General features: G+C 35.7%; 1 protein-coding gene across 2 annotated transcripts; it reads right to left on the bottom strand.

Moving 5' to 3' along the window:
• Positions 1-77446: 77446 nt before the first annotated feature.
• Positions 77447-271962, bottom strand: SEMA3D (semaphorin 3D). 2 transcript variants are annotated; one of them, XM_045828294.1, is made up of 18 exons: positions 271564-271962; positions 201948-202136; positions 180745-180905; positions 158735-158797; positions 150034-150153; positions 145397-145490; positions 142641-142769; positions 133413-133555; positions 118594-118708; positions 117367-117436; positions 114547-114691; positions 103185-103407; positions 100793-100881; positions 98958-98999; positions 95746-95903; positions 93303-93367; positions 88506-88645; positions 77447-81715 (listed from the first exon to the last, which is right to left on the bottom strand). In XM_045828294.1, the coding sequence occupies exons 2-18, from the start codon at positions 202096-202098 to the stop codon at positions 81296-81298; spliced, it is 2328 nt and encodes a 775-aa protein (XP_045684250.1). In that variant the 5' UTR covers positions 202099-202136; positions 271564-271962; the 3' UTR covers positions 77447-81295. The 2 variants fall into 2 exon arrangements, with proteins under 2 accessions (XP_045684250.1, XP_045684251.1); XM_045828295.1 differs by having other exon boundaries at positions 271584-271962.
• Between the last annotated feature and the right edge of the window lie 16396 nt (positions 271963-288358).

Genomic DNA, 288358 nt, shown 5'->3' with positions numbered 1-288358 from the left:
CTCTAACATTAATAAAACCTTGTGTTGATAACAATATTGTTCATGATTATTTATAGCCATAGGTAGTTGCCAGAATTATGGCAAGGATTGTATTTCCAATTATTTAAACTAATTCCTGATTTTAAATCAGTTCAGAGATCTCAGAAATCATATAAAATCAGATAACCTAAATTAAAAATATACAGGTCTCATTCACCAAAGATTATTAAGAAATACCTGCAGTTGATATAATTTAATTTTTTCTGATATAAATAATCCTATTTTCATAATCTGATGATACCATGATTTTCCCTTTTTTCAAGTATTGATGTATTTTAAATTTGTTTTCAGATCTGAAACTTTGACTTTAGTTTTCAATGTATAAAATAGTTATAATTAAAATAAGATTAACAGGAGTGCTTTAGTGTTTTTCCTTTTAAAAAATTAAATATTTTACCTGGCTGGCGTAGCTCAGTGGATTGAGGGCGGGCTGCGAACCAAAGTGTCGCAGGTTCGATTCCCAGTCAGGGTACATGCCTGGGTTGCAGGCCATGACCCCCAGCAACCACACATTGATGTTTCTCTCCCTCTCTCTCCCTCCCTTCCCTTTCTAAAAATAAATAAATAAAATCTTTAAAAAATTAAATAGTTTTATAAAATTTAGTAACTAAAAAATGTTTTTTAAAAGTCAATATAAGGAACTTTTAGAAAAAAAATATTCTGTAGCTATAAAATACTTCCTGTGCCAACAAAATTTGGCCAAAAATATTAAATATCATGCCTTCATAAACCTAGTGATTGAATGTATGTGTTTCTTTCTCCACCCAAGAAAAATATAAATGAATGCTCCTATACATGTATTCCATTTTCTTCTTTGAATATTGTATTCATTGAACTCTAGCCACTCACTGTTGTCAGTTTTCCTGCCTCATTCATTATAATGTGATGAACTTATAAAACAGCCCTTTCTCAAATCACAATTTTAAGGAAAGACTTAAAACAACAGTGTGTTAATGACTGGCTTAAGTAAATAAAGTAGACTTCTTTAAAGAGTACTAAATACAGTTTTCTACCATCAAAAACTATTATATAATTAGTTATTTATGCATAAACTTTGTCATAATATTTAGCACTATTAATATGTAACACACTTAAATCAGAAAAAGTTTTAGTAAAAAATAATATAGACTAATTTTCAGATAACTTAAATTACAATCCTTATTTTGAAATGAGATTGATTTTTTATATGAGCAACATTTACCTTTCTAAGAATTGGTTCCTTAATTGGGAAAATGAGATTTCTTATATATTCATAAAATTATTTGCTATAATATTTGTCCATTGAACACTAATTACTTTAATTTTTCATATTAGTTTTAATGTGTTAAGTGCTATAATTGGTGGACTAGCTTTTGTAGTTTTTCTCAGTTAAGCCATATATTTTTATTCTTTCTGTATTTGACAACTGACATTTCACTATTTCACACCTATTTTTATTTTTTAATTTATTTTAGCCTATGTTTTACTATTCTATTTTTAATTTGGTGTTGGTTTATTTTTTTACCAATTCTTTTAGAATAGCTTAGTTTCTCCAGAACTCAGTAAGGCTATATCATCTTCATTGTTCAAAAGAACTAGGAAATGTAGACGATTCATGAATTACTTTAATTCAAAAAAATACAAGCATTTCCTCTGCCTATAATTTGTCTCCAGAATAGTATTTCTTTTTTCAGATTCACTAAAAGTGATCAATATTAAAAATATGAAGGTTAATTTTAATATTTGTACAATTAATTTTTAAAAGCCACATAGTAGAATTTAATTTTTACTAATATATGCACATTTATACTTTATAATACATTTGTCAATTTTTAGCAATAGTACCACATTTTCCAAAAAACAACAGATAAAATAAAAGAGCAAGTATTTTTTCCACTACACACTTATTGACTTTTTATAGAATTATATGTAGGTTTAAAAATGGTGGATATTTTTGTTTCAGAATAAAATCAATTTATATCCTTTTTAAGATATTAAATTCTCAAGTTAAACTGTCAAGTATTAAAAACATCAAAATGAAGTTGTTTTCATTTCTTCAACATGGCTGAGCCACATTTGAAAATAAAGATGTCTTTCAGAAAAGAAGAAACAGGGAGTCAGCATAGGTAACAATGGAAGGTCTCCTTTCAAACATGCAATAAATTTAAAACAAATGGCAATGATATGTTAGAATAAAATACACATAAAAAAGGAAACAGCAGGAAATGAAGAAATTAAGACATTTTATAAAAGTATGCTAGCCCTTTGAAAGAGGAAGAAGTATTAATTTTCAGTTATAGAAATGTGTGCTCTTTCCAAATGATAGGTTTGGGAGTAATAAAACTTAAAACAGACATTAGTCCTTTTGAAAAGAATGACTCATATATAAAGAAAATTTTAACACACTCCTGAAGGGCACAACAGTAGACTTGGATATAAGCTTTGTCATCCTGTTGTATAGGAAGAACCAAAATCATAGAGATACCCATTCTTTTTAATAATTTATGAACTCAAAATAGACTTCTACAAAAATAGCAACAGGTATTTTTTTATGGAAATAAACAAGTAGATTCTGCTGTTCATATGGAAAACAATATATGTACATAAGAACAGCAGTAAGATATCTGAAAAAGAAATAAGATAGGACCAGCCTTTTTAAATATTATACTGTATTATAAACCCTCAAAAATAATAGTATTGGCGCAAGAATATACAGACAGGAAAAAAAAAAGCCAGAAATATAACCACACACATTTGGCATTTTGGTGTATGTTAAAGACAGCCTTTCAAATCGGTAAACTAAAGATGGACATTTTAATAACTGACATTGGGTCAGATGATTACAGTTTGTAGAAAAAGTTCAGGTTGGCCTCATGCCTCACATCATACACAAGCATAAACTACAAATGGACAGAAGATCTAAATATTTAAAAAGAGAAAATAAATTATAGAGTAAAATCATTTCTAATTTTGTAGTAGGGGAAGCCTCTGTAAATAAAACTTAAAACACAGATACCATTAAAAAGCTGGATAAATTTGATTGTATTAAAACTAAACCCATCCAGGATAGAAAACAATAGCAGCAAGGTCAAAATACAAATGATAATGTTAAGACCATTAAGCAGACAGTTAATGAGGAACTGGACATTTATGTACTATCAAATATTGCACATGTAATTTCAAGTTAAAGACCAAAGCACCAAACAGAGCAATGAAGTCATCGGAGCTTTTAAAAGTCATCACTATAATTTAGTGGTCAAGCTCAGCACTTATAATGGTGGTTCAAGCATATATTATGTATAAGCCTCCTGAACTGATAGGAAATGAAGCCCAGAACATTATCTAGAATAATTCTGTACAGTAAAAGTATAACTTGAATCCATCAGTCTTTCAGATCCACATTCACATTTGCAGAAAATACAGGGGATAGAAAAATATGTTATAAGGTACTTCAAGGAAACACACCAATTAAGTAGATAGATCATTCTGCAGGAAAGCCAGTCTAATCTCTTTAACAAGTATTTGAAATAAAAGCTAAGCCAAACAAGCAACAAGAACAACAATAAAAATAAACTGTAGTAGATTAAAAGAGACATAAAGAACATAAAATTGCAATGTTTGAACCTTGATTGAATCCTGGCTTAGCTAAACCAACTCTTAAGGATAGTTTAGGTAAAATAGGAGAAGTCTGAATCTATTAATAAGATAGATATTAACATGCAAAAATAGTAATTGTTAATGAAAATTAGCATGCTGCAAAACAACATGGTAGTCTGATTTCATTTTATACTTACATAATATGTATACATGTATGTAGAAGACCTAAACATAGATACAATTCTTCAGCATATCATAAAGGTTTTTAAGAGTAAAAATATGTGGTCATCATACACAGCTTACTTTTTTACTTATGCTTATGTTTCCTATCTTTCTACAATGAATATATACAACATAACAATAATAAAACACTGCTTTTAATCTTTAAAAAATGATAGACTCCAATACATTAGAAGCAGTCCTTTTAAACATAGTGTTATCTTTCCTGAAGATCACTCTGAAGAAATATATGGGTATCTTTAACATATATATTTCTCCAAACTTTTCTGTTTAACAAGATGTACTTGCATAGGTTTTTATAAGTTCTCAAAACCTGAAGAGGAGAAACTATAAAAGTGGGTTCAAAACACTGTTGAATTATTTATGGGAGAAATGACTTTTCATCTGCACAATGATAATAATTTCAGCAGAGCTGCTCAAGCATTTTTTATTCTACTCTCCTTAATTGATTATCTCCCCTTCTGGAATTTCTCTTTGAATGTATTATATTTTGAGGTGAGGAAATTATTATTTTATACACCATTGAGGTACTCTGTTCTGCTTTCCTGGGCTTCCTGATTCTGTGAGCAGTTTTGTCTTCTTCCAGGATTTGGGTCATATAGTTTGCCCTCATAAATATTTAAAGAGGCATAATCAATATTAGTCACATTTTTAATGACAACTCTTCATAAAAGTGGAGCTGCTGCCACCTATAAAACCTAATTGACACCTTGATGGATATTGTTTTGAGAGGAGCTGTAAAGAACAAAGTAGCGGCTTGACAGCTGCACTAAAGAGAACATAACTCCATCCCAGGGAAGGCCGGTGATTGCCACTGCAGCGACAGGCTCCAGGTGGTTTCATTTATCTCTCTGATACCTTTCAAATACCTATCCAGCAAAATGCCTTGAGCAAAACACATAGATTTCCAGGTGTGGACATGTTAGAAGAATACTGTAGAAGTGTGTAGAACATTCTCAGGAAATAGTTTCAAAAAATTCATATTTGTAGGAAAGCAGTTTAATCATTTTCCTTCTAAAAGTTTACTTCCGACAACTTTGGCTAATCTTGTGTGGTCCTGACCATTCACTATCTGTCAAACATTAAGGATCAAAAGGAAATTCTCTTTAATCATGCCTCCTTTTGCTCTAAAGGAAGAATAAACAGATTACAGGACTCAATTTTAAACTCCGATCCTAATGGAAATAAAACTTAAAAAACAGAATTACCAGGATTATATTTATTTGTTAAATATAACCTCTGTTCAAACAGAAATCTCCCTATGAAAACATTTATGGTACATAATGGGTGCTTCCTCATGCCCTGCAGAAACTAACTCCAGTGGTAGCCAAGAATAGAAAAAAGCACTCAACAAAAAGAAAGAAAGAAAAGAAGGGAGGAAAGGAGAAAGGGAGGAAGGGAGGAAGGGAGGAAAGAAGAGACAATGCACTTTCTCTCACTTATCGGATTCACAATCAGATCACATGACAATTGTCCACAGATATTACAAAAAGCAGACATTCAACACCACTTGCTCAAAGCCCAACTTTTCCCCTTCTCCCTATGGATGTGCTCTATTCAGTGTGTGTTTTGCAGCTGTCGCTGCAACAATCTGGGGAAAGCTGGAAGACGATATTAAAAAACCCTAAGAAGAAAAGGAGAAGGTGGATGGAGAAAGATTGTTTCTGTTTTGAATTAATAGAAAAACTAGCAGAGGACCATTTCCCCCACCTGTATCTATATCAGCGCCATTTATTCCAATATGGAAATAATTTGAACTGATGTACACAGAGGGAAAAAAAGGAAAAGAAAATAAACTATGACCAGGCTATTAAAATAATCTATCCTAGTTTACTTGCTTAAACATGTGAAAAACAAAACCATGTAACTAGAGAATTATTGCCACCCTTCTCCCCCTTATCTTATACTTCATTTGCCATCTGTGCTATGTATTTTGCCTCCTTTTCCCCCTCTTAATTCATTATCTTATCTTCTTTTTTCCGGTTCCCTGACCCTATGAACGAGTGGTCTGTTTCATGTTCCTAGACACAATATTCCTGCTCAGATTTGATGGGCGACATAAGGTTTGTGTATTCAAATACCATTTTATGCACTGTTCCACACTTCTCATCCTTAGGATCATTAGTCACAGTATGTGTTCCACACTGTGCCCAGAATATCTCAGCTGAAACTGACATACTCAAAGAGCATTTTGAGTTTCTACTAACAAAATATCAGTGTCCCACACAATTTGTCCCCTGTGATTCTTCTCTTTCTAAAGCTTAAGTCTTAATATACAGACAATATTTATCTCTTTAGAATTCCCAGAATGTGTTTTGGTCAACTGACAAATTTTAAGGGTTAACAAATATTAAAAAGCTATTTTTTAATCTTTTTATTGCTGTTCAATTATAGTTGCCCAAAAAGTCATTTTTTAAAGCCTGAGGTTAGGAAAACTTTCAGAAGGCTAAGATTTTTCAAATATATTATTTCAAATTGACTCAGTTATATTTATTCATGGCCTCTATGGAATGTCACAATTTAACATTTTAAAGAAAAGAAGAAACAATTATAAATAAGTCTTGGGATTGAATGAAAATTCTTCAATAGTATACATCATTAATTTTTGAAACAATCAGAAGAAATTGTAAGACAGACTCAGAAAGAAAAAAAAACTTAACATTATCTCAGTTTGGCATGGAAAAACATATCTATAAGATTGTCATAGATCTTTATGAAGTTGTCACAAAAATCCCAGTAGAGCATTGGCTGGTGTAGTTCAGTGGATTGATCACAGACCTGCAAACCAAAGGGATGCTGGTTTAATTCCCAGTCAGGACACATGCATGGGTTGTGGGCCAGGTCCCCAGTAGGGGGCATGTGAAAGGCAATCACATATTGATGTTTCTCTCCCTCTCTTTCTCCTTCTCTTCTCTTCTCTCTAAAAATAATAAACAAAATCTTTTTTTAAAAATCCTCAATAGAATGAATATTGGCATGTTGAAATCTGAAGGGGAGAATATGAAAATTACAAAATGGTGGAAGTAAAATGAGATTCATAAATTCTATTATAATTTTAAACTCTAGCTTGCAAGAATTGCTCTTATAATTTTCTGTGTTCTGCACTGCCTCTGGCCACTTCTTTTGCTTGAGTAATAGGCATTGTGGTAACAGACTCTAAAACAGCCTCTTAATGAACTATGCCTTCTGATATCCATACCCTTGTGCAATCACCTCAACACTGCTCTGAACCTACACAACCAAAAGATTGTGGGATGGGTCCTGACTTGTGTGGCTCAGTGGATTGAGCACCGGCCTGGATACCAAAAGGCTTCCAGTTCGATTCCAGGTCAGAGCACACGCGTAGGTTGAGAGCCAACTACCCATTTGGGGGTGTGTGAGAGCCAATCCATGTTTCTCTCACACATCAAAGTTTCTTTCCTGTTCTTCCTCTATCCTTTTCCCTCTCTCTAAAAATAAATAAATAAAATAATTTTTAAAAAAGATTGTGACATAAATAGTGATACATGAATTCAACGCTAGTTTTACTGGACTCGGAATGTTCACTTTCTATGAGAGCCTAGTAAAAAGTTAAAAAAAAAAAAACTAGGACCACCATGCTATGAGAACGCTTAGGCTAGCTAGGCAAAGAGGTCATATGGGGAAATAGTCACCTAAGCCCAGCTGCCAGGCATGTCAGTAAATGAATCATCTTGGATATTTCAGGTCCAGCAGATCTCAAAGGGGGAAAAAAAAATCTAGAGCTTCAAAATCATTGCCCCACTTAATCTGTTCCAGCCATCTCCAGCCATTTGTCCCACTCTAGAAAATGCCCCACAAATGCATCATCTCTGCTGTGGCCTGCCTGAATCCCAACCCATAGAACTTCTATCAAATTTTAATGGTTGTCATTGTGTGCCATTAAATGTTGGGGCAATTCATTATGCAACAATAAATAATGAACAAAATTTGGTTTCTAGAAGTGGAGCAGTTGCATGAAGAGAAAGCTTTCACACCAGGCAGTGGGCAGAGGTGGAGGGACATTGAAGAAATGGTTATAACAAGCTGGATGGGACTCATGGAGACTGTTGATGGGGGCTTAAAGAACAGTGAAGAAAAGGCACAAATTATATGCTGATTGAAGAGTTGCAGAATTTGTTATCTGTAGTGATGAGAAAAACAGAAAAGGAATATAATGATCTTGTGGCTAATTGAGGACATTTCAACACTGAATGCTGAAAGTTGTACTTTGCTTCTTCTAGATACTTTGTAATATAATGTGGAAGAGAAAAAAATGCCTTAAAAATTAGTTCTGTTTTTTGGACATAATTTAGAGGACATAGTATATAGGAATGAGGAATTAATGTGTTCAAAAATTTAAATTTTTCTCTGTGGAATCTAATGAACAAACTGATCTAACAAGCAAGAGAGAGACAGACTCATAGATGGAGAACAGATGACAGCTAGTGATGGGGGAGGTTAGGAGGTAGAGGGATTGAGCAGAAAGGAAAAAGGACTCATGGACATGAACAGGAGTATGATGATTGCTGGGGGGAGGGGGCTATAAGGGGACTAATTTATAATGGAAAAATATATAATAAAGATTACATTTTTAAAAAATTTAAATCTTATCCCTAGACACTTATTCTCAAATTAAGAAATAGGCAAGAACCCTGGGTGGTGTGGCTCAGTGGATCGAGTGCTGGCCTGCAAATTGAAAGGTCACTGGTTTGATTCCCAGTCAGGGCACATGCCTGGGTTGCAGGCCAGGTCCCCAGTTGAGTATGTACGAGAGGCCACCAATTGATGTATCCTCCCACGCTGATATTTCTCTTCCTCTCTTTCTCTCTCCCTTCTTCTCTCTCTAAAACTAAATAAATACAATCATTTTTTTAAAGAAATAGGCAAAGATAAAATAAAAATGAGGTGGTAAGATCAGGTGCTGCCTCAGAAAATTTCCGCTATTCAAAAGAACTCAAGGGTCTTACCTTAATAACGCACCTTGTTGAAGAATGGGTTTAAGTGTCTAACCTAAGAATAAAAGGATGAAAATCCATTCAGAGGGCCAGTGAGTTTGGTGATGAAGTGGCCCCAAATCTCCTCTATACCAGTAGCTATGTTGGAGTAAGATTTTGAGATATTAAAATGTAGTAATTACTGGGGGTTTTATCTGTCCTGAATAATCACATCCATTTAAAACATGAGATTTGGCACTGCCTTTTTTCCTATAAGATTTAGAGCTAAGGTTTTGAAAAATGCCATTTTGTGCCCAAAGTGGAAAAAAAAGAAAAATTATTGACTTTCTGCTTCAACGGCATTATCCACAGATATATCCTGGTCTTCTAAAAAGTATGGGTTGTTACTTCTTTAGGCAGAAATAATATTCTTGCATAACAAAATTATACCTTTTGAATTCACATACAGTGATGCTTGAGTTGAATCTTTAAAAAAATAACAAGTGATCATTTAAATGTTTTGGTGAAGGCTTTATATTTCACCAGTTAGTCTTTCTATTTATTAGACAGAATGTCCAAAAAAAAAGGTCTTTTCTGAGCTGCCATGTTTTTCACAAAGTGATTATCAAATTAAATAGAGTTACAGCAATTTCTAATACTTAATTTTCATACTTTCCAAGGAATAAACAGGGTGCTGACAGCAGATTTAGAGAGATTATCTCTCAAAATTGTACTTAGTCTACTTCATGATGTCATTATATGGGAATACAGTATTTAAAGGGATACTCCCCACTTTACCTTAATTATCTCTTTTCTTTGCTAAAAACTGAACATACATATCCTCCTTAGTTTCTATGGAAGGGGTATTTAAATTATTTTATACTTTTTAGCAAATATTAACTTCAAAACATTTAAAAAGATGTATAAACATGTAAACCACACTTTGACTTATGTTATCTTACTATAAGGTTATCACAAAGTTGTCAGCAGGAGAGATGGTAACATAAATATATTTGGGCTTGTTGAATTGTGGTCAGATAAAATCCTGGCCCTGAAATTATTTTCTATTTTATTATAATTGTTTTATTTTAAAATGATAATCAAAACTAGTAAAGCAAATGCAAATACTGTATTTTCTTAACTACAACCCCTATTTATTTGGATATAAAACAGTTGTTTGAAGTGTTCACAATATGTATAAATATTATTTTTTCAATGATAGTAATATGACATACTTTTATATGAATTCAATATATAATGGTCTTGTGAAGCAGGACTCATATATAAACCTCGGAAGACAGTAATGATAATTACATATACTGCTTTGTGTATAAAATGTGTTTATCTCATTTTAAATAAAGAAAGAGTAGTTCAATTTTGTAAGAGTTATTTCTGAATTGATGTGATGCTCAGTCATGTTAAGGTGAAGTTTTACTGTATCTGAATTTCAAACCTACCATAATATTGTACGTTGGCTTTTAAATGTGCGGTAACCCAAGAATGTGATTTTTTTCGTCCATGAGATTTACCACAATATCAAAGGACTTGTTTCAAAGATATTTTCCCACTTACTTTTTCTTTCATCTTTTTCCCTAAATATCAACAATATGGTCATACTGGATTCAAGAATTGGCATTACATTGCTCAACGTGCATGCAAATGCTAGAGAGGGAACAATAAGTGTGTTTAGAAATGTTTGGAAAGGGCAGACAGGGATGGATTGGGAGTGATTTAATGATTTATAAGATTAAAGTAATCTAAAGAGTTTAATAATATGAATTAGGGGGAGAATTCAATAAAAATATGCCTGATCTTGCTCAGATGTTCTTTCTTGCATTTCTTGACATTAAACAATCTTTATCTTTTCCACTATAAAATCATAAATGTTTGGTTACTGAAATTATTTTTCCAAATTCTCAAGGCTCTCCATTCTCCAAGTGTTTTATAGTGCAGCATCTCGAACATCTTAATGGCATAACTGGCACAGAATCGTTTCTACATTAGCACAGGATCTTTGAACACCTTCATGGCTACAACAGACCAAGGGAGACAATTAAAGTAAATATTTTTTTGAATGTTTAGAGTGAAATAACTATGTGTTTTTCTCTATATAAACTGGCCTATTTATAGCTTCCTAATGAACAGAAGGAATGTGCACTGAATACAGCAAGGCAAGCTACTGTCAGAAACAAAAATGTGCCTCCTTGCACAAGTGTCATATTTTCAGCAAAACTTTAGATAAAATGATATGTTTCTCTAATTTAAACATATAAGCATCTTCACTCCCTCTGCACGAGCACACACACACACACACACACACATACACACACACACCCTTACACATGCACACACACTCACGACCCTAAACAAAAGCAAACCTTATCTGGCACTCCAGAGCACTCCAGTGGTGACTGTTCATTTTGGCTACCTACCCCTGATGTCTTAGGTTGTCACTCACGTAGACAGTATACTTATTGTCTTGGCTGAAAACCACATTTTTGACTCCTACAAAAGGTCTGGTTAACTTCACCTTGTCAACTGCTTTATATTGTGAGGAATGCTTAACACCTGGGTGCCTGGTGAAGCTGGATGCGGCATCAGGAAAATCTTTGATTGGTGTAACAGATTTAGATTTCAAAATTGCTTTGCTGTGGCAAATCACATCCAAGAAAAGGTTTTCTATATATTCCATGAAAGTGACTATGCATCCTGCTCTTTTTGTTCATAAATACCTAGTTCGTTTTACAACTGAAAGTTTAATATTAGTCTGCTCACTTCTAAAATTTGCCTATTATTAGAAATGAAATGAGAAACATACTTCTGGCCTAGATTTCTGTAGAATATTAATGTTTCATGTATGAAATAACTAATTATTTTATAATTCCACATTTCCTTTTTTCTTGTTTGCTTCTATAAGTCACAAATTCAAAAGGCTATATTTCTGCTTTTGTTTATTTTGTTTTTTTTTGCTTTTATGCCACAGTCATCTTCCTTCGAGACTCTAAAATAATACATTTAAGATTTCACATTGACTTTTTTAGATGTACAATTTATTCAAATTCTCAAAGATACAGTTCTCCTGTGACTAAAATTCAGAGTTAATAATTGATAAACTATGATCGATGAATTCAATCACATAAAAATCAAATACATCATCTAAGCAAATGCATATGATAAAGGATAAAGTTAGTTGCAATAACTCAAACAAAAAGATAATTACTTCTCTATATAAAAACTTCTATAAATAAATAAAGCAGACCAAAAGAAAAATGGAACATAGTTATGAACTTCTATCACACTTACTATTCTCATGTGTACCATGTAGCAAGATCATTAAATGTTTTAAAAAAGAATGAGTGAACAAATGACTTTTCAGGCAGTTATCCAAAGATTTCAGTTAAAACTTTGCTTTTTCTGGAGTTTACCACTAAAAGTAATTTCATGAAAATTATGTATGCATGCATAATATATAATGTATATGTAATATACAATATAATTATACATGTGTGTATACTACCATGTAAATAGAAGGATAAAATGTTATTAAACATGACCAATAGATGAGTGGGTTGTTTTAGATTGAAAAATGGCATTTACTATTTTATTGATATTTCCTATTAAGAAATTTAAAAAAGTACTCATAGCTAAGAAATATTTCTATATTAATTCACACTCATTAGATTGGAAGTATGAATTTCAATTAAAATCCTAGAAAAATCCTTGGTTCAATTTGTCACAGAAATACCTTTTAAAATATAAATTTATACTTTAAAAGATAATTTAGAACAAGTATATCATTATTTTTTATTTTAAAAATTAGCTGTGTTATTCTATAAAGAAGTGTAATAATTTCACTTATGTTATCTGTTAAAAGAGTTGTTAAAATCATAGCTTAATTTCCTAACAGACCATTCCTTTTTATTTATATGAGCTCTAAAATAATAGACTTTTCATATATCACATTTGAGTAATTTTTTTTTAAACAGGAGCATTTATCTTGCTTAGCTTTTACTTTTTTTAAAAGATTTTATTTATTTATTTTTAGAGAAGGAAGGGAGGGAGGGAGATAGAGAGAGAGAGAGAAACATCAATGTGTGGTTGCTGGGGGTCATGGCCTGCAGCCCAGGCATGTACCCTAACTGGGAATCAAACCTGTGACATTTTGGTTCGCAGCCTGCCTTCAATCCACTCAGCTATGCCAGCCAGGCTACATTTGAGTAATTTTTAAAAAATAATTTCATTGAGGATGATTTGTAACCATGCACTTCAAATGTAACTGATTTTTATTCAATTTAAATATTTTTCATGTTTTAATTACAGTTGAGATACACTGTTAAATTAGTTTCAGGTGTACAACCCAGTGAGTAGACATTACATAACTTACTAAATGATCACTCCAATAAATCTAATACCCATGTGACATCACACATTTTACTGAAATATTTTTTCCTATATTCCCTATGCTGCACTTTACATCCCCATGACTATTCTGCAACAATCAATTTGTTAATCCTTTCAGCCACCCCTCAACCCCACTCGCATCTGGCAACCATCAAAATGTTCTCTGTATCTATGAGTCTGTTTCTATTCTGCTTCTTTGTTTACGATGAGTGTTTAATTTTAAATCATATTATCCTGTTTTGAATTAAGGGATAGATCTACTGCTTTTTATATGTGAAAGAAATAAGGACAAGATAGGTGATAGATGATAGATGTGATAGATGTATGGATAGATAGATAGCTAGAAAGATAAATAGATGTAGATTAGACTGTTTTTCTTAAGCCTTTAGTACTTCATTCAATCAGATGACTTTGCAGTGAATTAGAATGCGTACAGTACATTTTTCATTTTATTGATGTTGTGCTGTGCCCATTGAACTTATCTTGGACAACTGGATATTAGGGAACATGACTTAAAAAAATAACCTTAAATAAGTTCAAAGGGTTTGGCTTCTATGGTTTGGCCTCTTGTGTTACTGAAAATAGTATGTCCTGAGTAGTTGTCCAATGATATACAGAAACACATGACACGCCTGACCCAACCTGCAGTCTTGAGCTGAAACCTAGCGGATAGTCAATCTGCAGAACTATGAGCAATAAATAAATGCTTTTTAAAAGCCAGTGAATTTTAGGGTGGTTTCCTGTGCAAAATTATTTCAGTGTTTGCTGACCAATAAAAAAGTACCAAAAGTAGAATGGTATCATAAACAAAACCCCAAATATGAGCCAACAGCTGGCTTCACAATTGGGTAGTAGTTTTGAAGCAACTACAATAAAAGGCTAAGAAAATGGTAACCCACATTATATAGTAACAAAATATTTGGCAAGACAATTATCTGTGGTAACTTGGAAGTCAAAAAATGTTCCTAAAGAACTTCTGACACTGGGCAAGTTTTGAGAAAGAACATTGATAGCATAAAGGGGTTGTTTCTAGCTGTATGTGATGTTACTTCATAAGAGTCAAAATACTGGCAAGTGTGCAATCAGAATTTCAGGTAATGTGGAGATTCCCCTTCCATGTAAGCCTGTTGTTTCAGACAGCTACAGAGTAGTTGAGTATCTGCAGAGTAGTTAAGTATTTACAGAGTGTTAAGTTGAGAGAGTCATGGGAGAGATGAAGCAAACAAATACCTTATGCTTGAGAGTTAGTTCTAATGAAGAACTTTTGGCATAGTTACTCAAGAGGAACAAACAGACCAAAAGCCTGGAGAATTTTTTAGTAAAATTTATTCTAGTGAAAAAACACAGACTTGGATTTCAAAGTCATCTGATTATTTGAAACTTAAAACAAACATTGGTGGCAAATTTATAGGACTTGGATACTTGCTGCGATGTTCTTACAGAACCCAGAAGAGACACTCTCAAAAGCCCACTTCAGGTGTTCCCATGGAGTATAATAAGCAAGAAAGAATCTTCTAGAAAATGAATAGTAGCCATGGTGAATTATGCACAACGAAATTCATCCTTGAGAGCAAAACCTGGATCTAATCCAGGTGCTTTCTCTCACCCTCCAATGGAGTGGAATCCCAAAGTTAAAGATTATTATCTACAGTCTTCAACATCTGAGTAATCATAACTCATATACAGGTTGAAGCAAAAGTACGCTTACAGTTTGAGTATGCAAACTAGAGTTATTCTTACATTATTATTTGTTCATCATTGTATTTATTTATTTGTATTACAATTGTACACCCACTTTTGTCCCATGCTGTGTGTCCTGTCTTCCAAACTAATCTTCCACCCTGTGGGAAAGGTAAGGAGAGGGTAACTGTCAAATGCTACAAATAAAACTTTATTTATGTTGAACTCTATGTTTAATTCCAGCTCCCACATAGCTGTAACTTGCAGTCCAATCTAAAGTAAGCTTATAAAGAAAAAACATGTTATTTATTAAGTGAAAATTCTGTAAGCCTCATAATCTGTAAGCCTCCTACCTATAAATATTACAGAGAGGTTTTGATGTCAGAATATATATACCAGAATAACAAATGTTCTTGTTTCAAAATTAACTTGGGTTTGTTGGTAAGATGCACTGACAAATATTCATAGATGCATTTGGAATAAAAAGTTTATAGGCTTTTTTATAATTCCTTTTAAAAATAAAGTTAATTTAATAATTTTATACAGAGATTTAAAGATAAAATATTCAACAAGATGAAGTGTCCTTTTCATGTTTTCTTACAAACTAATTTGTGTCTCAATAGTTTTTTTCTTCTGAAATTTCTATAGCTTTTTTTTTGCACACTAAATAGATTCAAATGATATTGTTTTAGTATCTACTTATGTCAAAAATAGTCTCACAATAGACATAAAAGTCAAAGAATTTAGCATAATAGTCTGTAAGAGAAAGGGGGTTTTATTTTAGCCTGGGGAAATTTGATTTGAATGAAGTCCAGTTTTTCTCAAACTGTATCCAACTAAATTGATTCTCTCTACCTTAAATAAAATCTCATTCTTCCTTTCTCAGTGTCCAAGAAATTTACATAGACTTTTATAATGCTGATTAAATTAAATGCTTGCTAAATATGTGGGAATTAAAGTCCATGAAAACTTGTTTTAACTCTTACTGGTTATTTGGGCATTTTTTGTTCTAAATGTCCTATTCTGTGCCCCCCACATACACAACTCATAAAGTGGGTGATTGACATTTTTAAAAAAGTCATTCTTTGATTAAGATTCCTTCCTTGAATGTTTTCACATCAAGCAAAGTTCATGTGAATTTCTAAATTGGTAATAAAATGCTGAGTGTTGTTAACGGAGTAAAGGCGTCCATTTCCCAGCACACATAAGGGGCTGTTAGCAGGCTAAAGGGGTCCATTTGCCGGTGCCAAGAAGACACGAATGGGAGCTTGCAGCAAAAAAAGTAAGGGTTTATTTTCTCAGAAGTGGCCCATGCCAGAGACAGGTGAGCTAATGCTCAAAGACCTGGCTCCCAGATGGCTTCCAGAAAATGTATTATATAGGGGAAAAATCATTAATCATTTTGACTAAAGGAGTGGAGTCTTGGTCAGGGCCCTGGTCTCTGCTGATTGGCTGGTGCTAGGATAAGGGGTAACTAATCAGCGCACCTGGTCCTGACTTCAGCCATAAAGTCTCTTCTTCAGTCTACTTTTCTGCACATGGAGTTTGAACACAGCTGAAGCCTAGTTTCTAGTTATCTCTAGTTTGATCCAAACTGTTTCTGGAGTCACCAGACCTGAGGCTTTGTTTCTAATATTATTTGATGCTGCACAGAACCTCCCTGTACTGAGGCCTTAATGAGGAAGAGAGGGGTCATGCGAGGGAAAGGTAGTTGAGTCAGGGTGCTGGATGAGGCCAGTTTGAATCAAAAGGGAAGAAAGGAGAAAAAGTCATATCAAATAAATGAAGTTTCTGTGTAGTTACAGCATTCACACCTTTTGCTCCATTGGAGGACACTCACTACTTTTGGGTCTTCACAAAGTGCAGCACCCATATCAGTAATGAACAAAATGAGAATATTTTCTAAAAATATTTTTACTACTGAGCAGCTAGTTAATTCTTTTTTATTATTCTCTCCTTAGAATATATTTAAACCTCAGGCAAGTAAACTACAATAATGGCCATTGAAATTTTGTTTTAAAAGCTAAGTTATATTAAAAAAAGAAATGGAAATATTCTAAATGTAGACGGGAAATGTGTCAACAGAAGGAAAAATATTTATAGTCATATAGTTTCTAAATTTTAATTTTTTCTTCTCTGATAAGTCATATGTTTTAAAATATTCCAAAATAATGGTTTAAAGTATATTGTGAAATGAAAAAAATCTGCCATCTATAAAATTTCATCAAATCTGTACACATTTTTCTCACTGGAATATAAAAATGTATATTCCCTGCTAAACTGTTCCATTGATTCGGGGATTAAAAACACACCATCTGAATGGGAAGGGTTTACAGGAACAAATTTAAAGGCCACATGGACAAAAACTAAGGGGAGGGTGGTAATGGGAGGGAATTGGGGAGGGTTGGGTGGGTGGGCTGGATTGGGAGTAAAAGGGAGAAAACTGTACTTGAACAATAATTTAGAAAAAAGAAATAAAAGAAAAAAAACACCATCTTAAAGATTTTCCTTTAACACAAGGAAAAATGTTTCATCCTCAATTTCAGAATGTGTATGTTTACACAACTATTAATGTGTTTTGTTCCCAATGGTATCAATAGAGCCTTGACCTAACTGACACTGTGAACATGCCAATAAAAAAGTTAGTGACAATGGTGGTAATCCTCCAAACAACCTACCTTCTTCAGCTGTGTGGTATTCAGTTTGTCACTTGCATTTACTAACAATGTTTATATTCTATAATTATGAGTCCTCCACTGGTTTGAGTTTTCAAATAGAAAATAGATGGGAAAGAATCCTCTCCCTTTTAAAGGAAGTTACTCTTTATTTCTTCCTGATTTGCATATAGTTCCTATTCTTTCCCTCTACTTATGAGTATGTAGAAAGAGAAATAACTTACTGTTAAGAATTTAATATTATCATGTAAGTTTATATACTGAATTTAGTTGTCTATAAATTTACAATTAAATCCTTTGAGTTATGAAATTTACTTTTTAAGTTGTTTAGAAAAATTTTACTTCTGTATGGTGATAATACATGATACTGACAATATTCTTAAATTTAAAAATGTTCACTTAAGTAAGAACTTTTATTTTAGGCTAATTGTTTCATCATGCTAGTAAATGGTGAAAATAATGTTATAAGGCAAAAATATGGCTGCCCTTCTACCTTAATTTGGAAAGAAGGGAGAATACTGCCTCAGTGCTATGCTTAGGGTTGGAGAGGAATACTGGCAACAATTCAAGAGAGGTACTAGAAAGTTACAAACCTGCCAGTTTAACTCCTGGTGACCTCTTCCTGGTTTGCGGGCAGCTGCTTTCTCATTGTGTCCTCATATGGAGGAGAGAGGGAGCTCTAGTCTCTCTTCAGCTTTATTGAGATATAATAACATATAACATTGTGTAAGTTTAACACAATGTTACATATTATTGTGCAAGTTCAGTGTATGTACAATGTGTTGATTTGACACATTGCAAAATGATCACCACAAAAGTGTTGCGCTATCCCCTGCATCATGTCCCATAATCACCATTACTCTTTCATGGTGAGAACATTTAGGATCTACTCTCTCAGCAACTTTTGATTCTAAAGTAAATTATCGATGACTGAAATCACTATGTGGTACTTTAGATTCCCAAAATTCACTTGTGTTATAGCTGGATGTTTGTACTCTTTGAGCAATATCTCCCCTTTTTCTCGATTCCCAGACCCTGGTAACCACCATTCTAGTGTTTCTTTCAATGAGTTCACCTTTTTCATCCCATATATAAGTGATACTATCAGTATTTATCACAGTCCATCCATGTAGTCACAAACAGCATGATTTCTTTCTCATTAGTGAATAATATTCCATTACATATATATAACAGCTTCTTTATTCATTCACTGATGGGCACTTAGATTGTTTCTGTGTTTTGGCTATTGTGAACAATGCTGCATTCAGCAGAGAGTGCAAATATCTCTCCTTTATCTTGTTTTCCTTTTATTTTGACATATCATACCCAGAAGGGAGATGACTGGATTATATGGTAGTTCTATTTTTAATTTTTGAGAAGATTCCACCCTGTTTTACACAGTGCCTTTACCAATTTACATTCCCATATCTTCCTCTTCTAATGACACTAATTCCATCATGGGGGCCTCACCTTCAAGGGTCTATCTAAACCTAATTACCAGAAAGGCCCCACACCCAAATACATTGGGAAATTAGGGTTTAAACTTAAGAATTCTGGGAAAAATTTACACAGTCAGCCTATAACAAAGTTGATATATATTACTTGATATTGGATGTGTTCTTTTTCTAAATAAATTATTATTGAAGTATCAGAGAGCTCCAATGTAACAAGCTGATAGAGGTTACATAATTAAGGATAGTTTGGGTTTATAGAAAATGGCATAAATCCCAAGTTTGAAGAATGACATAGAGAGAGTAAGATTAATGGATCTCAGTCTCATGTTAAACATCCACAACACTGGGGGAAACCATTAGGGTGACCAAAGGGTTTTTGGAGGAACTTCAGCTAACAACAAAGAGGAGAAGAGTTCAGAACCAGGTGCTTTTCTATTTAATTTTATCTGTTTTCAAGTTTGCCCTGGGAATAGTAGATAAAATACATAAAATGCAATAGGAAAGAAAAAAAAGAAGTGATGTAAGTTCACAAATAATCACATAGGTTTAAGTTAATGAAGATATTACTCTAAATTCAAAGTCATTCTATAGAAAAATTTACCAGAATTCAGGGTATCCAAGCATATTCACCCTCAGATTCACAACATAAAGAAACTTTCATGCACATATATATAGAAACATAGACAAAAACTTTCATCCTAATGTTGTTTGTGGAAGAGAATCATCTGGGAGCCATAACTAGGGGAATAGGAGAATCAAGATTGTTACATTATATGTGTTGGAATACTACTGCAATATTCAGAGTCATGGAAAGTGATTTATATGTGTCAACTTTATAGATCTCAAAATATAATATTTTCATGAAAAATTATAAGAAATGCAAGTCAATTATAATTTATGAGAAGTAAACTATGCGGTACTTTAGATCCCCCAAATTCACTCATCTTATAGCTGGAAGTTTGTACTCTTTGAGCAATATAAGGCAGTTTGTTTTACATGAATTCTAAATAAATGTATGGAAACTAGATTGCAAGAATTACATTTAATATATTAAAATAAAACAAGTGTTCAGACTGGGTGGGAAAATGGAAAATCGGCTTTCAAGAAAAATATAATCAGAGGGAATATGGCAGCATGGTAGAAGGGAGCAGATTCCAATTTCCCCTATACACTGGAGAAAAACCTAGCCAATTGAGCAGCACCGGGGAAGGCCTGGTTGCTTGAAGGCACAGAGAGAGGAGTGAGAACTGAATGGCAAACACACAGGGGCTGTGACCACACACGCATATAGCCCTGGGAAGAGTGCACACCCGAGCCTGTGTGACCAAGAGTGGCCTGGCCACGTGTCCCCTAACCCGGGGAGAGTGTGCTTTGTGGAAAGCCTGGAGCCCACACCCATGGACCCGGAGGGAGCCCTCTCTCCATGAAAGGCCTGGAGCCCACACCCGTAAACCCGGGGAGTGTACATGCACCACAGGAGCCCCAGAGCCCACAACCCTGAACCCAAGGGAAGCTTAGGAAAGCCCATATCCCACACCCAGGGCCCTGCGGAGTGGCACCAGACTGGCTCTGAGGAGAGTGCATGGCTAGCCCTGGGGAGAGTCCGCGCCAGGCTGACTGAGTGCTGAACAGGAAGAGAGAAAAGCGAAACCAATCACCCCTCAGCCTGCGGCAGCCAGCAAGACCAGAAAAACGGATTTGGCCAGTTTGAAGCCAACAAGAGGCTTTTTTTGTTTGTTTGTTTGATTTTTTAAGTAATTTTTTATTTTTTTAATTTTTATTATTTTTATATCTCTCAGTTCCTTTTGCTTCTCTTTCCTTCTATCTAGTTTATTCCTTCTTCCTTCCTTCTTCTGCTTTTTTCTTTTTTCTTTTTTTCTTTTCTTTCCTTTTTCTTTTTAAATGACCACAAGTGAGACAAAAACAAACAAACAAAAAAAACAACAGGAACTGTGAAAAGACCAGAGTTGGATCCAAAGATGGGGCATCCCAACAGCTGAGACAGCGAGACAAATTTCACTTTGCTATTACAGAGAACCTGTGAGTTATTGCATATTTGTATTATTATTTTTTCATTATTCATACATCTTTTATTTTAATAGTATTTTTGTATTTCTCTTCTTTCTGTATAGTTTTCTCTGCTTGGCTGGTTATATTGTATGATTAGACAGGTTTTGCCTGTTCTCTCTTTCATAGTCTATTGCTAATTTACTGTCCTTCACTTCATTTGTGTTACATTAGTACACAACTCAAGGCTCTATATTCTTGTTATCTAGATGTCATAGATTCTGTCATATGATTGAATATTACTGTAAATAATAGCTATTACATACGATTGTAAATACTACACAACACTGCCCCCCCCGCCCCCCGCAGATCTTAGCCCACTTCATGGTTTACTGAAATCTATTACTGTAGTGGTTAACTGTATTCTCTCACACACTACACCTATTACTATCCTTTACGCTCACCTTACTTCAGAAACTGACCACCCACAACCTCACTGCTTTCTAGATTCAACTCACAATCCTTCCCTCCCCAACAAGAATCTTATCTTCTTTCCATCCTTTCTAAAAAGTGGCTAGTTGGGTAGAATATTACATTTAACATTATACATAGCCAAAGGACCTCTTATTTCTTCTCTACTGCCTGCTACTGTAAATATCATAGAATACTCTTTTGCTGTCTTAAACCATTTTATCTTACCCCTCCCACTGATCACAAATAAGAGTAGGTGGAAGCTGTGAGCACCAGGATACCTGAAGGAGACTGCACTACTGAATCTCACAGGTATTCTACCACAGAAATTCACACCATAAACCCAGGGAGTCAGAACAGATCAATTTAAGAAGCAGAGGCTAACAAGAAGAGTCTCACGAACAATGGGAAGACAAAGAAACAATCCCCAAATGAAGGGAAAGGAGGAAGCCTCAGAAAGAATGCTAAATGAAATTTAGGGTTGTTGCAACCCTAAATGCATTTAGGGTTGTTGAGCTTGAACGCTTTCTTTATTGGTGGCTGCTTTTAGGCCAACTATGGTTTGATTTTTGTGCTTACTCTCTAGGAAAGGTTGTAACCTGCATCTAAAAGGCTGTCCCCTTTTAGATTATCTTTTAAGTCTACAGTAGAATTAGTACATTTTTTGGTAGGCTTAAAGTTGAACTGAAATTCTTTTCTGGACAACCAGCTATCACCAGGCTCGGTAGGCTTGTCACCTCTATTCATGAGTCTTTTCACTATTTTGCCACATAGATGAGTTTGCTCTGGGAAGCTGCTCATGAATAGCTCGTCTGGTTTCGGGGTGGTTAACTTAAGATCTCTTTGCTAAGCTGTTCTAGTTAAATCATTATGCAAAAGGTACAAGGGGTAAGCTTTGCTGTTTGTTGCTTTAAATGTTTTCTTTCATCTTTCCCTTGCGGTACTTTTTCTATAGCGCCTTATTGTAATTTCTATCTCCTATACTTTTGGGGGTCTAGTAAATGTTTTGTTTTAGTTGATAAGTTATAATTATATTTGTTTGGTTTTTGGGCTAGGCTTGGCTCAAAGTAGCCATTTTTGCATGGTATCTTCTAGGTGTAAGCTAGATGCTTTGTGTTTAAGCTATACTTTGTGTTATCCAAGCACACTTTCCAGTACGCTTACCTTGTTACGACTTGTCTCCTCTAGTAGTTATAGTATATGTCAATAGGGTTAGGGTTACTGTAGTTATTTGAGGAGGGTGACGGGCGGTGTGTGCGTGCTTCATGGCCTTATTCAGTTAAGCACTCTATTCTTAACTTACTGCTAAATCCACCTTCGGTCCTTGGTTTCATGGGGACTTTCGTTGATAGGGAAGTGGCCTGGAATAGTAGGAAATGTAGCCCATTTCTTTCCAACCCATAGGCTACACCTTGACCTAACGTTTTTACGTATTGTGTTTGAGCTTACTATGGTTCCTTTTTAGGGTTTGCTGAAGATGGCGGTATATAGGCTGAGTTGGCAAGGGTTGGTGAGGTTTATCGGGGTTTATCGATTATAGAACAGGCTCCTCTAGAAGGATATGAAGCACCGCCAAGTCCTTTGAGTTTTAAGCTTTAGCTAGTAGTACTCTGGCGAAGAATTTTGTTGGGGTAATTCTTTAAGTTTAGGGCTGAGCATAGTGGGGTATCTAATCCCAGTTTGGGCCTCAGCTGTCGTGTGTTCAGATAGTTTAAAGTCACTTTCGTGGGAGGGTTTACAGTAGCTGGGGCTTTTTTACAGCGTAGCTAGGATTTAACTTTATTGTTTGGGGCTCTTAAACACGTTTTACGCCGTTAATCTATTGATTAGGGTTAATCGTATGACCGCGGTGGCTGGCACGAAATTTACCAACCCTAGCAAGCATAACTCAGTCAAACTTTCGTTTATTGCTTAATTTCTATCACTGCTGTTTCCCGTGGGGGTGTGGTTGAGCAAGGCGTCGTGAGCTACCTGGGGTGTGCTTGATACCCGCTCCTTTTTGTCGTATAGGGGTGACTTGTAGGGCATCCTCACTGGGGCGCGGATACTTGCATGTGTAGTTTTGCTAGCAACCAATAGAAGGGCTGGGACCAAACCTATATGTTTATGGAGCTTTGAAAGCTCATCTAGGCATTTTCAGTGCCTTGCTTTGTAAAATTAAGCTACATTAACTTTATGTCCCTAGTTGTGGGGAGAAAGAAAAAAAATTTTTTTACGGATCTAGGGAGGTGTCTGTCTAAGGAAAATAAATTCCTTAAAGTGATAGCGCTCAATTAATAAGAGTCGAGTGGGGGGGTGTTTGTCTAAGCGGGTAGTGTTACCTGTTGCTAGGTTAGGCTCATGATGTGCTTCGTATCATCCTTGTTTTTGGGGTTTGGCAAGGGCATATGATATGTTGTGCGGGGGCTTAACGGGGGGTAGGGGGGTTTGTCGACTCAAAAGAGCATGTCCTTGCTACCTGCGTACACGTGGGTGTGTGCGTACACGTGGGTGTGTGCGTACACGTGGGTGTGTGCGTACACGCATCACCCGGGGGGGTATATGGATAGGACTATGTCCCGAACCATGAAATTTATGTCCCCGTATGGTGCACGCTCTATGAGAAACAAGAATTATGTCAACTTTACAGTCTTCCATGTCCTCGCTTCATTAATTTCATGTCCTGCTTCCCTCATCATGCGGGTAGGGAAGGTACATTAAGAAGTCCAGCTTGACGGAAATGCTCCTGAACCCCGGCCTTCCCACGGCCTTAGCTGAGTCCAAGCATACCCAAATAAAAAATCTTACTAAAGGCATGACAGAACAGTTATGCCGCGGCATGGGCTGATTAGTCACTAATCCATCGTGATGTCTTATTTAAGGGGAACGAATGGGCGATTCTAAACCGACATGGCCCTGAAGCAAGAACCAGATGCCATTTACGACCCAAGTTAGAAACCAAAATATTGAGTTCAAAGGAATGGTCATCAGGAAGCTCAATGAGCTCACAATGAGCTACCAGAAACTACAGGGAAGCTACAACGAACTCAATGAAAACTATATCAACATGAAAAAGGAAATAGAAACTACCAAAAAGGGCCAAGAGGAAATGAAGAATACAATTTCTGAACTGAAGAACACAGTAGAAGGAATCAAAAGCAGGATCGATGAAGCAGAAGATTGGATTAGCAATCTGGAGAACAAAGTAGAAAAAAAAATCCAGAAAGAGCAAGAAAAGGAAAAGAGGCTCAGAAAGAATCAAGAGGGATTAAGAGAAATGCAAGATAATATGAAACATAATAATATCCATATAATAGGGATACCAGAAGGAGAAGAAGAAGAGTAAGAGATAAAAAACCTATTTGAAAAAGTAATGATGGAAAACTTCCCTAATTTGATGAGAGAAAAAGTCACACAAATCTGGGAAATGCAGAGTCCCAATCAAGAGGAACCCAGCCCACGTCAAGACACAGCCTAATTAAAATGGCAAAGTTTCAAGACAAAGAGAGAATCTTAAAGGCAGCAAGGGGGAAACAGGAAATAACATACAAAAGAGCCCCAATAAGGCTACCAGCTGACTTCTCAATGGAAACAGTCCAAGCCAGAAGAGAATGGCAAGAAATATTTCAAGTAATGAGAACCAGAGGTCTGCAACCAAGGCTACTTTACCCAGCAAGGCTCTCAATCAAGATAGAAAGCCAAATAAGAAGTTTCTCAGACAAAAGAAATCTAAAGGAATACACCTCCACCAAACCAGCTCTGCAAGAGATGCTAAAGGGACTGATTTAAGGAAAGAAAGGAAAAAGAGAGAGAGAGAGAGAGGAACACATGTACATAAAAGGCAATGAATAAGTACCTATCAATAATAACCTTAAACGTAAATGGATTAAATGCTCCAATCAAAAGACATAGAATATCTGATTGGATAAGAAAACATGACCCACACATATGCTGCCTACAAGAGACCCACCTCAGGATAAAAGACCTGCACAGGCTGAAAGTGAAGGGCTGGAAACAAATTTTCCAAGAAAATGGACAGGGAAAAAAAGCCAGGGTAGCAATACTCATATCTGACAAAATAGACTTCCAAAAAAGGACAATAAAGAGAGACCCAGAAGGTCATTTCATAATACTCAAGGGAAGAATCCACCAAGAAGACATAAATATTGTAAATATATATGCACCCAACATAGGAGCACCCAAATACAGAAAGAAAATCTTAGAGGACTTCAAGAAAGATATGGGCAGCAACACAATTATAGTAGGGGATTTTAATACCCCACTGTCAAAAATGAACAGATCTTCCAAACAAAATATCAACAAAGATATTGTGGCATTGAATAATGCCCTAGATGGAATGGACTTAACTGATACATATATAGCCCTCCATCCCAAAAAAGCTAAATACGCATTCTTTTCAAATGGGCATGGAACATTTTCAAAGACAGACCACATGATAACACACAAAATAAGCCTCAACAAATTCAAGAAAGTTGAAATCATACGAAGCATCTTCTCAAATCACAAGGGACTAAAACTAGAAACCAACCTCAAAGAAAAAACCCAAAACACTCAAAATCATGGAGGTTGAATAGCATGCTATTAAACAATGAATGGATCAAGAATGAAATTAGGAAAGAAATCAAAAAGTTTCTGGAAACAAACAAAAATGCACTCACAACAACCCAAAACTTATAGGACACAATGAAGGCAGTCCTTAAAGGAAAGTTCATAGTGATACAGGCCTACCTAAAAAAGATAGAAACATTTCAAACAAACAACCTAACCCTACGTCTACAAGAACTCAAGGAACAACATCAAAGACAGCCTAGAGCAAGTAAAAGGAAAGAAATAACCAAGATCAGAGCATAATTAAATAACATATAGACTAATTCTAAGGATCATACACCATGACCAAGTGGGATTCATTCCAGGGATGCAAGGATGGTATAATATTCGCAAATCAGTAAATGTAATACATCACATAAATAAAAGCAAAGACAAAAACCATATGATCATATCAATAGATGCAGAAAAAGCATTTGATAAGCTACAGCACGCATTTAGGATAAAAACACTCAGCAAAGTAGAAATAGAGGGAATATCCCTCAACATAATGAAGGCCATATATGAGAGACCTAAAGCCAACATCATACTCAATGGGCAAAAACTAAAATCTTTTCCACTAAGATCAGGAACAAGACAAGGCTGTCCACTTTCACCACTTCTATTCAATATAGTATTGGAAGTTTTAGCCACAGCAATCAGACAAGAAAAGGAAATAAAAAGCATCAAAATCAGAAAGGAGGAAACAAAACTGTCACTGTTTGCAGATGACATGATAGTGTACATAGAAAATCCTATAGACTTGACCAAAAAAATGCTTCACTTAATAAACGAATTTGGCTACAAACAGTGGGATACAAAGTCAATATCCAGAAATCAAAGGCATTTTTGTACACCAACAATGAAACAGCAGAAGAAGAAATCAAGAAAAAAAATCCCATTTTCTATAGTAAAAAGAAAAATAAAATACCTAGGAATAAACCTAACCAAGCAGGTAAAAGACCTGTGCTCAGAAAAACTACACAACACTGAAGAAAGAAATCAAGGAAGACACAAACAAATGGAAACATATACCATGGTCATGAATTGGAAGAATTAACATGATCAAAATGTCCATCCTACCCAAAGCAATTTGGAGATTCAATGCAATACCTATTAAAGTGCCAATGGCATATTTCCCAGACATAGAACAAATACTTCAAAATTTTATATGGAACCATAAATGACCCCGAATAGCTGCTGCAACTTTGAGAAAGAAGAGTAAAGTATGAGGGATCACAATAGCTGAAACTACACTGTATTACAAGGCCGCTGTAATCAAAACAGCCTGGTACTGGCATAAAAACAAGCACATGGACCAATGAAACATAACAGAGAGCCCAGAAATAAACCCAAGTCTCTATAGTCAATTAATATTTGACAAAGGAGGCAGCAACATAAAATGGAGTAAAAATAGCCTTTTCAACAAATAGTAATGGGAGGACTGGATAGCTACATGGAAAAAAAAGAAACTCAAGCACCACTTACACCATACACAAAAATAAAGTCAAGGTGGATTAAAGATTTAAATATAAACCGTGATACCATTAAAGTCCTAAAGGAGAACATAGGCAGGAAAATCTCAGATATTTCACACAGCAACATTTTCACTGATATGTCTCCTAGAGCAAGGGACATAAAGGAAAGAATAAACAAATGGGATCTCATCAAAATAAAATCTTCTGCATGGCTAAAGAAAACAGTATTAAAATAAAAAGAGAACCAACTGTATGGAAAAACATATTTGCTAATGATACCTCAGACAAGAATTTAATCTCCAAAATATATAAAGAACTTACACAACTCCACTCTAAGAAGACAAGCAACCCAATTAAAAAATGGGCAAAGGACTTGAACAGACACTTCTCCAAGGAGGACACACAGGGGATCCAGAGACACATGAAAAGATGCTCAATATCGCTAGCTAGCAGAGAGATGCAAATTAAAACTACAATGAGATACCACTTCACACCAGTCAGAATGGCCATCATAAACAAAGCAACAAACAACAAGTGTTGGAGAGGTTGTTGGTGGGATTGCATACTGGTACAACCTCTATGGAAAACAGTATGGAATCTCCTCAGAACACTAAAAATTGATCTGCCTTTTGACCCAGCAATTATTTCCACTGCTGGGATTATATCCTAAGAACCTTGAAACACCAATCCAAAAGAACCTATGCACCCCAATGTTCATAGCAGCACATTTTACAATAGCCAAGTGCTGGAAGCAACCTAGGTGCCCATCAGTAAATTAATGGATCAAAAAACTATGATATATTTACACAATAGAATTCTATGCAGCAGAAAGAAAGAAGGAGCTCCTACCTTTTGCAACAGCATAGATGGAACTGGAAAGCATTATGCTAAGTGAAATAAGCCAGGTGGTGAAAGACAAATACCATATGATCTCACCTTTAACAGGAACCAAAACAGCAAAACAAACAAGCAAGCAAAATACAACCTAAGACACTGAAATAGAGAACAGGCTGCCATAGACCAGAGGGGAGAGGGGAGAGGGCAGGGAATTTCAGGGGACTTTCAGGGGAAAGGGGGAAAAGTTTACAGGAACAAGTATAAAGGATATATGGACAAAAACTAGGGGTGTGGAAATAGGAGGGAGGGTTAGGGTGGATAGGGTGGGGAGGGATGGGTGGGTGGGCTGGGATGGGAGTAAAGGACAGAAAACTACTTGAACAATGATTAAAATAAGATTTAAAAAGAAGAAGAAGAAGAATATAATCAAGATACCAAAAGTAATTAGGTTGCCTTCAGTGATTTTCTTTTTATTATTAGCAATTTTGAGGTGAAATTGGAAAGGAGAAAACTCTTCCATATTAAACACTTATGTTAATTATCTCTTTATTAGTCAAGTAGTACCACAATAATAACATGAAACAAAGCACTGCAAAATCTTAGTGGCTAACAACAAGGAATATTTATTTTTCTTACTCACAGATTTGTAATTTCAATAGGGTGGCCTTGTGTCAGGTTACATATCAGCTCAGCTTGGGTTTAGGCTTCAGGTTGGGATTCATTCAACCCACATGCCTCTAAATGCCTTTGGACCGGCAGTTCCCAGAGCATGCTCATACTGTGATGTGACAATGAAGTACAAGAGGCAAAGGCAAGTCCTTCATATACTTTAAAGACCACTGCGTGCATCATATATCACCCAAATTTCTTTAGCCAAAGATGGCTATGTGGCCATGCCCAATATTAGTGGCATCTCTTTGTTCTAGACACTTGAAAGATCCTATAGCAGAACAGTGGAGAACTGGGGGAAAAATATCCAATCTACCACACAAAATTCACTTATCCTGTCACAACTTCCAAATTCCTATCCAATGGAAATATGACTTGAAGCCTAGGATCTTATCATCTACCTTAGGGTAGTATCCAGATAAGTATCCTTTTGATCTGAAGATATGACCTAAAATATAAGTAAACTGTCCTCCATACATCATTGGTACAGGATAATAATTGCAATAAACACTCCCATTTAAAAAGTGAGAAAATGAGAGTCACATAACAGCTACTGTTGCACAGTCCTCTGTTCCACAGAATTTTATTCTAAAATTCTGGAGGCAAATTGTTACAAGGTTGCCCTACTTGTGGATAGGGTGTCTCCCTTCATCAGGCCCACTGGGAGTGGTTCCCTGGTCAGTTTTTCTCCAGGGTTTGGCTTTTCTGAAGAAAATGTCCTTCTTTTACGTCATGTGCCTGGGTTATATAGAAAAACATAATCTTGGTGGTTGAGCAGCTTTCTAAGCCCACTTTGTGCCTGTATAGAGTCCTAAAGATATTTTTATATCTTAAATTCTGAAGTAATTGTTTTGCAAATAGAGCTCTGTCAAAAATTCTGCAGGTATTGTATGTTTTTTATTGAAGTTAATCCCATAAACCACAAGTTTTCTTAATCCATGTCTTTTCCTTTAGGTTTACTTACTCAGGTTTTAGACATATCAGGTTCCTTTAAACCATTCACCTAATCTTCACAGGACTGCTTTGGTCCAACTCAAAGGATCTATGATGTACTACCTTAATTCTTTCAGAGGTCTAACAAAGGTTGTGCCAGCCACATTCTCAAACTGATCATGCCTTGAGACTCTGTCATAATAGTAGCACCCTGGACTTGATCTTTGTTCTGTGGTGGCCATGCTTTAATGGCATGAGTTTCATTTTTCAAATAAAAAGGTCACATGAAGTTATTCTTAGTAAGCTCAAAATCTGCTAATTCCATTCCTGCTATCACAGAAAATAATTTTATAAAACCTTTGCCTTTGCATATGATAAATCTCCAGTTTTCCAGTCTAGGACTCTACTTCTTTGCCTTTTGTTACTTGACTACTAAGCCTATGGCTCATATATGAGTCTTTGTTTATGGCTGCTCTTTCTCCAAGGTAACAATTTCAATATATGTTAGGGTAGCACTTGCTACCTGAAAAGATACCCAGAATTTGTTAGAAGTGAATTTCAATTTAAGAACCAGGAACTTGTTATCTCCGTCTTCAGTTCAATAACTAAATCTATGGCTTTCTGCACATGCTAAATTTATATTGTGATAGCATGACCTTAAAACAGCAATCAGGCAGCCAAATAAACACATGAAGAAATGCTTATCACTAATCATTAGGGAAATGCAAATCAAAGCCACAATGAAATACCACTTCATATCTGTTACTATGGCTACTATCAAAAACCAGAAAAGCAGTATCAGTCAGGATGTGGAGGTATTGGAACACTTTTGTTTTGCTGGTGGGAATGTAACGTGATACAGCCACTGAAGAAAAAAATATACCAGTTCCTTAAAAAATAAACAGCCCTGGCCAGGGTGGCTCCATTGGTTGGAGCATTTTCCTGTAAACCAAAAGGTCATGAATTCCATTTCTGGTCAGGGCACATGGTAGGTTGTGGGTTCAGTTCCAGGTTGGGGAGCATACAAGAGCATGAGAGGCAACCAATCAATGTTTCTCTCCCACGTCAATGTTTCTCTCCCTTTCTCTCTCCCTCCCTTCTCCTCTCCTGATGTTCATAACAGCATTGTTCATGAGAGCTAAATTGTAAAAACAACCCAAATGTTCAATGACAAATGAATGGATAAACAAAGTGTGGCATATATATTCTATATATATATTAGATTTATTATATATATTATATATATTAGATTTTTACTTAGTATTACAAGAGAATAAAATTCTAATATATATAACAAGGATAAACCTTGAAGACATTATGCTAAGTGAAACAGGCAAGACACAATAGGACAAATTTTGTAGTATTCCACTTTATATGAGTTACATGGAGTAATCAAATTCATACAAACAGGAAGTAGAAAGGTGCTGGGGCTGGGCTGTGGGAATGGGGAGTTATTATTTATTGGGTACAAAGTTTCAGATTGAGATGTTGAAAAATTCTAGAAATGGATAGTGGTAATGGTTGCACAACAATGCAAATGTATTTAACGCCCCTGGACTATACACTTGAAATGGTTTAAGATGCAGGTTTTATGTATATTTTACCACAATAAAATTTCTTAACATCTGGAGCCCTGCAACAGCAAACCTAAAGGGCCAGCAACACGGACCAGCATGTGTGGAACTGAGACACTTGATGAAAGAACACCTTCCGGGGGAGGGGAGAATACCAAACATCTGGTAAATTATGGAAGAGAAAGAAAAAACTCCCGAACAGTGTGTCATTAAATGAACCTTAAATTCATCTCCCATGAATTTGTATCTGAGTCTTGGAAGAGGAGGAATACGCTTAAATTATAACTATATATTTTATGGAATCCTAAAGAGTTACCTTTGGGAGTATTTTGTGACCCCTTCCTAACAGGAAATGCTTAGAAAAGAGCTAGAAGGCATCTGAAGGAACCTATAATTCTCTCAGTCCTTCAGTTGGGGTTAAACTCTTTTCATTATTATTGTGACACTGTTGAATCCTTAGCCTCGTGTGGTCTGAGGAAATACTGGTTACACAAGCTGTTCACATTGCAATTTATATCATAGTTGTCATCAGCAGTACGATGCCTTCACATTTCAAATGTAGGGGTAAACAAGAATGGAAATACGCCTTCCTGAAACTGTTGATAACTGCAAAATTACCTGTTCCATTCTCTCATGACACCAGTAATTTCCACCAGGAATCCCTAAGTTGGCTCCTCTCTCCACCCATAAATTTTGCAGAAACTTATAATTGTAATGTTTTAACAGAGACAACATAAAATGTCCCTCTCTAAATTACAAGTGCTTTTAAGCCAATTGCTTGAGGCAAATGCACTCCTTGCATCAACAAGTCAGTGAAAGTTGATTGATAGAGGAGAAAAGCTGAAAGATTCTCTCAGTGATTGAAAACCGCAAACACTTGTATTGAAGGGCTAGCCACTAAGAATTATGAGAAGTAATGAAGCAACAACAAATCTTATGTTCACTGCTGATTCCTTGACAACATAATTGTATCCTACTCGCTGATATTTTAATCGCAGTACTGGAGAACACCCGTTAAGCCAAAAGGAAAGAATCATGAAGACATCTGCATCCATATGTGTCCTTGTTTTTCACCTATAATGGTGTATCTATAAAGGTACAGGAGCCAAAAGCTTGTTTTTTAGAGAAATCTAAAAACAAGACTCATATCAATCCCTATGCTCGGTCACATCTTGTTTTTTAGAGAAAAGTGTAGTAGTTGATGAAAATTTACAGTATCTAATATATCTTTTGCTTCTATCTTATTTTAAAATTATTTACTCTGATACAATTTTAATTAGTATAATTAAAAAAATAAGGAAATTAAAGCTGCCAAAGACATGGTTAGACCTACAGTGTAATAGATATCATCTATTCTTTGGAGCCTTTGGGCATTAAATGGATTGCCTCTGGCCACAAATCTTATGTGTTATTTTTACTGTAAATATACACAATGTGATGAGTGTTAAATTGCTCGTGGCTAATAGATTTCACATGCATTCAACAATAAACTTTTAAACAACTTCTTGGCTTCTCCTGAATTCTTAGAAAAATAGACCACAAAAAGGCACTATAAATTTAAAATATTAAAAAGTATCTGTAATATGCTCATTGAACAGATATTTTGCTGGTAGTTGAAACCATACTCAAAATCCACTAAGATACCACAGGCAACTGAAAATTAAGCATATACAAAGTTGGACAAAAGTAGTTTACAGTTGTTTACATGGAAAATAACAATAATTAACAAATGATAATATAAGAATAAACTCTGTTTTGCTTACTCACAACCTACTTTTATCCTCCCTTGTATATATCATGGAGTAAACTCCTAGTAACAAATCTATATTAGAAGATTTTCTACTGGAAGTCTTCTTCCAGAAAAAAAACAGTAATAACAAAGAGGAAATGAAGATAGTCCATATTTGCATACTAATAATAACACTGCATTTTCAAATCCAATTTATATCATTTATTAATCAAGATAGCATAAAACTTCTGTAACTAGAATCAAAGACATTTTATGAAACCATATTTTTTCTAAACTTCATAGCTTACAAAGAATACTCCCCTAAGAACAACAGTCAAACCTCAGTTCTGAAACACCTCCCATCGTGAACAATTCGTTTCTCCACCAAGTTGTTCTCGGAAAAAAGTGTCTTGGTTGTAGAACCAAATTTCAGTTCTCAACCCAACAACCTTTTCATGCCAATACCTGGGGACAAAATGATTCAGTTTTTGAACAAATTGCTTCTCAAACAGCCATCTGGAATGAATTAAGTTCAAGAACCGAGGTTCCACTGTATTAAGATTTCAACAACAAAAAAGCCATATTTGTCATTGCAATGGACAGTGCCACTCCTTTTTGCCTTTTCCTTGCATCTCTTCAAATTGAAACCCTGCTGTCTTTTTCTTTACCTCTTACAAGGTGGCCAAAAAGTTAACAAAGGCTATCTGGGTTACACTTAAAAAAACACACACACACACACACACAATCCCAAGCTTAGCTTATAGCTATTGGTCCATTTTTTTCTTTAAGTAAAACCCAGTTCAGCTTCATGTGTGATTTGAATACTGTTTCTCTCCATTATATAATAATATAAACTCATCAATTATAGTATAAATATTACATTCTGGCTTTTTACTGTTTCTAAATCCAGTAGCTTGCCATAGGAAAAAAGTTAATCTTAGCTATAGCTTAATTTCTTATTTCCATATCATTTGGCAGACATCAAGACTTTTTCTAGTTAAAGATGAACTTCTATTACCTCTGCCCTATCATTAAATCCAGATTTATTAATAATTGAGGGCACCCTTTATTTTTTAACATAAATTCAAATTGTTCAGGTGGGATATTAAGGGAAAAACTAGAAAATGTTAATGAAAAAATATTCAAGTGATAGCATTTCCAGTTGTACTGATTAATAAGTTTTTTTATATAAGATATTAAAATAAATGTTACAAAATCAAGATATTGTTAAATACTTAAGTACATTGCTTTGGAAAATCTTGAGATTCTTATGATATCACCTGGACCCATAAAGTTTATTCCAAATTAAATTTACACTTGGGCACAAATGGTTTCTAAAGAATTTTTATTATATGGTCCCATGGTTGATTTTCACCCTCCTCCTATTACATGATGCAACATACTTTGAACCTGAGATGTTATGCTTCACCCAAGTCCAAAACCAACTAGCCACAGGTGTCAACCATGTGAGTTGCTGAAAACAGGGCCATGAGGATTGTGGTGAATAGAAAATGTGTTCATCTTACAGTGCAGCTAGGCACTGTTTAATATGCTCGAGGTATTTTTACTAGTAACCTTTGAAATACTTAGGCAGGTGGCTAGGTATGATTTAGGTCTGTTGAACAGATGTGTATCTATGCCTAACAGATCATAAAATCCCAAAGGTTAACAAAGGGATAAGAGGTGCGACCAGGAGTAGGGCTTGGTATGAGACCATAGTATAATTTAACTATGAGGTTGACACATATATAGAGAGGCACATTAAAGATAGCGTTTCCTTCCCTCCAAAGAGATACTTAAATGTTTCCATCTCTTTTGGAATTGGTGAAGTAGAATCCTGTGCTAGATTATTTTCAGGTGGTATGGAGTTTTAGTGAAATGAAAGGTGTCAGAGTGAAATTTAGAAGCCAACTGTTTCCTTGCTCAAAAAATAAAATAATAAAGTTAAAAATCTAGAAACAGAGAATTTGTTAAATACATAATATCATAATTCCAAAGAATATAGTGTTTCAAATAAAATTCAGTATCTGGAACATTTGAATTTACTTTTGAAAACTATCATTTTTTAAAGTAAAAGTACTTATAGGAGATAATATCTAATATTAAAAAGCTATAGTTTTTGTACCAACATTAATAACATGTGAAATGCACAATTCTAAATGTGAATTGCTTTAGAATCATATTATATCACTAAAATAGTTTAGGAATGCAATGTATTAGCTCATACTGTAAAAGAAAGCTTTTATAGTAGTAGATGGGAATTATTTCAGAGTTCTATCTCTGAAATTCTTTTCAAGTAGAATAAATAGCTGTTGTTGAGTCAGATACAATCTGAATACAAAATAGAATGTCAATGCATGAAGTCTGTTTAAAAATAAATATTATTAGTATTTAGCACAGAGTAAAGGGATCAATTCTGAAACTGTAGGTTGAGGACCAGGAAATTAACATTATAAACATAATATTTATATAAGAGAGCTTCTTTTGAAACCTATGTGAAATAATTGAGATAAACATACTGTCTAGCACCAAAGATGAAGCACTGAGAGATTCATAAATATATTACATGTGAAGATTTATAAATTTTGACATTTTAGGAATTACTTACAACCTTTGTAGAGCAGTTCTTCATTACTCTTCTTTCAGATATTCAACAAAATACAAAGCAGGATTCTAGAAATGTAACACTAGTTGGAGTCTACTTCTGTCTCACATAGTTGTTGGTTTGCTTCTCAGCCAGACATCAGATGTTTGAATTATGTGTAGAATTTATATGGGCTACTCTCTATTGCAAAGAGTGATACTGAATAACCTACTAAATGATATAAAGATTTTTCAAAAGGTGAACCTCAGCTTACATTCAATCCGAAGAGTCAGTGAGGAAAATGATTTCCACATGGCTTTCAGCATACCATAGTCCGGACATCGGCTTTGATGCTCATCCGTGGCAGCAGAGAGGGAAGACACCAGAGGCAGAAAGAGTCCAGGTCTACGTTGCGGGTAGCTTTGTGGGTTCAGGAAAAGATATTCATACTCTGCAGTTATCGTCAACAAGATTCCAGACCCACTGTTCAGACTTTCTGGTGCCTTAGGCACTGCATAATGTTTCTATTTTCAAGTCAGTTTCAATTAAATAGTAGAATATAGATAGTCTAACATGCAATGTTTACTAAGAAACACTTGGGAAAATTGTAATACTAATTGATATACAGTGATGTTTGTCAGGATATTTAATTAATTTTTTTTAGTTTCATATTGAAGGTAAATGCTAGCCATCTTTTGCACAATGTCAGAGAATTTAAAAAGACAACCACACCTAACATCAATCCCCAAATCTGAGAAATAAGATTTATAAAAGGATTCAATGAAGCAATACATGTAAAATACCTGGCACATCATGGGCTAGCAGATATAAGGTATTGTTAAATATTATATAGTTTTGTCATTTTTTAATTTGGAACTTTACTTTAAAATATTAAAATTTAGAGTCGACAACACATTTAAATGGTTCAAAATTGGAAACCAACAAAGAATAGATACCGGAAATTCTTCATTGCTTCCCTCTTTCCAGCTAATCATTTCTCTGTCAGGAGATGACTCATGATCAGTTCCTTCTGTATCCTTCCAGAGATATTTTGCATATATGCAGGCAAATATAAAAGTATTATTCACTTTTATACATGTTGCCCCAGAGTATGCTTAGTATGTTTCTGAACCTGGCTTATTTGTAGTCATTGTCATTTGTAAGTTCTATTGCTCTTACTGTATATTGCTCTTAAAGTCTATCGTCTATTGTAAGCTCTATTGACCTCCTTGGGGCTGACCACTGATTGATCCGATAGTGCTTACTTGCTATCTGCTGGTTGAACTAAGCTTCTATCCTGCCCTCTCTTCTCACATCCAACAATGGAAATTTTAAGTTACTGCCCTAAAATTTCCTGTAATCTTCTTTATCTTTCCCTGTGATAAAAATGTACTTTTAGAAAAACTTTGGTAATTAAATCATTACATAGTTTTTTATATTCAACAAATAGTGAATATTCATTTGCAGCACCTACTCGGGCTTTATTTCCCTCTTCCCTGATATATAAGACTTTAACAGATAATCAGAAAAGTCCAATAAGCAAATCTTCTTAATCCAAGAATCAAGGCTTCATTAACTATGTGGATAGTTTGCTCATAGGGCACTGAAAGACAGTAATTGTGGGGCCCGGTCTGAATGTTTGTCACCTCAGTCAACTCCTCTTCCTTCTCTGTGTCCCTACATCTCTGAAATAAGGAAGCTAAGTGGTCTCTGATTTCCTCAGCACTGACAATAGGGGTCTATTTTATGTTTGCAAAGGCCTTTTTGCTATCATCGCACAATACAAATGTCAACAGAAACATGAAAAAATAATAAGAATTTGAATAAGTCTAGAAAACTTTAAAGCCAATAGTTTTCAGTTACACCTACATTTGTTAAAAAGTGAGGCTTCTGTTTTGGGTTGAAAGATCAGAATCCACAATTTTTACTATAGGAATTTGTTGAACAAAGTGCTTTTAAACCATTACTATATTAACTTTTTATGGATAAATTCAAAAGAGAATTTCGTTTCTCTTCTTCAAAATGTTTAAAAGTAATTGTATAAAGTAATATGGCATATGGAAATGAAATTCAAACATAAGGATAATGCACAAATTTAAAGGGGATGAAATGAAAAACGAGTAAAAATTCAAAATGTCAGGGTCCATTCCCTTACGCAGCCTCCCAGAGTTACCTACAGTCGTGAATGCTGTCAGTGTCCCTTCCAGATGGCCTTCCTGCCCAGTACACCCTTAATCTGCCCCCTACTGCTGCCATGGGTATTGGCTACTCAAGTTTCACAACGCCCACCTATGAGGTTTCTATCAGTTTGCTAAACGTATCTATTCCAACTAAGAATTCAGAAAAAATAAATTTAAAAAGATAGGGTGAGTTTATTAACTCCCGGGACCCACTCTGAGAGGGATCCAAGCCAAACATCCATGGATCACTTACCTTCTGTGATCCTGTGCTCAAACTACTGGGCTTGGTGTCTCCAGGAATTGGATCAGTTCAGAGTCAGTGCCCAGTAATCCATGAGGAGTTTATTTATTCCTTTTTCCCAAATTCACAGTCACTCTGAAAAATGGCCACAAGTTCTTTGAAGAACGAGGAAGATTTATAGTGTGTTTTTGGCAATGAGTAGGGTCCTTCCTGAAGAGACCCTGGTTTCCCATGCACTCCGGGGGTTCTGAGTCTGTGAAGTGGGTCAAGTGTGGGAAAGGTTGAAGGATTATTACTCGCTATGTTGGTAATTCAAGTCAGACTTCTATTAACATAACCACATTTAGAACTTTTTTAAATACATAAATCAAATAAGGTTTTTGTAGACTGCCATCTATTTCAGTTCTAGAGAGACCATGATCAATTAGCCAATGGCAAAAATCTCTGCAGGTGAAATCATTTAAATTACTGCCTTGACTGTGGTGTCCATTATAGTAACCAAACTCACCTTTTCTCTGGAGATGAATTTTTCACAACTTGGTTTCTGCTATCCCAGGTGTGTGTCATCCACAATGAATTCAGAGAGTCCAGTTCAACGGTATTCTGATTGCATTCCAAGCTTGTAGAAAATGTCCTCCACAGAGCTCTTCCAGGATTTCAGGACTGTGCTCAACATTGCATTACTAAAAATGCATTCATAATGACAGTGTCGTCTAGATTCTGCCAAGGAACATGTGAAGAGGATAATTGAACAGGTCTTAAAATGAAAAAAAATTATAGAAATCCAACTCCATGAGCTAGCATACCTTCCTCTACAGAATACCAAGGAAGTTCAATGATTTCAATTTCATTTACTGTAGATTAGCCAGGTAAACTGTTAGAGCTGTTCCCCTTGCTTAAGTTAAAACACTGTTTCTAGGATTTCTGCTTAATGTACTGATATCAATACATTTAGACTGATCCAATTATATTGCTTCCACTCTGATATGTGTATATTCCTTTCACTTCTGACAACATGTGTTATCAAAACCTTACATTCTTTTCATTTTTGTGTCATGTCTTCATGAGTGGGGCCTAGAGGAGCTGGGCCTCTTCAAACCTCTTGCTTAGTCAGTAATGTTGGTGTCCAAGTCTCTGTCCTCAGAAGCAGCATTCTGCCAAGGCTGAGCCTGGTTCTCTTCCTCCACAGCGACTAGCCAGTGTCTGGAATCAGAAAATGCCTCAAAGAGAAAAGCAATTATTGACACACAGTGGCAATTCACCATTTCCTGGAGAGCTTTTATCTCTTACTTCTCTTGCATTCAGACCCTCCCCAGGAGGGTCTTTGTTCCCTAAATACTGTAAAACTGCAACAAGATCATGCTCTGCCTCTCAGACTATGCTTATTGGCTTTTCTGCTACCTTAGACCTCAGCAAATCCAGCCTTCATTTGGGACCCCTTAAGTATCCAAGTTTTCCTAGGTTCTTCTTTCCCTTTGCCGTGGACCATTGCTTGTGTCAAGCCTGTATCCTAAATTCATCCTCAGAATCAGCAAACACCACTGAAGGAAACATGCTGCCTGTCCGCTCCTGTCCAAATGGTGATCCCATCTCTGGAACCAGTCAGGACTCATTTCCCCCCACAGCTATCTGATAGCTTACAAAGAAATATGAATTTTGTAGTTTAACCAGCCTTTTCTAGTTGTTGTAAGTAGAACTATGGTCTACTCAGAAGAAGAATTCCTCAATTGGCTATGCCAATTAGCAACTCTGTATTTTTAATTGGAGCTCCTTGATTGGTGATATTTTAGAGTAAAAGGGCAGAGAGTTGGTTATTTTTGTAGGAAACTTCAAAACCCAGACATTGCTATTTTGAAACACTAGATCCACTAGTTTCATTGACAAAATTCATTTTATAGAAAAAATACATTTCTGACTCTAACACCCCTTGGTAAGCCTTTTTGTGTTTCTTCAAAGATGACGTGGTTCTTCCCTGCTGTGCTGCAGGCTGTAATCTCTTCCACAATTTCTATGAGGTAACTTGTCTTGCCTTTCAGAAATGTTCTGAGATATCTCGTTCATGAGATCTCAATTGCCATTCTCTTCATTGATGGAGTTTCAATTTAGTTGGTATAATTGAAAGTACAGTCAAACCTTGGTTCTCAAATACTTTGGTTCTTGAACAATTCAGTTAATGACTAGTTCTCATTGAAAAAAATGTCTCAGTTGTCTAACAAAACTTCGGGTCTCAATTCCCTGCCCAAGAACCCTTTCTTGCTGATACCTGTATGATCAGTCATACATCTCTGAGGCAACAAACAAAGGAGAGTCTGTTTTCAAACAAACTGCTTCTCAAACAGTTTTTTAGAACAAATTAAGTTCACAAATTGAGGTTTCACTATATGCAATGCATATGGTCAGTCTACCACTGTCCCTAGATATTTTTCAAAGATATCATGAAATGTTTTATATATTTTAAAAATTGGAGTAAACTGTTTCACTATTAACTTTTTCAGTAAATATTTAATGTACACTGAAATAGAAAATATGTTGAAATAAATGAAGACCATTGAATGAGAACAAGCAGAAACTGTTTATTCTGAGCTTGCTATAAGAAGGAAGTCAGTCACCATCACTTGGGTTTTACAGAGACTTGAATGCAGTCCAAGAGTGGGAAGCTTTACAATGAAGAGAAAAAGGAAGGAAGGCTTCATATATACTCTGTTTCAAGGTTTGGGGCATGGGAAAGCCAGAGGTAGGTTAACTTAGAAGCGGATTATCTGATGTGGATGGGCTGGGGAGCACAGCTGACTTTCACTAGTTGGTCCTGAGTTGGAAGCAGGGGCAAAAATTAGGGAAACTGGCAATTACTAGTAGCCTTTCTGTCCTGGCCTGATTGCTGTAGAGGCTGTGATTTGCCTTGGCTGCAGGTTACTCAGATGATAAGATAGTCCTATTGTCATGTATGATCTGGAGAGTGTTAATTTGAATAGTCAGTTTCTCAATAGAGAAACAGTTATAGTTTGTTCAGTACCAATTTTGCCAAAGTATTACTTTTCTATATATCTTATCCAGTCATGCACCACAAAATGAATTGCAGTCAATGATGGACTGCATATATGTCGACGGTTCCACAGATTATAATGGAACTGAAAAATTCCTATCACTTAGTCATGTTGTAGCTGTTCTAACATCACAATGAAACACATTATGTGTTTGTAGTGATGCTGATATAAACAAACCTAGTGTACTGCCAGCTATATCAAAGTATAGTACATTATAAACAGTAAAATGATGACAAACTTACAATTATTAACAACCACACCTAAAGCAAAAACAAAAACAAACTAAGCAAACAACTAGAACGGGAACAGAACCACAGAATGGCAATCACATGGAGGAGTATCAACAGGGGAGTGGGAGGGGGAGAGATGGGGAAAAGGTATAGAGAATAAGTAGCATAGATGGTAGGTAGAAAATAGACAGGGAGAGGGTAAGAATAGTATGGGAAATGTAAAAGCTAAAGAACTTATGACACATGGACAGGAACTAAAGTGGGGGAATGTGCGTAAGAGGGGGTGTGCAGGGTGGAGGGGAATGAAGGGGGAAATGGGACAACTATAATAGCATAATAAAATATATTTTAAAAAGAAAAAAGTATAGTACATAAAATTATGTATAATACATAATACTTGATCATGATAATAAATGACCATTATTGGTTTATGTATTTACTGAACTATACTTTTATCTTTATTTTATAATACTCTTTCTATTTATAAACAAGTTTGCTGTAAAATAGTATGTAATGTTACAATGGCAGCAGCTTTACCAAATCTTTTTTATTTCTTTGCTTTTATATATAATCTTTATTATATAGTTTTTTTCCATTACCATTTAATCCCCATACACCCCCTTTCCCCAGCAATCACCACACTCTTGTCCATGTCCATGAGTCCTTTCCAAATTTCTTGATTGCATCATTTTCTCTTGATTTAATCTTGTGTTGATTTGATCATCATTGCCCCTAAGCATAAAAAATCCACTGCTAATGTTACCAAGGAAAGACGACATTGAGTGATTGGAAACGAAATCAAAAGTGGTTAAGAACTACAAAGGTGGAAAATCGGTGGTTACTGCTCGCCAGTCAGGCATGTCCCATTCCACCACAGCTATGATTGTGAAGACAAGAACAAAGTGGCGGAAATTGTAACAGGATCTGCTTCACTGAAGGCAATGAGATTAACACAGATTTGAGAGGGTCCTATTTCAAACACGGAGAAGCTTCTGAATTGAAGTTTCTGGATTAAAGACCAGGCACAGAAGTGTATGCCTCTCAGCACCATGAAAACAATGGCCAAGGCAAAAGGTTTGTGATGTTGTTGAAAGAAAATGTCTGGACCCAACTACAGTGTTGAATTTACTGCTAGCTCTGGGTAGCTTAAATGATCCAAGGATTGTTCTACATTATATACGTGAAAGTGAGTGGTGTGACTGCAAATGCTAATGTGAATGCAGCTAAGGAACTTTTGGAAACTGTAGATAAACTAATTGTGGAGAAAAATTAATAGCCGGACAACATATTCAATATGGATGAAACCTCCTTATTCTGAAAATTGATTTCCAAAAAGGACTTTCAGTCATAAAGGAGTCCAAGTCAATCTCAAGTTTCAAGGCTTTTAAGAACAGTATTACATCTTGCTTGGGGGCTATGTTCCAGGGTACAAGTTGAGACCTTTTGTCATCTCACATAGTGAGAACCCCAGAGCCTTCAGGCACACCCTTCCAGTGTCCTGTAGGAGCAATAAACAAACATGAACGACCCAACTCCTTTTCAGGGTGCCCTCTTGAATTGCTGTGCCAGGCCAATAAAGGAATATGTTCTGGAAAATAACATATCTTTCAAGCTGTTGCCTATTGTTCATAATGCCCCCAGGCATCCTCCTTTCATTGGTGATCTTTATCCCAACATCAAGTGATACTTCTCCCTCCAAATACCAACCAATGGATAAAAGAATTGTAACAGTTTTTAAGGCCTGTTACCTGAAAAGCGCCTTGTCAAAGCTAGTGCTGCAACTGAAGAAGACACTGATGCAATTACAGAAGGATTTTTGCTTGGGTTTTGCGTGATGTCACCAGGAAGTGTATGAATAGCAGCATCTGGAAGAAGACATTCAAGAGATTCATCCATAACATCAAAGCATTTGCCAAGGCTAAAGAGGTTGAAAAAATACCCACAAGGCTGTGATTGAGGCAGTGAACAATTTAATTCAGGTGTGCATGAGAATGACATTGAGGAGCTTCTACAGGTGGTTCCTGAGGAACTAACAAACAGAGTTGTTAGGACTGGAGATGGAATGCATCACTGAAAAGGAAGCAAGAGAAAAGGAAACTGTAGAATAAAAAGAAAAAGAACCCCCAAGAAAATTAATAGTAAAGGGTTTAGCAGAAGTTTTGAAGACCTCAATGAGTTCCTAAAAGTTTTGTAACCTGGAGCCCTGGCTGGTGTGGCTCAGTGGACTGAGTGCTAGTTTGAAAACTAAAGTGTTGCAGGTTCTATTCCCAGTCCGGGCACATGCCCGGGTTGCTGGACCAGGTCCCCAGTAGGGGGCAGGAGAGAGGCAACCACACTTGATGTTTCTCTCCCTCTCTTTCTCCCTCCCTTCCCCTCTCTGAAAAAATGAATGAATAAAATCTTAAAAAAAAAAAAAGGTTTGTAAACATGGACCCCCAACACCAAGTGGTTTTTATTAATAGAGAAGAAGGTTCATGGTGTATTATTTACTTATACAAGAAATCTATGATGAACAAAAGAAATATACTGAGCAAAAGCCACTACAGATATATTTCTGAAAAGAGTGACACTTCCTCAAGGAGAACCTCAGGCAGGTCCTCGGGGAGGTAATCCAAAAAAGAAGGCATTGTTATCCTTGGACGTGACCGCTCCATGCATGCCACTGCCCCTGGAAACCTTCCAGTGGGATGAGGTGTGGTGACAGAAAACAGTGACATTGATAGTCCTGATCCTGTGCAAGCCCTGGCTGTTGAGTTTGTGTCTTAGTTTTTAGCAAAAAAAAAAAAGTTTAAGAGGTAAAGAAATATAATTTAAAAAGGAAAAAATCTTATGAAATAAAAATATAAAGAGAATTTTTATACAGCTGTACAATGTGTTTGCATTTTAAACCAAAAAGTTATACTTAAAAAGTTTATAAAGTTAAAGTTTGCAGTAAAGTAAGCTGAGATTAATTTATTTTTGAAGAAAGAAACTTTTTACAAATTTCATGTAGCCTAAGTGCACAGTGTTTGTAAAGCTACAGTAGTGGATAGTGATGACCTAGGCCTTCACACTCACTCACCACTCCCTCACCCTCTCACCCAGAGCAGCTTCCAGTCCTGCAAGTCCCATGCATGGTAAGTGCCCTATACAGGTGTACTGTTGTCATCTTTTATATACTATTTTTACTTGGCTTTCTCTATTTTTAGATATGTTTATACCTAAATACTATTTAGATATAACACAAATACCATTGTGTTATAACTACTTACAGTATTCAGTGCAGCAACATGATGCAAGGAGCCCTAGGCTACACCATATGATCTAAATCTATAGGAGGCTATGACACAAGGTTTATGTAAGTGCACCCCATGATGTATGCATACCACCTAACAATGTATTTCTCAGACTGTATTCTTACTGCTAAACGATGCACAACTCTGCCACTAAGCAGGGGGTTGTACTTACAAAGCATTGCCCATTGCAAGGATTCCCAGCCCCCATCTTTCCATAATACACTATTATTAGAAAGTTGCTTTCCAAACTAAAGTGAATGAGAGGTGAATTATTCAAATATTGATAGTTACAGCAAAGTTCCCAGTAAGTTACTTCATTAAGTTAAACATACTTTAAACACACTTAGCATTTTAATTGATAATTGATAAATGGTTTTATGTAGAAAATATTTGATTATTAGAATATCTCATTAACCCTTCAAATGATTGGCTTTCAAATTTTGTTGTTCTTCTTTTCACTATTCCTTGTTGCTCCACACTGCCAAAACCTGAATAATGCCTCTATGTTTTCTGCATAGTACATCACTAATGTGTTTATCATCCAGGTACAGATGTATTTAGTCATATTACTTTGTCACAGAGAACTTTTTAAAATGGTAATTTATTTATTTCAGAATAATTTATAAATTAATGGTAAACTTGTCATTGTACGAAGATATGTAATGAGAAATAAAATATTGCCAGTTTATGATAATTTCCTAAGTATGCTGAGTATATTAAATTACTTATAAATTAGTTTAACAGTTTGGCCTTAATCTAGCAAGAAGACTCTTACATGTTCTTTCAATAGGAACAAAATATACACAAAAAAGCACTTTACTTAAAATAATGACTTTCTTGTTGTTTACTGATTCTATTTTTGGAGTTCCTTGTGTGTGTGTATGTGTGTGACTTATAATAAACTATTTTTTTGTGACTTATTACAAACATTTAGTAAATGCTGATGGCATTGTGCATTTATTTATCATTTAGTGACTCAACAACTGCCTTTAGTGGGAGAAGTGACTACCAAACAAATATAGTAAAACTAAGGTACCAAGAAAAAATGCATGCAAGAGGCAGCAATCATTAGCCCCTTGCCCCCCACTCCACAGGTGCTATTGGATGTGCCACCTCCTGGGACACAGGGTCTTTAACCACAGCCTGGGCAGTGATCTCTGGGCATCCACCTTCTCTCCCCCCCGGGTTCCAGATGGCTGGATTCGTGTTTACACCTCATACTGGGCCAACCAGATTCTCTCACAAGAATTTTGGGTCATGAAAATTAGAAGTTATAGTGTTGACTGCAGAATAAAGAAAAATATTATATGATTATTGAGTAGATGTAGAAAAAGATCCATTTGACAAAATTCCATTCCTGACAAAAACTTTTAGTAAAGCAGGAATTCAAGGAAATTTTCCCATTCTGATGAAAAAGCATCAACAGGAAACTTAGAGTAAACTCTATGCTTACTGGTAAAACACTGGAAACAATAAGATGAGAACAAGGCAAGAATACACACCCTCCTTACTTCTATTCTCCCTTGTCTGGCATCCTATGCAGGGAACTAAGAAGGTGAGGTGGAGGGAAGGGAGCCAAAAGAAGTAAATGAATTGAAAACAAAAGAGTAAAAGTTATGCCAGAGGTACAGAAGGACTTATATTACATTTGAGTGTTCTACTTCCTAAGCTGGTTGGTGTGTACAAAAAGTTAGGGGGTTTTTTTGTTATAGTTTATCATGTTGATGTAACATTATAACTCTCCAATTCATGCATATTTTTGAAGTATTGTCTAGACTCCAAGAGAAACAACACAACAGAGCACGTGATTTAGATAAAGATAAGGGAATAACACTAGCTTGTATAAACCAATTACTTTTTTAAGGCAGGTGTTTATTGAGTCTCATTAAAATGACTACATGTAAAACTACAGCATCATACAGAATGTGAGGTTTCCTTCCTCCTGAAGCATTCTCAAACCTTAGAATAGCTGAAAGAGCTCACATTCCCTTCTGGTCAGTGAATTCCTAAATGAAAGGTTTAATTCTAAAGCTCTACATTTTATGTCTCTCTGCTACTCAATGATTTTAGAAGAGGCCATTGTGAAAAGGCTTGGAGAGTTGGAAATACCCAGGGAATACTGTTGAAAGGAACTGGAGTCCCCATCAGTATATCATTTAACAGCATGCAAATGATTTAGCGGTGACACCGCCAGGCTTCTCGGGTTCATGATTTCCATTCTCACATCTGAAAATAGATCGTAGCTCTGCTAACAGCTCACACTATTTTTCAAAATAGGCCAGCAAGCCTTTAATATCCAGTGTTTTAGAAGGTATTACCACAAATGCTGCTCCTATATACACTTAGGTAAAGTGTGTGTAATTTGAGGGGCACATAGGAAATTCCCCCAAACAACATGTTCAGTTGTACATAAATTTAGAATTCTCAACTGTCCTTACCAAGGTGTTTAAAAATTTCATTGTCCTGTTTAATTGAAGGGAAAATAAACTAGAGAAATGTAAGTTTAAAGAGAGATGGAGAGTAGGAAACAGAGACAGAGAATGTAAGGGAGAGAAAGAGGGAGAGGGAATGTCCAAAGAAATAGTGAAAGCAAGGAGAGCAGAGAGCTAGTGAAGACAGAGGGAAGAAAAGAGCAAGGCGAAGAGTGAGAGATTCAGAGACTGAGAGAGTGAAGGAAATGAAGGGAGAGAGGGAAGGAGAATGAGAAAGTGCCTGAGTGCACTAGAAAAAATGGATAAAAGGCAGATAGAAGAAGGAAATGTTAAACATATTTGTAAAGTTCACACGAAAGATGAAAACCAGTCCTCAGACAAATTACAAAGTAATTAAGACACTTATTCTATCTCCTAGATTTATGAAAGAGACTTTCATCTTTATCTTCTTCAACATACTTGCTTTATTTTCTGTCTCACTTTACAGATTGACCTCCCTTTATTCATCTACTCACAAATGGACATAAAGAAATGCTGCCTTTAATTCATGATTTTACTGGGCTTTTTTTTTTTCAGTTGTGAGCCCCACAGCTAATTAATTCTCTCTCTCTGATTCTCAAATAGGAATTCCCCAAAGAGTTCATTTGATTGGTCACACCTTAGGTGTTCATCGCTGACCTAATTAAGCAAGTAAGGAGGAAGGATCTTATGATATGTTAAGTAATAGATAGGTCTGGTTTTCTTAGAAATAGGGTGCGAGGCAAGCAGGTACCTCATAAGTCATCTACCACTACCTTTGGTTCAAATTATTAAGGAGATGTTATCATTGAGTAAAATGTGAATATTACCTAGAAAACTGGACACATACACACACAATGATTCAAATGACTGTAAATTTTTTGGTCAACCTGCAGTCCATTCAAATAATCACTAACATGTGAGTTATGATCCAGACCTGAGTATTGTGCTGGAATCCACGCAGGTTTTTTGGTGGTTGGGCAAGAGCCCGGATTTGCATGGTGAGAGGAAGAAGCCACAGGAAGGAGAACTGAGTAGGAGTTTCTGGAGAAGGTAGCAGGAAGGGAGGAAGTTGAATTGGGAAACTTATGTTGGAGCATGGAGGTCAAGCTTCCTAACTTTTCCAGGAGTGATTGCCAATTCAAATAAATGTTTATCTACTATAAGCCCCTGCATTAGTAAAGGGGGGGTGGGTGGAACAAGAAATGTAAAATAGGTTAGGCAACTGGCTCAACTTCAGCCCTCTCTAAAGCCTCCTCTGGGCCCCTGTTGACCCTTCCTGGACACCTCTGTCACTTCCACCCTTCTGTACATTGGAAGGCACCTGGGACTCCAGCCCTGTTTATGATTCTGACATGAAATTGAGCTCCTGTAATAATATGATTAACATGCAGCACAGTAGAAATTACTGGAACCATGCTCTGAAGTCATGCCAAACACATGCTCTGTAGACATGATAATCTTCAATATAGATCACAAATGAGTGTTTTGATTTTCAAGTGAGAACAATAACTTCAGGATTACCACCCGGAGAGCTACATTCACATTGCCAGGGCATAATTAATTTTGAATTATGAAAATAGAGCTCCTTTCAGTCACGTCTGAAATTCCAACTTGGTATGAAAGCAACTATAATACACAAAAATACAATGAAGGGTGCAAATTAAATCCACACAAAGAGGGATTTGGGCCAGATTTCTGGAAGGATATTCGAGCTCAGCTCACGTCACTGCTGTGCAAACATATAGAAGGGGGAGCGCTGATATCCTGACGGAGTAACAGCATGAATCCAACATTAGGCCGAAAGTCGAAATTACCTTTCAGTATTATTTTTAATCTCATTCAAACCTGGCATGATCCTTGGAGCAATTCAGAAGAGTTTGATGTGTGGTGAGCATTACTGGCCCACATATGGGAGGTAACATCAATCTCCTGTGGTAGGAAGGAACAGAGGTAATTTACCAAATGGTACCCTACTGACTCGAAAGAACAAATGTAGCTTCTAGGGAGGTTTCATTTTTTAAGGAATTTTATTTATCAGACCTTATTGTAAGACTGACAGCGTGTGCTGGTTGAGTGTATTAGAATATTTGTATATCCTCTGGTCCTTTTATGAAATAGGAAAATTCATATTTAGTTGCAGATTACAAGGCGCTGAGTTAATATTCTAGAACTGGAAATCAGAGATATGCTAACATATAAAGCTGTGTTTTCAGGTTCACTGAGTCAGAAGGATACCTATTATGGAATTATGAAAATGCAGACTGCTTGTAAACCCCGATTCACAAAGGAAATTCTTTTCTCCTTTAGGTACTCAGCATATGTTATTTCAAATTCTGAATTTCTCTGTATTGTATATCCTATAGAAAGAAAAAGCAATTAAATGTGATATATTGAGGGCTTCCTAGCCTGCAGTTTAAGATCAAGTTACTAAAAATTTCTTTTAGATTGTTTCTTTCACTAAAAGAAAAAAGAGAGATCTTGGGTAAAGACTTAAAGCGAAGCATTCACATTCCAGGATATGTGGAAAGAGAGGGTATCACCTTGTAGTACATTGTGTTACTATTATTTCTGTTTAAAAGAATCATTTTTAGGACAATTTTGAGACCACTCAAAATTTCCACCTTCATAAAAAACAAATTGCTTGTCAAGCCCACAAAGTACAGAACTCAATTGGCTTGCGGGAGTAAGAGGGAGAAATAATTATTGAAACACAATTCCAAGTGCTTTGAGAACTGCGTATCAGGTTCTGTCCTGTGGGCCTCTGAAGGACTCAGCCGACAATATGCTGTTGCTGGCCCCTGTGATACTCCCACTGCGTCATTTAGAGCTCTCTCATCATTAAATAACAGACATTTTGTGCAATTGATAAATATAGTCTTCAACATTAACTAAATAATCCTCCCAATAGTCTGGTAAAACAGATGGGGGGAATAAAACAGAGAAGTTGTTAAGGGGCTTAACTCAGTCCACAGAGACAACCCTGTGACTTAGTTAGTATTGGACCTCCCCAGTTTAAGTTTATGACACCTTCTCTTCCATTTTTTACTTATAAATAGTGACCGAGTCTCCAAACCACAGCCACCACAACTCCCACTCCCTCATGCTTGTCTTTAATTCTCTCTACCTAATCAAGAACAGGACACAGTGCTGCTGCAAAGAGAATTATAGCTTTTTTGTGTACATACTTTCTTGTAAATCTACTCATGAACATTAAAATGGCTAAACAAATCATAATGCTCATAGTAATGTTAATAATTCCTGGAAGTTTATTTTGTTCCAGACCCTGTGTTGAGCATGCCTCCCTTCATTTGTTCCTTTGATATAATAGCTATTTCTATTTTCATTTTTCACAAACCATGGGACTGAAGCTTGCCAGGTTAATGCCTTTTCACATTGAACTCATGTAAATAACTAATACCCTGTTCTCCTATTCAAGGCTCATCAAACAATCTTTTAATACTTCAATTTTTCATATAATTTTTTCCATATAGAGCTTGTCTGGCACTTTCAGTTCTCAATATAATTAATACTTTTCATTTTGGTTTATATTTGTATGATTTTTCTTGGCTTGAATTCCATCCTCAGGTCTAATCAATTCTGGGTTAGTGACAAATAGCATTTCAGAAACTTCAAAGTTGAGAACTATTTTGACAATTATTTTTAGGTCATGATACCATGTCAGTTTTTGTGGTTAGTGGTTTCTCTCTCAAATACCATATAATCTTTGGAAACTTTCTTAAGTTTCATATGGATGTGAATGCTACTTTTCTATCACCCTTTAAAATATCCCTACATTGCTATATTTATTTTTATACCTTATTCATACAATATACTTCATTTTCAAGTGGTAAATATCTTAAGACAGAAACTAAATCTTGCTAACTTTGGATTCTTTAGAGTCCAAGTTCAGTGTTTGGTATATAGTAAGCCTTAACATTTGTTGAATTGAATTTTATTTTCTTTAGAAGAGCTCTTTATCAATGAGGTCTTTGACCTTTCCTTGCATTACTTACTCAATATTTCCTTTTACCTTTCCTTTGTTTATTTCTTCTTGTTTCAGAGATGTAGAGGTTTCTCCTCCTTTACAATGTGGACCTACCATTTTTGCCCTTTGGTTTTCATTTATATATTTTTCTCCTTGACAGTAGCCACTTAGAATCTATTTTTCCCTCTCAGCAGCTTCCATGGACTTCTTTTCCTATGCATTTGATTATAAATTTCATTTTGATTTGTCAAAATTCTTCCCAAAGGGAACAATATGGAAAGGAAGAGGAAAAAAGTAACTTAGAGTGCAGAAATACCACCTTAACCAGATGATCAAGGTCAATATCACCTGTGATAAATCATATTGATAGGAAGCGCATTTGACACACAAGTGATGTGCAAGTGATGAAAATGGCATTTCATCTCTGTGGTCTTCCTCCCAAGAATGCATATCCCCAATCAAACCATGAGAAAAACACCAGACAAATTCCAACTGGGCACATTTGAGAAAATTACCTGGCCAGTACTGTCAACACTGTCAGGGTCATTCCTTTAATTTCCAAATGTGCTGGCAGAACTATGCTCCCTCCAGAGATTCTAGGAGACATTCAGTCCCTTGGTTCTTCCTGTTCTGGGTGGTTGTTGGCATTCCTGTGCTTACAGATGCCTCACTCCAGTCTCTGCCTCTATGATCACACCGTTTCTTCCCGTTCTGTCTATAATCTCTCCTTGTCTCTTATAAGGACACACCATTGGATTGCGGGTCCACCCAGATAAACCTATCTCATCCGAATATCCTTAACCTAATCACATATAAAAGTCACGTTCCAAAAAAAGTCTATTCACAGGATTCAGAAATTAGGACATGAAAAAAAGTTTTTGAGGTCTACCATTCAACCTACTGCAAGTTATCAAAAACAAAGAATGTGTAAGAAACTATGACAGCAAAGAAGTTCCTGAGAGGATGTGATGACTCAGTGTAATACCCTGGATGGGATCCTGGAATAGACAGAGGACAAAAGGTAATAATTAAGAAAATCTGAATAAAGAATATACTTTAATTCATAATAATATGTCAATAATCATTTGTTCATTGCAATACATCAACCACGTTATACAATTAATATCATTTATTTAGTTAGTAATAGTGGAAATTGGTTGTGAGGTCTGTGGGATCTAAAACTGTTCAAAAGAATAGTCTCCTTTAAAACAATTCTACATTTAATCCTTTATAACAGTTCTGTCAAATAAAAATACAATGCAAGACAATCAACAATTTTAAGTTTTCTAGAAATCACAACTTAAAACTAAAAAGAAATGCCCCAGCCAGAGTTGCTTGGTTGGAGCATCATCCTGTAACCAAAAGGTTGCAGGTTCAGTTCCTGGTCAGGGTACATACTTAGGTTGATGTTTGTCTCTCACATCAGAGTCTCCCTCTCTTTCTCTCTCTTTCTTTCTCTCTCTCTCTCCTCCTTTCTCTCCAAAAGCAGTGAAAAAATGTCCTTAGGTGAGGATTTTAAAAAATAACACAAAATAAATAAATAGGTTAAATTAACGGTACGTTTTATTTTATATAGTCCAAAATATCTAAAATATTATTTTAATAAGTCATTTATGTAAAAATGATTAATAACACATATTAAAATATTTTTGGTAGTGTGTTTATGAATTATACTAGAAATACCTGGCAGAACTACAGGAACAACACTGTGGCCAGCACAAGTGAAATTTTGACCTACCTGAACAAAGCTCTACTTTTTTGTTTTCCCTGTTGCTTGTTTCCATTATCTACTGCATAACAAACTACCCCCAAAGTTAGTGCCTTTAAATGGTAACAATTTTTACATCTCTTAAGTCTTTGAGTTGCTCTTGTAGTCATTTTCTGGTTTTACTTTATGTCACTCACCCTGATGATGGTAGAGGACCACTGAGGCTGAAACGTCCAAACTGGACTTATCCCAAACCTGGCTCCTTGGGTGGGAGGGCTGTCAGGCTGGGCCGAGCAGGAGTCTGGGATGGCCAGGCCTCTCCCTTCTTCCCTGTCATCACAGGGAATCTCTCTCCCACACCTGCTCTCTCCATGTGGTGTCTTCATGTGGCCTCTTCACACAGTTTCTCCAGCAGGGTAGCCAGATTTGATGCATCGTGTTCAGGACTCCCAAAAGCTCAGAAGTTGAAATTTCCAGGCTGTCTTAAGGATTGGATCTGAGACTTGCATCTTGTCACTTCTGTACTGTTTGAATATTGCTGTTGTTTAAAGTGAGTCTCCCAGCCAGCACAGATCCAAGGTGGGAGGGGAAATACACAGGGGCATAGATACCAGGAGACACAGAGCTTAGTGTTCTTGAGTATTAGTTAAGTTTTCAACAAGTATTTATTCCACGAAGATTGTCAGTGTTAATTCTCACAATTGTGTACCATCATTTCAAAAAGTAACAGAGACATAGAGAGGTAGAACACATGTTCAAGCAAGGGTGTCTCAGGAAGTGAGGAGCCTGACGTTGAAACCCGGACAGCTGTTCCGATTCCTGAGCTCTGTTAATTGTTTAAAATATTAAATTTGTTGATGTAAACTACTTTCAAGGAAGATAGAGGAAGAGAAACAGGCCTACTGACCAATATCTTAAATCCCTGATGTTAGGTTTGTTATGTTTAAAGCTGCCATTAATTGAAACTCCTTACAGTCAGCATTAATTACATTTACTGTGAAAAGATCTTTCTCCCTCTCTCTCTAAATCTTGTTCCATTCTCTCTTGCTCTTAGTATTTTTTCTATGGACAAATTGTGGTGGTTGTGTGGAAATTTCTGTCAGTTTTAGACAACCTTTTCACTTGGAAGAAGCAGTAAGACACATTTTGTCTGATCGCCCACTATTCAGGGCTCTTTGTGCTGACCTTAAACTCTTCTCTTTCATAACCACTGAAGACTCGTCAGTGACATTAGTAGTTCCGTGTAATATGATATGTTTGTGTTCCATTTTTTGTAGGCAAAGAAATCAACTCTGACAAAGTAATGACCTCAACATAATTGTCGTTAACAAAAAGGTTGCAGTGTTCTCACCAGAATCATAGAACTGGAAGTCATTCTTCTTTGTGACTCCACATCTTCCTTTGCTTCTAACTCTTTAAAAAAAAAAACAAATAATCATGCCTTATTAAGCACCTGCTCAATGAAGCTGGGAAATCAGACTGTGGCAACATTAGATCCTGACCTTTGACTTCTCCTGTCAGATGTCAGAATGATTATTTCTACCGGATCTTGGTTTGACATTAGGGAGCAATTGGCTAATCCTCAGATTCTCCAAACTTGCTCTCTGGTCTCTTGTTCTGTGTCTTAGATTTATTATGATTTATTCACCATGTGAGGTAACAGGATCTCCTTTTATCTTAAAAGGACAACGTCTGTATGACTTTCAGTCCAAGTTCTCAAGAGAACTTGGGGAAAAATTGGAAAACTTAGAAATAGACTGTTACCTCTTTTCCCTTGTCTTCTCTCCCTAATGTAAACTTTGGACAAGTAAATAAGTGAAGAGATAGATGAGAAGAAAAGACACTGGCCTAATTAGTTGGGACTTCTCATGTGAGGAGAACTGTGAGTAGCTTTTCCCAACACAGAACCTAACATGTCTGTTTTGAAATGTAATCACTGGGCCTGCAGTACTTTGAAAACATAGTTGGGATTGGCGTTGCCTTTAAGGTGCAAATATGAGTCCGGAACTGGGAACAACGTCAGCCACATTTTACACAAGGTAAAGTGTGAGGAAAAGCATTTTAGAAGACCAGATGGGAGAGAGAAATCTTGGGTAAAAGATGTACTGAAACAGAAAATGTAAGAAAAGTGAAGCATATGAATCGAACATCTATTATGTGTCAAGTACTCCACCTGGCATACCATAAACAGAAGGGAAAACTGAACAGTAGGAGCAACAGCCCATGAAAAGGAGCTAGAATGCAGAGGGTAAAATGGAAAAGACAGAGCAGCATTAAAATAATCAATTAATGTACGCTTTACTTAAAAATTAGAATATAACACTTATTTCACAAAATCCCAAAATGGGGCACCACAGACCTCTGTATCTAGCTATGAAAATTTAAGTAGGGACAGGCAGCTTTTTTCCTCCTCCCAGGCTATTTAGTAAGTTCCCTGATTCTCTGTTACAATTCACTCCTTATAATTCATTCATTCCCTTTTTTTTGCTGAAGTTATCTACAGTGTTTCTCTTGTTTGTTTCTTGAGTTGATACTGGTTTACCATCATAATTTGAGAAATTTTGTGCTGTTATTTATCTGTGTGTCTTAATTTTGTTTCAGGAAATATGATCCCTTTAAGGGTTTCAGACAAAAACTGCTGAGTCCAGGTTCAGTAACTGATGAAACTGCTTGCAGGGGTGTCCAACCCGTGGCCTGTGGGCTGCATGAAGCCCAGGATGGCTATGAATTCGGCCCAATACAAAATCATAAATTTATTTAAAACCTTTTCTTTGCTTATCAGCTTTCACTAAATTTTGTGTATTTAATGTGTGACCCCAGACAACTCTTGTTCTTCCAGGGTGACCAGAGACACCAAAAGTTTGGACACCCCAGGAAGGGGAAAGAGGAAAAGATAGAGGATAGAAATAGAAGACTTTAATGTAGAGAGCAGAGCTTTATAATGGCATAGAATGAGAAATTAGCTGGAAAATAAGGTTTCTGAAGGAGAACAAGAGAAACGGTCACACTGGTGATGGTCAGAGAGGTAGCTATGAAATCACTACTGGCTTTTTGTGTTGTGTTGTTTGATACTGATTTTGTTTTACTCCTTTTTGGTTACCACCTACAAAGATTTAACCTGAAAAATCAAATAAAAATGCTTTAATTGTATTCAGAGATCATAGAAGTTGAAAAACATTCAGAGTAAAAACTGATCGTGGAATGGTTAGATTTCCAGAAAAAAAAGTTGAAAATGTTGGGCCTCACACAAGGAACTAAGAAGTAAGAGAGAAGTTCAAGAAAAACTATTAAAAATGTTTAAACCTGGTGGATTTTTGCAATGGTCCCAGCAGAAGAACTGATGGCTTTCAAGTGATCAAAGTGACTGAGCAGTAAGAAATTTACCAGAGCCCTGGCTGGTGTGGTTCAGCAGAATGAGTGCTGGACTATGAACCAAAGGGTCACCAGTTCAATTCCCAGTCAGGGCACATGTCTGAGTTGCAGGCCTTGTCCCCAGTTTGGGTGCTCAAGAGGCAACCACACATTAATGTTTCTCTCCCTCTCCTTCTCCCTCTCTTCCTCTCTCTAAAAACAAATGAATAAAAACTTTAAAAAAACATTTACCAGGGATACTTACTATACAAATAGAATTGACCTGAGCTACACACATCACCTACACACTTATCTTTTCTTGGTACTAAATTTTTGTCCTACCCAATACACACACACAACATACCTTTACTCACATATATGCACTCACAGTGACTATATTATTATTATTATTATTATTATTATTATTATTATATCTCAATTTAATAATAAAGACATCTGGAACAAGGTGTTCTATTGATTTAAAGATGCCAGGAGTTCTTAGGAAGAGTTGTATGACAATAAGAGAGAAAAGAAAGTTAAGAGGGCATTGCAAAAGATATTGTAATACAGAGAAATGTGAGATGCATGTGGGGTTTTTTGCTATTATTCATGCCACAGGGACTTGATAAATTGTGATTGACTAAATAAGTGAGTTGTTCAAGGCCAGTGCTTCCACACCTTTTTCATGTCACAGCAAACTTAGAAAATATATGTAAATAAAGGTAAACAAATGTGGTTTTTTGAAGCTGGAGAAGATTGACTCCAAAGGTTCCAGCCTACCCCAGATCTTACAGAATGCCCAAAGGACAAGCACTTGGGTTTCTGAACACCTGCATGTATCTTGGTTCACTGCACGGGAAGCACTAGTGCAACCTATGAGAACTTCACTTGAATTATACTTTTCTTTAGGTCTGTTATTAGCCTCTTCTGATTTTTATGACTTCTGGACAGATGGTTTTTGATTTTTTGTGTTTTTTTTTGCAGGAAGTAGGGTGGGAGTTGGCAGTAAAAATGCTTCCTGTACATGGATTCCCACTTGGCAAGATCCATGGCGTGACACTAGATATGGTGGGCTGGATTCAAACCTTGTTCACCCATCCATTGGGTGTTCTTGTATAATATATTTACTCTACATTCTACTGTTTTTTTCTTTCACTCAGCTAATTTTATGCAACCTCCAATCTAGTAGTAACTGATTACTTTATATTTTAAAATTTATCAATTTTGCTTATCTTCATGAAATCTTCACTTGGGGCAAATTTCTCTTTACTTAATTGTTTGCTCAAGTTTTAGAGTTTGCCACAGCCGATACTTCAGTTGATTAGAGCATCATCCCAATATGCCAAGGCTGTGGGTTCAATCTCCCTCCAGGGCACATACAAGAATCAGCCAATGAATGCATAAATAAGTGGAATAACAAATCAATGTTTCTCTCTCCCTTCCTTCTTCTCTCTCTAAAGTCAATGAATAAAAAACTTAAAACAGTTTTAGAGCTCTATGTTCTCTTGAATCTATTTGGAAAGAAAAAATAGAAATCTAAAATTTTATCTTCCTCATTATCTTTTGTATTGTTGGTTTTGTTGATTGAATTTATGCTGAATCACATCTTCTAATGATTTAAGTTGATGTCAAAACCCACCAGCCACGATTTCCAAAAACACACCTGTTAGGTTTATTTGCCTTGCTGTTGACATGTGTTATCTGGAGGAGTTTTGGAGAGGAGCTTATTATAGTATTTGGGGCTCAGACTATGTGATTCCAAGAAGGGGTGGAGAAAGGGGAGGCCCATTTCGGATACAGTGCTGTCAGGAGCAGGGGCAGTTCAGTGACTGATTGTCTTAGTAATTTTTATCTAGAATGAGAGAGGATTAAAGCCAAGCTAATGTCATTGATAAAGAAGCAGTTGTCCCTTCTGTTGATCAGCAGAGGGGCTGTTATTTTTGTAGTTGCAGAGTATCCTCTTTTCTGTCGTGTTTTAGACATAATCTTGAAGTAACTTTGTCTGGTCCACCAGGGTCACTGTGTGGCCAGGCCTGGATATTACTTACATTCTGCAAGCATTGTTTATGTTCAATTGGAAACATTAGGCCTAGCTATCAGGCCTCCAACTTTTTCAATGCAGAATCCTTTTATGCATGTGGTTATTGTTCTCTGTTTGCTCACTCTTCTCCCTAGAGGTCTTTTTACTACAGGCTATTGATTTATAATGAAGCAGAAGATGAGGTAGATCCTGTCGGATAGGGGCATGTCCCTTCCTGTGATCTTTGAATCTACAAAAACAGAGAAATAAAATAGAGCTTCTGTAAATGTACTTTGCAGTATCAAATATTTCAGTCTGAGAATAAAAAGAGCCACAGTCAGAAAAGTGACAGCATGAAGTTTTGCTCTTGTGATTCTGTCTTGTGACATACATGAAAGTTGTGGGTGTCTGCATTCTGCCTGGCTTGGCCACACCATCCAAGGGATAGTTCCCAAATATCTCATTTTGGGATTGATGATCCCACCTACTTTAACTTGTCCCTTGTGGTTTCCATTTTGTGTAAAGGATATTACTGGCTTTTGTCAGAATTACCTCCAAAATGCAATAATATATAAAGAAATCCCAAGTGTTTTTTTTTTTCCATGCTATTCCTTAAACTCATCCAACCATCTGTCTAGATATAACAAAGACTGAAATTTCTTGGAGGTCTTCTATTACTTCTATTACTATATTCTTCTGTAGTTTTCTGTACTGATGTAGCTTTTTCTTATTTTTATATCCTGTTGTTAATTTTGATGGGAACTGGCAGAAAAAGAAGGCCAGTTGGTTTGGGAGGTAATCAATTCACTCACTTATCAGGCAAAATGCATGTGATTTTTAAAGACTGAAAAAGAAAAGATCTTTTCCACAAAGGATATTTCTTTTTTACATGCAAATGGTTATAATCTCTGCAAAATTTCATCAACCCAAAATTGTCAGATAAAAATTTTCCTTCCAAATGAGAAGGAAACAGACAATATAGTAAATAAACTCCGAGATGTTCTCAGTACACTTAGGTAAGGAAAGTCTCTGGTGTCCTGCCTCATAGCCCAGCATTTCCAACACAGGCATATCTGAGAGATGTCCACTTAGCCAACGTACAAACTTGCTGACTTGTTTTTAGGAAGGATTTAGTCAATACAAATTAATGTTATACTTCCAACTGCCTTCCTCCTCTCACCCAGAAAATCCTAATCAGTGATCTTTGACCTCAATGCTTGTGGAGTAAAAGGAAGGAAAAATTTTTGATGTGGTGCTCAGAAAAATACAGTTTAGAAGTAAAATAAGAAGTCTACATTTTCTGCATTTATCAGTGTCTGACAAAAGCAAAATACCCTAAAATCTTTATTTCTGCCATTGCTCACTAATTTAGATGAGATTAATAAAGATTGATTTCTTTTTAACAGGTATGTTATTTCATTGCTTTCAGAGATATAATCATGTACTTTCAAAAATGAGAATTTGGAAGTCATCGAGTTTTATGTCTAAAACTAATGTAAAAAAATGTGACCCAAGATCCATTAACCTTGTTAAACATACTGCCCTCCATAAAGGTAAATTACATAATTAATTTATACAGTACTTCATTTATAAATATGTACTGTGAATTTTCAAGTTGGGATATGGAAAACAGTATTACCCAAACTTATGTGATCAACCAACCCTCTTTCAATGCCAATCTGTTAAAATTTTCTAGAGAAATATTTCAAAAAACACTGTTTGAGAACATATCTATCCCAACTTTATTTTTGTGAAAACAACCTGGTGGAAGTAATCTAAGTGATATTTCCATAATCTGTTAGCATCAATTCTCTGTACCCAAGACTCTGATTTCTAGGCTTGTCCACTACATCACACACTTCGAATATGTGTGCATACTACCACCAGATGGTTACTGTTCAACACACTTACCTGTACACAATTGTATTATCTCTTCATTATTTTAGGACGTACTTAAAAGCTGTCTTGTTGTCTAGTGAATTCATAATCAAGTAAATAATCCTGAACTGCTCAAACTGCTTTGTTTTATTATTTTTAAATTTGACTATCTTGCCAAATACATATACATCCTTTTAGTACAAATCAGATGATATGAGACTGATAAGAATCAATATAAAGTGGATGATTTTGTTTAAATATTTGATTATAGCCAGCAAAATATAGTCAAGTAGCTAAAGTTGGTCTATAATGTTCCCCTTCATTGCCACAACTGCAAATTTCATCTGAAACTGTTTATGTGTCTATTGCATACTCAGAAGAGTATGAAGTCCCTTTTATAATCCCTCAGAAGTGATTGAAGTCCCTTTTATAAATAAGCACTTTTGCTATTAATTATGTTACACATTTTTATAATATACAAAACATATTAGTTTCTTAGAGAAAAGTATCAGTGGTAAAGCTATTTTGGAAGCACTTAGCTCAGTAAACAAAACTAGGGTGGGATTGTAACTGTTAAGGATTGAATGAAGAGTGAATATACTAGCGCTTTCATGTAAAGGTCTTTTGGAATGTTCCTTTGGAGGGCCTTTAAACTATGCAGTAAACAAATAGTAAGTACAATTTTACCAAACTGGAGATAACTTAGTAAAATATACCTAAAATCTAATAATATTACCATTAGTAAGAACTGTTATTTTTAAATCAAGATAAAATTTGAATTATTTTAACCATCTCATACAACAAGTACATTGTTATATTTTCACAAAGAATGCACTCATAACTATTCATTATTTTAAAAAGAATTTTTGATTCCAATGCCACAACCATTTCAGAAACAAATTATCAAATTATAAGGGAAGGTTAGTTATACATGAAAGGAACTTATTTATTTTTCTTACTTGTGATTCGGACTCGTAAGTTTCTAGGTCCTCAATAAACTGGACAACATGTGGTATAAGAAATAGAACCTTTCTTCTTCTGTGTTTCCCCAAGTGAGTTACTCTTCAGCATGCTTCTCATCTATATAATGTGAAGATCTTTCTTTCTTTAATTCTTTCACTATCTCACCTAAGTTCAACTTAAAAATCACTATAGCCATTACATTTCCCCTTCCTCTGGAATCAGACTTTGATTATTCAGCCATATGAAGAATCCAACAATGAGATACTACTAGACACCTGAAGACTGAGAATAAGAAATGTTCATGAGGATGAGGAGCAACAGGAATTCTCATCCATGGCTGGTGAGAATGCAAAATGGTACAGCCACTTTGGAAGAGAGTTTGTCAGTTTTTTACAAAACTAAAAACATTTTTATGGTATGATCCAGCAGTAATCGTGCCCCTTGCTATTTACCCAAAAGAGTTGAAGACTTATGTCCACACAAAAACGTGCTCACTGATGTTCATAATCGCCAATTATGAACATCATAATTGAATATGATGAATATTTTGGCATAATTGAATTTTTGCCAATTCATAATTGCCAAAAATTGGGAACAACCAAGATGTCTTTCAGTAGGTGAATGGATAAATAAGCTGTGATGCCTGCAGATAGTGGAATAATATTTACCAATAAAAAGAAATGAGCTATCATCAAGACATGAGAAAATCTTAATTGCATATTACTAAGTGAAATAAGCCAATTTGAGAAAGCTGCTTACTGTGTGATTCCAACTATATGACTTTATGGAAAAGGCAAAAACTATGGACACAAAAAATCAGTGATTGCCAGTATTAGGGGATAATGGGGAAAAAAAGAGAATAAGTGGAGCACAGAGGATTTTTTAGGGCAGTGAAAATATTCTTTATAACACAAGGATGGATATGTGTCATTATACATTTGTTCAAACCCATAGAGTGCACAACACCACTGTGAACCCTAAGGAAACCGTGGACTTGGGGTGATTATGAAGCCTCTATGTAGGTTCACCGTGAAAAATAGACCATTCTAGTGGGTGATACTGATAATGAGGAAGGTTATGCATGCATAGGAACAGGAGGTATGGGAAATCTATGCACTATCCTCTAAATTTTATTATAAACCTAAAACTGCTCTTAAGAAGTCTTAATTTTAAAAAGAGTCTACATCAGAAGTGCCTATTGCTGTGAATTTCCAGCCTGACTTAATACATATTTATAAAAACAACTTGAAGTATGAACTACTCTGAGGAAAAGGGCAATATCAAGTTCATCCTTGTGTCCTCAAGCACCAAACAGTACTGTCCAAGTAATTAAAGTTTGACAATTACAGTTTTAATTTAAAAAGGTGAGCAGTAAATAATGTTAACTGCCTTAAATTACTAAATATGTTATGCTTTAAGTTATAGGGGTTTGTAAACAGGATGACCAACTGTCTTGGTTTGTCCAAGATTAAGGGGTTTTCCAGGAGGCAGGTGGTTTCAGTGCTAAAACCACCATAGGCAGACAGGGATTTGTCAACAAATTTGTACATAGGAAATGCAAGACAGGGACATGAAGCTAGAAAAACCCTAACCCTAGATCCAAAGGAAGGTAAGGTGTGCTTTTGTAGCCTCCCTTGTAAACTTTCTGTCCTTGGTCATGTCTTTGAAAGCTCTCCTTGCCCAGGGATTCTTGACTCAAGCTACTTCCTATCTCTCTACTTCTCCTCCTCCACTTTCCCTAGGCCACCTTCCTAAGGACACAGAAATCAGGACAGCAGTGCCTTAACCAGCTCAATCCTCAAATAATCCTTTACTTCTTTCTTTAATTTTCTTTACCTTGTTTTATTAGGGACTTAATGTTTTGTTTTGTTTTTTTACTTTTTGCAATATTTTTATTGTTCATTTACAGTTGTCCCACCTTTTCCCCCATTGCTCTCCACTGTCCCATCCCCCCAACTCCCAGTGTCAATCCCCCCATTGTCCACACCCATCAGCCTCTCTTCATGTTTCCTGACTTGCCCCTTCCTCTTCTTTCCCCCATTATCTTCCTCCCCTCCTTTCCTGGGTCACTGTCAGTTTGTCCTTTATTTCCAAGTCTCTGGTTCTATTTTGCTCATTTGTTTGTTTTGTTGATTAGGTTCCACTTATAGGTGAGGTCATATGGTATTTGTCTTTCACCACCTGGTTTATTTCACTCAGCATAATACTCTCCTTTCTGTTTGTTGAAAATCACCTAATTTATTCTATTTTTTTTAGAAATTATATTCATACTACAATAAATAATGTGACCATATACTCTAATTCATGCATATGTATATTTTTGCATATTATTCATTGGGCAAATATTTATTTGATACCCTGTGTCAAGGATTATTCAAACCCCACCCCCCAAACACAGGTAATATGAAAAGACACAATATTAACTTTCAAGGAAATTACATAGAAACACTCTTACAAATAAATATATTGTTGATTCTGGTTTGGGGCTATAGTAATGTTTTATAAGGTCATTGCAAATACTGAACCAATGCTCTTAAGGGCAACATATGTTTAAGCTCCTGTGAGTCTCTAGTCACATTTTTACCAACCAATTAACATATAACTTTCTTTATGTGTGTTTCTGTTTAAAGACACCCTATTCAAATACACTGATTCATTAACATTGCATTCCAGGCCAATAGCACTATAACTCATCCCTGTACAAAGCTCATCCACATGTTTGCAAATGACTGCAAGAGCACTGTGAGTATTGATTTTATGGTTACAAATCAGTTTCATTGAGAAGGCAAATTATCATACATAATCCTCAAATAATAAGGATCAACTAAAATTCAATAAATAGAGATATATGGGGAGAAGAGGGACCCTAAAACTGATGACCAGATACAGAACAAAATTTATCCAGGTAGTGCTGTTTAACCTGAGGTGCTAAAGATGTATGTTTGCCAAGTAGACCCAGGAAATGGAAAGTCTAGATGGAAGGTACATCACGTGTGGATGGACACACAGAAGGGAAATCACATGTATTATTTGAGCATAAATGATGGGGCAAGGGACTAGCCGACTATGAAGTGCAATGGTGGGCAGACACCAACTCAGAAGGGTTTTCTTTGACATGGAAGTTTGGGGCTCATGAATAATAAAGAAATATTGGGGAATTCTTTGGAAAAACAGTGAAGTTATCAGATTTCCCCTTTAGAGAAATTTCACTGGCATCACTATAAAGGATGGATTGGAGAGGCATGAGGCAAAAGTCAATGAACCCAGAAAGCAAGGGGTAACAATTTGGTAATCATTCAGGAGACAAATGGAGGTGCCTGTATTAAGGCAAAAATAATTGATAGAATGAGAAGATAGACATGAAAAGTGTTTGGGTTCTCTTTTGAGTTAATAAACAAGAGTTAACTAAAACAAGTTAATGATAGTTGATATCAGATTTGGGACCAGAATGGGGAGAGATAAATTTTTGGATGTTGCTGTTACAGAACAAACAAGGGGGGGGCCTGGGACGATATACTATTATTGAAAGAAGCCCCCAGGTCCGTCATGTCTGCCGCCAGAGGAAAGACGTCTCTCAATGCCAGAGATTCGTAAAAAGGAAAGGAAATGTTTATTTAATGCTATACAGACTTAAAGTAGTGACCTAATGTCTTCACCAAAATCCCAAAGTCCCTTAAAACACCCACAAACAGACACAGTCCTTCCTTCCTTCCCCCTTTGCCCAGTCAAGAGTACTGTATCTCAGGAAAGGAAACAGAAGTCCATGGCTCAGGCAGTCCTCTGGTTATTCCCAGTTAGTACTCCATCTCCACTGGGAGACCTCCCTGGGTTCCCAGCACCCTCAGCTGAGTCACCGGGATCTCTGCTAAAAGCAGGTGGTGATTCCCCCTTCTAAAGCTGTAGGGGTCCCCACTCTGGCAAAGGCACATGGTCCTCTCTCCCAGGGCCTCGGGAGTCCTCACTCAGCCAAAACCACATGGTTCTCCCTCTCAGGGCTGCAGGAGTCTCCACTCTGTCACGGCCACATGGTTCTCTCTCAGTGGCTGCCATGTCTGTGTTTAAATCCCCGCGCCAATCTTCCTCTGCAGCCCCATTTCTGACTCCTCCTACACTCGGGCACACTTGCCCTCAATCTGCTGTCTCCTCCAGCTTTTCTGGTCGCCATCGTGGGTCTGGGCAGGTGTGACCCCACGTCATGGAGCCAATCTTCTCCAAGCTCCCACGCAGGCGCTGTAACTTGGGGGACCTGCCCCCCAGTTGCTTCTCGGTGGGGTAGTTACTTCCATTCCTCTGACTCAGAGTCTGGCCACAGATATTTAACATATCTAAGCGACCAGCCAAAGGCTATAGATATGTTAAATGACCATGCCAGAGGTTAGCTACAAGGCTGTTGCTATGCGAAACAGCTTTCAAAGGCCCTGCTCCATTTGTCCTTCCCCCAACCCACACCAGGGGGTGGGGGTGAAGACATCTTAAAATCTCCTGGACACCTTGAGTTCTGGACTCCATTTCAAATGCCTATTTGGAGTCCCCCCTCTTGGCTGCACCCTGTAACATTGCCATCCACCAAAATAAACAATTTGATGGGGAAGGTTAGGTGGGTGGGTTGGGATGGGAGTAAAAGATAGAAAATTGTACTGCAACAACAGTTTAAATAAAATTTAAAAAACAATTTGAGGTCATCTGTTCAGATCTGGTTATTTTACTTTCAGATGACTGGTAAATCCAGAAAGTGATAGCTTGTAGGAGACCATTCTGCATGGCATGGGCCCAGCTCCCACTCGGAGATGCACAGGACCCACACCCATGGATAGGTTCTTCTGTGGGGAATCAGGCCTGAATTGTACCTAGACTGCTATGAGACTTACTTTTGTTAAAACCCCCTCGCCCCTGAACTGAGACAGCAAGTGCTTACAGTAACTTTCTAAGATCCATGCTAAACTTTACAAGGATGAATGTAATGGGTTCAACCACTTTTCCCTTTGCATTTGCAAATATCTTTCTTCTATGATGTGATTAGGGGCATTGTATCCTTTGTTTTTCTGTAAAAGGTAACCACCTAAAGCAAACCTGTGCATAGTAAATAATGATTATCATGTAATGTGCCCAAAAAGAAATAAAAGCTGGTCACAGCTAGAGCCTCAGGTTTTTCTCCCCTTGAGAGAAAAGCCATGCTGTCCCTTTTCATCCACAGGACTCAGTAGTCCATGTGAATTTGTCTTATGTCTCATCCACAATGTGGCACATCCCACGAGTTGGGGTCCGCATCAATAGCTAATAGAAATTTTAGCATAAGAGTCTGAAGTTTAGGAGAACAGTATTATTGCAAGATGCTTATTTATAAATCTTTAAAATAGAAATGGCAGGCCGAGCTAAAGGCATGAAATAAGTTATCTACGTCAAATAACAGTCACAGCTAAAGCTTACATTGCACATATTGTTGCACGGTGCAGCCAAGAGGGGGGACCCCAAATGGGCATTTGAAATGGGGTTCAGAACTCAAGGTGTCCAGGAGATTTTAAGATGTCTTCACCCCTTTCCCCACAGGTGTGAGTTGGGGGAAGGGGCACACAGAGCAAGAACATGCAGGGCAGCTTTGCAGCTAATCCATGGCATAGTCATTTAACATACTTATAGCCTTTGGCTGGTCGCTTAGATATGCTAAATAGCTATGGCCATGCTCTGGGCCAGAGGGATGGAAAGGGACTCTCCCACCCAAGATGTGACTGGGGGTAAGGTCCCCCGAGTTACAGCGCCTGCGTGGGAGCTCAGAGAAGATTGGCTCCATGACATGGTGCCGCACCTGCCCAGACCCACAATTGCAGCACAGTAAAGCTGGAAAGGACAGCAGATTGAGGGCAAGTGGGCCGACTGCAGAGGAAGATTGGTGCAGGGATTTAAACCCAGACACAGCAGCCATTGAGGAGAGAAGCACGTGGTTTTGGGTGAGTGGGGACTCCTGTGACCCTGGGAGAGAGGACCACGCAGCTGGAACAGTGGAGAGAGGACCACGTTCCTTTGCCAGAGTGGGGACCCCCGCAGCTTTAGAAGGGGGAACCACCACCCCGCTTTAGCAGAGATGCCGGCGACACAGCTGAGGGTGCCAGGAACTGAGGGAGGCCTATCAGCCTAGCACAGAGTACTGGGAATAACCAGGGATTGCCTGAGCCATGGACTTCTATTTTCTTTCCTGAGATACGGTACTCTGGACTGGGCAAAAAGGGGAAGGAAGGACTGTGCCTGTTTGTGTGTGTTTTAAGGGACTTTAGGATTTTTGATAAAGACATTAGGTCACTACTTTAAGTTTGTATAGCATTAAATAAACATTTCCTTTCCTTTTCATGAATCTCTGGCATTGAGAGACGTCTTTCCTATAGATGGTGGACATCACAGACCTGAGGGTTTTCTTTCAGTAATAGTACATCGTCCCAGGCCCCCCTTGTTTGTTCTGTAACAATATGAGTATTATGACATTGTTATTATCCTCAATTTACAGGTGAGCCACAGAAAGGATGAATTACTTTCTCAAAGTCAAATAACCTCAAATAGTAGAGCCTGAATTTCAACCAACGGAATATGGTTACAGATAATTTAGAATCTTCTCTGGATTATGTCAAAATTTAAGAACTAGACAAGATGATGAGAATCTGCAAAGAGTTTCTTTATTTGCCATAACACCACCTTAGTTCCTATCATTGTCTCGATCTCACTGTCTAAATCCCAAACTCTGATGTTTGTATTGCTTCCAAATTAGTCTAAGAATTTCAGTGCCATCTTTTTTAACCTTTTACTTTGCCTTCTTTCAGGCCTTTCACTTGTCTTCTCATCCAGGTTTTATTCTCTGCTAGTTTTCTAGCTGCAATCTCTACTACTATTTGGTTTACCAGTTCAACCTTCTCTCTTCTCTTGTCCCACCCTCGTGCTCTGTTCACTAGACTTCACTTCTTCACTTCACTTCTCTTAATTCTTGGTGTATCAAAATCTCCTAATAGCTGTTAGATGTGGGCATATAGTGAGTGTGTGAGATAGATGATAAATAGATATAGATATAATTATAATAAACAAATAAATATGAACTTAACATCTACTAATCAGTGCATATGTTCATATCTACCAAGAATGGATATATATTAAGCCAAATGAGTAGGTGGTTGATCATTTGGGACTGGTCAAACTGTGGAGACATAGCTAGGAAGGGTGTGGGAGATGATTTCAGGAAAGGAGAGAGAAAAACTTCTATAGACCTCCAAGCATACTAAGGCATTCACAGAAAAACATTGACTTTTCCATGTACTTTTTGCTTCTCTTTTCCTGGCTTGACTTATTTCCTACCTCACGTATCTTTAAAGCCGAGAAAGACAGAAAGATGAGTAAAAAATGCACACACACACAAAAACACTTGCCCTCATAAACCTGAGGTATTTAGATTCTGTATCTAAAGAGACAATTGTTCTAATGAAATATATCTGATGCTGTTGTTTTAGGGATGTCTCCACTTCAACAATCACACAGAATCTTCCACAAAGAAGTCTGAGAGGGAAGGAGAGATACAGTTTAATAAACCATCTATTTTGCTTCCCTCTCTCTTATAATACTTGACAATTACATAGTACATATTAATTCAGTGTGTTCACATAATGCATCTTTTTTTAAAAAATTGACAAGATATAGTCTGAAATAAAGAATAAAATATTGGTGGAAACTTGCCAGATTTCCACCCACTAGTAACCTACGATTCATTCCCTTATTCTTTTTTATTCTAGTTTTCTCCTAGTAAGTTAAAGTCTTAGGATGAGGTATTCTTTTCTAGTTTATTGTTCTTGTAAATAACCATTATAGCAATTGCCTACAAATTACTTGGGAATCCACTCTTTCGTGTGCAATCGTTTAGGTGGAATCAGCCTTGCACTTTGGTCAGACGAGAATGTGTGAAGGCTATTCTGGGGGAAGCGCAGCCTGCTCCTGCTGCTGGTGTTACCTGACATGTGTCTTGATTATGGACCTGGCTCCCTGGAGAGAAGGGGATCTTTGCAAAAAGAAAAACAGGATTAGGTCTTCTAAGCCTCCAGTAGAGGTTTTCTGTCTAATATATCCCCTAAAATGGGACCATAATTCACTTAAATTCTTCAGACACTATTGCTTTTTACCTCTAAGTAGAAAAGCAATCACTTTGACCAACAGCCCATCTCAGACTTAGCAGAGAGCCTCAATTTGATATTTATTTGATCCTCACTCCAGAAACCACAATTGATCTTAGCTGAAAAGCTAATGTCAAAACACAAAAATAACTAAAAGTTATTAAGGAGAAGGCTTTGCTTTCACAAATGTGAATGAGTAACTAGAATGCTATTAACTGCATTTATGAACATGAGCATTTTAACTCGTGCTACAACTGCCACCCAGTGAACTCAGTGCCAGATCATTTTATTAGACAGTATTCAAATGTTCACTTTATTAGATTGTTAAAATAATTTAATGCACATTGCATTAAATATTATCTTATATAATGATTAGCTATTAATAAATAGAATCAAAATTAAATCTCCATGTAGCAGGAATGAGATTACTTATTATAGGTATTTCCAACATGCAAATGGTCTAAGAAACAATATTATTATTGTTAAGAACCTGGAATTTAGAATCAAACAAGCAGAATTTACCTGGGTTCTGCAACTTATCGGCTTTATAATATCTGTGATGACATTAAGGCACCCATTTTTTCTCTACCAATCTCAGCTACTTTTTCTGAAAAATGTGGATGATAATTCCCACACCTAACTGTTATCATGAGCATTAACTGAGGTTATGTCTGATCATGTCTGCAAAGTAGCTAGCACATAATGTGCATTCAGTGATGGGTAGGTATTATTAACTTTTATTTTTACTGTGTTCTATGGCCTGAAACTTTAATCACGTTTTTCTCAAGAAGCCTTTTTTCCCCCAAATTGCAGCCAGTACCTTGGCAAAGTCCATATAAGAATGTTTCACTCAAAAATTAGCTAAAATAAAAAATAACATTTAAGGAAAACACAGCAATCTAGTACTCATTTAGGAAATCTGGACTGTAACTGCCTTTACAGGTGGGAGGCCTCTTGCAGCAGCATCCGAGGTGGGATGCTTGTGAAGGGGCAGATGCTCCCATGGACCAGTGATTCAGTAGCTGTCCTGTCCTGTCCTGTTGGTCTGCACATGGCAACACTCTCTCTCCCTTCCTAACCTCAGCTCAGAGGCCCAAGTTGATTATAGTCCACTGTTCATCACACATTGTTATCATTGCTTCATGCAAACCCCCTCTGTTTTCTTGTTTACTTTATCTCCCTAACAGGGCTAACCCATTACATTTGCAGGGCAAGAAAAAGAGTAAAAATGAAGGTGTCGGGCCTCAAATAATGACTCACTCTCTCTGATTACATATCCTCAAGGGGCCTCATGCACATGCGTATGAACACTGCAGGCCACACATCTGTATTCCATCCTCCACCACTGCACACCTTCCTGGGCTTCGGGATATCACACTGATGCAGATTCTCCCTCTGCCAAACTTCAGTCGGGCCCCTCTAAAGCCTATTCTCACCTAGGCTTTGACCTTAGGCTTCATTTCTACCCTTGTTGGGCATGCACCACCCAGTGTTTGGCAAGAATCCTATCAAGTGGGTTTAGGCAGGATCCACCACTACCTTTAACCTTTACTCTCCAGAATTTTCCATCTACTTAATCCCACCATGCTTCTTAGCTATAAATCCCCTCTGGTCCATGTTGAATTCAGAATTGAGCCAAGTTTTTATCTTTTAAATTTCTGTAGAGTTTGTCTATAAGATATGTACTCCTGTAGATTCACTGTTTGCTGTTACTGATCCCTTCAACTTACCAATATCTGTATTTCCCCATGAATAAGACAAGATTGGAGCACACGTTCCTTTTCCTTTGGTCCCCTCCACTGCTCCCACTATGATATTGAACCTGACCCAGTTTGCCATCTTGTCAAGACATGCCACAAACCTCTTCCCATTCGTCACTCCTTTGGTGAGATAAAGTGGAAAACAAAGGGGAGGTGTCTAAATGTATGTGGTGTACAAGTCCCTCTTAGACTCCCCAGATATACCTCTCATCACATAGATCTTAGACAAGTCTCTACATACTCGAAAGGAATTATTTTTTATATTTCATTAGATTATTTGTATGCTTGACATATAAAATGTTCTTATATAAAGACATTATGAATGGCTTTAATGAATATTAAGTGTTCAAAAGAGGATTGTAGCTTCTTGTTTTGGGTTTCATATAGCGGCAAAGAAAGAACATGGTTCCAAGCTTGGCTAATGCTTAGGAATGTTTGTTTGTCAGGAGCAGAACCTCAAGAGCTGATTTCTGCTTATCAAATTACACATATCATCCCAGGTTTAAATGAAATTCATAATTCTCACATGTAAGTGTTTCACTTTTTAAAATACATAATACATCTTCAGTAATGTATCTTAAATTTTCTAATGCAGTGACAGAAGTTAACTTTATTCTATTTATTTGTTAAAATGTATAGATGTAGCCAATGCTTAATTCAACTACATTTTTGAAACAGTATTATAAACAGGGTGAAAAATGTACAAAGGAAGTGTAACTTCGGTCTGTTCTCATTCAGCACTGGACTTCAAGGTCTAGTACAGCAATTTGCAACCTTTTTCATCTCATGGCACATATAAACTAAAAACTAAAATTCTGTGGCACACAAAAAATATACACTTTTGCCAATTAAAAAAAATTAGGTATAATTTTGTTTCATTCATGCTGGATGGCTACTGTAGTGTTGGCTGTTGTCATTTTTTTTTGACAGTCTAAGGAAAAAGAGTTCAGTGCCCCTGACTAAATAGGTATTGCATGTTTTAAAAATTCTTGTGGCACAGCAGTTGAAAATTGCTAGTCTAGTAGAAGAGTTTTCTGAGAAGACTCCATTTAATACTTATGTACGAAGTTTGTCCCAAAGTAGTCTGGCCATTGTTAATATAACGAGAATGGTTTGCACGATATCTGTGTAACTTGGCAGCCAAGGAGAATGGACTGGAATGCACATATGTAAACAATGATGACTTCACTGTTCTAGTCAGTGGGGGCAGTAGATGCCATTGAGTGATCATGTGTACTGTGTGGCCATTGCATTTAAAATAACTGAGCAAGTAGAGCAATGAATGTGCATCAAATTTTGCATTTAGCTTGAACATTCCTCCACAGAAACTATTCAGATGATTTAGAAGGCTACAGCTATGGGCAATTGGTGATTGGCAGCTTCATCATGACAATGCACCTGCTCATGCATCATGTCTTATGCAGAATTTTTTTGCAAAACTTCAAATCACTCAGGAGACTCAGCCTCAATACAGCCCAGATTTGGTGCCCTGTGACTTCTGACTTTAATCAAAACTAAAATCACCTTTGAAAGAGAAGAGATTTCAGACCATTGATGAGATTCAGGAAAATACAACAGGGCAGCTGACGGTGATTGGGAATGCTGTGTGATGTCTCAAGGTGCCTACTTTGAAGGGGACTGAAATGCCATTGCGCTGTGTATAATGTTTCTTGTATCTTGTATCTTCTTTAATAAATGTCTGTATTTTTCATAGCACATGTCTGGACACTTTCTGGACAGTCCTTTTATGGACTCTTTAATGTAGTTGAACAGAGGGATACTCTAGGGAAAATAATATAATTTAAATATTAATTAACCAATGCATATCTGTCCCAGAAAACTATAATCTTTACTGTGCTATGTATTTAAATTTAAATCTTTAAAGTTTTCTTAAAAGACTTTCCAAAGTCCTTGTATTTAAACAAAACACCTATTACAAGCTATATGAACTTTCCTACCAATTTAAACCTTCTAATTCATGGTGCTTTGTCCACCTGAATCAAACAAAAAACCTCCAACAGCACCGGTTTGTAATTGTTTTGCTTAAACCAGTTCAACATTCAAAATGAAAATAGACCTTCATCAACTTACTAATTTGATTTAAAAAGAAGCACATGGGGTAGGAATTTTATAAAATGCTTCCATTTGGTGGAATTTTTTCTTAAATAAGAAATCAAAATTTTTGAGAAAAACTCTCTTGGTTCACTTACAGGTTTAACTGTCATTTTTATTTTCTAGATACTGTACTACACACTTAAAGTGAAGATTTAGTCTTCAAGAAATTTAGGTTCAGATGGAAGAAATAAGGAAAAATAATGAATTTTTAAGCCGTTTGGTGTTTTGGAGATACCTCGTTGAAGTACGAGTGAATCAGTGATAACGTGCATCAGGATACACACCAGTCCGGGTTCCCAGCGGACCGCGCAGCTCCTCCCATCTTCCTGCATTCCCCACTGCACTGGTCCCGTCATCTCTGCAGCGGCCGCAGAATGAGTCCAGCTCCCAGTGAGTCCATTTCCCCTGAGCACCCAATCCGTGTATCGAACTGCCCACCGTACCCTCCTGAAATCATCTCAAACTCTCTGTACTTCAGGCTGAAACTATGATCTTCCCACTCGGACCCCTTTACTCCTCTATATTTCTTATTTTTTAAGCTCTCATCCTCCCAGTTGTAAAAAGTTTTTCACTTCATAAAAGTTTTTCACTTCATGTTTCTTTTTCATATATAGATTTGATGAAAATCTCATTATCATTGCTCTGCTTAAAAAATACCAAAGTGTCCCCCACATCGACATGCTTAAATCTTTATTTAGTGTGAATCACGATGTTCCCGATGTTCGTCCTCTGCCGTCTTGTTCAGCTGTGTGTGGTCTCACGTGTGAGCCGGGCATGACAGTGTCACTCTTCGCTTGGCCCGAAGTCACTGAAACTTAACACCACTTCGGAATGCCCATATAGACTAACTACAAAATCACAAACTACCACAGGACATTCTGAGTTTTTATTTATTTTTCAGTGGTAAAAATGGCCTTTTGGAAAGGCCGCTACCATTATAACACAATTCAATAATTAGATATATTTACTCAAGAGTAATTTGTTTCAATATATTAAAAGCTTAGTGGGACACGGTCCATTAAACAATCCTTTTCCTGATTCTAAATGATAACTTCCCATCTGGTAAATTGGTTTCATTTCCTTCTTATCCAAGTTTATGTACTTTAATACTGTCTGAACATGCCCCCTTATACTTCTACAATGTGTATTTAAATAGACTAATCCCTCACTGACAGAAGTCAATGAAAATGAGAGTTTGCAAAAGGCAAAATTGGGGGCTAAATTTTGGTCCACATAAACAGAACATCCATAGTTAATTAAAATTATGAATTAATTTGATATAGAGCCTTTCTTATAGAAAATAATGTATGGGGTCATAAAAAGACATTTTGCTAGATATAAATATTTCTCTTCTCTCTTCAGGTCACCTAAAGAGCATATGTTGGTTTGTATATTTAATATGTAAGCCAGAAAGAAGAAACTCTGTTTTAAACAACAACCTTGAACAGTGTTCAATCCAAAAAAAGGCTAGCTCAGCTGTCCAGAGCCTTTTGGCATATTCAGCACATAGTTCTACCTCCTAGATGCCTTAGGCATTTTCATAACAATAAGGTGTTGCTCTGAAAACTAGACATTATTCCAGGGTCCCGTAGGCTTAACCTGGATCTAGTTGTCACATTTTAGGAGTAATCAGGGTGTCCAAGAAGCCCATAATGTAAAAGTAACTGGAATTAGAAGGCTGCATCTATTATGGTGATTGAATACCTAATATTTTGACTGTTAGTCTTTTTTCTCTTTCCCATACTCTTCAGAATTTACTACTGAATATTTTTAAAATTGAGATTTAGATCCTTAATCTCTTTTTATATTTTGAAATAATTCAAGCACACAGAATTTTGTTGAGAGTAATATGTGTAAATTGTAATCCAATGCCCAACTTCATCAAATGTTTACATTGAAATATACTAACTGCTACAAATATATGTAATATAATGTAAATATAATATTGGGTTTAGATGTTTTTAAATAAACAAAACATTATTCAAACAATTGCTGCTCCTGTGTCCCTACTCTTATATCTTAGAAGAAAATCTACTTTGAATTTGATGCTTAACTTTTCCAGAAGTGTTTTTTTATGTTTACTACTTACATTTGAATGTGTATGTGCAGAAGCAGTATCACTTGCTTCTTTAAACTTGAGATGTCCAGTGTAATTCTGTTTGCATGCCCACACCACGTGATTCTATTCATGCAGCGTTATGTTCCTGACATTTTCCCATGCTGATGCACGCAGCTCTTTTTTTTCCATTTAAACTTCTGTATCCATTAAATCACTATACATTAATTCATCCATTGTCTTTTTGCAGCACATATATATTCTCTCTTTTCTATTATAATTACTCCCACAACAAATACTTTTTTAAATGTCTATTATTGCACACATAGAGGAGGTTCTCAAGGGTACATACTTAATTGTGAGAAGCTGATTCTTGGAGTGGGTGCATTTTAAACTTCATTGGATATTGCCAAATCAGCCTCCAATGTGTGCTTATACCAATATATACACAAGGTAAAAGTATATGAGCTTCTGAAACAAATAATAAATTATTTGCAGTTTCATCTTTCTGGGCAAGTTTTTTGGACTAGTGAGTAATGTTAATGCAGATAAGTTGTATTGTTATAAATACATTGATTCTCAACATAAGTATTACACTTATTTTCTTTAGTCCTGGAAATCATTCATGTATCTTTCTACATTCAAACAAACACAACTGGAATTTTCTTAATTATTAATCTTGTGTTGTATCTTATTTAAAGTGACAGCTTGGACATGATCTAGGGCTGATGAATGTCCTACATACAGTTCCTTTTTCTCTCAAAGATTATGCTTTACTGCCCTGGCTGGTGTAGCTCAGTGGATTGAGCGCAGGCTGGGAACCAAAGTGTCCCAGGTTCGATTCCCAGCCAGGGTACATTCCTGGGTTGCAGGCCATAACCCCCAGCAACCGCACATTGATGTTTCTCTCTCCCTCTCTCTCTCTCTCTCTCTCTCTCTCTCTTTCTCTCTATCTCCCTCCCTTCCCTCTCTAAAAATAAATAAATAAAATCTTTAAAAAAAGTTTTAAAAAAAGATTATGCTTTACTATAACTCTCATGTTTGAAGTTTGTCAGAACTCTCAGAAAATTTGACATTTCTCTATGGAATATCTCTGTAAATTATTTCATTGCCAGGTTTGGGGAGATGTTATAGTAACATCTGTTTGTGCATATAAACTGTCCTTCACATTATGATAGACAAAACACCAGGGAGTCTCTCGCCCCCATTGACCAAGATGGTGGCAGGGGAGGCTCTTACCCTGAGGACCGGTGAAGAAAGCTAGAAATACGAACGGATAGGGCCCCCAGCAACCAAAGCTAGCAAGATAATTTGGATGGGGAAAAAGCTTTCCCCTCCTTATCCTTATAAGAACTGTGGGGTAGCCCTGACTGGTGTGGCTCAGTTGGCTGGGCATCATTTTGCAAAGTGAAAGGTCAGCAGTCTATCCCCAATCAGGGCATGTTTGTGTTGTGAGTTTTTTACCTCAGTCAGCACACTAGGCAACCTATTGTCTCTCTCTCTTTCTCCCTCCATTCTCCTCTCTCTACAAATAAGTAAATAAAATATTTTTTAAAAAAGGAACTGTAGGCTTGAGAGGAAGATAAGTTAGTCAGAGACAGGAATCCACCATTATCCCAGGTTGTACGGCATCTGAAGAGAACCTCAATCCTTTTGCACCAGCACCTGCCTCATGAATCTGACTTTTGGGGTGGCAGGCAGCCGAATTTCCATTCTGTTCAGTTACGTTGTGTGTACAAAATTGGCAAGAAATATAATTTTCCCTAGAAGAAATTTAAATTTCTTTATACAGCAAGCAAAACAAAACCCTCAACTTACTCCTTGAATAAATTATACTCCTAAGATAAACATACAGATGAGTATTTTAAAGTTTCACATACAGATGGTAATTGGAAATCTTAAAAGTACTAGTTACTTGTGCTAATAATGTTCATCTCAGCCCGCTGAAGTCTAAATTTAAATCACAGTAAAGCTTAACTATATAATTGTATTAACTGGGGACAACTACTTATTTATTTTTTTCATAAAGGAAATTATTGTAAACTTACAGTGCAGAATGTATCTACTGATAATTGTCAAGAAATATTTTCTTTGGTATTTGAATTTGAGTAATTTTATGCATAAAATTTGGTTTCCATGTTCAGGGGTATGAAACAAAACTTGCACACAAACCAACATTCTGTTTATCACCATAGAATACAAATGTTTGTATTTTATTATAATACAACCAAAATATACATTTAACAAATTTCAATTATTTTAGATTAGAAGACTACATTTCTCTCAAAATAGCAAAACTATAAATTTAAAATTGATTGCTAAGCACTTAACAATATCAGAATTAAATTATACAATTAACTGACAGATTATTGCCCTTTCCCAAAAAATCATCCATAGTAAACTTACCATAAATACTTTATAATACAAAACATTTAACTGAGAGGTATAAGTCATGTACATGCTCCTGCCTTTGCACTGTCGGTGTGCAGCTCTTGGGATTTTAGATCTTATTTTTTAATCTCACATGAAGCTAAATTATTTAAATATTGTGGTCTTCTGTAAGAAAAATATCTTTCTATAAAAACATTTTAAATATATCCTTTTTTTCTAAACTATTCATTTCCAATAAGGTGAATCAATCCTAGCACATTGTCAAAGAGAAATGTAACATTTTAAACAGAAGCCATTTCAGTTTTTAATTTCATTTCCATTAATGATTTCAATGAAGTATATTTAAGTTCAGAATAGCAGTGTTAAATGAATGCTTTTGTTCAATGTTGCATTTTGTAAATATTTTGTAATATTTTTCAAATTTAATTTTGATAATGTTGAAAAGGAGGCACTGGCCACTGCAAACTCTTATTTTGTTTAGACTGTACACCCAGCAGGAACACAACTTAATAACATATGAAGAACCAAAATATAGATAGAAGGCAACCGAAATTTTTGTGTTAATAACAGTTCTCTACTACAGCTTTTGCAAATTTCTAAATTTCTCTATGACTATTTTTCCTTCTCTTAAGTAATTTGGTTGGTTTTCAAAAATGTTTATTCAAAAATGTGAATGTATTTTGAGCTCTTTAGGGTGGAGGAAGGGTTCTACGTAAATTAATTATCCAACAATCCACTGTTAAACAAACTCTTTGAATTCCTAATTAACTGGATGTAAATGAATGCAGACAGGCAGGCTTCTGTGTAGCAGCACAAATAGCTGCAATGAAATGCAGGTGAGAATATGCAAGTCAAAGACACAAGGATTCCCAACACGGAAGGAAAATGTGAATCCAGGAATAAACAGACATTTCAAGACCTCTCCATAAAGAGCTGTTTTCTAAGAAAATGGATTGAAAGCATTGATTATAATTTCATTTTTTTATTATTTCAAAGAGTTTGGTAAAATCTTCAGTTTTATGGTGGAAGAGCTCTCAGAGTTCTATATTGTATGTTGTACCTTGTCTTACATGTAATATATTCACACTGTTCCTCAAGTGTTCTAGGCCATTAAAAAGTCAAAAAATTAAATGTAGCTTAATGTCCTCTATCATTATAAATACACATAAATCTTTTGTCCATTTGGTTTTTCAATGATATGGAATCCTATTTCACTAAAATATTTCAAATATATTTTATGTAATTATTATAAATTAATAGTTTTAGATTCAAAGCAGCCAAAATATTAGCTGTAAATTAAAGCAGGTTTACAAAATTTTGTCTGAATAACTATGATAAGAAAGAATTTAAAAATGGCTTGGACATTTATATTTGGAAGAAAACCAAACTTATTTTCACAAGTTGATCCTAACATTTGAGCTTCATGTAATTCATTCAAAGCCACCCATAATTTGATTGTTACTCTCTGACATATAAATATGTGGGAATCTTTAAAAAATAAAACATACTCCCACTTATTTACTTTGACCTTGCTATGGGTTCGTGGAACATTTTAACTCAGGAAATCAATAGTTACAAACACTCTTGTAATGGTATTTAATTAGCAGTCTCATCCTAAAACAACTATTATGCATTATTTTTTAAAAAACTGATTTGTCTGGTTTGCTTTTTTATAAACCTAAGTTTTAAATCCTTACATTTTCTTACACAGCATCATCAACAAATACTTATGGGTGTCATATTGAAGGGGGACTTAACCTCATATATCAGTGTGACTACTTTGAGATAGGTAAGTAATGTGAGTAAAATGAATGTGTTATATAGAATGTTGTGAACACAAAGCCAGTCATAGACATGACATTGAACACTGTAATAAGGTGCCCTCTAATCACATGGATTCTCACAGGCTTTTCTTTCAAGACACACAGAATGCATGAGAAACAAGCAACGTCTGCTATTTAGTTTTCTGAAAAGCTGCCTTCCATGTGAGGAAGTGACTAATTTTTCATTTCACACTAAAAAGGGCGTGAAAAGGCAAAACAGAAGAGGGCTAAGCATTTTGTGTTTAAGAAGCAAAGGTGAGTCCGGCCTAACTGTGTGGAAAACATACCATGCATATTCAGAGGTAAAGTCAAACTAGAAATATTTGAAAGTGCTAACAAAAATATGAAAGATGTTTATGTTGTGAGTTTGTTTTCTTTACATGCAGTAAGGCTTATTTATTATTAAATTACTAAAAGAATGTTACTTGAATTACAGCATATAATCTCAGAAATGCAAAAAGATGGTGTGGAAAAAAGATGTCAAAGAGTTAACTTAACCCTTTCCGTTGTCATTTTTTTGCATTTGTTCTGTTATTTAATAATATATCTCCCTGCTCCCTACCACTAATATCTACCTAACTCTATCTATATGTATGCATATATTGTTTTTTCTATTCACTCAAACAAAATCCCATAATCCAATATTCAAGACAATAAAGGCAGTAAATGGAAATAATTTATAGAGTAGGGTGAGTTTTTATAAAAAAGAAAGTACTAAAATCCCCTTGGTTGTAAATAAACTCGTGTTCATTCTTCCCATGATCCTTTAGAAAATTTACTTTTTCTCAGACTTCTCCTAGCAGTTTTTTATAATCTAGAATTTTTTAAACAGATGGATTATAAATTGGCAGCTACTTATTCTCTGGTGAATTCAGCAACATTACATTTCACCCAGTTTATTTGTGACTATTCTTCCTTTTTATGGGGATATGAATTTTCCCCAAAGCCAGAATTTATAGCTGTCTTTCCTTCTGTCTCTTAACAAATCCCATCTGCATGCTTTCCCATTAGGATGCAGTGTACATCATGACATTTCCCTTATTTTATTAAAATGTTTTTCCCTATCTTCCTTAAATATTTATTAGGCATTCTGTCCCTGTAAGGCTCAGCATATAATCTAAAAACACATAATGAACACCAGCTTCTCACTGTGAACTGGTTTCCCCTGGTAAGACACAGGGAATCCTGGGAGGAACATTCCTACCCTTCAGTAAATCAATGCTATAGTAAACGAAATATCCCTGCGCTCTGAAAACAACTAATGTACCTCTCCAAATTCCTAAATTGTGCGATGAGAGTGAATGACTCACTGGGAAAGTTCCTGTTGATATATGAGTGGTCTGAACCTATGTCTTCCCTCCAATCCCTACCACAAGGTGGCCAGTTCTAGAGCAGAATGGCATGTCTGTTCACAAGGACATACAGCACAATGACATGGCGAACTCTGTGCTTAAGGGCCATGCAAGGGAACCAAAGCTCCTTAGTACATTATCAAATGTGATGTCTGCTTAGCTCCTTTATGTACATGACAACATAAATTCAAAAACTCAGATCATGAAACATTTACAAATGTAAAGTCTCTATGTTGAGGATGATTCTGATACATTGCAGGTACAAGTTTAGTTCTTGGAGATCTGGTTCAGATGACTTGTTTGCCCTTCCTATGCCTTAGTCACCATACATAGTCTTACTCAGATTATTTTTCTTGTGCCTAAGCCAACCTCCATGGAAAACTTGAATGAGTAAGTATAAGGGATATACAAAACAGAAGACAGTACTTTTCAGGTAAAGAATTCTTTTCTTTAAATTAAATAGAAAACTACGTGGCCACTGCTCTAGGAAGCTCATCTCTGTGATGTCTTCGATTCCGTTTCTTTTTCATTTCCTGCATGTGCTTCCACTTTGGGCCGCCCTTGTTCCGCTGTCTCCGCTTCTCCCGGTGCCACATCTGTTCGCAGTACTGGTCAAGGCTGAAGTTTGGGCTGCTAAGGATCTGGATGTAGTCTTTGTATCTCAACCGTGACTCAGCCAACAGATCCTTGACCTGCCCCTCCTCATGCTCTGCCCTCTGGGTATTTTCCATCTGTTCATTTTCAATGACATTCAGAGTCAGCTTCACTATAGTGTGGATAAAAGTGTGCTCCTGTGCTTTGCAGTAATACATCCCAGAGTCCTTCTTCTGCAAACTTCGAATCAGTAGCCCATATTCTGTTTTGATGATCCTTTCATCGGGTTTCAACTGCAGAATTGGAAAAATGTAGGTAATAAATTAAAAACAGAGAGGGCTATGAGCAAATGAAAACAGGCTACATAGTTTTACTTAGATGAACCTAAAAGATATACTCCCTGTCTCTCCATCATAAAGCATAATATTGTCAGCCATAGTGAAAGAGAATAAAAAAATTCAACAAGTAATAGCCCCAAAGGTACATGTTAGCATCTCAGGATGCCTCGTTGAACAGTTGGAATACAGCAAGTTTTTCTTCCAGTCCATGGATAGGAATGAAAAGCTGTTAAAAATATTAATAAAGGAAAACTAGAAACTCTCAACTGACCACTTGGACGGAGATTTCAGATACCAACTGGTGTTGAAAGAATTTCAGAGCTAGAATGTGATGTTGACAGTCATGCATGGAAAAACAGCTGTAGTGCACCCTACTATTTAGTGTAGAACAGAACAACGGTTTCAAGAAATTTACTGTTTTCTAGATATCACCAAATAAATGACCTGAATTGCATATGGAAGCTGTAAGTAAACAGCTTGTATGGAAGCTTGCTAGAAGTCAAGGGCAAAGGCATGGATGCAGCCTTTGAATGTCAGAGATGTAAGTGAGCAGGACCGTAGTCAGAAGGTTCGCAACATTTAAAGCTGAATTTCCCTTTTTACTCTGGATTGAATTTTGATACTGTATGCACATATGATACTTTAGACTATGTCATTTGTGGAAATATTTGCCATACCTCGATATATTATACCATGGTTATGTGATTTCAAGTGTGAGAATGCTCAATGAACAAAAAGCACCTCCCCTGAAATGCGATGCCCTTTACCCTTTGAAGCAACACCACTGAAAGGCAATTCAGACATCTAAGCTTGTCTGGCCCACGATCTGCTGTGAATAGCGAACCTATCTTCAATAAAACTGAAGGCATGTTTACTGACACGAGAGCCCTGTTTAATGTGGAGTGTTGGGAAGGGTCTCGGCATTAAGCAGAATCATGACAACAACAAAGAAGTCTGGAAGATTTCCAGTTTACACATCTGCCCCTGTATTGTAGACTTTTAGTTGGTGGAAATCAAGGAGGCATGAAGACGACTAAATTCAATTTATTCACAGTGGGTGGACTAAACTCTGCATCTTTATGTGAAAAATATGTAGAAAAATCCCTCAATTCTGGAAATATAAGAAAAGGAAAAGAAACATCTCTGGCTATCAGCCCAGTTAACTAACAAGTATATAGCCAACCACCCTCTGTGCCAGAGAAGTGCAGCTGGTGGGGGACCACACGAGGCCAAAGGCAGGTCACAGCTCAGATCCCTGGTTAATGAGGCTGAATGGTCTCCAGCCCTGCCTTGACTCTACACCACTGAATCCACACCATTAGCGTTTTGTTCATTTCCCTTATTTTGCCCATTTGGTGAGCTGGGCGTGTAGTATTTTTTCTAAAGAATCTATTTGAAAAAGACTGGACATTTTTAAAAGCTATTGTAACACAAACTAATCTTGAACTCACTTCCATTCTCAGTAACCATAGGAGTCTTGTGCATAAACTAAATAGATTTAAATAAAAAAGGCCAATAGAAAACAGAAACACAATCTCAAATTTAACACACTAGATAGATTTTTTATTTTAAATAATTTCACTGTAGAAATACTTCTTAAAAATTTAAATGTATCTTAGAACACAGAACGGACTCCATAAGCCTAGGTTCTGGTCCCTATCTGCAAGGCTTACCATGATAACTCATTTATCTTCCTTGCTCAGACTCCCATTTATCAAGTTGGTGACATAGCATGTGGTGTGTGTGTGGGGATGGGGGTGGTAAAAATAAAGCTCTTTGAAGGTTAAAGTGTGAAGTATTATTAGCAATATTACATGTTGTTGGCAAGATGATGTTCTGAAGCCTTTATTTCTATAATTCTCTAATAGAAAATGGCCCGTGGTTATTAACATGACAACCAGAGCAGGTAACATCCTTTCCAGTTCATCCCAGATTTCCTCTCATAAATGGCATTCTTGCTAATGTTTAATCTGTTTAATGTGTCTTTAAAGATTGTCACAGCTCTGACTCCTGCTTTTATTGTTGCCTTTAATCTTCTGCAGGAAGAAATTATGCCTTGGATTTCACACAAAATATGCAACATTTGGTCATTATTTTTACTATTCTCCTTTTGCATCCTATTTCTGTTGCTTCGCTCTGAAGTCTGCTTCCCTTCCCTGCCTTCCAGACCACCTCTGTCCCCACAGCGCTGAGAGTTTCACAGACAGCTGGCTTTTCATTACTCTGCTGTGATCCTTCACCTTTCCTTTCTTCCACGGAATGCTCAATTTTTCTTTGGTTTTTGACCTAGAGATATAACACCTGCTTTAATAAGTTTTAGGCTTTCTAGATTTATTTAATATCTATTGGGTTGTTCAAGTGATTTTTTTCCTAAAATTTAAAAATATGACATGGTGCCTCTGACCGAACACATTTTGAATTGCCATATTTTCATAAGACTCTTGCAATCTAGAGATAAAAATCTGTGACCCAGAAAGTAAGTGGCTGATTAACATTTGCCTGCCTTACATTCTCACTGCAGTGCTTTCACCCTGTACTGGGAGAGGATGCATTATGCAGACTGTATCTCGACAGCGAAATGTCAGCAGAGTCAATTTAGAAGATTCAGCTCCTCTGCAGAGAGATAATGCAATCTCTGCCCACTAATTTAAACTCATGGAATTTTCTCCACTCCAAAAGTGATAAGTAAAAACTGCTCAGATTTACAAATCAAAACCATGCTTGAACTGGGGTCAATGATCCATTTGCCTAATGTGAACAAGGATAATATTTTTAACATTATTAAATCTAGACCTCTAAGGAAGGGCGATTCATATAAAACTAGAGCAGTAACATGGAAAGGGACAAAGGACACTTAGGTACAAAGCAGCAGGTAAAGGCAGGGACTTCATTCTCCGATAATAGCGGTCAAATGGTAAGTCTTTTGCGGAGAATTCACCTGTCATTTCTTTCATAGCTAAAGCACTGTGCATGTCTTAGATGTGACTAGGGCTTCAAGAACATCTCCTTTCGTCAACAAGTGTAGAGGGGAGACGTAAAAATAGTGCTGAGGCAACTGGCTCATTATTTAAAAGGAAAAAAGTTGAAATTATGCATAACTAACTCCTAGATTTATTTAATATCTTTCAGTAAATGTACATATAAAATGTAAAGTGTGGTTTTCAAGATCAAATTATAAAATAACTAGAATATATTTATTTTCTGTTTCATTGGACAAGGGATTTCTAAGCATAAGAGAGAAATCATACAGACATAAATCAATGTATCTATATGTTATAAATAAAATTTACAAAACTTGTGTATGTTTGAAACAAAATATGTTAGCAATAACATAATAAAAAGTCACTTCTAATATGTATAACATTCTAATGTTAATATCTATAATATATAAAAGACTTGACAAAATAATTTTTAAATAAATACATTGATGTAAACCAAGCAAAGGATAGGGCAATTCAAATACAACTGAAATCAATAGCCAAGAAACACAGGGGGGTAGTTCACATTCAGTAATAGTCAAAGAAATAAACATTAACACAATATATTTTTTATATCAAACTGGTAATGATTGTCTTAAATTATAATATAAAATATTGCCTCAGGGGTTCAGAAAAGGCACTGATATAGTGATTTTGATGGGAAATTGGCAACATACAGTTGCTTATCCCAAGCCATAAAGAAAATTAAAGTCTACAACTCATTTATTTTTCTTCTGTTTGTCCTAAAAATAGAGAAAGATTTAGATATATGGAAGTGGATTACTTTTTTAAAAAGAGAAAACATGAGCTATTTAAATAAAACAAGGAACATTAATGGATGACTGTCAATGGCATCAGGGTGGTGGGGGTGGGGACAGAAAAAAATACGGTATTAAAATTGAATGACAAGGGAAAATGCTCACAATATAACAGTTAGGGAGGAAAATGCTGGAATAGACATCAAAATAGATAGGCGCATAGCACTATTGTGCTTATCTATGTTTAGAGGCTCCATAGTTCTTTATGTCTTATCATATTTTCAAAACCATTAATATTACTTTTATAATAAAAAGAAAATAAAACAAAGATTTATGAAGAAAAAATGCAAATATTTGAGGATGCTTTATAAAATATTTTTAAGATCCCCAGAAAACATACTACTGCAAATGGGATGAGGTATTGTCTCTTTTATTCGTTCAGATCCCAAAAGTTCAACAGAAGCTTGGGACTGCCGATGAACTCACTAGTTATAGCAAAAACATCATCCATTTCCAGCATGGCTTTATAAGAAAGTCAGCAGACAACAGAGTCATGACCTCCCCAACCGCACCCAACTGTGAAACAGCTCAGTGAGGAAATGCTCTCCCCTTGGCAGAGAATAACCTGGTGACAGCTCCGTGCCACGGGAGATCCTAGTCCCTCCCTCAGGCTTTTTTTCAGTGGAGGAAAGATTACAAACCGTGACCTTCTTGGTAAGGAGCAGAAGGTATCCTGCTGGGAAAAATATTTCAAATGTAGTCTGGATTTTGCCCCTTCCCTCAGTTCAGGAAGCAGTATGGCAGATTCTGGACTTGGTATGACCAGCCATTTACAAAGATAAATGGAAATATCATTTGAAATGTTATAGCTAAGATACTTTCAAGTAAAATTCAATAAATATACTATTTCTGCTCCATTGAAGTTCACAGAGCATGGTACTACCATGACAGTGTGATATACTGTTAAAAAGTAAATTAAAGTAATGCATAGCATTTTCAGATGTGTGAAAGATGTGAATGTAAACATGCATGGTCGAATGTATGTCTCTATAACTTGGAGTTAACCATACAAAGCACCATTTTTTTAAAAGGACATTAAATTTGCTATTGAGGAAAATCATTATTAAAAATTTTATTTCACTTAAAAATTAAAATACTGCTTTGGGACATTTAAAAATAAAATATTGCAATGTATCTAAAGAAAATCTGCATGATAAAACACTCACATAACATTCTTCTAATATTTTCTGGATAAAAGCAAAGGCTTACATGTTGAAATTAAATAAACATATGTCAGATAATATTTCAATATACACTTGTAAATAGGACCCTTTAAGTATTTAGTATAAATGTGAATATGTCATATTTTAGAATTTAAGGATGTTAACAATAATGAAGAAGCAGGTTTTACTGGAGCAATTTGACAGAACAGAGAATGAAGTTATTCCTTTGGAATTAAGTATGTTGTATCACCATTTTGATATAAAAATCCATTCTTCAAGATCTCCAATGAAAAATCATGTTAACATTTTAATGAAATGGTGGAACATAACTTTAAGCCAATTTTTTATAAAATTTGATTCTTCTATTCCAAGGTGTCCTGACCTCAGCACTCCTGAACCCAGGGCCAGACAATTCTCAATTGTGAAACACTGAGCATGGTGGGACGTCTAGCCCTGCCCTGACCTTGGCCCATGGGCACCCTTCACCTTCCCACCCAGCTTGTGACAACCCACAATGTTGCCAAAGGTTTATATTCTAGGAGCAAAATCCCCTGAGGTTGAGAACCACTGTTCTATATTCATGTTTAACTGATTAAATATACAATTTTAAATGTTTATAGATGGATCAAGGAGGCTGGTATTTTAGAGAACATGTGGTCCACCTCCTTATATGACAGAAACAGAGTGTCAGAGCAGTTTCAACCTGCTCATAAACCCTCGGCAGTCAAGCCGAATACAGGACCAGTGCCATCTCCTGTTCTACAGCCCTCCCTGAGGGAGCCACTGCAATTCTACATGTGTGTTTTACACTGGTGAGGAATTCTCTGCTTTGAGATTCACATTCTTGTATGTATTTTCTCATTTTATGTTCACAATAACTTTTGAATTCCTTTTGTTCACATTATAAAATTTTGGTCCAAAGGGGCTCTGTGATATGACCCAAGGAATTCTGAATCCTGGGCCCATCCCATCACTTATTACTTATCACTTATCACTTATTAGTGTCCTTAGTTTAATACTGGGGATTTTGGAACTCTAGATTATCAGTGGTTTATCTTAGGCACTGAAATAGAAAAAAATATCTGCCAATTAACCTTTTTTTCATGACAAGCAAATAATATTAATACAGGGTTTCTCAGAGTATTCAAACTCATCCCATTAAATTCCTATCTTTAGACCTCACAGAATCTGTGACATATTTCAATCACACATGTGTTAAAACAACTGAACCAGAAAAAAGTCAAAAGATGAATAGAATATTCATATTACTTTTCCCTCTATTTATTTAATTTTAATATATGAGTTAAAATGTGCATATGTCCAGACACCCAACTCTTTATAAGATATATGTTTCATTTCTTTTTTATACATACTTGACAAGTTTTATTTTATGATCTATACAGAAGACAAATTGAGCTAAAATTTAGTCACTGTGCTATGGTATGGGGGAAATACTATCTTCTTGTTCCTAATCAAGGAATTGTTCTAAAATATAAACAATATACAAGAAATAAAAATTTTGAAAAACATGATATAAATTTATTTTAAACATTTGATCTGCTTTTAAATATATGTTATTAACACAGTTGTATTAAGCTGGCCTATTCTTATCTCAAAGGCAGTTACTTTTGGGATTAGTGAGCATAAGCTGTTATTTTCCTTTTTATCAAATAGTGATGAGAGTGCCATATGGCTCTAAGAGTTAAACACATCTCTCACAGCCAATGCTTGATTTAAGTTTCTACCGTTTCCCTCGAGGTGAGCTTTTCCGATGGCTGTGCCTTACCTCCTCTCGGTGTTCGTCTCCTGACCGCTGGATATACCACTTAATAGATGCTTGTTGGGATTTAGGTATACATTCCAGAAAGGTTGAATTAAATTCAATGCCAAAAATCACCTTTTCATCAGCAGCTTCATGAGTAATGCCTGGAAAGCAAACATGGAATAGGAGATTAACCTTGACCTGATTTTAAAAGCAATGGGAAAATAGACTGATTTAGAACAGATGCTATGTGGGAAAGATTCATACAGATTATTAAAGAGAAAGGAAATTCATGTTAAAATGTTGTTACCTAAGAGTCAAATATTATCTAATAGATTGATTTTTAAAACTCTATCTCTGCCTTGAAATTTTCACTCTTTTGTCAATATATCAAATTTGCAATTGTCTTTTTAAAAGAAGAATTCACAAGATCTAACTCTAAACATTAAGTCTCTTTCTCTGAGCTAAGCTGAGTAAACCACTGGCATCTTTTAATGTTTTAACACCTTTTAATTTGCATAAAATATAACCAATTTTGTAGATAGTTCTGGAAGAACAATTTATTTCATCTTTAAAGAGAAATTCTACCATCAATTGGTTCACAGAGCTGACCATAAACATCAAGATATTTGATGTCAGAAAAGCAGCATAGTGGTCCATATTTGATGAAATTCTATGATGATGGTAACTTAGATGCTCTGATACTCAGATTTAGAATCTTATATTATCTACCAAAATACAGGGTGGGACAAAAGTAGGTTTACAGTTGTCAATACATGAAACAGAGTTTATTCTTGTTTTATTATGTATTAATTTTTGTGCTATTTTCCATAAAACAACTGTAAACCCAGTTTTGCCCAACTTGTGTGTTCCTTTTTATTCAAAGAGAAATACTTCAGCCCAACATTCATGTGCTATAAGATAGTTAAATGGGATGCTATGGGAGCAGTGTCTTAGACACCTTTTTCTTGTAAATCATCTGCACCATCTGAAATATATTCCATCCAGAGTAGCCAAAGGCTGTGTCCCATGTGTGATCTAAGATCTGCAGCTCAAATTTGATCAGATAAAAAATGACGGCTGTTCAGCCTGGCCCAAACATGTACTTTTTCATCATCTACTCAGATGTCTCAATCTGCAGATGGGCAAAAACTAGAGTAAAGCTTAAGGGACCTGAGTGAATCCTAAATCTAAGCACAAAAATTATCAGCGAATGGCATGAATGCACATACATCCGTTGGTAAGGCTTCTTTTCAAGAAAGTTCTTTTGAACTTATTTGTGTTTTACCAGAAATAGTTAAGTGAAGCATGCTGACACCATTATGATCTATCTGTCTGTCTATAATCTAACCTCTGAATGTGCAGATTCCATTTGAAATCTGTAACCTATCCACTACCTCTGCCAATTCAACAGATTTTAACTACAATTTTCACAGTTAATAAATTCCTAATGTACAGAAAGATCACAAGTGCAGATCTGGAGACAAAGAAATGCATCACTTCATAGTAACAGACCCCATCCTCCTGAGCAAAGGGAATTCAGGAACAAAGCAGGGAGGATGCACGTTGATTACTAGGTGATGGGCGAGGGCTCAGAAGAAACTCAGTTAGACTGATTCAACCAAAGAATTAATCAATTTAGTAAAAGATAAGTTAGTGAAATAGATAACTGCATGAAATCCTTTTTCAAATCAGTAAAAACAGTGACCCTTTGACACAAAGTCATCACTTTGGAAATAATTTTATTGTTGCTTCAAACAATGTTTGCTTTATTTATGGGCTTTAAATTTCTTATTTTCAAATTTAGAAATATATGTATGTATGTATATATGCAGGTATAATGTATGCAGACATATATATTATATCATATTATACTACTATCAATTTTTAAAAGTGCAAAGGTTGTTTATAATAATGTTTTAAAATAGAATATCTCATTAAGTATATAATAATTTTGAAGATAGTATTTTAATCTTCCAGATTGCAGTCGAAAATATTTTTCATCATTAAATACCTGGAATATTTTTATAACAAATAAATGGCATGGCACTGGAGCCATGTATCAGTCACTTCAACAAGATTAGATGTGTATAGCCCTGGCTAGTGTGGCTCAATGGACTGAGTGCCAGCCTGCGAACCAAAGGGTCACCGGTTTGATTCCCAGTCTAGAGCACATGCCTGGGTTACAGGCCATGTCCCCAGTAGGGAGCACATGAGAGGATACCACACATTGATGTTTCTCTCGCTTTCTTTCTCCCACCCTTCCCCTCTATCTAAAATTAATAAATAAAATATTTTTTAAAAGGATAGAATTAAGTTATGTGACAATGAAGCTGTGTGGATACCAGAAGAGTTCCTCAGGTACAGAGGAAACAAATGCACACACAGCTGAGGTAGGAACCAGACTGGTGCTTTTGAAACAGAAAAAGCCAGTGAATGGGATGTAGACTGAGGGAGGTGGCAAGCACACAACTGGGAAACCAAGTAAATAGACACAGGGAGGGCTGGTAGATTCAGTTAGGCTGGTATCTACAGAGGTAGTGAGAACTAGTGGCCACAGAGCCAAATGGCCTTACTGAGAGGTTGGTGATAGGATGAGAAAAAAAGAGAAGAATAAAGAAATGACTCCTAGCTGCTTTTTTTGACCTAAGCAGTTGGTAGAATAGTGGTTCTACGTACTAAAATGAGAAATTTATCAGAATGGTAAAATTTTGGAGAAGGTAACAGGGTTTCTCTGGCAGATATAATTTCACATGATTTTTAGGCATCTAAGATGGGTTTTTGAGTAGGCATACAAGTCTTGGACAAAGAGAAAGTTCAGAACTAGACTATAAATTTGGGAGTATGGCAGAATCGACATTGATGGTATTAGGCAGTGAACAGGCAGAGACTGGATGTTTAGACGGTAGATGGTGGATGAAAAAGAAACTTAAGAATACTCAGAAGGGGCAACCTATAAGATAAGGAGAGAATTAGACAGATGTGGTGTAACAAACTTAGGTGTACTGGGATACCCTCTCTGAAAAAATAAAAAGCCCTGATCCCTAGTGTTTGCTGATTTTCCTGGTGTAAAAATGCCCACCATGGATGATTCAAACTCGCAGTGGTTTAAAGCCAGCTCACAAATTTCCTAAATCATCTGCGATCAGTTCTCGTGTGGCCATAAGAACCAGCTTCAGCACATTACTGCCCAGAAATCAAGTAATGAGAGTGTTTCAAGGAAGAGAGAGTTAGAGATTAAATAAAAATGGAACATGAAAATTGGCCGTTGGATTTAGCAAGGAAGAAATTGTTGACCTTGATAACAAACAGATCTGGTCAAGTGATGGTGATGACAAAAAAAGCCTGTGTGCACTGGGTTAGAGTGAAAATGGGTGATTTGTGGTATGGCAAAGTGGAGTCAAAACTGTAAGTAAGTGCCTTAGGCAGCAGTTGTGTTTTCTATCTCTTCATAACTTTATCATTATCTGATGTAACACGCATTTTACTTATTTTTACGTTTGTTGCCTGCTCCCTCCCCTAATACATACTTGAGTAGAAGTTCTATGAATGCAGATTGTTTCCTCTTTTAATTAAATTGATTAATTAGGATTCCACTGGTTAATGAAGTTACACAGGTTTCAGGTGTGCAGTTCTACAATACATCATCTGTACATTGCATTGTGTGCAGATTACTTTGTTTTTTGCTCATTGGTGTATTTTCTTCAATACCTATAATATTTCCTGGTGAATCTCACATACACATGGGGAGACTATACACTTAGTGATGATTTGTAAATAAAACATTGGATGTGACGGTGAGTCACGTACATACCAGAAAAAGTCAAAGTAGGATTCTAGACCAGAGCTTATGTTTCAAAAGAATGAAATTATGAATCATAAATAATTATATTATTTTTAAATTATGAAAATGCTGCTGTATCATAAATTACAGACTATAAAATTTGGGTTGTTTATTCAATTACGGGGTCATGACTGACGATGCGCTGAAGGGGGGGCAGCTCCTTCCTTCTTGCAGCGGCGTCTGTGTGTGCGTGCACACACTTACAGTTTCTGGCAGAGAGCTTGACAGTAGCAAGTAACTAAAGCTCTAAAATATATAATTATAGATTTTTTTCTGTTTACACATTTACTCAACAAACCTCCTCTCTATTCTCCACTCTGCACTTCTCATATTCAGGTTTTCAAATTTTTATGAAATTTCCTCTGAACTATGACACCTCTGGTGATCTCTTTTTGCTAAATTTCCTTACCACTAATTGTGCTTTATGACATCTCCCCAAACAGCTGTAAGCTCTCTAGGGAGTTTCTTTGTCTCAAAGTATACACAAGACAATTATATGTACACACAATCACTAATAAATATTCACTGATTGAATGAAGACCTGCATTAATAAGTGAACAGAAACAACACATGATCTACCTAAACCTTCTTTCTATGAAGTGCCTGGCCTACACTTCTGTCAACTTTTCTGGGAATTTTGAGTTTCCTCTAAATGTTTATATGTTTTGGACTATATATCCTGTTTTATCTCTAAGAGCAATTTTCAAATTTTACAATGATATATAAGGCAGTAAAAAAGGAAAAAGTATAGGAATTTTAAAAGACTTGAAACAGTGATATAACAAAGGATTATTCACTTAGGCACATGGACAGGGTGTTAATTTATAAAATCTCCTGTTGCTTTTCCAGAATATAAGCATTGCACAAAATGAGATCTTCCTATATAATAAATGTTTTTAAGTCATATAATGGAAAGACACACAAAGACTAGGCTTAACATTTTAAATTAGAGAAAAGCATATTAAACCTATACTTACTGTCTTCTATATCCCAGCACTGGGTGATTGGGTCTCCATACTTAACATCTTGGCGTCTAGCTCGCCTAAGGAAAAGGGATTAAACTGTTTAGAACTTCAAGTATGGTAAATGGAATACACAAAATTTACAGCTAACACTAACAACTGTGGCAGAAGCAGAAATATGCTTATCTACTGCTCAACTTAAATGCAGGTCAATATTCCAATCACTCTACATTTAATCAAATAGTAGTAGTAGTGCATCCTAATTGGAGGAATCCTATTTGGGCAATAAGATGATCTGAATTTTGTTTAACTAATACAGCATTCTTTTTCTCTGAATTTGACAGCAGAATAAGTTGACTATATATATAATCTAGGTTATGTGTACATTAAGTGGTTACAATAACCATCCCTACCTTCTTTTTTAAGTCAGTCATAAGGAAGGTAATAAGATGTAGAAGAACCTTCATGGGTAAGAAAATATACACAAGTACAGAACACCTTATCATATGAAGATTTAGTATTGCATAGATTTAATTAAAGCAACAAGTTAAATATTGTTACTTAAAACAGAAGTACAAATTTGATATGGTGTGAATGTCTAGATGCTATTTGGATCTGCTGATACATACTTCCCATTGTTTTCTGATTGTAGTGATAATAGTAATAAATAATGATTTTGTGTATTGTAGTTTGTGTATTCCTTAAGAGAAAATAGTAACTACTGTATAAAAAATTGCTATGCCTATGTTAAACAAATATTTCATAATTACAATATATCTTCATTTGCTTTGGCCATTTTATATTGCCACTTCAGAGACCATACAAGTCATAGCAAACCTCCTTCAATATCTAGCAGGGTGTCCAACCTTCAGCATCTCTGGGCCACACGGGAAGAAGAAGAGTTGTCTTGGACCACATATTAAATATACAAACACTAATGGAAACTGAGGAGCAAAAAAAAAAGTTTTAAGTAAATTTGTGACTTTGTGTTGGTCCACATCCATAGCCATCCTGGGCTGCAGGTTGGACACCTTTGATAGAGTGTCCCTAAGGGCAGTGTTGACCAGACGACAACCCTGCACAAGATTCCCCTATCGCACACATTTTTGGCTCACATGGACATAGTGCTGGTGAGGGGAAACGTCACAGTGGCATGTCTGCAGGATCGCAGGTACATCCTTGGGAAGGACAAGAAAAACTTATGATGGTATAAGGTGCATAGGTCAAGAATGTTTTTAAATCTTGACTTCTTAAGGAACAGGGTCAATTCATCAAACTGAAGGTTCATTACCAACTAATGATCATTCTTGGTTTTTAGCTTGTAGAAAACAAAAGCATTCCCCAAATACTCACTCTGATGAGTACATTCTTGAACAAAGTCTATAGCAAAATGTTGATGACTTTTTATTTTGCACCTTTTAATAATCCATACTCACACTTAATTCAGAGATTTCAAGGATTATAAAGTCTCTTAATTTTAAGCAGTATCTCTACTGCAACTACACATTCAAGCTGCAATCCCTAAAATTTGCAATTTGACAAATCAGTAAAATTTCAAAAGAAATAGTGCATATGCTTCCCTGTTGTATTATTTTGTTAATAAAGACCTGTTCATTTAAATAATACCATATACAATTTGCTGAATTTTTACCTAGAGTAAAATATACTTTAACCATACTTTAGAAAATAGTGTTACTACTATATTCCACATTTAAAAAATAATTCTATCATAATACATTTAACCAGCATCAGTCAAATTGGTGGGCAGGCAGGTTGCTCCATTAATCTTGCTATTGAAAAAAACAATGCTAAAGTGAGCCTGTTTGAATATATTTTTCTGGGGTACTTTTGCCCGTGTGTGTGTGTGGCATAAATCTCTAACTGGGAATTATTGACTCAAAATAGCACTGTTTTTAAGACATGTAAAGCAATGAACTATAAATAACAGGGCACATTTTAATGTTTAAGTATATATGAGTTGCAGAAATTGGCCAAGTTAGTTATTACTATAAAAGTAAAATCGTACCAAGTCACTGGATATGCCTGGACTGTATGTAACCCACACTTTTACAAACATATATGTCTACACATGATATGCAAAACAATAGTACCTACATCTTTAGAAATAAAAATGAAAAAGGGAGGAATGTAGTTAAGAATAAAGTAATAAAGAAAAAGAAACTTTTAATGGTGTCTAACACCATAAAGGAAAAGAATATAAACAATTTATCAGAATTTTTAGAAGTTCCACATGTCAGATCTTCAGAACATTGTCTTTATTCTTCAAAATTTAGTGTTATGCCAAACTATAAAATAATATTTTAATTTCAGTATTCCTACTAGACCATGTTTTCTATATAATATTTTCTCTTTAACTTAAACTATAAGGCAAGGTATATTTGTGAAATATTCATTGTAGAGTAAGAAAAGTGTCATACGAACTCCATGTGCCTCCTACCTTTTGGAAGTAGGTGTATACCGAGAGCATGCAGTTCCATCCCAGGCACAGTAGGGGTCTCTGGCAAGACAACAGTCTGCACAAGCTTTCCCATAAGTGTCACACCTGTGCAAAGAGAGCTGGACCAATCCATCTTGGGAACCAATGTACAACTGTTGCTGCAAAGCAGGCAAAACAAATGAATTAGCAGCATCTTTCAAACTAGTCTTAAGAACTTCCCTTTCTTGAATACCACATCACAGATCTAACTCTGTCTCCTCGGGTGTCCTGCCCATAATGAACACTTGTACTGACACACAATAAAGATTAAGATAAGTCAATCACTTCCACCCTGGCAGAATGGTGGTTTGAAGACCTTGATACTGAAATGGACAGCATTCTATAGGGCTAGAGTAACCTTGGCAGTAATTTAAGAAGGTCAAAAACCAGCTGCCAGACTGAGGAATTAAGATGTCAAATTCCTTCTCAATAGTTGAAAATATTCTTTGGCAAATTATATCAAGCACACATGCTATAAGCAATACTGATGATCTTCACCTGACACAGTTTCTTGCATAAAAGATGGCTGAAAAGAGATTTATAAGATGTTCCTGTGGTTTTACCTAACCATCATTTGCTAATGAAGTATATACTGATGATCCCTGAAGGAAAAGGGCTGTAAGTGGAAGAGAAAGCATTTGGTGTCACTGTGAAGAAAGTATTAAGGAGATTTGAAGAATGCCAGATCATAAATGAAAGGCTTCAGGATACTGAGAAACCTGGCAAACAAACTTATATTTTGAGAATAAGTCCTGAAAACAATGCTCTGCTCCCCACAGGCATGCATTTGAGTGTCTGTGGTGGTGGTGAGGGAGTGGGGAATGAGGGGTGGGTGGTGCAAGTGAGCAAGCCATAGCCTGTGCCTTTCAAAAGCTCATGGTCAACTCTAGTGGACCACGTGGAACTTTATACCGAAGGAAAAAAATCTGAGAAAATAGATACTGGCACAAATAATATACATGTACTCAACCTACAGCAATCTGTCTTGTACCTCCCCCACCCATTAAACTGCCAGTTGAGACTGCCTGGTGGCTAAATACAATGTATATTTTTTAGTATATGCTTTACTTAAATTTTCTATAGTGTTTGACACTAAGGACTTGAAACCCTTTTTACTTTCTCTGGTTCTTCCTCTTTATTTCTGCCTGACTTCTAATTCCTTTGATGATCTTTTTCTTTGCATTAACATTGAGTCTCTTTTTTATTCTCATTTATTTTCCATTCTTATTGCAAAGACTCAGCAGAATCTTGAAAGCAACAAAAATGTGAACACACTGATTCCCCTAAATCTTCTCCTGCTACCTGATCTTGGTAAGAGGCGCTGCTCCAGCCACCCAAGATATGAATCTAGGAGTTGTCTTTGAATCATCTTTCTCTCTCCTTCAGTCTGTTGCCTTATCTTTTCCATTCTCTCATACAGAACTCCTAATCAAGCCCTAGCTGGTGTGGCTCAGTGGATTGAGCACCAGCCTGTGAACAAAAGGGTCACCGGTTCCATTCTCAGTCAGAGCACATGCCCGGGTTACCAGCCAGATCCCCAGTAGGGGGCACACAAGAGGTGAGCACATGTTGATGTTTCTCTCCCTCTTTCTTGCTTCACCCCCCTCTCTAAAAATAAATAAATAAACTCATTAAATGTTTTTTTTTAAGAACTCCTAATCTATTTCCTCTCTCTCCATTGCCACTGCCACTGTTTCAGGCCTTATCATTTCTGTCCTGGATTACTCGGTAGTGCCCCAATATTTCCACTGACTTCAGTCTTGTTTTCCAACAACCCCCACCTCTCACACAGGATTCAAACCATCTTCGTCACTACCACATCAGATTGATCTTTCTAAAAGGAAAATCTTATTATCACACCCTCCTGATTAAAGATTTCCATTGTCCTTAGATAAAATTGTTAAACTTCTCAGCAGAACATATAAAGATGTACCTAATCTTGCTCTGTCTTATTTCCCCAGATTCATTTCTAGCTTCTTATCCCTGGAGCATACATATACCCTTTGCTCTAATTGTACAAAACTTACTAGAACAAACTATCATGTCTTGCTCTTCACACTTTTCCAAGTGTTCTCTTTTACTTGGGATACACTTCCCCACCCATCTCCCTTTATATTTATCTGGATAACTGCAAAATCTTTGATGTTGCTCAGGTTACATATCTCTGTTTTGTGCTATTTTCCCCTGTACCCATGGCTTTCATTTAGATTTGTCTGTCTCCACTGTCTCCCTAGTATATGCTTCCATTGTTCTCTGCACTGTTAGCAGCTCCTTTGTCTCCCAGCTCGCCTATGAGCTTCCAGAGACTGAGGGCTAAGTCATTCGTGCATTTCTGTACCTTCCAAGGACAGCAGTAGGCCTTCAAGAAGCGAATATTGAATGAATGAACAAGTTAATGAAAGATATTGAAGAAGAAACCTATTTAGATCTTTTCCCTAAAAATCCCTGTACCATACTAGGCATAGTAGTCTAAGACAATTTTAGAAACACCTTAATGTTGAACATGTTATCACATGATTTCTTAAACTTTAAGGGTCCATATAGACATGGGAATGCAAGTCTTAATCTTTTGAATCAACTGGGACTTAAGGTATCATATCTGAGAACTGGGAAAGCATATTAAATATTATTGTTATTATTATTAGCTACCATTTACTTCACACTTATAATGTACTATCTCTCAGTCTAAAACTTTGCATGCAGCATCCTATTTATTAGGAAGTGGATTTTTTTTTTAAACTTTGCTGTTGAGGAAATTGATTCTGGGAGTCAGATTGGAGGTTAACTGTTGGGCTATTTGCCTTTGCAGTTCATAGTCTAACTCCTAGACTCCCTGATTAAAAACCATTTTTAATGATTAAAGCTGGTATTCTACATAAATTACTTTATGGCCTTGACAGAAAGACATCCTCATGAGACTGGAAGAGTGAGCTCAATTTTCAAGAGCCAAGGGAGCAGGTAATATATTATTCAATTAATGAAATTTGGTTTCATTTCTCCCAAGGCAAAGTTGAAATTGTAGCCTTTTATCAGTTATAAAATAAACACATAAAGTTTTTTCTATTACTTATAATTTAACGTTCAACTTCAATAGATTTTCCCTAAAAATGAACTTTGATCAAATTATCCTGTTGCTTTGTGGTTAATTTTTATACAAAAAAATTAGAAAGTACCTGCTTCAAAGACAACTCCATGTTCAAGATGATTGATGAGTGCTGAAAAAAGAAGTTCAATGTTAATCACCATTAACAGTCCTTTAGAGAAAACAGTATGTTGTTTTATCTTGTACCAAAGATCAATGAAGTAATCTTCAAGGCTCTATTATATAGGGAAGGAAAAGATCTTAATGTTTGCTATTTTCTCCCAATAGGTACGGATTCTACCCTACTAGAAATGATTGAAACAGTTACTTTAAAGTATCTTATTAAAGAAAAATCACCTAACTGTATGAGAACCATTCTGTTGAAAATTGTTCCCAGTTATCCACAAGGTTTCCCCTTCTTCTAAATCTGCTTATCTTAACTGCTTCCATATAATTCAAACTAGTGTTGACAAGAACATCTCCACAATTATTTATTACTTTTTTCTGCTCTTACTTAGATCAGTAGTTGAAAAACCTGTTCAAGTAGCAGAGTTCTGAAGAGTTATAGTGCTCCTTGTGGAGGACCACATTCCTCATGGAGCACTGCGAGACACTGGTGCACGTGCTTTCTTGGTATAAACTGGGGCCAGTTTTATTTGTAGAAAACATGGCTCTATTATGCCATATAAAATCATAAACTTGAACACAAAAGCCACCAAAAAGAAGGATGGAGTGTTTACTTTTTTCTATCTATCTAAATTCATTCATTTCTCACTAGTCAGTATTTACTAATCCACAAACAGTAGCAGATGTCAAAAGTTTAAGAAACTATATGAAGAAAAAATTTTAAAGTGAGGAAGTTCTAGCCAATATTCATTCTGTATTTAAGAAAACATGTTTGTTATTTAATCTTAACAGTGAAACCCAAAGGATTCCTGTTGACTACTGACATCCACTGAAGGAGACTTATTTTAATATACCCATGTGTGTCAGCAGGGCTTTATTTTTGGCCTCAGGGTTCACATTTACACTTGACACCAGCTTCTCCCCTGGGAACCACCCAAGATTTTGTTTTTGGTAGACACCAGATAGCAGGTCTTTTCCTTGTTAACTCCTTGACCACTATTATCTTCACAATGTAAACAGGATTCCATGGAACCCAGCATGTTAATTAACTCGAGACCCTCCAAGTGGAGGGCTCTATTCTCTTTGAGGGCAAGAGATGTTTATGAGAAAACAGTCCATTTTAATAACTGCTTTAGTAAAAATGTTAGAAAAGGCACACCATATTTTTAAAAGCTCTTATAAGAAATACAATTTTATTTCTAATGTTATTTTCATAAATAATTTTAAACTGAAGTTCATTAAGGGTCTACAAAGAATGCCACAACTCAAAGTGACTGTTAAAAATCAAAGGCATTCCCTAAATCTGGAGAACGATTATTTTAGATTGACCAACTCTTTTGGTGGGCAAGGGGAACTTAACATACATGAAGACTTAACACAACCTTATTTTTTCATTTAATTTCCTTACAGAAAAGCAAGGGCACATGAGAAAACTCTTCCAGTTTTCTCAAATTTAATTAAGGAAAAATTGAAAAGTAAAATTTATAAAGTAGAAAGCACCTGGATAGTTAAAGAGACCCAGGCTTTCATCTGCTGTGGCAACTTGTGTGGCCTCAAGCTCAGAGAGTGCAGTAATGAAGGGCAAACCCAGGAGCCCCAAGTTTGGTGCTATTCTACAGGGAAAGGTGAGTCTTATTCTTAATTGTTTTAATTTTTTCCCACTGTGTAAGGAAAAGGAAAATAAAGAAGTTACTTGCAAAGAATTTTCCAGGAGAAGTGATGATGTATTAAAACATGTCCTATGTCAAAGCCTACTCAATTTCACTGTCCCTTCTCCTGGGACTCTGGTCAGAGTCTTACCTTGAATACCTGCAACTCCTCCAGCACAACCTCTTCCATATTCCACTTCTCCTTTGAAATGCTGACAACTTTTAGGACGGTTCCAATGTCTGAAAAAATACATTACCCGTTATCCTAGTCCTCCTTCAATGTCCAGTTGTAAGCATATTCCTAGAAATCTTTGCATGACACTAAATTTTCTTTAAATGCCTTTCAAGAAATCAGATTAAATAAAGCATGCAAGAAGTGAAGCTTAATGTATAGAATTCTCCCTTCCCAAAATATTATAGTTGTTATCTCATAAAACACATATTTACAAAGTAAATATTAAAAGAGACATGCTTGGAGTATATTCCTCACAAGAGAAATATTATGTCTCATTTAAATATTGGTTGAAAAGATAACAAAAGTGGAACAACATTTTAAAACAATTTAAAAAGTTAAATGTGGTAAAGGAAAAAAACTTTCAATGTAAGAAATATTTATTAAGTAATTATTATATTCAATTCACCACAAAAAGGATATACATATTTAATAATGTTAACAAATGAAAGAAATAATTAAAATTATATACATGAAGAAAACTGTAGCTCATTTTACAAATTTATTTTACATACAGAAACATTATTGGTGCACTAGAAACTAAAGTTTTGTTTTAAATTATTTAGTTAAATTAAAGACTATAAAAAGGTTAGTAATATAACCCCCAAAATTGACATTTTGAAGAGATGACTTATGTATAGGACCTTACACTGCAGTTACACAAGGTGGCAACTAATACAGAAAAACAAGGGAAAGAACATTTTACAAAAAAAAAAAGAAAAAACGAATCCCATTTCAAATTAATGTATACAAAATATACATGCTTTTAAAGTTCTAAGCACTGGGGTTGGGGTGTATCTACAAGCATGGTAATAATCCTGTTTGTACAAAATAGTCTAGATTATTCATCTGTTTTCACATGACTCTGGGATCTTCAAAATATTAAATATATCTTTTCCAAATGCCATCATTGAAAATCTTAGCATCCTCATAATTTAATCAGTAAAAAGGAGGTAGTACCACCTAGTGGCAGAATGGCATTTATAACACTGAAACATTCAAAACCTAGGAATGAGTTTGGGTAAGGAGTAGAAATTAACCCGCAAACTCATTAGAATGAGAGACAACCTAATTCAAGTTTTGACATTTCAGCAGCTACCTCTGTAGAAGCAGTAGCATCATTTCTTTGCCTTTGCCTTGGCAGTGCTTTTGCAACACAGTCAAGTCAGACTACTTCTTTGGAAGCTCGTGGGGTCTGTTACACACACGCTTCGTAATAAACCTGACTTCTGTAGAACCAGCCTATTTTTAGGATTAAAGTTTCTCTAAAGTTGCTCTGGACTCCTAAAAACCTATTCCAATAAAAATGTTCATTTTATGAAAACGCATTAGTTTCTATCATTGTGCAATGCTTGATCCATTAAATTAACATACTTTACGTAAGTGCTTTTGTGTTAAAGACTCCTGTTTTATTTACTGCCATTAGAATTGTAATGATATTATTAGATAATACTTTTCTTATTTTTGAGATGTGCTTAATAAGCAATAGTTCTCTCTCTGGCAAAAAAAATCATCATTTTAATTACTAAGTTGGCATACAAAAATAATAAGTACAGCAGGCTCCAATAATGAATGAAAGTGATAATTAATCTACAAATTCAAGGATAAAAAAATTAATCTCCAAGAAGTTCCTACTTAAAGAGCTTTACAAAGCAATGCGTAACTATTTTGAAAAGCCATTTTAAGTCATCTTCAGTCACTGATTCTCAAAACTGGGGGAAAGGATCCTTTGGGGTAGGGTTTATCAAATGTATGCAGGAAAAAGGAAATGAGAAGTTTGAAAATAAAGAAACAGTGTCTTGTCTTACTTGTTTAATTTTAGTCCACAGTTTTTCAACAAATACATATTGACCACCTAATCTGTAGCAGACACATTGCAGTCATAATATACAAATATATTTTGAAATCTTAAATAAACACTAAAGGAGGTTGGGAGACATTTATGATTGTCGATTAAAAGCTCATGCTATGCAATTTTAATAAATAATAACTAACAAGTGAGCACCTGAAAAGAGATGTATCTATCTTGGTTTGGATAATTCCCAACAAGGTAATCCCAGAAGGTACTTAAAACTCAGGAAAACAACTAATGAGAAAAACAGGCAGGTTTGAGTGTGAAGAGCATAGGATAATTTCCCTAAGGTTGAGCACAACAAAAAAAATATTGACTAGATATTAGCTAATAATTAATCATTTTGTTTTTGAACAATAGATATTTTTGAAGTTTTGGGAAGTTGTGTGTGTGTGTGTGTGTGTGTGTGTAATAATGAAGAATGCTTTGGAAGGAAAGCACAATCTCATTCTAGGGTACCTGTTCCAAGAAACATCACATCGTACTGGCCATCTTCTGCAACCACGTGATCCACTACGATCTGTGTCAGTCTGTAATCCACATTGATTCGCTTGAACGTCGGTCCTCCCACGACTGGATATACTGACTTATACATCACAGGGTGTCGCCTGATGAAACTGATGACATCATCGGGGAAATCTCGGGTGGATTTGATCAGTGGGTCATAGGTTTTGCTTGGACACTGAAAAGAAATGAGAGGAGTAGTATTCATGCTCCTGAGAAATTTCCACTTTCTTCTAATAAAAAAGCTTATCATTAATAATGTTAAAGTAATGGTGAACAGCATCAATGTGGAGTCACTTGTACTTACAAATAAATGCATTTTACCTCAGATAAATCTAAATGTAATCCTCTCTCTCAAAGGTACTATAAATTACATTTACTTATCAGTATTTTCTAAAGTTTCCACAGTAAGCTTTGTTTCTATGAGGATTTTTATTTTTTATAAAAATACGTCAAATTTGAGTTGCAATAATTATGAAGAAAGTAATCTGTAAACATGGGAATAGGAGAAACCATTATTTTCAATTTCCTTTAATTAATTTAAATTTCAGTTTTAAATTATAACTGGTGTGCAAATTACACGGTGAACAACTCAACAGCTCTTCCTCTAAAGGATCTGTGGAACTCTCACTTCTGTCTAAAATTGCCTGTGTGCCTTTAGTGTCCACCAGTTCAATAGTTAGCATACCCTGCCCCCTGGTGGAAAAGTAAAAAATATGAACACAAATTAAATGATTTGATGTCTTTATCCAAAGAACACGAATAGATAATTATTTTATAATTACTTTTCTGAAGTACATATCTCTACTCCTATATCCTAAATCTATTTTATGATTTCAGTATATTATAATTTAGTAGGTTACTGCAGAATAATTGTGTTATCAAGTTGGAATCCTTAATGGGCTTAATACATCCTTTTGAAAGGGAAAACTTCAGTTTTCTGACACAGGCATCCAGAAGAAAATTAGTGACATTGAGAGCTTTCAAGAATTTCCTGTGTTTTCCATATTTTAGTTTTCTGAGAAGTTGGAGATAATTTCCAAGGAACTTAACTATTTATACTAGGCATTTATTAGAATCCTATCAAAACTCCAAAATGGCCCTGGCTGGTGTAGCTCAGTGGATTGAGTGCCGTCCTATGAACCAAAGGGTCGCCAGTTTGATTCCCAGTCAGGGCACATGCCTGGGTTGTGGGTCAGATCCCTGGTAGGGGGTACATGAGAGGCAACCACACATTAATGTTTTTCTCCCACTTTTTCTCCCTCCTTTCCCTCTCTAAAGATAAGTAAATAAAATCTTTTTTAAAACCCCTCCAAAATGTATCGTAGTTCTTAGTCAAAGCATTCAATAGGGTCATCCTCAGGGAACTAAAAATACTGAGAGATCTTTAATGTCACACTATATACCCTTGACCCAATTTTGTACCAATGGCTCACTATAATGGCTCACTACTTTCTATATTAGAAAAATATCAAAAAAGTTGTACAAAAATATCTGTTGATGATTTTTTAAGTAAATTTGAAAATATCTTTATCTTTGATACACACACACACAAACATATATCTGGTCTTAATAAACTGATCTTTTCTTGATATCTATTTATTTGTCCCACATCTGAACCAAAGAGGTTAGAAACATCCTAGAGTATTAGTTACTTGGTAATTACTTAGCATGTTCTTAACTGGATGGATGTTTAAGCATCGAAGTCTGTCTGCGGTCAGTGCTCCCAGCACTTAGCCACCAGCCAAGTGAAATCTGTCAACTCTATAATGGAAGGAACCCTATATTAAATAGATTAAGCTGCAACTCAAAATAGATACGAAGCTCAAATGATTCAAAGCTCTTGACCATTTAGAGGCTGCATGTTTGAGGCTCAGTCAAAGGCAATTTATAGTGGGCTTATAGCTTATAATGGCTGCAGTAAAATGTGGTTGGTCTGCCATTAAAATCAAAGCAAAAACAAGATTTTGCCTGCATTGTATTTTTGAAACAGCCCTCCAACTTAAGAAAAAAATCTTTTGACTTTGCTTCTGTATTTATGCAATAGCCAAAATTCCAAAACAAATAATATGACAATATTGAAGCCGCAGTTTTTGGTATCAAATTTTCAAATAATTTGAATTTTTAATGTGAGAAAGTATAGGTGGCTGAAGATATGAACATTTAGCAAAGAAGCAAATTTTCCTCATTGCTTACCACTGACAAAAAGATTTAAATGTAATGAAATCGAAGAAAGAAAGAAAAACCTGGTTTCTATTGACTATTATAAAGTGATCTTTGAAAATGTATGTTTTTTTATGGCAGCTTTTCCTCGTGGCACTCTGCCAGTGTTTGCATAGGATCTTTTCCTCCAGGTTGCTATGCGCGATCTCTCAGGTCCTTCCTAGGCTCCGCTCAGCTTTCACGAATGAAAGTGATTTGGTAGAGCTGCTCCCTGAGGTTTAAGATAGTACAGTTTGAACCAAATATTGTTATGGTAGAACAGTAAAAACCAGAGGAATTTTTCCTTTGATATTATATAGCTGCATAGACACAGATCTAAAAATAACTTGAGCTGCCAAGCAAAGGATGCAGGTAAGAGTAAAATAGGGAAGAAAATTTCTGAAAAAGAAAAGAGCAAGTATGGAAAAATGCTACATCTAAAGCAAATGAGCATATTCAAGTATTTCGTTTAGAAAATGCTGTAAAGTTTTCCTATTGCAGCTTTACATCCCAGGTATTAAAAATCTAGTGTATTTTCCTCTGTATGTATGTACTTTCAATTTCCATGAATTAACTGTAGAGGTCAGTTCATTTCTACCTCCAGCTTTCTAGCATTTGCCTGGCTTCCCTTAATTTAGCTCCGATGACTGTAGGAAACAAATCGAGGAGCTTAGCTGTTTCTCCACCTTCTGTCTAGAAAACTCTGAGATAGATTAAATTTTGAGGGGGGCAAAAAGAGAGCAATGAACACAAATTTAAAATGTCGTTATTGTGCTGGAAATCAGACTGGCAAAAGAGAAAAGAGACCTGTCTAGACAAACCCTGAGATGAAAGGGTAAATCCAACAGCAACAAGCCCTGTTCAGGGCCTATCTCTCGTGGCTGGCGGCCACGGCTGGCTAGGTGTGATCATGTTATGCTTGGCAGATCTGCGTGTTTGTAGAGAGCCTTTAGTAGTGCAGTGGGAAGCAATGGATAAGAGGAGAAAAATGGTTTTTATCCAATGAGAGAACTTTGCCCCTTGGCCAGGCACCAGGCAGCTGTTAAAAGGGTTTTTTTTTTTCCTCCACCCCCACAATGCCTCAGGCTATTCTCTGCAGGTTGCAGTTTCCTTTTAAGCAAATCAGAGGAATGACTAACATGAGGGAAGAACTGGCTTTCATTTCTAGCAAACTGGGAAAAATAAACTAAAGTGCAAAAAAAGCCTGATTCTCATGTATGAAGTAAAAAAAAATGCAGATTTAATAAGGACCCGGCTTATTCATCTAAGAGTTAGTTTATAACAGCAATGGGTGGACGGGGAAAGACCCTATATTCAACATCGAAGGTGGAAAAGCCAGGGGTACAAATAACAGGTAAATTCTTCTCTCTTCCTTTTTTTCAGGTAGCCTTTCCTTTAGAGGAATTTCTATACCAGAAAAAGGAAAACACTGTTTAACACAGTAAGTAGTCTGGGATTTAGCAAACCTCATTTTAAAAGTGAATGCGGGCTCTATGCAAAAGAAAGTCAGAATCAGTTGCCTCTCGTCACTTCCTAGAAACACAGATTCCCTACAGCTAAAAAGAAATGAAAGTGATATGCTGTCATTTCTCCTCTTCCAAGTCCTCAGTCCAGGAACTTGGAATCAGGAGGGCCAGATTCTAGCCCTGCCTCTGATTCTCCCTTCTAGAATTTAAAGAAAAAAAGAAAGAAAGAAAAACCCCTAAGATTTAAAAACAGAATTAAAGATATCCTCAGTAATTCAGAGAAGCAATGACAAAGTAATAATTTGTTATCCAGTAAGTGGAAGGCCATGCGGGGACAAATATTGAAGGGAAAATAAATCTGTGAATTTTTATATGATAGGCATCTATGAGCCAGTGATGTATAACAGGAGATTTCCTTAAAGTTTTCCAGAAATTAGGAAAGTCCTACTTAGAACAAAAACAAAAAAAACGTTAGCCATATTTCTCAGCTGCATAAGTGAGAAGATAGCGTGAGATGCTGTGAGAGAACCCTTCCACGTTTTTTAGCCCCTGCTGGTAATATTCCACACATCAAAAGAAAGTTTAGGATACTGTTTTTAAATTACTGAGTTTTCTTTGATCAGGGACACCTATGTTTGTAAGCCAACATTCAAACATCCTTTTATCTATAATATAATCAAGAAAATCTTTGTGTAACGGGGGCCAGCTGAGGTTACAACTCAGATCAAATTTAGGAGATTCATGAAGAGTTAAATTTCTGAGAATCATCAGCTCTCTAAGAATATGTCATTGTGCCAAAGCCAAATATCTCAAGTGTGTCAGAAAGAGAAAACAGGATCCCCCCAAATTTTGGAACTTGTGCATTCCATAGTCACCTCAAACCCTTGTTGTTTCCAGGGTAAGTTGGAATTTCTCAGCAATCATTCTAGTTTTAGGTTAAGCACCATGACAGATATCCAGTTGGCTAGACATATCCAGTCGCTGACATTACATGTCATTATTCTGTGATGCAATCCTTCCAAGATTTGCTTTGTTGAAACAAATTCATAAACCAGTCTTAATTAAGACAGTGGTGATTTGACATGTTAAAGCAAAAAAATGCCTTTCTAGAACATGTGGATATGCCAGGGCCCAGAGCTGGTTCACAGTAACATGTATGGTATGATGAACTTTTCAGTGGACCTGGAATCAAAATAACTCGGTGATTTTTTTGGTGTCCTTTACAGTGTTAGAAAGCCTAATAATTTGGTGGGAGATAAATTAGGACTAATACACACATCCACATCCTGAGTTCAGGAGATTTTATCTCATAGCAGAGGGATGATGAGGACCCTACTGTCCAGGGAGGAAAATGTTTTGCCTTCCCCTTTGATTTTCTCTGGTGAAAAACACGTGAGTTGTACATGGTACAGCTTCTTGTTTAGTGAAGATCTGAAATGTTAGGTGGAGAAAGATACTCCATTATTTTACATTAGGTGGTAGTTGAAAAAACCACTTTAAGATTGTTTTTGTAGTGGGCCAGTTTAATTAAAAGCTCATTGAATAATATATAAATATTAATTCTGAAAAAATATTTGTAAGTTTTCTAAATATCTGGATTCCTAAAATAGATATGGAGAGGGGAAATGTTTATACAGGAACTATTTAAGACTGATCAATTCTTAAGTTTTTACAGGATATTTGGATATTTTTTCTTTTTTCTTTCTAAAAAGACAAAGTTTTTCTAGATTTAAGCTATCAGTAGGGATTATAAATTATCATTCACCAATATACAAGAAATAAAATCTATTAAAACAAGTTACAAAATTAAAAGATAGTACTTATAACTATCTCATTTTGCTCCCTCCTAAAAATGGAGCCTTAGTTAGAAAATTCATGTTTAACTTTTGATCTTTAAAAATACAGTTAAAAAGTTTAACAGTAAAAGTAATAACTATTTGGGTGGGGGGTAAATGGGATTTGTTGTTTTTACAAAATTAGAGGTTTACAAATTGTCAAAAAACTGGCAAAATAATTCATGAGTAGTGAAACATACATTTCTTAAATATATGAACTTCAAAAACTGGTACTTTCTACATATCAACTATTGTGAACAATGTGGCAAGAACAAGGGAGTGATAATCTCCCTTCAAGATCCTGATTTCATTTCTTTTAAATAAATACCCAGAAGTGGAGTGCTGGATCATACAGTTTTATTCCTCATTTTCTGAGAAAGCTTCATACTGATTGTGGAAACAACCTAAATGTCCATTGATGTAAGACTGGATAAAAAAGAAATGTGGTGTATATACAATGGTATATCATTCATCATTAAAAGGGAAGAAAGTCCTGCAATATGCGACGACAGAGATGAACCTAGGGCACTACGCTAAGTGCAATAAGTCAGTCACAGAGGACAGACATTGCACGATCCCACCTATGTGCTATCTAAAGTAATCAAACTAGAGGAACAAGAATAGAATTGTGAGTCCTCCCCCTATCCCCCCAGGATCTGGAGAGAGTGTAAAACAGAAAGTAAATCTTTTATAAAAATCAAATATCAAAAAAGAAATCCTCTGAATTTAAAAAGTTTCCCCAGATTATGAGTTTTCTAGCATCCTGTTGTTTTTGGCATGATCCCAGTCTGATTTCCACATCTGACCTGTACCCCTCCTGTATGGCACATGATTCTGTATTTCATTTCACTTGGAGCCTCTTACACCAAGACCCACAGTTAATTTATGATTTACAAAGTCTATCTGAACAAAATACAGTTTGTTCAGACACACTAGTGAGACACCAGGGGGCAGAAGAATCCTTTGAAGTGAAGGGATTCTGTAAGTATATGTATCCTGTGCATATTTAAATGTCCAGACTTATTCATTAACATTGCAGGGTAGTGATATCATTGCAAGGCTAGAGTTTAGGTTTGACTTGCCACAGGAAGTGCATAATAATGTCAAAACCGAGGAATTAAAGTAGCTATTGCAGAGTGAACTGTTGTATTGTTTATTTACCTGAGTGACAATGTCAGCAGAAGCTAAAACTTGACTTTAACAGCAATTTGGATGTAGAAAATGTAAAAGCAGAGGTTTTTAATAATCTATTCAAAAATTTTAACTTCAGTGGGAAGTGGATTTCAGGGAAGATTCTGACATTTCATAGAAAGATAATTATTCAGCAATGATTTTATTAAAGTCTGATGTATTACACCAAATTACAATAAAAGGAATGATAAATACTATAAGACTCCAAAGCCTCATCCTTATTTGTACAGAGAACAAGTCAGCCCCGGAGAGACAATGTAAGGGGTTGCTGTTTATTTGTTTTTATCACTTTGAAGGAGAATGGTGTGGAGGTTAATAGCGTTTATTTGTAGTTATGTAGATCTAAGTTTAATCACAGTTCCTAACTTCATAAGCTATGAGACCATGAGCATGAGTTCACCCACACTGGATTTTTTCTTATGCCTAAGTTATCTCCATTATTATTTTGTTGAAAAGGTGTGCTGAAATAACATATAAGTCCTTATTGCTGCATCTGGGTCATGAGGTGTGTTCAGTAATGGTTTTGATGAAAATTTCTGAATAGGAGGTTTATAGAAAATACAAGGATTCAAACCTTCACTTGAACAAAAATTACCAAAATTAGGTGCTTAAAAACATGAGAGATAACATAGAAAGTTGTGTAGAAATGAATGCAGTTAATTTAGTTAGGGCATGCAGTGGCATATCGATCCGTTGAGTTTAGGGAATAGGTGAATATTAGAGAATATTAAAGAATGAAGGACAGAAGACTGATTAGAAAACTCCAACAGTCCTCTTCACTCTGCTCTTTGGCAATAAAATATTAGGAAACTTATTTAATTATTCTGGAAATCAGTTTCTTCCTTGATAAACTGAGGGTGAATTACGTGGTCTCTACTACCCATTCTTTGATTCTCAAAATTTTACAAATGTATTGGTATACTTGGAAATATAATTTTACTGATTTTATGAATACAGAATTATTTAAAATGGTAAAGTTAGTTTATATAAAGAATATTTGTGTAACAAGTTTTTGCACCACATATATGATGTTCCTAACTTTAATACCAGCTCTCCATGTATAAAGTATTATTTGGAAAATCCTACTAATAATTGTATGCAAATAAAGAGCAAACATTTTTAATTGTATGCAAATAAAGAGCAAATATTTTTAATAACTAAAGTAATGAAGCCAAAAATTTACACATTTATGATTTTAGAAATTTTCAAATTTGGTCATACTGACTTCAAAGAAAATATAAAAATAATTAGTTACTTAGAAAAAATCGGTATCTTTGGATACTACAGCTTTCTAGATATTTCCTCAAACCTTTCAGGAAGAGGGGTCATCGTTATTCATATACAGAACCAGTTAGAAAAAAATGGTACAAAATACATATTAAAATATCTCCGTATTTTTTATATAAATAATTTCTTTAAACTGCCTTATATGGTTACTTCCCATCCAGAACCAACACAGACATAATCCGAATTTAGTCAGAACAAGAAATCCCTCCGCTCTTTTAACCAAAACTATAAAGCAAAATAAATAACCCCTGACAGTTACTAGCATATTTTTTTAATATATAAGTTCTATAAAAAAGGACAGATTTGTCCTGGCCTGTGTGGCTCAGTTGGTTGGAGCATTAGTCTGTAAACTGAAAGGTCATGGGGTTTGATTCCCAGTCAGGGCACATGCCTAGGTTGCAGGTCTGGTCCCTGTCAGAGAGCACACAGGCAACCAATAGATGTTTCTCTCTCACATCCATGCTTCCTCCCTCTCTCTCCTCCCCATCCCCTCTAAGCATACCCTCAGGTAAGGGAAAATAAAAAAGGACATAATCAACCCAATCAAACACTGGCCTGCTATTTTCTGAGGGAGCTTTTGTCTCTGTCTCCTTTACCACAGTGGCCTGAGAATGGGCTATAGATAAAATGTTTTAGAAGGCATAATTCTAAAAGCTTAGCTTCAGATGCAAATATATTTACACATTTTAAAAAGCATGGGAATTCAATGAGAAATATTGATGTTGAGAAAGGATAAAGGAATAACTGTAAAATGGAACTTCCTTAAGCTTGATAATATTTTTATCCTTTGAAACTGTTAAAAAGAAAAAAAAAGTTAAGTATTTCTTTGGTAGGAGGTATACCACCTATTCTGTAACTAATTCTAAACTCTTCACAAAAATACCTACAGCGTGAACACTGTATTTCGAGTATTCAGCAGACAGACTGGTCTGTTTGTCGCAACGTGGCACTTTTCTCACTAATGAAAAACCCTCCTCACTGACATGTAGGTTTTATTATGGGGAGGGAGGTCACACACACATTTCATGGAAGTGGCTGTGCCCTGTGAGGGGAATGACATGACACGTGAAGTCTTTTTGCTTCATGTGGCATTCACAGCTCTTTCAGGCTGCAGCAGGGAAGTGATGGCCTGCACCTCCAACCAACAAACTGACTGGAACCTAATGGAACCTGGATGACCACTTTGATCATTTCAATTTCTTAGTATCATAAGAATCAACTGCTGTATATCGATATGCAAATAATTTTCTGAAATTAATGTGAATGGTTTCAGTTCCAGATTATTTCTCCTACAACATCCAGATAAATTAAAAAGGCTTTTTTAAATGGCCTAAATGATCACAGTCTTTATTATTTAAAACAAAGGCATGTAGAAAAAGCTCAGACTGTGATAGCCTGTAACAGTTAACCCCAGATTTCTAGTAAGATAGAATTTGCCCAGCTAGATATGTATAATGTATAATATTATATATAAAATTATATAATATAGAAATATACTATATATTATTATATAAAATACATGTACTAATATATTTATTATATACAATGTATATTATATATAATAAAATTATATATAACACATTCATTATATATGTTTGTGTGTGTGTAATGAATATTTAGTAAAAGACTTTCCATGGAAAGGGAAAATAAATATATTTTAACATCAAAAGTTTTTACTATAGAATCTTAGTCCAAGGACTATGAGCTTGGACTCTGCCTCCTCAGTATCTGGGTTTACAGCTCAGCTGCACTATTCACTAGCTTTGTGATCTTGAGCAAGTTACTGTACCTATTTGTGCCTGAGACTCTTCATCTGTAAACCAGCATTAATAATAATGGAAATTACCTCAGAGTCATTATGAAAATTAAGATTTGTAAAACCTATAGAAGAGTATCCACCCTCTATGTTACTGTTAAATATAAAAACAAGACAAGCAAGTACAGCTTGGATGTACAAAGAAAATAAAGGAAATCATGAATATCGTAACATTATTTGCAAAAAAAAAAAAGTATTCCCACAAAAGTTGTCATTACCTTGTAATTAGTCCAGAAACATCTCTGGAACATATTTATATTGAGGGACCATGATGGAGGAAGTAGACATGGTTGTAAAGTGTGTTTCCCAAATTTAATTGGGTTATATAGCAGGAAGATGAAAAGAGAATTAAGAAAGCCTGGCTACCAGCTGTTTCCCCTTTAGGAATGAACATATGAAAAGGCAAAGTTTTGTAGAATTAGACAGGTTAAGTCAATAATTTTTCTCAGATTTTGATGACTATTTCAGACCTCTTGATAAAAATATTCATACTGAATCTTAAATAAAAAAGGCATTTTCCTTTATATCAGTTTAATATAATATTTAGTATTCGATATATAGTAAATTTGAACAATATAATACTGGTTCAATCACCAATCCTAAAATACTTTATTAAAAACTTAAACTGTTTTAATCACATTGACAAAACAAAGTGGAAGTCTTCCACTTAAAATACACACACTGACTTTTAAACTGCAGTTCTTTTTTAAAACAGATTCATAAACTCTAAAATATATTTCTTGTTTCATCTGTGTTTTAATCATGATTTACATTTAAATGAAATTTTGGACGTAGGATTCTTTAGGACCTACCAAGGGTGTCCAACCTTTTGGCATCATTGGGCCACACTGGAAGAAGAAGAGTTGTCTTGGGCCATACATTAAATACATTGCAGCACATAATCACACATAATCACAAAAAAACTCATAATGTTTTAAATAAATTTATGATTTTGTGTTAGGCTACATTCATAGCCATTCTGGGCTGCATGTGGTCCATGCCTGCAGGTTGGCACCCTTGATTTAGGTCTTTTCCCCATCTAAAATATGCATGTTATTCCAAAGTGCGGCATAATAAAAAATAAGATAAATTTATAACAAGGAAGATAATTTAAACGAATCCTTATAATTAATGTCTTATATAAGTAGAAGCTGGAACTCTAGCTATATAAATAGCTCTATGTGGGGAATAAATACTTATTTGGCATTTCCCTCTTATTTAGAATATTTGTCATTCTAAATACTAAATCATTTTGATGATTCTATAGATTTATTGAGGGTTAAAAACTATATTCTTAGCATAGCCTGCACTTTACAATAGTCCACTGTTTGCTGTAATACTAAAAAAAAAATGTTCAGCTCCAGTGAAGGATGAAAATGCTAAAACATCACCATAAATAAATAACAGTTTTAAAAAATGCAGTACTTTTTGCTGTGGTGAAGAACATAGTTTATTACAGTAGATTCTGAAAGAGAATATGGACTTCAGAAAACTGTTTGATTATGAAGTCAGATACATACAGTGCCAGGCCGGGGATAAGGAATCCTTCCATCGTACTGCACCCAGCGATGGTCTGCACTCTCCTTATGAGCGTATGGGCCGTTAAAAACTGCTCTGATGTCAGCCATGCTGTACACACAGACAGCAGAGCCTTTGAAGATTGAGCTGGAAGAAAGCAACATAATTCAGTCCTTCACTGGTTCATTTATTGGACACTTACTGAGCACAAATATAATAGGTGCTGCAGAAAAAATGTACGTGTGTGCCAACGAGCTTATAGTCAAGTAATCCTGAGTAGAGGATATTAACAGTTACATTACAGGCAATTACAGTGTGTTAATGGGTACCCAATACTGGGGCTGTCTGGTAAGTTTGCAGAAACTAGGTGGTGTCTAAATTGACACCTGATGAATAAATAAGAATTGCCTAGAAAAACTGGAGGATGAAAAGAAATATGTAGAAAAGAGATGTTTACCCACAGGCTCTTGAATTTTATTTGAAGTTATTATAACATAATGCCTCTAAAGAACTTACAAAATAAAAAGTACATCATCTACTTTTCTTTAAAAAAAGGAATAACTTAGACATGTAATTAATAATTATGTGTCCATTTTCTTAAAGTGATGAATGACCATAAATACTGGCTATTAATTTCCTCAAAAAGTTTTTATTAATTTAAAAATGTTGAAAAAATCTTTTTGCTCTTTCTTGAATTTGAGTACACTTATGTAACTTATCTGATGTTTAAAATTAATACTAATTACACAGGATTGACGCCCATATAATTAAGAGGCAGAAACGCTCCATGGGAATTCGATTAAGCTTTGCCAACTGATGATGAAAGCTGTGAACACGGCCATCAGATGTTCCATTTTTGTTTTATTTCTGGAAATTAAAATACATTTTCTCTGGGCCTAAAACTTTTGGTAATTTCTGTTCTTAAAAACAAGGTCACCCTTTATGACCTGGGAGACATATCATCTTAGTGCTACACAAATGAGCTAAAGATTCTCCTAGAAGGAGTAAGTTACTCATTAATATTCTTGGAATGACATTCATTGGAAACATTGGGAGCTGACAGTAAACAGGCATCTGGGAGAAAATGAGCTGCTAGGAAGGGAGGTGATGTTCCCATAAAAATCCCATGACCTGCCTATGATTTTTTAAAGAATGATACATCATGCTTAATGACATTGCTATTATTGCAGAATAATTACACATTCTCATTAGACAAAGACTGACATACATCCCAACATTACCTCAGTGTTCAGGGTGGCATTACAAATAAGATAATATAATATACCAAGAAGAAGGAGCTGACTTGTAACTTCACGCTCTGTGTGGGCAGGAAAATGGTAGGAAAAAAAAGAACTATCTTGGGGCTATATCTCTCTGGCACGTATCTATGCCTCATGCATGGAACACACAGTGACTTCAAAGGAAGTTCTGTGAATGGACAGATGCCAGGAGAGTAGGGCTGAGATACTTAACTTGAGTAACCACAGGCACTTGCTCTTCCTGCACCTTGTAGATGTTTAGTTCAGACATGAATTAGCAGAAAAAAATGGAGCCAAAGTAGCAGTGGCTTAGGTTATCTTCTTTATTTTCATATTTAAATGTTCTCATGTTCTCTCTTATAATGAACCAACTAGCATTTTGTTTCATGATATATTCTAAACCAATAGTACATTCGAGTTTGCATGTAAGTATAATGTATATATATAAGTGAGGGTAATGTCACAGAAATGAAATTATAATTTGCTTCTAAAAAGTACTTAATAATTTAATCAAAAGGAGGAAGTAAAGCCATTTCTCTAATACCAACAGCAACACTGCAAATATTTCTAATACTAATATTAATATACATTGATAAAGATTGATAAGAGAGCTGTGAAAAAAGTGCAAAGTATTTAAAAAGATGTACTATAGGCAATAATATGTAACAGGAATAAAGGTGCACTTTGGGCATGGTCCAATGTAAGTTACTGAATTAAGTAAAATTAATGTTAGGTACAATTAAGTCAGATCCATATATTCTTTAAGAAAGCTCCATAAATGCAAGGAGCACTTTCAGGGAAGTCACAAGAGATTCAATGACAAGTATAGAACAGTATTATGCAGAAAGAAGGAGAGGATACAGGGATAAAAATTAAGAAAGCACATTTAGTTCTAGTTCCAGTTTTACTAACTGGTTTCTCTTTCTAGGGCAAGTATACAAACTTCCTTTGCCTATATTAGTAGAGCAGTGGTGATACAGTAATAAGAGTAGCCAAACTCCCATCTTCATAAGATAATGAGGAGGCACAAATAAAATAGCATGTGATGACATTTTGAGTCAAGAGTGTCCCATCTCCTGATTACAGTTTAGCCAAAGACACAGGCATGCATTTCTTTAGTACTACCTCCATGTCATGCAACTTGATATACTTATTATGATTAGTATATGCATATGCCTTTGTACCCAGTAATTTTAGTCTGAGACTTAACTATAATAACTACACGGCTGTACCTGCTCATGCAGTAAGTAGCATGTGTATATAAGGTCAGTCGCCGAGGCATTGTGTGTACCAGCAAAGAACTGGAAATGATGGAAATGTCTTTGTACAGGGGACTGTTTAAATAATTTGTGGCAAATGGCATAGGGGATAATCTGCTGGTATAAAAAGAACAAAGAGACATGATACACATTGATATTAAAAGATTTCTAGGAAACACTAGGTGAAAAATAAAAATCATGTATTTTTTTTCACATAAAAGGAAGGGACAAAAGAACATATACAGTATTTTCTTACTTATATAAAACAATTCTCTAAAAGAATTATAAGTATTTTTTAACTTACCTGGTTGTGGTAAAGACTCCATATACGACAGGATTTCTTTCATCTCTTGTGGGGAGTAAGTAAATATCTTCTGTTAATGGGAAAAATAATGATTCATTATAGTTTTATTTTTTTGAGTTTACATGTTTGCTTTTTTCCTTTAATAATCCAATATTTCTGAGACTCTAAACAGTATACAAAAAATGAAAATAACAGTGAAAGCTATTACATCACTACAAAAATAAATTAAGGGTAAAAGACTGATTTTCTTACTAGTTATGTGACATGGAGTTGGACATTTAACCTCTTAGATGTTTACTTCAATCACCTATAAATGGAACGGTTTGCTTGATTACCTCCATGACTATTTCCAATTAGGAGTATGTGATTTCACATAGAATAGGAATTAAAAATATAGGTGATTTTTATCCACCAGCATAAAACAGTGTTGTCCTGCAATTCTGTCAATTTATTAGTAAATTCAGTTACCTTTTTGGTAAAAGTATGAAAATAGCTATACAAGTACTTGTGCACCACTACTTGTGTGATTTCTTGTACAGCATTGACACTAAAATGTGTGTAAATGATATTTTTAAAAGATCATTTAAGATGTGAGCATGCTTATATTCATCCATGTATACTGAATAGATATTAATACTATAAAATACAATACTGACAATATTATCAATGATACAATCATTTTTACATTGCCCACAAAGACAAATTCAAGAAGATATATGAAACTGAAAAAGTTCCCTCTAGAATTAGCCTTGAGAAGAATAAAGAGGGAGAATGAAGGAAAGAAATTATATTATGACTCTCTGAGTATGTATTTTTATTAACAAGTTGGAGGGACAGACTTCACCAGATCTCCCGAGCTCTCCAGCAGGGGGCATCCACAGAATAAGGAACCCAAGGTCCTGCTACCCACACATAGAGCTCCCTTCAAAGTAAAAGACTACATGGAGAAGGGATGGCATTGTAGTCTCAGAGCTCCTATTTTTCAGTCTCTTGCTGTAGTTTTGTTTCCCTCTTAACTTTGAGGGTGCTGACAAAGAACAGTTGCTTCATCCAGTGGGCACCCAGACCTAGAGCACCTCTGTGTTCTTTGTGTGTGCAACTGTAGTGAGAACCACTCCTGTAAGTTTTATTAGGCTACATAAGCGAGCATTGGGGGCCAAAATTAAAAAAATACTGTAATAAGGCACTAAGACTTCTTTTTTAAGAAAAATAAAACATATGACTTACGAAGCTCATCGAAATGAGTATCTGCCCCATCGCTTCCAGGAATTGAGCAAATCAGTCTGGCCTTAAGAAAAGTCGTCCATTTGTTTATCAGGCTGCGTTGTCCTCCTACATCATTCTGGGGGAAGAAAAAAAGGAAATAAAGATATAGATTTACCTTCAGGATCTATCACCAAATGAAATTGGTGGTGATTACCGGCAGTGTCTTACAAATATCATTGCTTACAAAGACAGAGAGCCTACATATTTTAGTCTTTGAACTTTAAAATGAAAGAAAGACGGTTTTGTCCCTCAACATTAAATGTTTTTCTTATGGCTAAAGGAATGCAATGTAAGTGGCATGTCTCTACTGAATAAGTATCTGCATGTAAAGCTACAAGTAGTAAATAAGGCAGCTTGGAATCAACTCCTATCTCAGCCAATTTTTGCTCAATGGCCTATAAAAAGCTATGTACTCCTCCAATTCTGTTTTCTCATAGATAAAATATGACTAATGCTTTGAAATGTGATTATTTTGATGACTAAATGAAAGATATATGTGAAATGGTTAGCATATTGAACTTGTATAAATGCTAGCACTGACTTGTATATTTTGTATATGATTTGGAGACTGTTTACATCCTTAGAAATATAAAAAGTTTCCCAAATTTAGTGCCCTACTAACTAAACTCCAAGGCAACATAAATGTATATACATATTGTAACATACATACAAAAGCAATCTTGTTTTTCCATATTTTATTTTACTCTGAAATATTTCATTAAAAGTTTCTTTAGATAATTAGCAAAACATAAGCATTTTAATCAATTAAACTGAATGAACAGGGTTATTATGAATGCCACATGCCATTGAGTTGACTCCAACTCCTGGAGACCCTATGAATGAGCATTTACCACAAAGCCCTGCCCTCTGCAGTCCTGCTTAGCTCCTGCAGACTATGGTTTCTTTTATGAAGTCAATCCATCTCACATTTGGTCTTCCTCTTTTGCTGCTGCCGTCTATTTCCCCAGTATCACTGTCTTCACCAAACAACCCCGCCTTCTCATGATGAACCCAAAGTAGGACAATTTCAATGTTGCTGGTTTTGCTTCCAGTGATGTTTCAGACTTAACTTTCTCTAGGACCCACATATTTGTCTGGCAGTTCCAGCTGTCCACAGAACTCTGCATCAACCATATTTCAAATGCATTGTTTTTTTCCTATTAGCCTTCTTCATCCAACTTTTGCATCCGTACATAGTAACTGGAAAAACAAGGGTGTGGATGATCTTAGCCTTGGTCTCTATTGACACATTTTTTTCTTAATCTTTCCTAATTCCTCTATTGCTGTCCTTCCAAGTCTCAGGCTTCTCTTGATTTCTTGGTTACAGTCTCCATTTAAATTGATGACTGACCAAGGTAAGCAAACCTTTAACAACTTCAGTTTCTTCATTGCCTATGTTGACATTGTGTGTTTCTTCTCTAGTTGGATTTTTGTTTTCTTGATGTTCAAATATGGTCCTGCTTTGGCACTTTCTCCTTTCACTTTCGTCAGAAGTCATTTGAAATCATTCCAACTTTTCAGTCCAGTAAGATGGTGTGCTCTGCATATCTGTAATTATTGGTATTTTTTCCAATTTTCACTCCTTCTTCCTCTGAGTATAGCCCAGTTTTTCTTATATATTCTCCATACAGATTAAACAAATACAGAGATAAAATGTATCCTTATCTGACACCTTTGCCCATAGGAAACTGTTCAGTCTTTCCTTATTCTGTCCTGACAGTGGCTTGCTGTCCACAATACAGCTTACACGTCAGGAGGATCAAAAGCTGAGACACGTCCATTCCTTTTAGAGCAACCCAGAGCTTTTCATGATTGATGCAGACAAAGGCTTTACTGTAGCCTATACAACATAGACTGACTAACCTTCTGAAATCCATTGGAGCCCACCAGCATCGAAAAAAATGCGTGCAATTCGAGTGCCCCGTCCTTTTCTGAATCCAGCTTGAACATCCGGCATTTCCTAGAAGGCAGAAGCCTTTGTTGCACCACCTTAAGCATCACTTTACTTCTGTGGAAGTTAGAGCAATGGTCCAATAGTTACTGCACTCCTTGGCATCTCTTTTCTTGAAGATTGCATGTATATTGAACCTTTCTAGTCTGTAGATCATTGCTTTGTTTTCCATATTTCTTGACATTGTTTTGTTAGGATTTTAACAAATTCAGTTTGTGTGGCTTGAAATAATTCTATCACATCCCACCTAACCCTGGTGGATTTATTTCTTCCCAATATTTTCAGGGCAGCTTTCACTTCCCTTTCTAGAATCGCAGGTTCTTTCTCACAGGAATCTTCTTTGGAGGTGTCAGTCATCCTTCTGTCTCTTCTCTACAGATTTTCAGTAGACTGTTTCTACCTTCCGTTCATTTTCTCCGGGTCTGATAATGTGCTTCCTTGTAGGCTTCATTTAGCATTCCTAGTTCAAGTTTGATCCCTTTTTACTTCTTGAATCTTCTGTTAGAGATCTCTTATTTTTCATTTTTCTGTTGTTTTCTTCTATTTCCTTACATTGACTATTTTAATAGTCCCCTATCTCTATTTGCTAGTTACTGAAAAACTGCATTCGGAATTATAAGCCTGCATTTGTCACTTTTCATTATTGAATCTTGCCTGCCTTTTACTAATTTTTACAGTTTCTTCTGTCATTCAACTAACATGATTACACTATTATACAATTTATCAGAAAAGACATATTCTTTATTTTTAATTTAATATATCCCTGTAAACATTAAATTAATATGATTTTTTGTTTGAATCAACTAGATCTGCGATGCTTATGATAAATAAAATTAGACTATTTAAAAATTAATTTGGGGCCACTATTTCTATTAATACATTTAGTTTTAAATATAAACTCTATAAAAAGTTTTATCTTTCATTTAATTTTTGTTCTGTAAATTTAATAAAAAGTTCACTGTCAAATTCCAAGTCTGAATATTTAGGAACTGCTTTCCCAGGCCTTCTTTTATCTCTGAAAATTAAATTAAATTAGAAAAAATCATCTAAATGACTACTTCAAATAGGAGAACTGAAAGTCACATAAATCGTTGCTATTCTTAAAGAAAGAGAGGAGAGGAAAAAGATCCTTTTTTGTATTAACATGGGTATTATGGACATCCAATTTTTAAGAAAATATAATGATAGTAACAGAGCAAATTTCGGAAAACTCTTAGAATAGAGGCAGAGCTAAGAAGGCCATGAAGGCCCTTAAGGCCAGAGACCCTAGCAGTCTTTATAGCTTCAGTACCTGATAGTAAGGGTATGCCGTGACACCCACAGTTCATCATATTTTAAGGCTAAACATGTGCTAAACAACGGAATTATTTTCAGTAATAGATCTATTTAATTATTACTTAATAATTATAGTTACTAATAATTACTTTATTTAATTGTTCTTTAAGTTTAAAACAAATAATTTTAAAAGAATAATTTTGAAGTTTAAAGACATCTAAATTAAATAAAGTATTTCACTTATGAACTAAAATGTGCACTTAACAAACAAGATATCACACCTTACGGTTTGCACTATGTCTCACTGTTTTAAATTTTAAATGATTCTAAGTCATCATGAACTTACTTTTAGAACATGTATGGAACTGAGTTCATGTGTGTTGGAGGCTGACTATACATATATGTGTATATATACATAATAGAAACACATGGTAACCACAACAATTACTTAGAACCTGGGCAAACAGAAGATTTCTGGCAGCTGTATTTTGGCACCGCTACTGTTTAGAATTGCCGACACATGGTGATAATAAAAAGCAAAATAGCAGCTAGTTGAATTTCTAATAGTTTTTAATACTCATCAGAAAATCTACTCCTTTTTTCCTTTAACTTGACATCTACTCCAGGTATGCCACTAACACCCTGCTTGCCCAGGGTTTAATAAACACACGTTTAACAATTAGTGATTAACTAAAATGCAAGATAAATTTGAAAAAGTCTTTAGAAAAGTATAGGAAAACTATAGATAAATGCCAAACAATTTGAGTCTCCTCTGTATTTTGTTTTTAGTGGGAAATTGAAGACAGGCTTCATTTGAAGAGTTAGAGTTAATACTATCTTTGAAATGATAGGTAGATTCAGACATGAAAAAATCAGTTCAGGAAATATTCTAAGAGCTGGAGGCTGGGGGGTGAGGGAGACAATAGGTGTAATGATTCAGAACGTACATGAAGAACCAGAACAAATTTGGTTTAGATACAAAATGGGATAAACTAAAATAGTGGAGGAAAATATTATAAAAGTAAATCAAGGTAAGATCAAGGAAGATTTTGCTACCAGGCAAGCATCTTTATGTTATTTAGTACACAATGAAGAATAACTAAAAAGTGTAGTAACCAGCAAAGAAATGATACAAGAGTTTTCTCTTAAGAAAGTAAATATATAACATATTTTATAAAATAACCTTCTAGAAACATGTGCATACTTGCTCTTAAAATTATATTTTGTATATAGTGCTTCTATTAATTATTGTTGCTCAATAATAAAAATAATCTGTATGTCAGCTAGCTATTGGATGATGTCATCTATCTGCATATGTGTGAAGGCAGCTGCATTTAGATATGGTTTTTGTTGTTAATGTTAATATCCTCAGGTTGTTAAATAAATACATGTCCAGATGTTAATATGAATGAAGAAATATTCATGCTTTCCCTTAATGTAATAATGAATTGTGGGTTAATGTATAGCAGTATTCTAGTGAGAAAACATGTTACTTAGAATTATTCAAAAAGAAAGACTTTTTAAACAAATTAAAAAATACAAGGTAAGTTATTACCTTATATCTCTTTATCTCTCACATGATCCTTGATTTATAATTTTTCAAATTCACAGGCTTAGGCTTTATGTATTTCATTTGTCAGAGCTCTAGTTGTACTAAGCAGAGCTCTAGTTAAAATTTGTTTAATGTATTCTTTTTACATACTTAGATATTTATTAAATTTTCATTGCCTAATTGTATATTTTGAGAGAATCAGCAATACCAGAAATAGTGATGGTTCAATATATGCAAAGAAATATATCAACTATCATGAATATGACACCAGGAATGACGTTTGGTTTCCGGCTTCACCCCTGGCTCAGAGAACCTGCTCAAATTATTTTGCTACGGGAGTAAATTGATAGATCGAATATTTACTTAATGATATTTCTTTAAAAGATGTACACATCACTACTTCACCTTATAAAGGAGCAGTCACATTCTCCTTTTAACATTTTATTAGATAAAATGGACAGTGAGTATCCATTTTCAAACACTGTCCCTCTTTCTAATTGTAATTACCACCCACATTTAAGACAAACCATGAAAAAAATCCAACTATTCCACCAGCCCCAAATCTGTCGGACAGAAAAGGAATTTATGCCATACTCTCATATTTTTTCACCTGACAAATGGAAATTGCAGCTCTTTGAACAAAAGAATCTTCTAATGTATTTCGCCTACCCATTTGGCAGTATCCCCTGGCCCCTCAAGGAATAAAAAGATTTTTAAAAATCCAGGTCAAAGATGAAAGCCACCTGCTGTCAGCAAGGAAACAAGTATGGTTTTAGGGATAATAGCTCTCAGGAATGGATTATAAGGATTTAATGACTGGATAGTAACTCTTACAGACATCCAGAAGCATGACCTGGATGGCAAAGTTCAATTCACAAGGAGTTGTATTTCTCCTGCAGGGAAGTGTCAGTTGGCTGACTGTTGACCAGCTCTCAGTCCCTGGATTTGTTTGCAAATCCACACAATCCCCCCTGAGAACTTTAAGCCCAGAAGAGGGCTGAAAGGGACTTAACTACTTTTGTATTAAAGTGTCACCTCCTTGCTTATTTTTGTGAAGTTCTAAAGAACACAACCTCTCACTGACACAATAGATTTATTATTGAGATGTCAGAATCAGCAGCTTTTAGTCACCCCTCACTCCTATGTGTCTCCACTCTATTTATCACAGCTTCTTTGTGGTCAGATTGGCAAAAGCCTTGACATCCTCTACACGAAGATACAGATGAAAGTAACAAAGAAATTAAATGTAAACAAGCCTGACCACAGGGGTTCAGTCCGGGTGGTGAGTGCAAAGGGTCCCTGCTTTCTGATTCCCTATAGCTTTTTATATGTTTGCAATATTCTTAAAATTTTGAAGTCATTAATATAAAAGAAAAGAAAATTAAAAATGAAACAATTTACAATCTTTCAGCAACTTTATAGTATTTTCGAGTCATTTGGGTGATGGCTGCATGTTATGAAATACTATGATCTTCCCATCACAGTAACTACTAATGGGCAGATGGGTCATGCGGCAGTTTACTGGTGATTCCCTTTTCCTTTTACTGTCCCAGCAAATTCCCGTCCTTATAAATCTTACCTAGACATGTAGAGTAGCTATAAGCTGTCACACATAAACTTTTATTGAGTGTGTCTTTTGACCTTTGGGTCACTATGCTGGGTTCATCTGATAGACACAGTTTTATCTATGTCTGCCCTCCTCGTCGAGGACCTCTCAGCACTTTATAAATATCGTCATTTTCGCCTGTATATTGGGAAACAGAAGCTTGTGGCAAATGTAATGATGGGCTATCAGCTCCTATGCCCTTAAATCCTGAAGATTTTATAAATCAGTGAAATCTCCAAGACATTTGTGAACATGTTATATTCTATTAAAATGTGAATGTGCATTCAGAAATATGTAACCACACTGATAACTTTAAGTTGAAGGACACCAGGCTTTGCAAATCAACAAACAATGGAGAATCACACACCTTAAGTACTTACAAAAAAAAAGTTCAATGCTGGAGTAGGAGTTTATAAATTCTCCTTTGCTTAAAATTTACTTATTTTGCATAATGCTGCTCTGCTGCATCTTTGTGCAGAAATGCCGAGACACTTGGAAACCACGCTCAGCATCTTTTGCACACCCTCTCCCTAGTTCTACCTAATAATAGTTTTAATCGATAACATTTCATCTCAAGAGATTTTACTTGAACCAACTCTGCCCACGTTCTTTTGAAATGTGGCCTAAAAACTACAGTCATCTAAGTCAGTAAAAATGTTTGTCATAGCTGAAACTGTCACACTAAGGTAAACACACAGTTGACCCTTTTGGCAAATTTAACAAGTAAAATTAGGGCAATTTAATACTCCTGTGTTTTCGATGTAATGACTGTCATACTACACTATACCATTCATATTTTTATCTGATATACCATTTAGAATAACAGCTGCGCCTAGCAGGTTTGAAATGGACTTGTGTTGAGATTTGCCTTCAAGTCGCCAAAAGACACATTTGCACCAGGGAACATCGGAGATATGATCACAGCAACCGACATTTCAGAGCGACTCTCCAATCTGCTTTTCTCTGTGCTGCCTCAACCTTCACTGAGCTATTATTAGGGATAGATTTGAGAATCTTTGTAAACTTAACAAGGATGGCCTATATGGGTAAACATAAATAATAGGAATAATCCAAACATAGAATGGCCTATTTAGAAGTTTGAAATTATGATCACGGTGTGAGAGAAACAGTAAGTAAAACTTGGAATAGAATCTCAAGAGTCTTCTAAAGGGCATTCCATATGCTATATTAAAGAGGATATTTTAATATGTTAAATGAACTAATGAAAGATAGTGAATTATACCCACTGAATTAAATCAGAGAACTATGCTGCATTTTCTTTTTCAGTCTTCTTTTGTAATATGCTATAACTATGTATCATGCAGGTATTTCATTGAAATGCCCCCCAAAAGCTCTGACCACTAAAATATAAAAGTAAAGAAAGAAACTAGTGATTCTTCTACTTCATTTTCTAATAGTTTTGAAACACCTTACTAGTAGAAGAAACACAACTATTCAAACTCAAAAATCTCAGACAAAGGAGAGAAGAAAAAGCACACAAAACTTATATGACAGGTATGGAACACAGTAGTTTTTAAAGTGTTCAACTCTGTAGAGGCTCTCAAGGCAAAATACAATTTTCTCTTGAAAAAGAACTCTAGTGTTTAGAGATGGCTGTTTTTGATTTGCCATTGGAGAGTTGAAATGGAGAACATGTTTTTCTAACTGCTTCAAAAACTTGTAAAAATTATTAAAAATGCAGGACTTGGGTAACATACAATGTTAAAAAATTCAGTTTATAAAATTTAACGAATTGAAATTAGGTAAATCTAGACATATTAGGCAGTCTTTTTCAGGTAAGATCAGAGTTCACTAAATTAAAAATAAAAAGCTAAACCAACCCTATAAACCCTCACCGAGGAATTTCGGACAGGAAAACAGATGGAAGGGGAGCAAAAGCACATCTGTAACTCGTGGGCTCTAAATCTTTCATTTAGGTTGTAAGTGACATGCTGAAAGTAAGCAAAAAAAAAACCCACAACCTGGCGGAGATCAATAAATACGGAAAGTGTCATCGGCCTAAAAACACAAATCTTCAAAGGCAGTAATTGTCCAAATAGGACCATATATCAAAACAGACAATGCCAGTGGAATGGAAGCAAAGGGCTAGTCATTAGCCCCCCAGGCAAGTTATGTGAAAGGGCTATCCAACTGAATTCCTGGCATGGACAAAGGAAATACTGCAGAAGACAAAAAAAAAAGAACTGGCATAACCTACAGCTAGAATCCGGAGTAGGAGAGCATAAGCAAGCTAATGGACAATGCTTCCAAAAATTAACAGAATCCAAAAATAATGCAAAACAGTCCCGGGATGGAAAGTTGTAAGCAAGCCTCACTGAAGTGACTGGAATTTCCACACATTGACTTACAGGGTGGGTCTTCAAGGGACACACACATACATGCACAGTAATGAGCTCCACACAGACATAAAGAATAGCATCTGCAAGGACTAACTTGCAAAGTAAATAGACACAAATTCTGGGGGAGAGTGCACTTCCTGCTCTTTCACCTGCTGGTTCAGTCAGCATTTATTGCCTTACCAAGAAGATCTGAGTAATTTACCACCTATGAGAGCCGTCCAGGGTGCAAGGTGCACCATTCAGGACTTGAAAATATTGCCTGTTTTACAGAATCAATGAATCACAGAGCCTGGCAAGGGTTTCAGAAATCATTCTAGGCTAAGCCCCTTATCTTAAGTGTGAAAACACTGAGGAAGTAGTTTGATCGGAAAGTATCGACACAACTAAAACATCATTCATTGGTAGATGTGTTCTGCCATGTGGAATGATAAGCATATTGAATTTGGAAAAGATTCTTTGGGTGAAGGCACTTTTTCTCCTGAGGCTGTCGTTGATCAACTTAGCCCTGGGGAATAACCTTCTAAATCAGTTCCTTTACTAGTTAGTGTCTTTCCCTGTCCATACCTCTTGTCCAGTATTTCCATTGTTCAAATTGTTGATAGAATTTCATCAGCTATGACTCCAAATTCTTTTAACATCCATAAATAAGATCCAAATATTGCTAAAAATGAGGGCAAAATAATAGGAACTTCAACCTTTAAAACTAATAAAATATTAGCTCTTTCCAGTAACCTTTGGTAACTAATCTATCTCCAGACTCCCAACACACACACACAACCACTCTTCCACTCCACAATCCTTACAGTCAAATCTAAGCACAGTGTCAATCTGGCTCCAAAAGTGTGCATGTATGACATGTGTGTATGTAAATGTGTACATGACTTCTGACACTTAATTCACTTTGGTATTACCATGTACTTACATTATTTACAAGTCAGTCTCTTACATTGTTAATTCTTGAAAATAAAAATCTACCTAAGTCCCCCTTGTTTTCCAATAGCTCCTTCAGTATCTATCACATTCAAATTCATATGATATCATTTTAGTCCTTCATTTGACTGGTAAGAGTCTTGGAAGAGATGGGTATCCTCATTTTCTAGGTTAAGAAACTGAGCTAGGAGGAAGTAGAGCAGCAAGAGGCAAACCTACATCTGATTTCAAGTTGAATATTTGTATCATTTGGGCAAAAGTTACAATCCTTACAGCCAAATCTAACACTGGATTTATAATCATCATCTTATTGACTTGCTTTTGGTGCATGGTTTTACTGACAACTGCTTTTTTCTTGAATTTTTTTTCTTTGACTTATGACAACTCTTGCCCAGTTCTCCAACTAGCTATCAAACTATTTCTTCTCAATTTGCCTTTGGAAGACATTTTCTTCTTCTCTTTCTTAAATGTCATCGTCTCTCAGGATTCTGTCCTTTCTTTTCGATCTTGCACTACACATTTTCTCAGGCAATTTCAGAGATACTTTCATGGCTTCAAGAAACAACTCTACACTGGTAATTTCCAAATTCATGGGTCCAGACATTATTGAGCCTCTGGTTCATATTTTTTAACTGGATATTATGGCAGCCACATCAAGTTCACCGTATCCAAGTATAAAATCTATGCCCATAAAATTTATGTTGTCTCTTGTCTCAAATATCAGAATGTATCTCCTGATACAGAATGTATCTCCTGATCTGACTTATCAGAATGCATTTTCCTAATCTGACTTATCTTCTGGAAACCACAACTACGAAGAATGTAGGAGTCCTTGTCTACAGGGCAAGATCAGAGTATCTGAGATAGGAGGGAGGGAGAATTGAAATGTACCGAAGACCTGGAGGAACAGGGACGTGTTGCAGATGTTCATACAGCTGGTGGGTCAATATCGGTGACGTCAGTCAGCCCAATTTATAAACAAGAGACATAAAGCTTATGAAGACTGTTTAAATTGTATGCATATTTTAAAGGGAAAACAGTCACTACTGTGATGATTTTCCATTCACTCACTATAGTCCAGTCATAGTGAACCTCTTAATTTTTTAAGTGACTTTTAAAACCCATCTCTGAGATTTCACACATGCTCTCCTTTCCACTCGAAATATTCTTTCCCAACCCTGCCATCTTTGCTGGACAATTTCCTAATCATTTTCAACATCTGGTTCAAAAACCACTTTCTCAGGGATACCTTCCATAACCAATGAAAAGCCCACTCATTTTTCTGACTTGCACCCTGTGATTTTTCCATTATAACATTTACCACACTTTCCAATTATATATTAATTTATGTTTTATTGTTTAATGCACATATCACCTACTGGGTTGTAAGCTCAATAACAACAAGTATAATGTTTTTTTTAAATAAAAACAACTTTTATAAAACTACTGCTTAGCATACTATCATTCGCAGGGTCAATTATCAATAAATGTGTTAAATAAATGAATGCTTTGGTAGTCTACATTTATAGTGTAGCTCCCAGCCACATAAGCCTGTTTAAATTAACACTAATCAACATTAAAATTAATTTCCTCAGTCATACTAGTCATATGCCAATACTACCAGCCGCATGGCTACCGTGTTGGAGAGTACAGATACATTGGTAGAACATTCCCATCATCACAGAAAGTTCTATAGGACAGCAGTAGTCTACAATAAACAATAAAAGAGTGGCAATAAATTAAGGACCTTTAGAAATCTACATGTAGATTCTATCTCAGAAATATCTCTTGAACTCGCCCACATATCTTCATTCCTGCTGTCTTTAGGAGACACCCTAACATGTCTCCTGGGCACAAATATTTCTCAGCCCATATACATTCCTCAAGTTATTGTTAAACATGTACTACTTATCAAGTCACTTCTCTGCTTAACACATTTATAACTTCTCATTGCCTAAAGCATAGAATTTAAATTCCTAACACAGAAAAAAGACTTCTTATCTTCCAATTTACCACCTCAATCTCAAATGACATTGCTCTCTTTTTACAACCCCCGAGTTCCACTTACAAGATTTCACTTTTTTTGGAAACAAAATGTACTGTGAGACAATGCTTCCTAAAATACCTACTGCCTCCTGCTAGGACCCAGTTTCTTAGCATTGCTGAATGCATGTGGAGTTCTCAGCTCTGACCTTTATCACCTTGCACTGGGATTATCCTTTTATACCTCTATTACTCTCTCTGTACTATGAGGTTTTAAAGAAAAGGGATAATAGCTCACTTATTTCCCAGTGCCTAGTGTACTACATTTTGCATAGAACTTACATTTTATTGTTATTATTGAAATAACAAAATAGTGAATAAAGGGGTTACAAAATTTAAAAATATTCCCCTTATTCCATAAATAACTCATTAGTCATTCTTGTATAATTTCAACCTACTTCCAAAACTCCCTCCCCACCAATCACTATACAATACTCAAGTCTGAAAATAATATGTATGAAAAGTCAATGAAACAACTTTTGCTTGAGTTCAGGGGCTGAAGAGGCAGGGAGCTCTTAAATTGTAAATAGTTTTTCCCTGGGCTGAAATTATCAGTTAGAAATTAACACAAATCAACAGCAATTACAGCAAAAACAACAAAACCTGCATATTTCCAAATAAGTAGGTTCTTTGGAAAATTCCTGGTGGAAAAATAATATAAAGGACTCCCATGTTAGTGAAAAGCTTTGTAAACTCTGTGAAATATACACAGTTACCTCTTAATTCTCTCTAACATGATCTCTTCCTTCTTGGCTCTTTCCTTATATCTCTCAAAATCAATTTTGTTTCATAGCAGAGAAGCATTCTGTTATTATTTGTTGAAAACAGAAAAACACACTCCTATAATGATCCATTGGGAGTAAAAAATGAAACAGCAGAGAGGAAGATATTACAAATAATGTCAGAATAACATTTTTATGTGAAAAAATATGTAACAGCAACAATGATGATGCTGAGTAGCTGTTTCTTAAACTTTTTGGGTTTTGGCAGAACGTGACAATTTTAAAATAAAATTTTAATCTTGCCAGTGAAGTCTGCACTTAGAAATGCTCACTTTTTGCCACATGTTAATTCTAAATTACTAAATAAGGTTAAAGACATGAGCAGAGTGTGTTCCAATCGAGGAATTACAAAGAAAACATTTAGAACCAAATATTGTAAACATTTGACCAATGAATCACATGTGTAATGGGAAATTCTAAGAGGTGCTGTTCACTTAAAACAGTGATTGAGTAGAGATACACCAAAGTGAGAACCTCTATTGTATTATTTTTTTAAAGAAAACTATCCATCACGCGTCCTTATTTGATCTCACAATTTGTTAGCTTTTTATCCAAAAACAATAGCATGACAAAAATCTTGCTGTGTGGCCTCGGAAGCTTTGTGGTGAGAAGACTCTAGTAATAGAATTCTCTCTGCCTTTTCAAACTCCTACAGGAGTTTGTTCACAATTTAAATAAAGTATCCATTGGCTGGTACTTAAAGTCTACCTTATATTCTTAACACAAAATTTTATAAATGGGGTAACTCAATTTCTTTTTAAAATATTTCTCCACCTCTAAGATTAACTTTCAGTATATTGATAGTAGGGTAAAAACATTGCTCACCATTATAAATGAATTTTTATCACTTAATTGGATTAAACCTCTCAAGAAATAAGTATTGCAGTGGTTCACAAAACACACAGTTATCAAACAAGTTCATCAGAAAGTGACCCTTGAAATCTCTTATGACATATTTAACACAGCTCACTTATACAAATGATGTCCATCTCCAGCACAGCCTTTCAGGCTGGGGGCACTGCTGTTACAGGGCATACTTCAGTACACCAACACACTAGCAGTGGCCACTCATCAAGGCAAGCGGTTTTAAGACAATTACTGTGAAGTCTTAGACTCTGGAAGAATGAGGATGCTTTTTAGAGAACCTGTCCCCTGCGGGTGAAGGGATCAGTAGGAGATAGCATTACTGGCTAGGACTCCAGGTAAAGAACCTTCTGTGCTCACAAGCTGGCCTCACTCAGATGTCCTGTTTTCATTAGCACTTGAAGTGCAGTGATGGTTTGCATTACTGTCCCTGGAAGTGTTCAAAAGCCTGACGGCTCAGACTGACACAAAGAAGTGATAGGCTCAGATGGAAGAAAACGAAAAGTTTATATAAGACCAAAGCAAGCTTCCCACTGAGAATATTTATTAGTTTAACAGCTCTTCCTCTTAATAAATGAATATATGCTTAAGGTGTCTGTCTATTTAAGAAATGTTATTTTAGTGAAGATAAATCCAACTAAAAAAATAATATACTAAAGTCAAAAGTAGATCCAGTAGCATTCTTATTCTACAAAGCTTGTTTTCATTCAAATGAGAGTTTGAGGGCACAAAACAGAAGTGACTCAGAGTTTCTGTATTTTCCTGTAAAGTACATAAAAAAGCACTATTAAAGAACTAATTGTAATGATCTTCAAAATGATTGTTGCACTTTGGTTTATTTGTTTTTTCCTCTTTATTTCATTTTCTTCTTTATCCCTGAATAAATTCAAAACCTAACCTAGATTAATGTTATAAACGTATTCATTATAGTAATGCTATAACTATATTTTCAACTTATTTGGTTCAGGTAAAGATATATAGTTTTAGATATGTTATGAGATCTGTGTTTTGATAAAGATACAAGATATTTTTAGAGTGTGAATTACTCTAGGGACTACATTAAATTGATTTCAATTTAAAAATAAGATTATTAAATGTATAAGAACATTTTAAACTCCATTAGTTAGGAGTTTAATGCAGCGATTTTTCTGGAATATCCCTTTTTGGTGAGTCCCAAAGAGGGGTGCCTGAGAAACTCAAACCCAGGCAACAGATAAGGCATGGAAAAGTAAACTGTGATGCTGGAAAAATTAATTTTTTTTCCTTTTTCCATTTAGATCTCAAGTATTATACATATAAAATAGTATGAATATATCCTACCACTTATAATTAGTGGGCATTCATGTTTACTTCCACATTCCATGGGAAATTGTTTATACACATACATGTATGTTTAAGTAAAATAAATATATCTTACCTTACAGACTCTTCCAACTCGAGAAAGAATAGTCTTATCGGAAGTACTGCCTTCTTGAGATGATTCACGGAAGAAGAAATATATTTTATCATCATCTGGATTATAGGTGTCTGGTATGGGGAAAGTTCCAATAAATTTTGCTCCTGTTTGAAAGAAAAGAAGCTTTAAATTAACATACTGAAATAAATTAGCCACACTATTACTGACATCTTTTGTATGTTAAACAAGTAGCAGAATTTTTTGAAATAATGAACTAAAAGTGGAATGTGGAAAATGAGACACATACAAAAAATAAATACGACACATGCAGCAGCACGTGTGTGCATGAAGACCCCTCGGACAAGTTTCTGGGAGCTCTAGAGAGCAGGGGAGAACACGGCTGAATGATAGTCACAATTTTTGCTCCTTGACTAAATTACTTATAAAGCCCTTTCAAGCCTGCAGATTCTGTGATTTATAGTCCCCTTTTACATGATGGAGCCACTGCGTTTTAACTGCAACATCTATCACAAAAAGTTTAGGAAAAACTATAAACATATCCTCAATTTTGTTATATTATGAAATTATTTGTTGTATTTGTGTCATTGCCAAAGGGCAGGGGGATGAAAACAAAACAAAACAAAAACAAAAAATGAACAGTGCATGGGTTAACTCTAGTGTAGGCTCTGGAGGCATTCTCTCTAGGTTTACATCATGTCTCTGCCACTTACTGGAAAGGTGTCCTTAAGCAAATTATTTATTTTCTCCATGCCTCAATTTTCTCATACCTAACATAAGGCTATGGATATCATTTACCAACTTGGGTAACTGGTATCATGAATTAATATAGATGAAGCACTTAGTATCTGACAGTGACTGACACATGAGAGTTCAGCAAATGTTGTTTTTTATTAAAATGATGATTACAATCATTTTATTATGACCACAAGAAAATGATAAAAAACTGTGCACATCCATACAATTGCTGGAATAACATGCAGTTGTTAAAAATGAAATACTTCTAAAATGCGCTTCCATGGAAAGATGTCCATAATACGGGTTAGGTGAAAAAATATTGGTGATACTTTAAACCCTTTGCATTGCATCAGTGAGAAGTCATGAGTTACTCACTCCTTGTTTAAAAGGCACTGGGCATTTTAAGTCCTGATGGTATATAATTGTGAATTAACCAGGTAACAGACCTGTGAAACTAATTGGGTAAAACCAGTTCAGAAATACTTCTTTTGATTAAAGCAAAGACAAAGAGAGTAGCTAAGAAATAAAGAAAGGACTTCAGCTCAGTAGAAAACAGAGACGCCTGGAAAGAAGCAAAGCACACTGTTCAGGGAATAGAAGCAGGAAACAAGACAACTCTCCCCCCACCAACACACCACCCCCACTCCCCACAAAATAGGAAGAAATGAGAGATGAAAAAGATCAACACTGTCTTCTCTAGAGATTTACCCACATCCCCGATTGCTGGTACCCCAGGAGACTAAACATCATTCCCTCAAATGCAGAGCAGTCGGTCTAGAGCCTAGTAAACATGACTTCACAGTAGCCTTCAACAGAGAAAAGTCAGTGTTTGCTTCCCAGGATGAGTAGTTCAGTCTTTATCGTCCAGTTCTCTGCGGCAGCCCTGGTCTCCTGTGCAATTTTTTCTCTGCTTAAATGAGAAGTGTTGACAGGAAAAGGAAGATGGGGTATATGGACACAAGCTTTCTCTGCTTTGTTTTCTATTACTTCCATGTTGTATCCTGGAATTTAAAGCTCCACTGGATTTGTATGCTCCTGTAATCTCACTTTGACACAATCCTAGATTGCATAAAAGGTAAATTTTAGAAAACCATGAAAAATGTTTTAAATTCTCTTTTCTAATTGATCTTAAATTAGCAAGGTTGAGTAATAATTCTCATTTTTTATTTAAGTATATTATCTTTTCTTAAAAAAACTCTTTGTGGAAATAAATTTTCCTACAAATGTGGTATCAGGATTTTAGCAAATTTGTGAAAATAAAGACTACATTTAATTAGTATTATAATCAGGGCATTGGAAAAGGAAAACTGGTAGGATTAGAAATATAAAAATTAATAAAACTGACTCTTCACTTGAAACCAATTACAATCTAAATGAAAGAAATATTCACATATGGCCAACATATATGGCTAAGGAGGCCTCGTGTTAATGTTTCCAATGACTAAAAGAAGGTTATAACAGTAGGCAGACACAAAGACAACCAACAGTGGGCTCCCACACACACAGGCCGGACATTAATAACAGTCTACAGAACTTTGTGAATTTACAGATGCCTCAACTCAATGTCACTGACTTGGTTGAAAGTCTCCGGTTGCACTGGCATGTACATATTTTAAAACATAGAGATATGAAAAGAAATAAAACCTTATAGGTGATTCTTATAAGCATCTAGGATTAAAAGTCACTGACATAGATTACCATTTCCTACATATAATGGGGACCCTAAATGCAGAATTTATTTATAAAAATTGTTCTTACATGTTTAAACTTCAGTCACCTTTAGGTACTTGACACAATATACTTATCAAGACATTTTTCCACTGATCAAAAAAGTTTTTGAACTTGTCAATTTTGATGCCTTTTAGTGCTTTTGCCATTTTTTGTTTCACCTTTTCTACCTAGATAAAATGTTTCCCTTTGAGGACTTTTTTCATTGGGGAAACAAACAAAAAAAGTCATATCGGGCAAGATCAGGTGAACAGGGAGGGTAGGAAATAGGGTCATGCTGTTTTTGGTCAAAACAGCTGAATACTCAGAGCAGTGTAGGCAGGTTTGCTCATAAATCACTCATCATGAAATGGGCAAATATGTTGAAAGAGTCTTCCAAAAAATTCACTGAAGCCTCTCACAGCCTCTCACAACAACACCAGCTGGTATGCTGATACAGATGGGTTCCTAGAACACTCAGCTAGCAGGGGAGGCCTGTACTACAAGGAGCCCACCCTCCAGAAGAGAATTTCATTGCATATAACAGTGGTTTTGTTGTCTTTATTCCATGACTTTTTGTTTTATTTAAATCTATTTTAAATGCTGGTTGCTTTTCCAGTATTATAAGAAAATTGTTTTGGAATACTGTACAAAAATTGAATTGTGGAAGTATTTAAGCCATGTATTTACTGTATGAAGAAATCTAATTATAAAAAAGAGTATTAAATAGTACTCTATTCTTTGATTTAAATAATAAGGATATTTATGAGTAAAAAATATACACATTTCAAGAACAGAGAGTTTCTTTCTTGCAGAGTCAACTAAGGTCCTACCTTAGAACACTGATGTCAGTATTTCATGATAAAAACTCTTTCCTGACTTGCTGCCAAACTTGGGTAAAAATAGGTATCATTTAATCAGTGTATGACATGCATCGTTGTTGAACTAAATAATTTAAAATCATACCAATAGACACCTGGGCTCTATTATAGCACATTTTTCCTTATTGGTGTTTGAAACACGTGTCCTAATAGGAATGGAGTTTGTGCACATGCATTTTCACAAATGAACTTTGAGCACAACAGCCAGAGTCACTGCCAAATGAAAAATGGCATCGATCCATGTGGCCTGCAGTGCAGACCACTTTCAGTTCTCCCCATGCACCTCTGCTCACCCAGATGAGCTCACCTACACCACGCCAATGCTCAGTGACTCTCTGGCTCTCCTTTACTTCTCCTGGTAATATCATTTTCCTACTACTTTTGAAAAATGCTATCCTTCTGTGCAGGAGAAGAATTTATAGGCAACAGAGCACTCCAAAAGAAACTTCAAATAAAAAACTGCCTCCATATGTTAAAAATGAAAAATTAAAACAAAAGTTCTCATTTACTTCAGGAAAGAAAACAGAAACATATGCATCCAAGGGGTCATCATTTGTTTTTATTTTCCAGACTTTACTTTTGGACTAAAATTCTCACAAAAACTCTACTGTGTCTGAGTAACCACTTTTGCTGGTATCTGTTGTCCTATTTTCTGATATGTTCTAAGATTAAGTTGAGGAATAAAGTGTGGAATCATCTAACTGTTCATCTAGAACTCCCTGTAGTATTTCTATTTCACCTTTGTAATTTTTCATTCTCCTGTTAGGTATTTAATAGATGGATTAATTTCTCAAAGAAGGGATCAGAATTCATATTTCTTAAGTCCTTTTGGAACTGGATTAGATAAAGCCCTAGAGAAATTCTGACAAGGATCCTTGGACTAGTAAGCAAAGAGGTTAAGTGATCTCATTCTGGTTAATTCTAGGCAGAGCAAAGAACAAATTCTTTAAGGATTTCAAGTGCCATCAGTGGTTCAGTGATAAAAATGGACTTATGAAAGATTCATGTAGTATCATAACTTTAAAAAGGTTAATTATGTAAATTCTGCATCCTAACAGCTAAGTATACAATTGTAAATTTATTTATTTATGTTTGTATTTATTTATTTAATTTTTATTGTCGTTCAGTTACAGTTGCCCCACCTTTTTCCCTCTTTGCTTTCCCCTAACCCATCCCCTCCTCAGTTAATCCCCCCATTGTCCATACCCATGAGTCCCCTATTTCTGTTCCTTTGCTTACCCCCTCTCCCTCTTTCCCCCATTATCCACCCCCCCCACCCAGTCACTGTCAGCTTGTTCTTTATTTCCAAGTCTCTGGTTTCATTTTGCCTATTTGTTGATTAGGTTCCATTCTAATTTAATTTAACTGTTTAATTTTATTTCATCTTAACACAATATCAGTTTACCTTTAGAAGAGTTTAGTTCATCACAGACATGTATAAAAGAGGATTTTAAATTGAAAATTAAAGTACAGAAAGCAAAGTTTAACATAAAAATTCTCAAACTGCCTAACCAGAAATAAATTTAATACAATAACATATTAATATATTAAAATAAACAAATTAGACATTGACCTCATTGTTTAAAATATTAAATATCACTTCTTTCAACCTGGAAAAAATTTTGTGAAATCCAGGAATGAGTTTTACATCTACATGCTAAATAAATAGTAAAGAAAATTTATATATATGTTGAATTATGATATTGTGGGTTCTTGTACATAATCAATAAACAAGTATACTTTAGACCACAGCTGTTCAATAGAAATTTCCAAGATGATGGAAATATCTTGTATCTGTGCTATTCAATATGGTAGCTCCTAGCCCATGTGGTTATTAGTGCTTTATATATGTGACTAGTGTGGCTAAGAAACTAAATTTTCAATTTATTTAATTTTACTTAACTAAAATGTAAATAACCACACGTGCCTAGTGCCTACTATACTGGATAGAGCAAGTAGGCTATGTCGTTAACTGTCCTGTGTTAGGTCCAGGACAAAGGAAGAGGCCTTTGTCCCTTAACTGCCACCACAGTGGGAGTCCAGCTTCTAAATTCTGGAGACATGATATGCTGTTCTTGTCAGAATTTGGCATTGTGATAAAAGGATGGGCCTGGCAGTTAGGAAACCTGGGCATCATTCTTCTTCATACTCTCTCAATTTGGGGAACATAAGGTTGAATAACATAATGTCTGAAATAACATTCATTCTCCGTACTCAACACAGCTCCTCTAACAATCACTGTATTTTGTCTCCCCATACTTCCGACACCAGTCAGATGACCCACTGGCCTGTCTTTGGACCCTAGGCTGATGACATTGAAAAATGGCCACTTTTCAGAATGGAAGACAGAAATGCTCCCTAAGCAAACCAGTTTTTTGTGTTTTTTTTTGCCTTAGTATGTCAGGTACTTCCTCATTCTAGGAATCTCCTATGTTTCTGTAATTCCTCCCTTGCACTGTCCTAGTTTCCTCGGACAAGGAGCTCCTGACTGACTGGGTCTCCTGAAGCACTGTGCTATTCTAATTTCCACCAGCCCATCCCTCAGCAAACCTCTGCCCAGGGGCTCACAACACTGGAATGGACTCCTGCTAGACTGGATATTATTTTAAAAACAATAAAATAACAGCAATAAACCAGAGATAAGGTGATGGAGACCTACGGGAAGATGGTGGTCATGAAAATAACAAGGTCAATAGATATTTTGAAGGAAGTAAAGGCCCTCAGCAAAAGATTAGATAAAAGGTTAATGGAGAGGAAGGAATCAAAGATAATTTCAAGGTCACTGAGTGGATGAAGTTAAACTTATGACAGATAAAAATCAGGAAACTGGTAGTGAAGGATAGGTTACAAAGGAAAAACAAGATAATTTTAAAGTTAGACTCGTAAAATTTTAGATTTTAGATACAATTAGTCTTTTATATATCTACCTCTGTATCTGTATCTATCTACACATGTATACGTTTGAGGAAATTTCAAACAAAGGATCACTAAACAACTTGTAAAAATCTCAAAGCACTTTACTGGCATAATCAAAGCTAAGGCTCAGATATCTTTATTCCCATATGAAACAACCAGTTTCTTCTAATTGGAGATGGAACTATAAGGTATCCAAATAAATATTTTAAGGGCACTTAGTTACAAGAAAAGGCTGGAAATGTAGTTTTCTGGAAACACTAGAACCCAGGAAACAATGTAAACTATTAGAATTTGACGAGCTCACAGTTAGGAAGTGCAGAGAGAAGGAAAGGGGGGTCAATAGTCAAAACTGTTAAATGGATGCAGAGAATCAGAGCGTTCAGGGTTTCGGTCCCACCCCACACTGCTCTGCTTTGGGGAATAAGTAATGATGGTGACGGTAACCTTGACACTGAAACTACTCTTAGTCCTTACAACACTATGAATATTATTATTATTCCAATGTTTTAGAGAATTTGGATGCACGGGAAGATTTGACTAAGGTTACACGTATTTAAACCTAACAGGATTTAAATTAAACAGAAACAGAGCTATAATTTTTGTCTAAATTGGGACACTTTTGAGAGTAAAAGAACAACAGAGATAAACTGGAAACATCCAGGCAAAGGAGGTTATATTGTGCCCCCGTGATTAACCACTAAGCAATCTGCCTTAAACATTCTAGGACCATGAATGTTCTCCTAATGCTTCATCATTTGCCTGAATTCAATCCACAGAAAATTTCTGTTGTGTATACTTTCTCCTGTTTTCAATTTCTTGCTTTCTGAGAGTTTCTTTAATTACAAATTTTTTCCAGTCTCTAAAATCTCTTGAAATCTTTCTCAAATTCTTCTATTTCCAAACAAATATCTTCTCTTTCAAATATTCATTCCTGCATATTCTCATGACCACCTCCACTGCCACCTCTTTGTTCCTGTCCCATCCTCATTTTCCTGTTTTATGCAGTGGCCCCTTCTCTCTCTGTCCTCCTTCTCCTGCAGTCTTCCCTTCATGCTACTGTCCGTTCCCTTCATCAGAAACGAAGATCTGATGCCTCCGTTAAGACCAAGGAATGGGGTAGGGGGTAAAAAAAGAATGAACTTCTAGTTATAAAATAAATAATTTATGGGGATATAATATACAGTATGGTGACTATAGTTATTAATGTTATACAGCATATTTAAATGTTGCTAAGAGAGTAAATCTTAAATGTTCTCATAAAATGAAAAAAATTTGTAACTATGTCAGGTGATGGATGTTGCTACACTTACTGTAGAGATCATTTTGCAATATATACAAGTGTAGAATCATTATGGTGTACACCTCCGATATAATGTTGCATGTCAATTATACCGTGAAAATTAGAAAACAATAATAAATTCAACCACAGATAACTTCCTGTTGGTCTCAGGATAATATTTACAGCTCTCCAGCCCCATCTGCCACTCTCTTCCTGTGCCTCAGGCATTCTTCATCCAAGAGGTCAGCAACCCTCCCTATTATCTGTGCAGGCCCAGGGTGTACCACAGCATTCAGAAAGCCACAGGCCCTCAAATGTTTATTAAGAGAATGTTCTACCACCTCAGAGGCTTTCTACTTTGTAAGTCTCTGCACACAACCCTGAGAGCAGCATGCTAGGCAGCTAATAGTTGAATAAATATTTCCTACATTTATTGTTTCAGCAATGCTTCAGACTTCTTTATGGACATCACAGTTAAGGAAAAAAAATGAAACACTCCTTTAAATGGTAATATAAACTTCTCAAGGCTGGAAAATGCAATCTATATTTCATTTTAAAGCCTAAAGTGCATCTTGTTACCTAAAGCCTTAAGTGTATCTTGTTACCTAAGCCAATAACTAAGTTTTTCTATTGGTAAAATCCATGGAATCCCTGTTAAGTGGAGTTTCTCCATGAAACCTCCCAATGCTCAAGAAGACAGTTCTGTCTTGCATGAGTGTTAAGAAATCACTTAGCTGGGGATAGTCGAAATTTGTGTTACGTATTAATAGGGTTCTCTTTTGGTCAATGAAATTCACATTGTTGTGTAAACAAATGGATCTGGAAGTTAAAGTGTTTTTCCCCTTTGTTTATGTTGTCACTCTAAATGATGTAGAGAGATAGATAGCCCACAGAGCATTTCTACCCAGGCCTCCCTGACTAAAACCCAGTATTTATGGTGGGAATAAGAAATGCTGTCTACCTGCTCAAACAGTAATGCTGTTCTTCTGCCACGCAGTAGGCTAAAGTCCTATGTCAATTAGAGAAACATTAGAAAAATCATGATAAAACCTGACTTGTTGGAAGGCGGTGAAGAAGAAAAAAAAATCCTTGCATTATTCCTTTAATGAAAGAAATACATTTAGGTTTTGTTGTTGTTTTTTTATTTTTTGGGGGGGTGGTTGTTTTATTGGACTACCGTATGATCCTTATAAAAAAGTAATTAAACTAGTGTGAGTATCAATACACTTAAAATTTTGGAGGGAAATGTCTCAACCGAAACACAACTTATCCTTAAACAAAAGAATAATCTAACCCCTTTCCATTCTGCTCATAAGCAGAATTTGGCTTAGTCATCAAAAAGAGGCTGCAGGAGAAAGAGGCTAACTTGAAGCCTGAGCAACTGACAAGCTGTAAGACCTTGATCAATTTCCACAGCTTCCCTCTAACTCAGTTTACTCATCTTTAAGAATTGTTTAATAATTATATATACCACATAGGTCATTTGTGAATATCAAAAAAATCAGAGCATAGAAGTGTGAACAATAACACATTCAAAAAATGTCAGCTATTATTATATACACAACATGTCTAACTTAGTAAGAAATTTCTTCAAGTGTATTTTTAACTGAGTTGAATCACTTATCCCAAAACACAGCTGAATGAATAAAAATGAGTTTTTTATCTTTTGAAGAGCAAGGCAAAATAATCAAAAGTGAGAAAACCACTAACCATTGAGCCAGTAGTGCTCTGAAATGTCAGTTCTGATGTAATGGTGGTCCTGAGTAGGCCCGAGGGACCGTGTGAATGCCGTGTCTTTGCCAAGGAAATCAGAAGCTGTTCCAGAGTAGAGGTACTCATCTGGTGGGAGAAAAGAATACACAGGACTTCTAAGAGTTTACCAGCGGATGCTGTTTATAATATACCAATTTCACAGCATGAAACCAAAGATGCTTATTGCTTAACATCAGAATATATTGATATTATAATTCATAAATTTCACACTCATATTTTGAAAAATTTGCTTAAAGAAAAGATAACACAATGAACTTTGTAAGCTGATGACAGATACCTGAATACGATAAAGGTCAAAGTCGCTGAATCAATAACTGCACGTGTATTGGATTCACTTATGAATGAGCTCTTCTTTCCCTTCTCCTCACAAATAAGGATATATCATAATTAGGAGTTCCTCATTGTAGCAACACACAGAAATATTAAAAAGTAAATGCCATAATGAGGAATGGATTGTGTAATTAGTATTTACTTAACCAACACAACCTCAGTGACCACAGCTTCTCTTTGCCTAATCTCTGCTGAAAGGGAGCTTTCAGCACTGAAGTCATTCTTTGTAATTATAACATTTTTGCATTCCTTGTAGCTAGTGATGGCTCTAATAGTTCTGATAAACAGGAATTCCTGAAAAGGGACAGAAAGGAATGATGTTGCCTTTACTGCATACCAAACTTCTTTGTCCTGTTTATTATGTAAAGTGCATATCCATGTTTTATTGGGGGAGGGCGGAGAGAGAGAAAAGAAGAAAGAGAAGGAGAAGGAAAGGGTGAGGCAGAGGGGTGGGGAGGGGAGGGGAAGAGGGAGAGAAAGAAATGGGGTTAGAGGGGAAGAAAGAGGCTGAGAGGGGAAAGGTGGCTGGGAAGATAGGTGGAGGAGGGGGAGACAGGAAGGAGTAGAAGATGACAGGAGGAGGAGGAGACAAAGAAAATAAAGAAGGGAGAGGAAATGCAGGAGGAGTGGTAGACAAATGGACTGGGGGGAGGAAAAAAGGAGGGGAGGTCAAATTTTCCCCAGTGTTTGTTAGCGCATTGTTGGGGTGGAGGGAGGTAGCAGAAAAGCTTCTATCCCTGTAGTACAATATCTTGCCCTTCTGAGAGCTAAGCTTCTATTTCAAGAAATCTTCTCTTAGTCAGCTTCTATGGGTTACCCTTAATAGACCAAAATAAAAAAAAATGGCTAATCTCTACAGAGCAGTTAAATATTTTAAGTGCCTAAATAAAAGAACAACTAACAGCATTGTTTTATCACTGAAGTCCAATTTTCCTCAGAAAAATAATCTTTAAATTTTTGTCTTTGTGTAAGTGGTTCAGATACTTTCTAAATCCTCTGATTCTATTCATCTAAATAAGTCTTTACTGAACTAATTGAGACAACCAACCTAAATAATGCCAATAGTCAACTTCAAAGGAAAAAAAAGCACAAAAGAGAGAAATCCAGTTATATGAGGTAGATGCTGATATGGTACTGCTTTCATCTCTTGATGCATCCCCTAGATATTTCATTGTGGGGCAAATTTTTAAAACTAGAAGCACACAAACAAATCAGTAAAAACATTATGAAAAAAGTTTGGTAAGAGTGAAGGAAACAAATGATTAGTTTGAAACAAAATTGCAAATACTTGAACATTTTCACAAGAAAAATAAGAAAACTGTATCTTTCTACTCCCAAAATAGAATCTGCAGATCCAGACTTTAAAACTGTCTTCTTTGTACTTAAATTACTTAGGGATTCCTGAGAGGGGTTACCAGTGCCCACAGTCTGTTGTTTTGTATTAAGGGTGTGTTAACCCTTCTTGACAGAGCAGAATCACAAATCCTCCATCTCATTTTTTGGAGGATAATGACTGAGCATTAGTCACGATTGATTTTCAAAACACACAAAAACATACACTTTCACTTCAAAGGAAGATCACGAGTTCTCACTAAGTGAAAATTAAAATGTCATGGTGCTTCACTCTCATGAGTACTCAAGCATTTGATAGACAAGTTAAATAAAAAGAGATGGCATTCACGAACCAAACCAAGACAAAAGGAGTTCTCGTGGTTGAAATTCAGAAGTTGTGCTGACATTCCTCGGAGCAGTCTTCAGACCACACAGTACTGCCTGCCTTCATCAAACAGGAGAGTTGTCTCATAAGCAAATTTAAGATGTATACAAAGCAAGAGAAGACTGAATGTGCTAGCAAATATGTCACATTTCCACTAATATAATCAGGTTATGGGGAATTCGAAAGTTAAGGTGTTATAACATTCTATTACCTGTACTCTATAGTTTGATTCATTTATTTTATTAATTTATCCATTCATGTCTTATTATTAATCTTTCCACTTAAATCTTTAAAAATTTTGCAGCATATTATGTTTAAGAAATGACTAAATTTATAGGGACATGGCTTAGTATAAGAAAATTGGAGACATTTAAATGCAATATTTCAGAACAAGTGAGCATGTGTCATTTGCATTAAAAAATTCAACCAAAGTTCATGTAAAATGTAACTGTGCAGACATTAAGAATGGCTGAGACCTCACTGTATTGATAAGGATGCTAAGTATAGAGAGATTTGGCACTAAAATACTATAACCAAATAGGGGAAGATTCCAAAATAACCTAACTCAATATGAAAATGTAGTTTAATCTGCACATACCTTTGGAGAAAAACACCTGAAGTGAGAACTGCCTGTCACTAATCTTACCTGTCATTACTGAAGCGAAAGGCTGTTGAGGATCAAACGGACATTTCAGTCTGCCAGACTCCAAATTGTATGTGTCTAGTTTGAACACAACTTCCTGTTATGAGAAATATTAACACAAAGTGAGATTTCTTAAAGTATCAGAATCAGTAAGAACACAGGAGATAAGAACTAAATTCTAACTCATTAATTCAACAAAAACCAACTGAGCATATGTTATGTGCATCATGCTGTGCTCCTCAACTCTTTAGCAAATATTATTTCTGGCAAGACTCAATTCCCATGTTTTGGTCTCTGTTTGCCTAAAGTAGTAGTAATAGTAATAACAATAACAACAACAACAACAACAATAATAATAGTAATAATACTGATGAATGGATTTATCAATCAGAAGTACTAATATATACTCATCAATTCATTAGGCCTGGACCACTATTATTATCATATCACCATTAAACACAAATATTCCTTAAGCCTAATAAATAACTTATTGAACTTAATAAGTCAATTTCATTATCTAAAAAATAAGTTTACTATAATAATTATACTTTAATAGCTTTATGGTCTATTTACCTAAGCAGCTGCAACTACTCCAATAACTTAAGCTTTATTGGATTTTGTAATTTTAGTGACAAAATGTTCTAAGGTAGGCAGTTCATTTACTGAGCTATTGATGCATGTGGGTGAAAAATGTCCTGTTACAGTATTTTCACTATTATGAAAACACTGTACACATTAAAAGCCACATAGTTATTTTGGCTGAAACATCTATTTGTACAATAGTGGCCACAGACAAAATGACACTACCATACTTTTAATATTCAGGAAAAAATAACATTTTAAGTTAAACTTTCCAAGAAAAATATGAATGTATAATGAATATGGTCCCACGAGCTAGAACATTCATAATAACAATGACAACACCACAATCCAGCAAAAAGGCTGGTGACTCACCCTGCCTACGCGCTAGAGAAATTCAGAATTTCAGACACTTTCTCTCGATGGTGTGCCTACAAAGTTCTACCGGGACACACACACATGTCATAAGAAAGGACTATTCAGTGCTATTTATCTAGAAAGCAAGCAGCGAAGCAAGAGGGAGCGAGGACTTGGATTATTACTGCATCATGTGCCATGTCAGATCTCTAAAGTTCATGCTTTTACCTAATCTATCTCAGAATTCAAACTCATGAACCTAAAATGTGTTGAAATCAATTACTAGTAGCCTCACAGTGACCATGTAACATGATCAAGTCCAAGCATGTTTAATTAGAACAAGTCAGCTAATGACAAGTTGTGATAGCAGGGACTAGGCACAAAAAAAAAGTCCAGTGAGAACACATTTAGGGCATGCTTTCCAACCGTGGATGGGGCTAGAGATTGTCAGGAAGAAAAAAAGAAACACTTGTAGATAGTGGCTCTTAAGTATGTTTCATTATCATTGAGGGAACATTATTCCCCACAGATCAAACAGAACTGTTGGCTCTAAAGCCTATAATGGGATATTGTAGAAGGAAACAGCAAGCTGAATCCTGGTATGCCAGAAGATTATAGTGAAGAGCTAAAAAAGAAAACCGAGAAAATATCTGAGATAATGTCACAGTTGATGCAAAGTACTAAATACTCCCTTATAATTGTACAGACTTCTGTTTTCAAAGTGCAACATTTCATTAAATTCTCAAGATAAGCCTGTAAAATTGTTATTTGTGGAAGCTGAGGACAAGGTCTCCCTTATAATCTCCTGGAGAAGGGAGATAGCAGCAAAGTGTTTCTCTGAGCCAAGAGTCAAGGACACCAGCAGGAAAATGACGTCAAAAATAATGGCTGATTAAATGGACTTCCACAGATAATTGACTGAATTACATGGTACTCTAACTTTGCAGACTTCAACTTTGTAAGATTTTTTTCCCATTTAATTACTTAACTGTAAGCAATTATGCAAAAACACATCTACCTAAGCTGCACACAGAAATATTTTTGAAATAAAGCAATAAGAATGATACATCCTGGCTGGTGTGGCTCAGTGGATTGAGCACCAGCCTGCAAACCTGAAGGTGGCCCAGGTATGATTCCCAGTCAGGACACATGCCTGAGTTGTGGGCAAGGTCCCCAGTGTGGGGCATGCAAAAGGCAACTAATATATCTCACATGGTGATGTTTCTCTCCCTCTCTTTCTCCCTCCCTTTCCCTCTCTCTAAAACCTAAAAAAAAAAAAAAGAATGATAGGAAATATTTAATCATCACAACTAGGCAAAGTTATTATTAATACCATTATTTAAAGACAGGATTTGTAGCAGCAGAGGGAAGAAAGAACATACTTCCAGTCCAATTATTTAACAGTTATCAGGCACTTCTAATTTTTCAGAGTACATGTGTGTGTGTATATATACACACATGCATATATACAGCAGATGCTATTTTTATATGAAATTTATATAATACTTTTGAAATCATTGTATTTTCTCATTTTATCCTCAGAATTACTCGGTGAGGTCCTTAGTATTTCTATCACCATTTTGCTGAATAAACAGAAGCTTGGAGAGCTCATGCAATGTGCATAAGACCAAGGAGCTGGTAAACGACGGGAGCATAATTCAAACACTGGCTCCCCAAGTGCCAATGATTACTTGTTGACAACAGCCCTGACTTCTGTCCTGAAATCCAGATCCCACTGCCCCGCTGGCACGACCTCCTCCTGGACATTTCTCAAATGCAGAGCATAGCACCATTCTCCCCACAAACTCATTACTATTCTCACCTCAATAAGTAACACCACTCTCTAACTCACTGCCAAAGTCAGAAATCTGGGATTAATTTTAGCTTTTTCTATCCTTCTTCCCTTTGCCCTGCTGCACTGAACAGGAGTCCCCAGAAAGGGGATTTCCCTCACTTCTCGCCTCCATCCTTTTTATATATATGACTGTCCCGTCTTCTCATCCCCTCCAGAGCAACCTTATCTATCTTGAACATGGAAGAGCCTTCCAAATTCCCTCTGGAAGAACAATGAATACTTGGGACCAATAATTCATTTAAAAAATTAACAAGCTTCAAGCAGGGCTGAATATGATTACCTGTACTCCTGACTAGCAGCAAACTCACAGGGCTCAATACCCCCCTTCACTTGCAATTCTCTTACTCAGAGAACTTGTAAAATTCATGGCCCCTGGGCTTCTTGACAGTCCCAAGCTAAATAATTAGCTCCATGTAAATTCCTTTTCAGCACTTGTGATTTTTAGGAGCTAAAGAACACTCTTCGCATCCCTCAGCAGGTTGTGAGTTTGGCCTTTAGCCTCAGGCCTCAAAACACATCCAAGCTGTGGGGCTATCTCATATAATTACACCCTATGCTGTGAGCTGCTATTATATATTATCCTTCATCAAAGCTCAGCAGAGGACATTACACAAGCAGCAAAGAATGATGGATTCCAGTTGCCAAGTCTCCTAGTGGTTCAGAGCTAAACTATCAGGGTTGCTTTATTTTCAAACAGTAGAGTCTGGGCTGGTTAGACAAGTTGGTTAGAGAGGAAAATTTATCCAGCCACAGTCATGGATTTGATTTGTGCATGAATCCATTAAGCCAATGTAAAGAAACCTGTTCCATAAACTCAGACTTAAGTTCAAACATGTAGCCAATTATCCTGCAAATATATGTGGTTATTCACATGAAGTATACACATAAACATAAGGATGACAGTGCAACCCATCAACCCATACAAAGATACACTGCAGAGCACATGTTCTAAAGCTCAGTTGTGCAGGCTTGCATAGAGACAGACTGCTTTGGTTCAGTTCCTTGTTAGACCATGTAGTAGTTGGGTGATCTTGGACATGTTATTTAATTCCACTGAAACTCAATTTTTTTCTAACTTGTAAATTAGGAGTAAAAAAGGTAATAACTTCAATAACTTCATTGAGAGTGTTGTGAAATTCCAAAGATACAATCTATGCAACATGACTGCCACAATCGATGACACAAAAAGGCATGTTAATATATTAGTTATTAATTAAATCACTGAAGTCTGTATGTTTCTCATTTATTGAAATGCTCATAAATAGCTGGAATACATTTCTCCTAATTAATACATGCTTTATTCCCACTTTATCAATTTTGGTCCAGCAGGAAAAAAAAATGGGTTCATGTGCAAATATGGCTACCTATACAATTATAAGAAAAATATTAAATGTTCTGTACTTAGTCTCCACCATTGTAAACATAAGTAATAGGTCAAATTTGTTGAATGGGAAAAACAAAATTTCTTATAAGATACAATTCCATTGCCATGTCCTTTGGCAAATGGATTTTTACCAACAGCAACATATTATACAACTCTAGTTGTAAATGAACCTCAAGAGAAAATAAAGACACATAGAGTTCATGGGAAAAAAAGCACTTCAACATTTTACTATCAGTTTTGATCATCTCACTAAAAAAACAAACATTTGATAGAAAAAATTTTCATTAGGTAGATAAGGTGTATAACAAAATAACAACCCATAAAGTGTCTGGGAACATGAGTTTTTATGTAGTTCATAAACTATTTTGACTCAATCTTTACATTCAAATCTTCCTGTTTAATGTCTTAGGCATTAAGTAACAAAATATTACAATGCATTGTTTTCATGCAACTTCATTATATTACCTCCTTGTAGACTCCAAGATCAATATATCCACATATTGGATGAAATGCTCCAGTTCCACACACATAAATGTGAGTTCTGTTATAGGGTTGAAGTACCCGAATGAAATTTGCACATTCTGTCTATTGAGCATAAAAAAAAAAAGCATTAGCACACGATTCAACTTTTGGATAGATTGTTATTCATGCCACCTGTTTTTTAAGCAGATAAATCATCAGAAATATGGGAAAATGAAAAAGATTTATGAGAAATGCTTAAACACCTGTCTTAGCAAAGGAGGCAAAACAAATTTTACTGTATATAATGCACACCCAGGTTTTTGGCCCAAACTTTCAAGAAAAAAATGTTTCATTTTAATTTTTAATTCAATTTTTAATTTATATATACAACTGATTATTGTAATTCCAGGGTATTATTAGAGTTACACTTTTAACACATGTGCATAAGTAAAAAAATTAAAATATTTTGGAATTAGTACTACCCATGTATAATGCACATCCTTATTTTTCCCTCAAAAAACTAGGCAAAAAGGTGCACATTATATGTGGCAAAATATGTTACCATAGAAACTATGGCTTAAATAAGTGACTTTGAAGCTTTTTGAAGTTTTAAAGGTTGTGAACTAATTAACTGCTAGAATGCACATCTCTATAGAGGTACCCAGTGGGATCTAGATAATGAATATACATAGAGTATTAATGACATATCCATGCTTTCTTTCAAGAATTCCCTAGAGAACAAAACCCATCATGTTCTGATGTCTACATATTGGCTATACCATACAGATTCTACTGTTTGTAACATCAACTGTCTCAGCTACATTGAACCAAACACTGAACACAGATGTATTTCCCTGTCTATGTGTCCCGCCCACTCTTCTTGCCGGGATCACCCTGCCACTTTGTTTCTCTTTATTTTCAATATTACAGAGCCGTTAAGACTCAGATTAACTCCTGTTTATTCCAAGAATCTCTTCTGTTTTTTTTTTCATGAATATATTTTGCACCAAGTTCAATTTTTTAAGATACTTTTACATTTCTAATTGTTTTGCATATGCTTAGGCCTAAAAACATTTCTTACATCCTCATTATCTTTATAATAATTATTTTCTATCCCTCAGTTACTTGTAAATAGTGACTCTCAATTTTTCGTATAATTTTTGTTATTATATATTATTTTCAATTTACCATCTATAAGTGACTTCTTATCATTACAAAATTATTAGAAACAATTTTTAAACCATAGCTTCATGATTCCTGTACCCCAAAACCCCTGAGAAAACGTGGCCGTAGCACACTTTCATTCTACATTGACTTTACTCAAGAGACGGGCAGGTATTTACTATGGAAGTTGAAAACCTATGAAATCACTGAAATCCATTTTTTAAAAAATTCCACTTTCTCCCTGTTGTCACTGTTGTTATGAGGATTGTTAGGAAAAATCTAAACACACATGCACACACACACAAAATGCCAATACCTAAATGGGTTGGTAGGAGAGTTCATAGAATGACATTTAAAAGATTTAAAAAAGCAGATAACTTAATTAATAGGATGTTACATGGTTTAAATTAGATAATATAATATTTAATAACTGTTTATCACTTGCCCTATATACTAAATATCAATATCTGAGTGGCTCTTCTGATTATACAGGGAAAAGCTATGTCAGCATACTGTGACAGAGTTCCTAGTATCTATCCAGCCACCCCAGCAATTGCATGTCTTCAGAATTTGTACATCCCAATTAATGAAATGAGCACGTGTTATGTTGCTTAAGACTATACAAAAGGACAATAGTTGTCCCTCAGCCATACAAGTAAAGGATGTTTCTTTCTCAGATAGGAATATTTAGCCTAATAAAAGCAGGATCACTGAATATGGTTGCTTAGATTGTATGCTGAAAAAAATAATCACATCTAAAGATGCACAAGTCACACTACAGACATGTTTATTGTCCTGAATATTTTCATGAGTCTAGTATATGTTCCCACATATTTCTTATATGTAAACTCCCCCAAAAGGAACACTTTATATTTATTAAGACAATTTTCTGATAGACAGTCTTGTTTAACAAAATCATGTCAGTTTTGTACCTTCATGCCAAGGTATCTGAAAATGAGAACCTCTTTTCTATTTTCAGAAAGGCACCATGGGAAACTGGTTTCATGTCCCTTATCACCATGTTAGGCAGTCTCAGACAAAATCCTAACTCACAGAGTGAATATGCTGTACTAATGGCTTTGAACAAATGATGGTGACACAGTAATGTAAGAACTGCTCAGGCAGAAAGTCTAAAAATGGATGTAATCACCAGCTAAACTGTAATGATGCTCCATTGCTGGGGTAAGAGGTTTTAATGTTCTCTTTTATTTTGCTCACTCATGCACACTGAAGGGACTTTTATCTCTTACTCTTTCCCTCCCTTAAGAGATGTATGCAAGGGTGAGATCTACACAAGGGATAGTACATGGGGAGGGTAAGAGTAGACCTGTACAACTGGAGTGAGGTGAGATTGAGTCACTGGCAAATATTTCATCATTTTCCCAAAAGTTCTTGAAGGGTAATTGGTACACACTGAATATTTGTGTCCTCCCGAAATTCACAGGTTGAAAACCCTAACTTCCCAGTGTGATGGTACTAGGAGATGGGGTGTTTGGGAGGGAATCAATTGAAGAAGAGGTCCTGAGGTCAGGATCCTAATTACGGGCTACGAAGAGACTGGGGAACTTGCTCTCCCACTCTCTGCCGCAGGAAGATACAACAGGAAGATGACCCTCTGCAAGCCCAGAACAGAATTTTCCCCGGAAACCAAACCAGCCAGCACCTTGATCTTGGCCTTGTCAGCCTCCTGAACTGTGAGAAATAAGTGTCTGTGGGTTAAGCCACCCAGTTGGCATTACTTTGTTATAGTAGCCCAAGGTGAATAAGACATTAGTTTTACCAGATTCTAAACTAAATATTTGTAAAAAGAAATAAAACAATTTCCTTTCCAGCTGACAAATTACAGAGTCAGAGAGATTAAGGACTCTGAGAGACACAGCACTGTTTATAAAGGTAAATAGGTCCAGGGTAAAGTTTTACACACGTAAGAGATATAATTTTAGTTATTACAAAGAAAAAGCTCTGAATCACACCTAAAGCATTTCACATCCTTCAGCTTGTCCAGGAATAGTTTAGCCCAGGAAAGTAACCTATTATGCTAGTTTCTGACTTGGTAAAATATCCTCAAGGACTTAGGAAATTCCACCCTTCTCTTAGGTTGGGCTGACATGGAGTAGAACAAGGTATGGATGGATCCTGAGTCATCCGACATATATATTTGACAAAAAAAGTCAACATTGTTCAAACATCTCTGTACTGAAGTTGATAGAGAATGGTTCTCTAAGCAGCCTGGAGGCAATGAAAAGGCATTGGCTTTTTCCTTGGAAAGAACCTGAGAAACAAAGATCCTAAAAGATAAGGTCTCAATTCAAAATTGCCTGAAGTGGACATTTCAGCCAAACCAGTGCTGTGAGGTGAAAGCTTTATACAATGATTTCCCCTTTAATTTGTAACTTATTTTTTTTTGTCTCAAAGATTCTCTGTTGTTTTCTTTTTATACACAAAGTTTCTAAGTTTTGTTTAAAGAGCAGGAGCAATAATTAACTTGATTTAATTCACTTGGTGACTTGCATGGCTATTAATGGTAGTATAATTCCGTGAGGCATGAAGGAAGATAACATTGAGAAACAGTTTTTTCAACTTTCTCAGAAAGCTGGCCAGTTTCTCAGTTATTGCTTACAATGGCAAGGGTTGCTGCTTGTGACCAAACAATTCAATTCACTGAGTAATATATATATGTACTCCTCTTAGAAAAAGTATTGAACTTCTCCTTCCTTCCCTTATTTCTCCTACCTACTCCCCTTCCCACCTACTCCCCTCCCCTTTCATCCATTAGAAGAGAGAGAAATGGAGAGAAAGAGAGAAAACAAGCATCAACTTTTTAAAATTCTCTCAAGTGACATTTGTTTCAATATTTTACCTCTCACAGACATCCACACTGGTATATATAACTAAATAAAACAAATATAAAACTGAGTTAATAATTGGAGAAAGACAAATATGTTTTAGTCTATGTATTAACACTTGGAATTGTAGTCTCTCTCTATATACCTGGAAAAATATTAACAAAATAGAAATATGAGTAATTCTCTAGATTTAAATATAGTCTAATTAAATCCAATATATATTTATATATATTTCTGGTAATTGACTTATAATTTGTTAACTTTATTTAGGTTACATATAGAAAGACACTCATAATTCAGGCATCTGGTCTGTTTCTATTTTTAGAATATGTTTCAGAATACTGTGATCATCAAACATTTTTGTTCATTCTTCTCATGCCTGTCATCATGCTGCATGTTAGGTTTGTCTAGCAAATCTCAGATAGAATCCCGTCTGCAGAGACATCTGCTCACGTCTTATAGTTTTGAAAATAATTTAACACTTTAGAGCAAGTACATGAAAATCCAAATATCATATTCTCCCTTAAAAATGGAAGATTAAACAGTGGAGATTTCTATAGAGCTAAACACAGTGGTGGTACGAGAGCAAAGGTAAACATTCTAAACATCTAAACATCTAAACATCTAAAGAAAAACAAATTGAGAGCTACAATTACTTCAATATTTAAAAATCTATATCAAATAAGACAACTTGGAAAGAATATTTTTATATCAGTGGATCACAAAGTAATAATATACTTTATATTATATGTGATATATATATATAGTTATATGTAATTTTCAAATCTTGAAAATCTGTAAATAACCAATAAGGAAAAGGAACACACTAAAATTTTAAAAATGAACAAATTGTACGGTATGCCATTCCAAAAATAAATTATAATTTTACAACTACATAGAATATTTAGCTTAAATAGTAATAAAAAATGTGCAAAGTAAAACAACAAAAATAACTTTTTGTTGGTAAACATTTCATATATTTACTTTATTCACTTATGTTTTAGAATTAAATATTAGCTGTATGGGAGATATACTCTCTCATGAACATCACTGCTGGTTAACACATGAGAGACATACACTTTCCGGAGGGCCATTTTGCAATGTGTATAAAAATTTTTATAGTTTTTGACCAGTGATTCTACTCAATAGTCAAAGATGCTCACAGATTTTTATATGAGGTTTTCCATGGGCAGCATCACTTACAAAAACTAAAACTGGATTTATACCAAACTTCTAACAATAGGGGATTGATGAAATAATATATAGAGGAATGCAGTATAGCTATTAAAAGTAGTGTTATAAAAAGAAATTTAATGACATGGGAAAATACAGCAGTCTGTGAAATGAAAAAAAATGTTAAGGGGCTATGTATACAATGATTTCATTCTGAAAAACAGTAAATAGATAAGATAGAAGAATAAACACCAAAATGTCACCAGCTATCTCTGGGTAATGTTCACGGAGGATGAAACATTTACAGATGATTTCTGTGTAATTTGCAAACTTTTTACAATGAATACTTTGTTTCACTTTCAGATGTTCTAAAAAAATAAAATGTATCACAGAACTTTAGAAAAGCAGCACCCTTTTAATGCTATGTAAAGTCTCTATTGACAGATTGTACGCCTCCAGATTCCACAGTTCCGCTGACACAGGCCAGGCTGCCTGCACCATTCTTTTGCCTGGAGTGACCTGTTTACTACCCCACTCTTTGTAGTCAGGACTGAAGACATTTCTTTAGTAACTTTCTTTTGAAAAATATCCTAAGCAGAAACAAGGTACTACCGAAGAGCTTTCTGCCATCTCTTTCCTTCCTTGAAGTAACCTGGAGACTGTTGGACAACGTGCAATAGTTCTCCTTTGTTCCCTCATTTTCTGCTTCCTCCCCACCCTAATTAGCTAACTTTCATTATGGTAAATAATTCACTATTTTTCAGTTATATAGTACCTTTGTGGAAAGGGACAGTCTTTACAAACACTTGTTAATTCTAAACACACTCTTGGGAATGAGGTAAAAATTACAGAGAGAAGGGAAACGAGAGGGTAATGCCAAAGCTAGTAAAAGGTGTCAATAAAACCCCACACTTGTCTCAGTTCTCTGTTGGCAGAAATCTGTGCGATGCTGAATAATGAGGATCCATATCATGGTGACATTGCAGAGAGAAGTTATTGGAGGGTTACAGATTTCAGACCTTACACGGAGAGCGCAGACCTTTATGTGTAAGGTGTCGTCAGTGTTGTGTAAGAGAACAGACTGTGGGAGCAAAACTTCTGGATTCAATTTCTGGCTTCACTATTTTACCAGATATGTGATACTGAGCAAGTCATTTAATTTTTCTGGCCTCAGTCTTCTCATCCAGAAAATGAGAAACAACAATAAAATCTAGCATATAGTAGTCATAGGATTAAATGAGATTATAAAGCATTAAAAACAACTCCCAGAACGTGGTAAGTGCTATAACAGTGTTAGCTATTCTTAGGAATGCTAAAATATAAAGTTATTTTAAAGGGGCAAATTAAAAAGGAGACAAAGACTTGTATTATCCCGACATGAATAAACACCAGACTCTAAAGATGTCAGGGAAAGGAGAAAATCTTCCCAATTTTCTAATCCTGGGTTAGCAGTAGCTGTGCTTAAAGGTTAGAGGTTACTACCGGCTCCCCAATACAACGGAATTGGAAGGATAGTTTTCATCCGCTGGGTCCTATGTGCTCTAGGATGCCACCTCCAGAAAAGTTTATCACCCTTTGCTTTAGCTTAATAATAGGGGCAACTGAGTTACTATATAACCAGAACTGGTGAACATACTGAAATGGGAACACTGTCACAATTAAAACCTCCTCTGACTGTTTGACCTTGAGTGTTTATCCCTCATCTACTCTATGGGAAAACTGATGTTAGTTTACTGGAGTAAATTTGAAACACCCTTTTCCTACTTGTCTCCTTATCATACACTCAATACTGGTGAAACAGAAAATATTAAGGCATTTGTACTGTTTGTGGCATGCTTCTACACAAAATTAATCAACAGAGTAATTTTGAAATCTTCATAACCAAAGCATCTTTTTTCCCACAAATTCAAAAACTATTGACGCTTTTGTAGACCTAGGCACTTGCTCGGAGTTTGGATATTGTAACAGGGTGAAGAGATTAGAGACATGAGAGAAAGAAAAATATATTCTAGCCCAGTTTAATCTCTTTCGTTTCTAGTAAAATAAACATAAAAATTGTTTTCTGTTGCATTTGATGCTACCATTCCCTCATACATTTCTACCAACATAAACGTGTCTGAAAAGGTCACATTTAATGCTGCTAACTGAGTACAAAATTAGGCATAATCAAAACTTTGTTTTGTTTTGATTGATTTGTTTTGCTGTACTGTGACTACATGTAACTCATTGGGTAATATCTGTACCACTCATTAGAGTGAAAGCTCCATGACAACAGATGCTCTATCACTTTCAGACACATATTTAGGCTCTTAATAAATATTAGTTTAATAAATGACTAAGCAAGTGAGTGAACAAATTTCTTGTCTCAGATTCTTAATCTTCTAGCCTTCTGCTTAATTTGTTAGGCATCATGTGTCATACTATGTTACTTTTATCACATTAATAAAATGAGAATTTTAAAATCTTATTTGGCTTTCATATAACACACACTATTTGTTGCTACTAAATATGAAGGCATTGCTCTGCTTAGTTACCCTGGGCTACTGTGATCAGAGCCAACATTTAGAGGATGTTGCAAAAGAAGACTCAATAGTCCATGTTTTTGCCCAAAGTTAGAACCTCTTACCATCTTGAGTTACATGCAGGAAGTGATTTATTTGGGGGGGAAAAAAGCCATTCTCCCTATCTCCACAGTGCAAAAAGTCAGAGTAGAACACAGAGCATCTGGCCTACATCAGAGCACTCAGATGAAGAGAATAGGCAGTTGTTGCTGGAGACAACACAGGCAAAAACATGTGGGGGAGCATGCATGGCACCTGGGACAACGCAAAAGCAATCCAGAAAGGTCACCCCAAAGATAAGTATGTTTAGTCATACCCACCTATAAGGCTTTTCTCTCATCCTTAAGTTAGCTTAAAGTACAAGTTTATATTAGGACTCCACTATTTACCCTTTATAAGGTATTTTATGTAATTATGCTTCAGTAAATTTTAGAGTAAAACATTTCTCATTTTTATTCTATAATGTTGTCTCATTCATTTTTAACCAATCCTTCTTAATATCTGTACATGTCAAGTTTTGAAAGAATGCTTCTATGTTTTGTAAGTTTAATTTTAAACCAAATTAAAGTAAGTATCAATTGTATGTAATGCTAAAACTGAGGACTTTGTATACATTCACAAAGAACATGCATGTAAATGAGAAATATACAATCCTAGAAATATAATATTTTCTGATGGCTTATTTTGAATATTTTAAATGCAACTGAGATTTTTTTGCAAGAAAAATAATAATATTCAGAGTTAACACTATAGGAAGTTTGGTAATTATACATTTCTGAGAATAATGTTACTCCTTTTAGCAAGGTAGAAATATTTTATACCATAATCTTTACACAGAATAAGTTAGTGTAGCTTTAAAAATAGTACACTAATGTCATTAATTCAATAAAACCCTATATAAATATTTACTATCATATCAGTACCAATTAAACAAAGATATTTTTAAAGTCTCATACTTACATTGGCATCTTTCCCAGCTAATTTACATAATTCCACCCGTTCCTTTGCAGCAGGCCAATAAATCTGTAAAACATTTCAAGGCGTGTTAGGATCGAATATCTACAACACCCTAAATTCTAATTAGGGAAGTGAGTATGTGAATTTAAAGAGTGGATATCAAACCAAGAACATATTGTTAGATATGATGTAAGAATTTTGAGATTTAAATAATGTCCAAAGTCACCCTAAAAAAATTCCTGAAAAAAAAAATTGTAGAGATATCCACTTTCACTTGTTTATCTTATTTACTTTTATTTTTATTTTTTTAAGATTTATTTATTTATTTTTAGAGAGGGAAAGTAGGGAGAGAGTAGGGAGAGAGAGAGAGAGAGAGAGACAGAGAGAAACATCAATGTGCGGTTGCTGGGGGCCATGGCCTGCAACCCAGGCATGTGCCCTGTCTGGGAATTGAACCTGCGATGCTTTGGTTCACAGCCCGTACTCAATCCACTGAGCTACACAAGCCAGGGCTCTTATTTATTTTTAAAAGCATTTATTAATGGGTAAGTTATGTTGATAAAGCCATGAATTCTCATTGTGATATAAACAAAATTTCAGGTTAGCATTTGCTTAAATAAGAGATTCTATTTTTTACCCTGTTTTTCTGTTTACTCAGAGTGGTAGTGCATCATAAACAAGGGTAACGAGGTATGTGTAACAGCTTTTTGTCACACATGAGTTATCACTTCAAGTCAAAGATCAATGTGAATTTGATGACAATACAGGGTGAACAAAAGTAGGTTTACAGTTGCTCATATATAAAATGATATAATAAATAATAAAAGAATAAACTGTTTTTTGCATCCTCACAACTGTGAACCTACTTTTGCCCCACTGCATTTAGTACATATGAAGTTCAGACGCATCTGTTGCTTTGTTAAGCCTATTATATTCACCATCTTATTTAGATCTCACAATGACCCTAGGAGATAGCTGTATTTACTCTCTCCATTTTCAGGTCAGAAAACTTATTCATACAGCCATAAAATAACATGTTGAGGGCCCTGAAACTAGTTCAAAACAGAGCCAAAATAGGACCCAAAGTGTCTCTTGGACTTACAGGGGGAAGGGAGTCTCAACCATTATATAACAAATATTATTTAGACAGACAATTAAGGACAAGGGCTGCAAACTCCTTGATTGGTAGCTTTTAATCATATTTTTAACAGCTTTGAATTTATCACAAAGTTTTTTTTTAACAAACTTTAGAAATTCTGTCAGGAAGCTTTTACAACATGAGGTTCAAACAGTTAGGCTATTCCTTTAGCTTACAGAAAGAAATGTTCTTTGTTAAGCTATAGGCAAGAAGAAACAAGAAAAGCAAGCTCTGAGCTGCTTCTAAAGTTCCAAGAGTTCCTGACAAACTTTTATGTTTCTCACCAGTGTTAACAGAAATGTTTTCAGAGGTGAGAGAACGGAAAATATCCTGAGGGAATACACTGAGACTTGTTAAACCTGGAATTAAATGGTTTAGAAGTCACTAAGGTTTATATGATATTATCTTCGTAGTGAAATTTAGGATTCTGTGTCTGAATGAAGAAGGAGAGAGAACAGTGGTCAGCCTCTCTCAATAGCAATAAAATTATTGAGATTTTTAAGTGAAGCAAGGTTGTTCATTTAGAATACATTGTAGCAACCTACAACCCGAACATGTGCATAGGCAGGGTGGCTGAGCCAGCTGTAGGTCAGATGACAACCTAACATTGATCTGGTTCACAGTAAGGACCTAACGATGTTATTTATTCAGACGTGGTTTACAACACTGCAATTACACATTCACACAATTTTACACAGTGGTCAGCAGGAAAACATGAATGGAGTATAGGCAACAATAAAAAGCAATAAGAATGGATCTCAGCAATTCATTATTACATGAAAAAAATCCTTAAAATTACAAACAGCATAATCCCCTTAGAATAATGTTAAAAACAACTAAAATACAATAGAAACTTTATATATAATATATGATAAACACGTAAAAAGAGAAAGCATGAGACTGATGAATATAGGATTCAGAAAAATGATTACCCAAGTTTGAAAAAAAATGAAAAATTCGTGGTAAGAAACAAGTTATATACCCAAACGTAGCTTTTGCTCTGAATGGTATATTTTCAGGTGTTTAATACATACTTAAAAACAACTAAGTAATGTAAGTTAGTAAATAAATAAACCAAAATGGTGCATGCATATGCCAATTAACAATAGTCAGTCATCAACCTGGAATCATGAAGTTCCAAGTTAATGAATAAAAGGACAAGTGAATAGTAAAAATAAAGCAGTGTAGCTGACAGGAAATATGAATTTTTTTCAAGTTGTTTTTTAATCACTAATAGAAAAAATACTGAACTGAGTATTCTTTTCCTCTCCTTTAAAACAGCATCTTGAATTTATGAAATTTTTGCTTCATATTTGATCTTATGAGCTCAAGGTATCTTCTCATTTTTTTCTTGCTGAATCATTTTTTAAAAATGTTAATTGTGATAAAATATACATAACAAAATTTGCCATCTTATCCATTTTAAGTGTATGGTTCGGTAGTAAGCGTATTCCCTTTGTGCCACAAATCTCCAGAATTCTTTCATTGTGCAAAACTGCAACTTTATACTTACTGATTCTTGAGTATTATAATGATTTTACAAAAGACAGCTTTGTGTCATTGGAAGGAAAATAAATTGTACACAGAATGCATCTCCATGATCTCACAATTGGTTTAATCTTTAGCTCATTTTCTTTGTTCTCTAGTCTGTATTAGTATTTCCTTGAGTCCTTTAGATATGTTAGTTCCTGTTCTTTGTTTATTTTATAAGATGGTCAGATTTAATCATATTTCCAAAATAAATTTAGGACAAGTACTTATAGATTTGCTTAAACCTGAATATATTATTGGCATTAATACTATAGACAAAAGAAAAGTATAAACTCTTTCATATTAAGTAAATGAGACTTAAAGAAGAGAAAGCTCATCAAAGGGTTTTATTATTTTTTCCCTTATTCCAGTGTACTGGATGATTAAGTTAAGGTAAATTATGAAATAAATAATGTTTTGAAAACTTATTTTGAATATATGTATGGGGGTTCAAAAAGGAAGGAGTTATTTAAATATTGACAAAATGTGGAGGCAATCTTCGTATCATTTTTGAAATCTAAGTGGGAGTTCCAAAGTTAGCACAGAGTAGTTCCTGATCGTTAATCATTTGCTCATTAGGCACATGATTATGAGGGGCCTTCTGTATGCCCAGAAAGGTGTGGCACTCAGGTGGTAAGATTAGAGAAAGGAAGGCAGCTCTGCAAATAGATAAAGGAAATTATTTCCATAGGAGATACAGGTAAAGAGAGAAGAGAGTAGGGGGAATGGAGTCACTGAGTTCAGGGAGCACCAGAGAAGGCCAAGTGATAAACAAAAGTCTCTATCAGCCTTGACTTCTAAGCCACTTTTTAAATTGCTTGCTCTTAACAGTTTCAACACTAATGTAATAGTTTAGTTTAATATTTTCTACTCTAATTTGTTCTTAAGAACATGACATTAAAACAGTGATTTTAAATTATTTTTCTCTTTGCAAAGGAATACAAATATCTAAAAGATGTTTTAGTATTTTTTTTACATTTTCAGTTATTGATTATAAGTCATGTGATTATAAATTGAATATGCCACCCTAGTTAATGAAGCAATGAAACTAAAATTATAAGTTTTAGAGACTTGGGATTTGAATAGTGGGTAAATATTATGTTAAGATGCACAGCAAGGGTTTTCAGGAAAATTATAAAGGACACATGCACAAAACCAAGGAGAAGGGTAGAAGCAGGGGAGAAAGGTGGGCATGGCTGGTGGGGGGTAGTGGAGGGGGGTAGACGCAGACAACTGTACTTGAACAACAAAATAGTTTTTAAAAAAGAATAAAGATACACAGCACTGGGAATTTGTTGGATTCCTGAAACCAGTTTTAATAAAATCTTCTATTTTTCTGTTTATAAAGCAGACTTCCAAGATGTTATCTTATTTTTCATCATTTACCTTCAATCCCATTGAGTTTAGCACCTGTTAAAAATATAAATTATCCCTGGGACATTATTATTATTGCACAGGAATTCTAAGACAGTAATACAAAGATAATTTTATTTCTTAAGGTAACATTCAAGCCTTAAAAATAAAGATTAGTAAGGATTATATATTGGATTATTTTGATACAATGTTGTCAAGAATCTAGAAATCACAAATAAAATTACCTTCATAACAACTACCTAGGAGATATCTGACTGTCTTCCAGACTCTAAACATTTACTTAAAAAGGAAAACCATTGTAGTTGTGCCAATATTTAAAATATATCATTCTAATTATGATTTCCGGTGGGATTTTATTTGACTTGCCACCTGGTCATTAGAATAAAGGATTTTTAAAAATATTCCTTTTGATACCTTGTTGGTAAAGAATTTAAAGACACAGCACTTTTCTTAATTCAGTCAAAAAACAGAAGGAAGCAAATAAACTACACTCCTATTTACATAGGATTTGAAGAAATATGTTCAAGTGACATTTTTTGTTTCAATAATATTTTGAAGTGATTATGTGACATGTATCTCTATCTCTACCTATATAAAGCATTCTACCATGTTTGTATTTTTCTAGTCAAATTGTGTGTGTGTGTGTGTGTGTGTGTGTGAGAGAGAGAGAGAGAGAGAGAGAGAGAGAGAGAGAGAGAGAGAGAGAGAGAGAGAGAGTGTCTGTGTAGGTGGTTATGGAGTGGGAAGGACAGTGATAGAGAAAGAAATAGAGAGAGGGACACTCACAGGTACATAGAGGAAGAGAGAGAAATGTTAACTCTACTTGGGTATAAAGCAACATATTTTATAGATGTTCTCAAGTTTCAACATAGTTAATATAAAACCCCAACAAGTACCTAATATCCTGGGGTTATTTCACTAGCCCAGTCAGTACACTTTGAGATTACCTCATTCTCAGACAGAAACCACACCCCACACTTAAAAATACAATGTTCACAATATCTATAAGAATCTCTCTTGAACATTAGTAATGCAGTTTTGAGGCAGTGGTTATCATTATTCTCATTGTTTTCTGAATTCATTACCTACACATAGTTTTACACTTTAGTACTGTGCACAAGCAGTTCATGCCATATCAGAAGTTTCATGAAACAAGACAAAACAAAGACACATACCCTTTCTAAAAGTCGATGCAGCCCTGCAGTGGTAGTATCTGAAAGTTCATGGAGCTGTACCACTCTATTAGAAAGTTACCCACAAATATTTTTCTTTCATTTATGAAAGAAAGGCATACTGGAAGAGAGATGCCACTTTCACAATTGCCATGTTTTAACTGTCCTGAAATATTCCCACACAAAGCAGTTCTACTAATGGTGATGTGCCAGATACAGATTTTAAGGCTCTCATTTTGGTGAGGAGTAGTCCCTGGGAGCTTGAAGCTTAGATATCAAAAATCTCAACTATGTAAAAAGCTTGCTGTTGCTCTCTCTGCCCACACACAGAACAGACATCACAAATCAAACAGATCTCTGTTTGTCCAGATTAGCCCAACAATCTCTCCCAATATAATCATCCAGAGTGTAACCACTAATTTTACCACTACCAAATAACCAAGGGGCTGCAAATTGGTTTAAGTTTTAGTGCTAATCTTATGGATCAAGTTGATAACAGAAAATTACTGTGGGAAACAGGAGGAAATAAATTTATAAGATTTCTCCACTTGGAAGTGATAATTTATGGGGTAATGTTTTAAAACAAGTATGTTTATTAAATCAGTCTCCGTATTCTGTAACATGCTGACTTAACCATGTTAGTATGTTTATTTTCTTTTCATAATATTTTACAATTGACACTAATTATTTTAAAAAATTAATTTTTGCATTTACCTTCAGAAAATTTAAATAGGAACCTCAGAAAATATATATTTAGTGTTCTTTTCAGCAGCCCATATACTGAAGATTAGCATTGCCCTGAACAAAAAACAAATTTGTGAAGCATTCAATAATTTTTGAAAAAGAATAAAAGTATATATATATATTCTTCTTTTAGAGTTATAGAATATAGATTTACCAGTATGAGATCATTCTAATAAAATGAAAAGTGATTTTACTTTATATTTGATAAAGTTATATTTTAAACACATTTGTGCAAAAATATATTTAATATTAATTTTCTGATGAAAATATAGTGGGGGGCTGCATGTTTAAAAATACAACCTTTGATCTAGTTATCTTATATTAATTTTATTTGCTTGAATTTATCCAAAATCTAAAATCATTTTTTTTGGTTTTTTGAAACATTCTACTTCCTTTGAATAAATTTTGACAAGAGGAACTCACAAGTAAAATACTGTAATGTCCCTGAATATTATTGTTTCATTCATAATTTTTATAATTCATTAACAGTTATCATTTGATAAGTTGAAAATGTCAGGCAATTTATTTTTAATTATTTAATTTTAGGCAAGTTACAGAAACATTCAAATAGTGATAAAGCCTTATAACAACATCCTAAGGAAATTCTAATTATATCTTTGTTTCATCTTCGGAAAAGTAATTTGACTCAAGTTTGCAAGTGCAAGGTCAGTCAAATGCCCTTTGGCCCAATTCAAAGATGCCAAAACAACTGAATAGAATACAAAAGAGGAAGTTACAATTTGTTCATAAAACCTAATTAACCCCCCCAAAAGTTCAGAGTCATAAAAATGCAAGTGACCATCTCTATCAAAGAACAGGATTCAAGTTTTTAAATGTTTGCAAAGAAATTGGAAAAATGTTGTTCTAAATGCCGTAGAGTACAAGCATTTAAACAACCAATGATTACTCTGAGTTCCGAGGAAAGAGAGAGGGTAAGAGATATGAGCTCAGAGAATGACTATTAAAAAATAAGGACAAGAGTTCCAAAGGAAAAGCTTGAGTAATTGAAACTGGCTGGTGTAGAAATTTTTACAGATGAGAAATTAAAATTCTCCAGTTTGGGATCTGACCTGCCCATGTAACTTTCTTCATCAAGTCTTGAGTGAGAATAGCCTCTTCCTCCCTTTTTTTAGGACTCGGCTCAAAATTTCTTTTCTTTCAAAATTATCTTTCTTCCACCAACCATTTTGGAATTCTAACACATTTGCATTTATCATATTCATCTCCCACTTTCTTTTTTGCAAGCAAATTCAGCTTGGGATCTCTCCTAGACAGAAAGATCAATGAAATGCAATAGAATTTAAAGACATGAGTTCAAGTCCCTACTGTACTGCTCATTAGCAGCTAATGTGGTGATTTCAAATATTATCTTGACGTTAGCCTCAGAATGAGTTTGTTCTACCTGGAATACATCTGACCTCTTCTGGATGATTCCTTCCTATAAAAGTCCATGTTAATATCACCTCCCCAGAAAGGCCTTCTTTGAAGACCAATCAAAAATAGTTTCCCAAGAATACTGCATTTTAAATAATACTTAACACTAAGTGATGTTCTCTTATTTGTTTGCTTTTCTCCACTGATCTCCCCTCCTCCCAATTTAGAGGCACCATGACAACAGAGGCCTGAAGGGTTCTTTCTATTCTCCACTATATTCCCAACATATAATAGAATAACAGGAACATAGGGACTCAATAAATATGTATTGCAAGAAAGTTAAAGAAATTAGCATACAAATTAAAAGAAACTTTAAGGAATCTACAAGTGGATTGACAATTTTGAATATTGTAAGGAATTACTCTTGTGGCAAGATTTCAAAATACTGTAAGGAATACAGGTCACAGTCTCCATTATCTTGTCCAAGGAGTATAGCACTCATTGAAGTTTAGTGGCCGATGTTCTTGAGTGACAAGGGACACTGCTTCTTCTCCAACCATCCTTAACACCTGGCACAGTAGCACAAGCAATAATAAGCATCCAATAATTACTGCAAAGTGCTCTGCACAGTCTCCCTTAAAATGGAGACAGAGTTCTTGTCAGAGTCCTGGCAGACGCGTGAGCAGTCTGACAACATCCTGGCGGTCCGTTACAGTGACCAGATGGGACCTGCACATCGGCACCCAAGCTGGGGAGGCAGTACATCCATGAACGAGGCGATTGTTTCACCGCTGTGACTGCCAGACGGCCTGTGCTCCGCAGGCAGTAGGAGCAGATTAATCACCATGAAACTAAGCAGGGTGCCTTATACCCAAACTTAATTTATTAGGGTGTCCACATGATTTCCAAGTGTTTATATTTAATAATTTCAAATATTAATTAAGAATAAAAGGGGTGGCAATTTTCTTTTATCAATAACTTGATTTTAAATAAGAAGGTATTTATTCTAAATCTTTCTCCCTGATTAATAGACTTACAGGGTAAAGCATTAGATGGGAATATCTTATTCATTCATGAAGTGACTTAATGAACTCGAGTCAGAAGGTCACTCTGATTTATAAAAGCATTTCTGCTTATACTCAATACAAACCCAGCAAGTACAGGATCCTCATGTATGAAAATCCTCTTGATTTAGACTTCCTTAAGGAAGGGAAAAGAACAAAGTCATTTTCATGCTACACAAATATGGGTGTTTAAATAGTCCACTAAAAATATTATATTTAAAATTATAAACTCATTTAGCTTAGTTATTTTCCTAATAAAAAGACTTTAAAATAGAGCAAAGTTTAATAAATTTCAAGCAAATTTTTATAATTGTATCTTAGTTTTCATGTTCAATAAGAAGAAAAATTTTACAGTAGTTATATTATGATCGCTAGGTGGAAGAAAACACCTATCATATTTGTAAGTGTAGAATTACTTTTTAAATATTCTGCTTTAAAAAAAATAGAGTCAGTCCTCTTAAAGTGTCACCCAAATTTTAGCAGAAGCATCTTACCTTTAAATTTATCCAATGTTTCCTTTTAAATAATTCTGATTAATTTTTGGTTAAATAACCAACAGAGTAAAGTTCCTAAGCAAATTTGAGGACCTACATTTTAGCAAGGTGAAATGAAACTGTCTCAGGTCAGTCCATAAAAACATGAAGTTAAGTGGCCCATGCGATGTACGTGTTGCCTTGGTATATTGTTTTTTCATTTTAAAACTTTTGGGAAAAATCGCTCCCCACAAACACATATTTACTATTTTTACACTAAAAACAAATGTAAAATTACTTTAAACAAAAAACAAAGTTAAGTGTTATACTGCTTTTGCCTTCAACACTGTAAGTTTAGCTAAAAGATTTTTGTTGGGTGGAACTGAGTTAAAAATCTTCACTTTTGCTTAGCTAACATAGCAATTCTCTGAACATTTTATGTGCAATATTTAATGTTGATACATATTAAAGTATCAGGAGGAAACATTTAGTTTCCTAATAGTTTCAGGAGGAAACATTTTAATCAACTAAAAAGAAATGAAGATGATTAAGTATTGTCCAAAAATGACAGTAAACTACTTAAAGATAAATTCTGAAGATTATTTTAAAATTGATCAATACATGTTCTACACTTTTTAACTAGATTCTTGGTTATAGCTTAACTTTGCTGAAACCCAACAGAAATACTATTGGAAAACAAGGTAAACATGATATAAAAGAGCAAATGTTTTGATTGAGGCTATTAATATCCATAAGGTAAGTTATATTAATAATAATATTAAAATTCCCCATTTGGTTACTCCTGTGATTCCAGGATGTATATTCAGGAATGATATACAGTGAGCTGACCCATTACATTTAGAGGTAGAACAAATGTTCTTCTGAGTGCTCATTTTATGGCTTAGATAGTATAGCAAGACATTAAAAGAGAAGGACAGAGAAGTTTTAGCTGAAAAAAATTAAAAATGAGATGCGAGCTCAAGATGCACAAATTGTCAAAGTAGGTGGCCAATAATCATTAAGATGTTTTCACCCATGTTCATACTATAATATAGTTGGAAACTTGAAAAAAATATTTCATCTCAGACAGATGTATCATATATCCTAGATCCCACAGGGTAAGAAGTAGGTGACAGGAAAGGGGTTTTGGTGAGACCTTAAGCACTTGTTGTTGAACATGTACTTTATGGGACATTGTGGACTAAGGTCTAAAGGGTGAGAGAGAGAGGCTGAGAAGCTGCAATGAAAATAAAAAACAGGCTCAGTGGCTATATTGGTATCAACCTGGACTTCCAGTGGGTGTCCAGGAAAATGTACGTGATGCCTTCTTATGGGACAAATGGAGCTGTGTTCACTCAATAATTGGATGGCATGAGATCACCTAGACCCTGTTCAAGAGAACTGAGAAAAGACCTCAGAAGTTAACACATGGAAAACTTGCAATCTGTTGTAGGATAAAGAATGAAAACATAGCAGTCATCCTAATCCAGAGAAAAGCAAGGAAAAGAACTCCAGAAAGTAGAAATTCCAAAAATTCACAAAGATGCCTATAAAAGAAGTCACCCTTCAACATCTGGCAAGGCCAGAAAGTTGAGACATCCCTAGGACAATTACAGTAGAGTAGACACTTTTCTGAACTCCTCTCATCTTCCTTCATCCTGATTTGATTCTAGAGGGGTCATTCATGGCAGTGGTTAACAAGCTTGAGGAGAAGGATGAGCACCAAGTAGAAGAAGCCTCTGGACATTTCCCTCCCTCACAGGACATGCCCAAGCATGGAAAGGTAGAGGGAAAGGAGGCTTGATTTTAAACGAGGTTGGAAGTTTCATTACATCAGACTGGACTTTTTAGTTGCTAGATAATTACTAAACAGTGTACTACCAAATGATAACTTCAAAAGCCATGGGCCTGCTGAAGTTATTGAACAGGTCCAGGACAAGAACTGAAAAGGTCTGTGGGAGATAAAATTGTTTATTATTACTCTCCATGAGCTGACATACAAGTTTCTATTAGATTAGTAAGTGAAATAAATATAATTTGAAGTCTCCAAGTTCATTTCTCAATGGCCTACTCATCTGCCTCTATAGCCCATTGACAAAAAAATAAAAGAGAGAGAAAAGTGAAGAGGAAAGAAAACCAAGAACAAATGTTTGAGTAAAATAGATACAAAAGCAGTGGTTAGTTTAATAAATCATTCCCTTGCTGACCTGTTTGCTTACATCCTGGTTTAGGGACTCATTCCATCCATGCATGGCTTGAACTGAGTCCAAAATGAGTCACATTTTCAGATGGAAGGATCCCAACAATTCATTAACTCAGAAGCTTAACTAAGTAACATAACCAAACAAGAGAATACTGGACATTTGTTTTTTTCTGTCAGCGATGACTCCATTAAAAAAAAAAAAAGAGGTAGAGACTTTCAGCTGTATATTTGACTCCTGAAGTTTACAAAGGGAGGGCCCTGGATTTTATATGAATGATTGCTAGGACTACTTAAGGCTGGCTGAAATAGAGAATGTTCACTTATAGTCACAGTGACAGATGGCATGTAGTTTAAAATCATTTGTTTAGCAATCATAGGTCTTTAAACCATACTGTACAAATGTCAAACACTTTCATTATTACAAACTCTGCCCTGAACAGGTTTCTAATGCATCACATATTAATGAATGATAAATGGATGTAAATGTCCATCTACATTTGAAGCTTTTTCAAGGACTATTAAAATTATTTATATATATATATATATATTCCTTCTGACCCTAGAGATGCAATAGGATATCAAAGGAGAGGGCAGGGAAATCCAGTTTCCTAAACTTAAGCACTTTTCAACTGGTGTGCCACAGAGCCACATTGGTGTGCTTTGAAAATTTTTAAAACATGCAATGACTATTTAGTCAAGGGCACTGACTTCTTTTCCATTAGATTCTCAAATAAAAAAAAAAACCACAATAGCCATTCAGTGTAAATGATTCAAAATTATACTTATTTTTGTCAGCTCAGCAAAACCTATATTATATATTTTGGGTGTGCTACAGAATTTTAGTAATTAGTTTATGTGTGTGATGAGACAAAAAAGATTTAAAATTTTATGAGTTAATCTATGAGAAATACACACATGGAGGAGAGAAATGAATCTCTTGTACTCCAGTTCTCAAACTGTTTTTTTCCATCCTAACTGAATAAGAAAACAATAAAACTCAAGTTCCAAATCCAAATGCAAGCCATTTTAAATTAACTAGTTAACTATTTTTGAAGCAGTTTAAGTCCCAAGCACAACAAGTGATTTTTCAACTCCTGGTCCCTGACTTCCTACAATATGTGACTGATCTCATTATATTGGATATTTAAAGATTTTTTGACTTGTTTTCTAACTCATTTAACTGTGTCATGTCTTGTCTTCCTAACTAGAGCATGAGCAATGACAAAATCTGAGTTTTATAACTTATTATGATGTTCTTAGTGCCAACAATAGATACTCAAGTGGGTTTTTAATGAAAAAAAAAACCCTGACTAAAGTAGAACAAAAGAAAAAAAATATTGAAGGTTCAGTTACTAAAAAAATATTCTAAGTTTTAGTTCTACTAATGCATATATTTGATTCCAACTTCAGAGACTGACAAATCCAAATCAATCAAAGCAACATTATTTTAGACTTCCAGCCAAGATGGAGGCATAGAGAGATACACTTTGCCTCCTCACACGACCAAAAGGAGGACAATAACAAATTTAAAAAGAAAAAATAACCAGAACTGCCAAAAATAGAACTGTATGGAAGTCTAACAACCAAGGAATTAAAAAAGAACATTCATCCAGACTGTTAGGAATGGTGGAGATGCGCAGCCAGGGTGGAGACGACATGTGGCAATGCAGCTGCTGGAGGATGGGGAGAGAAAGGCAGAGGCTGTTGGGCCAGGCAAGGTGGCAGCGGGCAGAGCAGGAAGTCCCATGTTTTCATGCAGATAAACTGGGAGAAACAACTAGGAGCAAGAACGCCCACACAACCCAGGGTTCCAGCACAGGGAAATAAAATCTCAAAACCTTTGTCTGTAAAAAGCAGTGGGGGTTGCAACAGCAGGAGAAACTCCCAGCCTCACAGGAGAGTTTGTTGGAGAGAGCCACAGGGTTCTAGAATGTACACAAACCACCTACCTGGGAATCAGCACCAGAAGGGCCCAATTTGATTATGCCCTTCTGGGCCGGGGAAGCTGGAGAAGTGACTAAAACAAGGCTGAGATCTGAGCAGGCAGCATTCTTCCATCTCTGCCCGCTCCCGCACATACAGCACCACAAAGCAGCAATGTGAGTTGCCCTACCCTGGTAAATACCTAAGGCTCTGCTCCTTATTACATAACAGGCACACTGAGCCAAATATATGGTCCAAATGAAGAACAGATCAAAACTCCAAAAACAAAGCTAAGCAGTGAAGAGATAGCCAACCTATCAGATGCAGAGTTCAAAACACTGGTAATCAGGATGCTCACAGAAATGGTTGGGTATGGTTGCAAAACTGAGGAAAAAATGAAGTCTATGCAAAGTGAAATAAAGCAAAATATACAGGGAACCAACAGTGAAGGGAAGGAAACTGGGACTCAAATCATCAATCTGGAGAAGAAAGAGGAAATAAACATTCAACAAGAACAGAATGAAGAAACAAGAATTCAAAATAATGAGGAGAGGTTTGGGAACCTCTAGGACAATTTTATACATTCCAACATCCAAATCATAGGGGTGCCAGAAGGAGAAGAGGAAGAACAAGAAATTAAAATCTTATTTGAAAAAATGATGGAGAACTTCCCTAATCTGGGGGAAAAAAAAAGACTTCCACCAAGTCCAGGAAGTTCAGAGAGTCCCATTGAAGTTGGACCCAAGGAAGCAAACACCAAGGCACATCATGACTGCATTACTCAAGATTAAAGATAAGGAGAGAATCTTAAAAGCAGCAAAAGAAAAGGAAAGAGTTACCTACAAAGGAGTTCCCATAAGACAATCAGCTGCTTTCTTAGAAGAAACCTTTCAGGTGAGAAGGAGTTGTAAAGTATTAGAAGTCAGGAAAGGCCAGGACCTACATCCAAGATTACTCTATCCAGCAAAACTATCATTTAGAATGGAAGGGCAGATAAAGTGCTTCCCAGATAAGGTCTAGTTAAAGGAGATGATCATCACCAAGTCCTTATTATATGAAATGTTAAAGGGACTTATCCAAGAAAAAGAAGATTATCAAAAACATGAACAGTAAAATTACAACGAACTCAAAACTGTCAACAACCAAACCTAAAAAAAATAAAAACAAAAATGAACTAAGCAAACAACTAGAACAGGAACAGATTCACAGAAATGGAGATCACATGGAAGGTTATCAGCGGGGAGTGACGGGGGAGAGTGGGAGTAAAGGTACATGGAATAAGAAGTATAAATGGTAGGTACAAAATAGACAGGGGGAGGTTAAGAATAGTGCAGGAAATGGAGAAACCAAACAACTTATATGTATGACCCATGGACATGAACTAAGGCAGGGGGGAAATGCTATTGGTACTGGGGGGTACAGGGCAGAGGAAAATAAAGAGGAGAAAATAATGTGAAAAATGTAATAACATAATCCATAAAATATACTTTAAAAAAGCAGCATTATTTTAGAGATAATTCTGCTGGGAAATATAATCAATCCTGTTTAATCCACATTTACTTATGTCAGTTTTTGAAAATATGACCCTGGCTGGTATGGCTCAGTGGATTGAGTGCTGGACTGAGAACTGAAGGGTTGCTGGTTCGATTCCCAGTCAGGGCACATGACTGGGTTGCAGGCCAAGTTCCCTGGTGCAAGACATGTGAGAGACACTCATACACTGATGTTTTTTTTTCTCTCTCTCTTTCTACCTTCTCTCCTCTCTGTCTAAAAATAAATAAATAAAATCTTTAAAAAATGTTTTAAATTAAAAAGATGAAACTATGTTCTCTATATATTTAATATTTAGTGTATAATGCTAAGTACTGTTACTAGAATAATGATGAAGTATTTAACATTTCGAGTCAAATTGTGACCTACTGCCTCCCATCAATGTCACTCCCAACAATAGTTATTATATGAAGGGAGAAAATGTACAGGAAAACAGCACTCTTTAAGAGATCTGCAGCAGACTAGATCTTGTAAAGTTCAGATTGCATAAAAATAACCAAGTACTTTTATTGAGGCAAATAAACTCTTACATAAGCAAGAGAAGTATTTGTAGAGGTTAGCAGATTTTTTTTTATTTTTACCAAGCAGGGTGGAGAAAAATAAATTATTTCAAGGATTTTTACTTGCACTCAATACTTTCTAAGGCTAGCTTCTGAAAGAAAAATAAACCTTTACCAATAACACCAGCTGATCTTGATAGTTCTCTCTAAATAGACAATATACACTCTTCTTTTTTACTGGCTGAGAAAATTTTTATGTTTGCCTCAGGTAGCCTATGTTGATGAGGAAAAAATCAGCCCCCCAAGTAAATCATATTTTTCAGGAAGCTTGTTTTCTATTCCCTCTAAGTGTAGTGATCGATGTGATTGACTCCTGAACATTTCTTCCATCTACAGAAATTGACTGATGTAAGCAAACTGTAGTTACCTATCCCCTCTTTTGAGTTTAAGAATTTGAATTCACGTTTTTCTGGCCAATGTGATGTGAAGGAGAGTTCTATGAAAGGTTTCTTTGCTCCTAAGAAAGAGACATAATAAATAATGGTCTTTCATTCCTTTTCTGAATGTGATTCATGAAACTGTCCCAGCCATCTTGCAACCAACCTAAGGATAATGCCAACATCAAAAATAGCAGAGGAGATCTAAAGTACTGTCCTTGATAACTTCATTAAGCAGATAATATTAAAGTCTCCATAAAGTGTGATTGAGGGAACAAGGGACACTGGATAAAATCAGAAGGTGGCCCTACCCTGGTGTGGCTCAGTGAGTTAAGCACCAGCCTGTGAACCAAAAGGTAGCTGGTTCAATTTCTGGTCAGGGCCCATGCCTTGGTTGTAGGCCAGGTCCCTGACTGGGGGCTTGCAAGAGGCAATCAATAAATATTTCTCTTGCATGTTGATGTTTCTCTCACTCTCTTTCCCTCTCTCTAAAAACAAATAAATAACATCTTTAAAAAATAGGGTTAAATGTGTTGGGAAAAGTCTTTAAAGTCAGTAGAAATCTGGAGTTCATTCAATTCCCTCAGAAATCAGGAACTGCCAGAAGTGTATAAACCAGTAAGAAATACGATAAAATATTTATTTTTAAGAGATAATATTGATGGTCATGGTAAATAGATTAGATAGAGAGAAAATGGAGATTCTCCTTTACAAGATAAACCCAGCTAAATAATGGTATTATCACTTACACTAGAGGAAATATTGAAATGTTTTCCACCTTATCACCTGGGCTGTCAACTGAAGTTTTTGTTGGAACTGCATCACAGCTCAGCCTTCCTTTGTCCGATACTGCTTCCTTAGCGACACTCCAGTATGTGTTGATCCCAGAAACACCACATTAAAAATATCCTATAAGCTAATTTTCATCCCATAGTTAGCTTCTGGGAGAATTCAACATATAACAAAACAGTTGGGAATGGTAAATACAGTTCCATATCCATGTCTTACACTTGGAATGCGATCTCTTTGTCCAGTTCTAATGGCTCCATTTTGGCCTAGGGTTGAGGGGAGGGTATGTCAAATAAATGTACATATTTGTCCCAAATGTGAATATTCTTTTCTATAGGGAAATCCACAGAGCATTCCTTAACTAACAGATCAAATTTAGAAAACCCTCTTAAACTGTGAGGTATGACATCTCCTATGATGTATGTTTATACTTACTCTCATGTCTGTTATTAAGTCCCTATAGAAATAGTCCTTCCACTCAAAATAAAGATCAGAATCTTATTTTTCTTATTTAAATGTCAGAGAGTTAAAAAAAGAAGAAGCTCACTTAATTTTTACTCTATAGATTGTGAAAATGTCTTAAAAGTCTGGTTTTGACTTTCTTCTTCTACAGTAGTTTATCCATCAAAGTTTAATGAGCATAGACTGGTACAACTATTGTAGAAGGCTCAAAATCTATTCAGAACAGAGTAAAGATAATATGAAAGGCACCATTAAATATTTTTTTACTAAATTAGATTTGTACACAACTTCCTATTATTTATGGTCATTCCCCACTAAAGGCTTCTGGTCAATGTGAAATAATAATAGCTACTTTTCAATAGGCACAAGTCTTGTCTGTCCAAAAACTTTAAGTAAGCTTATATCCTGAATCTTAATACTTTAATTAAATATGGTCTATGTTTTTTTTTATTTCCCAGAAGAAATAATCATTTTTGAATAACCAACTGAAGACTAGCTAAAAGAAAAAAAAAAGTCTGATAACCAAGGATTTACAGAAGAAGCCATGTCGAGACTGGTAGGAAACACAGAGACATGAAAAGAGCTGGTCCTGCTCCCATGGATGGGTGGTGGCTGAGGTTCCAGAGGGATATCTCAGCTGCAGAGAGTCCCCTCTGAGAAACATTTGGTCTCAATCCCAAGCCAGGCTCCCCAGGCAGAAGCGCCAGACCTGGGAAGGGACATACACATAACATCTGGCTGTGAAAATCAATGAGGATTCCATCTGTCAAGGAGAAACATGAGTCTTGTAGTCGTAGGAACCCTCTTAAAGGTCCCATGAACAAAATCTTGTTTGTAGCCACTCTGGGCTCCAGTGGAGCACTGAATGGACTAGACTTGTGTGAGGATAATCTGGGGTTTTTGACTGGGGAGAGAGATAAAAAGACAACCACCAGGATCATTGTACTGAGTCACTCTTCCACACCATCTTTCTTGGAGGGGAGAACTCCCCTCCATATGGCATCAGCCTGGGGAAAAACAATAGCTACAACCTCTGGACTCCCTCTTGCCCAACCCTGTGGAGCATATGTCCTGCTAAGGAGTCAGTTACATTGGCCAGAGTGTAGAAATCAGAGCAGACACAGGAGGTGTCAGTGACTAAGTTTTGTAGCTTTTGGTAGTGGTCATGCCCTACCTTCCTGTGAACCTGAATGGTGTTTCCTCCTCATGGGAGATATGCTAGTCCTATCCTCTAGGTTCGTGTGGACCCAACTGCCTTGTGGCTGACTCCTGGTTGCTCTGCCCTGATGAGGATTGGGCAAATCCAGGACAGACTGAACTGTGTAGCTCTGGGGTGGCGTCCACAACACTCACCTTTCTCTGAGCCTCACCAGCACCTACTCCTCACAGGAGATCCACTAGCTCCCCTCCTCCCAACCCTTGGAGGCCCCACCTTGTTGAGCTCTGGCTCCTAGCAGCAGAATCTGGGAACAGACTGAGTTGTGTGACTCTAGGATATGAGTGCCTGAGCAGTGCAGAGCTTCCCTTCACAAAGCCCTATCTTGGTCAGTTTGGACCTATTAAACTATGCTGATCTCACTCTAATGACTCCTGAGACCTTGCACCATGACAAAGATGTGGAAAATATGGGGATGGAAAGAGACCTGTCTCATGTCAATGGGTGCACAATGCAGTGTAGAGATGATGAACTGTGTTGTTTTGTGAAACAATTTCACCCTGATAAATTCAATTAAGGTAAAATGAAACAAAATAATATATTTTTTAAAAAGTACTGATACAGCTCAACACCAAAAAAAATACAATTTAAAAAATGTGCAAAGGACCTGAATAGACACTTCTCCAAAGAGGACATTCAGATGGCTAACAGAAATATGTCCAAATGTTCAAAATCACAAATCATCAGAGAAATGAATATTAAAACCACAATGAGATATCACCTCATACCTGTCAGAATGACTATCATCAATAAATCAACAAGCAACAAGTGCTTGCAAGGATTTAAAGAAATAAAAATAAAAATGGAACTGCCTTTTGATCCAATATATTCTACTTCTGAGAATATATCCTAAGAAACTTGAAACACAAATTTGTGTTTTTGAGCACAATGAGCACCCCTGTGTTCATTATAGCATTATTTACAATAGCCATGATTTGGAAGCAACCCAAGTGCCTATCAGTAGATGAGTGGGTTAAAGACTGTGGTACATTTACACAATGGAATACTACTCAGCTGTAATAAGGAAGGAAATCTTACCTTTTGTGACAGCATGGATGAAGAGTATTATGGTAAGTGAAATAATCTCATCAGAGAAAAACAAGTACCATATGATTTTACTCATATGTAGAATCTAATGAACAAAATAAATCTAACAAACAAAATAGACTCAGATAAAGAATAGGCTGACAGCTGTCAGAGGGACAGGGGTTTGAGGAGCTGGGTGAGAAAGATGAAGGGAGTAAGTAAAAATTAAAAGTAAAACCCTTAGAGACACAGACAACAATACCGTGATCACCAGAGCAAGAGGGGAGTAGGGGGAGGTAGAAAAGGGCAAGGTGGGGGATAAATGGCAAGGAAAAGATACTTGACTTGGTGTGGTGAACACACCATATAATATACAGATGGTGTATTATAGAATTGTACTTGAAACCTATATAATTTTATTAACCAATGTCATCCCCCAACATTCAATAAAAATATTTTTTAAAAATATAAAAATTTCCCAAAGGAAAAAAAATTCCAACCAGTCACTCATAACTCAATTATGTGTTGTATACCGCTTTCACTCTGAGGAGTACAAAGGACATCTTTCAGTCCCTCAGAGTCCCAACATGTGTGGTTTCTTATAAAGAGGAGTTTGGATTTTTGCCGAGAGGCAATGAGCCAATGCAAACCATGTAGGTCTAAACATTGCTAAAGTACTACATCTTGACACTTACTTGCTGCTGTGGAGTACCTTTTAACACTGGAGTGATTTATATAAATGTTAAAGGTGGATATCTACATAAACATAAATCCATACCTTTACATATACAACCCCTTTATGAATTATACATGCTATAAAAATATAAAGAAATATCAGTTAAGCCAAAAAATCTCTAGTACAGACCTTAATTTTATAATGTGTTTTAATAACCATTTATTTCAATAACACCATAACAAAAATCAATATTTCATAAATATTTATTTTATTAAATATTAGCACATTTCAAGCAAGGATTATGGCTAAAGAGAGATTTGCTTAAAATAGTCACAAAAGGAAATTGTGCTATCAGAATTTATTTTAAGCAATGATCTAATACATTCAGTTGAGATAAGTGGACTTTTTCTTCCAATCCCTAAAGACAGAGAATAGCACAAGAATAAACTTCCTTAAAAGTATGAATTACTTTTTGATATTACACTAAAACAGAGACATACTTGGGAAAAATGTTGTTAGCTCTGTAGTATCTCGTAAAGTAATACAGCAAAACTGAGTAAGACTTTCTTTGGGCTCTTAAAAAAGACTCATCTGCTGCTAAGATGTTTACTGATGACTGAGATAGAGTCGATACCATGAACAGTTTCTACTAGGACTATGAGTCCTTAAACAAAATTTCTAAAGTAAAAACACCCCCCTAAAAATAAATGGAATAGAAAATAATGGCAAGCTTTTCAAACTTTAGCACATAAGCAAGTCTTTATTTCACTTTACTATAAACAATATCAAGGCTATAAAAGAATAACTTATTTAAAAATAAGATAAATTATGTGCTTCTAAGTGTGTTTGGATTAAACAAGTCAAGAACAACTATTGGCAATATTTTAGCTGCCATGCTTTCTTCTAGAAATACAGATTACATGAAATATATGCATATACATTTGCATTCAAAGACTATTTCTTTATCAAATCTGAGCTTTCATAAGCAGTAGCTCCTTTTCTTTCAGTGGACCTCAGTCAAAACTGTAGAAAAGGTAAAAGTTAAAATGATTAAAAAGAAACAGCCATTGTTTCTAATGTAGACATTAATTAAGCAATATTAATACATATGTGGATAAATAATTTTCCTGTACAGACTAACGCCCTGAGTGCCAATAAGGTTCAAATAACTGACCAATTAATAATGAGTTATTAAAAGCACCTCAGTCCTGGCTGGAGTAGCTCAGTGGATTGAGCACGGGCTGCGAACCAAAGTGTCGCAGGTTCAATTCCCAGTCAGGGCACATGCCTGGGTTGCAGGCCATGACCCCCAGCAACCGCAGATTGATGTTTCTCTCTCTCTCTCTTTCTCCCTCCCTTCCCTCTCTAAAAATTAAATAAAATCTTTTTAAAAAGCACCTCAAAATTACAGAGTTCAGTTGAAGTGGTCATGCGGGTGAATACTAATGAAGCTTCACAGTCCTAAGATACCTACAAACAACTCTTTTTGAATGGGAGGAATTCTCTATTAACCTGAAAACTTGCAAGGACTCCTAGTATTTCTTTTGGAATACTTCTAGAAAAGAAGAAAAAGAAAAAAAACAAAGATGTTTCATAGATGCAGAATCATTCATGTAGTATGTCTTCTCATCAGTCATTCAATCCTTTCTGGTCTTGGTATCTGTCTTTGCTCACATAGACACTGATATTTGCTAAAGTACCAACTAATAATTATAAGGTGTAAGATATGACACCCTTTCCTTGGGGCATCGCAGTGCTACTTGAAAACATAGGATACAGCAGCAATGCCTTTTAAATTTTGAATAAACTGGTTCATATTTCCCTTTAGTGACAAGATTATTCATAATGCATCCATAGTTAAGGCATTATTAATTTTCACTCTCTGAGCATGATTAGGCCATAGGAGAAACCTGCTCAGATGTAAAATGAGAATGTGGAGACAAGTGTGGTGTTAAATTGCTATTAGAGTCACACTATCAATTTTAAGTATGTTTATGTGTTAACTGAAAGTAAAAATAATTTTACAAAAATTACTATGGATATAAATGTTAACACTTGATTAATAACTCATTTGCCAGCTTTCCGATCTAAAAGTTTGCATTTTTACTGTATAACGTAGCACTATTTACTACTTTTCATGCCTTTCATTCATATTTTCAAAGGTCATAGTATTATACTCTTCATTCTTAACAAAGAACATGTATATGTACTTAAATCCATAAAATCTAAAACATATATCAGAGGCAATATGTTCTTTTTGACAGGTATGTGACCTATGGCATTTGACACTGAGTCACTTAAAAAAAGAAAGGAATAGATTAAAATAAATGCATCCAGTCATCTATATATAAATAAACTGACCTTCTTAAAATTCTTGTTTAAGTCAACCAGACTGAGCAGGAAGATGTGGTCCTTGGCTCCCAGGAGCAGCCTGCCCCTCTCCTCGTCCAACAGAATTGTTTGGAAATCCAGTCCTTCCGATGAACCCAAAAAGGGAATACTGCTATTTGAAAGCAGCAAATCTATGGGAAAGTAAAAGAAGAACGCAGCAAAAAAAAAAAATCTTAATAAGCACAATATATATTTACTTCAATACATACATTGTCCCACTTCATAAATATATAAATATAACATGAAGACTCCAATTTTGATATATGCAAACAATACACAGTTTTAAGCACATATTTATTAGAAATAGATGTAATTATTATATTTTATTTTATTGGTACATTTAACTTATGAAAAATGGATGACATTTAAATGAACATAAAACATGTCGACACAAAAGAAATTAAATTCAAAATATTTTACAACCCTCTATTCACCTTGTAAGTTATAAATAAACTACTTAAGTCATAAAATAAGTACAGTAATATTTGTGAATTGATTAAATTGATCAATATGTGCCAAGTAAGCCTCAAACTAAGTGTGTGGTAAAACTCATAGCATTCCTTCCCTCCTACTTTTGATGGTGTTTATATTGATTGCCTGTGTTTGGGAAATTACACTGCACCTACATGATATATTCAGAAAGAAGTAAACAAAGAGGCTGAGTCCAAAAAAAATAGATTCTGAAAGATATATGATCCTAAATGCATAATGGAAGCAGAATTTTAAAGCAGGATGGGACCTTGAAAATCAATTCATACAAATTCATGATTTTATTTCATTCCAGAAAAGTTAACTACATGCCCTAAAGTCACAAAACCATGTGCTGGGCAAAGCTGATAATAAACCTCAATGTCAGTCTTCATTTCTGTTCAACTCTTGTCTATAGGTCCTAATTTTTGTTTTTTTTATAATTGTGATATAGACAGACTCTCATTTAACTTTAGGTCTGGGATTACAGGAACCCAAATCTTTCCAGATTTTTACCCCAAGTACTTTTCATACCCTCTAATTTCCTACAGCTTTAGAGTATTAAATACTAGTAAGGTAATAATATTCATCACTTATTAAAGCCCATTATATGTTACTGGACTTGATAACAAAATCATTTCTAGTAATTCATTATTAATTGATGAGAAAGATAAAAAGATATGTCTCAGAAACAGACATCTAAACATACTTCTAAAATGTACCAATGGCAGTTTCAACCTCTGTAAAAGCAATATTTGAGTCACTTACATTTAAAATCTGTGCATTCTATCTGCAGATGGCGGGCTCCATTATTATTTCATATTTTTGAGAATTCCCTTCAGTCTCTTTTCTAATTTACAATGATTAAATGTTATTTCTCTTAGTCACTAAGATAGATTCTTAGTTTTGACAAAAAAGGCTGTATGCTGAAGATATGATACTATCAAAATTCTTGAATTTAGCTTCACCAAACATAAATACTTTATTAATATTTATGAACCATGCTTTCTGTACATTGGATAAAGTGTGAACTCTATAAGGGGTGTCCAACTTGCAGTCCATGGGCTGCATGCAGCCCAGGATGGCCGAGAATGTGACCCAACATAAAATCATAAATTTACTTAAATGTTCTGAGATTTTTGTGTGATTACAAGTTGCAATGTATTTAACATGTGGCCCTAAACAATACTTCTTCCAGTGTGCCCGAAAGACGCCAAAAGGTTGGATACCCCTGTTACTAAATACTTTCCTACTAAGCTAAATAAAACTTTGGTAGGTTTTCAGGCCAGAGACACAATGGAAAAATATATTTTAGCATCTCCAAATTCAGTAAACCTATTTTTGCAGGGTTATATATATAAAAAATAGTCCATACTTATTATGAAGTAGAGCCAAGGAGAGAAGAATGAAACAGAGAGAACAGATAAGACAGATGTGATCTAAGGTGTTCACAGCAGAAACTGTTACTAACAAACCTTTATTCAATCAGGCAATTATCTTCCTCCCATAGGATTTCCCCTTGTTTAACAAAGAATGAAATGAGCAAAATGGCGAGTATGTAAGGGGATTTCCAAGAGTATATATTGACCCAATTAACAGAGGAAAGTAAGTTATATGTAATAAATCCTTGTTATGTCATGTCCGTGGATAATAATCAACTTATTTTGAACCAGGCACTGCACGTTAATTACAAAATGAGGCATGGTCTGCTTCATGGGTAAGAACAGGAGCTTGAGGTCCAGACCACCTGGATCACATCACAGCCACACAACTCTGGCTGTGTGATAGGACAAGAAAATAAACTTCTCTGTTTCTTAGTTTTCTCATTTATAAAATGGGGATAATAACAAAATCTATATAATAAATTATGTAGGTGCGAGGAATAAATGAGTTAATATATAAACCATTAGAACAGTGTCCGGCACATTGTAAGTGCTATGTAACAGTGAGTCATTATAATGATGATGATGTATGTTTTTAAATCTATGCAAAATCTGCAAAAAGAAATTCATATTATGCTCAAACTCATATAATGCTCATGAGGTAATTTATATAAAGTTCTTAGAACAATGCCTTGAAAACAGGAAAAGTTCAATAAGTATTAACTATTACTTTCAACATTATTATTAAACTCTAGTTTGGACCAAATAAGTTCTATTAATGAAAAATATTATCTCATCATCCATTAAATTTTGCTTATGGAGATCAGAGCATCGCCATTTTTATAATATTGGAATAATAGTAAAAGGCTATTCAGTCCACAAACACGTATCAGAATCTAGTACGTGTTAGGGATTGAGCACATACTGGAGGTTGTGGGATGATGACTGAGTCCCGCCTCAAGGGGCTCACAGATCAATGAGCAAATAAATATGTATATAAAATACAGCACAAGTGACATAAATTCTAACAAGAGTATATATAAAACATCACTAAATATTTTTAATAATTAATAGTGCATCATTTTTAAAAAAGAAAGTGATATTTGAGAACTGTCTTGAAAGACCTATAGAAGCCTTACAGGAAAGATATAAAGAAAATTATACTCCAGGCAGAATGACACTAGAGTGTACAAGAGCATACATATATGACCATATGTTGCAGATATACACTGTATTTTTAATATTTCTCCTACTCTGGAATGTGAATTCCTTTGGGGCAAAGGCCATGTTGCAAAATTAACTTTGAATCCCCAGCACCTAGCTTGGAGTCTGAGACAAATTAAGTACTTCATAAATATTTGTGGAATGGAAGCAGTTTGACATGCTGGCACAGGGAGAATATGTGGAATCAGTGAGATGTAAGGATGGACATAAGGCAGCCTCCAGGTAATCGGAGCCCAAGATGGCAGGCTGGGGAATTGGTTATGATGGAGTAACTGGAAGCCACTGAAGTATTTTACGCAGAAAAATGACAAAGACTATAACTGAGTGTCAGAAAATAATTCTGGCTGTAGTGTTCAGGATGGATGAGAATCAGGAAAGGAGGGGGCAGGGAAACTACCCAGAATTATCTGACAGATGGCAAGTCCTAAATTAGGGCAATGCCAACAGGAGGAGGAGGATGTTTCAGAATGGTGCATCTCACTTTTTGTTTCTACTCATACAGTGAGGAAAAGGAATATAAAGTTGACATAGTCTCTTACTTTATTTTCTTTTAGCATAACAAGTTCTATTGGGTTCAGTTTCAAACAAATTTGACAAAGAAAAACAGCTGCAAAAATAGTGACTAACCTGATGTATTATAATTTCAAAATGATTTAATGTTGCCTGTGACAACGTTAGCATCAAAATGATTAAAGCATGCTTTGCCAATCCTTTGTAGCCAAACTAAATAATTAGACTTAGGCATTACATATGAAAATTTCTCAGGCTGACGCACACATTTTGAAAAGACCTTGGGACAGGCACTGGAACAGGTTCCCTCTTCCCCAAGCAGCTTATCTCTCTTGCATTTCTGCCAAACTAAGCAAAGTGATTTGTGTTTCCACAGGATCATCAACTAAAGTCAAGGCGGGGGAAAAAAGGTTAAATTCAGATCCTGCATCTTAACACCTTAGAGCTCACACACTCCCAGGAATTCAGGAATCAGAAATGAGTACTGGCTCTGGAGGATGCAAATTCATGAAAATTAAACACTAATAATTTGGCAAGATATTTCAGAGCTTAGTTTTTTCTTCTCCTAAATGGCAACTCTCAGGCGATTTTTAATGACTCTCCAAAGTTTGTAATCCTTTTGAACAAGAACTCTGTTATGTTTTTCCCGTTGGGTGAGTGCGTTGCTTCTCACGTGCCTCTCAAAGGAGGCCTGCGCTGCTCTTAAGCAGCCCCACCTCTCCTCAGAGGACAGCAGCTTTTAACTCTGCCCTGAATGCACTCTTTGTTCTGCCTACCTAAACCTTAATCCATGGCAACTCCTACTGCTCTTTTAGCAATTCATGGTCCTATCACCTTGTTCTCCGTTTCTAATCTCATTCAATCACCCAGACCCTCAAATACACACTTGTATTCTAGCAAGATGCTCTTGGAAAATCTACAAACTGATTTTTTCCTGAAATCTGCAAATCATGCACACAATGGATTTTAATTGATGACAGACAACTTGTTTATGACCCATGATCAATAAACCATTACAGAGCAACAGAATGGTTCTGAAGATCCACAACCCTATAAACAACATGATATTTTTGTATGTTTGTATGAATATGTGCATTTTACTCAAGAGTATATCCAGAGTTTCATCAACAACTCCTGATATTCAACAAAAAGTCCCAAGGAAAATTGTGTATTTTCCACATATAGTTAATAACTTTATTTAGAATAATTTCTCATTTCTAGCACAAGAAAGTGAGTCAGTACTTGCATAAAATTTGAGTTTTGAAGGCAAAGGCTGACTCATCTAAGATCACCAGGTACTCTGCATATGCCACAAAGACTGGTAGCAAGTTCCACTCTCATAAATCTTACAGCCTAGTGGAAAGGAAATGCTCATCCACAATAAAAATTAAAATATATTTTTGACAAAGTATATACTTAAGTATATAAAGTAGTAGTATATAAAGTATAAAGTAGTAAACTTTTAAACATATTTAATAGTAAAATGGAAAGAACTTCCTATTTGTATTTGTTCAGGAAGCCAAATAATGCTATGCTACTACTTTCATCAATATATGTGGGTAAAAAAAAAAAAACAAATGATCACTAAGCTCCTTTCAGCAATGGAGTTCAATGGCATTAGAACCCTATACTTAACTTTGTGAAAATTGAAGATGTATCAGGTAACAGTCATTCACTTATCTATGGCATTGCTGTGTTCCTTGAGGTGGGTAGTCTCCAAGCTTTTGGAAGAACAGAAATACATTACAAAGCAACTAGAGCTAAATGATCATATCAATAATCCTGTTTGATGCACATGTGACTGATTCAGTGAAGTAGTATTCACAAAACCAATCTGCTCTTCGTGGTGAAACACAGTGACAATAAATCTCACATCACAGCCAGATGGCCCTGCATGTGAGGGGAAGGCTAAAACTCCCATCATCGCTGCTACTATTTGAAATAAATGTTTGTTCTGAAAAGAATTCTTTGTGTCTCCCTTTTAATGTCTCTTAATACAACTGTTCATTCAGCCTGAAGAAACATTTGACCTGATGGTCTCTATTCTTCCTCTTCACCCCAGAAGGGAAAGGAGTGGTTAGTTATTTTGAATCTAATAAATTCAAGATTAAGCCACAAAGACTCTCAATGTTTGAGTGTTAAATGAATGAGATTCCATACACTTGAAACCCTGCATTTATTGCCAGAAATCCTGAATTGGGTGGAGGTGACAGGTTCTCTCACAAGAAGGCTATGTAGCTAAAAAATGGTTTCCCATAGTCTTAAAAAAAGCACTTAAGAGGAAGATTTTTTTTAAAGAAGAAAATCAAAGTTATTAAAGGCAGAACTTCATGGGGTAAAAAGAAAATCACCTTTGGGAAAGTCAATTTCCAATCTACTCCAGTCCAAGGGGAGAAAACTTTCTATGCAGAGATAGCTTACAACCAAAAATGGATCCAGATCAAAGCCGAGTCACCCTTCCCCTCCATCTCAGATATTCAGCACAAATTCTTGCTCCACCCTCTCTCCTCTTTTCCCTCAAGGAAATAGCCATTATATCAGTAGGGCAGTTCTGAGGTTTCTGACAGTCACATCTCCAGTGTGTTCTCTGCAAAGCTAAGTAAAAAAAGTGAAGAGATTTCCATTCCTGCCTCCACCATAAATTCAGTCCCCCCCTTGATCTTTGAATTCCCAGAGCTTTCACACTGCCTGTTAGTATCTAAAAATTCCATTTATGAAATTCATTCTTCCCATAGTTTCCAGAAATGTTTTGGCTACCAAGCATTCCCCCTCCACCCCCCACTGAAGAAAGAAGAAGAAAAAAAAGAAGAAAAAGCCTACTCTCACTTTGGATCAAGAATTGAGTAAAGAGAGCAAACTGTTTATTCCAAAATGAAAATTAGTCCCTAATGTTGTGGCTCACTGAGTCCCTTTGTGCATTGTATTTGCTTCTCCAGCTTTGGTTCAAGGCAAAGCATGAATTCTCTCTTGGATTCAACCTTTGGAAAATTAATTTATTTTAAATTGGCTCCCGTAAAAATTTTTTTTTTCTTTCTTCACTTACAATTGATTTATTGAGGCTTGAGATAATATGAAAAGATTTTGGTTACCTCCACCCATCAAAAATACCAATTAACCTCTATATACAGGGGTGGGCAAAAGTAGGTTTATAGTTGTGAGTACACGAAACAATTTATTTTTGTATTATTATTTATTAATTACTGTATTATTTTCCATACAAATGACAGTAAACTTACTTTTGCCCACCCCATATATACATTTAGTTTCCAGAGCTAATTGATCAAAAACTATCAAGTATATTAAAAAAAAAAAACATTGGGAGTTGGGGGCAGGGAGGGGAGTGGGATGGGCGCAGGAGAACAAAGGAGGAAAAACTGAAACAACTGGAAAAGAAAAACAATGGAAAAGTGATTTGGAAAAAGTAAATGTGTTCAGTTACCGAACACATGAACACCATGGTGGCTGAATGTCCCACTGAAGATCTGCGGTGAAGAACTGTAGCTGGGGCTTGAGGCGAGACTCAGGAGTGCTACTCATGTACTTGATACACGATCATTCTCTTTACTAGTCAGCTTCTTATCAGGAATATTTCTCCTGTTGTCATCACACAGAATTGTTTGCAATAAAGCACCTGACCCCAAGGCCAGGGTTTGTTTTTGGATGTGCTGCTCACTACCTATGGAATCTTAGGTAGGTTCTTTGGACTCCCTAACTCTCTGATTCCTCATATGTTAATGAGGATAATTAACACTGAAAGATTCCTGGTACATTGTCGTAAGGACTCAGATAAATTATTTAAAATGTTCACATAATACCTGATACACAGAAATTATTCAATAAATGATGGCTATCATTATTTCTGAAAATATTTCAAAACTTTTCATGATTTACATTAATTTATTTATATTAGGGTGTAATTAAACATTAAAAAAAGAAATAGAACTTTACCAATATAAAAAAATAAATCAATGTAAAATCTCTATAAAAATCTACTTCAGAATTACAGGTGCATATTATATTATCATTATACTTTCCTAGGTGAGAAGTCTAAGCATGTTTTCCTTCTGCAAATGAAGTCCCAATTAGAAAAAATAAATAAATAAAATTATCATTTAATCTTCTTCAATGGAATGTTGGAGACCATTTGGTTTGTTAGGTCTTAGATCATTATCTATGTCAATAATAAATCAGATAATACCACAATAGGGAAACATAAATTAGAAACAAATAGAACCTATGACATCATCAGAGCTATGCTCTTGTCAGGACAGGATGTGGGGTAAGTGTGTGGCAATTTTACACTGTCACATTTCCATCTACATCCATGCTTTTAAATCATGGGTTTATTCTCATTTGGATAGCTTTCAATAGTAGATGCTTTATATAATCCATCACATGAGATTCATAATTTATGATATGAGACCCTTTAAAGTCTTACTTTGAATAAGGAGTTTTGTTATGGTAATTTTTCCTATCAACCTATAAAAACAAGTTAGCATCATAAATATCTACTACATTTCCAGAAGAACAATGTGATAATAAACTTCCTGTGAAATAGTTAAGAAGATAATTCAGGGGAAGACTGACTCTACTTTAACAATTTTTTTTTAAATTCCCTTCAAAGTTTTGAGAATTTCTCCCTCTTCAAATTTCAAGACATTTTTAAAATTAACACACCGTGTTGCAAATAAATGTGGATTTGTTTTCAATCAAGTATGTGTATTTAATGTTTTTATTGTTGACACTATTACAGATGCCCCCCATTTTTCCCCCCTTGGCCCTCCTCCACCCAGCCTCCTTGCCCCCTTCGCTGACCTTCACCACACTATCATCTGTGTCCACGGGCTATGCATTTACGTTCCTTGACTAATATCTTATAGTCCCTTCCCCTCCCTCCCCTCTGAGGTCTGTCAGTCTGTTCCATGCATGTATCCATGCCTTGGTTCTATTTAGTTTGTCAGTTTATTTTGTTTATTAGATTCCATGTATACGTGAGATCACATGGTATTTATCTTGCTCTGACTGGTTTACTTTGCTTACCATAGTAATCTTCAGGTCCTTCCATGCTGTTGCAAATAGTAAGAGTTCTTTCTTTTATATAGCCACATAGTAGTCCATTGTGTAGATGTACCACCCATCTACTGATGGGCACTTGGGCTGTTTTCAGATCTTGGTTATTTTACATAAAGCTGCTATGAATGTAGGGATGCATATACTCTTTCTTATTGGTGTTTTGAGATTCTTAGGATGTATTCCCAGAAGTGGGATCACTGGTAGAGAGTCATACCTTAATGTACTGCCTTCTACTGATTCTAAAATGCAAGACAATTGTGACTGGAGCAAATAATTCATCAAGTTGAGATCATCCCACATTAATTTGTAGAGCAAAGAGTTATGAGAATAACTGAAAACATAGCAATATTTTTAAGTATTACTTTAAAAACTATATCAATCAAAGTTAAGCATATGCATATCAAAAATTAATGTTAAAAGGCATATATAAACCCATCTGTCTCTTCTGTCATCCTCTGTCCACACCCAATCTAGCCTTCATATTAACATATTTAGTAGTTTATTGTATATTCATCTTCATGTTTTTATATATGTATATAGTGCTATCTTTTAAAATGTCATTTTCTGACATTTCCATTGAATTTCTGTTCACAGAAGTTGACAACTTTATCTTCTTTATGCCAACTCTTTCTTTCCAACTGAGCTCTTGACATTTTACTATGTCCACTTTTATAAACCATGTATTCCATGATTCCAGTACTATTGCAAGGTGAATATTCTTCCTTATTTAGAAAAGTACTGTTGTCTGATTGTACTTTCTTGAAAAATGTTGCTTTTATTAATAATTTCCTAATTGTTATACTTGATCGCTTTTCTATTTAAATCTTTCCACAAATTCTGGAAAATGCCTCCATAAAATTTTCAAACAAAGTTTTGTCAGTGTTTTTATTTTTTTTTTCCTGGAGATAGGAGTCATTCTTTCTCATTCTGTAATTGGGACTGACTGTTCTCTAGCCCGAGCAACAGCTGTCTCAACCTTCCTTCTATCTCTCTTTTCCTATGAAACTCATCATTCCCAGATCCCATGTCTCCCCCCTTAACTTATTTGCTTATTTTGCTGAGCATATGTCCAGACATTTCCTAAAAAAGGCTGACTGAGACTTAAAGTTTGTCAACTTTCCATGCGTGAAAACGTTTCTAATTTACTTTTATTGCTAGCTGGGGCAACCACAGAATTCTGGGTTGAACAGCGTTCATCCTCAGAACTCGGAGGCATTGCACACTGTCTTCCAGCTTCTGAAGTCACAGTTAAGAAGTCTGATGCTATCCATTTCCCAAGCCAATGAATGTGTCTTGAATTTTTCCTGGTAGTTATTTAAATCACCACCTCACTGTTGTTGTTATGAAATTTAAAACAATTGGCCTGAATATGTCTTGATTTGTTGCTGGTTTTCATTTGTTTGTTTTCATTTATCATACTGGGTATTCAATGTGAAGCCTGATCTGAAATTTAATTTCCATTCATTCAGAAAATTTTTAGTTTGGCTATTCATTCAGAGTAAACAGATGCCAATTATGTGTAGAACTTTTCTCTACGTTTTCTCCAGAAAGGTCCTGTGATCAACTGCCCAAAGAGGATAATACTGGTATAGGTGTGTGGAGAATTTGCATCAGAATAGGCACCAACTTCCAAGAGGGAGATTAAAAATACATCATAAAATAACGTTTTCTTGAAATTCAGGCAGTATTTATAAAACTTAAGAAATAAAATAATGAGCCCCATAAATTTTTTTCCTGTCATAAATCAGTAGTTCTCTACTGATGACTTCAAAATAGATACACTTAAACCCTACTGCCTCTTCAAAGTCGAAGTTCAAAATTTCCAATAGCTTGCTTGGTATTGTCATTTTCCTGCAACCATCCTATTCTACAGACTTCAGTGATTCAATGACATGACCTAGACCTCAGGCTCAAATTATCAGAATCACTTTTAGTTTCTCTTCTGTGTTCCTTACTCCTTTTTTCCTCATATTGAAATAATTGGTACCTCTAAGTCTATTACCTTTCACTTACACCAACACTGAGCTAAATTTAAAGCATTATAGATTCTGTCATGCAAATTTCCTATTCTCATAAAATATTTATTCTTATTGTCAGCCAGGCTAAGATCCATATTACTACTTCTCTAAATTACTGTAACAGACTCACAAGCAACCTTGTTCCATGTGCCCTTTCTTGCCAATCCTTAAAACATAATGCTGCCTATTCTATTTCCTCCCATAAATCACAATCAAGTTAGATCAATTTCATGACCAAAATTCTCCAATGCCAGAATACACTTCATTCAGTAAACCCTAAGTTTCCTCCAATGTTCAACACTCAATTACATACCAAACAGCCTCTGAAATTCTTTCAAATATTTATTTTTATTTACCCTAGTCCTATGGCATTAATCTTTTTGCAGTTATTTTGTCCCTTAAAAAGGCTAGAAGTGCTTGCAAATAAGAATAATGTCCAAATCACTGTTGTAATTCATGACCATTTCTTGCACATAAGTCTAATAAACAGTAAGTAATGATTTTGCAAACTAGTGATTCTCATTTGCATTGGCTTATCCACCTTCCATTTAAATCAGGACTTATTACAGACATAAATAATTTGGAAAGGTTGGAGCATTGTCCTGTAACCAAAAGGTTGCAGGTTCGATTCCCAGTCTGGGCACATACCTAGGTTGTGGATTTGATCCCCATTACCCAGTCTTGGTCCAGGCACATATGAGAGGCAATCAACTGATGCTCCTCTGTTGCATCAGTGTTCTACTCTCTCCTTTCCTCTCTCCCTACCCCTCTCTCTAAAAACACTGAAAAAATGTTCTTGGGTGAGGATAAAATAATAATAGTAACTAATAATTTGGAGAGGTTAGGGTGACATTTGAAGACCCAATTGTGGCTCTAAGGTGCTGCAATCATAAGAGGTTGATCTCATTGTGATCTTTAAATGGTCATGTGTTGGAGGGGAAGAGGAAAGTTATGAAATGAAACACTCTACAGCAGTGGTTCTCAGGATTTAGCGAGCATTCAAATCAGCAAGGATATTTGTTTAAACATGATTTTCATTTAACAGTTTGGGTGGGGTTCTGAGATTGTGCATTTCTAAGAAGCTCCCAGGTCATGCTGATGCTACTGGCCCAATGCAGTGAGGATCTAGACTCCTTCCTTCTTTACAAGAGTGTTTCTCTCAAACTTTTAAATGATGGAATGTAGTAATTTATGCAAGTGAAATTATTATTTATTTTCCTTCACATTTCTACATTGTTCAAATCTGTACACCCCTAACTTAATAAGGGATAAATGACCTGCTTAATTTAAACCAATATGTATATAAACATTCCTTCATTTTCTCATACAAAGAAAGAAAATACATTTGTTTAATATGCATTAACCTGAAAGGAAGATACAAAGATGACAAGTTATGATTTATGATTGACTTTCAAGTAAATTTCATGTTATTAGTGACAGCAGACATTCTACCCATGATGCTTAAATGTAATATTTTTAAAGACCTTAAATTTTCTTCATATCTTACTTTAGTGAATTCAATGACATATATTTGTTCTCCCTTTGAAGCCTGACATAACATCCATTTGGTTCTTTGTAACATTCAAGGAGCCGTCCCTACATTATTTAATTTGATCTCAAGGAGAACCAGCGTTTTTGCTAATTTCCAAATAAGAAAACCTTGACTTGGAGCAAATAATTATGCTAATGCAGCATGAAAAGTTCATGCTAGAGAAAGAGCTAAAAGTTATCTATGTATTCTAACTCTAATCCCTATTAGCCATTTAGAAAAACAAGACTCTTCTTCAAAACAACTCTGCTTACATTTATGGAATATGGTATACCTACTGACAAGTTCATTCCAATTGTTTCTTCCACTTCATCATTCCATTGGGATTACTGAACTCTTTATCTTAAATTTTCTACTGTGTCTAGCACACTGTGACTCTAGTCAAATAAACCTCTTTATGAGTAAAAAGCACTTTAATTCTAATTTATGCTTTTTGACTTAATATAATTAAATCAACATGTTTAATAGATTCTTACAAAAATGCAGAATGTATATTACTAGTTCTTAAGAAATAGAAAGCTATTTGTCATTTTTTGTTTAAAAAAGACCCAATAACATTCACTTTTAAAATATCCATAAATTTAATAAGACTGAAGGGATTAGAAAGCCAAATTTTAGATAAGTGAAGTTATAAAACAAGCAGTTGCATATAAAAATTTTATCTCCTCAATAATGAATAGAATAATAACCAATTACATATATGATCTGTTCAAAGAAAACTTTTTTAATCAAGAAATAAATGACTGGATTTATTCCCCCCAAAAAATGCTTTTACTTATACTATGGCCCTTCTAAAGTCCCTTCCACATTTTGCATAACCAGAGACACATCCAAAAGGTCTCATGACGTAGCTCTTATGGACCTTGCCAGGAGGACAAAATTGGACATTGTAGACCTGAGTAATTTTTATTATCTTCTTCATTCCAGGAATATTTTTGTAATGATATTTGTATGGTAATATGACAGCATATATTATTTCATATAATTGGGTATGAAGGAGGTCCACCACTTTGTGAACCTCCACAGATCAGTAAGGTTTAGAACAGTGCTCCACATACACTGAAATAGATTTTAATTATTATTAAAAATAGAGTTGGATACAGGCAAATTGTAGTACAAACACTGCTGAACTGAAAAAAAATAGTAGACTAGGATCAGTTTTTTCAATTATCTACTTATGTGACTCTTAAATGTTTCCAGAGTTTTATTTCCAAATCCTTATATATCAATCTCTTAAACATATAGTACTTATGCCTATATCAAACAGAACACATTCCACCTTGAATGTGTTTTATATCTGTGTACCCTCTCTTTCCATCTATACAATAGTTGACACTGAAAATAAATCAGATAGTAGTTTATCATGTAAAATAAGCTACTTTCACTAACTTGTGTTCTAAAAGTAGTCTGTTTTTAGAGAGAAAAATGAAGCTTCATTGATATTTTCTTCAATAGTGATGAATTATCCCACATCTCTTCTAAATCATCAATTATTCCTCTCCTAGGTCATTTCAGTTAGTATATAAACACCCTGGTACTTAGCACATGAAAAAACAGGTCTCTTGATCACACTGTCCTTCCAGCTACTACTGCCCATGTCTCCCTTATAGGAAAAGTTTTTGAAAAAAGTATCTATAGTTGTCTCTAGCCCCTTAGACTATCCTGGCAAGAATCCATCTCAACTGTGCTATAGTTCCTACATTCAGATACTGTCCTCATCAACAACAATGAACTTTTGATGTTAAACCTAATGTTAATCTTTATTTGTCATCTTTCATAACACATCAGCTGAATATGACACTGTTGATAACCTCCTTTCCTTTACTTCCTTTAACTTCCTCTATACTACAACTCTTGATTTCTCTCCTACACACCTGAGAAATTCTCTTCAGTTCACTGTGATGCTAATACCTCCTTTCTTTAAACTCCTGGGTTAAGGGTATCCCAGAACTCAATCCTTCAAATTCTTCTGTATCCTTTTGTCATCTCACAGTCTCATAAATTTAAAAATGTCTACAGGCTAGGACTTCTGGTCAAGATGGAGGTGTAGGTAGACATGCTTCGCCTCCTTGCACAACCATAAAAAGGATCACAATTAACCTCAAAACAAAAAACACCCACAACTGCCAGAAAATCAAACTGTATGGAAGTCTGACAACCAAGGATTTAAAGAAGACATATTCATCCATATGGGTTGGAGGAGCTGAGATGGGGAACCAGGGCACAGAGGACACAGTGTGGCAGTGGCAAGGAGGCAGCAGCTGGCAGAACGGGGGTGCCACATTCATATGAGATGGATAAAAATCAGGAGAGACACCTGGGGAGAGAGACCTGGGGAGAGAGCAATCCCAGGCCAAGCCCAGATGGTGCATCCCAGGATTCCAGTGCTCAGAAAATAAAGCCTTCACAACTTCTGGTAGAAAAAAACAGTGAGGGTTGGGGTGGCAGAAGAAACTGCCAGTCTCTCAGGAGATTCTGTTTAAAGGGCCTGCACCATCCTAGAACATAAGCAAATCCACCCACTCTGGGAACCACCACCAGGGCAATAGCTAGAGAAGCTCCAGTTGCATAGGAGAAGTGGGTGAAGTGACTGGAAACAGGTCGAGTGCCAAGCAAGCCTCCAGCAGCCAGGCAGCAGCATTGTTTTCGCTCCAACCCTTCCCCCACATACAGAGACACAAAGCTGTGAAGCATGTTGTCCCACCCTGGCAATTACCTAAGGCTCCTCCCCATACAATGCAACAGGTATATCAAGACAGGGAGTCAAAGCAGCTTCACCTATCACACAGAAACAAACACAGGCAGGCCACCAAACTGAGGAGACAGAGAAATAGGCTCAAGTGAAAGAACAGAACAAAACCCCAGAAAAAGAACTAAATGAAATGGAGAGAGTCAACCTATCAGATACAGAGTTCAAAACACTGGTGATAATGATGCTCAGAGAATTCACTGAGTATGGATGGCAAAAGCATAAGGGAAGAAATGAAGGATACATTAAGTGAAATAAAGAAAAATCCACAGGGAACCAACAGTGAAGGGAAGGAAGCTGGGGTTCACATCAACAATTTGGGACATAAAAAGAAAAAAACAGTCAACCAGAACAAAATGAAGAAACAAGAATTCAAAACAATGAGGAGAGAATAAGAAGACTCTGGGACATCTCCAACATTCCAATGTCTAAATCATAGGATATGCCCAAAGGAGAAGAGAAAGAGCAAGAAATTCAAAACTTACATGAAAAAATTATGAAAGAAAACTTCTTTAATTTGGCAAAGGAAATAGACATACAAGTCCAGGAAGCAAGGAGAGTCCCAAACAAATTAGACTCAAAGAGAACCACACAAAGACACATTATAATTAAAATGCCAAGGGTTAAAGATAAAGAAAGAATCTTAAGAGCAGCAAGAGAAATGCAAAGTATTATCTACAAAGGAATTCCCATAAGATTAGTAGCTGATTTTTCAAAAGAAATTTTTCAGTCAGAAGGAGCTGGAAAGAAGTATTCAAAGTGATTAAAAGCAAGGATCTACAACCTAGATTACTCTACTAGCAAAGCTATCATTTAGAATGGAAGGGCAGATGAAGTGCTTCCCAGACAAAGTAAAGCTAAAGGAGTTCATCATCACCAAGCCCTTATTAAATGAAATATTAAAGGGTCTTATTTAAGAAAAATAAGATAATCAAAACTATGAACATGAAAATGATAACAAACTGACAACTATTAAAAACTGAATCTAAAAAACAAATAAAAACAAAGAAAACAAATAGAACAAGAACAGAATCAGAGATATAGAGATCATTTGGAAGGTTATCGGAAAGGTGAAGAAGGGGGAGAATGGGGAGAAAGATACAGGGATTAAGAAACATAATTGGTAGGTACAAAATAGAAAAGAGGAGGTTAAGAACAGTATAGGAAATGGAGAAGCCAAAAGAACGTATATGCATGGCCAAGGAACATGAACTAAGGGGCGGTGATTGCTGGAGGGGAAGCGGGTAACTGGGCAGAGGGGAGGAAATGGGGAAAAATTGGGAAACCTGTAATAGCATAATATGTAAAATATACTTTAAAAATATGAATAGACTGACAAATTCATATTTCCAATTGCCATCTCATAACTCCAGAAGTTATATACTCAGATGTCTTTTGAAATCTCACATAGATATCTAGTAGCCTTCTCAAACAAATGTCTGCTTGATTTCTCCAAACCATTTTCTTTCGCAGTCTTTGCTATCTCAATTAATAGTAACTCCATCCTTAAATCAAAAACAAACAAACAAAAAACACTCATGGAGTCAGACACTGTTGGCCTTACCTTCATTATCTTCTTCTTGTTCCTTAGTATAACCAGTCTGGTCCATATGCTAGATTATTGCAATAGTCTAAAACCAGATACCCTACTTCCCTGATCTCTCCCTTCCAGTGTACTCACAGCACTGAAACCAGAGTGATTCTATAATGAGAGTCAGATCATGTAACCACCATGTTCAAAATTCCCCAGTGGATTCTCATATCACTCAGTTGAAAAATCAGTATTTTAGCCATGACAGCAGTGGAAGAACTAATCTTCCTTTCCCTTAACTCTCTAATTTAATCAATCTTCTTTCAACAATCCCACTGTTTAGCCATACTGTCTGTCTTCTTTAGGATCCTTGAACATATGGACATCTTTTTACCTCAAGACCTTTGCACCCACTGTTCCTTTTGCCAGAAAAAGATTATTTCCCAATTATCTGAATGACTTACAACTATTCTTTAAATATTTGTGAAAACATAACTCTCTCAGTAAGCTCTTCCTGGACGACTGCACTTCAACACTCTCTAGCTAACATTCCTGATTTGTTTTTCTCCATTGTTTTATTCATCTTCTATCTCATTATGCAAAGTACTCATGTATGGTCCGTCTTTCATATCAGAATATAAACTACAGATGACTTTTGCCTCTTCTGTTTGCTAATACGTCCCCTTGTTGCCAGAACAAGGCCAGAAACATGGAGAATATTCAGAAACTATTGTTATGAAATGTTGACAGTTGAGTATCAAATACATAATAAAATTATCCTTGAACTCTTAAACTTATGAAAGCCCAACTGCACAACCTCAGTTTACAGAAAACATATCTGGGAAAACCAGTGAGTCCATTCAAATATGTCACATTCACCAAAAATTAAACGATCAGTGACTTGCCTTATAGAAAAAATATATATATATATAATACGGGAATTCTTACTATAAGATTGATCATGCTTCTTCACCAAGTAATTTAGAGAAACATCTTCACAGCAAGCTATCTTCTTTTCCCACTGTTTTGGTGTGTGTGTGTGGGGGGGGGGGGGGGAGAAGCCAGACTATATGTCTGAACCCATGAATAATTTTATGATTCATTTTACCCAACTCTGAGGGCTACCATGTAGTCAAAGACACTGCTCTACAGGGTCAACAATGACATTTTTAGCTGTGAGAGCATGTTAACATCTAGAAGACCACAAGGTAAAAACCCTGGAAAATGCCTTCAATAAATTAACAATCTGCAGGTGGTACTTGACCGAGGGAAACCAACTCTAGTAGAAAATGCTTTGGGAGTAAATAGGAGAAAATTCAATATTTATATGTTGTAAACCCCCAAGAGAAAACTATATATAATGTTTTTCAAATTTATTTATGTAGGGAAACCTTGGGTCTGGGAACAACCATTAACATATTTCATGATAATGATATTTCATAAAAAATAATAATTGATACTACATTAAGTGCTTATTATGCTGAACACTGTCAACCTTATTAAAACTAAATCAATTAATGCATTTAGATTTACTGTTAGATTTACTCTGTTATGAGTAAGAAAACTACACCACAGAAAATAAACAGACAAATATATCACATCCAGTCATAGCAGTTAATACCTAGCAGTTTGACTTCAGAATTTACTTTCTTCCACTGTTATACCGAATTGAGTAACTGAACTAATACTAGATTAGTCAGATCAAAGAAATTAGATAAGTTAAATAGTCAGGAATCTCTACTTAAGACACATACTGCATTTCACAGCTAAATAATTATTAAATAAAAATAAAACAGACATATCCACTCATTTGTCAGAAAATTGCAACAAAACAAAAACCATTCTATCAAACATATTAATGTTTAGTTATACAATGGCAGATACAAATTTTAAAGGTGATTTCAAATTTTTCTTTTCCAGGAAAATACATGTTAGTTTTGAAGAGCGAAAAATAATTAATACTATTGGCAGTTATTGAAAATAGCATACGGCCAAAGAGGTAATGGTGAAATATTGTGTTTTTTAATATCTTGGTGTTTCCTGAACGTATAATGTTTCCTCATTCCCTCAAGGAGGCAAGAGCATGGACCTTGAACTGGAGAGGTAAAAACACACAAGATAGTTCTGCCACTTAATTAATGGCTTCTTGCTTTGAGGAAAGGCATTAAGGCTCTGAGGCTCAAGTTTCTTATCTGTAAAATGGGTAAAGAGGGGGTTTTCAGGGGATCATAAATCTTCAACATGATATAGTCTAAGTAGGGCTCCTGGACCCAGTCACTCTCCTGCTTTATAACCTTCCTAACACTTCCCACTATTTTAAATAATATTAACTTGTTTACCTGGTCATTATCTGTCTCCCTATTGGGAAAAAAAATTAAAGAGGACAGTGACTTTTTTCAGACAGTGCTAGGAATGTAGTGGTTGTTCAGTATGGAATTGTAGCATGGGTGAGTATATGGTAACTAGTAAGCAGGTTGGTTTCCTTCCTTATGTCTTATATGTGTGAGTTCAGTGTTAACTAGCTGGTGCCTTGTAGGTTTACTGTGATTCTTTGAGAAAGCAAGATTTGGGGGGTAAATATTCAAATATATTAATACCTGAATTCTTGTTATGCCAGGCTCAAAAGGATGTAGTTAAAAACAGACTACATAGACTTGGGGTGGTGAACAAACAATAAAATATACAGATGATGTATTATAGAAATGTATACCTGAAACCTACTACAATTTTATTAACCAATGTCACTCCAATAAGCTCAATAAAAATAAAAAACAGGTATGTAAACATATAGGTGACAGAGCTATATCTGTATCTATTATAAGCCATTCAAATATAAGGCAATACTAAAATTTAAGATGTAAAAAATTTTAAAGATAAAAGAAACTATAATTCATCTTAAGGGATGAATCTTTATATATTGGTGAACCTTCATTTTTCTCTTCCCTTTCAAAAGCGTCATCCATTTCCTCTTTAGTTATGTCACTTATCTTCTGGAGCTTTTTAAACAAAAAACATTGCAGATACTAGTGATTTCTATGTATAAATATCTTTAACCCATATGAATTCCTTCATGATGATGGTGAAATAGAACATGTTTATACTGTCACAAGATGGAAGTAGGTTATCTCTCAAAACTCATTTTTACTTCATCTGTAGTGTAAACTGTAGAAGTCACTGTGAGAAGCCCACCTTGTGGGAATACATGTATACATGTTATAAGATGTATGTACATTATAACACAAAATACAGAAATATAGAACATCCTGATTCAAGGTCCCTTACTCATTACTCAAGAAACAGATTTAGCATGAATAAATGTACAAGAATTCAAAATATGCAACTAAAGAGAAATCTCTTTATACAACAATAGAACCAAACAAGCTACTGTGGATTTAGAGGTTCAAAGAGAAGTCTTTATCAAACAGCATTCTTTGGATAAAATGGTTATTACATTTTTGTTGGCCTTTAAGAAATCCCTCAAAATAATCTTCTAGCTGTTCAGAATAGCTGACTCTAGTGATACTGGCTGTGTCTCTGATCAGCACATAAGCAAGTAGTTTTATCTGTTCCAGAAATTCTACGTACCCTTATACGTGACATCAAATTAGCTTTTATTATTGACATTTAATTTAAGATGAAAATAAGTTGTCCTAACAACCAGATGATATTAAAACCACTAGTATAATTTTTGCCTGCCAAGTTCAGAATAGAGGAGGCTGAGTCTTTTACATTCAATACTTAAGGTATTAAAAAAGTCAAGGGTACATTACAGGAAAGAAAACAAAAGCAATAAATCTTTGTGCATCAAACTTGGCACTCTCTGTCTTCCTTCTATTATATGTATGTATGTACATACATGTATTATACATATGTAGACATAAGATGATTAACTATAACTTATAAAAGTTTTGTTTATAGTAATTTAAATATTAAAACTTAGATTTCATTTCTAAAATAGTTTTTTCATACTTTTCATCCTTTCATACTGCCTTTTAAAAATAATAAAATTTGTATATGCTTGAGAGGTTAAAGATATTTTAGTGTCTTAATTTTTTGAAGATATTTTACTGCTTAAAAACATTCCTTCTGTAACTGAACAATAACAAAAAAATTAAAATAAAAAATAAAAAGTTCCCTGTAGGGATAAACTAGTTAGGCAGCTATGTGACATAATTTTTTCTCTTTTTTTGAAAAATAAAAATTAGCCCTGGCTGGCATAGCTCAGTGGATTGAGCGCGGGCTGTGAACCAAAGTGTCAATAGGTTCGATTCCCAGTCAGGGCACATGCCCGGGTTGCAGGCCACGGCCCCCAGCAACCGCACACTAATGTTTCTCTCTCTCTCTCTTTTTCCCTCCATTCCCTCTCTGAAAATAAATAAATAAAATCTTTAAAAAAAATAAAAACTGATTAGAACTTGCAGACCAAAATTTCCTTATTATGTTCATAAGTTGTTGATAACTGTAAACAATGGAATGAAAAGTGTATGTACACAGAGTTTAGACATCTATTTTCTTCACAAAAATAATAAATAATTGGCCTTTTTGTTTTATAATTATTTTATTAGCTGGTGTCAATACTAGAAACAGGTCAGTGAAGTGAGCATGTATTTCTGAATAAAAGGAATACAGTAATTAAAAAGACAACCTGAAAACATTTACACACATTTACCTTTGTAGGTTAGCTTCAGTCGTGGAATATTTTGCTTAGGAGTTCCAATGACCAGGGGAAACAGCTCGATCACACTTAGAATCATCAAGGCATTAAAAAGGTAAGCACAGTAGCTTCTGGACTTTGGTGTCTCCTCTCTGTTAGCATTCATGATGAAAACAAAGTTATCTTTGAAATAGTGGAAGCAATCTAAAAATAAGAAAAGAAATATTTAAAAAGAAGTTTGTAGATTTTCTAAGACTTACCAAATTATAAATGTATGAATGTATATAGATTTTTAAAAATAACTGTTCCCTTTCTCTTGTATTGCTCTTACAAATTGTTGCCAAAGAAATGAATCAAAAGTGAGTAATAAAATTCAGATCCAGCTTTACTCAGTTGTGAAAATGACTGCATAACTTAAAATCAACGATTAATTAGCATACAAGCCCACTAGTGGTTTTTAATTAGCTAAAACTAGTGGTTTTAATTAGCATTTCTTCTTCCATTTAAGGTTTTATGCAAATATAGAAGGAATCAATTCTTTCTGTAACTTGATGAATTCTTTGATCAGATAAAAACACTGACAGAAGCCTACTCTTTACCCATGTCATTCCCAAAGGAAAAGAATCTCAAGCAAAAACAAATAAAAACTGTTATTTTGATCAAGTTCTTCTTTTGCTTCTGACTTAAAATGATATTTTAAAAGTCTACCTACAGTTGGGAAAACGGGCCAGGGAAAATCTGGCCAGGACCAACAGTACAATTTTAGGCCTCAGACAAAGCAATCTTAGTTGTACCCTATATTATTCTACACAGTATAGTGCTGAATAGAAAAACAAGCTGTAAAATAAAGGGTGTATAAGAGGAAGGCAGGTTACTAGCTAGGTTGCCATAAATCAGCTGCCTTTGTTGTCTTTGTTAAGACACAGAATAAATCAAAACTCACATATTTCAAACTATTCCTAATAATAATAATTACAAATAGCATTCATTGAACATTTCTATATACTATGTAGTTTTTTTAAGTGCCTTACATAAATTAAATGACAATGCTATTTAACTAATTAAAGGCGGCTATTAGACTGATGAGGTACCAATGCCATGGTAGCCTACTACATAAGCAAACCAAAATCTAGGCCTAAGAATCACTCAAAGTCATAAACTCAAAATGCTAAATAAAGTCAATCACAAACAACCAACTGAGCCTTAAACTACAGCCAATCAAATAGTTTCTTTGCTTCTGCTCTTTCTCTACATAAGAGTTTCCCCTGACTCCTGATGGTAGAGTGCTCTTAACGTTTCTAGTTTGGACCTGCCCCAATCAAGTTGATTTTTGCTCAAATAAATTTTTAAAAGTTTTAATAAGCCTCCTTTTATTTTTTTATGAATACCAGTAACAGCCAAGGAAGGTAAGTAATTATTTCATAGATGAGGAAACTGGGGTATGAGTTTTAAATAGTTCTCTCAAGGTCACATGACAAATAAGTGACAGATTCAAACATTTGGTTGGACTGTAGCTGGAGTCAGCCTTCCAAAACCCTCAGTCTTTGGGTACTTTTCTTCGTGGCAGAACCAAATGATCGTCAACTCTTGATGCAGCCCTTGAGCTTCTCTTTCTTCTCCACGAAGTTACTGTTGTTTTTCTAAGAAGTGGCCCAGGAAAAGAATCTTGCTTTGCCTATTTCCAGAGAGGCTTTTACATGTGGGACCTGCTTCAACTTTTGTTCCAATAATTTCCGTACTTTTTTGATGACAGCTTTAGCCATATAAAAACGATTACACTTTAAGTACTTTTCTAATTATTTAATATCAACAAACATTTTATGTCCATGAAATTGAGTTTTAAGAGAAGGTCAAATAAGTAAATTTTTCTTTTTTTTTCTTTTTTTTAAGATTTTATTTATTTATTTTTTAGAGAGGGAAGGGAGGGAGAAAGAGAGAGAGAGAGAAACATCAATCTGCGGTTGCTGGGGGTCATGGCCTGCAACCCAGGCATGTACCCTGACTGGGAATCGAACCTGCAACACTTTGGTTTGCAGCCCGCGCTCAATCTACTGAGCTACGCCAGTCAGGGCTATAAGTAAATTTTTCTTATAGAAGATCAACTCTACTAAAATGCCTCCTAGACTTTGAATATCTAGATTACATTTACCTTAAATCTCAGAGTACAGTCAGTCTGAGAAAATGAAATAACAAAAGATTTATGGAAGTATTAATTTATTTATACATGATAAACATTTTATTTACTTGTTTGTTTATTTCTTTTTATCCTCTCCTGAGAAAATGTTAATTGTTATGAAAGAGGGGAAGGCAGGGAGACAGAAAGAGGGAAAGAAACATCTATGTGAGAGAGAAACATCATTTGGTTGCCTCTTGTATGCACCCTGAGCTGGGACAAAAGCTTATCTCACCCTAAGCTTATGCCCTGACTGGGAATCAAACCCATGATCTTTTGGTTTATGGCATGATGCTCCAACTGAGCCACACAGGTCAGGGCTTATATACAACAACAAACATTTTAAAGAAAAAGTACACAGTTTCCTTTTTTGTGCAAAAAACTTTTTAGTTTGATGTAGTCTCATTTGTCTATTTTTCTTTTGTTTCCTTTGAGGAGACATATCAGATAAAATACTGTTACCAGAAATATCTGAAATTTTACTGCCTGTTTTCTTCCAGGATTTTTATGGTTTCAGGTCTAACATTTAAGTCCTTGAACCATTTTGCATTTGTTCTTTTGTGTGGTATAAGAAGGTGGTCAAGTTTCATTTTTCTGCATGTATCTGCCAATATTCACAACACCACTAATTGAATAAATTATCTTTAGCTCACTGTATGGGCTTGATTGCTTTGTCAAATTTTAATTGACCATAATGGTGGGGGTTTATTTCTGGGATTTCTATTCTGTTCCACTGATCTATGTGTCTGTTTTTCTGCCAGTACCATGTTGTTTTGACTACTATGACCTTACAGTATAGTTTGATATTAGGTAGCGTGATTCCTCCAACTTTGTTCTTCTTTCTCAGCATCACTGTTGCTATGAGGGGCCTTTTGTGATTCTATATAAATTTTTGAAATATTTGTTATAGTTCTGTGAAATATGTCATTGGAATCTTGATAGGAATTATATGGACATAGTAGCATGGACATTTTAATGATGTCAATATTTCCTATCCATGAGTACCCTTATAGTACTCTTGCAACATTATTTACAATCACCAAGATAGGAAGCAGCTCAAGTGTCCATCAACAGATGAGTGGATAAAACAACTATGGGACATTTATACAATGGAATACCACTCAGCCATACAAAAATAAATTTTTACCCTTTGTTTTTGGGGTCCACCCTACCTGGTCTCAGAAAGCTGTAACCCCCCATGGCTAAGGCTGAGTGAGAGACCTCCAAACCAGGAGACACTAAGGAGACAAAACTTATTTCTCTGGCATGAACGCTGCCTGTTCTATGCCTGCTCCCATTGCTTGGTCAGCAGTCAATGATAGGTAACAATTCTCTAAAAAGAGAATGAATCTAAGACAGATGCGATCACATGGGAAAGCCCTCAGGGAAGAGACTCAGGGGGTTGTGGAAATGAGGGGGTGATCGACATCGACCCCTGCCCCCTCAGCTTTGACAAAGCCTGAGTCCTTATTCTGGCTGTGAGAAATCCAAGTTTCCCAGCTGCCTTTGTCTCCTCTGCCCGACTCAGGCCTGTGGAAAATAACAGGGGCAGTGTAGTCCAGAAAGAGTCAGCGGACCCCCGGGGTAATTAGACCTGGGGCATAGAATATGTAAGATCCTGTGAGACGTGCTTGTTGGAGGGTGCTCTTGAATTAGAATATGAAGGCATGGGCAGGAAACAAAACTAGCTTTTAGATCCTATAGCCTTTTTAAGTGATAAAACCCCAAAATCTCAGCATGAGCTCTGTCAGCCCCTTTGAAAGTTATCTATTCCTTTTGATCTTCCCTGCCAGACTGTAATCAACAAACTGTATCTGTATCTTAATAAAAGCCTGCTCGGGCAGGAAAACGGGACGCTCTCCACTAGAGTGGACATTCCGTTCATATTTCTCCACAGGACTCAGTTGTCCTTGTGTATGCTTTCTCATATCTAGAGCATCTGCAGCGTTTCTCGGTCACTGCAGGCCAGTGACTGCCTCACTTTGCGACAGCATGGATGGACCTGGAGAACATTATGCCAAGTGAAATAAGCCAGTCAGAGAAAGAAAAATACCATAAGATCTCACTCATATGTGGAATCTAATGAACAAACTCACCTAACAAGCAAAATAGAGAGAGACTCATAGATAGCAAGCAGAATGAGCTATGCTGGGAGGGGTTTGAGTGGAGGGATCAAGCAAAAAGGACTCATGGACATGGACAAGCATATGGTGATTGTGGGCAGTGGGTATAAGGGGATAAATGGTAATAAAAACATAATAAAAAAGACTTGGCAAGGTAAAGATAAATTACAAATTTTATGTTTTTTATAAAATGTCAAACATGATTTAATAAATTATATTTTCTCAGTTATGTTAATTACTTTCAAATATTCCTGTAGGAAGTACCAAACTATTGTCTTATGTATCTATATGTGTATTTAATTGTTTGACTTAGGAGATTATTATAAACACAAATAATTGAGTTGATTTAGATATTCATTTAAGAATATTACACTAAATATAAACATATCACATATTTTATTCACCTTTCATGACGTTTTCTGATGGCTTCATCTAATTAGATGTAATTTGAGATAAAATAGGAATAAATTTTTAACCAAAATAACCCATATAATCAGCAACCTTTTATGAAAAAAATTTTTAATTTCATTAATATGTATTTTAAGAAAGTCCTTACTCAAATAACATATTTGAAACAAACTCCTAAGGACAGAATTGTATTATTTTAAAGTTAATAGAATAACATGCTTATGCTATTGCCACAAGACAGAGTCACTTTATCTGAGCCATAGAAAAATTTATCAGGATTAACTTTAAATTGTGCTTTGAATTGCTAAATCTCTTAAGGCATGCATCCTTTTAATTTTTCAATTTGACATTTACATAGTAAAACAGATGCATTCTTTGACTGCCAGATTCTCCTTATAATATTGCTTGTATGTACATGTATACACATGTGCATGCATAAAGAGAAGTTCAAGGAAACAGTGAAACCTAGTTAAGGGTTCCCGAAAAGCTAGAAGCATGATGGACTTGGTTAGATTGCTGAGGAAAAGGCAGAGAGTTAGCATAATTCAGTAAGATGGGAAAAAGAAGAAACCAAAAAGGAACTTGACCTAACTCTTAAACGTGTCTCATGCCTGTCCTGGTACCTAATATATTATGACACAGATATGCTGGTACTCCACATCGCCCTTGATATTAGATCATGTGTGCTGCTTCTGTCCATATTCATCAGGTTTCTCTAATACCGTTTGCCTGTTCCTTTCACTTTTGCCCATACCCAGGTTAGCAGAACATATGTATCTGATTATAGCAGATCCACAACCTTGACATACAAATATGTATTCTTCCACCGAGTCATGCTCTCTGAAAAAAAGTGAAAGTCAAGCTGAATGTAGAGATTAAGTATATATTAAATTTTGTACTAAGCTCAGTTTTTCTGAACCTCTGGACATGTGAAATTCCACTTTTTTTCATGACATGTAACAATGCATGTAACATGAATGTATGTTTATGCACAGAGGCAAAAGAGAGGAAACTTTCCATATGTGCATTTTATTAGCAATAATGACTTCAGTACAGGACATTTCCTGGGAATTAATGGCCAGTTGGGGTTAATGGCCCTTGGCTGTGCATTGAGATATCTACTCCTCCAACTGGTCATTAATCGCTATGACATGCCCTGTGCCTCCAACACTATAAGTTAAGAAGATTGATGTTTTGGTTTTCAATGAACAGTAGTCATACTGTTCCTTGTAACCCAACTCATTAATATTGTTAAATAAGTTAAAAATCAAAGCCCTGCTTTACTTGCTACTGTGACATTCTGATAAGTACCTACACGTGCTGAAACATACGCTAAGTGAGGGACAAACTAAAACAAACCCTGAACATGCTGGAACTTTTTTTAACTTTAAATATTTTTCTACTATAAAACAGTCACTCTAAAAAATATGCTTCTCCTGATTCTTTGTTTTTATTTCCAACAATCCTTTGAATTTAATAGTTAATCTGTTAATTGAAATAATTTATGGGTTAAATGTATTGTCAACCTCTCCACTAATCTATTGCTGTTTTGCTATCTTCTAGTGCATGTCTGTGTGTGTGTGTGTGTGTGTGTGCAATTCGTGTATGCACACATGTGTGTGTCCTGCATCTGGGAGGAATTATAGAGAGAAGTAGGTGTGATTTAACCTCAAGTGGGTGGATTTAGCGAATTGCATAGGTTATACTGCATGCTACCGTCTGTAACAAGCTCGACCTGGAGCCAATTAACTGCATGTAATCTATTCCAGATGTTCACTGGGACAAACGGCACTCTTGGGGATCTTCAGATGTGAAGCCAATGGGGAGTGTTCTGATTATGAGAGATTTTTACACTGTTCCACTAAATCAGAGATCCAAATGCATAATCTAATACTCAAGAAGGCCTTGTACCATTTCCCAAAGGAATGCAGAATCCAGAACTTATTAGATGGATGCTAACTCATCAAAAATATTATGTGAGGAGCTAGGTATATAAAATTATATATGTGAACTTCATTGATTTGCCTTATTTAGTTATATCCATTGATTCTAAAAGTCATTAGGGCAAGATGATGTATAATTAGGATGAAAAAGTAGATTCTGTACATGAAACAAAAATTAATATGAATCTTCACACATAAAAACCTTGAACAGTTAAAGTTAGGATTCTTCCTCGGGTTGGTGTGTGTGTGTGTGTGTGTGTGTGTGTGTGTGTGTAAGTAGTTAGGGGAAGGGAGAAAAAATTTTAATTTATAAAGAGCTACTTGTTCTTCATACCTTCATGGTGCACATAGGGTCACTTGAGTTTTGGGTGTTTTTTTTTTAATTCAGGAGACATGAAGGGCTATGACCACCCCCACATTAAAAGTACTAGTGTCTGTAGAAACTCATTTTGGTTTAATTGTAGCTCCTATTTTTGAGTTATTGTTTGATTAGATCATTTTCCAGTATGGTATATAAGATTGAATTATTAGTAACATTACTTTGTGGCAAAAATATGGACAAGAAACCAAATAGAAGTTGTAGAAGAAACTTGAGAGCTAAAGGAACAATATAGGCAAACAAAAAGCTCTATGTTAGCAGAGGGCTATTTTATATTCCACTGATCAAGGGTGATGATATCAAAGAAGAATGCAAGTAGTATGTATCAAGATCCACCAGGATAGAACTTAGAATGCTGAAAGTTTCATATACATTTATTTTATCTCATCCTTTCTGAATTTCTTTCTGCATTTTCTAATATATGTAATGTCCTGCTACTTTAGTATAGTCGGGGGTATTCAATAACTACACAAGTGTACAGCACTGCTACCAATGAGTAGAATAGGTAGGGTAGCAACTTTTGGTTAAAAAATTTTAACTGTCCATTTATGGGCTTCATTGTTTTCACATGCCATGAATTCCTCATTAATTGATATGTTCCCATAGAGTCTGGAAGACCAACTGATTTTTCAGATATCATGGGGAAGAGACTTACATTTAAATAAATGTTAATCTACTTTAGCCAGTGATATCTCACTACATACCAAACTAAATATTAACAATCAGTAATCAGTTGTTTAAACACAATGTTTACATTTCTAAAACATACTGAAAGGATATTGTTGTGTAAATATCTGCTCAACAAAACACCATTGTTATATGTTCCTTGAGTTTGCATGCCTTTCAGCTTTGTACTTATAGCCAGATGAAATTCTTCAAGATCTTACCCCAATGAATCCATCTCAAAAGAAAATAATATAACAGTAAGTCTTCAGAACAGAAATGTGCAACCTGTTAGATTTAATGTTGTGGACTGCATTTTTTCCTGAAGATAACAGTAACAACAGAACAATTTTGTGTGGTAAAGAAGGCCTAAAGAACTCAGAATCCACAAGGCCCAAACTGCTCCAGAACTTAATTAGCATATTTACATAAAATATTACAATACTACTGTAAATGATCTTATTGCTAATCATCTTCCTCATCTTAAATATCATATCAATGTGCTACTTGAAGCGGAGCAGTGATATTTACCAATTTGTAGGTCAGAGAAAGCACCAACAACATAAAGTTGGTCTCTCTTAAAATTTAATCCACAATTCAAAGATATTTGAGATCTTGCTTTTCAAACTTCGACACTCTAAAGAGCAGTATTTTAATCCATGCACTTTTTCATGATCAAAATAAACTTATTACACAACCTTTGGTATTCTGATACATTTTTTGAGAATTGTAGAATATTTATAAACATTTTATGAAAATATTTATAGAAATTATAGAACATTTGTCAAATTTTAATGTCTTCCTTTTGTATGCAAAATATAAATGTGTATTGTTTAAACTGATTGCTTTGTTAAATCATAATACTCTCTGTATCAAATATTCTGATATGTGCCACTTACTGTTTAAAGAATTTTATTTTTCTAAGTAGAATATTGAATAAAACAGATTAGGAATTACTGCAATTAAAAAGGCAAAACAAGTATATTTCCTTAAAATAACAAAACAAGAAATAACCATTTGTTTATCTTTGAGAAGTTCCTTTCTCTAATTTATTTTATTCCTTATATCTCTTGGCAACGTCATGATTAAGAAACAGAGTACTGTTTTGGTAAATACCCCCAACTTTTAAATTTCCTGAAATGTACATTAAGTTTAATTTAGACATTCAGTTATACATCCAATAAAGGTGTACCCAGATTTTATATTTATCTAACATTTCTGCTAATGTGGGCAATAAATAGGTTTCACATCTTCTTAAAAACTGACTTTTCTATGACAAATTAACAAAAGAATCTAGATGCAAACTAACTTAGTGGTCCCATGGTTTCTGAATCAGAAAAACTGTACACTAGGAGACCCATCTTTCAAAGCAACATAGATGTTTTGTTGCATGTAAAAACAGGATCATGGCGCTCGCTTCAGCAGCACTTATACTAAGGTCGAAGCAAAGTAAAGACTAACAAAGAGAAGAGCATGGCACCAGGGTAAAAATGACAGGAATATTTTATTTCCTGACCTGGTGGTCCTGTTTTTTACAATTTCACATTAATTATGTTTTCCAGTTAAAAATATGTATTGAAAAGGTTACTATGTTAAAGGAAGAAAAAAAAAGATTTTTTTTTATCACTCAGCATACTTCATAGGACTGCAGGGAATTCATCATATCTTCAAAAACAATATAGGGAAGTTATTAGTCGCCAATTTGTAAAACGGATATGAGCCTAATATAAAACCATTTGTGTATAGGAAATAGTATTTAAGGAAGTTCCTTAAAAGGGGAGGAAATTTTCCCCTTTGCAACAGCATGGATGGACCTGGAGCAAAAAAGAAAGAAAAGAGAAGAAACTCATGGGCATGAACAACAGTGTAGTTATTTCTGGGAGAGTGGTGGTGGGGAGAGGTGGAGGAAGCTTAGAGGGGATAAATGGTGGACAGAAATTTGACTTGGGGTGGAGAACACACAATACAGTGTACAGATGATGTGTTGTAAAACTGCGCACCTGAGTCTGTAAAAATTTGTTAACCAGTGTCCCTCTGATAAACTCAGTTAAAAATAAATAAATGAATGAATACAGCATGTAGCAGAAAAAATGTGACCTTGTATTTCATATTCACATAAATCCTTCAGGAATGCAAGTATTTTTGAGATCAAAAAACGTAAGTGAAATGACTTCTCTGCAGCCTTATTTTTTTAAATGTAAAAGATGTGCTAGACATATTAACACTATTTGTTTCTTTCTTCACTACTTAATGAAACACCTAAGGGATATAAATATTTCTAATAAGGTAAGGCATTCCATCTGCATAGAAAGATGACTTTAAATAATTCACTTCATAAACATAACACTGTCTGGGATAAAAAGTAGACAGTTTGTGAAAGGAGTTCGGTGTAATATGTAAAATTTAGGAACCAATTCTTCATATCATATTTGAATTTCATGATATTTGATCCTATGTGACTACTAAAAATTAAATAAGTATAATTTATTACATTACATTTAAATGTAATTTATTACAATTCAAAATTAAACAAATAAAAGTAATGTGAGTAAATGTAAATATAATTAACATTATCTTATTTATTTTAACATATTGAATTCAACAACTGAATATGAACAAGGCAGTTTCTTCCAACCAAAAAAAAATTGTCCACCACTTTTAGCAGTAATAGTTTTTAAATGATTGTTGTTTATATTTCTAGTGTTAATGACATATGCTAATGGTTTTCATCTTGGTTTTGTTCTAAAGCCTTACACCATGCCCAGTACATAGCAAGTGATCAAGGAGTATTAGCCATCTTAAAATTATTATATTCAATTTGTTCTAATTTTCTTTTTAAAATTATTTTAAGTACGATAGCAAATAATGGTCATTTAATAATGACCTGAACATCTGCCTATATAAGTTCTATAAAATAAAGACTTTCCAGGAAAAACAGTATATAACTTCCAAGAGTATGAATCCAAATGAATAAAATAATTACATCTCACCAAAACAAACAAATGAACATGCAAGCAAATAAACAAATCCGATTTCCATGGCCTATGAGGAGACAGTCAGAGGTAGTTTGAATATGGTTATGAATGATGAAATATAATTGTATCTGGAGTGCTTCCAATGCTGTTCATCTAAATTGAATCATGCAATTTTCCAAGAAATGGAAAATAACTAGATGCCTAATAAAATAATATCATGTAAAACCATAAAATAAAAAATATAATAAACATTGGTGAATATGTATAACATTTGACTTTAATATTTTCACTTGTACTAAAAAGATTAAAAGAATTAGGTTTATTTTGTTGTCTTTTCCAGACAGAATACAAATTTAAATAACTCTCTGAGTTATGCAAAAATGAAGGATATAGTATAATAATAAATTATATATTCAAAATATAGCAATAACTTATGTCCATAACTCAATATATTCTTCATACTGGATAGAATACATTATATGTATATATGCTGTTCTATATGTTTTTAATTTTTTCAACTACAGTATTAGTTTCAGGTGTTCAGCATAGTGGATAGAAAATCACATACTTTACAAAATATTCCCCCAGATACTTGCAGTACCTAACTGGCACCATGCATAGTTATTATTACAATATTATTATTTTTAATTATATTTTATTGATCATTCCCTTACAGTTGTCTCAATTTTTCTCCCTATGCCCACTTCCCCTCAGAATCCCCCACTCCCACAGATAATTCCCCACACTATTTTTCACATCCATAGGTCATGTGTACAAGTTCTCTGGCTACTCCATTTCCTATACTGTAATTTATATGCCCATGGCTATTCTATAACTACCTATTTATACTTCTTAATCCTCTTACTTCTTCACCAATTCCCCCACACCTCCCTCCCATCTGGCAACCATTAAAATGCTCTCCATATCCATGATTCTCTCTATTATTCTTGATTGCTTAGTTTGTTTTTTAGTTTCAATTGTTGATAAGTATGTATTTATTGCCATTTTATTATTCATAGTTTTGATCTTCTTCTTGTCTTTAATCAGCCCATTTAACATTTCACATAATGATGGATTTGCTGATGATGAACTCCTTTAGTATGTTCTTCTCTGGGAAGCTCTTTAACTGCCCTTCAACTCTAAATGAAATCTTTGCTGGAAAGAGCAATTTAGCTGTAGGTCCCTGCTTTTCATGACTTTGAATAATGCTTGCCAATCTCTTTTAGCCTGCAGTTTTGTTTTGTTTTGTTTTGTTTTGTTTTGAGAAATCAGCTGACAGTGTTATGGTAATCAGCTTACTCCCCTGTAAGTAACTAATGCTTTTTTCTTGCTGCTTTTAAGATTCTCTCTTTAACTGTTGGCATTTTAATTGTGATATGTCTTAGAGTGGACCTCTGTGTAATCATCTTGTTTGGGACTCTCTTTGCTTGCTGGACTTGTATGTGTATTTCCTTCACCAAATTAGGGAAGTTTTCTTTTACTATTTTATTAGTTTTTTATATAGATTTCTAATTTCTTGCTCTCTCTTCTTCTTCTGGCACCCCTTTGATGTGAATGTTGGAAAGCTTGATGTTGTCCCAGAGGCTGCTTACACTATCCTTGTTTATTGGATTCTTTTTTCTTCTTGTAGTTCTGAGTAGTTGTTTTTGGATTCCTTATGTTCCAAAAGATTGCTTTGATTCTCAGTTTTATCCACTCGATTGTTGTTTCCCTGTAAATTGTTTTCTATTTCAACTTGTGAATCCTTCATTTCTGACTGGATCTTTTTTATGCTGTTGAGGTCCTCACTAAGTTCCTTGAGCATCCTTATAACCAGTGTTTTGAACTCAGCATCTCACAGATTGCTTATCTCCATTTTGTTTAGTTCTTTTTCTGGAGTTTTGATCTGTTCTTTCATTTGGAGGATGTTTCTTTGTCCCCTCATTTGGCAGCCTCCCTGTGTTTCTTTCTATGTATTAGAGCTGGTATGACTCCCTGTCTTAGTAGTGTGGCCTCATATACTAGGTGTCCTGTAGTGTCCAGTGACACAGCCTCCCCTGTCACCTAAGCTGGGTACTCAAGGTACGCCCTTTGTTTGAGCTGAGTATAATCTCCTCTTCTAGTTGAGCCTTGATTGCTCTTAGCAAGTCAATGGGAGGGATTTACCCAGGGCAGTCAGCAGCAAGGACTAGCTATGACCATTGACCACCAACCTCCACCCTCTGTGAAAGATCATGAAGGGTCAGGGTAGTGGTGCTCCAATGTGGTCTGTAGCTGTCCACTGTCCACAGTATGCACAGGCTTTGGGGTTTCCTGGATGGTGGAGGCCAATGTCAGCACCCCCTTTGTGTTCTGCCTGGGCCACCCTGCCTGAGCTATAAAGCACTCTGAGGCGGAGGCTACTTGTGCTGGGCTTGGAGATTCCCAGGCAAAGTCATGCTGGCTGCTGCTAGTGCTGGACCTGGGTCCACTTAGCAAGATTCATAGTGTCTGACAGCTGACTAAGGCAGGCCATTACTCGTTTAAGAGCATTTAGGAAATTGTGAACCATGAGCCAAGATCAGCCATTCATATGGGAAAGTCACTGTTAACAGCTTGGGTGGGCCCATAAGTTGGGTGGGATGCAGTCTCAGGGGATCTTCAGGTTGGTGCAAATAGTTTTAGACAGGTTTTGGATTCTAAGATACAGCACCCATTGGCAGCTCTATGGCTCTGTGGTGCAAGGGTGCAGAAAAGGAACAATGGCTTCTGCCTGCCTTTCTGTCTGGGAGAAAACTTCCCACATCTCTTGTTGCTGGTGCCTTTCAAGCAGCTACCCTGGTGCTGGAGTTCAGAGGGAGTTAATCTGAGTAAGTCTGTGTTTGGGTTCTTTAAGTGGAATTTCTTGGGACTCTAGAATTTCTTCTACTGACTCAATCCCCACTGTATTTTGCAGTCAGAAGTTATGGGGACTTATCTTCCTGGCACTGGAATCCTGGGCTGTGGGGCCTGGTGTGGGGCTGGGAGTCCTCACTCCCAAGATATCCCTCCTGAATTTTTATATACAACACTTGGATGTGGGACCAGCCTGTTCCATGTCTCCACCCATCCTACCATTTTGGATGGGTATGGTTTCTGTATTCCATAGTTATCAGACTCCCATTCAACTTGATTTCTGATAGTTCTGAAAAATGGTTGTATATTTTAGTTGTAATTTTTATGGGGTTATTCAAGGAGGTGAGCCATTTTTACCTATGCCTCCATATTGACTGGAATTACCCCACAATATTTTTATTATATTTCATATGGTGCACTTTACAGCCTCATTATTATTTGTTATTACCAATCTCTATTTGTCCAAGCTTTCACCTTTTTCATCCAGTCCCCCAGGCACCCTCATATATATTTTTTAATTTTTATATGTCTATCCACCTATCCTATTCAATTCAATGTAGTAGTATTTTCCATTCCCACCCCTCACCTTTATGTTTAAAATGGGCATAAAAATCTTTCATGAACTCTTACTAAAGTTCTTTGTGTTTGACTTTCCTGAACAAATTACTATGACTAATTATGATTCCACTTAAGAAGTTTTCAAGTTTTATAATTTGTTGACTTCTTTTGACATATGTATAGGATTACTTCATTTTATTTTTAGGGGATTATTTTAAATAGTAAATTTAAATATTTTTCTGGTATGAAAAATAATCATGTTTAAAAGTAGTTATATTTTATTCAAGATCAATTTTTACAAGTAATTTTACTTACATTAAAGTTGTCATTTTACTGTATTATAAAGTACATTTTGAAATTCATATCAGCCTATAAAAAATGGTTGATCTAACTTCATTATTAACACTCTATGATTATATGTCATAATATAGCAAAACTTTGATGTATAGCAGGAACTCAAAAATAAAGCCTAATTCATTGGCTATATTAACCCATAACCCATGGAAGCAAAACCTCATAACTGAAAATAGGACAAAATTAGATATTATGTTAATATTTTACTAAGTTAGGTAAGTTAAATAAAACTAAAAACTTGCAATTACATTTCAAACCATTCCAGATCTGTAAACATGCCAAGTTTTATTTATAACAGGTTTCAAAATTGCTGTATTTATAGCATACCAAAGATTTGAGGTTGTTTTTCCCACAGATTCAAGGAGCTATTGTACCTCTTGGAACATCTTAATGCATCTGCTTGCTCTAAGAAGGTATATTACTAGCACACATTAAACATATTAAAAATTCTTTGCATAATTAATAATTACTCAAATAACATTTGCATAAGAATTCAATGTTTGTAAAACATGAGCTTTATTGTCCTCACTATGTATATTTCAACTCATGTTATTCAGAAACAAATAAAACTAAAAAGAATGACTACTGTATAATAGCAAATAGCAAATAGTATTAGTGTAAAATAATTAAATATTGTGTTAGAATTAATACAAGTTTTAAACTTTCTTTATATGTGCCATCATAAAGTATGACTCTACAACACTTTCAGAAACACTATTCAGGTTCACTGAATATGCAATATGGAAACAGTGTAAACCTTGTTTAAAAGATCATGGCTAAAGCCGAATTGATTCCCTTTACCTACATTCTCTCTTTTTAAAAAGATTTTATTTATTTATTTTTAGAGAGCCGGGGAGGGAGGAAGAAAGAGAAGGAGAGAAACATCGATGTGTGAGAGACACATAGATCAGTTGCCTCTCGCACACCGGTAACTGGAGACCTGGCCCACAACCCAGGCATGTGCCCTGACTGGGAATGGAACCAGCAACCTTTCAGTTCACAGGCCAGCACTCAATCCACTGAGCCACACCAGCCAGGGCTACCTACATTCTCTTAATACATATATGAGGGTAGTTTCTAAATTCACATATTTATATATTAAAAGGAACTTGCAATTACTCACTGTATGATCAGTATGCCTGTGTAAAGAATACATCGGGATGCTATCTTAGGAAATTCTACAAAATTTTCAACTTCTGTATCAGGCAGCCCATATTTCTAAACACTCCTTCTGGTCTTCCTTATGTAAACATATTTTGCCTATATTTTTTTTTGCACAATTGCTCTTTTGAAGCCATGTTTTCAATATTTAGCTGTGCAGTTTCCCTTCCACCTTCATCATCATCCTTATCTAGTTCCCTGCATGTTAGTATCAGTTTCTTCTTTTTTGAGATATAATTGACATATAGCATTATGTATATTTAATGCCAGATTCTGAACTGTATTTAATCCCATCAGTATATTCTCAGCCATATCTATAGAGCTGAATGTAAGTGGCCATCCCATGTCTTTCTACCTCACTTAGACAAGCAGGAGATTCCTGAGTTGAGCACACAGCACAAGTGTCATTTCCCCATTTTTATTTTTTACATATTTCTCTTAGAGAAAGTATCCTGTCACCTTCTACTATATGTCCTTCTAAAGCTAACTCAGTAGTGAAACTAGCAGTGTAGTCTGGATTTTACAATACAGAATCCACCTTAAATAATCTCTCAAGAGCCTTGATAACTGAACTCATTCATTTTTACCACATGGTTTATGTAGCAACTAGGATGAAATTCTTAATTCTCCCAGGGGTATCAGAGACTAAGAGCTCTGGTCCTGGCTCTGCTAGGTTTGGGTTGTAATCTTTGTTTTGTTACTTATCAGCTTTACACTCTGAGAAAATTCACTTAATTTCTCTAATTCCAGTTTCCTCGTCTATAAAACAGGATTATCAGTTCTTTTGAGATGATTCTTGCCAGAATAACTCATGGAAAGCATTTAGTGTCTTGTCTGGCACAGAGCTGGCTCTTAAAAAACGTTATCTAAAAGGTCTTCCATTTTTGCATAGAATGTGATAGTAACTGTTTTTCCAAAGATATTAAGTGAGTATGAAACGTAAAAGGAAATCTGGAAGCCCCCATGTTCTCCTATTCAGCTTGCAAATGTGTTTGTATCATCTGGAATTAAAGTTTCCAACCTTCATGCCATAATGTAATTTTTTTCAGTGTGCAATTAGATAAGATCCTTATTACAATAATGATAATAATACGTTATTTTTTCTGAATATCCAATTTGTTGAGCCTATACGCACTGCCAAAATGAAATCCTAAACAAAAGAACAAATTTAATTGCTTCATTGGATATGTAAATTGTTAGAAAATAAAAATAAAGGGAGAGTGAAAAAGAAATATTTTTATTTTAAAATATTCAATTTGGGGTTACAAAATATGTTTGAACAAAAGTCCATGAAGAAGGTCTTAGAATTGAGATTAATATTTAGAAACAGTTTTGACAACAAGCTAACCTAAAGTTACTTCTGAAAGCTTAATTGGATATTATAAAAGCTAAAAGAGTTTACACACATAAAGAACTTTAGCTTTAGTTATAACTACCACATTTTGTCAGAGTATTCAAAACAAGAAACTGTTACAGTACAGAAATATTACAATTTTAAAAATGTTTCAAATAATATTTAGTCCATTGCCTACATCTCACAATTTGCATTTGCACCTTACAGAACAAACGTCATCACCGTCTCAGGAGACGTTTACTTCTTTTAAGCCAGGTGCAGGCAAGGACATCCATCACAATCACCACTGTATCCCTAAAGCCTAATGCTGTACCTGGCACAAAACTGCAGATGAGCACGTATTTGTTAAATAAATGAAATAAGTAGTCGACCTCCTCCTCTTTCCATTCCCAGTCCACCTGATGATACATGGTGATGAAGTAGCTAAAATCTCTCCCTCTTATCCCTCTGTTGTCACCATGAATCACTAAAATATGAAAAACTTGTGCAGCCTCCAGAGCACCAGAAACATATGCAAACTCCGGAATCAAACTGAAATGGTCCACGGCCGCTACAAAGATCATTCCCAAATAACAGTTGAAGAAATAAATAACTGAGTTTGTTGGGGACATTCTTGGTATTCCTATATATCTTTTTTAAGAATTTGAAGAATCACATTTTTTCTAACCTTACTTAAGAAAGTCACAGAAAACCCCTCCATGTAAAAAGGAGCCATGAAATAGTGAAGAATTTGAAATTTGGAGTCAGGTGAACTTGGGTATGAATTCTAGTTTTATCTCTTTCTGAACAAGCATTTCTTCAAAATTTAGGAAACAATGGCAACTTTATTGTTATTCAGTTTGAAATAATATACAGTAATGACCCCATATCTACATGGTATGTGTAAAATAAACATTGGCCATTGTGATGATTATTCCCTATTACAGATGAGCATAGTCTCATTCCCCCTGCGGGGTATGGTCTGACAAAGAATCCTGTTGGTCCCTCTGATTTGGAAGGGAGCAAATACTCATTAGCAATTTGGGAAATTCTGTTAAGTTCCCCCCAGTGCTCATGTCCCCATGGTCTCAGTAGAAAAAGTTTTATGTTAAGAAAATAGTATTTTAATGTGATTCTTTATCTTTCCCTTTGTTATCTTTCTGTCAATTGTTGAATTTTATCCAGAAGACAAAGCATAAAATTTAACATTAGCAGAAATTAAGCACACATTTAAGAATTATCTATTAAGCATTCATCTGCCTTTATAAATTCCCACATTCCTAGAACATTTACAGCACATACCTTTTCTTAAGTAAATGCATATGCAGATTAAAAAGGGATTGAAGAGCAATATCTAAGTGGTAAAATATGCAAGCCGCTTCAAGAAAAAAGTAGAGATGTAAAGATTATTGCTGTCTTGGGCAAAAAAGAATGTGAAGTTCAATGGTAATAGTGTATGCATGTATCTTTTGGAATGTCAAAGAAGAACAAAGAATTTTTTTGACTACAACAGACTTATACTGATGTACATCAATTATGTTGCAATAAAACTGGGAAAATTCTTGATTATAGAACACTAAAAAAAAAAACTTCCTGTCCACAGCACTTCAAGAAATCAGTTTTTCAAACATCTCTTCAATAAAACTCTTACATTGCATTACTCTAATAAAATTGAGAGTTCTTTTTTTTATAAGGTACCTTGTGTACCATTTTACTTTTTCACTTAAGGGCTGCAAACTGTGATAAGCATCAATATTAAGTAGTCATGCAACTCTGATTTTTCAAACTTTGCATTTGATTTCTTTAAGACAATCATATATGTCACATAATTTGTAGTGCAAATTTGTAAATTCATATTTTAAGAAAAATTATAATATGTACATGAGATTTCATGATTAAGTTTATATCAATTAAATTATACAGTTTTCTACAATATACATTTTACTTGAAATGCTATACAAAAGAGAAAATAATTATCATTGGAAGGCAAATTGCTGCTAAAAATAAATTTGTATCAACTGGAAGAAGATATTTTCAATATTTTGCTATTTACAGATTTTTGTCTCACAACTTGAACTATTAAAATCTGACATATTAAAATATATGTCAGCTTCTCTAGGTATTTCATAAAGGAAGCAGAGAACCTGAGTAAGGATAAATCATGTGATAGCACAAAGAACAGTGAGATAAAAGCCAAAGACCTGACTCAAGTCCTGCTTTGCCTCATACATCTTATCTTCAGGAAATAACCACTCAGAGTGTTCAAGTTCTCTTATGTAAATTTAGGTTGTTGATACATCATCAACCTTAACAGGACTATTACTTTGTAGTTTTAGTAAAGAACAGTGCCTATCAATATTTTTAAATAAGTAACAGACAGCATATATAAACATGTTTAAAGAAATTAACTTTATTCATTTAGTTCAATTTTGCTTTCTCATGGATCAATGTTATTGGATCTTACCTAGTACAGAGTCAGATCATTCAAAAGCGGCTTTTAGATTTATTCTAATTTCTCTTTATCAAATAGAGAAGTAACATGTATACCAGAAGACAAGTAAGGGAATATCTGTTCTTTAACTACCAAACAAGGTTTTCATCAGTGTCTGTGATGTCTCTTAATAATCTGCATGTCATTTTATCTCTACGATTCATTTTTTCTACTCCATTTTCAAGGCCATTAATGGAGCACCGAGTTGCTCTGCCTGTATACCAGGTATTCTGGACTCTGCTGTAGACTTTAATCTTAGGAATGCCTGATGTTTCCAGATTTGTTTTCTTAAAGCATTTGCTTTCAACATGCCATCTAATTTAAAATATAAACTCCTAACTTGGCATTCCAGTTTCTTCTTTAAATAAATTATGTTCTTTCTCTGTTCCTCACTGTTCACTCCCTGTTTCAGTCAGGATGGTTCGTGAACACAAACCATCTAAGTCATGTTCGTTTCCTTCTCCCTGTACATAATATCCTGCCCTCTCAGGTCCAGCCTTATCCAAAAAGCATATCTAGGTGAATTCCAGGTAAAAACATTTACTTTCTATAAGAATCACAACCACACAGTTTTCTCTACCACATTAACTTGTAATGGGGTGCAGCCAGGGTTCCCCCAAAGAGGGGTTTGTGATGGGGTCCAGAACACGGGGTGTCCAAGAAATCTAAAAACATAGGATATCTTCACCCCACAAGTCTGAATTGGGGGATGAGGCACATGGAGCAGGGCCATTGAGAGTTACTTTGCATATCAACAGCTGGCCAACTTCACATCTAATATGGAAAAATGGTTATTTTACAAACTTACAACAGTTGGCTAGCTTCATAGATATGTTAAGTAGCTGCAGTCACTCTTTGAGCCAGGAAGATGGGAGTGACTTCGACCTTTGGCTTAATTGGGAGGCAGCTCCCCTTGGTTATAGCACCTGCATGAGAGCTTGGAAATGGTTCACTCCATGCCATGGGGTCACGTTTGCCTGGACTTACTATGGCAGCCCAGAAAGGCTGGAAAAATATGGGAGTGCTGGCAGGTGTAGCCAAGTGAGAAGAGTCAGAAATGAAGTTACAGAGGAAGATTTGCTGTAATTTAATCCCAGGTGTGGCAGCCATGTGGGGTCTAACTACGTGATTTTGAGGGAAAGAGAAAGGGCTTCCTTTACCACATGACTTGGGAAACAGGAAAGCAAGATGTAGCAGCCATGCTGAGTTCTCGCTTAGCAGTTTGGAAGAATGCAGGAGTGACATTATGGGAAGGAAAGGGGTGAAAGGACTCTCGCTGGTGGACCATGAGAAGGGGATACGTGGCTTTGGATTAAGGACTGGAGATCTCGGTGACACAGCTGATGGTGCTGGAAGCCTCAGGAGGCTTTACACAAATTACTGCAAAAGACTGAGGGCTAGCTGAATCATAGACTTCTATTTTTTTTTTTTACCTGGGATACGGTACCCCTGACTGGCCTGACTGGGCAAAGCGGGGAAGGAAGGACTGTGTGTGTTTGAGTGTTTTAAGGTACTTTGAGTATTTAATGGTGACATTCTGCCATTACTCTAAACCTGTATAACTGTTGAATGAATAGTTTCTTTCCTTTTCACCAAACTCTAGCACTGAGAGCCATCATTTCTAACATCTGGTGTCAAATATGATTTTGTCAGTATGTCTGAAGGAGTCAATATTTCAGCTTTACATCAAGAAAACAAGATGTTTTATAGATGCAGTTATTCAAGAACTTCAAGACAGGTAGAAACAAAACCCCATGAGAAGTTTCAATAATGATTCATAATATATGAAAAACTGCTATTGAAGTAAATTGCTTTTTTAAAAAGCTTTAAAAGTAAAAACATTTTACTTCACCAATGTTTTAAACTTAAAGCTACAACATGGGATCAACATAATAAGATATCTACACTGTCTGCATTTTGACAATGTTTTTGTTTTTCTCACAAAAAAATAGCCTATAAAATGCAAAGTTAAAATAGAGTAATTAATTGTTATAATTGCTACTATCAGCAAATCTTCAATCATACTTGAAATGGTTGCACATCTGTATGAAAGAAAATGACAGAGCATCTCTAAATAGCTAGGACAGCCTTGGTTAAAAGGAATAAATACAAACAAAAATGTTAAGGGAATTTATAAGAAACATATTTGTGACAAAGGCAGTATAGGTACTTGTTTAATATTCTTATATATTTCAACCTAAACTTGTAAGTGATGAGAACAATAGAATTTAGTAACACAGCAGTGTCAGTTATTAGAAGGGCTAGAAAAATCATATACTCAAACATGGTATGTTTCTTTCTCTTTAATTTTTATTGACTTTATTGGGGGTGACATTGTTTGATAAAAATATATAGATTTCAGGTATACAATTCTATAATACTTCATTTGCATATTGTATGGTATGTTCACCACCCAAAGTCAAGTCTCCTTCTATCACCATTTATTTCGCCTTTACACTCTTCTACCTCCCTGCCCTTCCCTCTGGTAATCACCATACTGTTGTCTGTGTCTATGAGGTTTTTGTCTACTTGTTTAATCCCTTCATCTTTTTCACCCAGCCACTCCAGCCTACCTCCCTTCTGACAACAGTCTTCTCTGTGTCTATGGGTCTTCCCTAGTCTGTTAGTTTATTTTGTTCATTAGATTCCACATATAAGCAAAATCAGGTATTATTTGTCTTTCTCTGACTGGCTAATTTCACTTAGCATAATACTCTCCACCTCCAACCATGCTGTCACAAAGGGTAAGATTTCCATTCTTTTATGGCTAAGTCGTATTCCATTGTGTAAACACAGCTTCTCTACATACTAATATATTGATGGGCACTTGGGCTGTTTCCAGACTTGACTATGGTAAAATAATGCTGTAGTGAAAAGAGAGGTGCATATATTCTATTGAATCAATATTTCAGTTTTCTTCAGATATGTTCCCAGAAGTGGGATTGCTAAGTCATAAGGCAGTTCCATTTTCAATTTTTTTTAAATATTTTATTTATTTATTTTTAGAGAGGGAAGGGAGGGAGATAGAGAGATAGAGAGAAACATCAATGTGCAGTTGCTGGGGGTTCTGGCCTGCAGCCCAGGAATGTACCCTGGCTGGGAATCGAACCTGGGACACTTTGGTTCCCAGCCTGCGCTCAATCCACTGAGCTACATATGCCAGCCAGGGCTCATTTTCAATTTTTGACGTAACTCCATACTGCTTTCCAAAGTGGCTGCACCAATCTGCATTCCCACCAACAATGCAGAAGGGTTCTCTTTTCTCCAAATTCTTACCAACATTTATTTGTGGGGGTTTTTTTGATGATAGCCATTCTGACAGGTGTGAACTAATATCTCATTTTGGTTGTAATTTGTAGTTCTCTAATGATTAGTGATGTTGAGCATTTTTTCATATGACTGTTAGCCATCCCTATGTCCTCTTTGGAAAAGTGTCTGTTCAGGTCCTTTGCCCATTTTTTAAACATTTTTATTGTATTTTTCCATTATCATTTAGTCCCCTTAGACCCTCCTCCCCACTGCAATCATCCCACTGTTGTCCACGTCCATGAATTTTTTTTCCTTGTTTCTCAATCTCTCCACCTCCTAATCTCCTCCTCCATAGCTGTCATCCTGCTCTCCATCTATGAGTCTGTCTCTGTTTTCCTTATTAGTTCAGTGTGTTCATTAGATTCCACATATGAGTGAAATCATATGGTATTTGTCTTTCTTTAACTGACTTATTTCACTTAGCATAATGTTCTCCCGGTCCATTCATGCTGTTGCTAAGGGTAAACTTTTCTTCTTTTTTAAGGCCGAGCAGTGTTCCATTATGTAAATGTCCCATAGTTGTTTAATTCATTCATCTACGGATAGACACTCAGGCTGCTTCCATATCCTGACAATGTAAATAATGTTGCAATGAACATAGGAGTGCTTTCGTTCTTTCAAATTAGCACTTTGGGTTCCCTTGGATATAATCCTAGAAGTAGGATCACTGGGCTAAAGAACTAAAAAAATAGAGATAAGCAATCTATCAGATGCAGAGTTCAAAACATTGGTTATAAGAATATTCAAGGAACTTAATGTGGACCTCAATAACAAAAAAATCCAGTCACAAATGAAGGATACCCTACTTGAAATAAAGAAAAATTTACAGGGAAACAATAGTAGAGTGAATGAAGCTGAGAATCTAATCAATGATTCAGAATATAAGAAAGCAAAAACCAACCAATCGAAACAACAAGAAAAAAGAATCCAAAAAAAATGAGAATAGAATAAGCAGCCTCTCAGACAACTTCAAACGGTTCAACATTCGCATCATAGAATTGCCAGAAGGAGAAGAGAAAGAACAAGAAACTGGAAATTTATTTGAAAAATAATAAAAGAAAACTTCCCTAACTTGGTGAAGAAAATAGACATGCAACTCTAGGAAGCACAGAGTCCCAGACAAGGTGGATAAAAAGAGGCCCATACCAAGATGTATCATAATTAAAATGCTAAAGTTTAAAGATAAAGAGAGAATCTTAAAAGTAGCTAGAGAAAAGAAGTTAGTTACCTACAGGGGAGTTCCCATAAGACTGTAAAATGATTTCTCAAAAGAAACTTGGCAGGCTAGAAGGGATTGGCAAGAAATATTCAAAGTCATGAAGAGCAGGGACCTACAGCCAAGATTACTCCATCTAGCAAAGATATCATTTAGAATTGAAGAGCAGACAAAGAGCTTTCCAGATAAGAAAAATTTAAAGGAGTGCATCACCAAACCTTTATTATATGAACTCTTAAAGGGACTTATTTAAGAAAAAGAAGAACAAAGATATGAACGATAAAATGGCAAAAAATACATACTTATCAATAATTGAATCTAAAAAAAAACTAAGCAAACAAAGAACAAAGACTGAATCCTGGATACCGAGAGAGTTTTGATGGTTGTCAGATGGGAGGGGTGTTTGAGGGAATGGGTAAAGAGGTGAGGGGGTTAAGAAGTACAAATAGGTAGTTGCAGAATAGCCATGGGGATGTAAAATACAGTATAGGAAATGGAGTAGCCAAAGAACTTATACACATGATCCATGGACATGAATAATGGTGGGGGGAATGCCTGAGGGAGTGGGGGTGCATGGTAGAAGGGGCTAAAGACGGGAAAATTGAGACAACTGTAATAGAATAACCAATAAAATATAATTTAAAAATTATTTCCATTTGTTCTGTCAATGAATTTGCATTTTTTAATTATATAATTTATATAAAATTTTTCAAGATTGTCCCCAAACTGCTGTTTATAGCTAGTTTATGCAACTCTGGATTCAACTTAGTATGACACACTGTATCTACTTATTGTGTCTCTATCATTTTTAATCCAGCACATAAATTATCCCTCCTTTTCTTTCTCAGGTCATTAACTTGTTGGCAAGAGACAGATTCAAGTTATCCTTTTAAAAAATGCTTTAATCTCTTCATAACTTCAATATTATAAGGTTAATAAGTTACTTGAAAACCACATGTTAACTGCACAATATGCCTATTTCTCAGAGCTTCTGTTGAAATCCTGAAAAAAATAATCATTTTTCTTTCAAAGATTCAGTGCTAATTTTTAAAAGATTGAATATCTCTTGATCTTTCTCCACTGGGAGAAGGACATGATGCCTGCATCCCTGGCAGCGGAACACTGCCCTTCATGAATGAGCATGAAGGTGTTCTAAGGACAAAGTGTTAGCTATTATTTTAAACGTACCTTCTTTGGGGTCTCTGTAAAGCAATCCCTTGTCCCCTATGTATTCTTTCACCCATCAGAATCAAATCTAAATAAAGGTGAATTAATGCTGGGCTAAGCACTACCAGTTTACCCAAATTAATGTTTATTTAGTATCTAATAATGTTTTCTATGGAGAGAAGCTGGGCTCTGTTTACTCAAGTTTTTTGCCAACTCTCATAAATCTGGAAAAAGGCAGTCAGTGTAACCCCCACTAATAACCAAAGTGGCCACACACAGAATAAACAAGGGCTGAGTTTATAAAGTCGTCACTGAAAGACCCTATTGGGGTAAATTTGGATTTTTCAGTATTAATTTATGATGTGTGCAATGCACTTTACACTCAAAGAAAGAAAACAGAAAAACGTTTAAAAATACGCATTTAAACAGAGCTTTATTACATTAATGTACATTTTAAATTTTAACAGCTACCCCCCAAAAATAATTTAAAATTTAAAAAGAAAAAAAGTGTTTCTGTGAATAATATGGAAGTTGGCAAGGCATTTAGGTTTGTTTGAGGGTGTAAAAATTTCTAAGCAACAATACATCAACATCACTAAAAAAAGATAACTTGTTGGGTGTTTCCCAATTTTTAAATGATTCAATCATTTACTTAAATTTTGAAAAGTTATTTCTTTTTCAAAATAACAGATTTTTAAAACCAAAATATGCCGTAAAATGTTGAGAAAGCACTTTTAGTTTTATCTACAATTTCAGGATCAGCTAGAGTTAATTTCATATGATTTTTATTGTTTTAAAAGTCAAAATGTATTTCTTTAGACATGAAATTACAACCTTCCTTAAAACTCCATAATAAAAACTTTCTGAGGATATCATAATTTATTTTTTAAAGACACAGACTACATCAGGGAAATAACTATCTCACGGTTGTCCTATTTTTATTTAATTGTTCTCCATGGTAATAAGGCATTTCCCCAATTTGCATTCATCATGGATCTGAGAAACAGGATGCAGACAAGGTTTAGAAAGAAGAATAAAGACTTTTGAAATTTGTTTGGTTTCAGAGATCCCAGAAGGAGGTTCTTCATAAGGAAAGTAGGATGTCTTTTCTTAGTGTCTGAAACCCCATCAATATTTTCTTTGATTTTTGTGGCTCCCTTATCTTTCTTACTGGAAATATTCCCAGGCAAACAATATGATGTGAATGTAATAAGCTTTTCTTTTTTTACAGTGATAGATTCTCAAAATAAATATAACCCACCTTATACATTTTTCCTGAATATTTTTCTCTAGCTATACTATGAATTCTTTGGGAATGCCAAATACTAAGACAATTCCATCTTAATTAGAAAAAGTAACATCAAAAGCAAGTCTACGTCAGACAATTTGCTAGACTTTTTCTCCTCTTTTCAATAACCCTATCCTTGATACATTTACCCATAAATTATTTCCAGAAAATCATCTTAACAATTAATTATTCACAAGAATGATAATGAATAGCTACTCACTCCTATCATGATGCCACATGCAAATAGGTATAAAAATAAGATAATATGGAGCACTCATATATAATCAGACTATAAAGTGATGAGCAGAGTGTCTAAAATATAAACTTTAAAGTAAATAGTCATTTCATTACTAGGGAAGTAGAAGAAGGTAAAGGGGGGATGCACGGTGCTGAACAGAGGCTTGACTTGGGGTGGTAAACACACAATACAATCAATACACAGATGATGTGTTGTAGAAATGTAAACCTGAGACCTATTTAATTTTATTACCAATGTCACCCCAATAATTTCAATAGAAAATAAAAATAATAATTTTGTTACAATACTTGTAATATTTCAAGATGGTTAAAAATAACAGAAAAAATAGAATTCACATGTAATATAATCCAATTCTAAAATATATCCAAGTGTTGTCTAATAAAAATATAATGGGAGACATATGTAATTTAAAACAATTTTTGTAGCCATGTACACAGAGTAATATATTTTATTAAATCCAATACATTAAAATATCACTTTAACATGTAATCAATAGAAAAGTATTAATCAGATACTTTATTTTTTTCACACAAAGTGTTCCAAATCAGCTGTGTATTTTACACTTTCAGCATTTTTCTACTTGGATTCTAAATTTTCTTTAGAAATACATTATCTGTATTCAGAATCAAATTTACAACACAAAGGGATACTGAAATGGATCATAGCGGTTTCAAACAAACTTAGTTTTCTAACAACTGAATCTAATATCACTTTTTACATTCAGTTTTAAATTAATTAATATAAAATAAAATAAAAGGATAATCTAGAACTAGCTTTGAAACTGGGGTGAGATTTGGAACTCTGCATCCCCATCCTTGTTGGCAGAGGTGGAAAACACATTTTAATGTGAGACAGAGGGGAAGGAATTTCCAGTGTGGAGATATATTTTTTTGCCTTGGACTTCATATAACAGAAAAGTGAACAATTTACACAGCCACCAGAATTTCTGGGAGTAAACCTTTAGCAAGGTTTTCAAGCATTTATACACAAAAATTTGTTAAGAACTAGCCCACAATACCCAACACTTTTAAGTCAGTCTACAGCCCAAGATTAAAGCTGAGTTTTTTCTTATCTGCCCTGTGCCCTTCACCACTACTTTGAAACTTTTGATTAACATAAAGTAGATACTAATATCTCATAGGATTTGATGAGGATATACCATGAATTCCTACTTAAATGTCACTCCAAATGAGACTTGATTAGCATTTTACAAATGGGAGAAACTGCCACTACAAACTGACCTGGCTTTGGCAGCCACTGGACTTTGAGGAGAACACAAAGTTTTGGAGAGAAATCCTAGCGAAGCTGGATAAGAATCAAAGTCTTAGCTTGGCTTTTATTAGTGTTTAGTTTGGTTTAATTTGTTTGTTTATGAGGCAAGCAGAAAAAATATAATCCTTGAAACCTCATTAGGTGTGTTTCAACACTCTGCATTGTTGAATATAAATGACACTATCACAACAATCTATGAAAATTTTAACTTCTTAGAAAGGTCCCATGTCAGTAAAAAATTATGAGAATAGAAATTTCTTCTTTCTATTTTTTATGCTTATGTTATCCCAGTGTGGTAAAATACTTAGTAATAAGACATAATTCATTTATTATAAAGAACAAGAAATAATCAGTAAATGAATAAATGGAGCCAAATATACTGGTAAAGTATTGACACAGATGCGATGATCCGAACACATGAGAGCTGCCTTTAATGTTTTATTATCTTTGGAAGGTGCGGACAGAAGTACAATCCTTAAATCAAATAATAATATAATCAAAAGATATTGATATGTTTGTATTATATTGCTGTTGTTTATTTTTAGTACTCAAAGCATTTTAGAACTGAATGACAAATTAAGAAACTTGGCATTTCAAAACCTGCCTTGTTGAAAACTTGGAGCGTTGAAAATACAACTCATAGGGAAGAACTCCCCTAAAAGGAACAAAAAAGTATCAGGAGACAACCTTCTCACTGAGCAAGATAATGGGCCATGTTTAATAACAAAAGAAGGAAAAACTATCTAGTAGGGAGAAGGATCTATACTGGGTAAAAATCACCAGTATAATGTATCTGCAAAAAGAACTTTTTAAAAAATCCTCACCCGAGGATATATTTTTACGGATTTTAAAGAGAGAGGATGGGAGAGAGAAAACATATGAGACATGAGAAACCATCCATATGAGAGAAAAACATCGATTGGTGGCATTCCGTGCATGCCCCAACTGGGCACGTGACCCAGGTATTTGCCCTGACCAGGGGTCAAACATGCAAGCTTTGGTGTACAGGAGGATGCTCCAGCTACCCGAGGCACCCAACCAGGGCAGAATTTATATTTGATGACACCAATACAAAGTTTTGAGAATTTCAAAACACATAAACATTAAGAAAAATCAGTTGGTATGGATAACTCAGTCCACTTGTATAGCACTGTTCGCATAGTACTTTATAGTTTCATTATATATATACATACATATATGTGGGGGGGGTGTGTGTATATATGCACAATCACATTTCACATATCATACTGTTTAAAATCCTTTACTGAATTCTACATTTAAAGTAGTATGTCATTATATTAGTAAAAATAGAGTTTCAAAAGCATGTAGCATTTTGAGAGTTATTATATCTAAAAGAAATGGAGTAGAGCACAAGAACCAACTTTCTCATATGTTTACAATACATATTTATGGAGAAATATGTGGCAAAATCTCCAGGTAATTCTGACAACAAGGCAGCAACTTTTGAAGCAGGCTACAAAAGGAAGTTTCAAATCTGTGTGGGTGCTCACAGGAGCTGAAAATGTGTAGGGACAATTCATGAAAAAAGTTTCAGAATAAAAAGGCACTTTGATGTAGCCATTAGGATGAAGTGAGTAAACCAGGAAAACACTATTCATTCCTCCCTATCTTTATCTGTGAATATACCTCAGTCTATAGACTTGCTACTAGCTACCTAATCAGAAAGCAATTCAATATGAAGAAAACCATGACACAATCAATTTAGAAGTAAAATCTGGAAAAACACATATATACATATGTGTACACACACACACAGGCACATAAATTTGTTTCAGACATTTAGATGATGGGATTTCATGTAATGAAAAAAATTGAATTATTTTTTCTTCTTGTACCTTCTTACTTACATATTATTTTTTCTCCTAATGCTTTACCTACCTAGATATTGCAGATCAAAATGTCAGCTAATTTATTGCTTTCTGCTCTTGTACTTGAATATGAAGTAACCAGAGTCAGTCCTGTTCATATATCATAAGTGAAGTGCCTTCCCATTACTTCCCAACTACACCCATTCACATGAGCAACTCCCTGCTGTGTCTCCCTATAGCGTTTTAAGAGTCTCAGCTGGGAGAATTCACAACTGCCCAGCACTAGTTCTGGACTTTATTCCCTCAAACGCATATTACCTAGTAGATAATAAATATAAAAATTAAAGAAGTTGTTCCTGCTAGTAAAGCCAGCTAATTTGTTACCACAAACAAAAATTATGACCATCTATTTAACAGTATGGGAAGTTTATCAACGAAGTTGGTGGTAGGAAACAGATTAATGGTGAGCAGGTGGGAAAAATGAATAATTCAAAATTTGAATTCAAATTCATGAGCATGCCAGTGATAGGAACTAGGTACTCATAGCATGATTAATAATCAGCATTAGCCTGCCCAAGATATATAATAAGAGCTCTATGCCATTATGTTTTCTGCTTTTCTTTTCACTTACAACTTGATTTATAGTCTTGACAATTTACTTTATATATAACTTGCTTTAGTTTTCTATTCTAAACCTTCACTTAGGGGCAGTGATAGCTCCCATTATTTATTGTGCAGAAAATGTATTCACCTAGTTTAAAAATTCTCATATCTGATTTCTTCCAATAATTCAAATAAGATTCACTGGGTACCTTAGCCAAAAATAAATATATATTTCTATAAGATATTTTTAAAAAATAAAGTTTATACTATTAAATGGGTTACTGAAATTTAAAAAATGAAATAAATAAAAATTAGTTCAACCCCCCTGGCTTAGGGAACCCCCAGGTTTATCTGCAGTTAGGGCACACACAGGAGAAGACAGAAAGTCTCTTCTCAGTCTCATGTGGACTGTTTTTTTTTAAATTTTATTTTAATAGTTGTTCAAGTACAGTTTTCTGTCCTTTAGTCCCATCCCAGCCCACCCACCCATTCCTCCCCACCTCCCTCCCATTTCCACCCCCACTAGTTTGTGTCCATGTGTCCTTTATATTTGTTCTTGTAAACCCTTCCCATTCTCCCCTGAAATTCCCCTGAAATTCCCTCCTCTCTCCCCTCTGGTCACTGTCAGCCTGTTCTCTATTTCAGTGTCTTTGGCTATATTTTGCTTATTTGTTTGTTTTGTTGTTTAGGTTCCTCTTAAATGTGAGATCATATGGTATTTGTCTTTCACGGCCTGGCTTATTTCATTTAACATGATGCTTTCCAGCTCCATCCATGTTGTTGCAAAGGGTAGGAGCTCCTTCTTTCTTTCTGCTGCATAAAATTCCATTGTGTAAATGTACCATAGGTTTTCAATCCATTCATTTGCTAATGGACACCTAGGTTGCTTCCAGCACTTGGCTATTGTAAATTGTGCTGCTATGAACATTGGTTCTTTTGGATTAGTGTTTCAGGGTTCTTAGGATATAACCCCAGCAGTGGAATTGCTGGGTCAAAAGGCAGTTCCATTTTTAGTTTTCTGAGGAAATTCCATACTGTTTTCCATAGTGGTTGTACCAGTCTGCAATCCCACCAACAGTGCATGAGGGTCATGGGGACTGTTTTAAAGATCAGCTCTAAGAAGTTGAAAAGCACAGTCAGAAACTTGGGAAAACATTTAGTCCAACTTTTAAAATGCAATGTCAAAATTGAAAATGCCCTAACAGACCCTGATAATGTTTTAGTAAAAAATATAAAAATAGCACTTGCCTCAAGCAGAGATAATGGAATCATTAACAGCTACTGTGTAAGCCAACAGAGAATTTCTAAAGCCACAGAAAACTACCCTGTGAATCCTGAAAAATATTTGTGATAAATGGACTGAGAAAACTAGATAACACTGAGATGAAAGATAGGAGTTTTTACAGCTGCTTTACAATGTTTTCCATTCACTTCCACTGTAGCAGAGGTTGAATGACTACTTGATTTTAATATTCAGGGGCTTTGATTCACACTGGCATTCAAAAGCTTAAATTCATGTTTCCAAAACTGTGCCAAAGCACCCTGAAAGGCTAAGTCACCTCACAGGGCCTGTTGTGGGATATTTTAAAATTTCAAGGTCATTTCAACAACATTCAGCATCTGTCAGACTCTATACAAACTATTAGTCAAGATATTTCACAGTTTCAACCATAGAGAGTACAGCATTCATTATAAGGGCATCATAGATGTGTGAAGCTGGATTTTCAGCAGGTGACGTGATAAAAAGCAATTACCTGCTGAAAATCCATGTGGAAGAGATAATAAAGTTGGTGGCATTCAATCTGTCTGCAAGGCTTGAGAAGTTGTGCAGTGCCCAACATGCACACACACACATTAATAACTAACTGTGGTTATTTCAGAATGAAGTGAAAATATTAATTGCATTTCTTCTTTCAATTTAGGTTATCAGGACATAAATACTTATTAAGTGGTTTGGCTTTAACTAGTAGATTATTTGGCTGTAGCTTTTAATAAACACAGTTCTTGGTCTTTTGTTTGGTAGCTTAAGTGGTGCCAAAAAAAATATCACTGAGCTGCTAAGGTACTGTGAACCAAAAAACTTTGGAAATTTCCATTCTAAGTGCTATTCTAGAAAATTTGAAAATGCATCACAGGTAAGATCACCCACCAAATCCTATCTACAGGAGATTTTGTGTATACAATATACTAATTAATATACTGCTTAATTTTCAAGCTTCATTTTGATATCACCTTTAATCTTCTGAATTTTCAAGCTTCTGCTAGATTTATTGCCTGAAAATTATAGTCATAAAAACTTTTCTAAGTTGCTGCTTTCTGTATTTGTCTAAGTGCAGCAGGTAGGGAGAAGCCTGATATAGCAATGTGCTTAATTTAGTACAATCAACCCCTTCTGGAAAAGCCCAAGGCTGACTCACTTCACCCTGACTCTCTTCGCCCTGACTTCCACCTTCGGTGATGGTGTTATTTCATGTTTCCTGTGAATTTCTTTTATTGTCAATGTGTGATAAACAAAATATTTCAAAACAGTGTTTCTAAAGTTTCAAAAATAATTTAACCCGGTTATAATATTTAAAAGCTATATATCACCTTGAACTTCCTTCAAATGCTAAGCAATATAAATGTTAAACAGCACTGTTACCTGTCACCAATACAAAGGCACACATACACATCCATGGAATTAGAGAGGTAACCTGGCAGCACTGAGACTGAAAGGCAAGTAGAGCTACATAAAAAGGAAAATGCCACCTAAAGTCTGTGTAAAAGTCTAATAGAAAAAATAGTGTTGTCCTGGCTGGCGTAGCTCAGTGGATTGAGCGCTGGCTGGGAACCAAAGTGTCCCAGGTTCGATTCCCAGCCAGGGTACATTCCTGGGTTGCAGGCCATAACCCCCAGCAACCGCACATTGTTGTTTCTCTCTCCCTCTCCCTCTCCCTCTCCCTCTCTCTCTCTCTCTCTCTCCCTCCCTCCCTCCCCTCTCTAAAAATAAATAAATAAATAAAATCTTAAAAAAATAGTGTTGTTATTAATGAAGTTTGTTCATTTTCTAATTCTTCCTTTTGTTCCTGCATAGTCTGTATTCTTTCCTTCCTTCATTCTTCACTTTGGAAATCTTCAATAAATCAGTGTAAACTTCTCCACATTTACATGTATATACAAGTAATTTCTGGAAATTCCTTCCAATCTCCAGTTAAGACAAAACAAAGCAAACACACAGACAAAAATAGTGTGATGTTCTTAACAAACAGTAATTATTTTAAAAAGCAATTCCAGAAGGTATATAGCTCTTCATCAAAAGAGTTAATAATTAGACAAGAATATATGTCTATATTGTTTAAAAGGGAGGTCCATAATCTGTGCATGGTATGTGTGATGATCATACAGGCATGTGGTTTTTATTTATTACAGTTTATTTAAATACTAATCTTTCTACATCCTGAAAGCCTCTGTATAATGCTTTTTGCATTCATATTTTATATTCATTATGTTGAATGGAAGGTTCTAGGTCAACTTAAGCTTTCATATTAGACTTTCTCTAAAAATGTTAAATAATTTTTTATTTTTATTTGAATTTATATTATAAATTCACATTTTAGATCTCTAAAATAAATAAAAAGTTTTCTGAGCTCACTTTGATCAAAATAATGAAAAAGTCCTTAAAACTGCTTTGCAGAGAAAATCTCTTATATAAATGTTATATGCCCTAAGTAGTTTACTTTCTAATTATAGTAAATGTTCATTAGCATATGGGTGCTATGGCCTGATAGTAAAATACAGGCATTTTTTATTTATTTCATCATCACTGTACTATTTTCTGCTTCCCTCTGATTTATTAACCATTTATTATAACTTTGATCTCTTCTTTGTTCTGTTTTTATATTTTATCTTACACCTACACTTACATGTAGGAAACTAATTATTTATTCAAAGAGGGTGCTTTTTCTTTTATCTTAGGTTTTGATTATTTCAATGACCTGATGGGCAAATTTTAATGAAATGTGCAGATAAGTAATGACTGAATTGACCTCTTACAGGTTATTAGGCAAAGCCAAAATTGCATGTGGAAGGATCCTTATGAATTATAAGCACGTAAGAAAGATATCAAATATTTGCAACTAAATTTGATCTAAGGTGAACAAATTAAACAATATGGTAGCCAAAAGAAATCCCTATTCTTGTCCCAAAAGAAATAGTTTATAATATGAGGACAACATAAGTCATGTCAGGTTTGGTGGAGAAGTTAGACAAGTCGGCAAGGTTGCAAATGATAGCAGGCTGAGTAAGTGTGTGAAAGTTAATCCTGTAGGTCAAAGAAAATTAGACCCAATGATGCCTGGGAAACAGTGAAACAACAGAACATTAATGGAGTACGTGATAGCTCGCAGTAATTCAATAAAAGAACATTGCTAAGATTATGTACTGGCAAAATGCCTTCAAATACACATTGATAATCTTATTTATCAAAATAATTTATATTAAAAGGTATCTTTAGAAACCAAATAAAAATATGGATCTTGATGAAAAATTGACCAGTTGCTTGTCACCCATATGGTAAATTTTGTTATTCCATAAAACTAACAAGATAGCAGAAAATCCTGGCATAGCTGTTTGTGTTTTGGTCTGGCACCCATGCAAACCAAAGTCAAGCAGCCTTGGAAACTGGGACATGCACATATGTTCACACTGGGTAACAATCAGTAAGCTATGGCTCCTAATTCTGAGAGAGGCTAAGTATTTACATGGAATCCCAACCTAGTGACATCATTAGAAAATATATAACTAATAAGACACCTGTGATATTATAATGACTTTACAGTGTATCTTTCAATGACAACTACAAGTGAAGTTGTATGACACAGACCCAATCATCATTTCTAATCCAAGATCTTTTTGAATTTATCACATCTATAAACAATGTTGCATAAGATATGGCCATAGATTATCCAAAAACTACTAACCTCGGCAAACTATCACATAGACTGTCTATCACTTCAGCCTGAAGAGATCCTCCTCTTTTCTCCTCTTTTTCAGCACACAGCACTTACTGCTTGTTCCTGACTGCCTAGTCTCCAAGCAGCTATCTCCCCAGTGCCTGCTGATCTGAGAAATGTTCAGATGTTACAAACAGAGAATTTCTAAGTTCCAATCTCTCTCTATGCCTCATTTTCTTAGCACTGTCTAGGAAATACATTAATCAAAGCTCAGATATTAATAACTCATAGTGTTAGATAAAGCAAGGTTCTCAAGGTGTGGGCCATTCTTACTGAACACTATTCTCACTACATGTTAAAATGTAGCACAGTGCTTTGCAGATGCAACTGTAAACAGGATGAACTTGACAGTAACTCAACCAGGTAAGTATAGCCAACTGCAAAGAAGAAATCAACATGTAACTGATCAAATAGTGTATATAAACAGTGGCTAAGCCTCCTTTCAAGGAACAGAGCTTTGAATGTGAATCTTCTATTTCCTTTACTTGCTGCAAGTAAATAAAATTGCCTTGCAACAACATCTTGAATAACACACCCACGTGGCCAACACCTTGAGTTCAATAACAATTGTGGAAGATAACATTTAATTTCTTTTAAAGATTTTTATTTATTTATTTATTTTTCAAGAAAGGAGAAGGGAAGGAGAGGGAGAGACACATCAATGTGTGGTTGCCTCTCACGCACCCCCTACTGGGAACCTGTCCCGCAGCCCAGGCTTGTGCCCGGACTGGTAATTAAACCTGCAACCATTTGGTTCCCAGGCCAGCAATCAATCCACTGAGCCACACCAGCCAGAGCTTTTTTTTTTTTTTTAAGAACATTTATCTTTGAATAGACTCCTTAAATATTTTATTCTTAAAAAGATGATACAAACTAATAGAAAACAACTGATGGAACTAATAGAAAAGAAGGTAATGGGCAGGGTGTTATACTATTGGTATCCCACCAAACCGAAGACAAATCCCATCATGTGTGGGGTCTGCTGCTTCCTCTCTGCCAAGGCTGACCAGACATTTACTTATTAATGCCTTAGAAATGAGCATGTATGAACTATACATGCCTAGTTTACTTGTGCTTTTTATTGCAAATGAAGTAATGGCCGGGATGGCAATGATTTGAAATACAGTAGTACAGATTGTTTCCTTGTTTATAGGAAACTAGAAGTGCGTATAAAGTGCACTTTGTAAATGGACCAGAGAGAACCATAAAGCTGAATAAGTCCATTGACAAGAACACAAGTCAAGGTGATAACTTTAGGTTAGTGCTAAATAATAGGCAGCCATAAAAAATAATTAGGTTTAAACACATAATCTAGAGAAAAGAGTAAAATCTTTCTTCAAAACAATACATAAATCTGAAAGGAATTTAGCTAAAGTTCAGATTTACTTTTAAAACATACTACACATTTAAAACATAGCATAGCTTTATCTTTCTACTTATTAGGAATTATGTCATGTTTTTATTGGCATCTACCTTCATGTTTTATCACACTGTTTTCAAAAATGATGTAACAGTCTTTCTTAAATTACAAATATTTTTCCAAACTTTTATTATATAAATTTTCCAATATACATAAAAAAGTAACTGTATGGCAAACATCCATATATATATACCTGGATTCTATAATTAACATTTTGTCTATATGTATTTGCTTCATCACATATCTATCCATCTAGTCAATCCATTTGAATTTTTAAGAATGGTTTTCAAAGAGAAATGAAGATGTCAGTACACTTCACCCCAAACATATTAGTATAATATAAATGTTTATACTTTCTCTTGTAATTTAAAAATACATTGCTAAAAGATAATAATAATTAATACATGTCTTATTGGGCACTAAATCACTGAGAAGTTATCTAACTTGTCCATTAGAATTTAGTGCTTATGAAGCTATGGCCTAAGTTTTAATCTCCCTGATGGGTCAATTAGTCATTTTCTTTTCCATGGGTACATATTAAACCCATAATTACATTTAGTCATACTGAAACTCAATCTATTTTCAACAAGACAACCTGCCAGAGCACAAAAATCTTTAGTTATATATAGGCAAATCAGTGAGCAGCCCCTGCCGATGGTGTTAATGAAAGATATTTTGTAAATGATTCATTCGCATAGTTAGTGACTGTGAAACACTTATTATTTGAAAAAGCATAATAAAATAATCATAGCATGTTTGTCTTTCCTATAGGTGCATCATATTTACAGATATAAATGGTTTGTTTTATTTTAGGCACTTATTTATTCATAATGCAGGTTAGCTCTTCAAAATGAATGAAAATTATTAAAGAATCTAATATTTTGGGGTGATGTTTGCACCTATCGTGGAACAACAAGTAAACAGTCCTTGACATTTTATTAGGAAACCGAGGCAGCTTAACAACAACTGAATGCTGGTCTGTTGACCATATGGGCGAACAATATGACTCATCGCACTTACACAAGGCCCTTTATTTCCCCTGATAACTTTTAAGTCCAGATTTATCTAGATTAAATTATTTTGATTTTTTTCTAAAGATCGATAATTTAATCACTTGTTTCTGACATGCATATTTTAGCTTAGAAATGCTACACGTAGACAAAATAAAATGTTGATATATTTATATCTTATGTCATAAGTAATTCTTAATATAATAAAGCAGGCTTTAACTTTTATTATTTTATAGAATGCTAGAACTTGATTCTAAAGTTCCAAAATTCTCTCTTAAAAAAAAAAAAACAAGTCTCCCTTTAAGATATATGGTCTTCACAATATTCTAAGTCAATACTGAAAAATTTTAAGATGCTTACCAACTTATCAGCAAACTCTCTCCCCTTATGTGTTGTTTACATGTCCCCCAAAACACTCACCTTTATGTTATTATGCATTCAGTATGAAGGATACATATAAAAAGATAGCTTAGCAAAGGTGATGAAAATGGCATTTCTTTATGAAACAACCAATCAATCTGTCAGCCAAGAAAATCATTAGCATAACAGATAGTAATAAAAAAATACTTATGCCATATGAATATCTTATAGACCACAAGCCATTCATGGAAATTCCCACAAGAAACCTATAACCAAAAGTAAGGGTTCTAACACATTTTGTTTGGAATAATGGTGCCATTAACACTTGGCACTACAATTCCCAAATGGAAGTGAGCTTGCATAATAGTTTACTTTACTCTTTATAAACACAGTAAGTCACTGTGCAGAGAAGCTGATGTGCTTCAGAAATAAATGCTACTTTGAAATATAGAACGTGTCATTATCCCTAATACAAGCCTATCTTTTTAGTCAATTTTTTAAAATCTCGGTTTTATTCTATTTCTTCATTTTATAAGAATAAAGACTCATTCTTATTTACTTAGCTACTTATGAAAATACTGCTGTAGTATAAATAAAAATAACTTAAATGAAAGATTCTATTTATTTTCAAAATAGTAACAGATTTTTAAATTAATTTCCTTACATGAGATTAAGTTCCTGAAATGTTGCTTCCATGTAAATAAGTTAATTTGGTATCCCTAAACAGCCCTCCACTCTACAATTTATGTGTCTTTTCTCTACGATGTGACCCTTGCCCAAACCCTGTGTATATTACCCCAGTGCTTGCGCTACTATTCTCTTGAGTCTTTTGCCCTGTGCCCCAAATATGATCTGCCATTTAACTTTTATTTTACTTTTCCCAGGTTTATAAGTAAATGAAAGGAATCAACTTAGAGCTGTGCATGCATCACTATTATTTGGGAAAAACAAAATAAAACAAAAAATCTCTGCTGGCCAGTGTAGATCCTTTCAGTAACCACTTCCCACTCCAGCCACCAGAAGCACACTGATGTTTGTGACATTACTCAGAACTTTCCCTATTCCACTAAAATAAAAAACTCTGATTCCTAGGTCTCTTACAAATTCCTCTCACCCATTCCCACCAACTGTGACTACTGTGTCCACCTGCTCTGTGAACTACACCACTCCTTCACTGCAGCCACTGTCTTCCCTCAGTGATTCTAGACTCTCAGTCCCTTAACTCCCTGTGGCAATCCCTTCTTTTTCTACTCACACTAGACCCTAAAATTAACTTATTTTGACAATGACTGCTCTTTCCCTTCAAAATTTTGTAACCAGTTTTAAGCATATAAGTCAACTGAGGGGATAGTAACGACTACAGTTTCCACATTCCAGACTCCAAATATTCTATTTCAGCAAGTTGCAGAAGAGTGCTCAGGAGTCTGAATTAAGCATGCAAATACTGCAGGTGGCAGGACTCAATCCAACCACTTCTGACCAGCCACCGATTTTAAAGTTGGTTCCCAAGTCCATAGCATCAGACTCAAATTTTCTTCCAAGCTCTGTCCTTATTTGTCTTTATTACCTAATTCCGAGACTATTACAGTATTTTCTTAGCTGCTTTTACAGTGTCCCTCACCTCCATTCATACACAAACTGCATTCATACTTTAAAGGTGTTTTGATAAAATTCCTTTGGCTGACAAAATGGGGGGTCTTTTGTTGTTTTGTACAGAACTTTTTCAAGTTTTCAAGGGCCTCCTAAATCAGATCTGAAGCTTTACTTGGGATTTATCTCTCATAGTTCCTATACTTGTAATAAAATGTTGTCTTACTCTCATTTAAGCATCATATTTTTGAACTCCACTCTTGTTATGTGTAAGGACACAATTACAGAATGTAAGTAATTTGATATAGTTTCACACTTAATCACTTTTAAAGCAGGGCCTACAATATAGGTGCTGTATTTTCTCCCTCGCCCTATCCTGCAGATGGTTGGGTTTCAGAACCATTATGTGATGGGAGGCAGCAAGCAGGATAGAGAGGAAATGATGGAGAGAAGGAAAAAAGAAAGAAGGACTAACTAGTATTTGAAAATCACAAACCATAATTTGCATTGTAACTATTTGATACATAATTCTTATCATGTTTTCCTAAAATATATAATCCATCAATAGAAAATGAACTAAGTTATTTTATTGAGTTGTGAACAGTAGTAGTAAAATAATTTATAGCTCAATTCTCTAAGCAACTGTAATAAAATTAATTTTTCAAATCCAACAGAAAAATGCCAAAGTACTTACTGATTTATTTTTTCATCTTATTTTAAGGTTTTATTTTATTTATTTTTAGACAGAGGGGAAGGGAGGGAGAAAGAGAGGGAGAGAAACATCAATGTATGGTTGCTTCTCAAGTAGCCCCCCACTTGGGACCTGGCCTGCAACACAGGCATGTTCCCTGACTGGGAATTGAACTGGTGACCCTTTGGTTTGCAGCCTGCACTCAGTCCACTGAGCTACACCAGCCAGGGCTGATTATTTTTTAAAAAATGAAAAGGTAAGACATTACCAAAATGTGAGAGAATAAGTGTATCTTTTTCCATGGAGGTGTGAAGGAAGTCGATAAACACATGCATAGTGGCAAAAATTGCTAAATTAACACCCAGTATAAAAATGTAGAACTGGGAAGATGTTGGGTTAGAGAAAGAGAAAAATAGGGGAATAAACAGATGAAATAGATATTGAGTCACGTAGGAAGAGTAAAATAAAAAGAGCAAAGAACAGAGACAGAATTATGGTAAGAGCTAGAGGACAACAAAATAAGGGAGAGGGAGAAAGAGAAGTTGGTATGTTTACTCTGGGAAAGGGATTTGCAAGAAGGCAGCTGCAGCCTGGGGGAGAGGCAGCCATGCTTCACTTCTCCAGTGGGTTCCTCCAGGACACCAAGGCATCACAGCCACGCTGGAGGCCACAGGCCCTCCTAGACAGGACTGGTGGGACTGCACCTGGTGTGCACACTCCAGTATCTCATTATCCAAAGACTTCAGATAAGCTGGAAGGAGTTCACAGACATGATGGAAGAATGACGGAGATGTAGAGAAAAGTGATTTGTGATGAAAGATTAAAGCATTAAAGAAGCCCAGCTTGTCTAAGCAACAAGTTGATGGGCAAAGCAGCTCTCTACACACAGGCCAAAGGAACAAGTAATCTAGAGGAAAGACATTATTTAACCTGGTTCCAGGAGGAGAATAAATACAATAAGGAATAAAAGAAGGCAAACTTAAAGTTAAGAAGTAAAAGCATGCCCTGGCTGGTGTAGCTCAGCGGACTGAGCTCAGGCTGAGAACCAAAGCACTGCAGGTTCGATTCCCAATCAGGGCACATGCTTGTGTTGCAGGCCACAGCCCCCAGCAAGCACACATTGATGTTTCTCCCTCCCTTCCCTCTCTAAAAATAAATAAATAAAATCTTTTAAAAAATACCAAAACATTAAAAAAAGAAGTAAAAGCATACAATCAATAAATCAGTTTGCATGTTACGGAGCCAAGGCCCTGTCCTGGGAAACCGCTGATAGCAGATGACAAGATACCAGCAATTTGACCACGCAGATGGTTACCATGATTTTAGAAGGCAACTCAATCAACAGAATAAAGAAATGCTGGAATCATGTTAACAATTCAGGCTTGACTTTCAAAAGGACAGAAAAATTTAGTTTTAACCCTCCATATGTTGTTCATAGGACATCTTCATCAATTATTTCTAATGGTAAAGTAATTCAGCAGTTTCCAGAAGGGAATAAGGTGGGATAATAAGTCCTTTGAATAGTGTTTCTAGTGATTCTATGTGTCGGTTTGCAATATGGTATTTTTAAAGGTTAAAACATACTTGAATCACTGACGTAATTAGGTATTGCAGGTGGATATAAAATCATGAAATCATCATTCCCGTGGGAGTGTGATGGCTCCACACAGAAGGAAGCAAAGGATTTCCAGGTGGTACTTGATCTTGACCAGCACAAGCTTCTGCACGTCCGCGTAGGCCACCTGTGTTTTCCCATGAATCACAATGGAGCACCAGCCCTATCAGAAGACAGAACTGTACACTACCCACACACGCATCCTTGGGTCAGCAAAACAGGTATGCTGCCCACCTGCCTCACACACTCAAATATTCACAGGACTACCTAGAAATGTTTTGTTAACCAAAACCCAGGGTGCAAGTTTCAGTATTTTAAGAAAAGTCCCGATGTTCAATTGAAAAATTGAATGAATAAAACTCTTACACTGCTCAGTCATACTCTCTATTTGTTTTCATTTACATTTTTATGTGCTTAACACACTTCCTTTTCTGTGCCTTAAGGTCAGTATAACAATAATTGTACCTGTTAGGTAGCTATTTCCAATTTGTAAAACACATGTGTGCTTTTTAGCTTATTTGAACCACAGCTTTGGAGGTAGAGTCACCAATCCTCCGTTTTACTAGTAACAAGGCTGAAAATCACAGCAGTTAGTGAGAAGCCAAAATCAAGTTAACAAGAGGAACCAACAAGAGCAAATACCAGCATTTCCTGAATCATGCCCTATGATCTTTCCACTGCACTGTGTTCCTTTCATGATTCATGCCCTCAGTCACAGCACCAGTGAACACTTTCAGTCCCAAACAGTCATTACTGTGTAAAGCCACATCTTCATCATAATAAGCTCCTTGGGAGTCATTAAAGCACAACTTTTATATAAGAGGAATGAAAAAATCGGATGAAGCAGATCAGGGAAAAAAAGGATGAGAACAAAACGTCGTAGTTGCCTAAGTTTCCAGAATGTGTAGCCATTTGTTTTCACAGAATGAAATATCCTATATAGCAAAATAAAATACAGCTCTTGCCACAATGTAAAAAGACAGTGGATGCTTCAGGTTGACTTAAAGATTCAGAACAAGAGGATATTCTGAAGTGCACTGGGGTGAAGGGAAAACAACAAGCAGAGGTGTGCTAGGAGATAAGGTGAAACCTGAGGAGGAAAAATGTGGAGGAAGAGTGGAAGCTCTGTCAGGTTCCCGGGAACTGAAAAACAGGCTTATGCACAAAAGGAAACTTGGCGACTTCTCCCCAAATGCACCAAGGAGCAATCTGCAACACAGAAGTTTCCAGTAGCCAGCAGCTGAGAGAAAATACACTTAGAGGCAAACATCATCTTGGAACTGACTGAAAGGAAAATTACATTTACAATGTTCAGACTCCTTGGAAGACGTCAAGGAACTGAGTCAGTGGCTGAATGTCACAGGGCAGAGAACATCCAAGCAATGAGCTAATGAGCTTTCAGAAGGATGGAGATGTGGTGTGACAGGTGAAGAACAGGAGAGGGAAAAACAGTATAGTTTTGAAATGTTAATTTACATTTTTAAGGGAAGAAGAAAGTTCCTAAAAGAAACATGCAGAAGTGTAAAATACAGAGTGCATAAAAGGAAGAAAAAGAAAGGCCAGCTGTAAAAATCCCTCTCTCAGTGAGGAAACATCTATGGAGCAATTGAGAGCCTGCGCTCTGGAACCAAAGAGCCTGGGTCCACATTGCATCTTCACTTGGTGGGACAGAACTTGAGCAAGTTATTCACTTTCTCTGTGCCTCAGTTTCCTTACCTGTGAAAAGTAGACAATGCCATTCACCACAAAATGGAATCATGATAATGCAGTAAGAGCATTCTTGCAAAGCAAAGAACACTTTGTGAGAGAGCAAACAGTACAATAATGCTAAATTTTCCCAAAATTCATGAGTGTACATATAGCATTTGAAAAATAAAAAATGGAATTAAAAAAATCGAAGGCTATAAAAATGGTAAATCTGACTGGAAAATAAATAAGAAAACAAAGAATAAAGTGTCCAACAGAAAGTATATAAGAAGAACAAAACAGATTAAAATTATCTAAGACTGTATTTTTTAAAGTAATGAAAAAATGAGAGATGTTACTTCAAATGTATCTGATCCAAGGCAATTTACTACAAAAAACAGAAATTCATGGAAAATGGGCAGAGAAGCCTCTTTTTTCTGAAAGACCCAATTCAGAAATCCAGTTTCAATCATTCAGAGAGGCCCTTCTTCTCATTCCCAGAATTGCTTCAACCAGCCAAGTGTTTCAATCCTGATTCAAGTAAATAATCAAGTATTTCATGTCTGAATGTCCTTTCAAAAATAGTAAGAAAAGTAATTTCTGCCTATCTTCCAAATATTAAATGAATTAGGTAAAGTCATAATGGCTGCCTGTTCTAACAAAGAAGCCTTAAACTTCCTTACACTATGTTATAAATATTTATTTTTTTAAATGGAACCATCAAGCCCTGGCTTGTGTGGCTCAGTGGATTGAGTGCCTGCTTGCAGACCAAAGGGTCCCCAGTTAATTCCCAGTCAGGGCACATGCCTGGGTTATGGGCCAGGTCCCCAATAGGGGGCGCATGAGAGGCAACTGCACATCGATGTTTCTCTACCTCTCTTTCTCCCTCCCTCCCCTTCTCTCTAAAAATAAATAAATAAATAACATTTAAAAAATGGAACCATCAATAATACTAACAATAGCCAACCTTTTTCTGGTGTTTACCATGTACTAAACACAACCATATGTCCTTTCAAGGTCCTGCCAGTAGATATTATTTTGAATTCACATTAGCTTTTGATGAAATTTATGCTCAGAGAAGTTAATGTTTTAGGTCATACAGCCCATCAGTAGCAGAGCATGGGTTTGAATAAAGGTCTATCTGAGCAGAAGTTTGCTCTTTTAACAATGCTTCCATATTGAAGCCTTCTTGAATAATAAGTTGAACTGAGCTGCTACATCACATGTCAGTCATCCTAGATTTAAACTGGTTATTTATTAAACTAATATTTTTAAATCACTTTTAATTTTGGTAAAAAAAAACATGTAACATAAAATTTACCATCTTAGCCATGTTTAAGTGTACAACTCAGTATTACATATATCCACATTGCTGTGTATCATCTCCAGAATATTTTTGTCTTATAAAATTGAAACTCAATGTCTACTGAGCCATTTCCCAATCCCCTCCCTGCAGCCCTGAAACCACCATTCTACCTTCTGTTTCTGTGTGTTTGATTAGATATTTCTGTAAGTGGAATAAAACAGTATGTGTCCTTTTGTTACTGGATTACTTCATTTAGCACACTATCCCCATGGTTTACCCATATTGCAGCAAGGTTTACCCATACTGCACCCTCTGTTTTAAAGCTGAATAATTTGCCATTGTACATACATGTCCCATTCTGTCCATTTATCCAATGATGGACAGTTAAGTTGTTCCCAGTCCTTGGTTATGAATGATGCTGCAGTGAACATGAGTATGCAAATATCTCTTCAAGATCCTGTTTTCAAGTCTTTTGAATATACAGTAAAATATCCCCATAGGGGATACATTTCAAGACACTCAATGAATGCCTCAAATTGCAGATAGTACTGAACTCTGTATATACTGTTTTTTTTTTCTTATACATACATGCCTTTCCACTTAAAGGAAGCAATTTACAGTTCCTCTTTTTCATATCCAAAATGTCAGCACCACTATACTTGCAATTCAGGGCCATTATTATGTAAAATAAAGGTCACTTGAACACAAGCACTGCAATACCATGACAGTTGATCTGAAAATCCAAGCTACTAAGGGACAAACGGGTGGGCAGTGTACACCAGCAGTCCCCAACCACTGGGACAAAGACTGATACCATTTGGTCCGTGGAGTGTTCGGGGCTAGGCCCCACAGCCCAGGAGGGGAGTGGCAGGACCACTGGTGCACACACTGCGGATGTGCTGGATGATTCACATCTGGGCAGGCAATATGGAGCAGGATGGCACAAGATTTCACCATGCTTCTCAGAGTGGTGTACAACTTAAAACTTAAAATATTTATTTCTGGAATTTTCCATTTAATACTTTTGGACCACAGTTGACCTCTGATAAATGAAACCATAGAAGTAGAACTACTATACTACTGTGGGTTTGCTGGATTGTGTGGTATTTATATTCTCAGTTTTTAGTAAAAGGCAGAAAGATTTGTATGATCTGAAGAGAAACCAGAGTATTACATATTTTCATTCTTAATGAAAATTCCATGTTATTTTCCTGAACATCTAGATCAATTAACATCCCTACCAACAGTGTATGAGTTCCCATTTCTCAACATCCTCATTGATCCTTATTATTTAGTGATTTTTTTTGCACAATATCCATTTAATAACTGTAAAGCACTATCTCACCATAGTTTTGATTCATATCTCTTTAATGAATGGTGATATTAAGCATCTTTTCATATGCTTTATGAGCATTTACATATTTTCTTTGAAGAAATGTGCATTCAATTCCTTTCCTTTCCATCAGGTTTTTTATTGTTGGTTTTGGGATGTACTTTATATATTCTAAATAGTAACCCCTTTCAGATATATGATTTAAGTTATTTTCTCCCATTCTAAAGATTGCCTTATCATTTTGTTGTATCCTTTGATGCACAGAAATTTTAAAACTTGATATAGTCCCCAAAACTCATATTTTTCCCCAAGTCTATATTTATCTATCTGTCTACCATCTTTTATCTATCTACCCATGTTTGCAGTCAAATTCTTGTGACTATGGGCAACCTAATTTCAGGAAAACCAAAAAGACAGACAGAATTTTGGACAGCTCAGTTTTTAAAAAATAATTTTAAGGGAGAAAAAAGAAAGAGAAATCCTTCTTAATCATTCTCAGCTCTCATAGTCTGAGCATCTCACCAAGCTGTTTTTGATTTTCATGTTTAAAGATGCATGGGTTTTTTCAGATTACAGCCTCCAAACACAAGCCAATTACTTCATCTGCACTGAGGTGAAGAATCAGTGACTTAATCCAGTGCAGAAGGAAACCTTTCAAAGTTCTGTGTTATTGAGAGACTGAGCGTCAGCCCCTAATGTAGCACATAAATGCTCTAACAGATTTTATGTATTACTTTAGTGACTTTTAGGATACTATTGACAGTATGTGATTTAACTTTAAATACTGAGTTTGGGATTTGGAACATGTATGAGATTCTACTCCACTGTATTCATTTGTAGCTGGCCAGTACAATGTGGTCCTTTACTCAAGGATTTAACAATGTACTTAAAATGTGTGTACAAATAGCTATAACTTCGGCAGAATGTAAGTGCTAGAAAAGAGATATAAAATATGAACTCAAAAGCTTAAAAATTATTTCTTGATTGAGATGGAAGGGGAATGAAGTGGATTCGATGAAAATTTCATAGTAGGGATGTCATTTAATCTGGAATTAGACTGGGTGACATATCTAGAAACACATAAGATCTGGCATGAGAAAAGAGGTGATGTCACAGTTCTATGTGTCTAAGATAAGTGTGATCTGAGCTGCAAAGTTAGATGACAACTAAATCATACCAACTTATGACATTTAGGCTAGATTCCGATGGTACCTAGGGCAGAACAAAATGACCACAGTGGTATTCAAGCACAGTTGATATTGAGGGCAACACACTATTAGGAGAGAATCATGCCTCACCTACAAGGATTTCATTACTTGTCATTTTTTAACAACTCAATGCACGTGTATATCAATTTTGAAAAATTCACAAATGTAAATTCACTTCAGGTCAACCCCTCACAACAAAGCATCAACCAATTTTAATCCCTCTCATATAAAACAGAAACAAGTGTAAGAAATCTCAATTTATGAAGAGAAGATGACTTAGAGAAAAAAATATATATACATGTGTATGTGTATATATTTGTGTGTATGTATATTATATATGCATACCTATATGAAAACTGGTTCACAAATTTAAAAGGATATATGGTCTCCATAATATAAAATTATATAAGCACACATTTGAGCCTATTACATGCTTCAGTAGTTTTTTAGTCAACTGAAGAAGGTGCCAAGATGATGGTTAACATGAACAGGTTTAATACCCATGAGTATCAAATTTGGTTAGAATGAGGTTGCTTTCCTTTTATTACCCCACACACATACACACATATACGTACTCATACACAAATACATAGCACTTAATGTCATTTTTAATTTTGCTTGAATTGTATATATTTCTATAAGACCTTCATCTTACCAAATAGTTTCTAACTAAGATAGACACCGCAAGGCAACATCCCAAGTTGGTTAGGGCTTATAATTAAATAAGAATAAGAATGTGAATTAAGAGACTATTAAATAATTCAGGGAAAAGATCATGAAGGTTTGAATCATGGTGCTGGCAGTAAGAATGGAAATGAGGGAAATTTTAAGAAAATATGCTGAACCAACTGGAAATATCACAGGAAAGTGATAATAATAGCAGATATTATAACATTTATGCAGGGATAACTAATATACAGATACTCTTCTAAGTTATGAACCATATTGAATTATTTAAGCCCCAGAGTAACCTATTTAATATCCTTTTTACCCCATTTTATGGATGTGGAAACTGAAACATAGAGATAAAATAAGATGTCCAAAGCCATGAGCCAATAAGCAACGACAGAGTCAGGATGGGAACCAGAACAACTGAGCCTAAAACACATGCTCTACATTGCACTAGAGGTGTATAAAACGCAGACTACAAATTGGATGATGATCATAGAAACAAAGAAAAGAGGTTAAGAAGTTCAGTAAAGAAAATAAAACTTTTAAAACCCTGTTTTATTTTTATTTTACACATTTTATGTTTCAAGGCCAGGAAGATACAAAGGTAGATAACGAAACATGAATTTGAGGTTTTGTACTAGAGGGTATAACAGACTACAGCCAAAGTAACTCATCATAGTGTTGTCTGAATGACAATTTATAGGTTGGCGAATATGAGTGTTAATTGCCAGATTTGTCAAAAGATGGCTGAACAACATTTTGAGACCCTCAAACATGAATTGGCCCTAGAGAAATATCCACCAGCAAGAGTGGCTAGTGATCCAGCAGTCATTTTGTTAAGACACATATGAATAGGAACCCACATGGAGACAGTAGAGATCAAACCAGATTAGGCATCACTGTATAAGAAACAAAATCAACCACATCAAAGCATTAGCACAGTATAATTGGCTGAAATGTTTTGTTGGAAATGTTTGATCTGGAGATCTCGGCTGGATACATGGACAAGTGAAACAAAGAGTCTCTGGTATATGGAGGGAAGTCAAGGGTAGAGATGTTCTTCTGATGGAGACATAAATCACTCCAGCAAGCATGAAGAAAAGAATGAAAAAGCTAGAACTACAGGAGATTTAGTTATTACAAATAGTCACTTTCATATGATATAATTTTCTATAAAGCTGATGCTCTTGTTGGAAATCCATTTGCTTGCATTTTGGTAGGAATGCAATTTTCCCCCTGAAATTTCCTAGATTCATCTTTTTTTTCTAGATTCATCTTTATGATACCTCAGAAATAACCTCAGTAAGAGTTATAAGCACTCAAGCTCTCCCTATGTAGAGACAGAATCAAAACACTAATACATACAAGAAGGGAGAATGCATTTTTACATCAACTCACCAGATTAAAAAAAACAACCATAAAACTTGGGTAATTTTTATTCCAGGAAGGATGGAATTTCCCTCTACAGGAAAATATCCACAACTGAAAGATGTAATGCAATAAATAAATACATGATTAAGATGAAAATAAGACTGTACATCTGCTTCCTGGTAGAATTATGGTACATACATCGGGAAATGTTTCCTTTGGTTTCTATTATTAAAAGTGACCACATCAAGAAAGCATGATATTGTGTAAAAAATGTTATCTGTTTTTTTTTGTTCACACCCAGATGACAAATGGACATCAGTAACATTTCAGATAAGACTACAACTCCTACAAACTAAGGGCTATACACAGCAAAGGAAAAGCCATGCTGCATGCTGGTGACATGCATATTTTTGCAGAGGGTATTGTGTGACAGCATCTTGAACCAGAGTTTTGTTTATCTGTTTTCTTTAAAAAACATGGAAAATGACCCATCTGCCTACATAATTTACCTGATATTAACATTTTGAGAGGGGAGAGGTGCAGTTAGACACCAACCCAAGAGAGCTTCATTCTTTCTACAAACTACAGACAACAGATTACACAAGGAATATTTAACAGCAAATGCTGTTTAATAACTTTCATCGATGTTTAAGTATGATTTATTTTTTAATATATTTTAAAGTAACTGAGTTACTACCAAAAGCCCCTCTTTACAAATTAAGCAAACAGAAGTGCATGAGTGCAAGTTGCCTTCAATCTGTCTGGTTTCGTTTTCTCGAATGATAAAGTTTTCCTAAAACTGAGAGGTAACAGTGTAAGTCAGATGATAAACTCAAATAAGAAATAGAAAGCAAATCAACAATTTTACACTTTCCAAACTGTCCGAGAGAATCTTCCTGAATGTTCTAAACTGGTGGGAGCATCACAAAGGACACTCACAGACACATTCCTTCTATACAAGAATTATCTATTCATTTATTACTTACTACTGAGCATCTATCATGTAATTATTAGCACCACAGTGATAATGTGGTGATCAAGAGAGATGTATTCCAGCCTTCATAAAGCTTACATTATAATGGGGGACAGACCAGGAGACAGGCCATCTCAAGGGATGGGTGTTACAACTGAGGGGAGAGTTTGATCCCGTGAGTGCTTTCATGTTTATTATTATAAAAACTGATTTACTTGAGACTGTAGGGTTTCCCTCTTTAGCTCCAGTACTGAATATTTCTTAGTAAGTTTTAAAGAATGCATTTAATAAGTTTCCAAAACTTTATTATCATCTAATATCTATCATCTAACACATTAATCTTTATAATCTCTCTCTATATCTGTATGTGGATATATAAAGATATATATCTATATTTCTATATATCTATATAGATATGTATATACATATATATATGCAAAACCATATCCTATATAGTATAAAGTACATGTAATCATATATAGCATATATGATTATATTTATATATTATATAAATCATAGACATACTAAAATAATAATATGTTATATAACAGAAATATAGGTACACATATACTCAGATTGTAGGTGAGGAGAAATAATTTCCCCTTTACCCTTCTAGGCTCTTCTAGGTTCTTGGCTGAGAACCTCTGTAATAAAAAAAATGTTTACAACATATATAACTCCTGTATGTATACCTGGGAGACCCAGAAAAACAGTAACCCACCAAAGAGCCCAAGCCATCACTTTAAATACCTTCTTCAGCTAATGACAAAGGAAGATGGGGAGGGGTGGGGAATCAGTTATGGGAATCTATTAGGAAAAGCATAATAAAACAAGAGTATGATTGTTATGCAAATTTAAATTGCTTGCCTTCTCCAGAGGTAGGAGTTTCTAAAGATTTAGTCATCCATTTGTGGGGACAGAGAAAGACACTCTTACAAATGGAGATTTCCCTTGTAAATGTAAATTTATTTTACAAAAGGGAAAATTCTATGAGGTTTTCAGAGCTTCTCCTGTGTTCACTATTTCTTAAAAATAACCAAGTCAAGCCCCGACCCAGTAGCTCAGTTGTTTAGAGCATTGTCCATCTATACCAATGGTGCGTCCCAGTCAGGGCACATACAAGAAGCAACCAATGAATGCATAAATAACTGGAACAACAAATCAATGTTTTTTTCTCTCATCAATATTTTTTAAAGATTAAAAAATATAACCAAGTCGAGATAATCCTTTTGCCAAAAATTTTGGGAGGACATATTCTGTTCTCCTTCAGATAGATGCATATATAAAAATATGCATATGTAAATCTATAGATGGAAAATTATGAAGTGTTAATAAAAGACACACATTTATAAATGTACTCTTTCTATAATGGAAAGTAGATATGTTAAATAGTAGCTAGGAATGAGGGGCCAGAGGGAGAAAAAGGCAGGGCCCTCACCATTACAATCTAATAAAGATCTTAATGCAAGAGGCTGGAAGCAAAAGGAAGACCTTTTGGCTCAGCAGTCCTGGGTTCAGTTTGGTCAGATTGCCAGGTGTCCCAAGCATTGAAAAACAGCACAGGAGGAGGGGAGAATCCTTGGGACTCTGCTGAGAAATGGGGCTTCTGTAACAGTCTTACTAAGACTGCTGAACTGCACAGGAGGAAGAGGGGGGCCTATGCTGGGAAAGGGGCCTCTGTAAAAATTTCACTAAGACAAAGAGCCTTTACTAACTGAGAAAGAAAGCCTTTGTAGCTGTACATAATTCCCAACGGGAAGGACTGGGAACCTAAAAGCCAGCTGAAGTATAGAACCCCTAAACTCCAACAATCAGTGTACTTAGATTAGTAAGCACCCACTTGCAGCCTCTGCTCAATCATATAGAACAAACTCAGTAACTTACAAACAAACTTACTAACAACTTGATTTCCTCTATCAGTGGGGCATTCAGACTAGCTGGGTGCCTGCTTGCAGCCTTGTGCTTGTGTGTGTTTCATAAACACACTACTATGTCATTTCCACTATATGTGTTTGTCTCTGGATTGAATTATTCTCTTGCCAGCCATACAAGAACCAAAGAAGAGGAGGGAGTCTAACTCAGGTCTCTTTCTCTCCCCATCCATAACAGCTAGGTAAAGACCATATCACAGGGCAGCTTTATAGCTTTGGTGACGATAAGCAGAATAGAGATTTGTTTATAAGATAAAAAAAAATTAATTTGTTCTTTCAGAAATCGTCATCATTATGTCATTAGTAGCTGTCACCTTACCCGGATCTAAGTGTCAACAATTCCGGTAGAACACATTAGATTTATTTTCTAAATAATCTGCCAACATCAGTGTAAACCAAAATTAACTTGACTATAATAAAAAATTAAAAGCATCTTTGAGAAAAAAAGGAACTGCAGCCTGGGAGACACAGATTCAGGTAGCAACCTAAATGGTGTCCCACAGAGACAAAGGAGAGGCTGTCTTTTATAGCAATAGCAAAAATTCCCACCAGGTTATCACTTAAGTCGGTTTCATGTAAATGAGGAACCCAACTGTTCTGACTGCACAGGGAAGGTCTCAATCCTTTGGTAGAAAGAGGAACCCGGGGCTTCCCTGTAGTGTTTGCCCCAGACAGCATAAACAAGCAGGGCACAGTGAAGGAGGCTGAGAGTTCAGTCAGAGGTCCACCCTTGTGTACGGACTATGTAAGAAGCCCCTGTTGGCAAATGTCCGCTAGGCAACTATTACTTATAAAATGTGGGCTCTTGGTTGACCATGGCAAGTTCATCTCAGAAGATAAATTCTTTCCTTGGGATCACATCAAATGAATCTTTCTTGTTGGTGTCCACATCAATAAGAAGTAGGATTTTTGTCCTTCTAGGAGCAAAGAGACTTCAGTTATAATCTCAGCTTTGTGATTATTCAGATGCATGCCTCAGAACACACTATAAATAGTGTTTTATAGACTCATAGCATAAATTACTCAAGTGTTGGGCCATTCTTCAGTCAGCACCCATCTTAGAATATAGACATTTTTTCATCTTTAAAGAAGGAAGTAGAAGAGAGAGGGAGGAAAGGAAGAAAAGAGGGTGGTAACAAATGAGAGGAGAATTCACATTATGTCATCCTCCACCTTCTCTGTAAAGTTAAAAAAAATTGGACTAAGCATTGTCTCAGGGTTTTTTTTTAATTCTGAAATATCATGAGTCTATAAGACAAACTAGATAAAAATTATGTAACTATTTATCATTTCTTAATTAGAAGTATTTCCAAATAGACATCCTGAAACTAACAATTTTTCAGGCTTACATAATGATTATTTCCAAGGCCTGGAATTAAACAAAACAAAAAAAGAAGGAAACAAACAAGAACGCTTACTAGCTCTGTTAAAGTTTTAACAAAGTACATCATGTTGACGAAATTCCAAAATTCTGTATTGGAGGTGTACAATTTCAATATATTTAGACTATAAAATGAAACTTTAGGAATACTATTTTCTGGAAACAAATGGGTTGTCTGCTATTTTCACCTCAACATTCTTTTGAATGAAGATAACCTAAAGTCTAAATGAACTGATAGCAAGGTGGAAAAATAGAGTACTTGGAATACTTTCACAGCTCATTAACTGAATGGTACAGAAGGCTATAAAAAGTTCATCCTAGCACGGTAACATTTTTTCATTTTGTAATTACTGCTATCTATGTAGCTTATTTTAGATGCCTTTGATTGACAGAGGAAAATCACTTAAGATTTTCTGATTCTAACTAAAACAGAAAAAGAATAGCTAAAGTATCTAGTCATTATTAATTTAAACAAATTATTTTTCTAGTGCTACATATAACTCAGGATCTTATTTTCGACTCTTATGCCTCTATTTCTTTCATCTGCAATTACAAATCAGCAAAGGTTGATTGCTATCATAGGTGTCAAGGAGAATGAATTCAAGATGTAGACACATGTCTCTACCTTAAGGAGCTGGAAGTTTGTTAGGGAGATAGATGATATAGATATAGATAGACTAGGTATAGATACAGATATATAGATGGATATAGATATAATGTATCCATATGAAATATTTATAAGTTAAAGTGATTTATTATAAAATGTGAATGTGTGTGACAGTGAAAATAAGTTACTGAACTCATGTTTTCTGAATGTTATTCTGATGAAGGTCAAATTTGAATTAGCTTTGGAAAAATGGACAAGATACCAAGAGATTTTTTTTTTAAATAAGAAACTCTATTCAGGATGAACAGCGAGAGCAACACATGTTAAACATATATGACAACAAGAAGAAGGATTCACTGTTTTATTTCACAAACATTTAGCTAAGATTGTCACTGGCTTTTACCTGACATCCACCTGAAAGTTGTTGTCTATTCCTACTCTCCACCCTCTATCTAAAGATTATTTTAGTAACCTGAAATATTCAACTTTAACAGGAAAAAATTCATGAGGTGTTCTCTATCCTGCTGGAATCAAATCTTGCCTCAGACCTTATAGTAGGAAGATATTACTTGTTTCATTGTGAATTCTGGAAACAATGTATATCCCTTTCAAAAAGTATACCATGAACAAGAAAGTATGACAGTAAACATATCTTGGTTCCGAGAGGAAGATAAAACAGTTCTATGTCAGGTGAAGTGTGAAACTCCCCATAATAATAACAATGCTGTGCAAATAAAACTATGCAAAATGAGGAAATACACACATAAATAATAAAAGTCTGATATAAAAGCTTTGTATTGCTCTCAAATTCAATTTTCATCACCATTGTTTTAATTACACCTATAAAGAATCTCTTAATTGGTCTCCTTGAAAATTGTTCCTAGGTTTGTCTTCCTGAAATTTTCATTGGTTCCCAATTGCCCATGGAATACAATCCAGTCTGTGCCTTAGCATTTTAAGGCTTTCACAACCAGTACAACATACTTAATGTGCACTGGTGAGAAGAAATCAATACTTAGTGTTTATTTATTAAGAACAATGGTATCAGGCACTAGGATAAATTCATTATTTCCATTTTCTCATTTAATACTCACATTGCCCAGGCTGGTGTGGCTCAGTGGATAGATTGCTGGCTGGTGAACCAAAGGGTAACCAGTTCGATTCCCAGTTAGGGCAGGCCAGGTCTCCAGCAGGGGGTGTGCTAGAGGCAACTACACACTGATGTTTCTCTCCCTCTTTTTCTCCCTCCCTTCCCCCTCTATAAATAAATAAATAAATAAATAAAATACATTTTGTACTCAAAGTTGTCATTAACTCCACTTCACTGTATGAGTATACCCAAGCTGATAGAGTTAGAGAACTTACCAGATTTTCCCACATAATAAATTCTGACTTCAAAGTGCACTTCATTTCCACCTCATTAGAGTGTAAACACTTGTGTACCAAAAAAAATCACAACCATATAATGAGACCCTAATAATGAAGGATGTGCTACTTTGGCGTGTGGCTTATTTTGAGCTGAAGAAATAGAGATCCTGTGAGCTCAAGAAAAATTCTTATCTCTTCCTTAAAAAGTTGAAAAGGCAGGGGTGGCAGGGGCACTGGGGGACTTACCCATAATGAGTTATTACCAGAAAAAAAACTTTTACAACCAACCTATCTATATGGCTAGGCAAACTTCTAATTACTAAACATTGGCTACTCTTACCATCCTGTGAATTGCCCTCTTCCCTTATGGAGCCCCAGGCTCTTACCTAATTTCTTGGCTTGGGATGCCATATCTACTTAATTTTAACTTTCTGTCTCTGAACCCCTCATGTATGTGGGGTTCCCATATGCATGGATGTAATTAAATTGGGTTATTTTCTCTAGTTAATCTGTCTCAGGTTGATTTAATTATTTGATCAGCCAAAAGAACCTAGATGGGTAAAATAAAATTTCTTTCTCCCCCTTAAACTGCTTGTTAAGTGGATGATGAATTGTCTTGAACTACTGGAAAAAAACACGGGCAGCATGATCAAGCCCAGGAGAGAGGTCAGGGATAACAATGCATGTGCCTTTCCCACTTAAATAAGAACTGCAATGAGGAAAGGGAATGGATCACCGAGGAACATCTTCAGGGGAAAAAGAACAGAACTGGGGGCAAAGTGCAGTAGTGGAAGGACCAGACAGGGGAAGGGGTGGCAGCTCGACATGGAGCAGTCAGATCCAACCCAGGAATTACAGAGGGACAAAAACGAGAACCTGCAGGACTGGTCCCGTGTATTTCCACCTTGCCTACCTGCCTTCAGTTCTGGGCTACAGACCTCGAACAAGAATTGTTACCTTGGCCCAGATCACCCTTTTTTTAGTGACCCTGTAACCACCTGGAAAACCCACTGGCTGGTCCGCATTATGACACCTGAAAGTAATCATTTTAAAAAACTCCAGCAAACTAGTAAGAAAAGTAATATAAAGTATCTCCTTTACTTAAAATACCATCAAGAGAGATGCCAGCAGATTTACAAATATTTACTCACTAAAGTAATAAAAGACTGATAGGAATTATAGTGAATTTATGAAAGCAAAACTAACTAAATTGACTCTTGGTTCTAGTCTTTAAAACTGTTTTTCTTCTGTTGACTTACTCTAGTAAAATTATCTTTAAGAATTTTGCAACATGCTGAAGGTATATATATACACTATATATTATACATAATTATATACATTTTATCTTTGCATATGAAAAGGTAAATGAAACATCTGACACCAATTTACATCTATGTATTTGCAACCATAAGAAAACACTTATAAATTATGATTAACACAAAATATATTGATGAATATTCATATGCAATGGTAACAATTATGGGAATACACTAATCTGAAATAATACCAAGAAAGGCATTAGAAAAATATTTTCCCATTAAATAATTAGAACTTTATTCAGTTTCACTTCCACTTGCTCAGAAGCTGAAGTGACCTTTAAGTTCAATAATCTAGCATACTTGCTGCTTCTTTAGTTATAGTCTGGAGAACTGCTGAGCAGATGAGGCAGCAGGGGACGAAGATGCTCTTTGTGTGTTAGATTGCTCACACCTAGAAGCAGCAGTTACTTATTTATCTCTGGGCTCTTCCTAAATTTCCTCCTTGAGAGATGAGGGCTTAGCTTCCTTTAGCCAACTTGATTACACAAATTCTGTACTGCAGGTTTCTACAAGATCCCCTGAAGCCCAAATTCAGGGAGTAAGGAATCTCAGTTCTCTCCACAGCTAAAGAGCTCCAGTAGGAAAAGCTCAGCACTGGTAAAATGTCTAGAAAAAGTTTAGTCCCTGGTTGTGAGACTGTACTACAGGAGAATGTTTCTGGGAATATTTCCAGATCCTCAAGTGGTGAATGGTGAATTAGGTCACTCATTTCCCTACATTTTCTTATAAAGGGAACTAAAATAGAACATTCTGAAACCAAAGAATAGTCAGAGAATTAATGAGAGGTGCCAAGAACAATACCTGGTTAGGAGAGTTACGGGGACAAGATAGTGACTTAACAGTGGAAGTCAGCGGCAGACATGAGGATCCAAATGACAGCAGGCCTATGTTGGAAGGATAAAAACATCTGTGCACTGGGGGCAAAAGGCTGGGGTGCTGTGAGTAAATCTGTACTGCTTGCTCAGGGATGGGGCACTTCAGCAAGTAAACATGCAATGTGACAAGTCCAAGAGTAGACAGTTAAAGAAGAATGGTGACATGCCAAGAAATATGCAGGGACTTTAGATGTGGCACCTAAGAATTTTATTACTTGATGTTTAGCCTCCAAAATTAGTTGCTTCTTCTGCGATAACCAGCATTGAAGGGTTCCTTGACACGGATTCTCCTTCACATCACTATATCATGGTCTGTAATAGTGTTCCTGAAATTATGTCTCTTTAAACACACTTGTGTGCAAAAAGAGGAGGCGGGTAGCACTCAATTCTAAAATGGCATTTTCTTATCCAAGAACATAACTGAGGGAGGTCACCAAAGGACAGTCCTTTGAATGAGGTGAACAGAACTCAGCATACGAAAAATAAGAAGGCCACAGAGCAGTGCGTAGATGGCCCAAGAATCTGATCTATGTGCAACATGCATAATCTGTGCACAAAGATGATATGCACACAGGTGCTGTAATGTACCATACAGCATTTGACTTTCCTATGTTAACCCATGTAGTCCTCACAATAACCCTTTGAGGTTAGGACTTCCGTGAAACCCCAGTTATCTGATGGGAAACAGATGCAGAAAGGTGAAGTCATTTGTCTGAATCACACAGCTAAGAGGTGACAGAGCCAGGATCTGAACCTGGGCTGTCTGTCTGCTTTTGTAGTCTTAGCATTGCACCACGTTGCTTCCCACACTTCAAGGCCCAGCTTAAAGCTAAACTAATCAGAGCCTCTGAGACTTTCAGTCACCAAGCGACCTCCTTATAGATAGAGTAGTGAGCAATGAGGACTAACACACAGGTGTTGTAATGGTGTGGTAAAATAAATGACCTGAGAAAGAAGTCACGGTTGGGATAACGTTCTGGGCATCATCTCCAGATAGATACAAGCAGAGTTAGGGAGGATGGTATGATTCATCAAAAGGCTGTAGAGAGGAAAGCCCAAGACTATAAACAGAATCTTGTGTTCATTAGATTTAATATCACAAAGAGACTAACTTGACCGATGATGATAATGAACCCTCTTCTAACTGTCTACTTCAGGATAGTAAGCATGTTTTTTTATCTGTCTTCCATCAGTGACTTTTACAGTACCCAGCACAGCACAGGCGCTCTATAAATACCTCTTGAATTAAAGAAAGGATGAAAAGGGAATTAGAGATAGAAAGCCATCAAGAGTAATGTGAATATGTATGAAATAACCTTTATGATAAATACATGTGTGAAATAGACCTTGTGATAAAATATATATCCAAAGTAGTCACAAGAGGAAAAAACAGAGGCAATGGAGTCTGAACGGATTAATTTCAGTTAAAGCACTAGAGATTGCATATTAATTATGTATGAGACTTGGTCACATGCTATGAGAATATGGAGAAATGTGGAAGTAAGAACCATTGGTTCCTATTCTTCAGAAACTAGCCTTGTGATACTAGAAGTAAGAGAGGGTGCCCTGGCTGGCGTAGCTCAGGGGATTGAGCACGGGCTGCAAACCAAAGCATCACAGGTTCGATTCCCAGTCAGGGCACATGCCTGGGTTGCAGGCCACGTCCCCAGTGGGGACCACATGAGAGGCAACCACACATTGATGTTTCTCTCTCTCCTTCTCCCTCCCTTCCCCTCTAAAAATAAATAAATAAAATCTTAGAAAAAAGAAGTTAGAAAGGGTAAGAGTTATTAGGAGCTGTAGAAGATTAGGACAGGTGGAAAGATGGCATGAAAAGCACTTCTTGAAGCAAGATTTAGTGAAGGTATGAGAGGCTGGCATGCAGAGTGGGCATCATCTGAAGGCTAGGAAAGGAGGTGGAAATGAAAGTCAAAATTATTCCAAATGAAAGAGAAGTCAGCACAGCCAACAATGCCCTATGAGGAAAGAATCCAGAGATCGTTGGCCCACGTGGTTGACACTGGTTTGTAATATTTATTAATTTGAGGAATTTACAAGACTTTTTTTCATCCTAATGCATTATCTACTTAAAGAAAAACACTTTTCAACACTGCTTGTATACAATAAGTAAAGGAAAAAGGGGAACGTCTAACTTTATTTCTGATTATCAGAAATAACCAAGAGTTACAAATATATAAAAGGGAAGATTGTTGGGTGTTGTGCAGATGATGGCTGTGTGACTGATAAACACTAGGAGAATGTGGATCTGAATGTAATTGTTATTTTTAATAAATTTCAAGTGCAAGTGCACAGGATATGAAATGACTACTCACAGTGCTCTAATAACTTTTGAAATATGAATCAAAAGGATCATTTCCTGGAATATGAAAAGGCCTGTGTGACAGTGACACATGAAAAAGAAGGTTTCTAAACAATCACCATGCAGAGCCGGGGTAGGATGGAGAGGAGTATCTGTAGCATGTTAGCCTGAGCTTTCTGAAGGGTTTATTGAGTGCACATGTGTGAGCACAGCATTCCTTCTCTATGCAAGCTACTCCTGCCAAAAACTTGCCCTTTCTAAAACCTGCACAACGAACACTCCTGCCAGACCTCATCACAGTGTAGTCTGAGACAACAATCCCCATGGCTGTGGGAAATGTGAATCAAGCCAAAGAAAGGGAAATGTTATTCTCTCGTCGGCATATCCAGTAGAAATGCTTTTGAACAGCTACTTCACAGGTGATACAAATCTTAACTTCAAAAGTTGATATGATAATCTTGACCTGTATTAACTTCTTGTTTTAAAATTACAAATAACTCATCTTACATTATTTCATCATGCAAATACTGTTGCACACAGAATAGTCTGGCTACTTAACCTTCTACCAACCTGCTCAGGAGCAACTTCTAACACACTAACGAGACTAGATATCAACTGAAAATATAAGACAGAAGCTAATGTAGCCAAAAGAGTGAATTTTTAATCAAAATATATATCAAGGGTAAAATTAATAAGTACACAATTATGATGTTTAAAGAATTTTTATTCTAATCTAGAAGGTTAAAACTCAAAATTGATAAGACCTGAGTATTTTCATTAACAAAGATATTTTTAAAAACAACACTATAGTTATAATTATGAATTCACTAGCCATCATTTACCTGAAAATATATTAATAGGAGATAAAACAGGAATACTTAAAATTTTATTGGCAGGAATAAAAAATGGAAAACTGTTAATTGCACACATCTCTGTTATACAAGCTAGGTATATACTTTAAAAGGTTTTGGTCAGAGTATTCTGTTTTTTTTTATTCCTCTTTTCGATTGAGTTAAGTAACTGTAGACACAATCTCTTTTTTAAAAAGCAAGTTATTACATTCTTTGTGTAACAAAAAAGAAAACCCAGAATCTAAGATTCCAATGCGAGTCCAGAGCATATTAGTCACACTGATTGGAGTCATTCTCAGACATTTTCATTGTTTCAGGGAATTCAGTGGGGCATCACCAAAAGAAAGCCTTTTAGTCACACGTTCTGGGATCACGTTCCATAACTTTTCCTGAACAAGTCCTTGAAACATTTTATGCTATGACTCTACAAACTAAAAACTGAAAGAAAAAATACCTAAATTTCTTAACAATTGCCCCAATAAAACACAAATTCAGCAGAAACTGTAGTTAACTGCAAAGTACAGAATCAGGTAACTTAAAAAATTATAAATGTAAGGTAAAAACAAAAAATAAGCATCAGCATGTATAAGAGCTTAGATAAAAAAGGTAAAATGACAAGACTTTTGGTCCAATTGTAAAAAGAGCTTACTAAAAGAGAGTAAAGCTCAAATTAAAAAAAAAGTGCAACAATTTGAAACAAGAAAGAATGAGATTTATACATGCTTATGTGTATATATATATACACACGCAGAAAGGAAGTATCTGTGTAGAGTGAGGGAAAGCTTTTAGAAAACATAAAATAGGTAGAAAGAAAAAAGGCAGCCCTTCTTTCCTGCCCATCCTACTTTGGCTGTAATATATAGCTTCTAGAAATTTGGGGGAAGGTAGAGGACCACTCGGTAAACTTAATTTTCAAAGTACTAATGATATGTGTATGATGCATATAATATTTGATAGGAAATAATATTTAATGTACTTAATGTAGTAGATTCCTTGAGATTCAAAGGGGGGGGGGAAGAATAAACAGTCACCAAACCATTTTGGCAAAAATTTTGGAAGCATAATCATCATCTATACATAAAGACATCTGGTACTGATGATAGATCTTGTCAATATCAATAAAATAGCAAAGAAAGAAGTAGAAAAAAATATTTGCCTCCTCTTTTAATATTTAAGATTGATTTATAGGATATGACTAACATATAGCTTCCTTTGTACGAATACCTATAATAATGGTGATCTGGAAATTTTTAGCAATCCAAATAATACATTTAGAAAAGTAAGTAATATGAGAATAGGTCACTAAAAATATGAGTTTATTATGATAATATCTAATTACATTTAGCATCAACAGTATAAAAATGGCAAAATAGTAGTACCTTGAACTAGGGTAATATGAGGGGGGACCCAAAAGAAGCCAGAATTATCTTCTGGAGGGCGGGAAATCTTGTAGTACAGGATTCCCCCACTAGGTGAGTGTTCCAAGAATCTATCTGTATCAATGTACTAGCAGGCATTATTGTGAGAGGCTGCGTTTGGCTTCAGTGAAATTTTTTTGGAAGACTCTTTCAACACCTTTGCCCATTTCATGATGAGTGATTTACAAGCACACCTGCGCATGCCACGCTGAGTGTTCAGCAGTTTTTAACCAAAAACAGCATGACCCCCATTCCCCACCTTCCCTACTCACCTGGTTTCACCCCAAGTGATGTTTTTGGTTTCCCTGGATGAAAAAAGTCCTCAAAGGAAAATGTTTTGCTGATGTGGAAGAGGTTAAATAAAAAATAGAAGCAGCACTAACAGGCATCAAAATCAATGAGTTCCAAAACTATTCTGAGTAGTGGAAAAACATCTCAGTAGGTGTATTGCATCACATGGAGAGTTCTTTGAAGATGGCTCAACTTTAAACATGTAATAATAAATACACAATTTTTTTATAAATAAATTCTGGGATATTTTGGGTCACCCCTCATAAAGTAAGCATTTAATTGAATGGTATTAATCTTGCTGACCAAAGAAATATTCACCTTTGATATAATTTTTTATCATGATTAATCTGTATGTTTTGAAATCTAATTTTTAAAAATACACTTTATTTTTCAGGACATTGAGAAGATAGTACAGAATTCCCCTACACTCCACACCTAGTTTCTTATTATTTTTATACCTTATATTAGTATGGACATTTCTTACCATTAAAGAACCAATACTGATATATTTTAAACTATAGTATATAGTTTATTCTGATTTCTTTACTGTTTACATAATGTTCTTTTCCTTTCCATGGATCCCATCCAGGATGCCACATTATGATTAGTTGTGTTTCTTTGGCTTCAACTTGCCTTTGATGGTAACTCAGACTTTCTTTGGTTTTGATGATCTTGACAGGTTGGAGAAGTAATGGTCAAGTATACAATGGCGTCCCCTCTGTTGGAATTTGTCTGATACTTTTCTCTTAGTTATCAGGGTTAGGAGTTTTATGAGAAAGATTGCAGAAATAATGTGCCATTTTCATCCCATCATATCGAGCGCACATACTATCAACCTGCTTCACAACTGTTGATGTTGACTGCGACCATCTGGCTGAGATAGTGCTTCACAGGCTTATTCACTGCAAAGGACTCCCTCCCCCTCTTTCCATGCTGTACTTTTTGGAGGAAGTAACCACACTCACCTCACATACCAGAAGTAGAAAATTGTGCTCCTCTTCCTTGAGGACAGAATAGCTACATATTTTAAATTCTACTGCATGGGAGATTTTTCTTTTTGTCCCCATTTATTTATATTTTCATAATCTCATACATATTTATTTTAAACTTTGGATCAATCAATACTACTTTTTTGTTTAAATTGTTCCTGCTTTGGTCAGGGAGTTCTACAAATTAATTCCTGTGTCTCTTTGATATACCTCTATCATTGTATGCACGTGGTGATGGTGGTGTGTGTGCGCATGTGTATGTTTTGAGCACAATTTTTTTGGCACTACAAGATGATTGAGGATCACATTGCATAGTTCCTGCCCCAGTTCTAGAATCAGCCATCTCTCCAAAGATCCCTGGTTCAGTATTAGAAACAGAGATCTAGGCATTAAGTGTCACATATAAAATGCATTTTAAAAATAAATTTCATGTTTAGTAAGAATTAATATATATCTTTGTATGTAATAAATTTATGAATAAAATTTTACTAACACTTCTCCATTTTACGCTTATCTGTATTTTCTAGTTTTTAGTGATTATCATGAACTATATCTGTAATGAAAATATATGTAATGAAAACTATATCTGTAATGAACTATATCTGCAATAATAAAAGAACTACAAAACAATACACACTCCATTCCAATAAGAAAACTCCAATTAATATTAACTTCTATTCACCCAGTATTTAGTATTATAAGTAAACTCAGAATTCAGAGTATTCCAAATATTTATTTTTGAAATGTGTTATATTTCAAAATTGAAAGTGTTCCTCCAAATAAGAATATTATTCATTTTCACCTTAGGAAACACTTCTTACTTTCATAGAACAATCACTTCAGAAATGAAGAGCAAATATTTATCTAAAAGCAACAACAGGGACTAAAACCCAAGAATGCCTTAATTGCACATGTATGGACTGGTCTTTAGAATAAATATAAAAAGACAACAAAGGGGAGTAAAAGCCTAACACTGAGTTTATACATCTCATCCAAGAAAACCACATGATTCAGACATAATTTGAGATTATTACATCATTAGGCATGGGCCCAGCTCTCAATATTTGGAAAAAAGGCTCCTATTGGCTTAATTAAGCAAATTAATACAATATCTATTTTCCTTGACATTGTTTTTAAGCAGTTCATACACACTAATAATAAATGTATCTCAGTTATTAGATACAGCTTATATAGGTTCATTTCTAGAATAAATATGGCATCATAATCCCTAAAAGCTATTTAGGATATGCAAATATTGGGTAAGTAGAACACTTAGTAAAATGAATAATATAGGAAAAACAAATTGAACAATTTTCTGATGGTAGATTAATAATGTCACCTTCATAAACCCACATCATTTTGTTCATTTCCCATGAAAGCAATAGTACTACATTTCTCTTAAAATGTTCAATAATTTAGACTTTTTGCTTATTTCACTGATTTTGTTCTCAGTAGTAATAGCCCCACTTAGTGATCCTTAACTATATTTAATTAGAAAAACAGAGCAAATATTTCCATTTTCTTGTGATTTGCTAGTAAACCCCAATAACAGAAATACTATTAACCACCAGCTTTAAAAATAAAACAGGTTGAAGTTTTGTTAAAAGCCCTACAGAAAAAACAAGGGGCATAAAGTACGTCCTGATTTCTGAAGCAGAGGATACCACATCTTTAGAGGGAAGATAGATTCAGGAACACACAGACATATCTGCAAACCTTTGGTCACTTAATTCTCAGTTTATTTTATACAGTTCTATGGAACCGTAATATGTATAGCTTATTGACCTTTGCAAAAGAATGAGCAGAGAACCTAAATTTACACTGGAAGATTAACAAGTTGGTTAATGATGTCCTGATTCATGACTATTAGACGTTATTAAATATTATTAACATGGAGATAAAGGATCAAATATTGACATACATTAAAATAAGCAAAATCATTTCAAATCTAAGTATGAACAGTATACTTCATTATACATTCTAGTTTGGGGAAGCATTTAACTATCTGTTTTTAATCATTTGTATTTATTCATGTTTAATAATTTAAATGTAATATCAATACTTATATTTCAAAATACTTCAAAAGTTGTTGCAAAGTGCTATTTTAATTTAATTCCAGCCCCAAACAATATATTCTTCTAGTTTTGGAAAAGAATTCAGAGTAATTTAGCTCAATGACAAGTTCAAACACATAGTTAACTTGTTAGTCTGTAATTGGAAACACTACGTGTACTTCCTCTGCCTTCATAATTGTTTACATTATAGACCTTCCTCTACACCAAAAATAAGTCTCACTCTCAACCTTACCAGCCCCTCCACACAAATAGATTAAAAATTCAGTTTATCTTTGTGCATTTTTCCCATGCAAAAATACAAAGCAAGTTAATTAATTAAGATGTACCTATGAAGACAATTCTGAAAGAAAGCAAAAGAAAAGCTACATAATTATTTCTCTATTTTTTACTTTTACTTCCTTCTGTGTTGACAATAGCTTCCTGATAATTCCAAAACATTTTGCATTGCCAGACATTTTTCTCAGAAAGGAAGGTAACAGAAGTCAAATCATTGCTCCTCCTAAGTGAATAGGCAACAGACTGTTACAAAGGTGAACCAATGGTGCTGAAATATGAAGTAAGGTTTTAGGTATTCAAATCATGAAGGCAATAAGTAGACCAAAGGAAACTTCATTAATCTCAGGAAATTTTCTCAGCATGAACATGGGGTTATTATCTGACAAAATATGTTTTTTAATTATCCCTTATAAACATTATCAAAGCCACTAATCATTCATATAAGCTACAATAAGATCTGGATAAATATAGATTATAAATATCATGTATTTATGATTCTCAGCCTACAGACGTGAGGCAGCCTCTACATAAATCCTCAACCATGGACTCCATTTAATCCATTACTCGGATGTTCTTCCCTTGTAAATTATAATATACAGATACAAAGGTAAATTGATCTTAGAAAGGTCCTTCTTTTAAGTCAGGTCATGGAAAGATGCCTGAAAACAGTTCCAAACTCAGCTCAGCCCCCCACTAGCTTATATTGGATACATCAATTAACACCTTTACATCTCATTATTCTTATCTCTAAAATGAGAATAACTGCTTTGTCTATTCCCCAAACCATCAACATTATTGTTAATAATTATGATTCTTTAAGATTCAAAAAGCCAAAATGGGACACCACCCATTTCCAACCCTGTATCTGCTTGTTTTTCTTTATCTTTTTTTAATTGTTTTAAAAATTTTATTTATTTTTAGAAAAGGTGAGGGAGAAAGAGAGGGAGACAAGCATCAGTGTGTGGTTGCCACTCATGCGCCCCCTACTGGGAACCTGGCCCTCAAACCAGGCATGTGTCCTGACTGGGAATGGAACCCGTGACCCTTTGGTTCTCAGGCAGGCACTCAATCCACTAAGCCACACCAGCCAAGGCTCTCCTTTTTTGTGAGAGAGAGAGAGGGAGAGGGAGAGGGAGAGGGAGAGGGAGAGGGAGAGGGAGAGGGAGAGGGAGAGGGAGAGGGAGAGGGAGAGGGAGAGAGGGAGGGAGAGAGGGAGGGAGAGAGAGAGAGAGAGAGGGAGAGGGAGAGGGAGAGGGAGAGGGAGAGGGAGAGAGGGAGGGAGAGGGAGAGGGAGAGAGGGAGGGAGAGAGGGAGGGAGAGAGGGAGGGAGAGAGGGAGGGAGAGAGGGAGAGGGAGTGAATGAATAATGTCATCTTGTGTAATATTGGTAGAAATAATAATCATGATAATATACAAAGCACCTGAGATGTAATAAGTGTTTGATGAACGTCCCTTTCCTTCTCCACTAATTTTCCACTCCATAAATGGGCAAATTCCATTAGAAAAGTTGCCAGTCCAGATCAGAGTTGTGTTATTGTCTCTCAGTTACCTCTTGACCCCATTCTTATCTCTTCCCACATCACCTTCCTGTATTTCCTGGCCTTTCTTTTCCCAGGGCCAAGGTCTTTTCCCATCTCCCCGATCTGGACCATCACTTTGTAGTCTGTCAGTGAAGGCTTCTCTGACCAGCTTTAGCTGCACCTCAGCGATTCCAAAGCTGGACAGAGTTAAAGCAATTCCCGCCTGGGGCTGCTGTCTTCCAAACCCAACCCTTCCTACTCATTCTCCCTGCAGTCTGGCCTCGGAGCAGCGGGAGAAGCAAGGCATCATTGGAGTGATGACATGCGGCTCTCTCCCTTCCCCACCCTTCACATTTTTCTTTCCACGTGCAGAACCCGGAAGGCTCTGACCGCTCATGCCCTGGCGGTTGCCAGGGTTACAGAATAGCAGCACCAGACCCAGTAGGGTCCCATGCCCTCTGCCTCCCCCACGACCCCCCCCACACACACACAGAGTCAAGAGGAGATCCTTTTCCCGCTAAACTGGTGATTTTAAATCCCTCCCCTCTCCCCGCTCTCTTATTTTGCTTGTGCAAACAGCACTGAGTAGCTAAGAAGAATGAAAGGGTCTGGTGGAGAAAGAGGACTCCTCGTAGAGGCACTTGATTTTATTTACAGCTTAACTCGTGTCTAAATGGCGAAAAGTTCGCCCATTTAAATCCGGTCTCTGAAACCCTGAATTCGGCGCCTCGGCGGCCCCAGCTGTCGGGCGTACTGTTCCTGTCCAGTCCCCTCGATTCCAGTCTGCGGGCGAGAGCGTGGTGTCTCCTGCTCCTGTCAAGTGCCCTCCGCGCGCTGGGACCAAAGCAGAGTGATTCAACACACGAGGCTGAACATAAGTCAGGAATGAAGGGGAATCTTCCAGTGTTGAAAACGGCCCCAACGCTGCCCGGGTAGCTAATTAACGCGTCAACTCTGGGCGGGTCGGTAGGGAGCAGGGAGGGAACACCCGGGGGAGAAGGGATAATTCACTGGGTTACATTCCGAGCCGGAGTCAAATTCGGGTCTTTCAGGATCGAGCCCAGCCAAGGGCTACCCAGGGCTGACCCGCTCCAGCAGAAGTGCGTTTGCAGCAACTGCATTCCTGGGCAGCCAGCTTTGGGGCTGGGCTCTCATTCCAACTTTCCCCTCTGGGTCCAGAAGGATGCAAGTTTCTATCCGACGGAGCGTCGCGATTCCCTTGCAAGGGAAAAGGCGTCGTCCATCACTCCCCCAAAGCACGATAACAAAAACAATTACCACGGTCTCCTCCTCCCTTCTCCCAGCCCAATGGGAAAAGGAACGAGCGAGGGCGCCGACGACCTTGGCCAAGTCATACCCAGCCTGTCCCCACCAACTCGCCTCCAAAAGAACCTGCAGCCGGCTAAAGCCACCGGGCACGTTCAAACGCGCTCCCTCCCGCAGCGGCCAGGGACGGGGTGAGGAAGCCAGGAAGACGGCGAGAAGTTACTGGGCGCGTCTCGGGAGGAAAACTTTGCGAGGTGCTGGCAACCGGAGGAGGCTCCGGCGGCGAAGAGACGGGACTCGCCCAGCCGCCACGCTGTCTCCAGCTCGGCGCGCAAAGGCCGTCCGCTCCACAGTGCACCGACTCGCCGTCTGTTCTCCGGCGCGCCAACTCCCAGTCTGCTCCGAGCGCTTTTTCTTTCCCGGGACGAGTCATCACCCCGCGGGTCCGCATCCTCACTTTGGATCCACAGCCACCCCCAAATACGGTTACCCCTGCTTAACACCGCGGTCCCTAGCGCGCCCTCCCCACTAGAGTAGCAGGTGACCCCAAACCAACCTTACCTGCCGCGAACGCTTCTCACCCTCTGTCTTTGCCCGAAGTCCCTTCAGGGAAAGAGGGAGGGGATGTAGGCTGAGGGCGTGCGAGGTGGTGAATCCGCGTCCCGGCGCCCCGGCGTGAGCTCCTCGGAGCGGCGGAGCCGCCGGCCGCCCTGGCGGAGCGCGGAGGAGGCGGCCGCAGAAGCCCGGTGGAGAGGCAGGGGGCGCTGCTGGCTCCCGAGCACCGTCCGGGACCGGCGGAGAGCCAGGCACCAGCTGGAGCTTTGGGGAGGAGAGGGTGGCGCGGAAAGACGCGCTGCGAGCGGGAGGACGGCTTTTAAGTTTGTGGTGTGACCGCAGCAGCTGTCCTGGGAGAGACTCAGTCTTTCTAAATAGGGGATACTCAAAACGACGGGGATTACCTCTCCCCTTCCGATCTCCTCCCCCCGCCCTCGGCTCCCCCACGCTCTGCACACGCCAGTACTCCCCAGAGGCAGAAGTCCATCCCTGCCCGCGCGCAGGCTGTCAGCAGCGTGAATTAAACGTAGTAGCTCCAGTTGCGCGGAGATATCCCCGCCGCCCCGCGACAGGGCACTCTGTAAAGCAACCTCTGATGTCGGAGCCCGCACTCAGAGGAGACTTGGTACCTGTTATGCAAAACAGTAAAGTCTCTAAGAACCTGCTGCGGAAGAAACAGAGCAGAGATTGTTCTAAAAATTCTAAGCCTCAAAAACAATACCTGAGTTCAGCATGTAAAAACCCCGTCCACTGTCACTGGCTCTGAAAGAGCAAGCATGGGGATGATCGACAGAGATCAGTCCCGCATTAAGGAGAGAGCATCTAGGAAAGACCAAGGTAAAGGAAACAAACAAACCCAGAGATGTAAATCTTCTTTCTCCTTTACCTCATAGCAGGCCAACAGGGTAATGTCACCTATTCCTGTTTTAGGAGGTTTCCTTTTTGTTGCTTTGTACACTCCTTAGTCATGCAATAGGAAAATTGGAAGTACATGGGGACGAGGGGTTGGTCCACATTTTCGGGACACTAGAACTTACACAATTTGAAGGTGAGACCCTCTAAGAAAACTAAATCAGGAATTGTTTAATACTACAGATTTTGCAAAATCATGACCATGTTTATTGTCAGGCTGCCTTCGAGGACATGGAAAGGACCCCTGCAAGTGATGAGTCCTGAAGCTTGGGCCTTTTAGCTGCATTGTAAATCCTTCCATGATTGGAACTACGTCTATAGTCACATACCTCGTGCTTATAGCCCCAAACATAAAGCTGACTTGGGGTAGAGCCCTGGAGTGGCAGGGAATGGCTATGGGGTCCTGCATTTGTCAGCTTGATTTAAGAGCACAGCTTGTAAGGTCCCAGAGCTCCCTTGACAATGACAAGGGGTGTTTTGGTTTAGACCAGTCAGCAGACAATGGCAACAATGGAAGAAGTGAAAAGGGGAAGGAGACTCTTCATTCATCTTCCCCTCAACAGCAGAGAGCTTTGGGCCACAGAAGCTAAATGAGTCATTTTAAGTTACAGATGGTTGGTGTCAGAGCCAGGTTAGGAGGGAGACAAGTTCCTAACTCCAGCCAAGGTTCTTTCGTATGCCTCATGCTGCTCCACCTCTATCACCTTGGTTTGGACTGTCAACCAGCCAACCCCATAATTTTCCTCTTCAGGTACACACAAAGTTAACTTTCTATAGGCTAATTCAATCTATAGCAACTTTTGTTCTGAATGTTTTACATTCAGTGTTGTACCACCCATTTTGTAATTAATCACACCCTTAGTATGTTTTTTGCATTTTCTATATTTTTATAGATATATATTTTATAAATGTCATTGCTCCTTAGTCCAAAATATAAACTCATTATAAGGTCAAAATACCTCTTTTGTCTCTCACAGCATTGCTTAGGGTTTTGCACATGGTGGGCTCACAAGTAGTAGTTTTATTTTTAAAAATCCTTTACTTATTAATTTTCTAATAATTTTGTCATTTTATTGGCCAGAATATTGTGTTTAACTAGAATTGTTGTTAACTCTGGATTTCCCCTGTTTCCCTCCTGTCTCAATACTAGCTTAATATACTCAAACTAAATGGCATCTCCTTTTTGCTACTATTTTAACCTTTTCCACAAAGCCCCTACAGAATTAATAGCTCATTCCTATTTTCCAAAGCACTTTGATTTTACTACTATTATAAGCCCTTTTCATGGTATATCATATAGTTATACATGTGTCTTCATCTCATACCAGAGTGTGGGCTATTTTGGGTCTTTGTTTCTCCTGCCCCTAAAACAATGCCTGTGAATTTGTATTGAACTGATTTAGTGTGAAGTACCCTGATTTCACATTTAGGCTGTCTCTATTTTGGCATCCTGAACACACCATGAGAAGACAACATCTGGAAATGGGGTTCTGTGCTTCCCACCCTTTTTAATTACTCTGAGCACGCAGCAGACAGAATCAACTGCCCAGCCCAGGGTCGTGATGAATGGCCTCAGCTGTGTCCATGGCTTTTCAATTCTCAGGGTACTTCTCAGAGCGTGTTGCATATGGTAGGTATTTAAGAAGTATTTGAGTATTAAATGAGTTAATGAAAACATGGATATGATGATGCTAATTAGTCATTGAATTTATTCTGATTTTCTACTAACTCTCTGGGGATCCCACCAGCATGGTTTTACTACCCTTTGTAAGAATTGGAGATGTACTGTCTCCAAGAGAATTGGTCATCTCTCCTGTAGGGCTAATGTCCTATCTGAGTCTTTGCAATAACATCCAGTGAGAAAAGTCTATTTACATTAAGTGTTGTTAAAATAAAATACATTATACAGTTTAGTTTATCTCCAAGATTGACTATTTAGGATTCAACAAGTGAACCTTAATTATATTGAAAGAGATGTCTATATTATCAAGACTAAGTAATGCTGTTATGCTGTATCAGTGTTGGGGTAAGGGGAGGAGGAGAAAGAAAAGGAAAAACAAAATGATGTATTTTTCAGGTTCTTGGAATAATTGTTGAATAAGTAAACTTGTCTTGAGGGTCCAGGCTTCCTCTATGACATACCACCTCTCACCCATCTCCATTAGGACTCACAGAATGTAAGTTATTCTTACTACATGGTAGTAGATATGTGTTAGATAATGTGAAATACACTATTTCTCAAAGTATTACATTTCAATACTGAATGAAACCAAATAATAAAATTTGAGTTGTACAATTTCAGGAATCACCAATCTATGTAGGGAGCCATAGGGGAAGGCAGAAGGGATAGGTAAGAGCAGAATGGGTATATTGTAGGCTTCCTCAATTCCACATATAGCTACTTCTGCCCTGCAAACAGGAGAAAGATAATTACTGGGTCCAGAATTAAAATCTAGCAAAATCTCAGCGGATTTGGTTGCACTTACTGCAGGAGGTAATAGCCTGTAGCTCTTTTCCAATAAAATCTGTAGTGCAGCTTCTCTCTGTACATTCTTCTATTCACAAAACAAATGGAAATTTGGTGAATTTAAAGAAAAAAGTAGATAGATAAAAGAGATTGTAAAGTTCTATGCACAGAGACAAGGAAATGGAGCTATAACCCAAGCCATTTAGTGTTGACTTCTATAAAACTAGTCACACCTTGGTCACACATAAAACTTCTGCCCTGGTTGATGTGGCCTAGTGGATTCAGAGCCAGCCTGAGAATCAAAGGGTCACTGGTTCATCTCCCAGTCAGGGCACATGTCTTGGTTACAGGCCAGGTCACCAGTAGGGGGGATGCAAGAGGTAACCATGCATTGATGTTTTTCTCCCTCTCTTCCTCCCTCCCCCTCTCTGAAATAAATAAATAAAATGTTTTAAAAAAACTTCTGTCTTATAACAAATACTCTTTATGAATGTTTTCCCGCATGTTAACATATCAGTACTGACAGACATATGTTATACTCATATGAGAAAACTGAGATATACATTAGTTTATGTCTGATTGGAACAAGTGATGGCATGAGTTGAAAGCAGCTCACCTAATCCTTTATTAGGCACTTATTTTCCCTTTACAAACTGCAGGTGCTTTTTTTCATCTGTTGCATTTGATCATGGCAATCCACTCATCACTGGATCATTAGGTAGTTACATATTAAGATCATTAGATCATGGTTAGTAATGGAAAGTAATAGTCTTTATTTCAATATTAATTACATGTATGTAGAATTCTCATAAATGTATCTCTGTTTCTCATCATCAAATAAAGACAAAATAGTTTATGGTTAGTTAAGCAAAATGTAAAACTGTCAGACCTTTACTAATGTCTCTGAGTTTTAAACTTTTTTAATATCATAAATAATCATAAACATTCAGAGTTAAGAGAAGCCTCAGGACCTTCCAGCCCCCAGGTCGTACATAAGGAAACCAAGGCTAAGAAGATAATCACCCAGCTCCTGATTCCTTCCTCAGTGCCCTCTATAATACAGCACCCAGCTATAGAACCTCTTCTTGGAGAGAAAAAAAATCAGCTATTTTTCAAAACCTTTCCAAGCCAGAATCTTAAGGTTATATTTACTTAGCTGGGTTGGGGTGTGGTGAATAATTAAATTCAGCCGGAATGCACTTCAAAATAAAAATAAAAACACAACCCAACCCCTTTGGCCCAAGTCCTGAGACCTCAGAAAAGAAAACCTCCTTGTCTATGAACATTCACTTGAGGTTGGAAAGGCTTTCTGTTCCTGATATAGGAGTCCACATAGCTATTGCAGAATGGGGAGTTTAAAGTCAAATAAATGACTTAAAAAAAAACAATGTTCTTATATCAACAAATGATCCCCAAGGAAGTATTTTAAGGAAAAATAAACAACTTTACTATATATCACATGAGGAAAAAATACCATTTTTTAAAGTTTGCTTTTCTCTAATACCACATACCAACGCCACTCCACCCTTAGAGCACACTTTAGATACAATGCATTCATCTAAGAAAATAAGGGAGGAGGAGGAGGGATTCCTTTGATACCTAATTGAGGCAAGCCTTATTTGTATAAGAGTGATGAAACCAAGAAAAATATGCCCTCTTGTGGCTTATTTGTTCTAGTTCACAACTAATCAACAGTACTCTATTATTTCCTGAAACTCAAACATACCTATATTCCGAGTGGAATTCAACTATTCCTTTGTGCAGTAACTGGAGAACAGGTCTGTGCAGACAGCAGGAAGGCATTCCAATACTTGTGCTTCATTCAAGGCCATAGGCAGCTGCTTAGCCACAGTGAAATCAGTACCCTAGAAACAGGGGGAGATTGTCCAAAATATCCCACAGATTCTTACAGATATCATAAAAATACCTTTCAAAGAAATGCATTAGATAGAATTTCTTTCCTAAATAGTAAGGTTTGTTTTGGACGGACTTAACCCATCAGTTTCTACAAATAGGAGAAAATTCACGATTTCCTTTTGTACTGTATTTGTGCCTCTACTATTTCTTTAACTGTGGGGTGATGCTTATTTTTTTCCATTAAAAGAAGCAAAATACATAATAAAGCAGTTAAGAGAATACTAATTTTAATTCTGTATTCATTTTTCTCTTCCCCCTCCCTAGTTTACTTAGGAATGAGGATATAAGAAATGTGTTAGATCCTATGATTTGCATATATAACTAATTTTATGGCACCACAAAAAATACCTACCATGTTTTCCTAAAACAGCAAAGTGGAGGCGTGATGGGTTTAGTGGGAAATGACCTCTGCTGATAAAGAGAAGGACTTGCTGGTAACCATGATTTAAATAACTTAGTAACTAAGTGAATGTCAAAGGTTTAATTAAGACAGGCCAGTTTGCTAAATTCTTCATCCAAACTCATTATAATAATAATTACTTTGAGTAATATTATCTTTTACATACAAAGCAACTTAAACCTTAAGTGACTTAAATCATGCATCTTCCATTCGACTAGATCTGCCTGTGTATGGAATGGGCCAGTGGGCCATTTCCTGATCCATGGCTTTACCTTAGCATGCTGCTGTTGAACTAGACCAAACTGTATCAAACTTATCTGGAAAAATAAATACAACTTTCAAAGTGCTCAATTTAACACCTGGAGCTATTGTTTTTCCAAGGTACAATTTCAAATAAAACCCTTCTAGAAATTATTCTTTGGATGATTTGGGTCAGTGATTATTCTACCCTTGAAGCACAGATATACTTTCATTAGAGTTATCATTTGCAAAGAGTATTCATAAAAGAGCTCCATATTTTTTATTTTACTTTAAATTTAATGAATATAATTAATCACTATACTATAATACTATTAACAAAGTACATTCTCTTTCTACTTGACACTTCAATAAAGATATCTTTTTCTATGCCAAACAAAATTTTTCTTCCTAAATTTTATCTATGGGTTTGCCAAAAAAGTAACCATATTATAAGTCTATGATAATACTTATATTTTAAAAATTATCTCTAACTTTATTATATTTAAATCTTCCAATTCTATCAATAGAGCTAATTTTAAAAGATAAAACCATTTAAAAATGTATCAAGAAATTAAATGAACATTTTGCTAATTAAGAATAAAGAAGTCATTCATAATAGTGAAAGTCAGTATTATAAGTATACTTTTAATGGCATGTTCAATGTTAAAAATGGTGATGTGCTGATATTAGCTAATAAAACATTATAAATTTATGATATTAAAACAGTGATGTACAGGCTAATGAATAGATAACTAAATATTTATTTATTTATTATTTTAATTGAATGTATTAGGATGACATTGGTTAATAAAATCATGTAAGTTTCAGGGGTACTATTCTGCAACACATCATCTGTACATTGTATTGTGTGTTCACTGCCCCAAATCAAGTCTCCCATCACCATTGATCCCCCCGTTACCCTCTCCTGCTCCCTCCACCTCTCTTTTCCTCTGGTAATTACCATACTCTTGCTGTTTGTGCACAAAATTTTATTTTGCTCAATCCCTTCATCTTTTTCAGCTAGCCCTCCTACCTTCTACCCTCTGTGAAGCCTCAGTCTGATCTCTGTATCTGTGGTTCTGTTTCCTTTTGTTCATTAGTTTATTTTGTTCATTAGATTGCACATACAAATGAAATCACATGGTATTTGTCCATCTCTGACTGGCTTATTTCACTTAGTGTAATACTCTCCAGGTCTACCCATGCTGTACAAAGGGTAAAATTTCCTTCTTTTTTATGGAAAATAGTATTCTACATAACCAAATCATTTTAAAAAATTAGAAGTCCAGAAAGCAGATCTAGATACATATTACAATTCACTTATGTAATAGGAAGTTTGTTGTCTAGCTCCAAAGTTGAGTGGACAACAATACCTTCTTTTCTGAAAATTACCTTTATCTAGCATCTGAAATACAAAATAATGTACACTCACAAACACATATATACACACACTAAAACATGACTCACACAAAAGAATACACTACCCAACTTAAGAATTAGACTGTTATGAGTATTGAAGATACCTTCATGTTCTTCCTTGATTCTATCTCTTTGCCTACCACATAGAAGTAAAAAATAGTTTGAATTTAGTGTTATTTTGTCTTCCTTTTATCCCCACATATGTATATGGCTCTCAACAGTATATTTCATGACGTGTTATTGTTACTAGCTTCATACAAATAGTATCAGCTTCATAAAAAATGGTAATTTTCTGTGACTTTACTCAACACTGATTCATTGTTCCTATTGTGTATGCAGTCATTTTCTTCACTTTGGTTGCTTTCAATTATATCATTGTGCAATTTATGAGTTATGCACTCTCCTTATGATGGCCAGTTGAATTATTTCCAGTATTTTGCTATTACAATCAATACTGCATGAGCATGCTTGTCTATGTCACCTTATTTTTCTATTACTCAAGTCTGTTTCATCTCTTTAATGAATGAGTTTTGAATGCAGAAACCTGTCTATGTATGTCAATATAGGGAACCAGATTAAAAGATGTTAAAAGGAGTAACAAAGGAGACAGAGGGGATCTGAAAAAGTAAAAGGAAGAATGACACTTAGAGGTTAGATACTACTAAAGCCCCAAAACTGGAAGTCTCTAAGTCCGCCAGCTGCTGCACTGCTGGGCATGGTGTTCCAGTGCATATTGCTTTACTGAGGTGCACAGCCTTGACCAGGACTGGGCTGCAGAAAGGCGTTATCTCTGCAATGCTGGAGTTAGAAACACCTTGACCCCGTTACCTATCCACCTGCAACTACCAGGAACTACCAGCACCTGCCTCATTCTGGGAGCCAGAAGCATTAAAAATGTTTTTCCCTTGCCTGATCTTCTGCAAATGTCTTCTCTTGACTAGATATAACCAAGGGCCAGATGGCAAAGTAGTACAAAATGTAATTTTCAGATTCCCAGGCCCAGACAGTGTATAGGAGTCAGATTCGGTGTTGAGAGATAACAGGTGAATAAGCAACACAAGCCCTCATTTCTACTGGAAAGTAGAAAATTTAAATTAGTTGTTTTCAGATAAACTCAGTAAATTAATGATTTGTCAATCATTTAGAATTTTAATAACATTAAATTTCAGAGTTCTGCATTTCTTTAATTTCTCTAAATGGTAGTACTTAAATTCTAAGGGGCTTAAATAAATCTAGTAGTTGAAAGAAGCTATATTAGTTTGCTAAGGCTGCCACAAGAAGTACCAAAGGTTGGGTGGCTTAAGCAACAGAAAATTATTTTCTTATAGTTCTGGAAGTTACACATCTGAGACAGATGTGCTGGCAGGGTTGGTTTCTTCTAAGGCCTCTCTCCTTGTCTCCTTGGTTTGTAGATGGCCATGTCCTCTGGTGTCTTCACATAGCCTTTCTTCTCTGTGTATGCATTAATCCTAATCTCCTTTTATAGTCATCCGTCATACTGGAATAGGGCCCACCTCATTTTACGTTAATTTTTTAAAGTTTCCATCTCTAAATCGTCATATTCTGAGGTACGAGAAGTTAGAACTTCATTACTAACTTCTAGTAAGAAAATCAGAACTTTTCAATGTAAACTTTTCAGAATGGTTGAACTTCGTGTAGTCCCTGAGTAGGAATAGCCTGATATTTCATATACTCTCTTCTTATCTTTTATTTATGTCATATATTTTATTTATATATGCCATATATATTTATATATTAATAATCAGGATTTACAAACTTAAAAACAGACTTTTTGTGCAAATATAAAGCCCTGCCCTTTGAAATCCTGCCAGAAGTTTTAAGAAATCAACTTGAAAACCTTAACACTGAAAGTTGACTTTTTTTCCCTTACATTTGTTTTGGTCTTCCTTTCAATTATGACCCAGTAGGACATGGGACACCAGTGACTCAATGACTGGTGGGTGCTGGTAGGAACTACTGAGATAAAAGTATTTGTACATACAAGATGTTATCTTCAAAATATATTTTATATAAAGTCAATGATATTTCAGCTTAGTGAGATAACAATAATCAATAATTATTAGAGTATAATTATTAATTGCATATTGAGAAAATTTACTGCTTTCTTTCACATACAATATTCCACCATGAATGAAATAGACTGCATTCACTAATGTTTTGAAATGTAAAAATGAACCAATAGGTTCTACAAAAATTGGAGATTCAGCATTAAAATAGAAATAAATCCAGCCTTGGCTGGTGTAGCTCAGTGGATTGAGCATGGGCCTATGAACCAGAGTTGCTGGTTCAATTCCTAGTCAGGGCACATGCCTGGGTTGCAGGCCGGGTCCCCAGTAGGGGGCACACAAAAGGCAAACACACATTGATGTTTCTCTCCCTCTCTTTCTCCTTCCCTTCCCCTCTCTCTAAAAATAAATAAATAAAATCTTTAAAAAATTAAAATAAAATGGAAATGAATCCAGAATCTTACTTCATATCTATACAACATTAATTACTGCTGTATTTCAGACCTAAAAATGAAAGGTAAAACAATAAATCTCTTAGAAGGCAACATGGGAGTAGACAAAGATAACTTGAATAGTGCACAAAACTGCTTATCACAATGAAATAACTTAATAAATTAGACTGAATTAGGTTAAGAATTTTTGGTCATCAAAAGGCACCATTAATAAATCAAATGCCAGGCTATGGGGTGAAAGAAGATACATGCAATCTACCTTCTCAAAGTCTCATTTCCAGAATATGTAAAGGAATTATTCAAATGAATGAGGAAAAAATCCAATAGAAAAATGGTTGAAAGACTTGACTAGTCTTCATAAAAAAGGATATTAGAAGGGCTAATAATAGCTATAGCCATCAAGGAAATACAAATCAAAACCACAACACAGGACTTCCACCCAAGATAGAGGCATAGGTATCTACACTTTGCCTCCTTGCAAAACCAGAAGAAGGATAACAAATTTAAAAACAAAAAATAACCAGAATCGAACTGTATAGAAGTCTGACAACCAAGGAGTTAAAGAAGAAACATTCATTCAGACTTGGTAGGAGGGGCAGAGAAGGGCAGCCAAGGTGGAGAGGATGCACAGCAAGGTGATGGCTGCAGGACCAGGTGGTCCCATGTTTGTGGGCTTATAAACTGGGAGGAACAACTGGGAAGTGAGATAGACCACACAACCCAGGGTTCCAGTGTAGGGAAAGAGAGCCTCAAAACTTCTGGCTATAAAAACTGTGGGGGTTATAGCAACAGGAGAAACTCCCAGCTCCCAGGAGAGTTTGTTGGAGAGACCCATAGGGTCCTAGAACATACACAAACCCATTCACCCAGGAATCAGCACCAGAAGGGCCCGATTTGTTTGCAGGTAGTGGGGGAAGTGACTGAAAGCCAGCTAAGTAAGTGGCATTGTTTCTTCTCAGACCCCTTCCCCACCTACAGTTCCACAATGCAGCAACATGGGTTGCCCTGCCCTGGAGAATACATAAGGCTCCACCTCTTACTATGTTACAGGTACCTCAAGACAAAGACATATGGCCCAAGTGAAAGAACAGATCAAAACTCCAAAAATAGAACTAAGCAGTGAAGAGATACCCAACCTATCAGATGCAGAGTTCAAAACACTGGTAATCAGGATGCTCACAGAAATGGTCGAGTATAGTTGCAAAATAGAGGAAAAAGCGAAGGCTATGCAAAGTAAGATTAAATGTATATATTTATATACTTAGCAGCAGGAAGGAAGCAGGAAGGGAGAATGGGGGATAATGGAACAGAATGAAGAAATAAGAATCCATAAAATGAGGAGAGGCTTAGGAACCTCTGGCACAACTTTAAACATTCCCATATCCAAATCATAGGGGTGCCAGAAGGAGAAGAGGAAGAGCAAAAACTTGAAAACTTACTTGAAAACATAATAAAGGAGAGCTTTCCTAAGCTGGCAAAGGAAGTAGACTTCCACAAAGTCCAGGAAGCTCAGAGAGTCCAAATGAAATTGGACCCAAGAAAGCACACACCAAGGCACATTGTAATTACATTACCCATGATTAAAGAAAAGGAGAGAATCTTCAAAGCAGTAAGAAAAAAGGAGATAATTACCTACAAAGAAGTTCCAGTAAGATTATCAGCTGATTTCTCAAATGAAACCTTATAGTCAGGAAGGGGATGGAAAGAAGTATTCAAATCATGAAAGGCAAGGACCTACATCCAAGATTACTCTATCCAGCGAAACTGTCATTTAGAATGGAAGGGCAGATAAAGTTCTTCCTAGATAAGGTTAAGTTAAAGGAGTTAATCATCACCAAGCCCCTATTATATGAAATGTTAAAGGGACTTATATAAGAAAAAGAAGATGATCAAAAATATGAACAGTAAAAATGACAACAACTCACAACTATCAACTGAACCTAAAAACAAAAAAACAAAAAAAAACCCCAAACTAAGCAAACAACTAGAACAGAAACAGAATCACAGAAATGGAAATCACATGGAGGGTTATCAGTGGGGAGCGGGAAGGGAGAATGGGGAAAAAGGTACAGGGAATAAGAAGCATGAATGGTTAAGTGCAAAGTAGACAGGGGGAGGTTAAGAATAGTATAGGAAATGGAGAAGCCAAAGAACTTATATATGTCCCATGGACATGAACTAAGGCTGGGGGTGGGGAATGCTGGTGTGAGGTAGGATGAAGGGTGAAAGGAAATAAAGGGGAGAAAAGAATGGGACAATTGTAATAGCATAATCAATAAAATGAACTTAAAAAAAAACACCACAATGCTATTTCACTACATACCCACCAGAAAGATTAAAATGAAAGTGACAAAATGCCAATAATTGCTAAGGACAGAACAGAACTCCTATACAGGGTTGATGTCAGTGTAAGTGTTTATAAACACTTTGGAAAACTCTTTAGCATTATGTACTAAATACTAAATATATGTATACACTATTAACAGCAATTATCTGTATAAATAGACACCAAGAAAAATATACAGATATGTTCATCAAAATAAATACACAATCATGTTCATGGCAAAATTATTTGAAATAGCCTCCAATTGGAAACCATACAACTATCCTTAATAACAGAACTTATAATATATTGTGGACAATTCATACAAATGGGAGTTTATAGAACAATAAAAATAAATAAATTAAAACTATACCATCAATGTACATTCATTGTACAAAGTCAATAGTAAAAGAAAACAGACCTACATAGCATCATCCATAGTTAATTTTTTTTCTGGAGGCAAATGAGTTGATTCTAAAATTCGTATAGAAAATAAACATACAAAATTAGAAGAACTGACCTTATAATCTTGACTCCATCAAACCAGTAACAACTTTATTCCATTTGTTCAAGTTTACCTTTGTGTCTTTCCATAATGTTTTACAATCTTTTCTCATACAGGTACTTCACATTTCTTTTTATCACTCTAAATATATTAAGTTATTGCTGATATTATAAATGAGGTTTGTCTTTCATTATATCTTCTAATTACATATTGTTTACATATAGAAGCTATTATTTCTATATATCTATTTTATATCCTGCTTATTTTATAATTATTTTATTGTTTTCTTACTTTCATTATGGATTCTTTTGAATTATTCATTAATATTATCATATAATTATTATTATCCAATCTGTGAAAGTTCAGTGGAAAACCTTGTGTTTTTTTCTCTGTAGAAATTTAACCTTTGTATCTCTAGAGATAAATATAATTATATTTTACTATAATATTATCAACTTCATTTAGGTTTACAAATTAATTTGCATAGAGTTTGGCAAATAGTTGTTTAACCTTATTTTTCCTTTTTTCAATGATTCTTACCAGTTATAATTTCCTATTATGTTTATGTTTTTGTTTGTTTTTGATTAAGCAAGCTAGGAATTATTTTGATTTTTTTAAAATCTTATTTATTAGTTTTACTCTTTTCTGCTTTAATTTTACTAATTTTTATTGTGTATTTTCTTCCTGTTGTTTCTTATTATATTTTTATTGATTATGCTATTATAGTTGTCCTGATTTTTCCCCCTTTGCCCTCCTCTACTCAGCAATTCCCACTCCCTCAGACAATACCCACACCATTGTTCATGTCCATGTATCATGTGCCTAACTTCTTTGGCTACTCCATTTCCTGTGTTGTAATTTACATCCCTATGGCTATTCTGTAACTACTTATTTGTATTTTTTAATCCCCTCACCTCTTCACCCATTTCCCCAAACTCCCCTCCCGTCTGTCAACCATCAAAACACTCTCTATATCCATGATTCTGTCTCTGTTCTTGTTTGCTTCATTTTTTAGATTCAATTGTTGAAAGATATGTATTTTTTGCCATTTTGTTATTCATAGTTTTGATCTTCTTTTTTCTAAAATAAGTCCCTTTAACATTTCGTATAATAATGGTTTGGTGATGATAAGCTCCTTTAGTTTTCCCTTGTCAGGGAAACTCTTAATCTGCTCTTTGATTCTAAATGGTAATTTTGCTGGGTATAACAATTTTGGCTGTAGCTCCCTGCTTTTCATGACTTTGAATATTTCTTGCTATCCCTTCCAGCCTGCCAAGTTTCTTTTGAGAAATCCACTGACAGTCTTATGGGAACTTTCCTGTAGGTAACTAACTTCTTTTCTCTTGCTTCTTTTAACATTCTGTCTTTAGCTTTAAGCTTTGGCATTTTAATTATGATGTGTCTTGGATTGGGCCTCTTTGCATCCACCCTGTTTGGGACTCTCTGTGCTTCCTGGACCTGCATGACTATTTCCTTCACCAAATTAGGGAAGTTTTCTTTCATTATTTTTTCAAATAGATTTCCAATTTCTTGCTCTCAGTATTCTCTTTCTGGCAATTCTATTATGCTAGTGTTGAACCTCTTCAAGTTGTTCCAGAGGATTCTTATTCTATCCTCATGTTTTGGGGGAGGGTTCTTCTTTCTTCTTCTTGTTATGGTTGGTTGTTTTTTGCTTCCATCTGTACCAAATCATTGATTTTATTTTTGGTTTCATGCACTCTACTGTTGTTTCCATGTAATTGTTCTTTATTTCAATTAGTTATCCTTTGTTTCTGACTGGGTTTTTTGTATGCTGTTAAGGTATTCACTAAGTTCCTTGAGCATCCTTATAACCAGTGTTTTGAACTCTGCATCTGACAGATTGCTTATCTCCATTTTGTTTGTTCTTTATTTGGAGTTTTGATCTATTCTTTCATTTGGTCCATGTTTCTTTGTGTCCTTGTTTTGGCAGCCTTCCTGTGTTTGTTTCTATGTATTAGGTAGAGCCACTATGACTTCCTGTCTTGGTAGGGTGGCTTAGTGTAGTATGTGTCCTGTAGGGTCTAGTGGTACAGCCTCCCCTATCACCCAAGCTGGGTACTCGAGGTGTGCCCTTTGTGTGGCTTGAGTACACCCTTCTCTTATAGTTGAGCCTTGATTGCTGCTGTCAGATTAATGGGAGGGATTTACCTAGGCCAGTCAGCTGCAAGAACTCACTATGACCTCTTACAACCAACCTCCACCCTCTGTGGAGGATCAGCTGTGCCAAGGCAGGGCAGTGGAACTCCAACATGATCTGTAGCTGCCTATTGCATGCACAGGCTCTGGGGTTTCCTAGGTGGTGCATGTTGAGGTCACCCCCCACCTGTGTTCTGTCTGGGGCCACCCTGCCTGATCTGACATGGATGCTTCTTATGCTGAGCTTGGAGATTCCCAGGCAAAGCCAAGCTGTGAATCTAGGCTGGCTATTGCTATTGCTGGGCCTGGGGCCACTTAGCAAAAAGCATGGGGGCCATTATTGAGGCCAGCTCTTGCTAATTTGAGAGACTTTAGAAAGTTGTGAAGCATGAGCCAAGACCAGCCATTTATATGGAAAAGCCCCTGTTAACACCTGGTGTGGGCATATAAATTGGGCAGGGCAAAGAGTTTTAGCCAGGTGGATGGAGTCTCAGATATGGCACCTGCATGCTGGGTCTGTAGCTCTGTGGTAAGAGGACTGAGAAAAGGACAATGGCCTGTGCCCACATTTCTGTCTCCAAGAAACCTGTCCTCCAGCTCTTTCCATGATGCCAGACACTTCAATTTTTCCCTGTATGCCACTGGTGTCTTTCAAGCTGCTACCCCAGTGCTGGAGCTCAGTGGGAGTGAGTCTGAGTAAGTCTGTGTGTGGGTTAAGGGGAAGTGCTTGGGTCTCCAGGAGTTTCTTCCACCAATTCAACTCCCTCTGGTTTCTCAGTCAAAAGTTAAGAGGACATATATTCCTGGCTGCTGGAACCCTGCATAGAGGACTAGCCCGTTCTGCATTTTTGTCCCTCTTACTAGTCTGGATGGATGTGGTTTCCTTAATTCCATAGCTGTCAGACTTCCATTCAGCTTGATTTCTGATGGTTCTGAGTCTTGGTTGTTCTATAGTTCAGTTGCAGTTTTTATGTGGTTGAAAGGAGGTGATTCATGTTTACTCATGCTGCAATTTTCTTGCTGGTTTTTAAAGGGCTTTTTAAAAATTTTTGTTTTGGGAATTATGTCAATTACTTCATTCTTTGGTTTTTATTAATATATACATAAATCTATATATTTTTCTAATTATGCTTTAGTTATAGCCGATAGTGCCTGGGATGAAGTGTTTTAATCATTATTACTTTCCAGAAATTCCACAATTTTATTACTTATTTTCTATTTCTCTGATGAATTAATAAGCTTTATTTTTAGTTCCAGAAACAAGCGATATTATTTTTGGAATTATTATTAAGTTTTAAATTGTATTATTTTCTAAGTTTGCTATATCCCTGTAAGAAAATGTTGCTGGTAATACTTCTATTTTACAGATGTTTGGGGAATTTAAGGGACCAAATATATGATAAATGTTCATGACTATTTTTTGTGTACTTGAGATGAAGTCACTTTTTCCCACTATCTATATATTTCCATAAGGTCTCTTCTCTATGTGCTTAATTCTTCTTTAACCTTATTTTTTCCATCTACTTGATTTCCATTGCACTGGGAATGGTTTTAGTTTCCTACTTTTAGTGGAATTTTTTGCCTATTTCTTTTGCATCATCTTAGTTTTTACTCTATAAAGTTAGCTGTTTTGATATAAGGTTCACAGATAACCATAACATTTTCATTGTATATTATGGTCTTTCGTATTATAAACTGTCCCTTTTAATACTTTCTCACCTGTTCCACCCTGTCTGTAGTCAGCATTACAATCCAATCTTTCTTATAACATTTTCCAATCCATCTTTGCCCATCCTTTTATTTTTAGTTTTCTGAGTAACATCATTTTAGGCTTATCCCATGACTGAAGCAGACAATTGCCTTTTGCCGTGTGAACCAGTTTCAAAATGTTTATCATTTAATAGGTAGGTTAATCCAATTACACTTACTATGACTAATTTATTTTGACATAACTTGTTCATATTATTTTGATCTCTATGTAC

This window comes from Phyllostomus hastatus, unplaced genomic scaffold (assembly GCF_019186645.2).
Source record: "Phyllostomus hastatus isolate PE091 unplaced genomic scaffold, TTU_PhHast_1.1 phas_scaffold_78, whole genome shotgun sequence".
Classification (NCBI taxonomy): Eukaryota; Metazoa; Chordata; class Mammalia; order Chiroptera; family Phyllostomidae; genus Phyllostomus; species Phyllostomus hastatus.
The sequence above is the reverse complement of the archived record's forward strand: the minus strand, read 5'-3'. Positions and strand labels throughout refer to the sequence as shown.

What these genes read in the sequence shown, in the direction of transcription:
- SEMA3D (XM_045828294.1), bottom strand. Translation starts at nt 202,098, where the DNA reads ATGAATGCTAACAGAGAGGAGACACCAAAGTCCAGAAGCTACTGTGCT. An exon ending in TTTCGCTTCAGTAATGACAG is followed by an intron (nt 142,770 to 145,396) that starts GTAAGATTAGTG and finishes TTCTCCCACCAG; the next exon opens with ATGAGTACCTCTACTCTGGA. An exon ending in TATACACCTACTTCCAAAAG is followed by an intron (nt 93,368 to 95,745) that starts GTAGGAGGCACA and finishes CCTTTTCCTTAG; the next exon opens with GCGAGCTAGACGCCAAGATG.